The sequence below is a fragment of the Gorilla gorilla genome, chromosome X (assembly GCF_029281585.2).
Source record: "Gorilla gorilla gorilla isolate KB3781 chromosome X, NHGRI_mGorGor1-v2.1_pri, whole genome shotgun sequence".
NCBI classification, from domain to species: Eukaryota; Metazoa; Chordata; class Mammalia; order Primates; family Hominidae; genus Gorilla; species Gorilla gorilla.
Genome location: NC_073247.2, coordinates 47,631,178 through 47,870,247, shown reverse-complemented (window position 1 = coordinate 47,870,247; position 239,070 = coordinate 47,631,178). Strand labels below are relative to the sequence as shown.

General features: G+C 38.2%; 2 protein-coding genes and 2 pseudogenes across 4 annotated transcripts; all 4 read right to left on the bottom strand.

The window, feature by feature from the left end:
• Nucleotides 1–8,664: 8,664 nt before the first annotated feature.
• On the bottom strand, nucleotides 8,665–9,284 carry LOC101147973 (putative ferritin heavy polypeptide-like 19; annotated as a pseudogene).
• Nucleotides 9,285–21,284: 12,000 nt separating this feature from the next.
• On the bottom strand, nucleotides 21,285–22,016 carry LOC101147616 (putative ferritin heavy polypeptide-like 19). The gene is given in 1 exon segment (XM_063703050.1): nucleotides 21,285–22,016. A coding segment is annotated over 1 exon segment (729 nt). The 3' UTR covers nucleotides 21,285–21,287.
• Nucleotides 22,017–57,780: 35,764 nt separating this feature from the next.
• On the bottom strand, nucleotides 57,781–169,421 carry PRRG1 (proline rich and Gla domain 1). 3 transcript variants are annotated; one of them, XM_004063984.4, is made up of 4 exons: nucleotides 169,301–169,421; nucleotides 106,393–106,443; nucleotides 89,088–89,248; nucleotides 57,781–61,936 (listed from the first exon to the last, which is right to left on the bottom strand). In XM_004063984.4, the coding sequence occupies exons 2-4, from the start codon at nucleotides 106,400–106,402 to the stop codon at nucleotides 61,451–61,453; spliced, it is 657 nt and encodes a 218-aa protein (XP_004064032.1). In that variant the 5' UTR covers nucleotides 106,403–106,443; nucleotides 169,301–169,421; the 3' UTR covers nucleotides 57,781–61,450. The 3 variants fall into 3 exon arrangements, with proteins under 3 accessions (XP_004064032.1, XP_004064033.1, XP_055231526.1); XM_004063985.4 differs by having other exon boundaries at nucleotides 169,227–169,398; XM_055375551.2 differs by lacking the exon at nucleotides 169,301–169,421 and adding an exon at nucleotides 125,973–126,073.
• On the bottom strand, nucleotides 72,668–75,226 carry LOC134757933 (putative ferritin heavy polypeptide-like 19; annotated as a pseudogene).
• Nucleotides 169,422–239,070: the final 69,649 nt, after the last annotated feature.

Genomic DNA, 239,070 nt, shown 5'->3' with positions numbered 1-239,070 from the left:
TCTCTCCAGAAAACTTTTTTTGTTTATTGACCTAGTTCTTGCTAATCATCCCCTCATGCTGTACCCTCTTGGTCCTTACAGGCTCAGCATCAATTATTAATTAATTTGAAATTGATCGATGAGGTCCTCTGTAGATTATTCTAAGCTATGCCACAATTCTAGCTAGCTCAAGCTTCTTCAGCATAGAGACTATTTATATTACTTGTCAACATCCTAGCCCCCAACAATTGATAGCATAGTATTTTGTATACAGCAAATGTTCAGTAAATTATTTGACTGTCCAACATCCACCACACACAGACTTCTATAGATGAGGCAAAATGATAATCAAACTGGAATTATTTGTCAAATATGAAATAATTTTACATAATGTCTCTAGAGTGATAAGGAATGTAGGCTTCAAGAATGCTAAAGAAATGTATGAAATCCCTAGCCTTGGCCGTGCAGTGTTATTTTTGACATTGAAGTGGAAGAAATTACTAAGTCACAAATTTCAAAAGCGACCCCTTCCTGAGCAAGTAATAACAAAGCTAACAAAGAAAGAAAGAATATATGTGACTCATTTGGGAAATTAACCAGATTGCATGAACTTTATGTCTTGTAAAAAATCCTTCTGAGTAAAGACTAATTACTAAAAATGTATTTTTGTTCAGTTATCCACAATCTAGTTGGTGGATAAAATAGGTAGGCCAATAATAATATTCCAAGGAACATTTGGACATTGGAAAGAATAACCTTGCACTATAATAACTAGTTCCACTACCTCACTTCTACTCATTCTTTAATCCACTGTGATCTGACTTTTATTTTCAATTAAGTTCAACTTATTATTTTTAATTTCCTGTTTATATATATACTAGGGCTTAATGAGAGAAAAAATTCCTGCATTTCCTGCACTCCAGTGTTCTACAGCCTATTAAAAGATCCAGGCATATGAAGAAACAATTGCCATACAGAGTGGCAAGTGCCATTAACAAGAAATGTAGTATAAATGGAGGTAAGACAAAGGAGAAGGTGATCAACTCTGTTTGAGGGTGGGTCTTAGGTTGGGTTCCTTGGAAGCGGAGCTTGAGGCAGGGATTAATTAAAGGCATGCGCTCTGGAGGAAACACGTACTGCAAGATAGGGCAGGGGAAGGAGTCAAGCAAATAAGTGATCTTGGTCACTGTCTAACCTTGTCTTCACACAAGGCAGATCCTGGAGCATAAATCTCACAGCAGAGAGAAAGGGAAGGGTCCAGGCTTTTGCACCTCTGTGTCACAGAGCCATTGGCTGTCCCAGTTAGCCAAGGGTATTCCTTCTGAGAAGGTCACAGGCATAAGCCATCAGCTGAAGTGCTCACAAGCGGCTGAGCATTTGGGTATTCTGCTGGTCAAGTGGATCTGGGAAGAGCACCAATATCATCTATTAAGAGAGGGTTAGAAAAACTAGATTATGTGTTTAATACTTTGGGCAGCTCAACATCTGAACACCATTCCTGTTTGAGAAAATAGGACAAGACAGATGGCAGACAAGGCTCCATTTTGCATGATGCTTCCCATTTCTGAGACTGGTCCTACAGCCTTCCAAGTTTGTTATGGTATATCCTTCTTAAAAAATTCCTTTTCTGCTTTGACTAGCCAGGGTCAAATTTTGTGGTTAGGGAGCTTTGACCCGTACAGAGATTAGAAAAATTGTTAGGTCATAGATCATCATAGCCTGAAAAAGATAAGGCCCATACAGGGGGAGAAGAGCATATGGAGAGGAGAGATATTACATATATTCAGGCTGAGTAAGAACCATAAATCTAGGGTGACTATAAAATGTGTTACTTGTGAGTGTAGGGGAAGGTGTGGGAAATCTAGTGGGTATTTGAGAAAAAGACAATGAATTAATTGTGGGACTTGTTGAGTATGAGTGTTCTGGGTACACCCAGAGGGAGATGTTTCATAGGTGGCTGTTCAAGTGTCATGGTCAAGATAAGCCATCTGGAACACACACACACACACACACATACAGAGAGAGAGAGAGAGAGAGAAGCTGGCCACTGGGGGGTGGCTAGGCTCAGGGGGAAATGAACACAGAGCAAGAGTTGAAGAGGCCAAAAGCAGAATCCAAGAGGATTATTAAATCTGTGTAGTTCTCTATAGATAAATATTTGGCAAACCAAGAGAGGACAGGAAAACCAAGGAAAGAAGGACTAACCAACACAATTAAATGGCTCCAGAGTGATCAAGCAGGGCAAAGGCTGAAAAGAGACCGGTGTTGATGTTAACTAGTAAGTCAGTGATGACCTTTCAGAGGAGGGTTTTATGGAGTTCCTTAAAATACAAAACAATGTATCCTTCCTTCTGAGTCTAGTAAATACATCACCTCATCAACTAGATCCCCTTACAACCTTGTGTTTGTAACTGTTCCCTCTCTGTTGGCTCCTATGCAGCAAAGAAGCATAACTAAAGTACTCTCTTCTCTCTTCTCCAGCTGTGGAACTCCAATTCATCCTTCAAGAGTCAATGTCACCTCCACAGCAGGTGTTTCCTGACTCCTCAGGTGAGAATTAGATCCCGTTTCTCTCCTGGAGTTGCATAGCACTTTGTGTTTATTTCTTTTGTAGATCATACTGAAATATATTGGAGGCATCTATTTGTATGTCTGTCTGACTGTGACCAGAACCTGTGTCCTAGTCACCTTGTATTCCTAGTGTCAAGCATAACGTGTGGAACACATGACAGAACCTAATATAAATTGCGGAAAGAATGGCTATTTGGCTGAAAAGAAATAACTGCATGAATGCTCCCTTCCTAAAAATGTTTACCTTAAGTCAATTTCTTGATTTATAGTTCTGAATACATGTTTCAAATTGGAACTTCTGATTTTCAGTATACTTCATACAATAATTAAACATTTGGGAGGAAAACACTCATGCACAGAGAAGTATCCAAAGGGAAAAAAATAAATAAATATCCTTGGTGCATGTGGTACAGTTAATATATCATTACAACAGATTATAAACCAAAACCAACATTATAAAACATAAAATTTGAAATAGATATAAAATGGAAGAAGTCTATTTCTCCTCATATCAGGAAATAGCTTTGCATATTAATAAAATTTAAATGCCTCACAGACAGAAAAATGATGGGAATAGATTGTAATAACTTAAAAACGAGCACACTTTAAACAGCCTCTGTGATGAATATGTGATTATGAAGAATCCGTCAAAAAGGCTAGTCAGGCATTGTTCCACTCTGATGCTTCCAGAAGCAGGATGACTGATGGCCCTCAATTTAAAAAAGGCACAGCAAGAGACAAGCTAAACTGAAGACACAAAGGCAAGAGGTTGAATTGCTGAAATATACAAAGATGTTAGTCTGAAAGGTAACAATTGAAATTCTAGTAAGTGTGAGTGTTCCCTATGTGTCTAAAATATTACAAATATCCAAATCATTCTAGAATATTAATGGAGAGTGAGAAAAAATAAAAGGAAAAATATAAAGACACATAGATGCATAAAGAAAGGTGAAAAGTTTAGAATATTTGGTAGCTTTAGGTGAATTCAGGGTTGCAGCAAGTTACCATAAACATGGATTGGCAAAGACTTTCTATAAAGAATGAGATAGTAAATGTTTTAGGCTTTGCAGCTACTGCAAAAGACTTCTGTCTCAACTACAAACTCTCCTGCTGGAGTGAAAAAGTAGCCACAAACAGTAGGTAATTGAATGCGGTGGCTGTGTTCTAATAAAACTGTATTTACAAAAAAAGTGGGGGCCAGGTTAGGATTGCTGGCTGTAGTTTGCCAGCCCATGCTATACAACAAACCAGTTTGTGATAAACAACAAAATAGATAAAAGCTAGTGTGTGTGTGAGACAGAGATCAATTATTGTTGAGTCAATAATTGTTGATGTTACAGTAAGTTTTTATCGTATTTGGTCTAGTACTGACATGAGGGTATAGCTGAGCACATTGATTTAAACAGCCTCCGTGATGAATACGTGATTATGAAGAATCTGTCAAAAAGGCTAGTCAGGCATTGTTCAATGTTTTCGGCCCCAAACATCCTAGCCATCCCATTCAATTACCTACTGTTTGTCGTTACTTTTTCACTCTAGCAGGAGAGTTTGTAGTTGAGACAGAGGTCTTTTGCAGTAGCTGCAAAGCCTAAAACATTTACTATCTCATTCTTTATAGAAAGTCTTTGCCAATCCATGTTTATGGTAACTTGCCGCAACCCTGAATTCACCTAAAGCTACCAAATATTCTAAACTTTTCACCTTTCTTTAGCATCTATTTGTCTTTTTATTTTTCCTTTTATTTTTTCTCACTCTCCATAGCTGAGCACATTAAGTCCAGGCATTAGTATTATTTTCAGGTTATCTAGGTGATTTCAAGGTGCAGCCATATTTGGCAATCAGGGTGCTAAAGAGTGCTTCTCAAATTCCAGTGTGCAAATTGATCACCCAGAGTCTTGTTAAAATGTAGATGCTCATTCCGTAGCCCTGGGGTGTGGCTTGAAATTTTGCATTGCTAGCAAGTTCTCAGTTTAGATTGATGCTGCTGGTCCACAGACCATATTTTGAGCAGCCAGATGCTAGTGCTGGTTTTCAATGCCTGGCATGCCCAGGCCCTGCCCCAGAGGCTTATGTATTTGGTCTGGGATGCTGCCTGGACATTGAGATTTTCAAAAGCTCTGCAGGTGATTTGGATGTGCAGCAAAGCTTGAGAGCCTCTATGCCAAAGCTCATGATGATATGTGGATTTTACTTATGTTATCAGTGGCCCTAATGTGTTCCCTTTTTCTCATTCTCCCCCCAACGCCCACCTAGCCATTCCTCTCCTTTTCAGCTCCAAACATCCAGACGAAGGGGGGGATCAGGGTGAGCACTTCATCCTGTTGCTCTTGTCCATCTCTGAAGAGTGGGAGGAAGTTCAGGATGGAAACAGGAGACTCAGGCAACCTGGGTTTGGGAAGAACAAGAACAGTGTTCTAGGAGTGAATTCAAGGGAAAGCTGGTTGAGATAGAATGGGTGGGGGCGGGGAATAGCACGGAAAGTTGTCACAGGACAACCTTCCTCCTGTCTTGGGACTGAGATGTGGGGGGTAGGGAAAACAGCCATGTACCCTCCTGAGTCCTGGAGACACCTGACAACCAAACTATCTTCTACGGTTTTTTCCTTCTCAGTATGCAGGGCAACTTGGTTACTAGACATGCAAGAGAGACCCCCAGTGGCAACGTGTAGAAGTGAAGTATTTTCCCAAAGCATAAAAACCACTAAGAAACATAAGGGTAGAGGATGATGGCTTCCAGCCCATTGTCTTTATCAAACTAATGCAGGGACAGAAAATCAAATACCACATGTTCTCACTTATAAGTGGGAGCTAAATGATGAGAACACATGGACTCAAAGAAGGAAACAACAGACACTGGGGTCTACCTAAGTGTGAAGGGTGGGAAGAGGGAGAGGAACAAAAAAATAACTATTGGGTACACGGTTTAGTACCTGGGTGATGAAATAATCTATTCAACAACCCCCCATGACAGCAGTTTACCTATGTAAAAACCTGCACTTGTTCTCTTGAACCTAAATAAAAGTTAAAAGAGTAGAGGATGATAATGGTGACAAATCATGAGTACCACATTGTAAACATACACTGTGCCAGGCATTACTCTAAGTGATTTACATATATTAACTCATTTAATCTCAACAACCCAATGGGGTTAATGCTTTTATTATCCCTATATTACATATGGAGAAACTGAGGCACAGAAAAGTTGAACAAATTACTCAAGTTTACCCAAAATGAGTGGCTAAGATGGGATTTGAACCCAGGCAATCTGAGGTTAAGAAAACACTACACCAAATTTTCTCTCCAAAACAAAAAATTAAGAAGTCCCCTCAGTCAACTTAAAGTTTGAAACACTCAAAACTTAGTGCTTGCTCTGTTCTTTCTCATATCCACAGGAGAACGGTCAAGGGACATATATACTTCAATAGGTAATAGCTGAGACGAAGTCAGAGAATTCAGAAGTCCTTACAGTAGGCAGCGAAAGAGATGCAGTGAGAAGACCAAGTTTGACAAAGATGTATAAAAAGGCGAAAGCATTTTCTGTAAACTGAACTCAAAGTGCCAGAATCCTAATTTTTAAGAAAAGTGTTACAAGTGCACTCATACGGAAATGTGGAAGACAATTGTTGCACAGCGAAAATTGTTCGTATCTTAATAAATGCTTATATGGTTTGACTGTGTCCCCACCCAAATCTCATCTTGAATTGTACTCTCATAATTCCCATGTTTTGTGGGAGGGACCCATTGGGAGATAATTGAATCATGGGGGCAGTTTCTCCCATACTGTCCTACTGGTGGTGAGTGAGTCTCACAAGATCTGATAGTTTGATAAGGGGAAACCCCTTGGCTCTCCTTCTCTTCTCTTGTCTGCCGCCATGTGAGACATAACTTTCACCTTCCACGATGATTGTGAGGGTTCCCCAGCCATGTGAAACTGTAAGTTCAATAAAACTCTTGCTTTTATAAACTGTCCAATCTTTGGTATGTCTTTATCAGCAGCCTGAAAAACGGACTAATACAATGCTCAAAACAATTTGCTAGCTTTGAAATGATGCAAGCTACCAATGTGTCTTTGACTAAAGCATAGAGTCTGTAAATTTTTGACTTTTACCTTTGTAACCCACAGAAGAAAGAAGACTTTTTTGTTTCTTATTTCTTCGTAACTTTCTTTTGTGGCACAGAAGATAGATGTTTGAAGTATTTTTCCTCAGACATGGGCAACGTTAGAGTTTACATGGATGGAGATTTCCTTCGGTCAAATAGAGAGTGGACTGAGAGAGGAGAAGAGTTTTTAAAGGGGAACAAGAAAAAAGAAAACATAGAGAAACAAGTGTATCATTTCCATATGGAATATTCTTCATACTAGGAAATAATATCTTTCTATCCAGAGCCATGAAGAAAATGTAAAAGGTGAACTTTTCTCTATATCTTGAAAGGAGAATCCAGAGGCCACACTGAGCTTTTCAGGAACAGGATGATTTTGAGGTAAGCTTGGGGCAGACATTGGGAATAAGGTAATAAACTTGGGGCAGATAAAGGTCAAGGTGGGACCAGCAACTCTCTGGGTGTTCAAACACCTCAACCATCTTCTAAATGTTAGCTGCCCTGCACTTTGGACTAGATTTCTCATACTCTCCCTTATAGTCTCCTTCTGGTGAGCTCATCCAATCACATGACTTCAATACCATCTATAAAAAGTCCCCCATATGTCTACTTCCAAATGTGACATTTTTGCAGCTCCTTGATTCACATTTCCACTTGGATGTCTAATAAAAATCTGATTTTACATGGCATGCATTCCCCGCTCCTCCACCCCGGGGACACATGCAACCATCCCCAGGGGGATAATAACACCATCATCAATCCAGGTGTTCAGGTCCAAACTTCAGAACTTACATTGTATTCCCCCTTTCCCATTCCTCATCTCCTGTCCATGAGCAAAGTTTGTGTCTCCTTGTCAAAAACCCATATGGAACTGGTCGACCTCTCTTCATTTCCTCAGCCACCATCACAGCTGAAGCTGCACTAGTCTCCTAACTGGATCAGCTATACTGGCTCTACCTGGTCTGCACCTTCAACTCTCTGCCACCCCTCTACATTCTTCAAAGCAGTCACTGCCTTGACATTTTGGGGGCATTTATTCTACTTTATATTCAATATCACAAATTTGACCTTCAGTTTTGACCTTATGTTTTTCAGTCCTTTTGAGCTGTTTTTTTTTTTAAACCAGCTTTAATGGAAGAAATGGTACAATTGAAGGAAAAACCATGAATGGAGAATTCGTAAGGGTAATATACAGGAAATCACCCCCTATCTGTGGGGAAGGCAGCCTAAGGCTCAGTCCCATTATCCGTGTCACTCAGGGTGAGCTTGCCAAAGAGGTACTATGCGATACTGTCCACGAGAGTCCCCATCTTGAAACCCAGAAGCAAGAATCCTTAGCACTTGCATATTTTGTTTTTTGTTTGTTTGTTTGTTTGTTTTTTCAGATGGAGTTTTGCTCTTGTTGTCCAGGCTGGAGTGCAATGGCGGGATCTCCCCTCACCACAACCTCCGCGTCCCAGATTCACGCGATTTTCCTGCCTCAGCCTCCCGAGTAGCTGGGATTACAGGCATGCACCACCATGCCCGGCTAATTTTGTATTTTTAGTAGAGACGGAGTTTCTCCATGTTGGTCAGGCTGGACTCAAACTCCCGACCTCAGATGATCCACCCGCCTCAGCCTCCCAAGTGCTGGGATTACAGGCGTGAGCCACAGCACCCGGCAACCACTAGGATGAATTCCATACCATGCTTTACACCTTACCATGTTTACGCACCCACAGATACCATGGCCCAAGACTGCACACCCAACCCGACCTCACCCACCCCACACATCTCACCCCACCCTACCCCACCCCACCTCACCCCATCCCATCCCACATGCCCTCAAAGTTTATAAGGGGAAGACTAATGTGTTTTCCAGGGGCCCATAAAATACCTTTCCCCTCCACCCCCGCAGATCCTGAGCTGCATGCAGATGGGACAGGGCTGAATGGAAAGACTGCTGGATACCTACTTTAAACCTGCATGGGGATGTGCCCTGCTTCCTAAAAGGTGAGAGTGTTGCAGATACGCATCAGCTGGACACCTTTATTGCTTTGAGAACAGATAACTTTATTGCCAACAACGGTAAAACTGAGAGGAGAAAACTGAAGAGAATGTTCTGAAAGGACAACATGGACGCCCCACCTGGTGGCGCGAGCAGGGGAAGGCACCCCGTGGCTGTGGGGCCTGTCTGGGCTCAGGTGTGTTTCTGGCTGCGGCCCAGGGTGAGCTTGTTAAAGAGGTACTCTGCCAGGCCTGCTTCCGGGCCCCCATCTTGCGCAGGTTGCTCAGGTAGCCACCCAGCTCTTTGATGGTCTTGGCCTGCTGGTTCAGGAAGTGGTTCTCCAGGAAGTCGCAGAGCTGGGGGTCGTCGTTCTCCTTGGCCAGCTGGTGCAGCTCCAGGAGGCTCTGGATGACGTTCTTCTCCAGGTGGAAGGCGCACTCCATGGCCTTGAGCCCGCTCTCCCAGCCTTGGCACTCTGGCTTCCTGATGTCGCGAAGATAGATGCGGCCACCGCGCAGGTTCTGCAGCCTCATCAGCTCCTGGGCGTGCTCCGTCTTCTCGTGCCACTGGCGCAAGAACTAGCAGCTGAAGCTCTCCAGGGCCACGTCGTCCCGGTCGAAGTAGAAGGCCATGGACAGGTACACATAGGAGGTGTGGAGCTCCAGGGTGACGTTGATGTTGATGGCGACCTCGCAGCTGAGATGGTTGTTCTGGTGCACCTGCGACAGCGGGCCCAGGGCGGGCAGCGCGGGCGCGAGGAGCAGGCGGGGTAAAGCGGTGTGGTCGCTAGGGTCCCAAAGCGAGCGGTGGCATCAGCATCGGCAGTGGCGGCCGCGGCGGGTGCCTCTGAGCACAACCATGGTGGACGACGGAGGCGACCAGTGGAGGGCAGGGTCCTCAGGACCAGGCGGTGGTGGTTGCCGCAGGGTCTGAGAAGGGACCGGAAGTGGGCTGTGGGGACCCGTATGGGTGGAGGGGCGCGCCGTCGGGCGGATGGTGGTGGTGGCGAGGGGGAGCACGCTGAGTTCCGTGGGCAGCCTGGGGAACTAGGCACTGTCAGTCCACTGCGCGATGTCAATTCTGCAGTAACTTTTCTAGTGTCCAAGGACTTTTTCGTCTGTCCCCTGATTATTCCCCTCTATGACAGCTTGTTCTCATTTTATAAACCTCTTGTCTTTCTTAAACTCTGAGAGTATTTTCTGGTAACGTTTTCTTCTGTTTCCTGTATTATATCCTTTTTTTCCCTCCTCCAGAATTAGTTCTATTTGTGCATCTTCCTCACTTTCCTTAAATATCTAGAAAACGTTTGTCCATTCATGATTGGAATCAAGGACTGGGTTAGCCTCGGTGATGAGCATGGATCGAATGCACAGCTGTGAGTCTGGGTGACCAATAGGATTCTCCCATGAACAGGAGGGTGGAGTGTGTCAATTAGGGAGTGCTCATCTCCTTTGGAGATGAAAGTATAGAGCTCCCAGGCAGAGTAGGAACTATTCCAAATGCCCAAAGCATGGCATTTCTCTGGCATTGGAATATGTTAGTGGATCTGTCTTCTAGGTAGATGTCAGCTTCCCTTTAAATGCTCACCCATGTCTGCTGCACCCTGGAGCTTGATTCTGTCTGCAGGAGAGATGTCTCCACATGACAAGGAATGTGATTTCAGATATGTTTTCAGGATCAAAGCTTAAACACCAGAGTAAAGACTCTGTTTTTAAAATTTACCTGGAAAGGTCCTCTATGTTCACGGTTTTGGGGACTCAATAACTAATCCCCATGTCTTCCCTGCTGAATTTGAAACCAATTAGTAGACACAGGACTCAGCTCACTGAAGAGCAAGCTTAGGTCTGTAGCAAAATGAACTTGCTAGTACTTTTCAAATCTTCCAATTAGAGAAACTCACTGTGGCAGAGTGACTTCATCAAAGCTTATTTGTTTTCATCTTGGTCCACAAGTAACCATATTTTTTTAGCTACCCTTGTGATTTGATGGGGTCTTGTACTGATTTCTGGCTATTGGAATATGAAAATAACTGGTGTATGGCCAAATAAGGCCTAGTTTATAGGACACACCGTGTGCAATCCATGTCTCAAGAAGAGGAACAGACCCTACAATATGACATATCCACTTTGGAGAAGGAGCCTGGAACTTTGGATAACATATGGACAATGTCCCCTCAAAAAAAAAAAAACCACACAAGAAGAAGAGGAAAAGAAAGAAAGAGTGTCTGTATTTTATTCTGGGTAAATGGTTTTTGTTGAGAGAATGCTTTATGTCAACTAGCAGTTATGTGAGACACAGCTTTAAAGAGCAAAGCACTGCATTCAGCAGATCACAAGTTATGCTTTCTTCCATTTTGATTAGAAAAATAAAATGGCAGAGTTACACACAAGACAACATGGAACTACTAAAGTAATTTTTCAAGTTGCTTTTATGTTTGATTTGTTAAGGAAAAACAAAAAGAACTTGAAGATTCCCTTTGTAAATATGAAGAAGGTGACTTGCGAAACTAATCTAGCCATAAATTGATCCCAGGAATACTGGTTCTTCGGAGATTCCTATTGCTGTTCCAAGAGTACAAGTCCTGTATAAAGGAGTGCTTCCTAATGGTTATGGATTTGTGAAAAATGTACCATAAAAAGTTCAGCTCTTTATTTTTCATGAAATGGGTATCCTATGGCATACTTTCTAGAAATATCATGATTGGCAACACTATTTAGTCATTATACTTAAGTATTTGATACGTGTTTTTTCTACATGAAGTTTATGGATATATTAAGTTTGAACCCTATGAAATTCCTAATTTGTCAGTTTATTTTTTGGCAGTAAAGTCCCTTTAGCATTTCCTGCAGAGCAAGTGTACTAGTGAGGATCACTGTTGAAATTTGTTTATCTTGGGATGACTTATTTATTGATTTCTTTGAAGGATACATTGTGGAATGTAGAATTCTTCATCAGCAGTATTTTTCTTTCAGCACATTGAACATGTCATCTTCCTACCTCTAGGCCTCTGGTATAGTTTGAATATGTGTCCCTGCAAAATCTCACTAACCTGTGCCCCAGTAACCTGTGCAGCCTCAGGACACTGCTCCCTGCATCCAGGCTGCTCCAGCTCCAGCCTCAGCTCAGATGACCCCAGACACAGCCCCAGATGCTACTTCAGAGGGTGCAAGTCATAAGCCTTAGTGACTTCCACGTGGCATTAAGTATGCAGGTGTGCAGAGAGCAAGACTGAAGGACGCTTGGCAGCCTCCACTTAGATTTCGGAGGATGAATGGAAAAGCCTGACTGTCCAGGCAGAAGTCTGCTGCAGTGGCACGGCAGTGTGGAGGGGAGATGTGACATAGGAGCCCATGCACAGAGTACCCATTGGGGCACCACCTATTGGATCTATGGAAAGGGCACACCATCTTCCAGACCCCAGAATGGTAGAGCCACAGGCAGCTTGAACCTTGTGCCTGGAAAAGCCACAGGCACGTAACAAGCTGTGAAAGCAACCATGGGTCCTGAATCTTGCAAAGCCACAGGTGTGGGGCTGCCAAAGGCCATAGGAGCCCATCCCCTGCACCACTGTGCCCTGGATGCACAATATATAGTGTAAGGAGACTATTTTGAAGCTCTAAGATTTGATGAGTTCCCTGCTGGGTTTTGAACTTGCATGGGGCCTGTAGGCCCTTTCCTTTGGCCGATTTCTCCATTTTGGAATGGGAGTGCTTACACAATGCTTATACCATTATTATATCTTGGAAGTAAATAACTTGTTTTGATTTTGCAAGCTCATAGGAGGAAGGAGATGAGTCTCAAATAAGATTTTGGACTTTCATTTGGGACTTTTAATTGAGTTGATATCAGCTGGAAGGAGTTAAGACTTTGGGGTGCTGTTGGGAAGTTATGATTGTATTTTGCAATGTAAGAAGAAAATAAGATTTGAGGGGCCAGGGGCAGAATGATATAGCTTAAATATATGTCCCCACCAAATCTCATGTTGAATTATAATTCCCAGAGGTACATGTGGGACCTGGTGGGGGGTGTTTTGGTCATGGGGGTGGATCCCTCATGGCTTGCTGCTGTCCTTGCAATAGTGAGTGAGTTCTCATGAGATCTCATTGTTGTAAAGTGTGATGCCTCCCCCAACCCTCTCTTGCACCTTTTCTGACCATATGACCTGCCTACTTCTAGTTTGTCTTCTGCCATGAGCTAAAGGTCCCTGAGGCCTCTCTGGAAGCCAAACAGATGCCAGTACCATCCTTGTCCAGTCTGCAGAACCATCAGCCAATTAAACATCGTTTTAAATAAATTACCCAGCCGCTGATATCCCTTTATAGCAATGAAAACAGACTAATACAGCTTCCATACTTTCTGTTGAGAAATCAGCTGTTAATATTATTGATCATCCTGTGTATGTGAAGTGTAACTTCTATTTTGCCGCTTTCAGGATGTTTTCATTGTCTTGTCTTTTTTACCTCTTGTTTATAGTGTCTTGGTGGGGATATCTCTGATTTTTCCCTACATGGAATCTATTGGATGTGTAAATCAACATATTTCATCATATTTAATAAGATATTGAATGTTCTTTCCTCAAATATTCTTTATATCCCTTCATATTCCCCTTTTTATCTCTTTCCAGAACTCCCTTTATGTATGTTTTGGTACACTGGATGGTTTCCACAAGTACTCTGAGCTTCGTTAATTTTACTTCATTCTTTTTTTTCTTCCAGATTCTCAGACTAGATAATCTCAACTGACCTTTCTTGGAGATTGATGATTCTCTCTACTTCTTATTCAAATTTGCTATTGACTCCCTCTACTGAAATTTTCATTCCAATTGTTATCCTTTTCCATTCCAGAATTTCTATTTTGTTCCTTTTTTATCATTTCTATTTTCTTATTGGTATTATGTATTTGATGAGACATCATTCTCATGGTTTTCTTTTCTTCTTTCTAAATGATGTTCTTTAATATTTCAAAGAGTTGATTTAAAATATTTGCTTAGTAAATCCACTGACTGCATTTCCTCTGAGACAGTTTCTATTGATTTCTTCTTTCTCATGTATGGGCAATACTTTTTGTTTTCTGATATGATTTATATGCTTTTGTTGAAAACTGGACATGTTTAACATTATTAAGTGGCAATTCTAGAAATCATCTTTTCCCTCAGCCCATCTGCTATTATCTAAATGCCCTCCAAAATGTAGTGTTGAAACTTAATGGCCAATGTGGTAGTATTAAGAGATGAGGCCTTTAGGATGTTACTAAGTCGTGAGGGTAGATTCGTCATCACTGGTACTGGTGACCTTTAAAAAGCACTGGAGGGAACTAATCCTTTGACTCTTCCATCTTTCTGCTATGTGAAGACATAGAGTTCATCCCTTTTATCATTTTTTGCTCCTTCTGCCATGAGAGGACACAGCAAGAAGACCCTTACTAGATGCCTAATTCTGGAGTCTTGATCTTGGCCTTCCCAGCCTCTACAAATATAGGAAATACATTTCTGGTTTTCACAAATTATCTGCTCTGTGGAAGTTTGATATAGCAGCATGAACAGACTGAGACTCCAACGATTGTTTCTGTTATTTGTTCCAGTTGTTGTCCCAACACTTAAAGAAATTAATTACTCCTGGGAAGTCAACAAGAACAGGTAACCCTTTCTAGAATCCTGGCTATGAATTACAGCATGAGATAGCAGCCAGTTAGAGATGCAGACAAGGTTTATGGAATTGTGTGTTTAGTGAACATGGAGAGTGAAATTGATCATTAAGGGCTGGATGCAACAGAGAGAACACAGACTCTGGGTCTGAACACCTGGAAGGGTCATGTACACACACACACACACACACACACAAAACGCACAAACCTGCCATTTATTTATTAATAAGATACAAAGAGACCCATTACACAGGTCCGTTGCTTAAATAAAGTCTCCTATGGCATGTGGAACAAGGAATTGAGATGACAGCAGAACAGAAATGATGCAAAGACATTACCTCTTTCTGAAGCCAGGTGATTCTGACCTATCACCTACTAACTATAAGGTTTCAGATAGTGACACTACTCTGAAACCATTTTCTCGATGTAAAATAGGGGAGCTCCATGTCTCACAGGGTTGTTGTGAGAAGGACACAGGCAATGTCTGGAAAGCACCTGAAATGGTACCTAATGTAACATGCACTTGACAAATACTTGCTGTGTAAAAGCAGGGAGAAAGATGCATTTATTTTTTTCTTTTGTGAAACTTTATTGCAGTATACATGACAAAAATATATATGTATATATATTCAAGGTATATAATGTGATGTGTTGATATGTGTATACCTTGTAAATGATTACCAAAATCAACCCAATTAGCATATCCATTACCTCACATAGTTGCTTTTTAGTGGTGAGAACACTTAATATATACTCTCCTAACTTTCTAGGACAGCATACATTATTATTAACTATAGTCATCATGCTGTACATTGGTTCTTCAGAACTTTTTCAACTTACAACATGTGTGTACCCTTTGAGCAGAAAAATGCCTTCTCCTTACAGTCTTTTTATATCAGATGAATCATAACAAATAGAATATCTACAAAGTAGCTTAAGTAGCAAGGTTAACTGCTGTTATTTATCAGGAACCCTGGGGCATATTAAATGCCAGAGTTTATACTTCTGACTCAGTTATGACAGGGCTCTACACTGGGTTCTGCAACTCCCTTGGCCTTGTCCTCATGGATACCAAGTGGCTGTTTCTGCAAATAGATCACATCTCCATACCAGCATTCAATCAGCATGACAAGGATGAGGTGAAATTATTATTTTCACAAAGTGCTGTTATTTATCAGGCAAGTAAAATTTTATTAGAAATCCATGTTATTTCCATTTATGTATTTGGTGAGAACTCATTCATCTGGCAAACTCTAGCAGCAGGAAATACTAGGAAAACAAATATCTTGAAAGAGAAAAACAATTTTCACGATTCATTTTGACTAGTTTTTATTTATCCCAAGACACTGTCAACACCATGACTCTTAAAAATTCAATGTTCTCTTACTACGGAAGAAAGTATAGAATGGCTTTTGTATCAGTAATCGATAGTGTCTGTCATAATCTCTTTTCTGAGATAATTGATTAAATCATGAGCATATTAGATTAGATAATTCAGGCAATTCCTTTCTGCCAAAGAGTGGTGGTGGTAGAAAATGTATGAGAAAGCTACAATAAGCATTTTGGACAGCGAAAGACCGTTGAAATGTTAAAAATCTCCGGTGACTATTTTTAGGTAAATTTAGGGTCTGTTCCTACAGATACTAAATATTTTAGTCTTTGCATGTCATATAGTCTCTGTCTCATCTACTAACTCTGACTTTGCAGTTAATACCCAGCAATGGGCAATATATCAATAAATGGGCATGGCTTCATTTCAATAAAACTTTATTATAAAGACATGGTTGGCTGAATTTGGCTTATAGGCTATAGTTTAACAATCCATGGTATAAGACAGACCAGTTTGTGATAAAACAAAATGGACAAAATTGTGTCTGTGTGTGTGTGTGTGTCTGTATGCAAAATCAATGGAACTGAGAGGATTCCAATTCACTTTAAATATTTTCAAATACAATAATGTTGAAGTTACAATAAAGTTATGTTATGTTTGATCCAATACTTGCATGAGGGTATGACTTAGTGCGTTTAAACAGCAACATCAGTATTATTTTCCAGCTCCCCAAGTGTCGGCTCAGGCTGCCACAACAAAATACCATAGAGTGTATGGCTTAACAGAAACTTATTTCTCACAGCTCTGGAGGCTGGAAGTATGAGACCAGGGTAATCACATGGTTTCTGGTGACAGCTGTCTGATTTGCAGATGACCACCTTCTTACTGTGTGCTCAAATGGCATGGCAGAGAGGGAGGGAGAGAAAGAGCATGCTCTCTGGTGTCTTTTCTTGTAAGGACTATCAGACAAAGGCTCCTTCCTCATGACCTCACCTCATCTAAACCTAATTATATCTTAAAGGCACCCGTAGTGCGAAGGGTCCCAATCAGCTTACTAAAAGGTTTATTTCTGCTGCCCAAACCCTGAAGGCCAGGCCATGAGCCAAGGCCATGTTGCCCAGCCAGAGAGCAGGTGTCCCTGAGAACTCAAACATTCCAGACAGTATCTGAGAACCTACCAAGAAAAAGTCTCATCGCTTAAACACAGTAAGCAAGGAGCCAGAAAATTAGCTGAAAAGTACTTTAAAAATAATAAGCGGTGCAGATCTCTAAAGCTGTCCTGCTGTTGTCCCGGAGTGCCTCCTATGTGAATCCTAATAATCTCATCTACTCGCCAAGCTGGACTTCTTCAAGTCATTTCTTGATCTTGGCTCACTCCCAGTTTGGGAGAAGGTATTTCTATATGATTCCAGGATTTTCTCCTTACAGCCCCATCTTCAAATACTATCACCTTGGAAGATAGTGCTTCAACATATGATTTGGAGGGTACATGAACATTCAGTTGATAGCATTCTGCCCCTGGGGCCCCCAAACTCATGCCCTTCATGCATGCAAAATCCATGCTTTCCAAACTCCCAAAACAACCCTTATTTCTTTGAGGACTGAAGCTGCCTTTGTAGAACTTACAAATTAGCCACAAGATTAGAAATTATGGCTCAGGAGTCATGTAGTCAGAGGTCACAAGGCTCATAACCTCCCCAACTGCTTCTATAGAGAGCATCACTATTGTAAAACCTAAGATTGGTGTTCAAGACCCTTCATTCTGTCGGACCAGCTGGTTCCACCTGGACTGGTAAGCTGGCTCAACTGGTCTTGTGATCTGACCCAGGAACTGACTTAGCACAAGAGGACAGCCTCAACCCCCATGACTTAATCCTTGACCCAATTAATGAGGATGACCCCTTCGCTAGCCCCCACCCACCAAATTATCATTTAAAAACCCTAGTCTCTAAATTTGGATCACAAGCACAGTGTTCTAGGAGTAAATTCAAGGGAAAGCTGGTTGAGATAGAATAGGGGTGTGGGGGGTGCGGAGTATAGCACGGAAAGTTGTCACAGGACAACCTTCTTCCTGTCTTGGGACTGAGGTGTGGGGGGTAGGGAAAACAGTCATGTACCCTCCTGAGTCCTGGAGACACCTGACAACCAAACAGCTTCTAAGTGGTTTTCCTTCTCAGTATGAAGGGCAACTTGGTTACTAGACATGCAAGAGAGACCCCCAGTGGCAAAGTGTAGAAGTGAAGTATTTTCCCAAAGCATAAAGACCACAAAGAAACATAAGGGTAGAGAATGATGGCTTCCAGCCCATTGTCTTTATCAAACTAATGCAGGGACAGAAAATCAAATACCATATGTTCTCACTTATAATTGGGAGCTAAATGATGAGAACACGTGGACTCAAAGAAGAGAACAACAGACACTGGGGCTTACCTGAGTGTGGAGGGTGGGAAGAGGGAGAGGAACAAAAAAATAACTATTGGGTACACGGCTCAGTACCTGGATGATGAAATAATCTATTCAACAACCCCCCATGACAGCAGTTTACCTATGTAAAAACCTGCACTTGTTCTCTTGAACCTAAATAAAAGTTAAAAGAGTAGAGGATGATAATGGTGATAAATAATGAGTACCACATAGTGAACATACACTGTGCCAGGCATTGCTCTAAGTGATTTACATATATTAACTCATTTAATCTCAACAACCCAATGGGGTTAATGCTTTTATTATCCCTATATTACATATGGAGAAACTGAGGCACAGAAAAGTTAAACAACTTACCCAAGTTTACCTAAAATGAGTGGCCAAGATGGGATTTGAACCCAGGCAATCTGAGGTTAAGAAAACACTACACCAAATTTTCTCTCCAAAACAGAAAATTAAGAAGTCCCCTCAGTCAACTTAAAGTTTGAAACACTCAAAACTTAGTGCTTGCTCTCTTCTTTCTCATATCCACAGGAGAACAGTCAAGGGACATATATATTTCAATAGGTAATAGCTGAGACAAAGTCAGAGAATTCAGAAGTCCTTACAGCAGGCAGAGAAAGACCTAGAGCGAGAAGACCAAATTTGACTAAGATGAGTAAAGGGACAATGGCATTTTCTGTAAACTGAACTCAAAGTGCCAGAATCCTAATTTTTAAGAAAAGTGTTAAAGTGCACTCATATGGAAATGTGTAAGATAATTATTGCACCGCTAAACTTGTTCATATCTTAATAAATGCTTATATGGTTTGACTGTGTCCCCACCCAAATCTCCTCTTGAATTGTACTGTCATAATTCCCACGTTTTGTAGGAGGGACCCAGTGGGAGATAATTGAATCATTGGGGCGGTTTCCCCCATACTGTCCTACCAGTAGTGAGTAAGTTTCACAAGATCTGATAGTTTGATAAGGGGAAACCTGTTTTGCTTGGCTCTCATTCTCTTCTCTTGTCTGCCGCCATGTGAGACATAGTTTTCACCTTCCACCAGGATTGTGAGGCTTCCCCAGCCACGTGGAACTGTAAGTCCATTAAACCTCTTGCTTTTGTAAATTGCCCAGTCTTAGGTATGTCTTTATCAGCAGCATGAAAAACGGGCTAATACAATGCCCAAAACAATCCACTAGCTTTAAAATGATGCGAACTACCCAAGTGTCTCTGACTAAAGTATACATTCTGTAAATTTTTGACTTTTACCTTTGTAGCCCACAAAAGAAACAAGATTTTTTTTTCTTGTTTCTTTGTAACTTTCTTTTGTGGCACAGAAAATAGATGTTTTAAGTATTTTTCAACAGACATGGACAATGTTATGGTTTAGATGGATGGAGGTTTCCTTTGGTCAAATAGAGAGTGGACTGAGAGAGGAGAAGAGTTTTTAATGGGGAACAAGAAAAAAAATCTTAGAGAAACAGGTGTATCATTTCCATATGGAATCTTCTTCTGACTAGGAAATAATACCTTTCTATCCATAGCCATAAAGAAAAGGTAAAAGGCGAACTTTTCTCTATATCTTTAAAGGAGAAACCAGAGGCCACATTGAGCTTCACAGGAACAGGATGATTTTGAGATAAGCTTGGGGGCAGACATTGGGAATAAACTAATAAGCTTGGGGCAGATAAAGGTCAAGGTGGGACCAGCAACTCTATGGGTGTTCAAACACATCAACCATCCTCTAAATGTTAGCTGCCCTGCACTTTGGACTAGATTTCTCATACTCTCCCTTATAGTCTCTTTCTGGTGAGCTCATCCAATCACATGACTTCAATACCATCTATAAAATGTCCCCCATATGTCTACTTTGAAACGTGACATTTTTGCAGCTCCTTGATTCACATTTCCACTTGGATGTCTAATGAAAATCTGATTTTACATGGCATGCATTCCCCGCTCCTCCACCCTGGGGGACCCATGCAACCATCCCCACAGGAGATAATAACACCATCATCAACCCAGGTGCTCAGGTCCAAACTTCAGAACTTACATTATATTCCCCCTCTCCCATTCCTCACCTCCTGTCCATGAGTAAAGTTTGTCTCCCCTTGTCGAAAGTCCATATGGAACTGGTCGACCTCTCTTCATTTCCTCAGCCACCATCACAGCTCAAGCTGCACTAGTCTCCTACCTGGATCAGCTATACTGGCTCTACCTGGTCTGCACCTTCAACTCTCTGCCACCCCTCTACATTCTTCAGAGCAGACAGTCACTGCCTTGACATTTGGGGGCATTTATTCTACTTTATATTTATTCTACTTTATATTCAATATCACAAATTTGACCTTCAGCTTTGACCTTATGTTTTTCAGTCCTTCTTTTGAGCTGTTTTTTTAACCAGTTTAATGGAAGAAATGGTACAATTGAAGGGCAATATGCAGGAAGTCACCCCATATCTGTGGGGAAGGCAGCCTAAGGCTCAGTCCCATTATCCGTGTCACTCAGGGTGAGCTTGCCAAAGAGGTACTCTGCCATACTGTCCCCCAGAGCCCCCATCTTGCTGCCCAGAAGCAAGAATACTTAGCACTTGCATGTTTTAAAAAGATAACTTTTCATGTCAAGTTAAAGACTATTATTTTTATCCCTGCCCAATCTCATCCCCTTCCCTTCTTCTCCAGAGGCAACCGCTAGGATGAATTCCATACCATGTTTTATACCGTACCATGCATACACACCCACAGATACCATGGCCCAAGACAGCACACCCCACCTGAACCCACCCACCCCACACATCTCACCCCACCCTACCCCACCTTACCCCACCCCACCCCACCTCACCCTACCCTACCCCACCTCACCCCACCCCACCCCACCCCACCCCACCTCACCCCACCCCATCCCACATGCCCTCAGAGTTTATAAGGGGAAGACTAATGTATTTTCCAGGGGCCCATAAAATACCTTTCCCTTCCACCTCCGCAGATCCTGAGCTGCATGCAGATGGGGCAGAGCTGAATGGAAAGACTGCTGAATACCTACTTTAAACCTGCATGGGGATGTGCCCTGATTCCTAAAAGGTGAGAGTGCTGCAGACACACATCGGCTGGACACCTTTATTGCTTTGAGAACAGGTAACTTTATTGCTAACAATGGTCAAACTGAGAGGAGAAAAATGAAGAGAATGTTCTGAAAAGGCAACATGGATGCCCCGCCTGGTGGCGCGAGCAGGGGAAGGCACCCCGTGGCTGCGGGGCTTGTCTGGGCTCAGGTGTGTTTCTGGCTGCGGCCCAGGGTGAGCTTGTTAAAGAGGTACTCTGCCAGGCCTGCTTCCAGGGCCCCCATCTTGCGCAGGTTGCTCAGGTAGCCACCCAGCTCTTTGATGGTCTTGGCCTGCTGGTTCAGGAAGTGGTTCTCCAGGAAGTTGCAGAGCTGGGGGTCGCCATTCTCCTTGGCCTGCTGGTTCAGGAAGTGGTTCTCCAGGAAGTCGCAGAGCTGGGGGTCGCCATTCTCCTTGGCCCGCTGGTGCAGCTCCAGGAGGCTCTGGTTGATGTTCTTCTCCAGGTGGAAGGTGCACTCCATGGCCTTGAGCCCGCTCTCCCAGCCTTGGCCCTCTGGCTTCCTGATGTCATGAAGGCAGATGCGGCCACCGCGCAGGTTCTGCAGGCTCATCAGCTCCTGGCCATGCTCCCTTTTCTCCTGCGACTGGCACAGGAAGTAGCGGTCAAAGTGCTCCAGGGCCACGTCGTCCTGGTCGAAGTAGAAGGCCATGGACAGGTACACATAGGATGCGTGGAGCTCCAGGCTGATGTGGGTGTTGATGGCAGCCTCACAGCTGGGGTGGTGGTACTGTCGCACCTGCGACAGCGGGCCCAGGGCGGGCAGCGCGGGCGCTGGGAGGAGGGGAAAAGCGGTGGGTTTGCCAGGGACCCGGAGCGGGTAGTGGCATCAGCGGGGGCAGTGGCGGTGGCGGCGGGGTCCTTGGAGCACCACCATGGTGGACGACAGCGGTGGCTGGCGGAGGGCTGGGTCCTCCGGGCCAGGCGGTAGTGTGGTCACAGGCTCTGCGAAGGGACCGGAAGTGAGTGGTGGAGACCCTTATGCGGGGAGGAGCGCATAAGGTCGGGCGGGTGTGGGCTGGTGCGGAGCTGCGAGGGACTTCCGACAGGTGGGGGTGGGGGAGCACGCTGAGTTCCATGGGCAGCCCGAGAAACTGGGCACTATCAGACCTCTGTGCTACGTCAATTCTGCAGTAACTTTTCTAGTGTCCAAGGACTTTCGCCTGTCCCCTGATTGTTCCCCTCTATGACAGCTTGTTCTCACTTCATAAACCTCTTGTCTTTCTTAAACTCTGAGAGTATGTTCTGATAACGTTTTCTTCTGTTTCCTGTATTATATCCTTTTTTCCCTCCTCGAGAATTAGTTCTATTTGTGCATCTTCCTCACTTTCCTTAAATATCTGGAAAACGTTTGTCCATTCATGATTGGAATCAAGGACTGGGTTAGCCTCGGTGATGAGCATGGACCTAATGCACAGTTGTGAGTCTGGATGACCAGTAGGATTCTCCCATGAACAGGAGGGTGGAGTGTGTCAATTAGGGAGTGCTCATCTCCTTTGGAGATAAAGGTATAGAGCTCCTAGGCAGAGTAGGAACTATTCCAAATGCTGAAAGCATGGCATTTCTCTGGCACTGGAAAACTTTAGTGGATCTGTCTTCTAGGTAGATGTCAGCTTCCCTTTAAATGCTCATCCATGTCTGCTGCACCCTGAAGCTTAATTCTCTCTGCAGGAGAGATGATTCCACATGATAGGGAATGTGATTTCAGATATGTTTTCAGGATCAAAGCTTAAACACCAGAGTAAAGACTCCTTTTTTAAAATTTACTTCGAAAAGTCCTGTATGTTCACAGTTTTAGGTACTCAATAACTAATCCTCATGTCTTCCCTGCTGAATTTAAAACCAATTAGTAGACACAAGACTCAGCTCACTGAAGAACAAACTTAGGTCTGTAGCAAAATGAACTTGCTAGTACTTTTCAAATCTTCCAATTAGAGAAACTCACTGTGGCAGAATAACTTCACCAAAGCTTATTTGTTTTCATCTTGGTCCACAAGTAACCATATTTTTCAAGCTACTCTTGTGATTTGATGGGGGCATGTACTGATTTCTGGCTATTGGAATATGAAAATAACTGGTGTATGGCCAAATAAGGCCTAGTTTATAGGACACACCCTGTGCAATCCATGTCTCGAGTGAAGAAGAGGAACAGACCCTACAATATGACATATCCACTTTGGAGAAGGAGACTGGAACTTTGGAAAACTTATGGAGAATGTCCCCTCATCATTGTCACCACCAACTTACACTGGACCTTGATAAAAACAAAAAATAAAAATTTACTTTAAAAGCTAAAGAGATTAGGAACATTTGTTACAGGAGATAGCCTCTTCTAACTAATCAAATTAGCTAGTCAAAGAAGGTACTGGATAACCACAGGCTGTACCCACAGGGTCCTGTAGGCTTATGGCACTGGAGTGCATTCCAGAACACACCCTCTCAGTGGGAAGGCAGATGAGAAAAAGGAGAGGTTTAGATAGCTCTGGGTTATCACACTTTCTTCCTTTTGCTTACTGCACCAAATATATATACACATACATACACACACACACGCACACACACACAGACACACACACACATGTATCTCAATCCTTCTCCTTTTTTTCCTTCTGGAGAGTGAAATTTAAAATCCCTCATTGGCCAGGTATGGCAGCTTACCTCTGTAATCTCAGCACTTTGGGAGGCCAAGGCAGGCAGATTGCTGGAACCCAGGAGTTCAAGTCCAGCCTGGGCAACATGGTGAAACACACCTCTACAAAAAAATATTTAAAAAAAAAAAAGGCATGGTGGCACACACCTGTAGTCCCAGCTACTCAGGAAACTGAGGTGGGAGAATTGCCTAAACCCAGGAAGTCGAGGCTGCAGTGAGCCATGATCCCACCACTGCATTCCAGCCTGGGCGACAGGAGTGAGAGACTCGGTCTCCAAAAGGAAAAGAAAAAAGAAAAACCCCTCATGGACTCTTGAAGATCAAGGAAAGATGCTTTCCTTCTGCCCCAATGTCCTGGAATAAAATCAGGCTGGTCCTTGGGTACCTAACCTTAAGCCAGGAACACAAAGCACAGGGGCAGAGATCACGACTATCTGACCCCAGAGCCAGTCAGCTGTGGTGAGGAAGGTGGGACATGTAGCAACATAAAGCTCTCCTGGAATCACATACCTGGAATCTGTGTTTGTGTGGAGCAGTTCCCCAGAAAAGGGGAATGCTAGTTCCAGGACTGGTGGTGGGAGGCTAAGCAGGTGGTACCACAGATAGTACCATTCAGTTTTTGCTACTGAGCCATGAGGTCTGCAGAGTTAGGAGGTTCCCACGTCTGTCTTTGTTTCCCACACTACACCATGCTGGCACCTAGCACATTCTTCTCCTTTGGAAAGGAGTATAGTGAGGAAGAAGCAACAAAAGTGGGCTAGGAAAGCAAAGGAACAGATTCTTGGAAGTAACTGTGAGAATGGAAGTAGCGTCAACTCCCAACTACAAATGTGAAATGCCTTTGGGCAGCATGCTGCCTCAATGCTCTGTGTGAGGCCCTGGGTTAAGGAACATGGCCACAGTGAGCACTGGTTAATAAAGATGGCCAGGGGCTGGGCAGGTTGGCTCACACTGTAATCCCAGCACTTTGGGAGGCCGAGGTGGGTAGATCACCTGAGGTCAGGAGTTTGAAACCAGCCTGGCCAACATGGTGAAACTCCATCTCTACTAAAAACACAAAAAAGTAGCCGGGTATGGTGGCATGCACCTGTAATTCCAGCTACTCGGGAGGTTGAGGCAGGAGAATCGCTTGAACCTGGGAGGCGGGAGTTACAGTGAGCCGAGATTGGACCATTGCACTCCGGCCTGGGCAACAAGTCTCACAAAAAAAAAAAAAAAAGAAGGTGACCAGGAAGCCAGTCTCAGCTCTGTCACCAGAGAAGTAGATGATTTAATGAGTCCTTATCAGACTAGATGATTTTCAACATTCTTGGGAATCCTCACAATTTTGTGAGGTAGGAATGGTTATTGTACCCATGAGCAATCTGTGATCCTAAATATAAAGCCCTTGCCCAAGATGATACAGAAACAGAATTCAATGTCACGGCTGATGCTCAACTAGAACTGTGGGACCACAGTCAGGTTTTCAATGAAATGCAGTGTAATGAGGTCGCTGGGTCGTATAATATCTCATGGCCTCTCTCTGCTTTAGTGAGCACAAAGGTATGTAGAGAGAAGCAGAAAATAGCTGCTGTGATTCCGTAGCAGCACAAACCACCACCCTGTCTTGCCAAGTGTTCCTGGGACAGCCCTTTCCTCTGGCAAGGTCAAGTTTCTCCTATGCAACTGCACAGAACAAATACTCCTTGTTCAATTTCTACTGGGAAATGAGTTTAAGTAAATTGTTTTTAAAAATGTGAGGCTATAGTATGAGATAGAACAAAGCTTTTCCTCAGGAGGCTGCCAAGCCTCTCTTCGTGGATGGGATGAGGAGTTTAGGCTTTTTATCACTCCTCTGATGTGCTAACCCACACTTTAGGATTCTGCTTGATTTACATACTGCGTGTCTACATTTTAGGTAGCATTTCTTTATAAAATGTTGGTCCCCCATCCTTGTGCAATGGGGATAATCTGCATTGAACTATAAGAGTACAGCTGATGCTTGGATTGCCTTTCCTGGTAGGATTAAAATACATTTTATTTAGCACCCTACTCCTTCTCCAAAACTCTTGTTCCTTGGTCAATTTTCTGAATAACTGGTGCTATCTGTGTCTTATTATTTCTAACTTGACTGTAATTATGTGACTTTTCATGAAGATGGTCTTCCTTTCCTTCCTCTATCTCTTAACAGTTTGCTGCACAGAAATCCCAAATAATTGTTTGCTGGTGATAGACACCTCTTTGGTTTATGTAGACCAGCAATTCTCAAACGCAATCCATAAGTCTCCCCACTGAATTTTTGAGTCTGTTGGTGCAGGGTGGGGGTGATATGAAGGACAATTTTCAGGGTCCACATTCTTCATTTAATGTTCAACAAGAGAATCAGCTTCATTTCGTCCAGAAACTAGCACACAGAGCAATGGGAATCACCACTGATCCTAAATGCTCTCCTGATAGTTATTTTATTATTGACTCCGTGTGCTTCAAAGCTCAAATACCTCATTGCATGTTTTATTCTAGAAGGATTTCAAATGGATGACTCTGTCACTCATGGTAGGAGACAGTGACTCTTTCATGGAGAGTTCTAGTCTAGCAATGGCCGCAGTACCTCTTTACTGCTTGTCAAATCACCCATTTTATCCAATGAAGAGTGTGGAGAGGAGTGATATGGTTTGGTTCTGTGTCCCCACCGAAATCTAATCTCGAATGTAATCCCCGCCTGTTGAGGGAGGGACGACGTGGTGGGAGTGATTGGATCATGGGAGCGGTTTCCCCCATTTTGTTCTCCTGATAGTGAGGGAGTTCTCACAAGATCTGATGGTTTTAAAAGTGAAAGTTTCACTTGCACTTTCTCCCTTTCCTGCTGCATGTAAGACATGCCTTGCTTCCCCTTTGCCTTCCGCAATGATTGTAAGTTTCCTGAGGCTTCCCCAGCCATGTAGAACTGTGAGTCAATTAAACCTCTTTTGTTTATAAATTACTCATTCTCAGGTAGTATCTTTATAGCAGTGTAAGAATGGACTAATATAGATTACTGGTACTGTCAGAGTGGGGTACTGCTATAAAGATATCCTGAAAATATGGAAGCAACTTTGGAACTGGGTAACAGGTGGAGGTTGGAACCCTTTGGCAGGCTCCAAAGAAGACAAGAAGATGTCGGAAAGTTTGGAACCGCCTAGAGACTTGTTGAATGGCCTTGATCAAAATGCTGACAGTGATATGGATAATGAAGTCCAGGCTGAGATAGAATAGAAAAACCCATTTTCTGAGGAGAAATTCAAGCTGGCTGCAGAAATTTGCAAACATAGCAAGGAGCCACATGTTAATAGCCAAGACAATGGGGAAAATGTCTCCAGTGCATGTCAGACATCTTCACAACAGCCCCTCCCTTCACAGGCCCGGAGGCCTAAGAGAGAAAAATGGTTTCATGAGCTGGGCCTAGGGCCATGCTACTCTGTGGAGCCTCAGGGCATGGTGCCCCTCATTCCAGCTGATCCAGCTCCAGCTGCGGCTAAAAGGGGTCAAGGTACAGCTCAGGCAGTTGCTTCAGATGGTGCAAGCCCCAAGCCTTGGTGGCTTCCACATGGTGTTGGGCCTGCAGGAGCACAGAAGACAAGAGTTGAGCTTTGGGAGCCTCTGCCTAAACTTCCCAGGATATATGGAAATAACTGGATGTCCAGGCAGAAGTCTGCTGCAGGGGTGAATCCCTCATAAGGAACTCTACTGAGGCAATACAGAGGGGAAATGTGTGTTTGGAGCCTGTGCACAGAGTCCCCACTGGGGCACTGCCTAGTGGAGCTGTGAGAAGAGGGCCACCATTGTCCAGACCTCATAAGGGTAGATCCATCATCAGCTTGTACTGTGCACCTGGAAAAGCTGCAGGCACTCAACGCCAGCCTATGTAAACAGCTGCGGAGCTGTGACCTGCAGAGCCATAGTGGTGGAGCTGTCCAAGGCCGTGGAAGCCCACTCCTTGCATCAGCATGCTCTGGATGTGAGACATGGTGTCAAAGGAGAATTTGGAGCTTTAAGATTTATTGACTACCTGGGCAGGTTTTAGACTTGCATGGGGCGTCTGGCTTCTTTGTTTTGGCCAATTTTTTTTCCACTTGGATGGGAAAATTTACCCAATGCCTGTACCTCCATTGTATCTTGAAAGTAACTAGCTTCCTTTTGATTTTACAGGCTCATAGGTGAAAGGGACTTGCCTTGTCTCAGATGAGACTTCAGGCTTGGACTTTTGAATAAATGCTGGAACGAGTTAAGACTTTGGTGGACCGTTAGGAAGGCATAATTGGTTTTGGAATGTGAAAAGCACATGAGATTTGGAGGGGCCAGGGGCCCAGTGATATGGTTTGGCTCTGTGTCCCCACCCAAATTTCTCATCTCAAACTGTAATCCTCACATGCTGAGGGAGGGACCTGGTGGGAGTCATTGGCTCATGGGGGCAGTTTCTCCAGTGCTGTTCTCATGACCGTGAGGGAGTTCTTATGAGATCTTCATTGCCAAAAGCAGTGTTATGAATAAAGTTAACCTTGGAAATTAAATTTAAATCATTTTTGCATTGCCAGTTAACATTTCTAAGAATAGAATAACCAAGTTTTCTTCACATAAATCAAGTGTACACATTCTCCTAGATTTTCTTCAAATCTCTATGTTTGCCCTTTTTCTGTGCAATAAAATATTTATGTATTTTTGTATTTATGTATTGTCTCACCAAGAGTGATGAATATTTTCTTAAGCTTATGTCATCCAACAATGGTGTTATTTAAATACTGGAAAAAGTTACCAGGGAAGCTTCTGTAATCTACTTAAAATATAGTATAAGTGAGAGAAGCTCATTTTACTTTTTATTTTTAATTTTCATGGGTATATAGTAGGTGTATATGGGGTACATAGGATATTTTGGTACAGACATGCAATGCATAAAAACATCATGGAAAATTGGGTATCTATTTCCTCAAGCATTTATTATTTGTGTTAGAAACAATCCAATTATACTCTGTTATTTTTAAATGTACATTTAAATTATTATTGACTATAGTCACCCTGTTGTGCTATCAAATACTAGGCTTTAATCATTCTTTCTATTTTTATGTACTCATTAACCATTCCTACCTCCCACCCCTGGCCTCCACTACCATTTCCAGCCTATGGTAACCATCTTTCTATTCTCTATGTCCATGAGTTCAACTGTTTTGATTTCTAGATGCCACAAATAAATAAGAATATGCAAAGTTTGTCTTTATGTGCGCGACTTATTTTGCTTAACATAATGAGCTCCAGTTCCATCTATGTTGTTGCAAATGACAGAATCTTATTCTTTTTTTATGGCAGAATAGTACCACATTGTGTAAACGTACCACATTTTCTTTATTCATTTATCTGTTAATGGATATGTAGGTTGCTTCCAAATCTTAGCTATTGTGAACAATGCTGCAGCAAACATGGGAGTACAATATCTGTTCGACATACTTATTTCCTTTCTTTGGGTATATACCCAGCAATAGGATTGGGACTTGTGTCCCAAGCCCAATAACGCTGTGGTTTTTGTAGAGTAGTAGAGGTGCTGCCTTGGTGGTTTTGGATAAGATCCAGAAGAATTCTCTGGATTACCGACAGAGACACTTGGTCTTTTCCCTTACTTTCTCCTAAATATATGGAGTCTCCCTCTCTGTGCTGAGCCACCTTGAACTGGGGGTGTGGTGATGTAAGCACCCATGTAGCCACCACTACTGGCAGTGTGCCGGGTCAGACCTCAAGCCAGCACAGCACTGTGCCTTGCTCAAGGTCCTTCCCTTCAGGGTGGCAAAAAACTGACTTCTTATGTAAGCTATTAGTGTGAGGAAGAATAAACTAAAATTGATTCTCAATTTCTTTTGATTACTAGCACAAAAAAGATTTATTGAATTTAAAACTTCATACTAAATTCAACAATAAATGTAAAACAACTAAAGCTATGTTATTTTTTCAATACTTATGTGTTTAAACTATGTTTGTGTAAAATGATCTTCTGTATTCTACCTTGATTACATTTTGGGGGCATGAATTGTTTCTTAATTATGGAAAATTTCAAAACATAAATTCCCATGTTCTCATCTCACAGCTTTAGAAATTATTACCTCATGGCAAACTTTCTCACCTTCTACCTGATATACCATTTTGAAGAAAATCAAGGACATTGTATCATTTCATTCATAAATATTTCTTGATATATTTCTCCAAATGAGAACTCCTTTTTATATTAAAAATTACCACACTCCCATTAATTTTGTTTTCAAATTATGGATTTGTGATTATAAAGTCAAAACAATCACTTTCGAAGATGAAAATTTTGTTGTTAGAAAAAATGTGTGTATTTTATTCTGTGTGAGTGATTGTTGCTGAGATAATGTTTTATGTCAATTAGCAGTTATGTGAGACACTGCTCTAAAAAGCAAAGCACTGCAGTCAGCAAAGGATCAAGAATTATGTTTTCCCCTATTTTGATGGGAAAAATACAACTGCAGAGTTACATATAAGCCAACATAGAGCTACTAAATGTTATATATAAAGTTTTGGTGCCGCAAAAGAAATAGCACTCGAATATAACATTTTCTTTTAATTCTCAGCAAGGCAAGCTACTTCTATAGAAGGGTGCATGCTTACAGATGGAGCAATGGTGAGTGCACACTTGGACAAGGGAGGGGAAGGGGTTTCTATCCCTGATGCACACGGCCCCTGCTGCTGTGTCATTCCCCTATTGGCTAGGGTTAGACCGCACAGGCTAAACTAATTCTGATTGGCTAATTTAAAGACAGTGACAGGGTGAGTGGTTTGGCAGGAAAAATGGTTATGACAGAGCAGGTCATCGGAATGAGTCAGGGTGGAGTAGGTAATCAGAATGAGTCAGGGTGGAGCAGGTAATCAGAATGAGTCAGGGTGGAGCAGGTGATTGAAATGAATCAGGGTGGAGCAGGTAATTGAAAAAGGTTGCTTTATGAGGAAGTTAAGTTTAAAAGTAGAAGGTAAAGAATTGAACATACTGACATATTGATTCTTTGAAAATAAATTTAGAACTCATATCTAACAACCCCTCCCCTTGTATTTCCTTACAGCTTTCTTTTCAAACCTTTTTTTTAACATGTCTTGGCTTAGTTGTTTTGCTTGATTTTCCAAAAGAAGAAGCTTCTCTGGATAAGGTGGAGGATAGTTAAGGGAGGTTTTAGTGTGTGCCATTTTTATGAGCCTCTGCATCAACCTACGGATGCATGGTATGACACAGCACCTGACAAGAATAAGTACACCCATTACGGCTGCGAGGGAAGTAAGAATTGAGGCTATTATTCCTTTCCATTTACCGAACTACTTTTCTTGCCATCCTGTAAAGGGGTCATTTACCCCTGAGTTGTTGGCTAACTCACTGGACAGAGCAGTCAGACTTTGCAATGCCTTTGTTATACTTCCATCAGGGGTGGTGGTGTTTGGGATGAAGGTACAACATTGAGTTTTAATCATGACACAAACTCCTCCTCTTTCTGCTAATATCATGTCTAAGGCTATCCTATTTTCCCAAGCCATCTCGCTGGTAGCCCCTAATTGTTCAGCTATTCCTTTAACAGCATCTCTAATGTAGTTAATAAATCGCTGTTGGTTGTAGTAGATGTAGTTTATCCAATCTACATTTTTATTAATTGTCACCTACCAAAATATTGACTTAAATCCTGCAGCTATTTGATTTCGGGTTTTAAATTGATCTGGTATTCCCCATGGGACTCCAATTGTGTCTAAATAGACGTGAGAGTCTAAAGGCCCATAAGGGGCTTCTCTCACTTTACGATGTCTTATTTTTCCTTCCTCTGGTTGATGAAATGCCAGGGTGAAAGGGATAGCCAATTGGACTAAAGCACGCATGCCACTCCAGCTATTCAGCAGTGTCCAGTAAAAGTTCACCACAATACCACCACACATCCGCTCGGGGATGAACAAGGGCTGACTGATTGATAAGCTCTTGAAAACTCTTAAGCTCACTGCATCCCTTCAGGTCTACAAGGAATGCTAAGTTTCCTCCCTGTCGTGAGAGACACGAAGTGAACTTAGTGTTGGGAGACAGAGGCTGCATGGCCCTCGGGGGCTGACCCACAGGGTGCCAGACTTCGGGATATAGCAGAGAGAGAGCTTGGCATGACTTACTATTCCAGGCTGTAGAATCCTGGAAAAGAGCTACCATGCAGCCCATGCCTGGTCGACTGGAGGACCACCTTAGTGGAAAGGGGACAATCTGGGCCTCTGGCCTGCTGTGTGCACAAGCATAACAATTGCTTTTGTTTAACGTGTGGATGGAATATTTGATCCATTCCAACTGGTATCCTGTCTTAATTGCCAAAGTTTGTTTTAAGTCTTTAACTTTTACGATAGCTATCTTGGTCTTGTCGTTAGATGGAGGAGGAGCAATTATTCCGTTGTGAGAGGTTTTGGAAGAAGGCTTAGAGGAAGGTGCAGGCGTTGGGGAATCAAAGAAATGCATTTTAAAGAATCTAATAGGGTTTGTCCCTGAAACCTCAGCCCCTATACCATAAAAGCCAATTCCAGGCTTAAAGAAGGGAACTGGCTTAGAAAAGGGAGAGAACTTTGAGAGTTTGAGATAATAACCCGTACAGAATTACATTGGTTTAGCTGACAGGGGGAAGGGCCGTCCTTCTAGTAAAATGAATGTATGGTTTTAGGAAATTACAAAAACCATTTGGAGCAGTCCACTCTTGGTCTTTAGTGGTCCACAGAATGTTGGACTAACTACGGCATAAAAGCTCTACAACGGGGAGTAAGACTCCTGGTTGACACTGGGGTCTTTATCAAAATCTCCCCCGGATTAAATGGTGCCAATTCACTAATGCCCAGTCTGAGGAGAGTCAGGAGGGACAGAGGTACTTTTCTGAAGTAGAGAGCTTTGACTTGGCAAGTCCCCACAGGGTATAACAAGGCAAGCATTAAATGCAATAGTTTGAGGTGAAATTGACTTGGTTATGTTAATAACTAGATGGTCAGCAATAGAGCGAGGAAAGAAGAAAGAGTAATAGAATAGATGAAAGAGAGTTAAATTTTTCTTAGCTTTAGTTTGGTAGGGATTTTCCCTGGGACCATGGCCCACAACTCAGGAGGGGGCGGCACTTTGTTGACTCGGATGTGATGAGTCCATCCCCTTTCCACTGTACGAACAGCAGTCTCGGTAGTTAGCAGCACAAGGTAGGGTCCTTCCCAGGCTTGCTTGAGTTTTCCTTCTTTCCACCCTTTGATGAGAACGTGATCCTCAGGCTGGTGCTGGTTTACTGGAAATTCTAGGAGTGGTACCTGTGCTAAAAGACTTTTAGTTTTGAAGGAAAGGAAAGTGGAAGATAATCCAAGTATATAATTTCTAAGAAATTGATCTTTTAAATGTGGGGACATCAACAGTGGACTTTATAGTCCTTGGTGCCTTCTTACTGAGAAATTTCCTTTAGCACCAATTTTTATTAGTTTTTATACCAAAGAAAGCCAAACACCATTTTATATTTGGCAATGCTTCCTGTATGATCTTTATATCAGATAAGCTAAATTTCACCTTTATATTAGTGTGTTATTAATGTTAAACTCAATTTTAATAAAACCTTGTAGACATACTTATCCAATTTTAACATGTGACCATAAGGTAAGATTTTTATAGACTCTTTTCAACCTTTTATAATTTTTGTTAAAGAGCAGGTTAGTGCTTTAAGAAAAACCTGTTGTGCTTTTATTTTGATGTCCAGTTCACAGAAAAACTGGATGATACCTCTTTAACTTCAGCCAGTATGTTTACACACAGAATTTCCTTTACAATTAATGTTTCAAAACTTGCTTAAACCTTTAAAACTACATATATATTTAACCTTTTAATGTAGGTAAAAATCCACATTCTTATGCCTCCTTATAATCCTTTTACCAAAGGTATATTTTACTTTCCTTATACATCTTGCACATAAACTTTCTTCAATAGTTTTACATTCAGGAGGCCTAATTACTTTTAAATTATACAACATTTCTTGCATAAATTCCCTTTTATAACTTTTTTTTTCATGACTTTCACAGATAATTCTTTGACATGTCTCAACTTTCTCACTTGTTGCAAACATCTGTTTCTTTAAACAACCAGTAGATTTATTTTAGGACAAGAATTTACCATATAACACTCTTTTTACATAAATTCTCTTCCTTTTTTTTTTTCCAAAGATGATAACCATTCTTTTCCACAGCAAACTTCCTTCATGTCTGTGGACTAGACTGCCTAAGGCCACAAGATTAGAAGTTAGGATAATACATGTTACACTGTTAACTTTTAGCAAACTTTACTTTTTGTTGAAAACCTTATAAGTTTGGGATTTCAATTATCGTTTGCTATTAATAAGACCTTGTTTAGTCCAAATTAACTTACAATTGGTATAGATAGTTCCTTCCTGGTTCTATAAGTACTTTAAGGCTTGGCTGAGTGCAAACAGCTCCCATGTTTGAGCAGACCAATTATTAGGCAATTTTCCTAACTCTGCTTTTACAAGAGTTTCCCTATTAATTACTGAATACCTGTTGTGTCTTTTTCCCTCAATTACTCGGGAGGAACCATCTATCTCCTGTCCTGTAGGGAGTTCCTCATAGGTCTGGTCGGACCTTTGTATGGTAGTTAATTAAGATTTAGATCCCCTGTTAGGAAACCTGCTGAGTTAAGGGAATTATCAGTGGTTAATTTTAAATCATCTTTTTCTAACAGAATAGCCCCATACTTTAAGATTTTTGAGTTAGTAAGCTACCTTTTTGCTTTTTTTTTTTTTTTTTTTTTCCCTTAGGCTAGTTCTGAACTGGCGAGGTGTGCTCACAATGAGGTTTCTTCTAAAAGTTATTTTTCTACTTTCTTCTGCTACCAAAGCAGTTGCCGCTACAGATTGAATTCACTTGGGCCATCCGCGGGTTACTGGGTTAAGGATTTTTGATAGGAAGGCTACGGGTTGTCAGTGGCCTCAGTGCTTTCCGGCTATGCCCTTGTTTACACTGACAACAAGGTGGTATTGGAGTGTTAGAGTTTCACAGAGAAGACCTTCAATTATCAATTATAGGTTTTAAATTTACCCTGGCCTTTAAAGGAATATGGTACATTGTTTTCTCTTTACTACTTCTATCTCTCTCTTTCTCTCTCTCTCTCTAACTCCCTCTTTGTCTCTTCCTCTCTCTCTCTGTTTTTCCTCTCTCTCTCTCTTTTTCCTCTCTCTCTCTTTCCCTCCTCTGTCTCTCTCCTCTCTGCTGGTCTTTCCCTGCCTCTGCCAGCCACTTATGCTGCTGTTCTCCCCTCTCCTTCCCCTTTTACCCCGGAGACTAAAAGTTCCTCTGAGGAGGAGACAACATTAGAGGGGGGGGGGGAAACAAACAGAGGAGTGAGCAGCCTCCGAATCGACTAAAAAGGTGATAAGCTCATGTTTAGGTCCCACCTCCAAATTTATCAAGGGCTCCTGGTGGGACTCAAGATAAAAGAGACAGAGCCCCTGACCCCCCTATTCTTCCTCGAAAGTTATGGGTGGAAGGGCTTCTTTCTCCTTTCTTAGTTCAGGACATCCTCTCTTGAAGTGGCCTGTTCTTCCACATCTATAGCACCTATCTTGTCCTTCCTCCCTCTTAGTTCTGGGATTCTTTAACCCTGCTCCCCTATACTCTTTAGGGGGCCTGGTAGATGAGGACCTTGCTCTTCCAGATGGAGGCTGGGGTCCTTTAAAAGAGGGTTCAGACCCTTTACAGTTTCTGGCTCCCTGGAAACTGTCTAGAAGTACCTGGGTTTGGAGCCATCTGTTGAAAGGTGGAAAACATAAGTTTTGTCTTTTGTTTCTGTTTTTCTTCGTCCCTTTTCATGTATACTCACGTATACTTTCTGAGCTTCCCTGAGAAGCTCACTTAGGGGACGGTCTTCCCAATTGTCTATCTTTTGTAACTTTTTTGAAATATCTGGCCAACTTTTAGTGACAAGTTGGAGTTTCAACATTCCTTGCCCAAGGGGATCATCCAAATTGAGGCCTGCATATTGCCTCATTCGCTCCCTCAGTCTATCTTGATGGTTTTGGGGTAAGGTTCAAGGTTCAATTTCCCTTACTGATAATTTCTCACTTTTTGGGGTGAGGCTCATTTCCCCCACTGGAAATTTCTTGCCTTTTCTACTCCTGGAGGTTCGTGTGAGGTTCAATCCCCACCAGTGGGGATGTCTCGCCTCTTTTTTAAACTCTAAGCCACCCCAGCCAAGGAGTACTTCACCTCCTCCGCCCCCCCTCCCCCCACCACTTTCTTACCTTGGTCCCGACCACCAACGGAATACTTTACCCGCTCCCGTGGCTTCTCCTTCCTTGGTCTGTGCACAGAGTCATTGCCGCAGTATGTGAGGATCCTTTAAGCCAGGTTGCTGGCCAGTTTTTTTCCCCCCGCGTTGCTGAGAGCTTGGGTTATTCCTCGCACTGGGTGGGTCTTGATTTCTCACCCCTGAGGCCACCACAAGGGGGCAGGCCGCGCCTCCTCACGAGAGAGAACCAGAGACTGTCCCCGGAGGGGAATGTAATCACAGGGGAGCCCCCAAATTGTTATATATAAAGTTTGGTGCCACAAAAGAAATAGCACTCGAACATAAAATTTTAATTCTCAGCAAGGGAAGTTACTTCTATAGAAGGGTGCACCCTTACAGATGGAGCAATGGTGAGCACACACTTGGACAAAGGAGGGGAAGGGTTCTTATCCCTGACGCACGTGGCCCCTGCTGCTGTGTCATTCCCCTATTGGCTAGGATTAGACCGCACAGGCTAAACTAATTCCAATTGGCTAATTTAAAGAGAGTGACGGGTGAGTGGTTTGGGGGGAAAAATGGTTATGACAGAGCAGGAGTAGGAATCAGAATGAGTCAGGGTGGAACAGGTGATTGAGTCAGGGTGGAGCAGGTAATTGAAAAAGGTTGCTTTATAAGGAAGTTAAGTTAAAAGTAGAAGGTAAAGAATTGAACATACTGACATATTGATTCTTTGAAAAGAAATTTAGAACTCATACCTAACATAAAGTACTTTTTCAAGTTGCTTTTATGCTTGATGTGTTAAGGAAAGACAAAAAGAACTTGTAGCTTCCCTTTGTAAATATGAAGGTGTCTTGTGAAACTGATCCAGCCATAAATATATCCTAGGAATACTGATTCTTAAGAGTTTCATATTACTGACCAAAGAAAACAAATCCTATATAAAGGAGTGATTCTTTTTTTTTGAGACGGAGTCTCACTCTGTTGCCAGGCTGGAGTGCAGTGGCGCGATCTTGGCTCACTGCAACCTCCACCTCCTGGGCTCAAGCCCCTAGATTCTGATGAGTCATATTTGCCAGTGGAAGACATCTCCCCACACCCAGTGAAAGCAGTCTTCCCAACCTCAGCAGAAGTGGCATACCCACCCCCAGTGTCAATGACATCCTCACTGACAGTAGCATTAGCTTGTCCACCTTCAGTAGTATTGGACCTCCTATCTCAATCTGAGATTAACCCTGCATTGCCTGAGGAAACTATAATGGCCTCCCTCAAGGCAGTTGTCATGTAGACAATGCTGATTCACCTTAGGCTCCACCTTCATCGTTTATCTTTGCTTCTAGAACTATAACTAGATACACACCCCAAAGGTGAGTTACCCGTGAGGAGGTGTGATACAATTCAAATAACTACTTCCGTTTTCTAACTGATAGAGACAGAATCTGGGGAGCAGCTGTGGGAATAGATACTAAGGGTGTACGATAATAGTGGAAGGACCATAAAGTTTGATCAGGTTAAATTTATTGATATGGGCTCACAAAGCAGAGATTCTGCATTTAATGTTGCAGCTCATGGAATTAGAAAGGACTCTAATAGTTTGGCTAGTTGGTTAACTGAAATATGAATCAAAATATGGCCCAGAGCAAAGTTGAAATGCCTGTCTTGCCTTTGTTTAATGTAAAGGACCAGATTTAAAGTCTTAGGGAAACTGGAGTATTATAGTGGATTTGTCGTTCACCCACACTGGGAAGGTCCAGAAGACATACTTTTCACCTGTGGGGAAGAGTAAATTTTTCCCCTGTAGGTTTGACAAAAATGAGTCTATAAAACTAACTGATAATAGATTAACAACAGGTAAAAAGGGCATACAAGTTTATTCATATGCATATGGGCATGGGAGTCACATACAAAGTATGAAGCTCAAAACAGAGATCAGTTGGTTGAAGGTTTTATATTATCCTGAGGTTACAGAAAGAATAGGGACTTGGAACTTGGCAAGACAGGTTATGGAAGGGAGACAAAAAGAAGGGCAAGAGGTAAAGTCAGTTTTGTTATGCAAATGAATCCTCACAGGTAGCACCCCTCAGAAACAACAGATGGCAACCTGTGGTTGAATTAATCTTCCCTATCTATACAAGGGGAAGGGCCTCAGAGAAAGCCTGGCTGTTTATTTAATTAATGTAGATTTTTCTCTACAGATGCAAATCTCCTCCACAAAAGGCAGCTTTTCAGAAGTATTCCTGTCTGCAGGCCTTCTGAATAACCGTCTTCAAATAATATGTCACAGTATACTCTGGGGGTGAAATTTTTTTTTTGTTTCCAATTGTTATACCAATTCTGTGAAAAATTTTTATGAGGAGAACCCCAGCATACTTCAAGAGCTCCATGATTTCTCTTCTCTTTAGGCCATACATTACAGGGGGAACTGCAATCACTGAGTTGGAAACTTAAATGCAATAGGAATAATTAGATCACAGGGTGGCAGGGGCCAAGTGGCAGTACTCCATTACCAAAGGCAAGGTGCACATTGTTAACCATAATGGACAACAGAGTCAAAGCCACAATCACAATAGTCTGATTTGCACAGAACTGTAGTGTTGGCTAATTGATCATGGTGCTCCTTGAAGTGAAATAGGTAGGAAGCCTACTAAATTCTTATTTGATCTGTATAAATAGAAAAGTTCTAGCTTAAATGAACAAAAGCTTAACATGAATCATAAAAACAGAGACTCAGATTCCTCAATCAATTTCCAGACTGAAGCCAGTTTACAGACCCAGAATCCCTTGAACGAAGAGGTCAGGTTTCCTTGAGGAAGGACCCCAGTTCACTACCAAAAATTTACTTTTAGTTTTTCTCCCAGCCTTCCTCAAGTGAATCTATGACCTTTTACCAGGCTAACTGTGCACTGGGGAAAAGGAAATAATCAGATCTTTCAGGGACTACTATACACCGGCTCTGAACTGGCACTAGTTCCAGGAGACCCAAAACATCACTGTGGCTGACCAGTCAAAGTGGCGGCTTATGGAGCCCAGGTGATCAATGGAGTTTTAGCTCAGGTCCATCCCACAATGGGGCTAGTGGGTCTCCAAAACCATCCTGTGGTTGTTTTCCCATTTCCAGATGCATAATTGGAATTGACATACTTGGCAGTCTGCGTAATCCCAACATTGGCTCTCTGACCTGTGAAGTGAGAACTGTTAGGGTTGGAAAGGTCAGGTAGAAGCCCCTAGAAATCCTCTACCAAGGAAAATAGTAAATCCAAAGCAATACTGCATTCCTGAAGGGACTGCAGAGATTAGTGCCACCATCAAGGACTTGAAAGAGGCAAAGGTGGTGGTAATTCCCACCACATCCCCATTCAACTTTTCTATTTGACCTGTATAGAACACAGAGGAATCTTGGAGAATGACAAGATTATCAAAAGATTAAGCAGGTGATGGCTTTAAAATCCAATTGCAGCTGCTTTACCAGCTGTTGCTTCATTGCATCAGCAAATTAAAACATCATCTGGTCCCAGGTATGCATCTGGCCTGGTATGCATCTGGCAGATGTCTTTTATCTCCATCCTTGATGTTGACCTAAAATAAGAGGCTGAGGCACAATAAATAATTTAAAGCGTTCACTTGAGCCAAAATAAAGACAGCTGTGAGGAAGATTGAGACACAGGTACACTTGGATATGAGCTCTGTCTGGCCTTTGTTATAAGCAAATTTTTATTTATTTTTTTAATTTTTGTGAGTACATAGTATGTGTATATATTTGTGTAGTACATGAGATGTTTTGATGCATGCATGCAATGTGTAATAATCACATCATGGAGAATAGGGTATCCATCCTCTGAAGCATTTATCTTTTGAGTTACAAGCAATCCAATTATACTTTTAGTTATTTTATAATATACAATTATTATTGACTACAGTCGCATTGTTGTGAAATCAAATAGTGTCTTATTCATTCTTTCTAACTATTTTTGTACACATTAACCATCCCCACCTCCCCTCCAGACCCCAGTACCCTTCCCAGACTCTGGTAACCATCCTTTTCTACTCTCTACGTCCATGAATTCAATTGTTTTGATTTTTGGATCCCACAAATAAGTGAGAATATGCGATGTTTGTGCTTCTGTGCCTGGCTTATTTCACTTAACATAATGATCTTCATTGTCTAGGGTGACACCCAGAGTTCTTGATCTCACGGCCAAGGAAATCAAGGACGTGGACATACCAAATATGAGGTTTAGAGCAGAAATTTAATAGGAGAAAGAGAACAGTTGTTTGGTACAGAGAAGGGTCCCGGAAAAAGGGTTGCCGTCCCACAGTGAAATGCAGGGCTTTTTATAGATGAGGTAGTGGGGAGGCGGTATCTGATCTACATAGGGCATGAAAAACCGGTTAGGACCATGTGTGCCATCTGCATATGGTGGGAATCTCTGGCAGCCCTCACCCCAACCTTTTATTATGCAGGTGAGTCCTCAGCCTGAGCTACTCCATGTTGCTTGTTTCTTACTGTGCATGTGCTAAAAAAGGGGCAGTGAAACTCCCCCATGGTGAACATGCCTGGTCCCAGGTAGCCCCTTCTATCTGTGCAGCTGCTGGCATACCCCTCAGTGCAAGCTTCCAGCCTCCTTATCCTTGTTTGCAGCCCGATCTTCCAGGCTGCTCTTTGTTAGAAAAGAAGTGATTTCTTGGGCTGCTTTTTGTTAGAAGGGAAGTTCTGCTGAGGACTCTTTGCCCTCATTATCTGCCTAAATAGTTTCTTTTTCCCTCCTGTATCATATGGATCACATTTACTTTATCCATTCATCTGTTGATGGACACTTATGTTGCTTCCAAATCTTAGCTATTGTGAACAGTGCTGCAACAAACATGGGAGTGCAGATATCTCTTTGATATCCTGGTTTTTGTTTTTGTTTTTTTCCTTTTGAGTATATACCCAGCACTAGAATTGCTGGATTACATGGTAGCTCTATTTTTAGATTTTTGAGAAACTGCCAAACTGTTCTCCATAGTGGTTGTGATAATTTACATTCTCACCAACAGTGTAGGAGAGTTCCCTTTTCTCCACATCCTCACCAGCATTTGTTATTGCCTGTCTTTGGATATAAGCCATTTTAATTGGGGTGAGATGATATCTTGTTGTTTTGATATGCATTTCTCTGATGATCAGTGATGCTGAGCATTTTTTCATATCCCTGTTTGCCATTTGTATGTCTTCTTTTGAGAAAGGACTATTCAAATCATTTGCGATTTTTTGATTTATTAGATTTTTTTCCTATAATGTGGGTTGAGCTCCTTATATGTTCTGGTTATTAATCCCTTGTCAGATGGGTAGTTTGCAAATGTTTTCTCCCATTTTGTAGGTTGTCTTTTCACTTTGTTGATTGTTTCCTTTGCTGTGCAAAAGCTTTTTAACTTGATGTGATCCCATTTGTACATTTTTGCTTTGGTTGCCTGTGTACAAGCAGATTTTTAAAGGCAAAAAAGGGGGACAGAGAGTGGGCTGATACAAAGTTGTTTGTCAGGAATTCTCTTTGGTTTATAGAAATAATATTGGTTAGTGATTGGCTATATATTGTTAATCTATAAGGCTTGGGTTATCTTGTCTTGTGCAGTATTGTTAATTTATAGCTACTTGTGGCAATAGCAAGCAGTTTCTGTCATCAAATCCCAAAATTTTGGTTCATGTATTCAATGCACAGTAAGCCAAACCCTGACCCATCAGTGCTTAGGAGCAGAGGAAGGTTTATTCGATTTAGCCAAAGCAAGAGATCAGGACAGACAGTCTCTCAAATCTGATCTGCCTTTGAACATAATTGGAGGATTTTATGAATAAGGTAGGAATGCAGGAGGTGGGATCATCAAAGTTGTTTGTGCCCCTCGGACTCTAGATGTCATCAGTCCCGATCAAACTTTTGGATGCCATCAAGATCTGCATGACTTAAGGATCATTGTTCTTTGAAATAGAAACAGGTTCATCAATCTTGAGAGCAGGTCCAGGGTTCAGGATATGAAGTTAATCAATTACTAGTGATTACTCTCTACAGAAATGATTACGTACCAGCAAGCATGCACGGGATGAGGAAAAGGACAAAGACAAAGGAGACTAAGTAAAACAACCTGATACTTAAAATAAGGGCTCGGTTACAACATCCTCAATGTCATTGTTCCATTTCTCAATCTTGAGGAGTTGGTATGTTGATTCATTGTAACTATTTCCTGCTGGTAAGGGCCATTGCTAGGGGTCCAGGGAATGGCACTTATTTACCTGCAGGTGAAAACATTCATGTGTTCTGGGACTTACAGAAGCAATTCTTTGCAGTATCATTGAACAAGGTGTTAGGATCCTCTGAGAGAGGTGATTTTGAAATCTTATACATATAGTGCAGCAGCAATATAATCCACAACAAAGGAGTATGCCTATTCCTATAATCAAAGCTAGAATTATTAATTTTTTCCATCAAGAGAGTATAGAGTTGCACCAAGAAGATAACCATTGGTTTAGCAACATCATGGGGTCAGACATGGTATTAATTTGTGAATATCTTTAAAGTTTCCTGTATTGTCTGGGATGTATACAAGACATTTGTTTTTGATTATGGCATAGGTTCCCCTTTGTGTAGCTGTGAGGACATTGAGGGTCATGCAGTTCTGCAAGATTGCCTTTCTCATCATGGTCATTTCAGAGGTCACTAAAGAGATGCCTCTGAATGCATTCTTTAGCATATGCTGCATATAGTTTGAGAGGGTCCTGGTATGCCAGATAACATTTTCTAAACTAACTTAGGGAACAGAAATGGATAGGAGATGGTCATAACAGTGGAAACCAACCTGGTCCATTGGTACAACACATATTGGAAATCTGCAGGCTGTCCATCTGTATTTTCCAAATGAAACTGGACCCAGGGGAAACCCAGGGTGCACCATTCTATCCATTCAATAAGGTAGTCAGGGCCAAAGATCAGTGTCACATAGCCATTTAGTTCCATTTGGGGCTAGTCATCAAATTCCTAGCCTCTGTGTCCAATCAGTAGAAAACCAGTCAGTTTGTTGCAGCACTAGAGTATGTTGACATTGTTGTGGGGGCATCCAGCCCATATTATTAATATTTGGGCAATGATCATACGAGTTATTTTTTTTGTTCCTTAGGTGTCAATTTGATTTAACTAGCTGGTGGTGGGTGTCATCCAAAGGAAATCATCCCAAACTAAATAGAAACCTTCCTCAGTATAGTGACTGCTAATAGTCAAAACTTGGGGGGTTGCCAAGAACTCATTCAGGAGAGGAGCAGCATATTCAGAAGTTTGTTGAATAGTCTGATTCATAGTAAAAGGTTTTCTGTGACCTGGGTTTTGGAGGGTTACATTAATGACAGGCCATAACCTTTTATTTTCTTGTGTTAGAACACCAGGGACCTGATTTTCTTGTAAATTGTTTTTCATTAAGATTTGTAAATGTACTCAGTCATTTCCTTGTAGAGGTGAGACCCATCTGTATAATGCTGTGCCCATTGTAGGAAAAGATTGGTTTCAGGAGACACCATAAGCCCATATATTATTATGGGGATTAGCAAGAATATCATAATTAAATGATAGAAGGCCTTACTTATTTGCAAAGTTTTTCTTAAAGAGCAGCTTCAAGTTTTCAGTTGGTTCACAGGTCCATTTAGGTTGATTACCTCACACATCGAGCTGAGGAGGGGCAATCTTTACCTGTGGGTATAATGTACCCAAAGTTTAACCACAGCCAATTTGATAGATAAATGAGTGGTCAGGAGGACCTCATAGGGTCCTACCCATTGAGGGACCAGTTGATGATCCAGTCCAGTTTCCCTCCAGGTCTTGAGTAGGACTTGGTCTCTGGCCTGGAAAGAGTGAAGTGGCATGTCCATGGGGAAGGCCAACCTGTCAGAAGCAAACTCTTGAACAGAGGTTACTTTTTAATTTGGCAATTTAATTTCAAAAGCACTCAATTGGAGCCTACTTTAGGGAGCAACCTGAATTCTCAGCAGGGCAGAGGGCAGTACCTTGTCCCAAGTTAGACTGGTTTCTTGGCACATCTTAGCAATTGTTCTTTTTATAGTACGATTCATTTTTTTCAGTATTTCCTGTGGATTGTGGACACCATGCTGTGTAAAGTTTCTATTCAATGTCTAGGATCTGAGACATTTCCTGTACTACCTGAGAGACAAATGTTGTGTTGTTGTCACTCTGAATATCAAAGGGAGTCCATACCAGGGGATTATCTCTTTAAGTAAGCTGTGGGCCATTTCAGGTAGGGTACGCCTCCATCCATCCTGTAAATGTGTATACAAAAAAAAAAAAAAGATATCTATAGCCTTTGGGCACTCACAGCATTGTTGTGAAATCAACTTGCCAATCCTCATATGGAGAATCTCCTCAAGAGTCCCCTGAACAGGGGGTAGGGGTCCAGTTTTAGGATGGTTTTGAGCACAGAGAGTGCACTGATGGATCATATTTTGGATTACCCATTGCATATTGGGACTAATCAAGTACTAACGTAGCCATTAAAGGGTTGCATCTTTTCTGTAATGGGTGCTTTGATGAAACTTGCTCACTAATTTTTTTTTTTTTTTTTTTTTTTAGGCAGAGTCCTGTCCTGTCACCCAGGATGGAGTGCGGTGGCACAATCTCGGCTCACTGCAACCTCTGCCTTCCAGGTTCAAGTGATCCCATGCCTGGCTAGTGTTTTTGTATTTTTTGAAGAGACAGCGTTTCACCATGTTGGCCAGGCTGGTCTCGAACTCCTGGCCTTAAGTGATCCACCTGTGTCGGCCTCCCAAAGTGCTGGGATTACAGGCATGAGCCACTGCGCCAGCCAACTCACTGTATCTTTAAGGAGGGCTCCAGGTACCAATATAATGCCTCCCAAATTACATATCTAGCCTGGATGGCCTGGGGCTGGGGACGTAAATCCCCAATCCTTGGGCCACTTTAAATCTCCTTCAGTATAGCAAGGTTGAGACTTACTTAGTAAGATCAACCTGCGGTACAAACAGGGCTAAGAAGGCCTCAAAGTCCAATGTTTTTGCAGCCTGTTTCGCTGCCAGGTTGGCATGTTGATTTCCCCTTTTTGATGGCTAGGATAGTGGATGATAGCCACCACTCTGGGGGCATTTACAGATTCTTATAAGGCCAAAATATCAGAGACATATTTGATTTCCTTGTTATCACTAGTCAAAGGCCCTCTCTCATTCTAAATAGCCCCATGGGCATGTGCCACAGAGAAAGCATATTTAGAGTCTATATAAATATTCCCAATTTTGTTCTTATCCAATTGGATGACAAGAGTAAGGCAGTGAGCTCAGGCTGTTGAGCTGAGGTACTGAGGTGTCTGGCAATAAGGCTTTGGCTTTCACAGTGCCTTGTAAGGTACCGACCACACATACCCTGCATGATGACTTCCATGGTCCTTGAAGCTGCTTTCATCTGTGAACAGTTTCAGGTCAGGATGTGCCAAGGGCTAATACACCAGGTTTGGTCAGCTGGAAAAGATCTGCTGAATATTCTGAAGAAAATTAGGTGTAGCCCTGGCTCCGTTTCTGTAGGCTTTAAGGTAGTAGTGTTAAGAACTGAGACCGCCTTTATTTTTAACTCTGGTTTGTAAAGGAACATAGCCTGGATTTCCCTAACCTCTCTGGAGTCAGCTAATACCCCTCCTTTTTGCTGTAAGAGAGGGAGGATGTGATGCAGTGTGTGAATGGTGATGGCTGTCTGAGAGTTAACTTTTCAGCCTCCTAGAGGAGGTAACAAGTTGCAACTACTGCTTGGAGGCAGGGAAGCCAACCCTTCACCACCTGATCAAGCTATTTAGTGAAATAAACAATTGATCTCCAGTAAGGTCCCAAACTTTGAGTTAGAACTCCCAAGCTCATGCCTTGTTTTTCATGCACAAATACATCAACAAATTTTCTGACATTTGGAAGACCCAGTGCAGGAGCAGCCATTAACCTTTCTTTGGCTTTATTAAAAGAATGTTGGCATTCTGAGGTCCTGACCAAGGGTTCAGATTCCTTTCCCTTTAGGACCTCATAAAGAGGTTTTACTGTAAGTTCAAAATTTGGAATCCAAATTCAACAAAATCCTACTATACTTACAAACCCTCACAGTTGTTTGCAGGCCGTGGGGACGGCTGCCCAGGATATTGCCTCTCAGCAGTCTGGGAGAAGATTTCTTTGTCCCTTAGTTGGTTCAAACTCCAAGTATTTGGAGATCAGGGCTTGGGAGATTTGGGCTTTTTCTTTTGGAAATCTGATAGCCTCTTTCTGTTAGAAAACTCAGTATTTGGATGGTATTTTCAAGGGAATCTCTAAGAGTCTTACTAGAAACAAAGGTATCATCTTGTAAAAGCATTCTTCTTTCGGTCAGAAGTCCCTTAAGTCCCATGCCAAAATTCTCCCAAAGCTTGCGGGTAAATTTTAAAAATCCCTGAGATAACACACTCCAACAGTACTGCTAATTCACCTGCATTCCTGGTCTTGGCCATTCAAATGCAAAGACCTCTTGTGACTCCGTATCTGGCAGTATGCAAAAGAAGGCATCTTTCAGATCCAAAATTATAAACCATGTAATGATTTACCTTGTCTTATCTCCTGATAAGCTTGTCAGCAAGGTATAGGGATTAGGTACCATAGGGTATATGTCCTGGACTAGTTCATGAATAACCCTGAAGTCTTGCACAAGCCAGTAGTCAGCTGAACAGGGCTTGTGAACCAGCAAGACAGGAGTGTTGTAGGGGAAGTGACAGGGCTGAATTAGTCCTTGTCCCAAAAAGGCTTCCAAGAGCAGCTGAATGCCCTTTCATGCTGCCTCCTTTAATGGGTGTTGTTTTAGATTAGGTATTCTGTGTCCCTCATTTATTTTTTACAAGCTTGGCTGTGACCATTCTCCCCAGCTTCCCTGAAGCCCAAATATCTTCCCTTAGCCTCATGAGAATTTTCAGATTATGAGACTGACGCGCTGCACACTGCGCTAAGAGGGCCTCTAACCTCATGAGAATTTTCTCTGGAATGTCCTAAACTTCTGTATTTTCTGGCTGGAGTTGGAGCTTTTGAAACCTGCAAGCTTGTTCAGGAGGAACCCCTATGTCTAGGTGTCTGGAGGAAAAGACAAATTGAGCACACAATTTGGCAAGCAAATCCTGGCCCAGGAGGGGCACTGGGAATCCAGGCACATACAGGAAACTTTCAGGCTGGTCTCTCCTAAATGGCAATCTAAGGGTTGTAGAAAGGGGCAAATAATGGCATCTTCCAATATCCCCATAACAATCTTGGTTTCTCCCATAATTGGGAAGAGACAAATGTTAATTACTGATCATGTGGCAACTTATCATTTAAGAAATCAATCATTCTGTTCCCCAATATCAATTGTATCTTGGGTTCCTGTGGGGATACAGATACTGGTCATTCAAAGTCTCAGGGACACCTTGGGCTGTATCAACTTTCATCTCAGTCTTTTCCCCTTCCCATCATCTGATTCTGAGGAAGAGTTGGGCTTGACAGCCACTTTGGTCAGTTTGGGATGGCCCTTTTTCCGATTCCTTCTTCCTTACAATAAGTGGACTGGTTCTTCCCTAAGGTGGGGTGGATCCTCCTTTTGCTTTGATTTTTTTCATTTCTTTTAGGTTGAAAGTCAAGCACCATCACCAACATGGATACTTGTTGCTTTAATTTGTGCTTTTCCTGATCCTTAACCCAAGCATAGTACACCCTAAAAGCTAACTAGACTAAATGTGTTTGGCAACACAATGGCTTCATCTACCTTTGGCAATTTTCTTTGAATATCAGGGACACTCTGACAGATGAAGCCCATATTAACCATTCTCTGATTTTCCAGTTCCACCTGCGAACTTTTGATATGTCTGATAGTCTTTCCAAGAATTGTGAAGGCCTCATTTGGTTGCTGCTACACCTCCTGTACTTTACTAAGGCTCTTGGAGGGACCCCTTTCTTTAAACCTTCAAGGATACAATTTTAATAGTGCTCTAAGTGGGGAAGACCTCCATTATTTACATCCTAACTGGGTTCCGTGGTGCGGACTGACTGCATTGGCTCAGGGAGATTATTTCCATCCTCAAGATGGAGCCAGGTTGCTTCCTCTTTAGTTTTTTTCTATGACAATGTTCCTTTTATTTGCTGTGAGCAGTACATTTAACAAAGCCTGGATATCTGCCCATGTGGGATAATAGGTCAGAAGTATGGATGAGAATTGCTCAGCCATTTACTTGGGGTCATCTTGATTGGAGGGATTATTGCTTTTCCAATTGAACAGATCTGAAGTGGGAAAAGTGGAGTGCACCCACATCATATCAGCCAAATGCTCATTCACATTATCCTAACAGGGGATTAGCAGAGAGGAAACTGCCCTACCTAGGGGCCTGTGGCTCCCTGGCCAAATTTTGTTACCTGTCAGGTACAAGAAGAAGAATTCATAACCTATCCTGATTTTTCCCCCATGAGGGATTGGGGGTGTCCTCCTCCTGCTCCACATGTTCCATAAGGAGGGGGATGTGCTGGAGCCACAGGTGGCAGAGGAAGGGGCAGAGGACCAGGATGATTATTCGGGGGATTCAAGGTGCTGATCAGCACCTTGTCCTCTACATCTAATGGTGGAAAGTCTAAAACCTTAGGTTTGGGCTATTCTTCCTTTTGCGGCATCAAGTTATACTACACCTCTTTTGAGCAGGTTTATTCTGACACAAAAACATAAAAATCCAAACATATGGGATCTCATCCCATTTTCTCTCCCTCTTACAAAACAGTTCTAGTTGCATTATAGTAACATAATTTAAAGACCCATTCACAAGCCACTTTACCCCAGAATCTAAGGCATATTGAGACCAAGCAGTGTAATAATAATAATAATAATAATGAAAACATTTTCTTTTTCCTCATGGACTCCTAGCTGAAAGTGGCCCAATTCTGGAAAACACAGCCAAAAAAGGCCGCACTCTGAGATTGATCCTGAATTTCCCACATTCAATCCTTCCACACACACACAAAACCAAACTACTGCAGGTACACAAACAAGCAAATCAGTATAGGCTACCATTCTACTTACTCTCCCAAATGGGCTCTCTTCAAAATACAAATGGAGAGAATGAGAGATTTGGTTGTGCATGTGTAACAACTTGCCCTTCAAATCAAAACTGAAAATTGAGGAAGCAGTCCAAGATGTTTCTCTGCTCCAAGCTCCTAGGGTGCCAAGGGCAGCTGACACCTACTGAGAAGGGTGACCCCAGGGCTCACCCAAAGCAACACACCCAGGCAGCTGTGTGGATGCCCATTTGCCCAACCTGACTGGGACCTACTGGCCATGAGCACATGTGTCCTGCTGCAGTCATCAAAATCTGTTATCGATTCCTGAAATTTAGGCTCACGTGCCTGATGCACATGTTAAGCCAAACACAGACATATCAGTGCTTAGGAGCAGAGAAAGGTTTATTCAACTTGGCCAAAGTGAGAGGGCAGGTGAGACAGTCTCAAATCTGACCTGCCTTTGAAATAACTGGGGACTTTTATGAGTAAGGTAAGAATGTAGGAGGTGGGATCCCCCAATGATCAAATCTCTTTGCACTCCCTGGAATCTAGATCTCATCAGTTCCAATCAAACTTCTGGATGTCATCAAGGAGGTCTGCATGACCTATGGATCACTGTTCTTTAAAAGAAAAACAAGTTCATTGATTCTGAGGGTAGCTCCAGGGGTCAGGATTTGAAGTTTATCAATAACTAATGTCTACCCTCTATAGAAATGACTAGATACAAGCAAGCATGCATGGATGAGGAAGAGGACAAAGAAAAAAGACAATAAATAAAACAAACATCTTATGATCTTTATAATAAGGGCTTGGTTATATTTCAAGAGATGAATACATAGCTCAATGGGGGAAGGAGGATATGACTGCTGTCTCAATTTAATGCCTCTCTGGACCTGATAATTTAAAATGGCTCACATTCCTCAGATAAAATTGCTTTTCTTTCTTCACTGCCCATATGCCCACCAGAAGCAGTTTGCTTTCAGCTGGAAAGGCCAGCAATATACCTTCACTGTCCTAAATCAGAGGTATATCAACTCTCTAACCCTATGTTATAATTTCATTCTCAGGGCTCTTGGTTGCCTTTTCCTTCCACAAGATATCACACTTGTCCATTATATTGAGGACCTAGTGAGCACCAAGTAGCAACTACTCTAGGGTTATTGGTAAGAATTTCGCATGCCAGTGGATGGGAAATAAATCCAACTAAAATTCAGTGTCCTTTTACCTCAGTGAAATTTCTAGGGGTCCAGTGGTATGGGACATGAAGATATTCCTTCTAAGATAAGGGATAAGTTGTTGCATCTGGCCCCAACAACAACAACAAAAGAGGCAGAATGCCTTGTAGGCCTCTTTGGATTTGGAGGAATACCCAAATGATATTCCTCATTTGGGTGTGTTACTTCAACTCAAGTACTGAGTGACCTAAAAAGCTGCTAGTTTTGAGTGGGGCCCAGAAAAGGAGAAGGCTCTGCCATGGGTTCAGGCTGATCTGCAAACTACTCTGCTCTTGGGCCATATGATCCAGCAGATCCAATGGTGCTTGGTATCAGTGTCAGATAAAAATGCTGTTTGGATCCTTTGGCAGGCCTCTATGAGTGAAACACAGAGAAGACCCTTGGGATTTCGGAGCACACCCTGCCACCCTCTGCTCTTTTACCCACTATTTTAAAAGGAGAGTAGGTATCTACTCTCCTTTTGAAAAATAGCCCTTGGCCTGCTACTGGGCCTTATTGGAAACTGAATATTTGACTATGGGTCACCAAGTGACCATGCGACCTGAACTGCCTATCACAAACTGGGTGTTATCTGACCCGCCAAACCATAAAGTTGGGTGTGCACAGCAGGACTGCCTGCATCATCAGTTGGAAGTGGTATATATGTGATCGAGCTGAATGGACTCTGAAGGCATAAGTAAGTTACATGAAGAAGTGGACCAAATGCCCATGTTCCTCACTCCTGCTACACTGCCTTCTCACTCTCAGCCTGCACCCATGGCCTCATGGTGAATTCCTCACACTTAGCTGACAGAGGAAAAGAAGACTAGGCTAAGTTTATAGATGATTCTGCACAATATCCAGGCACCACCCCAAACTGAACAGCTACAGGACTATAGCCCTTTTCCGGGATATTCCTGAAAGACACTCATGAAAAGAAATCCTTAGTCTGCAGAACTCCAAGCAACAAACCTATTTGTTCACTTTGCTTAGAAAGAGAAATGTCCAGATGTGATTATATACTGATTTATTCCCTGTGGCCAATGGACTGGTTGAATGATCAGAGATTGAAAGGAACATGATTGGAAAATTAGTGACAAGAAAATTTGGAAAAGAGGTTATATGAATAAGCCTCTCTCAATGTGCAAGAAATGTGAAGATATTTGTGTCCCATGTGAATGTTCACCAAAGGGTGACCTCAGCAGAGTAGGACTCAAAATAATCAAGTGGATAGGATGACCTTTTCTATGGATACCACTCAGCCTCTTTCCCCAGCCGCCCCTGTCATTGCCCAGTGGGCTCATGAACAAAGTGGCCATAGTGGCAGAGATGCAGGTTATACATTGGCTCAGCAATGTAGAGTTCCACTCACCAAGGCTTACCTGGCTATAGCCATGACTGAGAGCCCAATCTCCCAGCAGCAAACACTGAGCCCCTGGTTTGAAGCCATTTCCCAAGGTGATCAGCCAGCTCCTTGGTGCCAGGTTGATTACATTGGACCACTTCTACCAAGGAAGGAACAGCCTTTTGTTCTTACTGGAATAGCACTTACATTAGACACAGATTTGCTTCCATCCATGGACTTACAGAATGCTTTACACACTGCCATGGTTTCCACATGGCATTGCTTCTGCTTTAGAACTTCACTTTGTAACAAAAGAAGTGTGGCAATGGGCCCGTGCTCATGAAATTCACTCAAGTTACCATGTTCTCTACCATCCTGAAACAGCTGATACAATGGTAGAATGGCCTTTTGAAGACTTCCTTACAGTGCCAGCTAGGTGGCAATACCTTGAAGAGCTGAGGATAGGTTTTCCAGAAGGCCTCTACTCAGCATCCAATATATGCTGCTGTTTCTCCCATAGCCAAGATTCATGTCTCCAAGAATCAAGTCAAGGAAATGGGAGTGGCACCACTCACTATCACCAACAGCAACCTGCTAGCAACATTTTTGTTTCCTGTTTCCACCACCTTAACCCCTGCTAGCCTAGAGGTCTTAGTTCCAGAGGGAGAAATGCTTCCATCTAGAGACACAACAATGATACCATTGAACTGGAAGTTAAGAGTGCCTCTTGGCCACTTTGTGCTCCTCATTTCTCTAATCTACAGGCAAAGAAGGGAGTTTCTGTGCTGGCTGAGGTGATTGATCCTGACTACCAAGGGCAAACTGGAGTACTACCCCACAATGGAAGTAAGGAAGAGTATGTCTGGAATGCAGGAGATGAAAAACTACAACAGCCCAATTCAAGCAGGACTCCTAATGGCCCAGACACTTCAGGAATGAAGATTTGGTTTACCTTATCAGGTAACGTATGGCAACCAGCAGAGGTGCTTGTTGAAGGCATAGGGAAAACAGAATGGGTAGTGGAAGAAGGTAGTTATAAATATCATGCGTAACCATGTGACCAGTTATAGGAATGAGGATTCCAATTGTCATGAGCATTTCCTCCTTAGTTTGTAACAAATACATTTGTGTGTGTGTGTGTTTGTGTTAAGCAAATACCTTTGTTTTCTTTCCTCATTTCCTTATCATGTAAGATGTATTAACTTTGTATCATAGCATTTAAGTATTGGTAATTTTATATCTTAGTATTTAAGTTATAGGATATCAGGGAGAAGAATAAACATCAATCAAGGACTTTGCCTCCTCTTTTGAGGAAGGGGTTAGTGTATTTTGGGTTGTACCAAGTATAGTTGGATGTTAGATGGAATTATGACCTTGTTATTGTCTTTATTTAGAGATTAAATATGGTTTAAGGAGATGTTTATGGGTGACAAGCTGACAAGGGGTAAACTCGGTGATGATAGAAATGATATAAACAAAGAATCAGAACCATTAACATTCATGGTTCTTTCTTATATTAACATAATTATTACAGTGTATGTTGGTAGCCAGTGTGCTATGTTTGTGAGTTAGGAACAACTGGATTAAAAAGAACGTTTTGAACCCCAAGCAGTATATTAGTGGAGGAGATTCTGAAGACTTTTTTGAAGTGTTAAGATGAGGAGCTATGAAATTGGATACCAATAGGAGATGTTATATTACAGTGGCTTTTCAATTATGTTCATCCAATTTTATGGTTTGGAGAGGTGACTTGGACTGACCTGAAATAAGCAGGGTTGATGAGAAAGGTCACAGATGGTGGGATTCAAGCTTCACACTTCTGTAGTCAACAACATTCCCATCTGTGTAATACATTAGAGTTCCATGAAAATTGTTTCAAAGTTAGGTCTCATTGCTAAAAACTTAAAAAAATCATAGCATAGACTAATAAAGATGTTAAGTACCATGGGACTTTAAGCAAGAAGAATCTCTGGGAGCTTAAGGTTAGACAACTAGTTAGAAGATTAGAAGGATACCATTTTCAGTCTGATTGAAAAATTCCCAGGGACAAAGGCTATAGACACTATTACTTTCTAATCTCAGTGTTTCACACAAAATAGGAATTTTATAAATATCTATCATCTGGACTGTAGAAAGAAATAAGGTTAGATAAACTCACGGGACCAGATTACAAAGGGTTTTGAAAGTTGCTGTCAGGCCTCTGAGCCCAAGCTAAGACAACATATCCCCTGTGACCTGCACGTATACATCCAGATGGCCTGAAGCAAGTGAAGAATCACAAAAGAAGTGAAAATGGCTGGTTCTTGCCTTAACTGAGCGATTAACCTTGTGAAATTCCTTCTCCTGGCTCAGAAGCTCCCCTACTGAGCACCTTGTGACCCACTCCCCTGCCCGCCAGAGAAAACCCCCCTTTGACTGTAATTTTCCACTACCCACCCAAATCCTATAAAACAGCCCCACCCCTATTTCCCTTTGCTGACTCTCTTTCAGACTCAGCCCGCCTGCACCCAGGTGATTAAAAAGCTTTATTGCTCACACAAAGCCTGTTTGGTGGTCTCTTCACACGGACACGTGTGACATTTGGTGCCCTGACTTGGATCGGGGGACCTCCCTTGGGAGATCAATCCTCTGTCCTCCTGCTCTTTGCTCTGTGAGAAACATCCACCTACAACCTCAGGTCCTCAGACCAACCAGCCCAAGGAACATCTCACCAATTTTAAATCGGGTAAGCGGCCTCTTTTTACTCTCTTCTCCAACCTCTCTCACTATCCCTCAACCTCTTTCTCCTTTCAATCTTGGCGCCACCCTTCAATCTCTCCCTTCTGTTAATTTCAATTCCTTTCCTTTTCTGGTAGAGACAGAAGAGACGCGTTTTATCTGTGAAACCAAAACTCCGGCACTGGTCATGGATTCAGGAAGACAGTCTTCCCTTGGTGTTTAACCACTGTGGGGATGCCTGCTTGATTATTCACCCATGATTCAGAGGTGCCTAATCACCACGGGCACACCTGCCTTGATCCTTCACCCTTAGTGGCAAGCAACACTTTCCTGGGGGGCAAGCACCCTCTACCCCTTCTCTGCGTGTCTCTACCCTCTCTTTTCTCTGGGCTTGCCTCCTTCACTATGGGCAACCTTCCACCCTCCATTCCTCCCTCTTCTCCCTTAGTCTGTGTTCTCAAAAACTTAAAACCTCTTCAACTCACACCTGACCTAAAACCTAAATGCCTTATTTTCTTCTGCAGCACCTCTTGGCCCCAATACAAACTTGATAATGACTCTAAATGGCCAGAAAACAGCACTTTCAATTTCTCCATCCTACAAGATCTAGATAATTCTTGTCATAAAATGGGCAAATGGTCTAAGGTGCTTGATATCCAGGCATTCTTTTACACATCGGCCCCTCCCTAGTCTCTGTTCCCAATGCAACTCATCCCAAATCTTCCTTCTTTCCCTCCCGCCTGTCCCCTAGGTCCCAACCCCAAGCATCACAAGTCTTTTCAATCTTCCTTTTCTACCGACCCATCTGACCTCTCCCCTCCTGAATCAGGCTCCAATTCTTCCTCAGCCTCTGCTCCCCCACCCTATAATCCTTCTATCACCTCCCCTCCTCACACCCAGTCCGGCTTACAGTTTCATTCTGCCACTAGCCCTCCCCAATCAGCCCAACAATTTCCTCTTAAAGAGGTGGCTGGAGCTAAAGGCATAGTCAAGGTTAATATTCCTTTTTCTTTATCCGACCTCTCCCAAATCAATGAGCATTTAGGCTCTTTTTCATCAAATATAAAAACCCAGCCCAGTTCATGGCTCATTTGGCAGCAACCCTAAGACGCTTTACAGCCCTAGACCCTGAAGGGTCAGAAGGCCGTGTCATTCTAAATATGCATTTTATCACCCAGTCAGCTCCTGACATTAGAAAAAAGCTTCAAAAATTAGAATCCAGCCCTCAAACCCCACAACAGGAATTAATCAACCTCACCTTCAAGGTGTACAATAATAGAGAGGAGACAGTCAGACAGCAACGCATTTCTGAGTTACAATTACTTGCCTCTGCTGTGAGACAAAACCCAGCCGCACCTCCAGCACACAAGAACTTCAAAATGCCTAAGCCTCACATGCCTAAGCCGCAGCGGTCAAGCATTCCTACAGGACCTCCTCCATCAGGATCTTGCTTCAAGTGCCAGAAATCTGGCCACTGGGCCAAGGAATGCCCGCAGCCCAGGAGTCCCCCTAAGCCATGTCCCATCTGTGCGGGACCCCACTGGAAATCAGACCATCCAACTTGCCCAGCAGCCACTCCCGGAGCCCCTGGAACTCTGGCCCAAGGCTGTCTGACTGACCCCTTTCCAGATCTCCTTGGCTTAGCAGCTGAATACTGACGCTGCCCGATTGCCTTGGAAGCCCCCTGGACCATCACGGACACCGTCGAGTAACTCTCACAGTGGAGGGTAAGTCCATCCCCTGTTTAATCAATACAGGGGCTACCCACTCCACATTACCTTCTTTTCAAGGGCCTGTTTCCCTTGCCCCCATAACTGTTGTGGGTATTGATGGCCAAGCTTCAAAACCCCTTAAAACTCCCCTACTCTGGTGCCAACTTGGACAACATTCTTTTATGCACTCTTTTTTAGTTATCCCCACCTGCCCAGTTCCCTTATTAGGCCGAGACATTTTAACCAAATTATCTGCTTCCCTGACTATTCCTGGACTACAGCCACATCTCATTGCCACCCTTCTTCTAAACCCAAAGCCTCCTTCACGTCTTCCTCTCGTATCCCCCCACCTTAACCCACAAGTATGGGATACCTCTACTCCCTCCCTGGCAACCGATCACACACCCATTACTCTCCCATTAAAACCTAATCACCCTTACCCCACTCAATGCCAGTATCCCATCCCACAACAGGCTTTAAGGGGATTAAAGCCTGTTATCACTCGCCTGCTACAGCATGGGCTTCTAAAACCTATAAACTTGGTCGGGCACAGTGGCTCACGCCTGTAATCCCAGCACTCTGGGAGGCTGAGGTGGGCAGATCACGAGGTCAGGAGATTGAGACCATTCTAGCTAACACGGTGAAACCCTGTCTCTACTAAAAATACAAAAAATTAGCCGGGCGTGGTGGCGGGCACCTGTAGTCCCAGCTACTTGGGAGGCTGAGGCAGGAGAATGGCATGAACCCGGGAGGCGGAGCTTGCAGTGAGCCAAGATCGTGCCACTGTACTCCAGCCTGGGTGACAGAGCAAGACTCCGTCTCATAAAAAAATAAATAAATAAATAAATAAATAAATAAAAGGCAAGTCTATATGGCCACAGCCAAATATGAACTTTTAAAAAGTGACCTATTATGACAGATGTTAGAATCATGGTATCTTTAAGGAAGGGGAATGAGGAAGCCTTCTGGAGTGCTAGAAATTTCTTGATCTAGGTTTTGGGTTTTATGATTGTAGTCATCAATGTGTAAGTTATATAACTTTTAGAAATTGCTATAGATTTTTAAAAGTACCTTTTAAAGACTACTTGGACAACTCTTTGAGGACTTTTGCTTATAAAATTAGACTTATAATTTATATTTAAAATTCATCCTTGAATATGGAGTAAATAATTTTAATTCTTGTTACCATATCAACTCATGTTCTTGGTTAGTGATGTGACAAACCAACTTTTAGTCTTTGAGGTAGCTCTACACATAGGAAGATGCCCTTTGGTCACAATGTTTTCATCTTGTGCTTTCTTTTCAAATGCAAGCTGTTCTGCTAAGCAGGAAACAACAGGCTCCTTGGCGTCTATAGACAACACTATTCCCAGGACTTGACAAACTACACTATGCAGGGAGCTCAGTCTATTCCTTTAGAGCAATTGTTTCCATTTTGTATCATGCCAAAGTCATTCAAAAGTAGTACAGAAAGTTCTTTCTTATGCTGAGAACACTCTGAGGTTTTGATCAGATGATTTCTGTTGTTTTTACTGACCTATATTCCCTAAATCCATAAGAAAAAAGAAACATAACCATTTTACCTTATTAAAAAGAACATAATTAATAAGAACATATGCAGCGTATTTACCACCTAACCATAATATGATTAACACATGGCAGAAAAAAAATCTCTTGGGTTTAAAAATAGCTTTATTTAGCATACCAAAAACACAGAAACATAAGAAAGACCCTACCTAGTATAAACATAAAAATAGTTAAATACCATAATTTAATGTAAACCAAGCATCTTAAAATGAGAAATATTATAATAAAATACATACTATTTACACAGAAGCAAGTTAAAGCTACCTCCACAGTTATTGGATCACATCATCAATCTTGAAGTCATCATTAAAAATGAAACAAACACAACATATCTATCTGTACTGGTCAATAGGAAAAGAAGAAATCATTATATTTACTTTAAGGAAGTATAATTTTTTGTGACATTTAGAGCAAGGAGGCAGAAAGTGCCAATTCTAGGATTCCAGACACAACTACTGCACATGCAGGAATGTAAACCATTCCACAGGAAGACCACTGAGCCTGTTCTTTTATTTAAATGCAAACTGGTTGATTCAATTCAGTTACTCCTTAAGAAAGGTACTAAATATATTCTGTAAAAATAAACTTTTAAAAAACAATCAAAGGTGAATGTAATATCAATCAGGTAAGAAAGACAAAAGCATAAAAAATATATATTATTCCAAACAAACCCCTTAATTTTAACGAATGCTAAGAAACTCAGTTTATAAAACCAGATGGGGTAGCAAAAGGGATTTTAAAAAACATAAAAGCCAAATCAAACTCAAACCAAACAAACAAACCTAAGATAATGTTTCTTGAAGACAGTGGTATTTTGTTTATCCTATCATTATCATGCAACAGCCACCATGAGATCTGTGGCTGATAGAGCTATTACTGTGAAGTAGTATGTTCTTTGACCAACAGTCTAAAAAGCTACAGTCATTGATCAGTTTAAGCATTTGGCTTTTTGGCTTCAAACATCAACATTCATTCTGATACTGCAATTTAGGTGTCTCTAAAAAGCAGCATTATATCCAATATCAGCAGTTTAAAATGTAAAATAAAGTTGCAAGAAATCACACTAACAGAATATCCTGCTCCTATGTCTAATCCTGTAGCTCTAAAACTTTTGGTCTCTGGACCCCCTTACACTCTTAACATTTATTGAGGATCTGGATGCCAAAGTACTTTTGTTCATGAGGTTTATATCTACCAATATTCACCATACTAAAAAAACCTGAAAATTTTTGAAGTATTAACTTATTTAAACATAGTAAACCCATTACATGCTAACACAAATAACATTTTATGAAAAATAGCCATATTTTCAAAAACAAAAAAAGAGATTTGTGAGAAGATGGCAATGTTTTACATTTGAAACACTTTTTTTGAGATAGAGTGAAAAGACAATGTCTTCACATTATAATAAAAATATTGTGATCTCATAGTCCCCCCTGAAAGGCTCTCAAGGAACCCAGGGGTCCATTGGCCATACTTTGAAAACTGCTGGTCTAATCTAAAGCCTGACATTAAAGACAAAAAAATGTCCACACAAAAGGTGTCTTAATTTTCATTTAAAAATAAACAAAAAAACCCCACATATACATACACAGTTCACTGGATCAAACACTTCTACCTTCAGCTTTAAATAGAAGCCAAAGATATCTGATGTGTACTCATGGCAAAACTAAAAATGTCATTTCTGAGACCAGGGTCAAGATATAATCAATCATTTTCAGTCCATAAAAGCTACTAAACCTATTAACTAGCACACACGTCTTACTTCCCTTTCCATCATTTGCTTAAACCTGTTTGTGTTGTGTGGGCTATCATCTTTCAGTTGGCACAGTTTCAGAACAGACCAGAGCATGGCAGGGGTTCTCTAACAGCCCACACACTCAGATTAGGAATATGTTACCCATTTATGGGGCAGCCTGCTCTATTTCTCACTGTGTGAAAGCTCTCATACAATTTAGGAAAACAGAGGGGAAAATTCTCCTTGAAGCACAATAATAATAACATTACGAACTTAGTGTAGATAGCTCTTCACAGTTTACAAATTTCTTACATACACACCATCTCATTTGATCCTTGTAAAGCCCTTAGAGAAGTGCAGGACAAATGATGTTATCCCCATTTTAGAGTTGAGGAGGTTGAGGGTCAGATATGATTCTTGCTCAAGGTACAGTGGTGGCAAGCATGTGATAGAGGGAGATCTGAGTTCAGGTCATCTGACTCCTACTTCAGGATTCCCCTCAGTGTTCCTCCTTCCTTTGGTTCCAGGGCAGGACTTGGGGAGGAGTCTGTAGGGATGGAGCTGGAAGCAGCAGGAAATGACACACCTGAAACCTACATTCCTTCTGCCTGCCTCATCAATCATTTTATCCAACGCTGAAAAGTTTGGAAGTGGTACAAATATTTCCCTTAACTGACCTAATGAATTTGCCATCAGTGCAAACAAAATGAAACTTTATGAACAACTGTCTTGTTTTCTTTTATTTCTCAGCCAGCTTATGTTGGCAACCCATTTACAGCCTGTTCTCTCTGCTCCAAGAAAAAAGTAAAAACCCTACAGTTAAAAAAATACCTGACGAAAATACAAAAGGAAGTAGCAACAATGATGAGATCTGTGTGGGGCTATTACTAGATTTATTGTGCACCTAGCATAACATGGACTTTGCAATCTTCTTCTACCACTTGGAGGGCAATATAAAAATCACAGTTGATAATTCAATGGAAAATTACCTCCTAACAATCTTGAGGCAAAGACATCAGCCTATATAAAAATATTAAGAAAATAATTTCAAAAATTTTATTTTAACTAAACTCTTAAGGGCTTGAAAATTCTGTGGGAGTAGGAGAGAGTGTAGAACGTACAGTAAAAGGCAATAAAACAGTGGGAATAATTTTACCAGCTATGAGTAAAGGAGTAATGGGTATTTACTGCCTGTCATTAATCCACACATATATCCATTTCAGAAATTATTTTGTTGCCTGGAAATCTGTCTCATCAAGATGTTAATATACATCGCAGGAGATATTCAAGATGCTAAGAAAACACTGTTTAATTTTGGAAGTGTGGGGGAGTGGTCAACCAAAAAAAAAAATCCCTATTACAAAACAAGCCGAATGCCACCAAATACCTTATTGCTATCTGCTGTAAGCAAGTTATCAGTAGCTTATGCATTATTGCTCACACACACTTTTTCTCTTTCTATTTATAACATCAAGAATGACTATGTGTAATTTTTTTCTTTTTAAGGTAGATGAAGAATTATCAAGTTAACAAAAGCCAGTCAGAATTAGAAAACATGCTAAGTACATCCAGTTTGCAAAAATCTACAGCATGTCACTGGCTATTACACAAATTCTTGATACTCTTGTTTTGCAATTTTGGTGAGTAATGCTCTCCTTCCAGGTGATTTAGGTAGAAGTTAATGGATTTTTAAGACAGTTTTACGTATATTGTGTTGATGCATACACATGTATATATGCCTATACACACATATATACACTTACATGTATGTCTCATCACATCACAGAAAGACCCCCATTAGTATGTTTTCCCTCTTCATATATTTCCCCTAGCAAAAAATGAGCATGGATAATGATTCTATAACAAGAAACAAAACTAAAGAAAATAAAACAAGTGTGAAGTGGTATGCTGTAAGAGTCCAATAAAATAAGTCAATGAACATTTATGTAGTGGTAAAGTGCTAGAAAGTTCTTTCATTAGTATTTTAAAAATGATTAGAGTAAAAAGAAGTTTGCAGCTTCATTTGATGGTGGTGACCACAGGCACCATAGGAATGGCACTGGCTGAGTTGGAGTTGACTATGTCCTCATACTCCGGGGGTGGGTCTAAATGAGGTTCTGTTTCACTCCTCTGCAGGTTCACTTGGCCAGTGGCTTCCTCATAGGTTGGTGGGGGATCACAATTGGACAGGCGAGTAGAGACGGAATCTGAGCGCCCAACTACGTATCCCAGAAAGCCTGGAGACAATCCACTGCTGTCAAACACTTCATCTGGTGGGGGGGGTGGGGTGATAATATTAAGGTGCTGAGGGAAAGGAATGTGGCCTTCAGTCACTGTCTGTCTACGAGTTTTGTTTCTTAGGAAGCATCTCCAGATTAGGAAAATGACAAGGAGGATAATGAAGAGGCCAAAGATTAACGGAAAGGTAAGGTAAAACTGAAACCAGTCACTTCCTCGGTTACTCTCCCCTTGTTGCGCTTTTGTGTAGGTGCTCCAAAACTCCTTCTGAAAATACAATACAAAATAAATAGAAAATCAGTACGAATAAAAGATGGAAAATACCAGATGAATAAATGTCTGGGTTCAATGAACATAATGAACAAAAACCCAAAACCAAATTTGCTGAATCAAAGGATCTACAAGTCTATATTTTCCATGTGACAAGAAATTACAAATACATAATTGTGCTCCTTCTGGATCCTCCCTAAAATGGTCAGTCAGAATCCAAGAGTGTTTTTAAAGACTTGGAGTTATTTATATTTTCAGCTATGATACTTTAGAGGGAAAAATAAGTAATGAGGGTTTTCCCCTTTACTAATTATACCAAATAATTTACTGTTAAAATATGTTAAATATCATCACTCTCCATATCCAACTACAAGATTCTCATCACATGATCCCTATCATCATTAATAGTATGTACAAGTTTAGGCGGTTGTAGTCTTTCAGTACTCAAACACTCCAGAAACACCTTGTTTTCTAATGGTTCTGTTTGGGGTTCCTTGCCACCAGACATTCCTCCTCAGCTCCCTCTCCAACCCCAAAGTTTAGTGCACAGATGTTGACTGAAGGTCAAAATTATATATTGTTCCTAGGAGAGACCTCAGGCTGGTGAAGAAGCTGCATTAGGTTACTTCTAAACCTGGACCTTAATCCCAAATGAAAAGTAGTCCAGTAGTTCAAGACTTTAACGCATGTAGGGGAAGTATTTAAAAGATAAAAAGGAAACTTGACCCAATTACTAGTTATGAAACCTGGTCAAGTTACTCCTTTAGGCCTCAGTTTCCTCACTTGTAAAATGGTATAATACAAACCTACCTTATAGGCTGCCTGTGCATTAAGTGAGATAACATTTATAACATGTCTAATTAAGTCCCTGGCATATAAATACTCAGTACATATTAGTGATTATAATTAATTTTATATATTATAATCAAATCTCTGCTTCAAAATGACTGATTACCTATCCCTTACTTTGATACAAAGATCACCCTCAATTGCAATGCTATTCACTGCATTTATCAAAGTGCTTTTCTTACAATCATGTTTATTTGCAGGTATTATGGGTCACTGATAAGATCTGAAATGTCTGCCATTTCATATTATTTAATTATCTGGCATCAAGGGAGGGAGCCCTTGGAATGCAAATTGGAAAAAGAAGAGCTGGGGAGAGGAGTTAGCTCACTAAACAAATGGACAAATAGAGGTAGTTGGATTACACCTGGAATTCTGAACTCAGATGTCCCATGAGGGCATGGAATTTAGATAAAACACCAAATTTGGTCCAAACTAATACTATGGGCACTAAAGCTGCTTGTTTTATAGTAATGTATTTTACTTCACTTAGTTATATAGCTTTTTAAAGAACCCTGTGGTCATAAAAATGACTCCTGAATGAGGTCTCTAAGGTACATTATTACTCCAACATTCTATAATTCTAAGAGGAACTGGACATGTTATAAGAAACATTGTATGATTTACTAAAGGCTGTACAGGTTCGCAATGAATTTCACCTAAAAATCCAGATGAAAATATGCAAGATTCGATATTAAAAAAAGCCCAAAGAAGAAAAAGTAGAGTCTAGATACAGCATTCATCTCAGGATAATATCTAAAAGCTGAAATTGTCAAAGTACTCATTTGCTTCACTAATATGGATATATATTCACAGGTAAAAACTATTAAATATAGATGTATGAAGACTTTTTACACAATAAATTTGCTCCTAAAATTGCACATCATTAATTTTTTATATAACTATCACTTTTAGGATTGAAAAAAGTGAATTATATAAAATTTCACTCCTGTAAAAACAGCAAAAATGGGGCTGGGTGTGGTGGCTCATGCCTGTAATCCCAGCACTTTGGGAGGCTGAGGCAGGCGATCACCTGAGGTGGAGAGTTCGAGACCAGCCTGACCAACATGGAGAAACCCTGTCTCTACTAAAAATACAAAATTAGCTGGGCGTGGTGGCGCATGCCTGTAGTCCCAGCTACTCGGGAGGCTGAGGCAGGAGAACTGCTTGAAACTGGGAGGCGGAGGTTGCGGGTGAGCCAAGATTGCGTCATTGCATTCCAGCCTGGGCAACAAGAGCGAAACTCTGTCTCAACAAAACAAAACAAAACAAAACAAAAACAGCAAAAATGAAAACGAATCACTTGTAGTTCCATCATAAAGATGTAAGCAGTACTAACATTTTGGTTTACATCATTTAAAAAATTTCTTTACATCTCTTTCTCCTGTACACTTGCCAATCACAGTTGCACTCCTAAAAAATAACAGACTCTTTTACAAATTTGGAATCAAACTGCACCAAGTAGAATAAAGTAAACTTATCAAGTATCTGATCTATAGTAAATTTTCCTTTATCTGCAGGTGAGACTTTAATCTCTCTCTTCCCAGTCTCTCAGGTCACCACTTCCTTTTACTCTATTTCAATTTATCCAAAAATACCAATAAATATATGTGATTTAAATAATTATATGATGCTAACCTTAGAAAAACACAATAAAATGTAGCTCTTTTATATTGTCCACATTACTTTGGAATACCCAAAGATTAATCTACATGAATGTTTTTTGCACGCTTGCTTGCATAATTCAATTTCTCTGTTTTTTGGCATTCTGGGAAATAAAAAATTTTTAGTCTAATTCTTTCCCCTTTGGAAAAAATTACAGAGAAATAATTGGGCATTTATTTTGAATGGATAAAAACAAAGCTTAGGCAAAAACTGAATTAGTAAACCAGATTTTAATTTTACAGGTAGTAACTTAATTAATCTTTAACACATAAAATACTGTAGGCTCTGTTATCATCCTCACTTTGCAGATGAGGAAAGGGAGGCTCAGAGAGGTTACATAATGATAAAGTCAAGGTCATTTAACATCTGAACATCGGAGCTGGGATTTCAACCCAAGACATCTGGCACCAGAGCAAACCAACAAGCAATCTGCCTTGATGTATAAGTAATTCGGAACCAGTTTGGCTACTTTCCTAAAATTCAATCTTCCATCATTTTCAATGTGTAGTCAAAAGCAAGCTGCCTCATTTTACAGATTAAATACTTTCAATTAGGGTAACAATGATCTGAATAAAAACACAATGACAGATTTATCTGGAAAAGAGACTGATATGTCCTTGAGGCCAGAGGGTCAGAAGAAAATTCATGTGAAATCAGCTCTAATAATTATCATTGAAACAAGTAATTTCAAATTGTTTCTGTAAGCTATTTATACAGTTCTTTTTCTTTTGAAATCAGCAAAAAGATACTTAGAATAAGCAAATGATTTCAAAACTTGGTAGAGCAGTGCTTTAGAAGGATTTAACATTAGTGGCTGGCAATAATGTGGCACAAATGTATGTGCCTAAACAAGAATTACTATCATAATTGAATCATACTTTTATAGCAATCTTAAGCATGATGTAAAAGAGTGAATGAAGAAAAGAGTCATTAAAGGAACTCTATAGTTTTAGCTCAAGATAAAATTAAAGAAGTGATAAACACAATCTGGAGCTGCCAGAGAGGTCCGACAACAATTTCAGAGGGAAGAGCCCCAAGAGGTAGACGTTTCATCCTGTGAGCTGAGTGCTAGAACAAAATGCAGTAGGTGCAAGATTCTTACAAAGAATATTTGTTTCCCTTTTATAAAATGTGTGCTTTTTCTGTTTTGAATGTTCTCACTGCCATTTACGAACAAAATTTGAGTGACTCAAGACCTGACCTCAAGGCTTTCATAATTGCAAAGACAGTAGAGTGGGGCATGTTTTGCAATCTGATCAATCAGCTCAGAACCTACATACAAAAGTTGGGAAGTGGATGATTTTCCCATTGAGTATGTATTGATGAGGAGGGCCTAGCAGCATTTATATACAGCTCTCCTACAGCTTCTCCCTATCCTTGAAAGAGAATGACATTAAAGGGGAGGAAGGACCTTAGGAGATGGGGGACTAAAAACCAATCCTAACTCCAAAAGCTGCCTTGTTGAGAGTAGAAGGCAGAAATACCCCCAAGCTGGAAAATCCAAGCAAGTGTAGTCCAACTTTTTAAGACTCCTTATCAAAAGTGATACTCTAGGGAAAATGGCTGGACTTACAAGTCACTTAACATCTTTGGGTCAATTTCTTTGTCTCTAAGGTAGTAACATGTATATCTAAGCTATGAAAAAGTAGAAACAGATCATTTTTAAACTGATACATAATGTGGAGGTGTGGTAGCACAAACCTGTACCCTCAGCTACTTCAGAGGCTGAGGTGTGAGGGTCCCTTGAGCCCAGGAGTTAGAGACAAACCTGGGAAACATAGGGAGACTCTAGCTCTTTAAAAAGTATCTTAAAAGATATGTTTTGTATTCTTTTGTCAAAAAGTAAGGTATTATCTTGAAAACTGTCAGTACAAGATGGACAAGTTACTGGGAAACAATATTATGCTGGGCATGATAAGCATCAATTCAATTTACTACCAGTTGAAGATGATATGGCTGGGGGATGAAGACCAAAGGTTGGTGGCATGCTGTTTCAATTAATTATGGGCACTATATTTTGTAAGGTGGCACACAGGTTACATAAAGGAAATTCTAGTAATTTAGATGGAATTATTTGCAAATGGTTATGGTTTGGATTCAGGACACTTGAATAGAACTGAAGCAGGAGAATAGGGTCTGGAGATAGGGAGCTTTCACTTCAGCCTGTGATTGGTCACAGGCCAAGTCTTCATTTGCATAGGGTGTAACTCCACTTCAGCCTTCAATTGGTTGCAGGACAAGTCTTCATTTGCATAGGCTATAACTTCACTTCAGCCTCTGACTGCTCACAGGTCAGGTGTTCATTTACACAGGGTGTAACCAATAGGAAACCTCTAAAGGGTACTTAAACCCCAGAAGATTTTGCAACCGGGGCTCTTTAGCCGCCTGTTTCTTCAGCTCCTGCTGTGTGGAGGGTACTTTTGCTTCAATAAATCTATGCTTTCGTTGCTTCGTTCTTTTGTTGCTTTGTTTGTGTGTTTTGTCCAATTCTTTGCTCAACACATCAAGAACCTGGATGACTTGTCAAGACCCTACACCGGTAACAGAACCAAAGAAGTGGGAGGATTGGTACCTGTCCTGATGCAATGAGCAAAAGGAGAAATCCCAAGTCCCAGAATGTCACTAGTGACCAGTATGTAAATTGACTGCTAAAACCTCATTCTTTTATATCATTAAGGAGAGAAACGTAAGCTGCAGGATACTGTGAATTATGTTACTATTTGGTATATATCAATGGCATGCATACTTCTCCATAAAACAAAAGTTTGTAAGTGCTATGGTATGGATGTGGTTTCTTCTTGCTAAAACTCATGTTGGTGTTGAATTTCGAAAGACATTATTGTTATGGCAAGCAAGATTTAAAAGTAATCATCCTAGCTACCACATATTTCCAAGATTTCTGCAACATATTGAAGAGAATATTAATGAAAACATTTTGAAAGAAATAAAATTAGAGATATTGTTGCATCTCACTTCTCTGTCTCAAACTTTTAACCATTTCTTTCCAGAAGAAAAATTTGAAACATTAAGGGAAAACAGTTGGGTAAAAGATCCATTTGCTTTTTGAAACTCTGAATCAATAATTGAGCTAAACTTGGTGCCTGAAGAAGAGAATGAATTATTGCAGCTTAGTTCTTCACATACATTGAAGAATGATTATGAGACCTTAAGTTTATCAGCATTTTGATTAAGGTAAAGGAAGACTTTCCATTGTTAAGTAGAAAGAGTGTCCTGCTATTACTACCATTCACATCTAGTTTGTGTGAACTAGGGTTTTCTATCTTAACCCTCTTAAAAACAAAGGAAAGAAACGGGCTGAATGGTGCACCAGCTATGCGGGTAGCATTATCTTCCTGTGTTCCAGACTGGAATGAATTTATGAACAAGGCAAGCACACCATTATTGTAAATAAAATCTTACCTAGTTTTTGTTTTTGTATTTCTTACTTTGTAGTATTTTTCTGTGTTATATTTAAATGGTACTATAACATTGTATGTGATACTTTTGTTATGTTTTGTTATATTTAATAAAATTATTTTATGTTCACTGAAAAAAAAATAAAACTCATGTTGGAAGTTAAATTACCAGCGTGGCAGTGTTGGGAGATGGGCTGTAGTGGGAGGTGTTTGAGTCTGGGGTGGCACATGAATGTCTTGGTGTCCTTCTCGCTGTAGTCAGTGAATTCTTGCTTTGGAGAGACTGGATTAGTTCTCACAGGTATGGATTAGTTTCCGAGAGAGTGGATTGTTATAAAGGGAGGTTCCTCCTCAGGTTTGGTCCCTCTTCACATGTGCCTGCTTCCGCTTTGACCTTCTCTGCTACGTCACGACAGAGCACAAAAGCCCCCACCAGAATCTGAGCAGATACTAGCCCCATGCCCCTTGAACTTCCCAGCCTGCAGAACTGTCAGCTAAATAAATCTCCTCTCTATAAATTAGTCTCAGGGATTCTGTTATAGTAACACACAAAACGGGAAGACAGAAAGGATCTATGGAAAACTCCTAAGGAAGGTAATCTTTCGGTGGGGCTGGTTTGAAAGACACTTGAGAGCCTGCAGTCAGGGACATGAGGAAGTTCATCACATATCATTATATATATTTTACTTCTGAACATTATGGATGTATTACTTCTTCTAACACTTAAAGAAATGCATTATTTCTGGGAAGTCAACAGGTACAGGTAACCCATTCTAGAATCCTGGCTATGAATTACAGGTTGAGATAGCAGCCAGTTAAAGATGCAGACAAAGTTTAGGAACCTGTGTAGACTAATTTCAATTTATTACTAGGAATAGGACACATTGTTACTCACCAACCCCCCAAAAAATTCAGTATTGCCTTAATAAGGATGAAGGAGTAAAATGGCTGTTGGCTAAGTAACCAAAAGTATCTTCTATACTCCTCTTACATGGAGGTGCTATATTAAATCATTATCATCTTAGGTTAAATTAATACAGTATATTGCTTTCATTTCTGCTACACATTGTGTTTGATAGGGAAATTACGCACCAAACTGCAATGACCATATTGGAGGTACAAAGACAATTGCACATTTAAAAATATTTGGTGGCTTTAGGTAAATTCAGGGCCTGTGATAAGTTACTATACAATGGGATTGGTAAACATTTTTTTGTTAAGAACTAGATAGTAAATATTTTAGACTTTGTAGGACATACAGTCTTAGTCTTACATACTAACTCTACCTTTGCAGCATGAACCCAGCAACAGGCAATACGTAAATCAATGGCCATGCATCTGTTCTAATTAAACTTTATTTACAAGAACAGATGGTGGGCTATATTTGGCTTCTAGGCCATATGCTTTTAAGCCATATTGTTTCCAACCCATGCTTGTGAAAAAACAGTTTGCCAAATGATTTATAAAACAATGATTAAAAGTGTGCACATGTTATATATGTGTGGAACATAAACAGAAATGAGAAAAAGTTTCCAAGTCTTTCTGGATATTTGTCGATTCAATAATCGTTGTTGAAGTTACAGTAAGTTTTTGGTGTTTGGTGCAGTATGTGCATGGGGGCATGATTGAGTAAGTTGTTTAAGTTCAAGCATCAGTATTATTTTTCAGTATCCCAGGTTATCCCAAGGTACAGCTAGGTAGAGAACCAGGATGCTAAAGCAGTGCTTCACAAACTTCAGTGTGCACACTCATCACCTGGGAGCCTGTTAAAATGCAGATTCTAATACTGTAGCTCTGGGGTGGAGCTTGAGATTTTGCATTGCTAATGAGCTCTCAGTTTAGACTGATACTTTGGTCCAGACCAACTTTGAGCAGCAAGATGCTAACACTGGTTTTTAATGTCTGGGATGCCTAGGTCCTGCCTCAGAAGCTTATGTATTTGATCTAGGCATTGAAATTTTTTAAAACCTCTGCAGGTGATTTGAATGTGCAGCAAAGCTTGAGAGCCTCTTTGCCAAAGCTCATGATGATGTATCGATTTTAGTTATGTTATCAGTGGCTCTAATGTGTTCCCTTTTTCTCATTCTCCTGTCAAGCGCCGTCTAGCCATTCCTCTCCTTTTCAGCTCCAAACATCCAGATGAAGGTGGGGATCTGGGTTAGGATTTCATCCTGTTGCTCTTGTCCATCTCTGAGGAGTGGGAGGAAGTTAAGGGTGGAAATAGGAGGCTCAGGCAACCTGGGTTTGGGAAGAACAAGCACAGTGTTCTAGGGGTGAATTCAAGGGAAAGCTGGTTGAGATAGAATTGGGGGGGATTACACAGAAAGCTATCACAACAAAACCTGTCTCTAGTCTTGAGCCTGTGTGTGGGACAGCAAAAACAGCCATGTACCCTCCTGAGTTCTGGGGGCACCTGACAACCAAACCAGCTTCTAAGGGTTTTCCCATCTCTGTATGCAGGGTGACATGATGGGTAGAAATACAGTGCTAATGTATACAAGTGAAGTCTTTCCCCCAAAGCGTAAATAATACAAAGGATCTTAGAATTGAGTGGAGGGTGATGAGGGTGATTATGGTGATAACTCATAGCTACCACATAATGTACTTACACCATGCCAGGCACTGCTGTAAGTGATTTACATATATTAACTTATTTAATCTCAGCAACCCAATGAGGTTGATGCTTTTGTGATCTCTATTTTATATATGAAGAAACTGAGGCACAAAAAAATTTAATGACTTGTGCAAGTCAACACGAATGGCTAAGCTGGGATTTGAACCCAGGCAATCTGAAGTTAAGAAACCACTGTAGCAAACTGTCTCTCCAAAGTATGAAAGTAAGAAGAATCCGCAGTGACCTGATGGTTTTAAAAATGTAAACACTCACAAAGAGATGCTCGCTTTGTTCTTCCTTACAGCTAGGAGAGAAAAAATATATATGATCTGAGACAAAGTCGGAGAGGGGAGAGATCCTCAAATCAGGCAGATAAAGAAATAGTGAGAGGACCAAGTTAGACTTAGAAGAGTAAAGGGGCAAGAATACCTTCTGGAAACTTATATGACCATAATCCTCATTTTTAAGAAAGTGTTACAGTTATGAAATAAGGTAATGATTGCATAGCTAAACTTGTTCATATTTTACTACTGTTCAAACCAGTTAGCTTTAAAAAGACTCGAGCTACACATGTAACTTTGAATACTGTATAAAAAACCTGTAATTTTTATCTTTTATATAATAATCTACATGTAGCACTGAAGGAACAAAATGTTTTGAGTAGTTTTTCAGAAACATGCATAATCTAAGGTTTACATACTAATTTCATCTGTTTAGGTAGAGAATAGGCCAAAAGATATGGCAAAGTTGTGAAAGGAGAGAGGAGAAAAACGTAGGCTTACATCACTACCATTTCTCTAAGGAATCTTTTTCTTACTAGGAAATAATTTCATTCTATCCATAGCCATAAGACAAGATAAAAGAACTCTTCTCCACATCTAGAAAGGAGAAACCAGAGGTCACACTGACATCAGGACAAGCTGATTTGAAACTACACTAGGAGTGGACACTGGGGGCCATCGTCTGGAATAAGGTAATGGTCAGGTGGGAACAGAAACTCTCTGGGTGTTCAAACATCTCAACTATACCCTAAATGTTGGCTGCCCTGAGCTTGGGGATAGATTTGTCACACTCTCTCTTACACTTTTTCTGGTGAGCTCATCCAATCACATGACTTCAATACCATCTATAATGTCTCCCTTACGTATATTTCCAAAGCTGACATTCATTTTTCCATCTACTTGATTCACGTTTCCATTTGGATACCTAATAAGGATCTAAGATTTCACATGACATGTATTCCCCAGCCCTCTACCCTAGGTGTCCCCACTGCAAATGTCCTGAGGTTAATAATAGCACCATCAACCCAGGTGCTCAAGATCAAACACCAGAACTTATTGTCCCCATCTCCCAGTCCTCACCTTCTGTCCATGAGCAAAACTTGTCACCTTGTCCAAAATCCATCTGGAACTAGTGAATCTATCTTCATTTCCTCAGCCACTATCACAGTTCAAGCCACACTAGGCTCTCATCTGGATCAGCTACAATGGCTCTACCTGTTCTGCACCTTCAACTCTCCCCAACCCCTCTACATTCTTCAAAGCAGCCAGTCACTGGCTTAACAGTTGGGGGTATTTAATCTACTTTCTATTCATATCACAAATTTGACCTCCAACTTTGACCTTATATTTTTCAGTCCTTCTACTGAGGTATATTTTTTCCATATTAGTTTATTGGAAGAAATGGCACAGTTGAAAGAATAAAAACAGGAGTAGAGGATTTGTAAGGGCAATATGCAGGAAATCACCCCCATATTTGTGGGGAAGCCAACCTAAGGCTCAGTCCCATTATCGCTGTCACTCTGGGTGAGCTTGCCAAAGAGGTACTCTGCCTTGCTGTCATCCAGAGCCCCCATCTTGCTGTCTAGAAACAAGAAAAGTTATCATTTGCTTATTTTAAAAAAAAGTGTTCATGAAAAGTTGAAGACCCCCTTTATTTTAATCCCTGCCCAATCCCACTCCCTTCACTTCTTCCCCAGAGGCAGCCACTAGGATGAATTCCATACCATTGTTTTACACTGTACCATGCACATGCACCCACATATACCAGGGCCCAAGACTGCACACCCCACCTGACGCCATCCACCCCACCCATCTCACCCCACCCTACCCCACCTCACCCCACCCTATCCCACATGCCCTCAGAGTTTATAAGGGGAAGACTAATGTGTTTTCCAGGTGCCCTTAGAATACCTTTCCCCTCCACCCCCACAGATCCTGAGCTGCATGCAGATGGGACAGGACTGGGTGGAGAGACTGCTGGATACCTACTTTAAGCCTGCATGGGGATGTGCCCTGATTCCTAAAAGGTGAGAGTGTTGTAGGCACGCATCAACTGGACACCTTTATTGCTTTGAGAACAGATAACTTTATTGCCAATAATGGTAACACTGAAAGGAAAAAAACTGAAGAGAACGTTCTGAAAGGGCAACATGCACGCCCCTGCCTGGTGGCCTGACCCAGGGAAGGCACACCGTGGCTGTGCGGCCCATCTTGGCTCAGGTGTCTTCCTCGCTGCCACCCAGGGTGAGCTTGTCAAACAGGTACTCTGCCAGGCCTGCTTCTGGGGCTCACGTCTTGCACGGGTTGCTCAGGTAGTCACCCAGCTCTTTGATGGCCTTGACCTGCTGGTTCAGGAAGTGGCTCTCCAGGAAGTCGCATAGCTGGGGGTCACCTTTCTCCATGGCCAGCTGGTGCAGCTCCAGGAGGCTCTGGCTGACACTCTTCTCCAGGTGGAAGGCGCACTCCATGGCCTCGAGCCTGCTCTCCCAGTCTTGACGCTCTGGCTTCCTGATGTCGTGAAAGCAGATGCAGCCACTGTGCTGGTTCTGCAGCCTAATCAGCTCCTGGACGTGCTCCCTCTTCTTGTGCAACTGGCGCAGGAAGTAGCGGCTAAAGTGCTCCAGGGCCGCATTGTCCCGGTCGAAGTAGAAGGCCATGGACAGGTACACGTAGGAAGCATGCAACTCCAGGTTGACGTGGTTGTTGACAGCGGCCTCGCAGTTGGGGTGGTAGTTCTGACGCACCTGCAACACTGGGGTGGTGGCCATGGCAGGCACCTTGGGGTGTGGTGAGCAGGCAGGCGGGAGCTGTGGTAGTAGTGGCTGGCTGAAGGCGGATGGCTAATGGCGGAAAGGGCCGGAAGTGGGTATTTGGGTCCATTATCTGGGGAGGGATGCATTCCTTTTCAGTGGAAGTGGGCAGGGAGGAGAATGAGTACTATGTTCCATGTGCAACCCAGTGAACTCTGCACTGTCTGACCTGTGTCCAGTTTTTAGTTTTGCAGTAACATTTCTAATGTCCAAGGACTTTCTCTTATCCCCTAATTGGTCCCCTCTGTAATAGCTTCTTCTCATTTTACAAACCTATTGTTTTCTTAAATTCTGAGAATATCAATTTGATATTTTTGGTAACATTCTCTTCTGTTTCTGGTATAATAGCTCCTTCCAGATTTAGTTCTGTTTTGTCTAGAGTTTGCCTTGAGTTTAAATATTTTAAAATAGATGGCCGGGCATGGTGTCTCACACCTATAAATCCCAGCACTTTGGGAGGCCAAGGTAGGAGGATCACTTGAGTCCAGGAGTTTGAGACCAGGCTAGGCAACATGGTGGGACCTTGTCTGCACACAATTTTTTTTTTTTAATTAGCCAGGCATGGTGGCATGCACCTGTGGTTCCCACCTACTTGGGAGGCTGAGATGGGAGGATCACTTGGGCACAGGAAGTTGAGGCTGCAATGAGCCATGTTCACAGCTGCACTCCAGCCTTGGCAACAGAACAAGACCCTGTCTCAATTTTAAAACAATAATAAAATAAAATAGAAAACAGCAAAGTGGAATGCAACAGTTTTAACGAAAAACTAATATAAAAGCTAGGTTAATAGGGAATTATAATTTTTATTAATTTATCCCATTTTACTTAATACCCTCCTGGATCTTTATAATCTGTCTTTCAAAGTAATAAAAATGAATCTCTGTAGCATTGAAAATTTTCAATAACTTTAGATAGAACTACTTCTTTATCATCTCTTCTACCCTTTCAAACATTACTCTAGACTTATAATGAAACCTCATCAGTTTCTTTTAACGAAAAGGTAGCTGCCTTGAACTTGATCTCCGCCTCAAACCAAAAAAGTTCAAAATTGTCTGTTTAAAAGTTCAGATTGCCACTTCCCAGATAACAGGAAATCAGCCTCCTCCTATACTCCTCCCAAATCGGCCTAATTATATTGTAGGTTCTGTTAGGTTTTCTTCTCTTCAAGACATTCTGTCTTAGGCTGCAAGTGTGTTAGCTACATGGTATGATGCTGATGAAAACTGGCTTAAGAATCAAAAGCCCCAAGTTCCAATTCCATTCAGAAATTGGAAGTATCACTGGTCTTTTGGACACTTAAAATACTGGTCTAAAGATGGAAAGAATATCACCTGCTTTGTCTATCCGAAAGGACATTGTTCTAAAGAATTTTTAATTAGTAGAGGTCAGGCACGGTGGCTCCTGCCTGTAACCCGAGCACTTTGGGAGGTGAAGGCAGGCGGATCACTTGAGGTCAGGAGTTCAAGACCAGCCTGGCCAACATGGTGAAACCCCGACTCTACCAAGAATACAAAAATTAGCCGGGCATGGTGGCAGGCACATGTAGTCCCAGCTACTCAGGAGGCTGAGGCAGAAGAATCACTTAAATCCAGGAGGCGAAGGCTGCAGTGAGCCGACATTGCGCCATTGCACTCCAGCCTGGGCAACAGAGTGAGTGAGACTCCCTCTCAAAAAAAAAAAAAAAAAAAAAAAGAATTTTAAAGCAGTAGAAATTAAAACAAAGGCTAAGACTAAGAATAGGTACCAGCCACCACTTTTTCTGTTTCTATCATATCTGAGCTTGAATAAGTACCATGTCATGTGTCTTTACTACTGGCCCAATAAGGACTGGCATAAGAAGCCTGAAGGTAAATTGTTTCATTGTAAAGCCCCTGGCATCACTATCACTAATTAAACTAGGAGGGCACTGTGTTCAATGAGGAGGAGGGGAGGAAGGGAATGAGGAAGATGGAAATAGAAGACCTGGGACCTGGCTCCTATTTTGGGCTTCATCAGTATGCTGTAATGAGAAAATGGGCAAATCAACAGTTCTGGGGCTATTTCCTCATTTGTGAAATGAAGAGTTTGACCTATTTGGTTTTTGTGGACTCCATGAAAAGATGATTAGAACCAATTCCATAAGTCATTCTTCAACAATGGGATGGAATGAAAAGGCAGCCTTTAGCCTATTCATGATGAGCAGTGATTGGTATCAAATATTAGCTTTTGGAATTGGATACTATCTTAATATTTAAATAATAATGCCATTTTAAGTTATAGCATTAGTGTGACCCTCTAAAATATACAGTTCAAGGAAAACCAGAGCCTTCTTTGGATCTACTGGTTGTTGTAGTTCACTAGGAGACAGATTTCCTGTTTCAGCTTGACAGTACCCAAGACTTGGGCTAACAACATAGGGCTATGGCAAAGTTACAAATTCTTTTGCAATTCCTTTTATTGTACTTTGGAAATGGCTAAACTGAATCTTATTTCTATAGTTACTGATATACCAACCATGAGAGTCATGATCAAATGTCCTGCCCTGGGGGGACTGTACCCTAACATTGGAAGAAGGAACTAGTGAAACCCTGTTATTAAGGAAATCAGCAGATACCCACTATAACAATAATTGAATTACAGTAGTCACCCCATCCAGATCAGAACCTCTGAGAAGTGAGTAGCAGTGGTGGTTGGTTGCTGTACTTTATCAAATATAACATAGCACGAATTGAAGAGTACACCATTGTTATGTATTAAAAAAGAGAAAAGGGCTGGGCGTGGTGGCTCGCGCCTGTAATCCCAGCACTTTGGGAGGCCGCGGTGGGTGGGTCACCTGAGGTCAGGAGTTCAAGACCAGCTTGGCCAACATTGTGAAACCTCGTCTCTACTAAAAATACAAAAATTAGCTGGTCGTAGTGGTGGGCACTTTCAATCCCAGCTACTCGGGAGGCTGAGGCAGGAGAATTACTTGAACCTGGGAGGCAGAGGTTGCAGTGAGCTGAGATCATGGCATTGCACTCCAGCCTGGGCAATAAGAGCGAAACCGTGTCTCAAAAAAAAAAAAAAAAGGAAAAAATTCTGCTTTCAACGAATCCATGCCATGTCATAGTATGTAAACTGCACCTCAATTTCAGAGAAGTTAAAATGTGAATAAATGATTAGAGAATCAATGAAATATGATGTTTAATTGGTTTGGTCATCTACTTGCCTGGATACATTTATCAAAGTAGCTATACTTTTTCACTACCCATAATTATTTATACTTTTTAGTAATTTATTTATTTTTTTGAGATGGAGTCTTGCTCTGTCACCCAGGCTGAGTGCAGTGGTGCGATCTCGGCTCACTGCAGCCTCCGCTTCCTGGGTTCAAGTGATTCTCCTGCTTCCCCCTCTCGAGTAGCTGGGACTACAGGCACATGCCACCATACCTGGCTAATTTGTTTTTGTATTTTTAGTAGAGATGGGGTTTTACCATGTTGGCTAGGCTGGTCTCGAACTCCTGACCTCACGTGATCTGCCCACCTCGGCCTCCCACAGAAACCAATGAAAAAGAAAAAAAAAATGGTATTTTCTGCTGGCTATCATATCATTTCACAACACCTCTCTCTAATCACTGGTTGAGTGGTTTTTGCTGCTTCTTGTCCTTTTTTAGAGGGAGAGGTTTACTGTATTAGGCTAAAGAATATAATTCCTTAGGTAACAGCTAGCCCCTTATTCTCTGAATTCATAGCTAACTTCTTCCCAGCATGCTATGGGAGACATGTTGACATCATCTTTCAGATGGAAAAATAGATGCCTTAGACATTTACCAAGCAAAATTGCTGCCCTAGGGTTCTACTCAAATCCCAATTTGAATGTCAGTGTTTTATTGTCATCAATTCCATTGACTGGTTGCAGCTCTGTAATGGATACATGAGCCATTTCCTAACCATGACAGTACTGCTTATTAAGCAGTGAAGGATCCCAAAGCAGCAGCATGATAGGTGACAGGGCCACAAGTTAAATTAAATCCATGTTGCAAATGATTCTACAAGTGACAACAAATAGATCTGTCAGCCTCACTGGTACCCAGTCTCTGAGGATAGTTCTGAAAAAGGTTGGCACTGGTACTGGGAGAGGAAACTTGCTGAGGTAACTTTATAGGTCAAGGTTAACATACTGCTGGCATGGGCAGGAGAGCACCCCCCCGCCCTGACTGAAGAAGTCTACTACTTCATTAATATCATACAGGCTGAAACTCTCCTAATTCAGTTACTACCATAACCTGACATGAATAATTGACACTACAAATAATTTATAATCTACAAATGGGCCCAACTGCCAGAGACTAAAGTTCACCACTAACTTAAAAACAATATCAATGATATAATCAATAAAAACGTACTTTAAATGAATCATATAAGGAACAACATGTTATTGACCTGCAACAGTCAGACCTTCCTCATCTTTACAGAAGGTAGCTCAGAATACCAGTTGCACAAAATGACATATTTTGGCCCTATTTAACTTATTTTCAAGAGGTTCCAAAAGAAGTAGCGAGGAAGCCTTTGGGAGTTCCAGGAAACCACCCATGTGCCTAAAGGGAAACTTCATATTTGGTTCCCCAAGGAGGGTCTGGGATGCGTCTAGGGAAGGCAGGAGAAGGTCTCAATGGAAATGAATAAGGTATGGCTAGAAGAAGCCCACAGCAATGCCCCATGTTTGCCTCCTATATTTCTTGCCCAGACTGGACTTCCACCTCCCTTCTTTCCTGAATTCTCTCATCCCTAACAACTCTTTAGTCACTAGGGGTGGGGAAAATATTCTGAATCTGGCTCTAGTGCCATCAGCAGATCATGAGAGGCTAAGTGAAATAAGAGTTTCCCTAACAGTGCCAAAGAATCGGACTTTCTGCCTGCAAATGCCATGAGTAATCTCCAGGACCTAGTGATCAATTTTTAGATACCTCAGACACAGTATTTCTTGTAATCACTAATCCCAACTCACAAGTGTCTACATGCCACCTCCTGCCATGGGCTCTGAATTCCACAATCTCCAAATGTAGTTTTTGTAACATATCCTAGTGTGAAGGGGGACTGCATATCTCTTTCTTCCCCAATAATTTCTACATAAACAAATTTAAATGGTGACACTTTGGAATGAGAGATATTATCTAAAAAGGGATTGCTGAACTCAGATCTCAGATCCTTGGATATCAATAACTCAGTTTCTAAAATATAGCAGCAACTTGGCGGCAGAATGGCACATGGAGTACACAAGAATGGGATAAAGACTTGGGATGATGCACCCAGACAAAAGAGTCATCCATATCCCTAGAAATACCACCCACTGCAGAGCTCTGAGTATTCTAAGTGGTTTTAGCTAAACTGCTTTCTTTAGAATCTAATAAAGTGTTACCAAATAAGGCAAGTTCCCTGGTCCCAAGGAGACCTGTGACCCCTGGACTGTGCATTTTAAAAATGAACTTTCTTATTTTGAAATAATTTTAAATTTACAGAAAAATTGCAAAGATAATACATAACATTCTCCTGTACTCCTCGCCCAGTTTCCCTTAATGTGAGCTTCTTACATTAGGATGGTAAATTTGTTATAATTAATGAATCAATCCTAGTCCATTACTATTAACTAAATATAACACTTTTTTTAGATTATATTAGTTTTCCCATTAAAGTCCTTTTTTTCCAGAATCTAATTGACATTTCATCTAATCATGTCTCTTTAGTTTCCTCTGGTCTGTGACAGTTTCCTAGTCTTTTCTAATTTTTTTTTCATGACCTTGACTGTTTTGATAGTAGTCAGACATTTTGGAGAATGTCTTTTGGTTTTTGGATTTCTCTGTAAGTTTCTCATGGTTAGACTGGGGTTATGAGTTTGCGGTGATGGAAATAAATGATGTCTCTTCTCAGTATATCATATGTGTGACTTAGTAACTTTGATTACCAGGTCAAAGTAGTTTGAGAGGTTTCTACATTGTAAAGTTACCCCACCTCCCCCCACCCGCTGATCCTTCCCATACTCTGTTCTTTGAAAGCTAGTCTTTAAGTTCAAGCCACACTCAAGGGAAGAAGAAAATTAAGCTCCACCATCTGGGGTGAAGTATTTACATACATAATTTGGAATTCTACAGTGTGGATTTTTCTCTTTTCACCTTTTCATTCATTCATGCATTTATATCATTATATAATCATGTGCATTTATTTTGTGTTTTGGGCTATAATCCAATACTACATCATTTATTTTGTGGCTAAAATTGTTCAGCTTTGGCCACTGAGAGCTTCTTTAGGTTACCTCCTGTGTCCCTTTAACATGCTCCCATTCTTTGGATTATCGCACTTCCTTACTTTCTGGTACCACAGTGTTCTCCAGCTCATCTTGTATTCTCCACACTCCAGCCCAATAATGAGCCATGTCCCCAGAAAGTCCTGTTTTATTTCACTATAGAATGGAATTAGAAACCCAGATCTGGGCACTAGGTGGGACTATGCAGGTTTGCTAAGCACCCAGACTGTTCCTATGCATGCTTAACTTTGAAGACAACCACTGTGGAAAGTCAAGCAAAATAAACTAGAAATTATATACGATTAAAAGTTCTATAATCATTGTTTTAAAGAATTACTACTATTTTCTCAATGTCAGTGCAAGATTAACAGCTCCAAAATGTAGAGAACCCTCATAGTCTCATAGAGAGAAGAGAGAAAAAGTGATAGTGGTGAAATAATGATTCCTAAATAAAGTGGCAAGAATTCAGCACCTAAAAACTAGAATAAATTATATTTATTGAAAGTTTTCTCTGTTCCAAAAACTATGCTAAGTGCACAGCCTCAAACCTCATACTGTAGGTATAATATCCTCCTTTTAAAAGATACAAAAATTGAGGCCTAAAAGATGAAATGTTTGCGCAAAGCAATACAGTCAGTAGATGGCAGAGCTCAGACACCAGATCAAGGTCCATCTGATTCTCAAAGCAGAGGATTTTGGCATGACAACTCAGCTTTATTGAGGTATAACTGACAAATAAAAATTGTGTATATTTAAGGTTTACAGCATGCTCATATAAGCCTTTGTGCATATGTCTGCTGTTTCTATCAGAACTCAAATGCCATGAGGGAGGAGCAGCCTATTCATTGTTGTATATACTGTGTCTGTTACATAGTAGGCATTCAGCAGATAATGTCTGAATAAATCTGACCCATTTTCTACATGATAAAAATGAGGACCGTGAAGTACAATATGTTTTCTCCCATTGTATAATTAGACTTGTGTTTCAAATTAGGTAAATAATTCCAACAATAAATATTCTACTGAAAGCAGACTTCTAAATTCACATACTTCATGTTTGGAAATGATGAAAACACGTATGAGTAAAAGTATTCTGAGCGATAAATTTTAGTAAACAAAAAGATAGTAAAGATAGTCTAAAAGTAGAAAGCAAATCTCAAATCCAATCATTTTCTTCACTGCCAAGATTAAGATGAAACTTTGCTGGCAATGCTAGATCCTGATTAACAGATAACAAACATTATTCTGAAATAGTTGTTCTGAAACAGATAAAAAATGAGAATGCCACTTCACTTACATTTGCTAGATCAAAGGCTGGCACACCTTATCCTAAATGGGATTGTTTTAATGGCATGAACAAACTCAGATGACAAACTTTAAAGCACAAAGAAGGAAATATAACAACAACATAATAAAAACCATTTTAAAGTCTATTATCTATCAGCCAACTTGGGTTTAAATCGGTTCCTCCCATAAACTAAATTTACTTTGTGATTTGCCAATCCATTCCTTCATTCATCCATCAAATACTTATTTGGCTTCTATTATGTGCCAGCACTGCTTTATATGCTAGGGACCATAGCTATGAACAAAACAGATGAGAAATGTTGCTCTCATGGAGCTAACGGTCCTGATGGGGTGGGAGAGGTAACAATTAAAAAAAAAACAAATAGATGTCAAATGATGTCAGTGCTTGAAAAAAAAAAAAGTCACAGAAGGGACAAGCGGTTGCAATTTAAGGTAGAGTGCTTTCTCACTGAGAAAATGAACTTGAGTGAAGACTTGAGAGTGGTGAAGGAACTCAGACATATCCATCTAGAAAAGGAGAGAGCAAGTGCCAAAGTCATGAGGCAGGTCACGTGCTGTCTGTGTATGTGAGGAGGCACAAGAAAGCCACAGCAAAGTGAATAAGGGGTGGGGTGTCATAGGAGATGTGGTAAAGAAATAACTATATATGGAGTGAAGCTGTGGGGTGGAGATAGATGAGGACTGATTGTGTAGTACCTGGTGGGTGATTCTGAGCACTTTGGCCTTTACTGAGGGAGATGGGAAGCCCTTGCAAGTAAGAGACTTTAAAGGATCACTCTAACCTGCTGTTTTGAGAATCAACTATGGGGCAGGGGCCAAAAAATCATACAGATGAGAGGGTTGTGGTGGCTTGGATGTAAAGTGATAACAAGTAGAAAGGTGGCTAGATTCCGAGTATATTTTCATATTAGAACCAACTATTGCAGATGGGGTGTAGGATATGAAAAAGAGAGGAGTCAGAGATGGCAAAAAGCCTGGAGATCAGCAAACATGATGGATGGAGTTACTACTTATTGAGATCAGAGAGGATGTAGTAAGTGTAGATATTTGGGGGAAGGGGTGCAAATTTGTTTACTTTGAGAACCATATTTGATTCTAAGATAACATGTTGAGTAGGCAGTTAGCCATACAAGTCTGTAGTTCAGTTTAGCCCTCCAGGAACTACAAATATAAATTTGGAAGTTATTAGCATTAGAAGTATGAGAAGAGGAAAGCTCACCAGGGGAGCAAGTGTAGGCAGAGCAGAGTTTCAAGAAATGAAGTGGTTGTTGGACGGGGATGTGTTAAGAGAGTTTTCTTTTTTCTCTTTCTTTCTGGAGGCATGTAGGCTAATAAGATGAGAATGATTCTATAGGAAGGAAAAGGTGATGCCGGAAGTACAGAAAATTTCTCGAGCAATTCTCTCACAGTTGAAGGAATTTCTTCTACTTGCTTCAAAGATTGCTGACATGCAGCATCCTGTCTCTGTGGGTGGGAAATGATATATAGAAGCACTGAGAATGGATAAAAGGCCAGAAATGTAGGCATTAAAAACATTGTTCACGGTGCGGGTGCAGTGGCTCACGCCTGTAATCTCAGCACTTTGGGAGGCCGAGGCGGGCGGATCACAAGGTCAGATCGAGACCATCCTGGCTAACAGGGTGAAAGCCCGTCTCTACTAAAAATACAAAAAATTAGCCGGGGGTGGTGGCGGGCGTCTGTAGTCCCAGCTACTCGGGAGGCTGAGGCAGGAGAATGGCGTGAACCCGGGAGGCGGAGCTTGCAGTGAGCTGAGATTGCGCCACTGCACTCCAGCCTGGGCGACAGAGCGAGACTCCATCTCAAAAAAAAAAAAACATTGTTCACCATGATGGCCAGGTGTGGTGGCTCATGCCTATAATCCTAGCACTTTGGGAGGCTGAGGTGGGTGGATTGCCTGAGCTCAGGATTTTGAGACCAACCTGGGCAACATGGTGAGATCCCATCTCTACTAAATATATATATATATATATATATATATATATATGTATGTATATAAAGCCGGACATGGTGGCATGCACCTGTAGTCCCAGCTACTTAGGAGGCTGAGGCACAAGAATCGCTTGAACCCGGGAGGCAAAGGTTGCCATGAGCCAAGATTGCACCACTTCACTCCAGCCTGGGCAACAGAGCGAGAATCTGTCTCCAAAAACAAACAACAACAACAAAAAAACATTGTTCACCCTGAGAATCAATGATAAAACTTAATCAATACGAGAGTAGTAGAATATACAATTAATACATAAAATTCAAATAGCCTAGAAACCATATATCTGAAAACAGATCCAAACCTATGATAATAAAGAACTCTCAAAGCTCAATAGTAAAATAAAATAAAACATCCCATCAGAAAGTAAGCTAATGACATGAAGAGAGATTTCACCAAAGAAGATACATAAATAGAAAATAGGCACATAAAAAGATGTTCAATATCATGAGCCATTAAGGAAGTGCAAATTAAAATCACAAGAAGTTATCACTACACACCTAGCAGAATGGCTAAAATAAAACAGTAACAATACCAAGTGCTCATGAGTATGTAAAGAAACTGGATCTCTCAAACACTGTTGGTGAGACTGTAAGATGGTAATTTATACAATGACAAATTAGTTTGTCAGTGTCTTAAAAAACTACACATATACCATGCAACCCAAGAATTGTACTCCCAGTGACTTATCCTACAGAAATGAAAATTTATGTCAATACAAAAACCTATGCAATGTTCATAACAGCTTTATTTGTAAAAGCCATGAACTAGAAACAACACACGTCTCTCAATAAGCAAATGGTTCAACAAACCATGGTGTATCAATACCATGGAATATTACTCATAAACAAAAATGAATGAACTATTGATATATGTAACTTGGATTAATCTCAAGAGCATTATGCTGACTCTAAAAAGCCAATATCAAAAGGTTCCACATTATATTATTCCATTTATATAACATTCTTGCAATGGCAGAATTATAGAGATGGAAACAGATTAGTGATTGCTAAGGGTTAGGGATGGTTGTGGAAGATAGTAGGTGTGACTATTAAAGGGTAGTATGAGGGAAAACTTTGTGGTAATGGAATATATCTGCTACTTGATTGCAGTGATGGTTACACAAATCTATACAAGTGATAAAATGACACAGAACTATACATACAGATTGTACCAATGTCAGTTTCCTAGTTTTGATCTTACAGTTATGTAAGATGTAACCATTGGGGGAAACTGAGTAAAGGCTGCATGGGACCTCACTGTATTATCTTTGCAATTTTTTGTGAATCTATAATTATTTCCAAATAAGATGTTAAAAAAATGCATGCATGCATGCATGCATGAATGAATATAAGTTTTCCCTCTCCACATTACAGTATAGATATTACAATTCCGAAACCACTGTGTATTATACAACTAAGCAAATGAGTTATTAATATATTGATGTTTTTGGGTGCTGGAATTCTCATTGTGGAAGAACATCTATAAGGAATTTTTACATCTCTACAAAAGTAGAATGGCTGGAAGAGCCCTGAGGGATTGGATTGGAATTGGAGATCAGCATAATGAATTAGTTATTTCACATATATGTCTACATGTATACATGTCTATATGTTTATATGTTTACATTTCTACATATAGACATACATAGAATTTGTATGCATGTATACATATGTGTGATTTTTTTTTCCTAGCTCTATTGCTGAAAGATCCAGAAGTAACAACATTCTGGTAGCAATGAGCATATTCTAGTTCCCAGATCTCAGTTTCTAAATATTACTCCTAACTAAAAGTAACCAAATGTCCACTGACAGATCACTGTATAAAGAAAATGTGGTATATACACATGATATAGTTCGGCTGTTTCCCCACCCAAATCTTGAATTGTATCTCCCAGAATTCCCACGTGCTGTGGGAGGGGCCTGGGGGAGGTAATTCAATCATGGGGGCCAGTCTTTCCTGTGCTATTCTTATGATAGTGAATAAATCTCATGAAATCTGATGGGTTTATCAGGGGTTTCCACTTTTGTTTCTTCCTCATTTTGTCTTGCTGCCACCATGTAAGAAGTGCCTTTTGCCTCCTGCCTGATTCTAAGGCCTTGCCAGCCATGTGGAACTGTAAGTCCAATTAAACCTCTTTTTCTTCCCAGTCTCAGGTATGTCAGCAGTGTAAAAACGACTAATACAATAAATTGGTACCAGGAGAGTGGGGCACTGCTGAAAAGATACCTGAAAATGTGGAAATGACTTTGGAACTGGGTAACAGGCAGAGGTTGGGACAGTTTGGAGGGCTCAGAAGAAGACAGAAAAATGTGGGAAAGTTTGGAACTTCCTGGAGACTTGCTGAATGGCTTTGACAAAAATGCTCATAGTGATATGAACAATAAGGTCCAGGCTGAGGTGGTCTCAGATGGAGAGGAGGAACTTGTTGGGAACTGGAGCAAACGTGACTCTTGCTATGTTTTAGCAAAGAGACTGGTGGCATTTTGCCCCTGCCCTAGACATTTGTGTAACTTTGAACTTGAGAAAGATGATTTAGGCTATCTGGTGGGAGAAATTTCTAGGCAGCAAAGCATCCAAGAGGTGACTTGGGTTCTGTTAAAAGTATTCCATTTTAAAAGGAAAACAGAGCATAAAAGTTTGGAAAATTTGCAGCCTAATGATGTAGTAAAAAAGAAAAACCCATTTTCTGAGGAAAAAACTCAAGCTGGCTTCAGAAATTTGCATAACAAGGAGCCGAATGTTAATCCCCAAGACAATGAGGAAAATGTCTCCAGGGCACGTCGTGGGTTTTCAAGGCAGCCCCTACCCACCCCTATCACAGATTTGGAAGTCCAGAAGGAAAAAATGGCTTCCTGGGCCAGGCCCAGGGTCCCCATGCTGTGTGCAGCCTAGGGACTTGGTGCCCTGCATCCAAGCCACTCCAGCCATTGCTAAAAGGGGCTAAGGTACAGCTTGGCCCATGGTTTCAGAGGGTGCCAGCCCCAAACTTTGGCAGCTCCATGTGGTGTTGAGCCTGCAGGTGCACAGAAGTCAAGAACTGAGGTTTGGGAATCCCTGCCTAGATTTCAGAGGATGTGTGGAAACACCTAGATGTCCAGGAAGAAGTCTGCTGCAGGGACAGGGCTCTCATGGAGAACCTCTGCTATCGCAGTGCAGAAGAGAAATGTGGGGTCAGAGCCCCCACACAGAGTCCCTACTGGGGTACTATATAGTGGAGCTGTGAGAAGAGGGCCACCATCCTCCAGATCCCAGAATGGTAGATCCACTGAAAGCTTGCACCGTGTGCCTAGAGAAGCCATAGGCACTCAATGCCAGCCTGTGAAAGCAACCAGGAGCGAGGCTGCACCCTGCAAAGCCACAGGGGCAGAGTTGCTCAAGACCATGGGAACCCACCTCTTGCATCAGTGTGACCTGGACATGAGGCATGGAGTCAAAGGACATAATTTTGGAGTTTTAAGATTTGACTGCCCTGATGGATTTTGGATTTGCAAAGGGCCTGTATACCCTTTGTTTTGGCCAATTTCTCCCATTTGGAAGGTCTGTATTAACCCAACACCTGTACCCCCATTGTATCTAGGAAATAACTATCTTGCTTTTGATTTTATACACTCATAGGCGGAAGGGACATGCCTTGTCTCAGATTAGACTTTGGACTGTGGACTTTTGGGTTAATGCCAAAATGAGTTAAGACTCTGGGGGACTGTTGGGAAGGCATGATTCATTTTGAAATATGAGGACATGAGATTTGGAGGGGCCGGGGCAGAATGATATGGTTTGGCTGTGTCCCCACCCAAATCTCAACTTGAATTGTATCTCCCAGAATTCCCACATGTTGTGGGAGAGACCCAGGGGGAGGTAATTGAATCATGGGGGCCAGTCTTTCCCGTGCTGTTCTCATGATAGTGAATAAGTATCATGAGATGTGATGGGTTTATCGAGGGTTTCCGCTTTTGCTTCTTCCTCATTTTCTCTTGCCACCACCATGTAAGAAGTGCCTTTCACCTCCTGCCATGATTCTGAGGCCTCCCCAGCCATGCGGAACTGTAAGTCCAATTAATCCTTTTTTTCCAGTCTTGGGTATGTCTTTATCAGCAGCATGAAAACAGACTAATACAACACACAATGAAATATTATTCAGCCTTATAAAAGAAGGAAATCCTGTAATTTGTGACAACATTAATAGACCTGGAGGACATTATATTAAGTGAAATAAGCCAGGCATAGAAAGACAAATACCACAGGATCTCACTTATATATGGAATCTAAAAAAGGTGAACTAATAGAAGCAAAGAGGAGAATGGTGGTTGCCAGGGGCTTGGGGAGAAAGAAATGAGAAGTAGCAAACAGTATAAACTTTCAGTTATGCAAGATAAATGAATTCTGGAGATCTGCTATACAGCATGGTACCTACAGCTAACAATGTTGTATTATATACTTAAATTTTGCTAAGAAGGTAGATCATATGTTAAGTCCTCTTACCACACTCACAGAACACAACTACAACAATAATAAACGGGTGAGAGGAAACTTTGGGAGGTGATGGATATGTTTGTGGCCTTGATGGTGATGGTTGTTTCATAGGTGTATACCTATCCCCAAACTCATAGAAACGTATACATTAAATAAGTACAGCTTTTTATATGTCAAACATAACTCAATAAATTTTTTTTATAAAAGAATATTATTCACTTGTATAAAGTACTTTTAGAACAATAAATCCCAAACAAGTTCTTACGATTTCTTTAAAGGAGAATGACAAAGTAGGGTAAAAAGCCATTAGCCTTGTGAAAACCATAGTAGAATATCTAAAATTTCTATTATTTGATAAAGCACAATATCAAAAAGCAAGTTTTGTTTATGGTTTATAGTAACTTCAGCCAGTTTTTATTAAAAACTTTATGGTGCAAAACACTATTTCTACTACAATCCTATTTTTCTTATTTATGAAGTATCTATGTAGTAAAAATAGGCCAGAATGAGATATACCAAAATTATAAAACTGGTGGTGCTAAAAACTCAAGTGATTTTATGTTACTACATTTTTAAATTTCTCTACAATGAACATATACTATTTTTAAAAAGTAAAATGAATAAAATAAAATAAAACCAACAATGACTAAGCGGATGCAAAGGGAAAAAGCCAGAAAGAAAATAAAAGGTCAACCGTGCTTTGTGATTGCATGATGGTATTATGGATGATATATTCTTTTCCCTATTTCTAACCCTGTGATTTGACTAAGATGTGGCTTCTTCCTCTTACCCCTTTCTTTAAAACTTTTGCATCTGCTGCTTTTAAGGTATATTTAGTATCTTTTTAGCATAAGTGACACCACTTGTTTAGCATCTAGGGTTATTTTCCTGCTGCCCAGGACTGAATCTTTATACAATGGCTATCTCTGGTAACAATTTCCAGCTGTGGAGCAGTTCTATAGACTTTTCACCCCTGCCTTGTGCTGTCCCATTCCTGCTCTCCTTGAATAGCATGTAGTCTAGAGTAAAGAGAAGTAAAGAGGAGTATTCTCGCGGAGTGGGAAGGTATGTCTGGATGTCTTTTCTTTTGTACGAGAAGTAAAACCTTTTAAAACACTATCACCATCCATTAGCTTCCTCCACACTTTCTCTGTAATTAGGCAAAGTGATATTATCTATAACCTTCCAGAACAAAGCTCTGTGCAAATCAAATCCTTCCTACTCGCCAAGATGATAAATCCTCGCTCAGCAGAGTCCTATAGGAACGGGGCTCTCAAAGACAGTCCAGCACAAAGGGAAGTGAACCTAGCTCTCCAACCCACAGAATATTACTAGTTAGATGCCATTTTCCGAGTTCCTAACAAAGGAATTTTTAATTGCTAGCAATGTACATAATTCAGGGATGCAGATTTCAAATATACATCAAAAAGGCAGGCAAATCTGTGCAACTTTTTAATTGCCAACATACTTACAGTTTTTTCATTATTTTCAAAAGCTTCTCTTGCTTCTTCAAATGTACAGAATTCTTCTTTGCACTCACGCTCAATGTTGCCCTGTCTTATTTCTTCAAAAAACCCATTAGCTCTTGGGTAGCGTTTTAATACGGAATTGGCTTTTTCTCCCGTGAGGAAAACTAAAAAGAAATATAAGTATTAAAAATATAATAAAAAACCTATGTGGCAAGTTGATATACCAGATGAAAACTGCTAGATGCTCTTTAGAAAACAGCCAAATCCTAAACCTCTTTCCGTGAGTCAGCAATGAAGTAACACTTAGCTCCAAACCACTGTATCTGCTATCTTCCTCATGATGTATGTCCTTTCAATAGCAGTTGCCCTGGGCAGGGACAGTGACATAATTAACTATGTTATATTCAGACTTCAGCACATTCCTGCAAACCATGGGTGTTTAAATATACTAATAATGATAGCACTACTTATACTCATCACTGTAAGTAGATACCCCAAGGCATTCTGCTGACAGACAGCAGCAGCCAAATCAAATCCAGTCTCTAGATTATCAGTCTTTGTCCCTCTACCTAAAAATAAATAACACTTCAGTTGACCTAGTAATATAAACCCAGAGAGCTCTAACTTGTATGAAAAGAATAGGTAAAAAAAAAATTGTGAGAAGTTAAATTTGGCCATGATTCATTCTATGGAAATCCTAATAATAATTTTGTTCTAAATGTACTTGAGTTAAATATAGTGTGATGCTTTAACACATTCAACCTCATTTCACTGTCCTTTAGAAAAAGAAAATTCTTCTGCATGATTTACAGAGGCATTTCATATAAACATTCAAAATACATTTATGAAACCATGTAAAAAAGATGCTTTTATTTTAATAATAATAAAATATAAAAAATAAAAAATAAGATGTTTCATTTTTAAATACAAATACATTTTAAGTTCAATTTCAATTACATTTTTCTAAAAGAATGTTGCCTGTTTGGAGAGACAAATATAATGCCACCAGAATTTCATCTCTGTTAATGCAAGAGATTAGAACATTTCCTAATTTATAGAATTCTGACATAAGAAAAGGCACATTACAGATCTTTCAAGATGCTAAAAAAGTCTACATTTTCTGAAAAACATTTTGAAGGAAATGAGAAACTTTTTATGTGCTCTTTTAAAAATGACAGTGACAGCCAGCAATGGATTAAAGTTTTGCTTTGTTATAGAAATGAGTATTTTACTTTATAGAATATATGGACTCATTATTTAGGATTCTTTAAAGTATCCAAATTGATACCAGCTAGATGACACTTACACCAGGGTGAAAACCATGATAGGCCTTCAATGAGTATTTCCTTCTGTACCTCATAAAGGGTTTCCTTTATGACCCTTTATGAGGTACAGAAGGAAGGAAATTCAGAGAATAGATTATGATTATGGAATATGAATTCACAGATTCATAGAATATCATTAGAACAAACTTTAAAAAATACAAATTGTGGTTAAGTGTAATGAAGGAAAGCGAAAGGTTACTGTTAAGTTGGAGAATAACAGTAAAATTTTCTAACACTTCTTGCCTTTTAGCCGCATCAGAATCCCTGAAGGACTGATTATCACACAGACTGCTGGGCCCCACCCCAGAGTTTCTGATGCCATAGATCTGAGGTAGGGCTATAAAATTACATTTCTAACCAGTTTCCAGGAAATGCTGCTGGCTGCTGCTCCCATTACCACAGTTTGAGAATCACTACCCTAATGAGAGTTCCTTGGAAACATTCTGAGTGAAGTATTTATGGAATACTAGGGTTAACAAATTTAAAGAGATCTTTCACTGAATGACTTTTTAGGGCCCTTAATATATATTTAGTATAAACAGTCATGCATCACTTAACAATGTGGATCCATTCTGAGAAATACGTTGTTAGGCTATTTCATCATTGTGCAAACAGGATGGAGTGTATTTTCACAAACCTAGATGGCATAGCCTACTAGTCACCTAGGCTATATGATATAGCCTATTGGTCCTAGGCTATAAATCTGTTCAGTTTGTTACTATACTGAATACTATAGGCAATTATAACAATGGTAAGTATTTGTATATCTAAACATTGAAAATGTACAGGAATAATATGATATAAAAGATAAAAAATGGTACTGTATAGGGCACCTACCATAAAAGGAGTTTGCAGGGCACTTATCATAAATGGAGCTTACAGGATTGAAAGTTGGCCTGAGTGAGTGGTGAGTGAATGTGAAGGCCTAGGACATTACCGTAGACTACTGTAGACTTTATCAACACTGTCGACTTAGGCTACATTAAATGTATAAAAATATATTTCTTAAAAAAAATATTTTGGCTGCGAGCAGTAACTCATGCCTATAATCCCAGCACTTTGGGAGGCTGAGGTGGGAGGATTGCTTGAGCCCAGGAGTTCGAGACCAGCCTGGGCAACACAGTGAGACCTCATCTCAAAAAAATTAAAATTAAATTAAATTAAAAAATAAAAAATAAGAAGGAAAATGTTTCTCCTTCTTCAGTAATAAATTAACCTTAGCTTACTATAATGTTTTTACTTCATACTTTTTAATTTTTTAACTTTTTGACTCTTTAGTAATAACACAGCTTAAAATACAAACACATTGTACAGCTGTACAAAAATATTTTCTTTATATATATCCTTATTCTATAAGCCTTTTTCCTATCTAAAAATTTTATTGTATTTTTTACTTTTGAAACTTTTTTGTTAAAAATTAAGATACAAGCACACACATTAGCCTAGGCCTCCACAGGGTCAGGATCATCAATATCACTGTCTTCCACATCCACATCTTATCCCACTTGAAGGTCTTCAGGGACAATAACATGCATGGAGCTGCCATCTGCTATTATAACAATGCTTTCTTCTGTATTACCTCCAGAAGAACTCGCTTGAGGCTATTTTATAGTTAATTTTTTTCATAAGTAGAAGGAGTTTACTCCAGAATGACAATAAATAGTATAGTAAATACATTGTTAGCCAGCATCATAGTCATTTGTTATCATTTTCAAGTATTATGTACAATATATAATTGTATGTACTATACTGTTATATGACTAGCAGTGCAGTAGGTTTGTTTACTCCAGTATTGCCACAAACATGTGAGTAATGTGTTAACACTGTGATGCTATGATGTCACTAGGCAATAGAAACTTTTCAGCTCCTAATCTTATGGGACCATCATTGTATATGCAGTCTGTTGTTGACTGAAACATCATTATGCATGCATGTATTTGTAAATCTGAAAAGGAACATGATACATGCATTTGTGATATTTGACTACAGTACCCTTTTTCAAGAGATATTTTACTGATTTAACAACTTCCTAGCCATTAGTCTTATTTATACCCTCTGAATTAACGCATAAGTCTCCTCCATATAACAGGCCAACTAATACATGAAGAAAGACAGTAAATGGTTTCCCGTGGGACTTCTCTTTTCCAGAATAAACATGTCTTGCTTCTTCATCTGTTTGCCATAGAAAATGGATTTGAGTCTGCATCATCTTCCTCTCAAAATACAGTGACCTATGCTGAGTGCAATACTTTGTGTTTGGTCTGACAAGTGCAAGGAATGCAAGTTAAGGCATTCCTTAACTTCAGGAATGCCTGGGAGTTTGGTCTCGTTGGTCAAGTCTGGGATGAAATGTAGGAGCTTTATGAAGTGCTATTTAATGTCTCAAATTCGCTTGGAGGCACACTGTAGTAGCTTGTCCTGAACTGTTTTTGGAAAACATATAGGCTGATTGCACCTGACTAATTGATTACATAGTCTAGTTTCAGCTACATGACCAGTGTGATATCAAAGATCTTCTGTAAACATGAGCCTTAGCTCCCGATACCAAGGTTATCTTGCACATATCTTGGTGGTTCACAATTAGAAGACAAATGTGTCCTGTGCAACTAAAAATGGCCTTGTGAGTGATCTCTCTCCTGCTGTACCATACCTTGAGCCATTATTAAAGTCTTATGAGAATATACCCCGTAGAATCTTATAAGTCCTTTCAATTAACCAATGCTGTATAGTTGCTACAATATACTTTTATGATTCATAAATATTTTGGTGATATCATGAGATTTTAAAATTTCAGAACTTCTTCTCAAGAAATGGTCCAGAAATGGTCCTTATTATAAGGACCTGATACTTATAACAAACTTGTGAGGAAATACCCTTTGCCATAACATATATGCTTGCTTTTATTAACTTCAACTTTGGTCAAATATATGTTGATAGCTTATCATCACTGGAATTTTAACAACAGACCACAAAGAAGCTCTTAGAAAGGATAGATTATGAAAGAAAAGTTACATACACGACAGATATGTATGTTTAGATAATCACAAGTAACTATAACAAAATATACTTTATTGAATTTTAGGTTGATAGTTTGGGTGGCTATTCAATGTTTTACATAATCACTACAGATATGAATGACAGTAATACCTCGTTTATGCAGAAATGCAAAAGTTGCTCAAATAAACCCATTCTCATGAACTTAGACACAAGAGATGACCAAGGTCATACATTACAACTCACTTGATGCTTTATCTACAGGGGAACCTCAACTTCTTACACTAACCAAAGGTCAGTTTCCTCTATCCATGTGCAGGAGCCTGGCTCCTGAGACTTCAAAGCCTCATTGCACATGAAAACTAGAAAGCAAAAGGGGCAGGGTGGGCTGAACTAGATCAACATACTGAAAGCCAACAGAAGTGAAAGCTAATTAATCTGAAGGCAAGGGAAAAGAGAGTCAGAAGGCTCTTTGGGGGTTATTTAGAGTAGGATCTAAACTCCATCACACTGACAGCTCTCAAGGCTATAGACATCAATGATTATGTTTACAATGGTGAATGTGAGTTACCAATAAAGGGCCATATGATGTTCAGGATGATGTTCAAGAAGGCAGTAAATTACATAATCTAATTTAGAGCTATTTCTATAAAAATATGGTTTTTAAAAATCTTTTAAATCATGTTTAAAAAGGTAAGCATCCTCAATCCGCAAAATATATTTGCTCAAATTGAAAATTTGTTCCCAGTGTTGTATAAATGTTGGTGTACCACAGACTGAATCTACAGAGTCCACAAATTAACAAGGAAGCCGATTTCTTTTCTGAATAAATCTCTAGTAATCCAGCTTAATTGTAAATTTCTCATACAAGACTGTAGAACATGCAAAGCTCTCTGCTTATTCGAGCCTTCTGTTTGTCACATGAAAGCTGCCTTTTGAGATATGTTGTTGAAGTCTAAGAGAGCCAATATCTATTAACCATTTTCACCAACCCTGCATTGAGACAAGTGAAACTATAGGATAAGGAAAAAGTGTGGTATGGTAAAAAGGCCCTGAATTTGTAGTTGGGATATATGGATTCCTGTTGCAGCTCTGGCAGTAAACTGGCTACCTGATCCTACATTTGTTGGTTAATTTATCTGAACGTGTTTCCTAATTGATGAAGCAAAGGTGTTGGATATGATTTCTTAAGTACTTTCAGTTGTAACCATAAAGAGTTCTATAATTGGAAAGAATTTCAGAAAGTGGGAGTAGTGTATTGGATCCAAATCCTTTTGGAATATTAATACACAATTTTCCAGCCAAGCAATCACCATACCCCAAACCAATAATAAACAAACAAACAGAGAAAATCAAAAAAGCACCCATTCCACCCAATCCTGTGCTTAGCTTTATTTTTTAAACATCTTATGAAGTGTCAAACTCATAATTCTTTGTTTTCTCGCTTGTAAGTCATTTTGATACTATTATTCAGTTGTGTCTGCATATAATGCCTTCAAACTTTTTTTTTCTGCTGAAATAGGTGTTAAATAGGTACTTCTTATCACAGACTGATGGAAACAACTTTTCCTAGGAAATCAAAGTCTCATACTCTGAAGTGACATTTCACTTACTAAAAAACAAAATTAAGCAAACTAAAAATACACTATTTAAATCATCCTCCTATTTTTACTTAGGAAGGTAGAAATATGTACAATGTCCCAATTTATTTCACCATTGTTAAACTATTTCTGAAAATTAAAAGTTAACTTTTCATAGCTGATATGTTTATAATAATTCAGAATTTATTGTATGGTGGTACTCATGTGCCCAACCAGTTTTTGCAAACTTAGAGTTTAGTATAGCATATAGTATATGTTTACACAGGAATGAGGGAACTGAAACCCATTAAAAAGCTCATATATTTAAAAAATAATTGGAAGTTGCAGGATTGAGCTAGTGGGAGTGGGAAGTCTAAGAGACTGAGAGAAAAAATAATGATTATTAATATATTTAATACCTAAAATCTGCCCCCTAAGGACCATACAGTAGTTATGATCATTACCTAAAACTTAAACAAATCTGTAGTACCAGAGGCATACAATGAAATACCAGATAACAGGTAGGTTTCCTGGAAAAAGTGTGGATAATATGCCAGAAATGGATTTCTATGAGAGATGACAAAAGAGGTAAAGTGTGTCTATAAAGTCAGTATTCTTTAAAAATAAAACAAACATGGTTCCCACCAGAGTGACACTAACTATCTCAATATGGTATTCTTAAAAGCCAAATTTCAGAGCATACATTCAGATGTCTCTCATCTAATGATTTTATGCTTTGTAAGGAAAAAGGACATAGAGAGAAATGGCGCAATATATTCTCCCACAGAGGAAGGCAAAAGGCAAAGTTTTCTTTAAAGGGGTTTTAAACTTTATAACTACTTCTTATCAAAAAGAATTCTTCATGAAATGGCAGATTACACGAATCAAATTAATAGCAATTATGCAAACTGATTTAAAGGTATGGTATTCTAATACATATTTCTGAACCAAGAGCAATGCCTTGCTCCCAAGAAACAAACAAATATGGAATTATTAGTGTAATTTGGCATGACTAAGCACACAATCAGATGGAATCACCAAAACAGGAGAACTCCAAAGATAGCTAGTTCTACTCTTACTGGTGCCTCAATTGTACCAGCAGCAATATCAGTAGTCTTGATGTTTGCGGTTGTTACAACCATATGATTTCCTTTCTAGTTTATGGACCCTATCTATACTGATTACATTCTATCTCATATAGAAGACTATGGTAATAGCTGTGACTAATAATCACCATTTAATAGAAAATAAAGACAGGTAGATAAAACTCACAAGATGAAATATAGCTTATAATGCATAATTTTATATTGCAATGATTGCTTTACAACTCATCAGCATAGACTGTAGGATAGGTATTCTATGTGATAGTTGTAATCTAGACTCTAGGAGTGGATAACTGTCCTAGTAGGACACATGTTACATTTAACGAAACAGCCACATTTCTAAGGTAGCTACTACAAAAGCATTTGGCTATCTTTCTCTCCAGCCCACAATAGAGCATAATGGATTTAAGAAATGGAGTTTCATTGATGAGTTTTGTGCTATTGTTAGTAAGCACTAACATGAATTTCACAAATGACTTTTCACTGGTGAAAGAAATGTTTTTATGTGAATTTGCTCCAGAAATGACAGCAGCAGTCAAGGGTGTGCCTGAACACAGTATAAAAATCTAAAGCCTCTGCAGTTTGCACCCTTAGGAATGGTGGCCAAGACTTGATTCCTGAAAGGCCTCATGTTTACCTGCTGATATGAAGGATTCTTGATTGCTTTAATCTAACTAGATGGGTTAGCTGAATACCATTGCTAGAATGCTGTCACATATGCCTTAGATGAACTTTTTATCTAAGATATTGTGGGAGATCCTAAATAAGGAAAGAAATAGGATTTCATAGAGTTTATATAATAAGTTATATGGCAGAACTGTGCCATCTTGTTGATAAATGTCCGTGTATAGCAAAATTCGGCCTAAGACTTAGTTGTAACCCGGTAGTCAAATTGTGGGGAGCCTAGACCTCACATGCCTTTAACTATTGGCAGCTACTGACATTTGCCAAAAAGAATGTAGCAATTGTAAAAGCCAAATTGATTTTGATTATATTCAATAAACTCTTGCTATTGATTCTACATGTACATCAATCCCAAAGGAGATGGTGGGCTGATGTGTAGAATTCTGGAATCTCATTTGTTTCCAAAGTGGACTGTTAACCACCCATGAAATCAGCACATTTTTATTTATTTTATTTTTTCGAGACAGAGTCTCACTCCATCACCTAGGCTGGAGTGCAGGGGTATGATCTCGGCTCACTGCAACCTCTGCCTCCCAGGTTCAAGCCATTCTCCTGCTTAAGCCTCCTGAGCAGCTGGTACTACAGGGTGCACCACCGTGCGCTGGTAATTTTTGTATTTTTAGTAGAGACGGGGCTTCGCCATGTTGGCCAGGCTGGTCTCGAACTCCTGGCCTCAAGTGATCCACTTGCCTCAGCCTGCCAAAGTGCTGGGATTACAGGCGTGAGCCACCGCGTCTGGCTGTGACACATTTTTAATTAATTCAGTTATACATATACGATCTAGATGCTTTAAGAAGCCTCTGAACTCAAGGGTTCCCTATGCATACTGCATTTATATTGGTTGAAGTACATGAAATTACAGTTTTTGAAGGCCATTTCATATGGTTCAACGTAATATGTTAAGTGTAGGTTCCTATGGTTCAACCTAATACATAGGCCACACTGGAACAAGAATTATATACTTCAAATCCATGAAATAGAGAGTGAATGATTTGTCACCATCAGAGAAGCACATAATATTAGCTATTCCACTAGTTCCTCTATCACTTTCTTTCCTATCTGTTCACACATTAATACAGCCTCAAAAGGTGGATGGTAATTAATGTTCATGAGTCGCAGATTTTCAGAACTGAAAGAGATCTTTGAGAGTCATTGAATCTGGTAGCTTTCTAAATTTTATTAGTCATAGGATACTCTGCAAATCAACCTATCATGAAATAAAAACAGATAAAATACAATGTAGTACAGTTGTTCTGTCTGAAGGAGAGGTGCTATGTACCAGAGGCACTTCCTTTTCCTCCCTCCCTCATGGTGGCCCCTCAGGGGCCCCTTTAGAAGATGGCTTCACCGAACACATTGAAAACCACTGATCCATCTTAACCCCTTCATTTTGCTGACCAGAACACTACACTGAAATCTATAGGTTAAGTGACTTACCCAAAGCCACAGCTACTTGATGATAGGACTAGGACTGTACCTTGGTCTCTAGAATCATACTGTGCTCTCCTTTAGACTCAACTTACTTCTATAAAAAAACACCATTATATCGAGAGAATGAAAAGACAAACCACCGAGTGGGAGAAAACATTTGAAAAAGGTACATCTGGTAAAAGATTGCTATCCAAAATGTATAAAGAACTCTTAAAACAGTAACAAAACAAGCATATAAAAATGGGCCAAAGATCTTAACAAACACCTCACCAAAAAAGATACATGGATGGCAAATAAACATATGAAAATATGCTCCACAGCATTTGGTCATGTTTCGCTTAACGGCAGGATGCATCATGAGAAATGCATTGTTAGGTGATTTTGTTGTTGCGCAAACATCATGGAGTATACTTACACAAGCCTAGATGGCATAACCTACTATACACCTAGGCTATATGGTATAGTCTCATTGCTCCTAGGCTACAAAACTGTATGGCATGTGACTGTACTGAATACTATAAGCAACTTACTGAATACAGTGAATACTGTAAGTAACATAATGTAAGTATTTGTGTATCTAAACATATCTAAACATAGGAAAGTTACCGTAAAAATACGGTATATAATCTTATGGGACCACTTTCATATATGTGGTCTGTCATTGAAGAAAACATCATTATGCAGCTCATGGCTATATGTCATCAGGGAATTGCAAGTTAAAACAAGAAGATACCATTACACGCCTATTTAACTGGCCAAAATCTAGAACACTGACAACATCAAATGCTGACAAGGACATGGAGCAATAGGAACTCTCTTTCATTGCTGGTGGGAATGTAAAATAGTACAGCCACTTAGAAGACGGTTTCATGGTTTCTTACAAAACTAAACATACTCTTACCATATGATACAGCAATGGTACTCCTTGATATTTACCCCCAAACAGTTGAGAATTTACAAGCATCAAATCATGGAAAGACATGAAAGAATCCTAAATGCATAATACTAAGTGAAAGAAGCCAATCTGAGAAGGCTTCTTTCTCTTCAATCTGAGAAGGCAAAATCACAGAGATAATAAAAAGATCAGTGATTGCCAGGGGAGGAGAGGGAGTGGGCAGGAGGCATGAATAGGTGGCACACAGAGGATTTTTTTTTAGGGCAATGAAACTACTCTGTATAATACTATAATGGTGGGTACATGTCATTCTTTATGCATTTACCCAAACTCATAGAATATACAACAACAAGAGTGAACCCTAATGTAAATTATGGACTTTGGGTGATAATGACATGTCAATGTAGTTTCATTGATTGTAACAAATGTACCTCTCTGGTAAGGGATGTTGATAATGGGAAGGGATTAAGTGACTGCTTAATGGGAATAGGATCTCCTTTGGAAGTGATGAAAATGTTTTATAACTGGAAGGTTGCACAGCAACCTTTAGTACATTTTGTAACTATTTTCCTTACAGCACAGCAACCTTCTGGTTACAAAATGTACTAAATGCCACTGAATTATACACTTTAAAATAGTCAAGTCTATGTTATATAAATTTTGCCTCCATTAAAAAAATCAATAGTGCTAAAGTTGAGAAACCTTTCTAAAATTATGTGCCAAAGGTTATTTTCTTCTTTAATAAGTAAATGGCAGAGAGGATTGCATCAAAGACAAAAAGCATCAAGCACTATAATGAGTTTTTTAAAAGTAACCTCTCCGTTAGTTCTTTTTTTTTTCTGGTGAGAAAAACTTGCCAAGAAAAAATTATGGCAGTTGTCAGCCACAAGCAAATTCGTATTACTGTTATAAAATTCTGAAGATAAGAATTTATAATAAATTATTGACATCATCTAAACTAAAGAGGCCTGAATATGTCACAATAAAGAGACTCTCAAATCTAATATAGGCCAGAAAAATGGAATAATTAATTGACTTTAAATGGACAACTTCACTTGAACCATAAAGCCAAATAAAATTAGGCACTTCATTATAAGACAGTTACTTTACAGGGCTTGTCAGTTTGAAGGTTCATTCCCTATTTGACAATATAGAGCTGTACACTCAGTTAAAGTTTAGAATTGGCTTCAACTTAACAATAGTTCAGCAGTGAATTAAAGAACTTATGTATTTACTGTGGTGGCTGTAAACCATGTTGCCTTCCACTAAGTCTTGACAACTAGGGTGATATGTTTGAGTTCCTTGGGATAAAGGAGCCCAGCACATGCAAGGACCCAGAGGAATTATGCTGCTATGTTTTAATAAGAAACAAAGACTAACTGGCAACACTACCACTGTTTTGCTACAGCACGACCATAAAAATTCATTTATGCTAAGACATTAAGGTCATGTTACTATTAAGTACAGAAAATGAAAATGGAAACTGACTTTTCATATTAAGATTTTATAGACCTAAGATTTTCTTCTAAGCTAGGTAGGTAAGACCTATTTCCAAAGACTAAATACTGGAAGAGGAGAAACAGAAAAAAAAAATCCTAAGTTATCTTCATATTTTAATTCAGATTATCCTCCACAAAGAAGACCTGCCTGATTGCAATCATTAAGCTATTCCAGATATTGCTTTGTATACAACAAAGCAAAATTAATCCTTTTGAAAATTCATGGCTAAGTATTATTCCTATTTTGTGGAAGATGTGTACAAGCAGCTAGCTCATGATTTGCTATTATCAAGACAACATGATGAACTTCTCCCAGAAGCTCTGCTTTTAAGGTAGACAGTGAAAATAGCCATTAATAACTTCATATGAGGCTAGCAGATACCACAAACTACAGCACTTAGAAGATTCAGTAATAGAAATGTGTTCTGAGATAGAAAAAAATTCAGATGGAAAGTAGCTATATTTTTAAAAATCAAATTCTACAGAAACACTGTAATAAAAACAATAATCACAAAATTTTTAAAGCAAGAAAACTGAAAAATATTCATTGTAGGTAAAGATAATACTTACTGGGAGTACTGGGCCTTTTACCATTTTATCATGAATATGCCAGTTGGTCAGATGAGAAATGAAAAGGTAAAATATAGTTTTAATTACCATTTGAAGATGATTAAAGATAAATACCCTAGAACAGTCATCTGGTATCCACTGGGGATTGGTTCCAGGACTTCCACAGATACCAAAATGCTCAAGTCCCTTATATAAAATGGCATAGTAGTTGCATATAACCTATGCATATCCTTCTATATACTGTAAATCATCTCTAGATTACTTATAAAACCTAATACAATGTAAATGCTATGAAAATAGTTGTTATACTGTATTTCTATTTGCACTTTATTGTTGTATTCTTATTTTTTTGTTTTTTTCTCAAATAACTTCAATCCATGGTTGGTTGAATCTACAGATGTGGAACCTACAGATATGGAAGGCTGATTATATTATAATATTTTGTGAGCCTATATATACACATTTGTAAAATCCTCACATTCTCTTTGTAAAAATGTTATCTACTAGAATTTTACATATAATTTTATTTATACCTGCTGTTCATTTTTGAACCAGTATCTCATCTTGTCATCTCATGCTATTCTGGTGTTCCATGATGCATTATATTCCTTGTGTCAACAAAAGCAACAAAGATAAAAACTCATCAGTCAAACGGGTGAGTTTCACATAGGCCAGGTAAGTGGCATCAGGCCCTTTACTTTAGGCACCTTCCCTTGTGGACTGTGTAGCACAAGCTTCTGAACTGAGTTGTTTTGTTATCTACTATGGTCACTGCCAATCAGTGTAGTTGCCTTTTGAATTACCACAGACATAGACCACTGCTGCTCAGAGGATTTTAATATTTGAGGCACTCCACCATCTGATACACATGTATTTTAGCTGTTACCCTAAAGGTTGATGAACAATGAGCCATTTCCCTTCGCCTATCTGTCCAGTCCCTCATGATAATACGAACATTGCAGATATTAAAAAATAATTTCTTCTATACCTCTCACAGCAACAGAGAGCTCCTAAGTTTTTAATTGACTTACACACTACTGATGATTAACATATTCAGAACATGGTTTATTGGAAGAAAAAAACTGGATGTAACATAAGAAGACCTAGATTTGCATTTTGGCTCTCCATTAGTAGTCTGTGGATTACAGATAAGACTTTTTCTTATGAGCCTCAGTTTTATAATACATAAAATGAGGATAATAATCCCTATTTACATCATAGGGTTGTCTTACAACTCAAGATAATGTAGAGGGAATAGCTATGAGTTATAAAGTGCTCTACAGAAATGTGTTAATATCAGAATAATTATAGATTCTTAAGAGTCCTAAATACTAAGCCCTGTTTAAGAATTCATACATAGTGAATGGGATTTCAGTGCCACACACAATGGACACTGGTAGTAGTAGACTAATAAAAAATTAAATATACAAGGCTGTTCTCATCTTCCGCACTTTAAGATTTAAATTTTGTTTATAATCCTTCATGTCACATAAACGAATGATTCTTCTAACACATATGTACAAATAACTTCTTCATCTAATATCAAAGAATGCTAAAAGAAATTCACCTCAGTTTTAATTTCTCACCTAAACTGTACAGTTATCCAACTGTTTTTTGTTTTCATGCATCCTTAATTTATGTAATGAGGCTAGTGTCATATCTTTGCAATATTTTTCCTCTGTGTCCCTCTGTATGATACACTGGGCTACGTTTGTGAGAATCTTTGCCAAGTGCAGGAAAAATTTCATTGTACAGTGCCAGAAAACAGAAAAATGAGCATACAGTAGCATCTTTTTCTCCCCAATAACAGTGTCAGCAATTAACAAATGTAATCAGGCAAACTAAGCAAAGCTTAGAGAGTAAAGGATAGAGTCTCTTTGAGATTCAGGATATTACAAATACTTTCAAAGTGGTCAACACAGTGAAAATGCTATCACAAGCTTCTGTATTTGTAAAAGCAGCATTCTTTGAAGCACTTCCCTTATCTCATCACCAGCCTGGAAACATGCCTATCTTTGCAGATTACATTACTATGCCCTGTTCTTTAGCAAAAACTACAGTTGACTCTTGAACAACACATATTTGAACTGCACGGGTTAATTTCTATGCAAATTTTCTGCAGTCTCTGCCACTCCTAAGACAGCAAGACCAATTCCTCTTCTTCCTCCACTGATTCAACGTGAAGATGACAAAAATTAAGACCTTTATGATGATCTACTTCCACTTAATAGTAAATACATTTTCTTTTTCTTATGATTTTCTTAATATTTTCTATTCTCTAGTGTATTTTATTATAAGAATACTGTATGTAATACACATAGCATATAAAGTATGTGTTAATCAATTGTTTATATTATTGGTAAGGCTTTCAGTCAACAGTAGGCTATTAGTAGTTAAGTTTTGGGGGCATCAAAAATTATACATGGATTTTTGATTAAGCAACAGAGTCATCCCTAGCCCCCACATTGTTCAAAGGTCAACTACTAATTGCCTGACCATTTGAACAAAAAGTTGCTGAGACATCTTCTAAACTAAGCACCTAACAGTCCCTTTGCTAGTGACCTGATGAGCAGTCTAAAAATGAATAGAGGAAATGAGAAAGAATGGGTTTCCTTGTCTCAGTGCAGCTCTCTCCTCTATATGGCTATAGCAGTATCCAACAACCAGAACATTCTCCAAATCCACTTGAAGCTTTTGGGATTGGGTGAGGACCAAACATGATGTGCTAATGTTATAGGAGTTACTAAGAAATTATTTTAGGCAATAGATAGGAAAGAGGGTCCTTGGGAAGTTTTTGTTTCTTTTAAAGCTGCTCCAGAAATGTTTCTTGTCTAGCAGGAAAGCCCAGGCTCTTAAAGTTGGGCCGGCAAGCTTTGATATGCAAACACCTGCCACTGGAAACTGGGTCCGCACAAACATGGCGATTCCCGCCATCTTCTTCCCCTTGCCCCAACATGTTCCTGGCAACATGGCCACCCCCACATATCCCCCACATGTGTAGAACATCATGGGGATACATTTGCACATTAAAACGCTAGGGTGGGAAGGCCAGTTTTCTCGCAGGCTATGTCAATGACATACCTGGTCAAACCAATCCCCTGAGCCCTATGCAAATCAGACACTGCCTCCTCCAGCCTCCTCATATAACTGGCTGTTTTCCACCACATTCGAGGTTTCCTCTCTCAGCTGTAGGAGGGAGCTTCTTCCTTCTTTCTAGTCTATTAAACTCTCCACTACTTAAAACCACTCCACGTGTATCTGTGTCGTTTTATCTAACTCGACATGAGACTAAGGACCCTGGAGTTCCCCCAGTCATTGGAGCCGTATCACTACTCTAGAAGCTTCCATTGACAGCTGATTTGCGGGCAGGACGTGGCACAGATTAGTCCCAGAATTCCGAATAGTTTTTAAAAAGTTCATTTAGTTTTAAAATTTCTAAACCATCAGAGATTGCCATCTTTTGTGAAGATCTGGAAAGAATCAGAATAGCTAGGCCTAATCAATTTCCAAGGGAAGCTCTGGAGAAAACAGGAACAAAAGCTGATTCAGCAAGATTCAAGAAGATATTTTCCATGATTGATCCATAATCCTTAGGGCTTCCTACCAGGGCCCACACAAGGGTGGGGCAAGCAAAGTGCAACAAAAGGAAGAACTCTCAGTTGCTTGCATGACCCAAGTCCCAGTCATGCTGCCTACAGAAGCATCTGGTCAAATAACTTCATTTTTACCCATTAAAAAAACAATGAAGATATAGTTAGTCAGTAAGGACAGTAATGGGCAGATACCACTGCTGTATTCCATTACACTTTAGAACTCTCAAAACACTTTTACATGTATTATCACATTATGCCAATGACAACTTTCTGAGGCTAGAAGTGCAGAATGTATTAATCCCACCTCAGGGATGAACAAACAAGTTTAGGGAGGTTCTAGGATTTGATCAAGGTAGTAGAGATAGAACTTGAATTCAGGCCTTCTGTATCCAGTATTCTTCTCACTGTACTATACCACACCACACACCAAATCTTCCTCTGAGATCCTTCAAGGCATTCTAATTTTATAATTGTGAAAATTAATAAAATGTAAAAGCTGTTGGGACCCCCCAAAACACTTTAAGCCTTGGGAGAGATGTGACTGTGGTTTCAGTCACATAACATATTTTGCAATTCTGTTTCTTAGGTTATAGTTTAACACTCTTCCTCATTGCTATTGTTTTGTAAATGAATAGCAAAGACCAGAGGCCAGAGCTCCCCCTTTCAGTCACTGATCTTTGCTACTCTATTATCCTGTACCTAACTCAGACCAGATGGTGCCCCAAACAGAGACCCCATGACAATCACATCTTCAGTGTGGAATGTTAAATATGCCTTTCCTGAAAGAAAAGGACCACCCGGATCAATCAGGTCATTGTAACTATGCAGTAAGCCTTACATAGAAAGATGTTAAAATTCTGTTAAAATATCCTAAACTTTGTCTATTCGAGTGATCCCCAAACTTCTACAACTGGAAACAGTGATTTCCATTCTTTAGAGTCCGTCCTCAACCTCTGCACTCAAATAAACTCTTTAAACTAGATTCTGACCCTTTTGATTATTTTAGGTTGACATGATATACATTAATTAGAATTATTTATGAAGTCCCTGTGGTGGCTGCTTAATATTAACAATGAAATGAACTTAAATTTATCTGTTGTCCACTGCCCATAAACAGCCTTATGAGAAGGCAAAAATAAACAAAAGGAATTCATCTAATGGTTCTTAATGCCGGGCTTTAAAATTTAAAAAAAAGTTACAAATCAACCTCACAGATGATTTTTTTTTACTACTGTTATTGGCTGCATAGTAGACTCTCTTTATTTTATGTTACTAGCAAGAAAACCGAAAACAGAAAAAAGACTTATAAAGAAGCTGGGTTTGGGGAAGGTGTATATATATAGTATCTGTGAGTTATATATATAAAATAGTATATACTATATATATAGTATCAAGATTGATCCATCTCTCCCTATACTGGGAGGTCTCTACAAAAGAAGAAAATCAAAGATCCAGTGAATAAATGTGGTTGATGGTCTTTCTCTGAAAAGCCCTGCTTCAGACAAAAACTTTCTAACACTAACAAGAAATACAATTTAGGTGTCCACAAATATACTATGAGTTAGAAATTTAATTTCCTGACTATAATAGCTATGGAGACAGTCTGAATTACTTAAAAAGGAAGAGAAACTTACCCCTCCCCATGTTTTCCTGTGGTTTCTGGCACGTCCCTGGATGATGATTCCCTGTACAAAACAGAGCACATACACACAGTCAGATTGATAGAGGCTGAGTGGCTACATCAGATAAGCTCCAGTACAGCTGATGTGGTCAATGTGAGCATTTCATTTCAGTACATTCCAATCTTTCTCCCTTACATAAATGTTTTCTCCCTCACAAACAGAAAATCTAACCTCAGAGGACAGAAGCACAATATTCTGGAAGCAGGGGCTCTATATCAACTTACTATGACCTTCTTTATCTGGTACTAGTTTCTGCCTGTGCCAAATAACAATCCTCAAATTGGTCACACACTTATCTCTTCAGAAAACAGCAGTATCAACAAAAATGGCAGACAAAAATCCCAAAAGGTCCAATGCTAATAACCAGGCCAGCAAGTTACTAGCTTTCCTGTCTCCAGCTTCCCTTCAATATCATTCTGTGACAAATCCAATACCCTTTATAGTGTAACATTTTCCCAAATGGTGTAAAACAACAGCATCCCTAATCAAATTAGCCCTGAGGCAAAGCAGCCCACAGAGTTATTTCCAATAAACAGTATGAACCAATGACCATAAACTACTGACAACAGAAACTTTGGAGAAACAAAAAACATACACTGCAATTACAGAGAAAGGGTGTACACAGGGGAGCAGAAATTCTGTTTCCAAAAGATGAAAAAAAAAACACTCATACATATACAGAAACCAATTCATATCATAATGCTTCATTTTCTCACAGGGTTCAATCATAGAGCTATCATGTATTTATTATTCACTTGTCATGTTCCTAATATGAAACTAAGCGCCTGAAAGGTAAAGCTATAAGACATAAACTATCAGTCCATTAAGGAATCTATAACCTACTTGAAGTTAAGCAGAGACCAATGAGGAATAAATATTAGACTGAGACCTGATAATCAGCTGTGTGACACTTGATCAATCATTTCCTATCGTAAATTCTTTGCAAAAGGAGGAGGCTCAACAATATGAGTTTTCCCAAATTATCCTCCACAGCATGTTAAAAAGTGTGTTATTCAAAAACAGAGCTCTTTGATCTGGTAATAGGGCAGAAACTAGTACCAGATAAAGAAGGTCATAGTAAGTTGATACAGTGCCCATGCTTCCCATGTAGGAAATACCAACTTAATTTAATCAGGTTTCTTTATTATAAGACTTTTCAGAGCCTTTAAAATGCTAATGAGCAATGGGACAAAAGTACAGTCTCAAAGTATTTAGCTATACAGTCCTTTCTGTAAGCGATGGGCATTTCTCAGGAGTCTTGTTCTTTGGAGCTCATTTTGGAAAACTGGACAAATAACTGCTAAAGTTTCTTGCAGCTCTGAAATTCTATTATTTTCTAACAACACATTAATCATATGGAACAAAATTAGCATAAAGTGAATCAAGAAAGAAGTCAAGGGGGCTGGATTCTCAGATAATTTTGGAGTCGAAAGGAACTTTAGAAATCATCTAATGACTTCTCATCAACACATCTTTTTTGAAAGCAGCAGACAGCCCTCAAAAAATTTTATGCGGACCACCAATATATAAAAAATGGGTAAGGGTGGAACTCTTCAGGCAGAATTGGGGTGGAGGGTTGTAGTCTCATCCATTGAGATTTTTTCTGGAGGTGGCCTGGACATACCTCATCAGAAACCTAGCACTATAGGAAGCACAATTTGAAATCCAGTGATTCCTGACCCTTCAGATAAAGCTATTCTGGGAAACCTTTGGGGAAGTGTTAGAACTCATACCTTTTTACAGGAAGGTGCTCACCCTTCCCAAGTGTCATCTCAATTTTAACTGTAACCCATTCAAATCAGATAAATGAAATAATCATTATGTCAACATAACTATAAAACCATCCTTACTCCAGGAAATACCAAAAGAAAGTTAATATACTAAAATATAATCCATGTACAAATGAGAAGCCATGAAAGAGTTAAACAGGGTAGTGATATAGCTAAATTCGGATTTTAAGAAGACACCTCTGGCAGCAGTAGGGAAAGGAGATTTGAGGTGTGAGAGTGGCTTGACCAGGGACAGTGATATTAGAGATGCTAGGTAAATCTGGCAGGACTTCTCATATTTTATTTTTTGTTTATTCTTTAATATTTAATAAAGTCTTTTAGAAAAGAATCAAACCTATTTCAGTTGTGTTAGGAGAAACCACAAAGGAATGAGCTGTCAGGCATGGGCCAGGATTTTCAAAGAGGAATTGCTGCTCCAGAGGTCAGCATGGTGGAGACAACAAGCATCACTGGAGGCAGCCATCTTCCAGGGGAAGATAAAACCAAGGAGGCAAAAATCAATACTACATGTCAGCCACCTCACCTAGCGTTTCAGTAATAAACCTCCAAAGATCAGCATCTCATTTTAAATAAGACAATTTTCTTAGAGAGATAAAAGGCTCAAGGCCTACTACCCATATCACCTCAAACCCCAAACTCCCTCAGGCCCAGGTTACCTCCTTGCTTCTTCTGATGGAATGATCTTTCCATTCTGATCCTCTGCTGTTCTAGTCTCTGGTCCCTTATTTTTTGTGTGTGTGTGTGTGTGTTCAGATTCATTTTATTTTATTTTATTTTATTTTTTTATTTTATTATTATACTTTAAATTTTAGGGTACATGTGCACAATGTGCAGGTTAGTCACATATGTATACATGTGCCATGCTGGTGTGCTGTACCCATTAACTCGTCATTTAGCATTAGGTATATCTCCTAAAGCTATCCCTCCCCCCTTCCCCCACCCCACAACAGTCTCCAGAGTGTGATGTTCCCCTTCCTGTGCCCATGTGTTCTCACTGTTCAGTTCCCACCTATGAGTGAGAATATGCGGTGTTTGGTTTTCTGTCCTTGCGATAGTTTACTGAAAATGATGATTTCCAATTTCATCCATGTCCCTACAAAGGACATGAACTCATCATTTTTTATGGCTGCATAGTATTCCATGGTGTATATGTGCCACATTTTCTTAATCCAGTCTATCATTGTTGGACATTTGGGTTGGTTCCAAGTCTTTGCTATTGTGAATAGTGCCGCAATAAACATACATGTGCATGTGTCTTTATAGCAGCATGATTTATAGTCCTTTGGGTATATACCCAGTAATGGGATGGCTGGGTCAAATGGTATTTCTAGTTCTAGATCCCTGAGGAATCACCACACCGATTTCCACAATGGTTGAACTAGTTTACAGTCCCACCAACAGTGTAAAAGTGTTCCTATTTCTCCACATCCTCTCCAGCACCTGTTGTTTCCTGACTTTTTAATGATTGCCATTCTAAGTGGTGTGAGATGGTATCTCATTATGGTTTTGATTTGCATTTCTCTGATGGCCAGTGATGGTGAGCATTTTTTCATGTGTTTTTTGGCTGCATAAATGTCTTCTTTTGAGAAGTGTCTGTTCATGTCCTTTGCCCACTTGTTGATGGGGTTGTTTTTTTCTTGTAAATTTGTTTGAGTTCATTGTAGATTCTGGATATTAGCCCTTTGTCAGATGAGTAGGTTGCGAAAATTTTCTCCAATTTTGTGGGTTGCCTGTTCACTCTGATGGTAGTTTCTTTTGCTGTGCAGAAGCTCTTTAGTTTAATTAGATCCCATTTTTCAATTTTGGCTTTGGTTGCCATTGCTTTTGGTGTTTTAGACATGAAGTCCTTGCCCATGCCTATGTCCTGAATGGTAATGCCTAGGTTTTCTTCTAGGGTTTTTATGGTTTTAGGTCTAACGTTTAAGTCTTTAATCCATCTTGAATTAATTTTTGTATAAGGTGTAAGGAAGGGATCCAGTTTCAGCTTTCTACATATCGCTAGCCAGTTTTCCCAGCACCATTTATTAAATAGGGAATCATTTCCCCATTTCTTGTTTTTCTCAGGTTTGTCAAAGATCAGATGGTTGTAGATATGCAGTATTATTTCTGAGGGCTCTGTTCTGTGTCATTGGTCTATATCTCCGTTTTGGTACCAGTACCATGCTGTTTTGGTTACTGTAGCCTTGTAGTACAGTTTGAAGTCAGGTAGCATGATGCCTCCAGCTTTGTTCTTTTGGCTTAGGATTGACTTGGCGATGCGGGCTCTTTTTTGATTCCATATGAACTTTAAAGTAGTTTTTTCCAACTCTGTGAAGAAAGTCATTGGTAGCTTGATGGGGATGGCATTGAATCTATAAATTACCTTGGGCAGTATGGCCATTTTCACGATATTGATTCTTCCTACCCATGAGCGTGGAATGTTCTTCCATTTGTTTGTATCCTCTTTTATTTCATTGAGCAGTGGTTTGTAGTTCTCCTTGAAGAGGTCCTTCACATCCCTTGTAAGTTGGATTCCTAGGTATTTTATTCTCTTTGAAGCAATTGTGAATGGGAGTTCACTCATGATTTGGCTCTCTGTTTGTCTGTTATTGGTGTATAAGAATGCTTGTCATTTTTGTACATTGATTTTGTATCCTGAGACTTTGCTGAAGTTGCTTATCAGCTGAAGGAGATTTTGGGCTGAGACAATGGGGTTTTCTAGATATACAATCATGTCATCTGCAAACAGGGACAATTTGACTTCCTCTTTTCCTAATTGAATACCCTTTATTTCTTTCCCCCGCCTAATTGCCCTGGCCAGAACTTCCAACACTATGTTGAATAGGAGTGGTGAGAGAGGGCATCCCTGTCTTGTGCCAGTTTTCAATGGGAATGCTTCCAGTTTTTGCCCATTCAGTATGATATTGGCTGTGGGTTTGTCATAGATAGCTCTTATTATTTTGAGATACGTCCCATCAATACCTAACTTATTGAGAGTTTTTAGCATGAAGGGTTGTTGAATTTTGTCAAAGGCCTTTTCTGCATCTATTGAGATAATCATGTGGTTTTTGTCTTTGGTTCTGTTTATATGCTGGATTACATTTATTGATTTGCATATATTGAACCAGCCTTGCATCCCAGGGATGAAGCCCACTTGATCATGATGGAAAAGCTTTTTGATGTGCTGCTGGATTCGGTTTGCCAGTATTTTATTGAGGATTTTTGCATCAATGTTCATCAAGGATATTGGTCTAAAATTCTCTTTTTTGGTTGTGTCTCTGCCCAGCTTTGGTATCAGGATGATGCTGGCCTCATAAAATGAGTTAGGGAGGATTCCCTCTTTTTCTATTGATTGGAATAGTTTCAGAAAGAATGGTACCAGTTTCCTCCTTGTACCTCTGGTAGAATTCGGCTGTGAATCCATCTGGTCCTGGACTCTTTTTGGTTGGTAAGCTATTGATTATTGCCACAATTTCAGAGCCTGTTATTGGTCTATTCAGAGATTCAACTTCTTCCTGGTTTAGTCTTGGGAGGGTGTATGTGTCGAGGAATTTGTCCATTTCTTCTAGATTTTCTAGTTTATTTGCGTAGAGGTGTTTGTAGTATTCTCTGATGGTAGTTTGTACTTCTGTGGGATTGGTGGTGATATCCCCTTTATCATTTTTTATTGTGTCTATTTGATTCTTCTCTCTTTTCTTCTTTATTACTCTTGCTAGCGGTCTATCAATTTTATTGATCCTTTCAAAAAACCAGCTCCTGGATTCATTAATTTTTTGAAGGGTTTTTTTGTGTCTCTCTTTCCTTCAGTTCTGCTCTGATTTTAGTTATTTTTTGCCTTCTGCTAGCTTTTGAATATGTGTGCTCTTGCTTTTCTAGTTCTTTTAATTGTGATGTTAGTGTGTCAATTTTGGATCTTTCCTGCTTTCTCTTGTGGGCATTTAGTGCTATAAATTTCCCTCTACACACTGCTTTGAATGCGTCCCAGAGATTCTGGTGTGTTGTGTCTTTGTTCTCTTTGGTTTCAAAGAACATCTTTATTTCTGCCTTCATTTCGTTATGTACCCAGTAGTCATTCAGGAGCAGGTTGCTCAGTTTCCATGTAGTTGAGCGGTTTTGAGTGTGTTTCTTAATCCTGAGTTCTAGTTTGATTGCACTGTGGTCTGAGAGACAGTTTGTTATAATTTCTGTTCTTTTACATTTGCTGAGGAGTGCTTTACTTCCAACTATGTGGTCAATTTTGGAATAGGTGTGGTGTGGTGCTGAAAAAAATGTATATTCTGTTGATTTGGGGTGGAGAGTTCTGTAGATGTCTATTAGGCCCGCTTGGTGCAGAGCTGAGTTCAATTCCTGGGTATCCTTGTTGACTTTCTGTCTCGTTGATCTGTCTAATGTTGATAGTGGGGTGTTAAAGTCTCCCATTATTATTGTGTGGGAGTGTAAGTCTCTTTGTAGGTCACTCAGGACTTGCTTTATGAATCTGGGTGCTCCTGTATTGGGTGCATATATATTTAGGATAGTTAGCTCTTCTTGTTGAATTGATCCTTTTACCATTATGTAATGGCCTTGTCTCTTTTGATCTTTGTTGGTTTAAAGTCTGTTTTATCAGAGACTAGGATTGCAACCCCTGCCTTTTTTTGTTTTCCATTTGCTTGGTAGATCTTCCTCCATCCTTTTATTTTGAGCCTATGTGTGTCTCTGCACGTGAGATGGGTTTCCTGAATACAGCACACTGATGGGTCTTGACTCTTTATCCAATTTGCCAGTCTGTGTCTTTTAATTGGAGCATTTAGTCCATTTACATTTAAAGTTAATATTGTTATGTGTGAATTTGATCCTGTCATTATGATGTTAGCTGGTTATTTTGCTCGTTAGTTGATGCAGTTTCTTCCTAGTCTCCATGGTCTTTACAATTTGGCATGATTTTGCAGTGGCTGGTACTGGTTGTTCCTTTCCATGTTTAGTGCTTCCTTCAGGAGCTCTTTCAGGGCAGGCCTGGTGGTGACAAAATCTCTCAGCATTTGCTTGTCTGTAAAGTATTTTATTTCTCCTTCACTTATGAAGCTTAGTTTGGCTGGATATGAAATTCTGGGTTGAAAATTCTTTTCTTTAAGAATGTTGAATATTGGCCCCCACTCTCTTCTGGCTTGTAGAGTCTCTGCCGAGAGATCCGCTGTTAATCTGATGGGCTTCCCTTTGTGGGTAACCCGACCTTTCTCTCTGGCTGCCCTTAACATTTTTTCCTTCATTTCAACTGTGAAGAATCTGACAATTATGTGTCTTGGAGTTGCTCTTCTCGAGGAGTATCTTTGTGGCGTTCTCTGTATTTCCTGAATTTGAATGTTGGCCTGCCTTGCTAGATTGGGGAAGTTCTCCTGGATAATATCCTGCAGAGTGTTTTCCAACTTGGTTCCATTCTCCCTGTCACTTTCAGGTACACCAATCAGATGTAGATTTGGTCTTTTCACATAGTCCCATATTTCTTGGAGGCTTTGTTCGTTTCGTTTTATTCTTTTTTCTCTAAACTTCCCTTCTCACTTCATTTCATTCATTTCATCTTCCATCACTGATACCCTTTCTTCCAGTTGATCGCATCGGCTCCTGAGGCTTCTGCATTTTTCACGTAGTTCTCGAGCCTTGGCTTTCAGCTCCATCAGCTCCTTTAAGCACTTCTCTGTATTGGTTATTCTAGTTATACATTCGTCTAAATTTTTTTCAAAGTTTTTAACTTCTTTGTCTTTGGTTTGAATTTCCTTCTGTAGCTCGGAGTAGTTTGATCGTCTGAAGCCTTCTTCTCTCAACTCATCAAAGTCATTCTCTGTCCAGCTTTGTGCCATTGCTGGTGAGGAACTGCATTCCTTTGGAGGAGGAGAGGCGCTCTGCTTTTTAGAGTTTCCAGTTTTTCTGCTCTGTTTTTTCCCCATCTTTGTGGCTTTATCTACTTTTGGTCTTTGATGATGGTGATGTACAGATGGGGTTTTGGTGTGGATGTCCTTTCTGTTTGTTAGTTTTCCTTCTAACAGACAGGACCCTCAGCTGCAGGTCTGTTGGAGTTTGCTACAGGTCCACTCCAGACCCTGTTTGCCTGGGTATCAGCAGCGGTGGCTGCAGAACAGCAGATTTTCGTGAAACCGCGAATGCTGCTGTCTGAGCGTTCCTCTGGAAGTTTTGTCTCAGAGGAGTACCCGGCCGTGTGAGGCGTCAGTCCGCCCCTACTAGGGGGTGCCTCCCAGTTAGGCTGCTTGGGGGTCGCGGGTCAGGGACCCACTTGAGGAGGCAGTCTGCCCGTTCACAGATCTCCAGCTGCGTGCTGGGAGAACCACTGCTCTCTTCAAAGCTGTCAGACAGGGACATTTAAGTCTGCAGAGGTTACTGCTATCTTTTTGTTTGTCTGTGCCCTGCCCCCATCTGATCCCTTCTTTCAGCGTGCGTGTGTGTGTGTGTGTGTGTGTGTGTGTTTATGTGTTAGTTTTTATACTTCTGTAAGCAGCAGTATTTATTTATCTTGATTCTCAGTCAGGTCCCCATCCCAAACTAAACATTACTTCTAAAATAATGACAATACACTTAAAAACAACAATAACAACAAAGCAGCTTTTAGCCAGACATTAGAAAATCAAATAATCTTTGTTCTATGGATAACCCACCCTGGCATTACATACCCTCTACAAGCAGGTTCCACCTTCCTTAATAGTTATACTACACTCCAGCCAAACCAGCCTCTACTCATCCCTTAAATATGTTTTGAACTGGTCCAACTCTTTGCCTCTGCTCTTTTCCTCTGTATTATCTACTACAAAAATTCCATTCATCCTTCAATATCAATAGTGATATTTTCCCTCATTACCTGAGTAGAAAGTAATTTCTTTTTCCTTTGAACTCTCATAATGCTACCTCATCCTGATGTTCATATCTGATAATGTCTATCAGACTAATTCTCAAAGGGTAAGCAATTTGTTTTCAACACCTGTATCTAGCCTGTGCAAGGCACTAGATCATTCCCAAAGAGGATTCTAGTGGCCCACACAAACCAGACTTAGGGGAAGCTCATTTGTGCTCAAGTTTCCCTTAGTATAAATGAGTGCTTCAAACTCCAGTAATTCCCATACCACCTTAATCAATTTGATGAGTTGTGTTTAATGTATCTGTTGTGTACAGTTAATGTTTCTTTCAATTAAGTTACTTTTTAACTTCAGTATCCACTTTAGCACTGTCCTATAAAATAGTATGCAAAAACATGGGTTTGTCATGTTATATATTTTCTAATGTATATAAAATACATAACTATTAAAGTTATAGAAATTTTTCCAGGTCATACCTAGATATTCAAAGCATATCACAAGTGGTACATTTTGTGGGAGACTGTTCTTTCCTGTCTTCAGTCAATCCAAAAATATTTGGTGAGTGTCTTTTATTTGCCATACGCTATTTTATTCTTCAGAGTAGTGGTTCTCAACTGGAGGCAATTTTCCCCCGAGGGGGCATTTGGCAATGTCTAGAGATATTTTTGTTTGTCACAACTGGAGAGGGGTGCTGCTGACATCTAGTGGGTTGGGGCCAGGTACTGCTAAACATCCTACAATGCATGGAACAGCCCCCTACAAGAAAGAATTAACCAGTCCAAAATGTCAATAGTGTCAAAGTTAAAAAACCCTGCCTTAGAGAAAAAAATTGGCAAACGAGAGAGAAATTATCTACTTTTTTTTTTTTTGAGTTTACAGTTCAGTAACAATGTTATACATGATACTCTCTTTCAGTATTGTATTAGTCTCTTCTCACATTGCTGATAAAGACATACCTGAGACTGGGAAATTTACAAAAGAGGTTTAATGGACTTATGGTTGCATGTGGCTGGGGAAGCCTCACAATCATGGCAGAAGGCCAGGAGGAGCAAGTCACATCTTACATGATTGGCAGCAGGCAAAAAAAGAAAGCTTGTGCAGGGAAACTCCCCCTTACAGAACCATCAGATCTCATGAGACTTATTCACTATCACAAGAACAGCACGAGAAAGACCTGCCCCCCATGATTCAATTACCTCCCACTGGGTCCCTCCCATAACACGTGGGAATTCAAGATGAGATTTGGGTGGAGACACAGCCAAACCATATCAAGTATATTCAAGTAAGAGTCAACAATCTACAGTTTTCAGGATTTCTTCTCTGTGTGCATTTCTTGTATATGGAAGTCATATTGGCACTGAACAGATGTCCAGTACCACAGCTTTTAAAATTGTAAGTTAAGACTTTATTGATCTTTATATTGTTCATACAGTTTAGAAATGACAACTTAACAATGCAGAAATACAGTGTTCAGTACAGTACTTAGGTAGAGCAAACTAATATCCACATTATTAGGAGCCCAGCATCACTAAAACTGTCAACAACTATATACAGAAGTATGCATCCCCAAATACAGGCTGAAGGTTGCAAAGTGGACACTATGTTTTAGATGGAGATCCAGACTGACTTTATATCAATTTCCTGGGGGCTGCTATCATTTCAGTTCAGAAAATACCAAACAAAATACCACTGTATAATATACAGTTGTTTGAATGTTGATTGAATAATTACTATGTTATAATATACTAGGGAAAATGTTAGGCTCTTTTATATATTACTTATCTTATTAGATGCACTAAAATTTCCTTAATTTGGGACAATAATAGAACCTGTATCATATTTTATCTACCTTTTGGAAAGTATATCTTTTCTGAGAACCATATCAGGTTTGTTTCCTGTTGATTTTTCAGTCTGAATTTTTTTACTATAGTCTTTCTTAACTGTATATATTTAAGGTGTATAACTTGATGTTTTGATATCCTTATCTTTTTTTTTTTTTTTGAGATGGAGTCTCACTTTGTGGCCTGGGCTGGAGTGCAGTAGTGCAATCTCAGCTCACTGCAACCTCCGCCTCCCGGGTTCAAGCGATTCTCCTGCCTCAGCCTCCCGAGTAGCTGGGATTATGTGCACCCATCTCTATGCCCAGCTATTTTTTTTGCATTTTTAGTAGAGACAGGGGTTTCACCATGTTGGCCACACTGGTCTCGACCTCCTGACCTCGTGATTCGCCTGCCTTGGCCGCCCAAAGTGCTGGGATTACAGGAGTGAACCACTGTGCCCAGCCTTGATATACTTATCTTAATAGACACATACAAGCATGACCTTTTAAATGATGACACGTTATACACATTCCAACAAAGAGTTCCAACAACAGGTAAGAGCATGGACTTTGCTATCATACATATGTGGGCTTGAGGCCTTGTCTGCCAATTACCATCTATCTGATCTTGGGAAAGTAATTTAGCCTCTTTAAGACTTAGTTTCTTCAATCATAATGGGGTTATTAATAGTAGCTCTAATTTCACAGGCTTTGAGGGAGGATTAAATAACAGTTTTAATAGTTCTTAATAACAGTAAGCAGGACCTATGAGGATACTAACAAAGATTTGGTATTTTTCCCCTCAAAATGTTTTGGTACAATCTGGTTCTTGAGGTTTATTTTCTAGTTGGTCAATATGGTTCAATACATTAAGTGTAACTATTACTACTTCAGACAGAGAGTGATATAAGGTATATTTTGTGAGCTGAATGTTTTAAGTTAAATATGATTTGGCTTCAGCTGCTTTGATGTTTTAAATTTGGAATGATTTAAATTTGGAACTCTTAGAGAACTGGAGGTTCTCTAAGAGTTCCTTTGCCATTTTTGATGTTCCTTAAATGCACTTGCCCCTCTTTCCCAGGCTTCCTGTGACAATAGACTGGAAACTCCTATTCTTGGTAGTTATTCTTCTTCCAGGAATCCTCTGTGATTCAATTATATCTAGCTCTTTATTAGTTTTGAAACACTGCAGGCTACATTTTAATTTGTAGAGGACTTCTATGTTGACTTTACTTTTTAGCCACATGGCTCTCTCATGGTTAATTAGGCAGGTCAATCACTTCACTGTCCACCACGGTGCTTGGACACAACATGACTATAATATCTGGTTACTCTCCTTAAGGCTTTGCCAATCCCAGCCTCTTGCTCTTCCCCAGACCCCAAGGCCCTTCTAATTTTTAAGGGTAAAAGGATCTAAGGGCCCTGTGGCATACTCTAGAGATCAGGTGCTCCCTGGAGTTCATTCCCTCCTCGTGGTGTCTCTTAAAGTCACAACTCTCTTTGGCTATCTAAGAGCTCTTCTGTAAGTGAAAGTTTCATCCTATTTGGCCTCTGGGAGTTTCACCTCTGCATCTTTCTGCTTCTACATCCTTCAAAGAATAGAAATTCAACTGGTATTTGTTGTATATCTATTATGATAAGGCAATTTCACTTATGTCATCAGTGCTTGCAACAACTCTATGAGATAGGTACAAAAAGACTTCTTGATAAAGGATAAAACTAAATTTCAGAGAAATGCACTTACTCATGTTCGCATAGTAAACAGGAGGATCTTCGGACTGGGTTTTTTAAAACTTATCAACACATTTACATAAAAAATGCCAACATTAAAACTCGATGACTTTTCACAAACACAGTTGTGTAATTGGCACCTAGATCAAGATTCAGAATGCATTCCCAAGATTTTAACCTAGGGTTTCTGACATCAACTCCAGTGTTCGTTTAATCACATATGTAGTCGTTCAAAAAATATTTACTTACTGCTTATTACATTTCAGTCATTTTGCTAAACATTGGGTTGTTAATGGTGAATAAGGCATCTGTGATCCCTGCCCTAATAGAGCTTAGAGTCTATGGGGGAGTCATAATATTTTGTTTAACTATAAATAAAGGACCTTAAGGTAATAGAGTAACTTAAAGAAGTTCAGTTTGATTTCAGCATAACAAGCAAGGGAGAAGGTGGGAGACAAAGACAAATAGTCAAATCATACAAGGCTTTACTGGCTGGAAAACCATTTAGATTTCCTTGTAAATGAAGTGGGAAACCACTAAGCAATACCTCTGTCTTCATAAAATAACCTATTACCTAAGAGCTTGCTTAATTCTTCAATTATTTTAACCTTTAGGTATTTACTATGTGCCATTCACTTCACAAAGCCTGCTGTTTCAAATGTATAAAAACAATAATTGATATAAAAGCTTGAGGTATAGATATATGTAAATTTATATTAATATTATGTGTAATATTAAATATTAATATAAAATTAATATATGATACATTAACATAATTATATAAAATACATTATAAAAGTATATTATTAAATACTTTAAAAAATGAATGTGTCTGATATGTATATTTATACATGCTGCTCTTCGGTGCTATATACACTAGGGAAGAGCATCAAAATGCTGTTAGATATTGCTGAAATTCAGAGATACCTCCTACAATCTCTAGAGCAAAGCTAGGCAAGCTATGCAAATGAACAAAGGATACTTTGTTTCTGTTGTCCAGTCATCCTCAGAGTTGGATACAGTAATATGTAGCAAATTCAGTGGTTGGTTTCTCAATTCAACAGATATGTAAATACTCAAAATATACATTGTGTGTCTACTACATGCCTACGTGCTAGAGAATCCAACAGTAAGCAATACAGACACAAACCCCTGCCCTCACTAAAGGTACAATCTAGAGGGAAGAAATAGTTAACCTGTGTCTGTTTATTTAAACAAGCAAAAGTATAGTGTGTAAAACAGTGATAAATAGTGGTACCTATCAAGGAGAAAAATAAGGCAGGAAAAGATGTTATTTAAATAACTATTGCCTGTGTAAGAGAAGTACTTCTGTGGGTTTATTTATTTTGGGAGGATACTTGTCTTTACTAGTTTTCTTTCTGCTTTTTGTTTTTGTTTTTGTTTTTGTTTTTTGAGACAGAGTCTTGCTCTGTCACCCTGGCTGGGGTGCAGTGGCGTGATCATGGCTCACTGCAGCCTCTGCCTCCCAGGCTCAAGTGATCCTCCCACCTAAGCCTCCTGGTAATTTTTGTATTTTTTTTTGTATAGACAGGGTTTTACCATGTTGCCCAGGCTGGTCTCAAACTCCTGGGCTCAAGTGATCCACCCGCCTGAGCAAAGCTAGGCAAGCTTGAGCCTCCCAAAGTGCTGAGATTACAGGTGTAAGCCACCACACCTGGCACTAGTTTTCTAATGATACACCAGTTGGTGTATATCAGGGGTCAGTTGGCTTTTTCAGTAAAAAGCTAGAGAATAAATATTTTAGGCTGTGAGGGTCATATGGTCTCTGTTGCAACTACCCAACTCTACTATTATAGCATGAAAGCAGCCACAGAAACAAATTTGTGTGTGGCTATATTTTAATAAAAACTTTATTTATGGCCACTGAAATGTGAATTTTATATAGTTTTCATGTATCATAAAATACTCTTCTTTAATTTTTTTAAAGCATTTAAAAATGTAAAACCATTCTCAGTTCATGGACACAAAAAACTGGCAGCCAGCCACTATTTGACAATCCCTGGTGTATACAATGAAATGGCTTACTGAATTTTCACACATCAACAAGTCAAAAAAAAACAAGGAAGCCCAGTGTAAGTATCATTGAAACAGAGATCCAGCACCGTCAATAACAACAGTAAGAGAATTCTCTAACTTTCAAGTGAGAGATACTAATTTTATATGACAGTGGGACTTATATTTCTAGTGCACAATAAAATATTAAAGATAATGGTACAACCATCTAAATAAATTATGCTAACTATAAAAAACACCTCAGTGAATAAAAAAGTCATTGCATACCACATCAAACAATCTAGATGCCCTATAAATCACTTCATAAAGTCAATTGTATTCTCTAACAGAAATAGTTTATTTCATCCACAATGATGTTTGAATTTTCCCTTCCATCCCAATAAATCTATACATTCAGCCTTGACCCACCCCTTCAGTTCTACAATTCTAAATGCCTCAGAGAAATCTACACCTGGATATCTTGCCACCACCTGTAATACTATGAATCTAAAAACAAATATTTTCTCCACCACACATATAAACTCGTTTCTCCTCGAAATTCCATAATATTAATAATACTTTTATTACCTAATTCAACCCAAGTTTTATGGAATGACATTTTAAGATGTTAACTAAAGTTGTTTCTCCCAATAGTAGATTTTTTTTTTTGCTTCTTTCTTTACTGTGTATTTACCATCTGCCCTGCAAGTAGCTAAGCCATTTTGTGTTTATTGCTTCAAATGAAAGACAAGTATGGGTCAGAAAAAGAGAAAAAATAAGTTTTTCTGTCTTTTAAGGTACTCGGGAAAAGCAAGAAGTCTTCTAGCAGATGAAATGATTAAATAAAATAATGACAGCAAAGTTCCTCCTCCAATCCTACCCATCCAAACCCACCTCCCAGGCTAGAAAGTCTCCTCTGGATTGAAGGAAAGAGAGAAATCAGTGGGGCCTAGGTTGGAAGAGTCAGATCTGAAAGGAATCAAACAGATTAAAAATGAAGGAGCATTTTTAGTAACGACCATTTCTTGAATGCTCAGGAGGCCCTTGGGGGTGGGTTCAGCATCTACAGACCATAAGAGCAAGCACATGGTCAGAATCATTCCTGGGGCTATGTGCTGAGGGCTTCCCTTGGGCAGTAGCCACTCCCTTGCTGATGACCTCCCTACCTTAAGGATGCCTATCCATGCCTGAGGCTTTAGCCAGTTGCCATCCAATTTTTATCCATGCCTGAAGCTTTAGCCAGTTCCCATCCAATTTTTATCCATGCCTGAGGCTTTAGCCAGTTGCCATTCAATGTTTCCTTGTAGATAGCCATCCTTGTAACTTCCCTGGAACTTATAAGCCCTGAAGAAGACGATCCTGGACACTCTGTGACAGTAAGAGTAGTGGTGGTGTTTACAGTGATGAGGACAAGCTCTGTATTTGGAATTAGCAGAGTGAGGAAAGGAGTGGCAAGCACTAGGAATCACTAGCCTGATTTCTTATACCATAAATGAGTTTTATGTTTTTGATCTTCATATAAATGAAATCATTAGTGTATGCTTTTAGATCTTTTTGGCTTCTGCTTAGTATCTTGTTTGTGAGATTCATCCATACTGTTGCATGTAATTGTAGTAGATTCATTCTTACCACTGGCTCTGTATATTATACGCACACACACAGGCACGTACATACACACACACCCCTGTTCATTTTTTCATTCTACCAGTGATAGACATTTGGATTGTGCTATGGTCTGAATGTTGGTGTCCCTCCAAAATTCATATGTTGGAAATTAATACCTAATATGACAGTGTTAAGGAGTGGAGCCTTTGGGAAGGGATTAAGTCATGAGGCTCCATTCTCATGAATGGGATTACTATCCTTATAAAAGAGGCTTGAGGGAGCTTCCCATCTCCTTTTGCCATGTGAGGACACAGCAATAAGGTACCATCTTTGAAGCAGAGAGTAAGCTCTCACCAGACACTAAATCTGCCGTCATCTTGATTTTTGACTTCCAGCTTCCAGAACTGTGAGCAATAAATTTTTGTTTTTCAAAAATTACCTAAAGTATTTTGTTATAGCAGCCTGAATCAACTAAGACAGGTTGTTTTCAGTTTAGGGAAAGTAGTAAAACAAACTCCCATTACACAGGTTTAAAACAGTGGCAATATCCATGGCTCAATCTAACATTACCAATCAGTAAGACCTACTCACTTCCTTTGCTCTAACAGCAGATCCTAGTCTATTCTCACCCCTACAAATCCTAGCCACATCTCTTTAAATTGATAATATGTGATATGGTTTGGATCTCTGTCCCTACCCAAATCTCATATTCAACTGTAATTCCCAATGTAGAAGGTGAGGTCTGGTGGGAGGTGACTGGATCATGGGAGCAGTTTCTCATGAATGGTTTAGCACTATCCCCTTAGTACTGTTCTTGTGAGAATGAGTGAGTGAGTTATTGCAAGATCTGGTTGTTTAAAAGTGTGTAGCACCTCTCCCCTCTACCTATTCCTCCTGTTCCAGCCATGTGAAGTGCTGGCTGCCCTTCACCTTCCACCATGATTGTAAGTTTCCTGAGGCTTTCCCGGAAGCCAAGCAGATGCCAGCATTATGCTTCCTATACAGCCTGTGGAACCATGACCCAATTAAACCTTGTTTCTTTATAAATTACCCAGTCTCATGTATTTCTTTATAGCACTGCAAGAATGAATTAATAAAGAAAATTGGTACCAAGGAGTGCAGCACTGCTATAAAGATACCTAAAAATGTGGAAGCGACTTTGGAACTAGGTAACAGGCAGAGGTGGAAGAGTGTGGAGGGATCAGAAGGAGATAGGAAAATGCAGGAAAGTTTGGAACTTCCTAGAGACTGGTTGAATGGTTATAGTGATATGGACAGTGAAGGCCAGGCCGCAGAGGTCTCAGATGGACATGAGGAACTAACTGGAAAATGGAGCAAAGGCCACTATTGTTATGCCCTTGCAAATAATTTGACTGAATTGTACCCCCACCCTAGGGATCTGTGGAACTTTGAACTTGACAATGATGATTTAGGATATCTGGCAGAAGAAATGTCTCAGCAGCAAAGCATTCAAGATGTGGCCTGGCTGCTTTTAACCACCTATTCTAATATGTGTAGGCAAAGAAATAACATAAAACTGGAACATATTTAAAAGGGAAGCAGAGCATAAAAGCTTGGAAAATTTGCAGCCTGGCCATGTGGTAGGAAAGAAAAGTCAATTTTCAGGAGAAGAATTCAAGAAGGCTGCAGAAATTTGCAGAAGTGGAAAGAAACCAAATGCTATTAGCCAAGATGATGGGGAAAAACTCCTCAAAGGCATTTCAGAGATCTTCATGGCAGCCCCTCCTATCACAGGCCTGGAGGTCTAGGAGGGAAGACTTGTTTCATGGGCCAGGCCCAGGGCCCTGCTGCCCTGTGCAGCCTGGGGACACTGCTCCCGACATCGCAGTTGCTCCAGCTTCAGTCGTGGCCCAAAGGGCCCAGGTTCAGTTCAGGCCACTGCTTCAGAAGATGTAAGCCATAAGCCTTGGCAGCTTCCACATGGTGTTACGCCTGTGAGTGCACAGAGAGCAAGAGTTGAGGCTTGAGAGCCTCTGCCTAGATTTCAGAGGATGTATGGAAAAGCTTGGATGTCCAGACAGAAGCCTGCTCCAGTGGCAGAGCCCACATGGGGAACCTCTACTAGGGCAGTAAGGAGGAGAAATTTGGGGTTGGAGCCCCCACACACGTCACCACTGGGGAATTGTCTAGTAGACCTGTGAGAAGAGGGTCACCATCTTCCAGACCCCAGAATGGTAGATCCACTGGCAGCTTGTACCCTCAGCCTGGAAAAGCAGAAGGTGCTCAACATCAGCCCTTGAAAGCAGCCATGGGTGCTGAACCCTGCAAAGCCAGAGGGGTGGAGCTGCCCAAGGCCTTGGGAACCCATGCCTTGTATCACTGGGCCATGGATTTAGGCCATGGAGCCAAAGGAGATTATTTTGGAGGTTGGAGGTTTAAGACTTAATGACTACCTTCCTGGATTTCAGACTTGCATGGAGCCTATAGCCCCTTTCTTTTGACTGATTTCTCCCTTTTGGAAGGGGATTTATTACCCAATGCCTATACCCCCATTGTATTTTGGAAATAAGTTGTTTTTTATTTTACAGGCTCATTGGTGGGAGGGGCTGGCCTTGTTTCAGATAAGACTTTGAACTTTGGACTTTTGAGTTAATGCTGAAATGACTTAAGATTTTGGGGGAGTATTGGGAAGGCATGATTGTATTTTGCAATGTGAGAGGGACATGTGATTTGTGGGGGGCTAGTGCCAGAATGATATGGTTTGGATCTGTGTCCCCACCCAAATCTCACAATCAAGGAGGTGGGTCCTGGTGGGAGGTGATTGGATCATGGGGTCAGTTTCTCATGAACTGTTTAGCACCATCCCTTGGTGCTTTTCTTGTGATAGTGAGTTCTCCCGAGATCTGATTGTTTAAAACTGTGTAGCACCTCCCCTCTCTCTCTCTTCCTCCTGTTCCAGCCATGTGAAGTGCTGGCTCTTCACCTTCTGCCATGATTGTAAGTTCCCTGAGGCCTTCCCAGAAGCTAAGGAGATGTCAGTATCATGCTTCCTGTACAGCCTGTAGAAACGTGAGCCAATTAAACCTCTTTTGTTTATAAATTACCCAGTCTTGGGTATTTCTTTATAGCAATGTGAGAACAGACTAATATAGTATGCTTCATAAAGACAATAAATACCTTAATTCTTAGGATCTTTCCTAGAATATACACTTAGTATGTGCTCAAGGAAAGGTTATTATACATGTGTAATCATTACCATCAAAGTGATCAATAACAGTTTTTAATGTAGAAATGTAATTCATATTTTGACATCTTGGTTGATAAGGTCTTGGAATTGTTTTAAGTGTTCTATTTTGGGTATCTCTCACCTTATGAAATGTCCCTAAAGCCAAACTCTCCAATACTTAAACAGCCTATGATTAGCTACATACTTCTCCTCACCTTTATCAAGATGCTCAGAGGGAGGTGACAGAGAAGTAGGAATTAAAAAGAGGAGATAAGTTCTGGTAGGCTATTTGAATACAAGGTCCTAGCAACTGTATCTTTAATATCATCAGGAGAAACTGAAAAGAGGCTTTTAGCATAACAAACCATGGGAATAATAACAGCAGCAGATAATAACATAGTGCTTTGTTATCAGATCATTGTGTTAATTCCTTTAATCTTTGCAATTTTATGAGTTAAATATAAAACTGTTATTATCCCCACTTTACAGGTAAGGAATTTGATACAGAGTGGTTAAACAATTTGCCCAGGATCATAATGTCTGCAAAGTGGCAAGGCTAAGATTCTTACCTAGGTAATCTGGCTCTATGATGATATACAATAGCAGGTTCTTGATTGGGGTTGGGGGAGTGGATTTCTTTCTCTAAATGGGGTGAGCATCCTACAATTTAAACAAAACATTAGGTTGAGCTATGTGTGAGCAAATGTAAGTATGGATTTTAAAGATACTTCATATATGCAAATAAAGCTTTTCAGCCATTAAAAAGTATAAGAAGAGGATTACAAAGGGACAGGAGGAAACTTTTGCAGGTGACTGCTTGCCCATTATCTAGATTGTGATGATAAATTCATGAGTGTACACATACATAAAAAAATCTCCAGTTGTACACTTCAAATATGTGTATGTATGCCAATTATATGACAATTATACCTCAACAGAGCTCTGTGAAAAAGGATAAAATAGATCTATAGATAAGCCAATCAAAAAATAAAAAGGATGTCCACAATGTATTGAGTAGAGAAAAAATTATAAAACAGTATTCATGATATCATTTGTTAGATATGTATAAACACATATGTAAGAGCATATTATACATATATAAAATGTTATCTGTGAGGTTATTTTGTAGCCTCTGGCAATACAAAGAGCTTTCACTGAGGCATCCCTCAACAGGTACATGAAGAAGCCATCTTGGGCTGGGCACCAGTAGCTCACGCCTGTAATCCCAGCACTTTGGGGAGGCCAAGGCCGGTGGATCACCTGAGGTCAGGAGTTTAAGATAAGCTTGGCGAACATAGCAAAACCCCATCTCTACTAAAAATACAAAAATTAGCCAGGCATGGTGGCAGGCATCTGTAATCCCAGCTTCTCGGGAGGCTGAAGCAGGAGTATCGCTTGAGCCTGGTAGGCAGAGGTTGCAGTGAGCCTAGATCACGCCACTGCACTCCAGCCTGGACGACAGAGTGAGACTCCGTCTCAAAAAAAAAAAAAAAAAAAAAAAAAAGAAGCCATCTTGGAAGCAGATGCTTCAGGCCAAGTCAAGCCTTTGGATGACTGCAGCCCCAGCCTACATCTTGATAGCAATCTCATGAGAGACCCTATGCCAAAACCACCCAGCTGAGTTGCTCCTAGATTGCTCTTAGAAACTGTGTGAGATAACAAATGTTTATTACATGAAGCTGCTAAGTTTTGGGGTAATTTGTTATGCAGTGGTAGATAAATAATACAGCATATAGTATTGCTCTTTTGTAAAATTACATTATATATATATATACACACATATATATATATCTCATACATACAGAAAAGTATATGAATCATTAGTATACACCTTGTTGAATTTTCACAAAGTGAGCCCACCCATGTAACCAGCACCCAAATCAAGACACTTAGCAGAATAGTACTAGCACCCCAGAAACCCTCCTTCTGCTTCCTGTCCAGTTACTACTTCCTAATAAGGGTAACGACCACCCTGACTTATTACACATTTTGTGTGTTTTTGAATTTCATATAAATGGAATCATAGTATGTACTCATTTGGATCAAGCTTCTTTTGCTCAACATCATGTTCGTAAGATTCATCCATATTGTTGCATATAGTTGTAGCTCATTCATTCTCACTACTGATTCCATGTTAGGTATATATCCCCATTTATTTATTCATTCTATTGACAGAAATTTAAGTTATTTCAAGTTTAGGTTTATTACAAGTAGTGCTGTAAACATTCTTGTGCATGTCTTTTGATGAAACTATGTATCTGTTTCTGTTGGGTGTATGCCTATATTTCTATTTCTGTTGGGTGTATGCCTATATTTCTATTTCTGTTGGGTGTAGAATTACTGGGTCACATGCTGCCTATATTCAGCTCTACTCATTACTGCTAAACAGTTTTCCAATGTGGTTGTACCAATTTACACTCCCAGCAGAGTTTCAATTATTCTATATCTCTATATTCTTACAAACTCTTGGTATTGTCTTTTTCATCTTTGTTACTCTTGAGGGGGTAATGGTATCACATTGTGCATTTTCCTGATGAGTGATGAAAATGAATACCTTTTTGCACATTGGCCCTTTGAATATCTTTTGTGAAGTGCCTGTTTCAAGTCTTTTGTCCATTTAAACATACATCAATTTTTGGATCAGCTAAAGGCCATAATTTCCTAAACTTATGAGTTCTGTATGATATTGTGAAAATAAGAGTCTTGGAGCAACAGAACAGTCATCAAAATAAAAGAAAGATAGAACTAATAGTAGGAATATAGTTAGGTGCCTCTTCTAGAAATATAAGAGAAATAAGAACAGCAGTAAGGCAGAAGGAATCCTTAAGGTAGAAATGAGACAAAAAAGAGAGAAGCCATTATGAAGACAATGCATCTGGACAGGATTTGCTTCATTTTGGTGGGTGGGAAGTAAGCCACACATAGGAGATAGCTCAAGAATCTTATGTTAGCCTTAGCCACTGTCCAGAAAGTCTTTTCCTTCGAAATGAAGGGACACGGATGAGTTTTAACCCTATTATATAGTGGTATATAACTCAGGGCAGTTCAGTGATAGTAGGCAAAACAGTAAATATTCTGCAAATGGGAAAGTATATCACTTGTAAGTGTGGTTGCATTATATCACACTTCTCAAAAGAGGAAAAATGGTCATTTATATATACCCTTGAATGGCCAATAAGTATATACTAACCTTCCTTTAACCTCACAAGCCTACATTAGGCTTTACTTTCTTTTTTTTTTCTTTTATGAGTTACCAGAATGCACTATGGCATTAGGTGCTTATTTTTAGTTTACCGATTAAATTTTAGTAAGATTCTTCAGATAGCAGAACAATCAGTTAAAAAAGTTAATTTTGCTGGACAAGATCAATGCATAATGGACACTATGTATAAGTGAAAAAGTAGAAGAATAAACGATGTGGCTTTGGTTGTATCATCTTAGGCATACCACAGCACAGAATTTTAGCTCCAAATGTAACAATCTGGTGTTTTAAAAGTGATCATATAAGAAGTTCAGGTATTTTAATTTTAAAATAAATAAGGTCAGATACACTAAATTACTTCAAGAGGTCAATATAGACAATTCAACCAGAGAGAAATAGGTTCTCACATTTTTAACTCTCACATTGTCATACTGTATAAGCATGTCACAAAAAAATGACATTGAGAAATCATTGCAAATAGCATATGGGACAAATGTGATATGCCTCTGAGGCCTTAGAAGGACACAGTTATTTCTGTGACATGTAATACTGTTGCATCACTGGATACTAAATCATGTCACTGTAGTGAATGTTTAAGAATATCACATTAAAACTACCAGGAGAACCAAAATGCAATGACTTGACAGAGATAATAAAACATTAGCCTCAATTCTCAAGAATATATATTTTGCAGGATGAATTCTTAAATAAGATTTACATGTTCAATAAAGACTTTCTAAGTAAAGATCCATGTTCTATAAATATAATTAAAAATTATTCAAAGGAAATTTGTCTCAACAAAAAAATTGTTAAAGCTACATAACAATAAGAATTACATCTCATAAAAGCATGAGTGTGGGTTTGTTTATAAGATAAAATTAAAAGGCACGTGCAGAAGCACTTTTTCCCTTTGCAAACTAGTATCTTTTCCTGAAGAAGTAGCCCAGACAAAATTACAAGGATGGATTCCTGGGAGAAGGTGATGTTCTTGGGTTACACTAACTACATAGGTAAAGAAAATCTAAAAATAATGTGGAATTCTAGGCTTGAATTATCGATTTCTTTTGCTTTTAAACTCTTCAACTCAATCTAATTGAACTGGAGTGCTATGAATTCTCGGAGAGAAAGCAGAAGAGAAATGAAACAAGGGTCCTGGAAAGTCCACAAACTAGAAAATGAACTTAATCACATTTGATTAAAAATGACCAATCCTCAAAGGGAGATTTGATTTTGTAATGATGTCCTATTTTAGTTAGTGCTTTCAGAAATCATGTGTATCTTATTTGATGCTATTTCCTCATATGCATCACTAAACTTGACACATACTAGACATGCAAAATCTATTGAATTAAAAAGATATTTTAAAGAGTTGAGCTCATATGTTATTCCAGTTTGTATTCTATGTTTTTATTCATACATTATAAGAATCTTCCTATAAACATGATTCTTAATAGTTGCATTATATTCATGTACCATAATTTAACCATTCCTAAATGTTTTACCATTTGGAAATAAACTTTGTTATATCCATACAATGGAAAATTATGCAGCCTTTAAGATTTGATTATATTTTTGTAGCTGCAAATAACATAGCTGTGTATATCTTAGTACACTGCTACATTATTTCCTTGGGGAAGAAGAGTGTGAAAACCTAGATCAAGACATCTGGAGACAGAGCTATCTTATTCTTTGGGGCGAGCACGCGCATACTACCGGTAAAATTAAACAGGGGGGTTATCAGCTCTTCACATGTGTCAATTAATTTAACTAGCTTGCCTCTTAATACTTAACTGAAATAAACTACAAAAATTGAAGCTTTCCTATAGTGAAGTGGAGATGGTATGGCAGTGAAAGAGTTAGATCACAAAGGGTGAGTGTGGAATAATTGATTCCGACCAGGCAATACACAACAGACAAGTCCATTCTGTTCCTTCACCAACTGTGAGATATTTTTAGGAGTATGTTTCCTCTCCTATAAAAGGCTTCCACGTGAAATGTATGAAGACTCAGGGAAGCTTGAGAAGAAAGGGCCAAGATATAATCTGTGCACACTTTGTTTGTTCATTGCAGGGGTTATTATATGCATATGATCAATTGTTGCTTTACCTCACAAATTATCTTATATAAAATTTCAGTTGTTATATATTTCTGGATATCACTTAATTGGTGTCCTAGATTATCACCAAATCATGATAAAAAAGGAAATATGTACACCAATTCAACAAATTAAACTTAATATTTCTGTATCAAATTCACTTTATTTATTCACACTAGGTAGACCTGTTCTGGAAAGAATTAAACATGATTTACACAAAATCATGTAATAAAAGAAGATAAAATAAAAGTTTAAAAATAAGCATTTGAGAAAAACATGACAAAGGGAAAGATCAATAATAAGAGAGATAAGACAGAGACAGGATTCAGGTCTGTATACAAAAAAAAAAAAAACAGTTATAGAAGGTTCGACAAAGTAAGGGGTAAACCTCCTAGTAGCCAATGCCAAAAAAATAATTTGTTACATGAGCTATGGTATCCTAAGATAAAAATAAACCAGTTGCCCAGAAACTTTATTACTTATGATTTTGAGATTAGACAGAAAAATTATCCAGTGTCCTCAAAAGAAGAAATGTAATGAATGATGTCTTCAACATCCTTATAGTATATACAATAACACATTTAATGTCATAATTTCTTATAACTTCTTTCTTATAAGTCGGCCAAGGGCAAGATAGCATAGAAGCAATGTACTCTATATTTGTATAACATATTTAGAAACTGGCCCACTCAAATGGCTTCTTAAAACAACTTAGACACAATCGAAAGCATACCTAGTGGAATGATCATGCCAAAGGAAACTCATTGCACCTGGGTGGTTCAGACCAATGTCAGATGGTCACTCTATAAACAAAACATAAAAGATCTGACTCACTCTACTGGCCCTTCTCCAAAAAGAACAGCAGTCCTGAGAGAACTGCTGATAAGCAACTCCATGGGCCAAGATAATTCTGATTATTGTTCCATTCTAAAGAATTAAGGGCAAAGTATTATAGTTCATTTGGGGGTAGCCTTGGTTCCCTAAGAATTACTACTCCCCAGAAGCAGTTTGTGGAAATCCTGCCAAGTTGGTTTACAGAATCAGTGCAGCCCTGGGATCAATCAGCCAAAAGAAAATAGGATGTTTGTTATTATATGGTTATAGCTAAAAAGTATCCCCAAAACCTTATACTGGAGTTTAACTGTCTGGGAACAATGTACTAAAGGATCTGGTACTGGGTGGAGGGAACATTTTCTGGACTATTACCACTTTAGTACTCCATTTTCAAGTGGATTCAAATCTATCTGTAAATCCCTTCTTTCCCCTAGTTACATATCTTTTCATCAGAGTTGAGGTACAGGAACAGAGGTATGGAGGGAGTTCTGTCTGAAGATTTTTTTCTTGCTCCCCCAGCTCTACATCAAGCACATTCATACCATTTTACTTGATCTGCTCATTAAAAACCCAATGAGTCCAGAGAGGTGAATAATCACACCTGTTTTATAGATGAGGAAACCAAGGCTTAGTTTGGTTACAGAGCTACTACTTATTATAACCTGTAGTACCACATTCCAGGTCTGATTCTTAATCTAATGTTGTCCTCACTAAAGTATTGAACCAAGAATGGAAAATTATCAGCTCTCAGCTTACTGTCCTACAGTAGATTTTCTAATATTAAAATGCCCATTTTTGCAACTTGCAAATTAAAAGCAACAAATATAAAGGCATGCAAATATGAATCAGAGGTTCTAAGACAGGCTCTCGGAGTTCTGGCCCTTTTTATTTGCTTTTCTACTACAAGAAGAATCTTAAAATTTGAATCAAGCTAGTTCTCTGCAAATGCTGTCTACTTTCCCATTGCCATGCCTTTGTTCACACCATTCTCCTTCATTTAAATATGATATTCCTTCCATTTTTATTTAAATCCTAAAGCCACTGTTAATGACAGTATAATTCTTCTCCTCCTTAGAAATGTATCTTCATCAGCCCAGGAGGATGTAATCACTCTGTCCTCTGAATATCTATGGCACTCAAATCTGTAGTACTCATTTTTGTTTGCTCCCCCATTTTCTGTGTGTATATTATTCTCCCCAGATTGCAAGTTCTTTGAGGGAGGAGGCCATGACTTGGCCTATCTGCATTTGTCATAGCATCCAACACTTAGTTAGCACAGAGAATACACTCAATAACTGATGAATAAGATACCAAATCCCCTGGACTGTCTAAACAAATCAGTTGCCTACTTCACCACCTTTATTTCACTGTAGATTTGAACAATATTTTAATTTCCCATTTTCCTCTTTACTGCTCCTTTTCTACTTTATCTATAACACAAAACCAATATTGGGTTGACTACAGATTATTGTATGATATGGGTCAGGAATATTTTCTGTTCACCAAACTGATATATACTTAAGGCAGGCAATTTGGAAAATGCGTAAATTTTAATTGTGACTTCATAGTTCCTTATATAAATATTTATCATTTATTTAATCAGTCCTCTATTGGTTTTAGTCTAGGATGGTTCTATTTCTTCATTATAAATAGCACTAAACATATATCTACCTATATTTTATACACATTTCTTACTATTTTCTGAGATTAACTTCCTTGGCCGATAATTATTGCTAACTGTTACTTGCAGTGGAACATTTTTCTACTAATATATATACCAGGAATAGACAGATGAATAATAATTGCACTTTCTACTATGGTACAAAGAAGCAAATAAAAATGCAATAAACCCATCACAGACACTATAAAAGCAGTAAGTAAAGGACACATTATAGGAAGACTAGTCAGGTCAATTGCACCTAGAAAAGATAAGAAGTCTTCACAAACATGGTGACACTTGAGAGTCTTAAAAAATGAAGACTTGCCTGCCAGGAGCAGAAGGCCAAAAGACTTGCCCCCTGTCCAAAACTGCTGCCTCTAATCCCATGCTAAAAAAAAAAAAAAAAAAAAAAAAAAAAGCAAAAAGACATTGCAATTCAATATACTTCCCATTCTTCCAACAAAAATTAATAAGGACTTACCACAGTCAACTATTGTGCTAGGACTCAGTGATTACCAAAATGACATAAAACCTGCCCTCATGCTGCTGACAGTCTAATGATTTTCAAGGATACCTTAATGAACCAAGCAATTACAACTCAATGGCTGTATAATTCTCTCTCAGATATACCACTGTATCTGGCCTAAAAGAAGTCTGATTCTCCAAGCCTTTCAAACTAAAACCTAATTTTGTTTCTTATGTACAAATTACCTCACTCCCAGAATAAAGAGAAGGACATCATGTTGTCATTTGTTATCATTAAAAATCTCAGTGCAATTATGAACCTGGCAAAGATCCTAGGAGATCAAATCCGTCTATTGTATAACTAACAGCTTCAAAACCTCTGGAGACAATCAGAATCCAAGTACTTAAGAAAATTACCTCACTATCCATTCACTTCCTTGGAAACTGCTTCTGAAATGTCTTGCTGCAGTTTTAACTATCAAGGAAAGTCACTCAGGAAAGGCTGCTCCTACATATCAATTTAGTTACTAGTTTGAGGAGAAAATTCTCTTTGGCTAACCATTTCACCAAACTTCATATAAGCATTATAGGATTCTAATATCTCATGCTGCTAATTTTAAAACAGACTTTCTCCCTGTCCTTCTGATCACACAGATACAACGAAACATAGAAAAGTCCTTTGAAAATATAACACCTTACCTCTGAAGCATTCATCTACCTCAGAGATAAAAGAGTAAGACAAAGGATAGTAATGTAGTCTGCTACAGAATCAACAGGATTTCAACTGGGTCCTCAGAAGAATAAAACAAACATCCATTAAATTATAATCTTTCAGAATCGTCTGGAAAAAATATTGAATTCTGTGGGTGACATTCATGAATATCCATAAAATACATTCTTTGGCCTTACTCACCTTGCTATTCCGGTCTAAAATTGTTTTTCACATTTTCAGTGCTCACTCATGCAATTAAAGCCTCAGAGCAGCTTGGAGCACTGGATTTCAACCCAACTTACCTGAAGGAGAAAAAGACTGCATACAGCTTGGTCTGTAGTTACAGGTCACTAGAGTCAACAACAGCAAGATGGATACCCACAGCTCTGTAATGAACCCAGAAGTCTCAACCCTTCTTAAGGTTTCCCAGTCTGCGTACATTACTGAGTAAATGGAGACGTAGGGCAGATAACTGAAGGGAGTTTCTAAATTATGATACTGAATACTTGGATTAATCTCAGGAAACAGTTCCACACTACATCTCTTTTACAATAATCACACTGATAAGTCAATGCCAAATCCCTAGTTTTAGTGAAAGATCAACAAAGCTACTTGGAACTCATTCATATCCAATACTGAATAGCACCTATAGTACAGCCTATAATTTGCCATAATGACATAAAAACCCCACATAATCTCTTACATGTGCATTAACAAGAGGATAATGGGCCAAAAGTCAAAAGTCTTTCAAGTTGTATTTTAAGGATTTTATAATTCATACTCTGCTGAACATCTTAACCCCAATATTAGAGAAAGTCATTATTTGCTATGCTACACACTTAATTACTTGAGACTCTCTATAAGCCTCCTAATTTTAATACACATCTTTAAAGTGTTCATGTTAATAATCTCATTTACTTTGGCTATCATATGAGGCAGAAACTACAACATGAACTTTATTTAATTACCTGGTCCACTATTCCCCACCGTCTTTCCACAAATGAGTTAAAAAGAAGAAGTAGAAAACACCATTACAGGATTTATCCAAAAACAATTCATTTAAATAGCTTTATCTAACAAAGTATATCATGGACAGATTAATCTGTCATTTAAAATGACTTGAAATATATTGGCTGTGTATCAACATGAATGCAAGATGAAAAATATGCAAATATTTTTATTTAATCATCTTATTTCTGAGATAAACAAAACGTTCACACTTAGGTAATTTATTAGTGGTGAGAAATTTATGGTGAATACCTAATTAATAGATTCAACTAGTATTTACTGAATACCTAACTTTGTGACAGGCATTGTATTAAGAACAGTAGAAATGAGCATTTGGCTCAAAAAAGTCCTAACTAGGTTAATAAAAAATTTCCAGATTCTGTGAAAAGCTACTCAAATTTCAGTATAACTGAGGGAGGTGGGATTATATAGGTTGCTCATAGCCTCCAAAGGTTTCTGATTATCTCTACAATGTCTCCCTCCCCTACTCCCTGTTATATGGAAATCAAGAGGCTGGGACATCACAAGATTCTACCTTACCAAAAGTTACCGAAGGAACACATGGTCCTGGTTGCTAAGAGATTATTCAGTAAAGCAGAGATTTTTTGCCCTCAAGGAAATATTCCTGAAAACTTTCCATTTCTGGGTATGATGAGCTCAGAACCTATAGGATCCTCTCCCTCCTCAGCATATATGTATATATACTCACATTTCTGACTAAACACTGAACCATGCTTATACAGTCCAGACTTTCAGCAGCCTATCCAAAAACAAAGATCTGAATGAAGATAAGAGCTGCTGCAAAAGAAATAGAGTTAGCTGTTCAAGCCCAGTCAACAAAACTAGATACTAAAACAAAGGAACCAATACTTTTTGGGTGAAAATAACATAATCCAGAATTTCCTCAATTTAGCATTCATAATATCTAAGATATAACTCAAAAGAACCCAGCATACAAAGAATCAAGAAAATAGAACACATTATAAACAGGAAAAAAAAAATCGATGGAGTCCAACTCCATGATGAACCAGATGTTGGAAGTAACATGAAGATTTTAAACTGGTTATCATCAATGAAATGCAAATAGACATGTTTCTAATTCATGAAAACCTGACTTTCATTTTCTGGTTCAGAATGTAAGGAGCTTGAAAGTTATCACTCTTATCCTCACAAGAAAAATGCTAAACAAAGTGAAAATCAACAACTCTTCCTAGATCCATTACAGGTTGCAATTACAGGGCAAACCACTGCCCCCAAACTATAGAGACAGACAGGCAGATACAGAAAATCCAACTTTCTGAAGCAGAAGCCCAGGAGAAAACTCCAGAACCAGTATCAGGCTAAGAAAACATAAACTGTAGTTTGAGAGTTAGAAACTCCAGGGAGGCCCAATCTTAGACCCATACCCAGTTCTGTGAGTTTTAGCTCCAGGAACCCTATCAGGTTCTTACAGTAAAGATAAAAGAAAAATTATTTTGGGCTTCAGGCAGGGAGAGTTTTAAAAAAAGCCATTTTATGAAGCACTCAAGAACATTCTCTTTCTTACCAAGGCCTGCCCTCAGGTGAAACTACAGTGGTTCCTGAGTATCCACGGATACCTAAATCCAGAGATACTCAACTCCCTTATATACAATGGTGTCATATTTGCACATAACCTATGCACATCCTCCCATATACTTTAAATCATCTCTATATTGCTTATAATACCTCATACAATATAAACGCTAGGTAAATAGTTGCTATACTGCAATTTTTATTTGTGTTATTTTGTATTATTGTATTGTTATGCTTTATTGCTTTTTTTCCCAAACATTTTCCATCCATGGTTGGTTGAATCCATACATGTTAAACTCATGGATACAGAGGACCAACTGTATTACTAGAACATAACCAACTGGGGATTTAGCAGACCTTAACTGACCTGGAAGAAGGAAATGCCCAATTCCCGTCCCCATTTAGCCTTCCTATTTCACCTAAGGTGGGAAAAACAAAGCAAAACTGAGAAGCACTTGCGAAGGTCACAGTCTAGGGCACAGGCTCACTAAAAGACTGAGACCCAATCATAGGACCATAGAACACTTCTCTCCCTACACCTTACTACATCAATAGGGATCCTGTATAATAACAGGGGGATACAACAGAAAGAATCACATATCTCAGATCTTAAGAAAAAGTTGCTAGAGGAACTCAAATATAACAGGGAAGTAAAAAACAAAGACAGCAGAGGATATTTTATTTCCTGACACTTACAGCTAAAGAAAATACTAAACACAGCCTAATCCCTAACCGAATAAACATAAAACCTTACACTAAAGGTCTATTCAGCTCAGTTCCTTTTACCCAATACATCATTTCCAGCTTTTGACAAAAAAATCACAAAGCATACTAAAAGGTAAAAAGGCACAGTTTGATAAGGCAGAACATCAGAACCAACCTCAATTATGACAGAGACCTTGGATTTATCAATTCATGAAAACCTCAGTAGAGAAATAGGAAGCCTCAGCAGAGAAATAAAGGTAATAAAAAAGGAAATTTTAAAATATAAAATATAATTTATGAAAAAAATCACTAGATGGATTTAACAGCAAAATGGACATAACAGGAATAAGTGAACTCGAAGATAGATCAATAGAAATTACACAAGTTGAAGAACAGAGAAAAAAATGCAACAAATTGAACAGAAGCTCAAAAACTTAATAGATGATATTGAACAGTCATACATAAGCGAATTTAGTATACCAGTAGAAGAGGAGATAGAATGGGACATAAAATATATTTGAAGTAATAATAAATGAAAATTTCCCAAACTTGATGAATGATAGCAATGAATATATACAAGATACGAAATGATTTCAAAGCAGAATAAATACAGAGAAGTCCATTCTGAGGTAAATAATAAACCACTGTAAGTCAAAGAGAAAGAGCCTTGAAAGCAGCAAGAGAAAAATGACATATCACAGTCAAAACAACAATTCAGTTAATGTTTAACTTCTCATCAGAAACTATGGATCATGGACACTAAAGAAAATAAAATTACAGACAAATATCCCTGATGAACACAAATGCAAAAATACTCAACAAAATACTAGCAAACTGAATTCAATAGCATATTTAAAAGATCATTCACCAGATCAAATGGAATATATTCCTGGAACACAAGGATAATTCAACATATAGAAAGCTATAAATATGACACACTACATTAACAGAATGATAGACAAAAACTATATGATCATCTCAATATATACAGAAAAGCATTTGATAAAATTCAACATTGTTTCCTGATAAACTCTCAACAAATTAGGTAGAGAAGAATATATCTTAACACAATAAAGGCCATATATGACAAGCCCACAGCTAATAGCATACTCAGTGATGAAAAGTTGAAAGCTTTTCCTCTAAGATCAGGAACAAAGATGCCCATTCTCAAAACTTCTATTCAAAATAGAACTGGAAGTCCTAGCAAGAGCAATTAGGCAAGAGAAAAAAAAAATTAAAGGAATGAAAATCAGAAAATAAAAAGTTAAACTATTGGTCTTATATAGAGAAAACCTGAAGGACTCAACCAAAAAACTGTTAGAAGTAATAAACAAATTTGGTTAAAACAGGTACAGGATACAAAATCAGCATTAAAAAGTTAGTAGTGTTGCTATACACTAATAATGAACTACCTACAAAATAAATCAGGAAAACAATCTCATTTATAGTTGCTACCAAAAAAGAAACCCCACTTAGGAATAAATGTAACAAAGAATGTAAAAGTTGTGTACACTGAAAACTATAAAACATTGAAAAAATTTGGAAAAGTCATGAATAAATGGAAAGACACACTATTTTCATGGAATGGAAGAATTAATATTGTTAAAATGTCCTTGCCACCCAAAGCAATCTATAGATTCAATGGAATCCCTATCAAAATTTCAATGACATTTTTCACAGAAATAGAGAAAATGATCCTAAAATTCATGTTGAACTACAAAAGACCCCCAATAGCCAAAGCAGCCTTGAGGGGGAAAAAAGCTTGACACATTAGAGTACTTGACTTCAAAATATCCTACAAAGCTAAAGTAATCAAAACTCCATTGTGCTGGCATAAAAACAGACACATAGACAAATACAACAGGATAGAGAGCCTAGACACAGACCCATACATTTAATGGTCAATTGATTTTTCAAAAAGGGGCCAAGAACACATAATGGGAAAAGGAGAGTCTCTTCAATAAATAGTGATAGGAAAACTGGATATCCACATGCAAAAGAGTGAAACTGGACCATTATCTCACACTATATACAATAATCAACTCAAAATGGATTAAAGACCTAAAGGTAAGACCTGAAACTATAAACCTACTAAAACCATAATGGAAAAGGTCCACGACATTGGTCTGGGCAATAGTTTTTTGAATATGATACCAAAAGAACACGCAACAAAAGCACAAAAATAGACAAATTAGATTTCATCAAACTAAAAAGTTTCTGGACAGCCAAGGGAACAATAAACAGAATGAAGAGATAACCCATGGGATGGGAGAAAATATTTGCAAACTATACATCTGATAAGGAGTTAATAGCCAGAATATATAAGGAACTCAAAGAACTCAATAGCAAGAAAACAAATAGTCCAATTTAAAAATGGGCGAAGTTAGCCCAGCACAGTGGCTCATGCCTGTAATCCCAGCACTTTGGGAGGCCAAGGCAGGTGGATCACTTGACGTCAAGAGGTCAAGAGTTCAAGACCAGCCTGGTCAACATGGTGAAACCCTGTCTCTACTGAAAATACAAAAAAATTAGCTGGGCATGGTGGTGGGCACCTGTAATCCCAACTACTTGGGAGGCTGAAGTAGGAGAATCACTTGAACCTGGGAGGTGAAGGTTGCAGTGAGCTGAGATTGTGCCACCGCACTCCAGCCTGGGCAACAGAACACGACTCCATCTCAAAAATAAATAACTTAAATTTAAAATGGGCAAAGTACCTGACAGACATTTCTCAAACACATACAAACAGTCTACAAGTATATAAAAAAATGCTCAGCATCACTAAGGGAAATGCAAGTTGAAACCACAACTAGACATACCCCACACTTATTAGAACAGCACTTATCAAAACGGTAAAAGACAACAAGTGTTGATAAAGATATGAAGAAAAGGGAAATCTTCAGCACTACTGGTGGAAATGTAAATTAGTATAGCCATTTTGGAAAACAGAATGGAGGTTCCTCAAAAAATTTAAAAAGTACTACCATATGATCCAGCAGTTCTGTCACAGGATTCTTGTGGTGTTGCTTCACCAGCCAGAAACCTCTGTGGCCAGTGGCGTCTTTGCCTGAGTTTTACCTGGGCCTGCTGAGCTCATTCCACCCACTCAGCCTGGCAGGCTACACTCGGCTCACGCTACCAGCCTGGCTCCCATGCCTGCCAAGGGCAAGCCAGGCGTAGAGCGGTGAGGAGCGTTGTGAGCAAGTATAGGGTCCAGCCTCTGTGCATAGCCAGGCATGCTGGCTGAAGTGGGGCAGGAAACTCCAGATGCTGGCATGGGCGCTGGCTCCCTGCAAGGCTGTGGCTGGGCCAGGTGTACTGCAAGCAGCTTCCACGGCTGGCACCAGGGAACACAGTAGCACCCAGAAGCTTGGAAATGCCAGGAACTGCAACGCCTCAAACAGGGTGTCACAGCCCTGGCTCAGGGAACTCCTAGGTCTGGGCTCCCAGAAGGGAAGCAGCTCTTCTCTCCTCTCTTCTCTCCTTCTTGTTGCCTACAACGTAATGAGCAAGGAGTGTGTTTCAGCCCTGTTTGTGTTACAGCTCTTTTTGCCCTGCCATTGGTGGGTTCCAAGTTCTTGTCCTTTATCCAGGAAGAATGAGGTACATGGACAAATGGAGGGCGAGCAAGGCAAAAAGGAGCTTTACTGAGCGACAGAACAGCTCAGAGGAGACCCACATTGGGTAGCTCCTCTCCACAGGCAGGGTGTCTTGATGAGTGTTCAGCTCTCAGCAGAGAGGACACCCTGGAGTGGGTAGCTACTCTCCACAGCTGGACATCTCATCCTTTCCTTGAGTCTGGTTGAATCTGGGATTTTTATGTGCTTCAGAGGGGAGGAAGTGCATGCTGACTAACTAGTCCATGAGTGGCTATGGGTGGGATGGGAAAAGCACCATAAGTTCCCACTCCAGTCTGTGTGACTGGCAGCCTGGCTCCCAAGCTTCAGGCCTTCCCTGACTTGAAGGTGGGGCTTCACTGGTGACCTATCCCTTTCTACTCAGGAGCCTGTCTGCCTCCTGCCGTTGTTCATGGCATCTAGGCTGTTTGTGCTGAAGGGTGCCTGCACGCCAGCACAAAACTGCCCTCAGCTCCCCCTTGACCTCCCTCCCATGCTCGTTGGCACCCACCTGGCCAGTTGCAACAGTGCCTGGGCTCAGCCTCAACTTTGCTCTGAGATCAGAGTGGGCACCAGGAGTGGGGAAAGGCCAGGCAGCAGGAGCAGGTACTTCTGAGCTGGCAGGCGCATGGGGGGCCTTCCCAGACCACTGAGAGTACAGAGATTCCTGGGTCCACAGCCATGGCTGGGCAGCTACAGCTGTGCCTGGGAGGATGGGGCTCCTGTCTGCTCCTGGCCCCAAGGAGCACAGGGAGGCCTGGGTCTGCAGCCACAACTTGGGCAGTTGCAGCTGCACCCAGGAGGGTAGGGCTCCAGCCTGCTCCCAGCCCCCAAGGGCACAGGAAGGCCTGGGTCCACAGCCATGACTTGGGTGGCTACAGCTGTGCCCGGGAGGGCACAGCTCCTGCCTAGTCCCAGCCCCTGCTGGCTCCATGGAGTGAGCAGCCTTGGCCGTACCTCCCCCACTGCAGCCAGTGTCATGGCAGCGACTGCTCTAGGTGGGCCACTGCGCCATCAATTCCACTATGGGGTATATATCCAAAAAAAGATAAATCAGTATGTCAAAGAGATATCTTAACTCACATGTTCATTGCAGCAGTGTTCACAATAGCCAAGATACGGAATCAACCTAAGTATCCTTCAACAGATACATGGATAAAGAAAATGTGGTATATACTCACAATGGAATACTATTTCAGCCTTTAAAATGAAAGGATTTCCTGTCATTTGCAGCAACATGGATAAACCTGAAGGGCATTAAGTGAAATAAGCCAAGCACAGAAAGTTAAATATCATATAATCTCATTTATATGAAACCTAAAAAAGTTGAACTAATAGAAGCAGAGAGTAAGTGGTGGTGTATTAGTTTGTTCTTATGCTGCTAATAAAAACATACCTGAGACTGGGTAATTTATTAAAAAAAAAAAAAAAAGAGGTTTAATGGACTCACAGTTCCACATGGTTGGGAGGCCTCACAATCATGGCAGAAAGCAAAGGAGGAGTAAAGGGATGTCTTACATGATGGCAGGCAAGAGAGCGTGTGCAGGGAAACTGCCCTTCATGAAACCATCAGATCTCTTGAGACTTATTCACTATCAGGAGAACAGCATGGGAAAGACCCACCCTCATGATTCAATTGCCTCCCACCAGGTCCCTCCTATGACACGTGGGGATTATGGGAGCTACAATTCAAGATGAGATTTAGGTGGGGACACAGCCAAACCATATCAGGCGGTTATCATGAACTGGGTGGGGGAAGATCAAAGAGATGTTGGTCACATGATACAAAATTTCAGCTAGACAGGAGGAATAAATTCAAGAGATCTGCTGTACAACATGGTGACTGTAGTTAATAACAATGTATTGTATACTTGAAAATTGCTGAGAAAGTAGATTTGAAGTGATGTTACCACAAAAATGACATGTAAGGTAATGCATATATGTTAACAAGCTCAATTTTAAAACATCGTCTTACACAAATCTATGTAACTTTCATCAATTAAATTTTTTAATTAAAAAAAATGGAGGACTGAAAAACTGTTAAAACATCGTTAAAGCATGAAAAAATGAAATGTTAACCCCGAATTTTATATTCAGCAAAAATATCACTGAAGTGTGAAAGTGAAATAAAGATATTTTCACATAAAACTAAAAGCATTTGTCATCAGCCAACCTGCACTATAAGAAATGCTAGAAGTTATTTACATAGAAGAGAAATGATACCAGACGCAATTGGGATACTCAAAAATGAATGAAGAGAATCAGAAAGGGTAAATGGTGGAGAAAATGCAAAATACTATTTTATCCTTTTTTTCCTCTATATAAACCAAATAACTGTTTAAAAGTAAAATGATAATAGTGCCTTGTGGGCTGTGTGAGTAGAGGGGAGTTTGTTTTACATGTAATAACTACAATCAAAAGAATAGGGGTGTGGGCCTGGAAATTTGTAAGATTTCCATATTTTACTTGAAGTAGCACATTATTAACTAAGTAAGTGGATTATGAAAGCTATGGCTGTATCTTATAATCCCTAGGGCAGCCACTATCAAAAAAAGTACAAAAAAAAGAATAGCTAGAGTATCAATAGGAAAAATAAAATAGAATTCTGAAAACATTTTCGGATTTAAAACAAGCTGGAAAAGAGGAAGAAAAAACAGAAGAGGCATGTAGAAAATAAAAAAAAACAGATCTTAGGTCTAAACCTAACTATATTGGCAGTTATATTAAAAATTACTGAACTAGATTTCAATTAAAAAGGCAGAGATTATCAGAAGGTAAAAATTTAAAAATCCAAGCAACTATATACTGTTTATAAGACATTCATTCTAAATATAAATATGCAGATGTGTCAACAGTACACAGATGGAAAAGATACACCTTGCAAAGAGTTAAGCAAAAAGCTAGAATGGCCATCAGAAGACAAATATAAAAAACAAATGTATTATAAGAGATAAAGAGGAACAATTCATAATGATAAAAGGGTCAATTCAATAGAAAAGATCATACCAAATGCATATGGATCCCATAACAGCATTTTAAAATACATGAAACAAGAACTGTCAGAATTGAATGCAGAAATCCATAATTCCACAATCATAACTAGAGATTTTAACAATCTTGTCTCAGCAATTAACTGAACTAGAAAAACAAAATCAGCAAAACACAGAAGATCTGAACTCTATTAGCTACTTTTATATAACTGGTATTCACAGAACAATACATCCAGTAATGCCAAAATACACATTCTTTTCAGGGCATGTGATGTACTTACCAGGAAAGATCATATTCTAGGCCATGAAACAAGTCTCAACATTAAAAAAAAGGAATCATATGGAGTGTATTCTCTGACCACAATAGAATTAAATTAGAATACAGTTTTGGGGAACCCAGGACCACCCTCAAGATCGAGGTTCATCAGAATGACTCAATATTAGGTTATAATCAAGGCTAAAATGTATTACAGCAAAAGGAGCAGAGTAAAAGCAGCAGGAAAAAGATATGCATTGGGTAGAACCCAGAGAGGTCAGACATAGGCTTTCTATATGTGCTTTCTCTCTAGTAGCGCAATATAGGAACATATACAGAATATCTCTATTTGAAGAAGAGCACAAGAGCATTTAAGTCTCAGCATTCATAGCTTTTATAGAGGGCTGGCCGTATAGGCATATCCATCTATAGGACCAGCCACAATAACCAAGACTTAGAAACCAGGTATAGCTTATCAATCTTGATGTTTGTACAAAGCAATTTTGACAAGCAGGTACCTACATAGTCCATTGCTCCAGGTGTACAAAAAAAAAAAATCCACCATTTATGTAAAAGACATCCAAAGGGTCACATTCCCAGTGGCTGGTCAAGAGTCAATCATGATTCCAAGTTCCCTTGGAGATATGAAGGAGATCTGCTGAATGTTAACACAGATCTGCTATGTTAACATTTTCCTCTCAAATTTACCTACATGAAAACCAGGAAAACCCTACATATTTGGACAGTAAAAACACAATTGTAAATTAATCATTGAATTAAAGAATAAATTACAAGAGAAAGTAGACAAAATTTTGAACTAAATATAATAAAAATACATATCAAAATCTACACAGTTAAAATAGTGCTTAGAAGGCAAAAATGCCTTAAATGCCTATATTAGAAAAGAATATAATGCAAAATCAAGTATTGCATATTTTTTTACAAAAATGTACACTTTAGAGATTATTCTCCATGTTGCCTTCTATTTTTTCCAGATATTATGCCAAACTAGAAATGTTTTACAGATGCTTATATGGTCAAACATTTGGTTTCTTTGAAACACAAAACACCATAGACTGAGGAGACCACAGGATTGACGAGCAGGAGGCAACCACATATTCAAAGTGCACCATTCTGAGTAGGCCCAAACACTGTTATTGTGCTTCCTTTCTTACCACACTCAGGTAGATGTGTGTGTGAGGGCAGCTTCAGAATTGGTATGGCCCTTCTAGTTGTGTAAATAAGACTTTCCAATGAGCGGGTCTTGGTATCTTCCTTGGGCTGACGATGTGAGAAAAGCAATTCAGAGTAATTCTGATATACAGCTCTGGCCTCTGTCCACCTGCCAAACTGGTGGCTCCATTATGCCCAGAGACAAGTAGAAGGCTCAAGGAATATCCCATAGTACATATACTAGCTGGGTGTTTGGTCAGTAAGAGTCCCACTTTGTTACACAGTTAAACATTACCAAAGCAGCAATGTGATGGCTAACAGGGCCACAAGTATTACTGATACAGCTGTTAGGTTGGCTTGCCACACTTCCATTGATTTGGCTGGTAAAGGAGATTTGGCCCAGATGAATTCAGACAACTGATTACTTACACAGACATCGAAAGCTAAATCAGCATGGTATCAGTTCCTCAAGTCCCTAGTCTCACATCATGACACCAAACTAGAAGATACAGATAACAAATGGTCCAAGCAATGGATCATGGTGCCGTTGAAGAGCCATCTCTAAACTAAACCCAAGAAAACTCATAGGCTTATCCCACACAGGGTATAAGGTGAAAAGTTCTGCATTCAACTGAAACTAGAAAATGGGTGAGAAATCGTATTATGGCAGTTTCCTACATGACAGGGATGAGAAACTGTCTCACAGCAGCTCACCAGGCTTCTTATCTTCCTTGCTCTAGCCAGAATTGCAGGGCATTTCACCAAGAATTGGGTCAGACTACAGTCAAGTATTGCCCCCATATCCTATATTAAGTTGTGCAAAGTTGTCAGAGTGCTGCACAGCAAGGCTGTTCTGTAATATGCTGAACTTACCTGATTTTTGGTGAACCAGAAGTACTAGAATAACATTTAATTTCAAAATTTTTGAAGTCTCGGCTGAGACTTGAATTAGTTAAAAGAAAGTGGTAGTGGAGTAGGGTAAGCATAAAGTTTTGAACAGAATATCCTGTCACCTACCATAAAGGCTAATGCAATTAATCACTCAAAATACAGGCACCCCTGAAGCAGGGGACCTATTTGTGGGAGGATATTGCTATGCACAGTGAAGGAAGCACTTGTACTACCTCACCACACACTCTTGGTCCCACAGAAGGATACCCTTAAGGTCTGGTAATACTCCCTGAAAATAATGCTGTTGCTTCTGGTCAAATCAAAGGCAATGGTTCTAAAACAACAGAGGCACTACAATGAGAAATATCTACCCAAGAAAGTGCTAGAACATAAGCTATAAAATAAGATCAAGTCAGTGCTCTCTGAGATACTCTGCTTTAACCCTGGCTAGCTGGAGAACCTCCAACAAAATGAGTTTTAATCACATTTCTTTAAATGCAGATACGGACAGACAGATAACAGATTATTATATAGCAACTAAGATTTACCTATACCAAAAAGGAGGCTAGAAGTTTGTTGGGAGCTGAAAGCCTGAGGGTCGTGACCAACTCAGCATTCCACTGGAGGCTATATGATCAAACAGCAAACTGTTTATCATGAATGCAGGATGTGGGCAAACTCACATCTGCACCTGCCACCAGAAGGTATGCTGAGGGCAGTCACTTCCTGGTGCCATGCTCCTTGAGGTTATCTACTGGAACATCTGGGGAAAGCAGTCATGCAGGCCTGCACTAAATCAAGCAGCTGACTGACAACCACCCCTTCTCCCTATTTCTTTTACCCAATAAATACGAAGGGCTCTAGAAGCTCAGGGCCCTTGTTCACCAGAAGCAAGGAGCTCCCGACCCCTTCTTCCAAACATACTCTTTTGTCTTTGTCTTTATTCCCGCATTTGTCCTCCTTTGTTCAGTCCACCAGGGTCCGTGGCAGAAGTTCATTAACTTTTGGCCATCTTAATAGAATTCATAGTTTCCGTCAATACTACATATGGAGCTATATTAAACATTTTTGGAATAAAAAGAATGCAATGCCTCACAAAGTTCTATTTAATATGACTATATGTAGGAAGGGAATACTTAAGATTTCTTTGCCAACGTTTTACAGAGACAACATCTGACTTAAATAAGGCTGTTTGGAGACAATTCATATACGGTTTTAGACAAATTGGTCCTGCCAAGTGTGTGATGATGGAAAAAAAGAGAAGCAAAACCACATGCCATTGTAGCAATGTAACATGAAAAAACATTAATACCATCAGTTGAAGTCCAGTAACTACAGCACAAGAAGGATTAAACCGTGGATAGGCCCAGGGAGGGAGGTGAGAGTTAACTCTACCTTTGTGAAGATGGGAAATAACAGGAAAAGGAATCCATAAAACAATTTGCGGCCTATTATCCAGCTAAGAAAGAAATGGAGAATGGGGAAAAAATCCACACAAGCCTTGAGAGTGTTCTGTGGACATGAAACCACAATAAAAATTCAAGAGAATATTATTGTCTTCACTAATTATGGGCTACAGATAGACACTGGGATATCTAAACCTACAGTGCAGTATAAACTCTCAAAGTAATCTATGAAATCACATGATTATTGCAGTCAATCCAATGTTAGATAAAAGATAAAATGGTTTTAATCTCAAGATTTGCATTTAAAATAAGTTTGGGATGAGAGCCTATAAATGATAATCAGATTGCATTCTCTCACATATGCTTGAGAAAAGGAGGTAATGAGAAAGAGGGCTCACTTTCTTATCATCCCTGCTTGTATCAGCAAGCAGGAATAGATGGTTAACAGAAAAGCAAAAAAAAGCAGAAACTTTTTTGGAGGGGGTGATATAGACTACCATTAGCTCCTTAATATAGGGGTCCTAACTCTAGCACCAGGACTGTGATTTCTCCAAAGGAGTGGCAAAGGGAACCCCATGTGGTCACATTCCTGTTTATACCCAGGATCCAGAAGTCTTTATCCCGAATACAGGGCCTCCTTCACTATTTAACAAAATGAGAAAAAAAAAGGAGAAAAGGCAGACATATAGGTGGGGTGTTAGGCAGGGGGAGAAGTTCTGTTTTAGACAGTTTACTTTAAGGTAGGCAGTCATGTATATGCCTCTGGATCTTCAGGGAAAAATTTTGACTGGGTACAGATGTGAGAATTTTCAGTGTGAAGAATGAGGTGGAAGTTGTGGGAATTAATGGCATTATCCAGGGAAGAGGCAAAAGTCAAGGAAGAAGTTTTGGGGGGTGAATGAGTGAAAGGTCAAGTAAGATGAAACAAGTAAGTGACAGCCTTCTTTTGGAAGCAGAATTCATTATATGATACCAAGTACACTTTCAGGCATCCAAAGGAAAAAACATCCATTTAAACTGATCTTTTCCTTTACTAGACAACTGGATCAATGGCTCAGCTACTTAAATTCATAGTCATCTCTTTTAATGGAAAGATACAGTGGATAATATCATTAATTCAACAATACTTGAGTAGGTGATCTCATCAATTCAACAAATATTTTTTAGCACCAACCATATGCCTGCCACTGTGTTAAGCACAGGGAGATTACCCTTTCTAACAAATTTAGAGTCTCCTCTCATTCCTTTAGTTAATATTCATTAAGCACTAATCCATGTTAGATCACAATGCTAGATGCATGAAATGCATGCATAGTAAATCCTCAATATATATTTTATCTTCGTAAACACAAAGTCTTACTGTGTGAAACTGAGAATGAGAAGAGACAGTCCAAAACTATGCTTCATGCAACAGGTCTCCTAAAAAAAAAGCTCCATGCTGTAATGTCAGAGAAACCTGATTTGATATTTCAGTTCTACTGTATACCTCCAAAGTGAGCTTGGGCACTTAAACTCTTTGAACTGCAATGTACTTACAGAAAATGGAGATAAAAGCCATGTATCTTACAGGGTAATAAAAATGATAAAAATAAAATATCTGGTGCAACATAGAATGGTTATTATTATTGTTGTCATTCGTATTACTAAGGAAGATAATCCATATGGCCAGGAATTGCTCAACAGATGAGAGGAAAAAATAATTTGGGCAATCTTCTGAATAATGAACAATCACTATACTCTCATGTGAAGAACAGAACTGTCAAGAGTGGGTTTGGGTCCCAGAGGAAAAAACAAAATCCCATTTTAACACAGGATTTGCTCCAGGCCCCCTCCCAGTCTGCTGAGGACTCTGACACCTTTTTCCTCTTGACAGCCCCAGTTGAAGTAGACTAGAGTCCACCCACTCCAACGGTAAGGATTCTAGGGATATTCAGCATCCTGATTCCTGGTAGTGGGAACCAACAAGAAACCAAGTAGACAAAGACAGTATGATGGTCTGACCCCTGGTTAAATGGGGCTGAGATTCTGGCAGAAAACTAGCCTCAGTTAAAAGGTGAAGAACTAAAATGCAAATGAGGAATGCAAACAGAAAAAATAGAAGAAAGGTTAGGCACAAACAACCTTTGAAAGTGAACAGTTTGATCTGTAGGGCTAGATGTGGCTTTCTAGGAGTAATGTGAAGGGTAGTTCCTGAAGGTTGGAAGCTTTCAATATCTGTGGATGGGCAGACTTGGGTTAAGGACAGGCCAGAAATGACTGGGGAGAAAAGTTAAAAAAAAAATGACTACCATATTAGGAAGGAAATAATGCTAGAACAACAGCAGTAGGAGTGGACTGTTCAAAACTTTGCAAAGGTCAAGTATATAAACCGTGTTAACATTCATAGTTTAGAGAATGAAATATATAAAAAAGTACATATTAATATCTACTATTTGCATAAGTTAAAGGAAGTTTAAAATTCAAAGAGCACATGTATTTATTTTATACTATAGTTCATATTTAATGCAACAAAAATATTTGTATTTTTAGACTGTTTATAAACCTAAATAACTAAATTTCTTTTTTTACTTCTATAATTTTTTTGAGAAATCAAAGGAAAAATGACTAAGATACTGAAGCAGGATAAAATTACATAGGAAATTAAATATATCCTTGCCAAAATAATTATTCTTGTCCCATAGGTAATACTAATACAGAAAAAGAAACTTGGAATATATTCTATTCACTTTTTTGCAGCGACAGCAAATTTTAAACCTAGGCTTACGTTTCTGACTTTTCCTGCTTTTTCCCTGAAGCAAACATGTCAGAGAGGATTACTGTGGGAAGTTACTCATATAGATTTTTTTACAAAATTGGAATGCATAATATTAGAAACCAAACCACAAAGAACAAGCACACTGGAGACAGATTGGAGGAGATTCACAGAACATAAAGTGCTTTCAGTAACAAGGCTTTGTCACTGAAAAAGGAGGTGTTTGGTTAACTAGGACTCCAGAAAACAACACACATCTCAGACACAGTTTTGAAAGAAGGGAAGAAATAGACCACAGACAACTTACTCCAACTCAAAGATTAAAATATAACACGTTCTCCCAAAGAAATAATAGGTTACGAATTCTGAGGCACTGAAAAAATGTACCTAAAAGTTCAAATTGTGAAACTGTTATTTTAATTCTAGTGCATTTAATTTTCAAGCCTTTCAAGAAGATAACAAGTGCTATCAAAAACTCATCATCGGTATTTGAATGAGGTTGAAAATAACTATACCAATTATTACCACACAATAATGGAGAAAGAATAGCAATTATTCAGCTTTTTTTTTTTTTTTGACTGAGTCTCGCTCTGTCGCCCAGGCTGGAGTGCAGTGGCACCATCTCGGCTCACTGCAAGCTCTGCCTCCCGGGTTCACGTCATTCTCCTGCCTCAGCCTCCTGAGTAGCTGGGACTACAGGCTACCACCACCATGCCCGGCTAATTTTCTGCATTTTTAGTAGAGACGCAGTTTCACCATGTTAGCCAGGATGGTCTTGATCTCCTGACCTCGTGATCTGCCGGCCTTGGCCTCCCAAAGTGCTGGGATTACAGGCGTGAGCCACCGCACCCGGCCTTGAGCATTTTTAAGAGCTGTGATTACCCCAGCCCTGTGGCACTTTGATTCTCATTTCATTATGCCCAATGACATCTTGAGAAGTAATTATGTCACTAATTTACAAAAGGTAAAGCTAGCACACACACCCCTTACATATCAAAGGTGTTCAGTAAATGCTGAACTAAGGTTTGACATATAGTTATTTCCTTAGGAGATTCAAAAAGCAACTTGCAATGGCAACATTATTTCTATGGTCCCTCAGGTTTTCAGGATAACCAAATCACTTTGCCATTGTAGGAAAGGTGTTGCAATACAAAGAGGTTGTACCCATGAAGGGGTATAGTGTTATTTGAAGACAATCAGTAAGGAAATGGCTGAACTCAACAGCTTTGATAGTACCATCAATTAACTGGGTATTACTGACATATATAAACTACTTCATCCAACAACAGAAAATTACACATTTTTCTCAAGCTCACGTGGAATATTCACCAAGACAGATCACATTCTGGGACATAAAACATATCTTAACAAATGTAAAAGAATAGAAATTATGCAATGTCAGCTCTCAGACTACAGTGGAATTAAACTAGAAAACAATTACAGAAGGATAGCTGGAATTCCCTCATATATGTAGAGATTAAACTACATGAGAGAGGAGGAGCCAAGATGGCCGAATAGGAACAGCTCCGGTCTACAGCTCCCAGCGTGAGCGACGCAGAAGACAGGTGATTTCTGCATTTCCATCTGAGGTACCGGGTTCATCTCACTAGGGAGTGTCAGACAGTGGGCGCAGGCCAGTGGGTGCGCGCACCGTGCGCGAGGCGAAGCAGGGCGAGGCATTGCCTCACCTGGGAAGCGCAAGGGGTCAGGGAGTTCCCTTTCCGAGTCAAAGAAAGGGGTGACGGACGCACCTGGAAAATCGGGTCACTCCCACCCGAATATTGCGCTTTTCAGACCGGCTTAAAAAAACGGCGCACCACGAGACTATATCCCACACCTGGCTCGGAGGGTCCTACGCCCACGGAATCTCGCTGATTGCTAGCGCGGCAGTCTGAGATCAAACTGCAAGGCGGCAGCGAGGCTGGGGGAGGGGCGCCCGCCATTGCCCAGGCTTGCTTAGGTAAACAAAGCAGCCGGGAAGCTCCAACTGGGTGGAGCCCACCACAGCTCAAGGAGGCTTGCCTGCCTCTGTAGGCTCCACCTCTGGGGGCAGGGCACAGACAAACAAAAAGACAGCAGTAACCACTGCAGACTTAAATGTCCCTGTCTGACAGCTTTGAAGAGAGCAGTGGTTCTCCCAGCACGCAGCTGGAGATCTGAGAACGGGCAGACTGCCTCCTCGAGTGGGTCCCTGACCCCTGACCCCCGAGCAGCCTAACTGGGAGGCACCCCCCAGCAGGGGCACACTGACACCTCACACGGCAGGGTATTCCAACAGACCTGCAGCTGAGGGTCCTGTCTGTTAGAAGGAAAACTAACAAACAGAAAGGACATCCACACCGAAAACCCATCTGTACATCACCATCATCAAAGACCAAAAGTAGATAAAACCACAAAGATGGGGAAAAAACAGAAAAGAAAAACTGGAAACTCTAAAACGCAGAGCACCTCTCCTCCTCCAAAGGACCGCAGTTCCTCACCAGCAACGGAACAAAGCTGGATGGAGAATGATTTTGACGAGCTGAGAGAAGGCTTCAGACGATCAAATTACTCTGAGCTACGGGAGGACATTCAAACCAAAGGCAAAGAAGTTGAAAACTTTGAAAAAAATTTAGAAGAATGTATAACTGGAATAACCAATACAGAGAAGTGCTTAAAGGAGCTGATGGAGCTGAAAACCAAGGCTCGAGAACTACGTGAAGAATGCAGAAGCCTCAGGAGCCGATTAGATCAACTGGAAGAAAGGGTATCAGCAATGGAAGATGAAATGAATGAAATGAAGCGAGAAGGGAAGTCTAGAGAAAAAAGAATAAAAAGAAATGAGCAAAGCCTCCAAGAAATATGGGACTATGTGAAAAGACCAAATCTACGTCTGATTGGTGTACCTGAAAGTGATGCGGAGAATGGAACCAAGTTGGAAAACACTCTGCAGGATATTGTCCAGGAGAACTTCCCCAATCTAGCAAGGCAGGCCAACATTCAGATTCAGGAAATACAGAGAACGCCACAAAGATACTCCTCGAGAAGAGCAACTCCAAGACACATAATTGTCAGATTCACCAAAGTTGAAATGAAGGAAAAAATGTTAAGGGCAGCCAGAGAGAAAGGTCGGGTTACCCTCAAAGGGAAGCCCATCAGACTAACAGCGGATTTCTCGGCAGAAACCCTACAAGCCAGAAGAGAGTGGGGGCCAATATTCAACATTCTTAAAGAAAAGAATTTTCAACCCAGAATTTCATATCCAGCCAAACTAAGCTTCATAAGTGAAGGAGGAATAAAATACTTTACAGACAAGCAAATGCTGAGAGATTTTGTCACCACCAGGCCTGCCTTACAAGAACTCCTGAAGGAAGCGCTAAACATGGAAAGGAACAACCGGTACCAGCCGCTGCAAAATCATGCCAAAATGTAAAGACCATCGAGACTAGGAAGAAACTGCATCAACTAATGAGCAAAATCACCAGCTAACATCATAATGACAGGATCAAATTCACACATAACAATATTAACTTTAAATGTAAATGGACTAAATTCTCCAATTAAAAGACACAGACTGGCAAGTTGGATAAAGAGTCAAGACCCATCAGTGTGCTGTATTCAGGAAACCCATCTCACGTGCAGAGACACACATAGGCTCAAAATAAAAGGATGGAGGAAGATCTACCAAGCAAATGGAAAACAAAAAAAGGCAGGGGTTGCAATCCTAGTCTCTGATAAAACAGACTTTAAACCAACAAAGATCAAAAGAGACAAAGAAGGCCATTACATAATGGTAAAGGGATCAATTCAACAAGAGGAGCTAACTATCCTAAATATATATGCACCCAATACAGGAGCACCAAGATTCATAAAGCAAGTCCTGAGTGACCTACAAAGAGACTTAGACTCCCACACATTAATAATGGGAGACTTTAACACCCCACTGTCAACATTAGACAGATCAACGAGACAGAAAGTCAACAAGGATACCCAGGAATTGAACTCAGCTCTGCACCAAGCGGACCTAATAGACATCTACAGAACTCTCCACCCCAAATCAACAGAATATACATTTTTTTCAGCACCACACCACACCTATTCCAAAATTGACCACATAGTTGGAAGTAAAGCTCTCCTCAGCAAATGTAAAAGAACAGATATTATAACAAACTATCTCTCAGACCACAGTGCAATCAAACTAGAACTCAGGATTAAAAATCTCACTCAAAACCGCTCAACTACATGGAAACTGAACAACCTGCTCCTGAATGACTACTGGGTACATAACGAAATGAAGGCAGAAATAAAGATGTTCTTTGAAACCAACGAGAACAAAGACACAACATACCAGAATCTCTGGGATGCATTCAAAGCAGTGTGTAGAGGGAAATTTATAGCACTAAATGCCCACAAGAGAAAGCAGGAAAGATCCAAAATTGACACCCTAACATCACAATTAAAAGAACTAGAAAAGCAAGAGCAAACACATTCAAAAGCTAGCAGAAGGCAAGAAATAACTAAAATCAGAGCAGAACTGAAGGAAATAGAGACACAAAAAACCCTTCAAAAAATCAATGAATCCAGGAGCTGGTTTTTTGAAAGGATCAACAAAATTGATAGACCGCTAGCAAGACTAATAAAGAAAAAAAGAGAGAAGAATCAAATAGACACAATAAAAAATGATAAAGGGGATATCACCACCGATCCCACAGAAATACAAACTACCATCAGAGAATACTACAAACACCTCTACGCAAATAAACTAGAAAATCTAGAAGAAATGGATACATTCCTCGACACATACACTCTCCCAAGACTAAACCAGGAAGAAGTTGAATCTCTGAATAGACCAATAACAGGAGCTGAAATTGTGGCAATAATCAATAGTTTACCAACCAAAAAGAGTCCAGGACCAGATGGATTCACAGCCGAATTCTACCAGAGGTACAAGGAGGAACTGGTACCATTCCTTCTGAAACTATTCCAATCAATAGAAAAAGAGGGAATCCTCCCTAACTCATTTTATGAGGCCAGCATCATTCTGATACCAAAGCCAGGCAGAGACACAACCAAAAAAGAGAATTTTAGACCAATATCCTTGATGAACATTGATGCAAAAATCCTCAATAAAATACTGGCAAACCGAATCCAGCAGCACATCAAAAAGCTTATCCACCATGATCAAGTGGGTTTCATCCCTGGGATGCAAGGCTGGTTCAATATACGCAAATCAATAAATGTAATCCAGCATATAAACAGAGCCAAAGACAAAAACCACATGATTATCTCAATAGATGCAGAAAAAGCCTTTGACAAAATTCAACAACCCTTCATGCTAAAAACTCTCAATAAATTAGGTATTGATGGGACGTATTTCAAAATAATAAGAGCTATCTATGACAAACCCACAGCCAATATCATACTGAATGGGCAAAAACTGGAAGCATTCCCTTTGAAAACTGGCACAAGACAGGGATGCCCTCTCTCACCGCTCCTATTCAACATAGTGTTGGAAGTTCTGGCCAGGGCAATCAGGCAGGAGAAGGAAATAAAGGGTATTCAATTAGGAAAAGAGGAAGTCAAATTGTCCCTGTTTGCAGACGACATGATTGTATATCTAGAAAACCCCATTGTCTCAGCCCAAAATCTCCTTAAGCTGATAAGCAACTTCAGCAAAGTCTCAGGATACAAAATCAATGTACAGAAATCACAAGCATTCTTATACACCAACAACAGACAAACAGAGAGCCAAATCATGAGCGAACTCCCATTCACAATTGCTTCAAAGAGAATAAAATACCTAGGAATCCAACTTACAAGGGATGTGAAGGACCTCTTCAAGGAGAACTACAAACCACTGCTCAAGGAAATAAAAGAGGATACAAACAAATGGAAGAACATTCCATGCTCATGGGTAGGAAGAATCAATATCGTGAAAATGGCCATACTGCCCAAGGTCATTTACAGATTCAATGCCATCCCCATCAAGCTACCAATGACTTTCTTCACAGAATTGGAAAAAACTACTTTAAAGTTCATATGGAACCAAAAAAGAGCCCGCATCGCCAAGTCAATCCTAAGCCAAAAGAACAAAGCTGGAGGCATCACACTACCTGACTTCAAACTATACTACAAGGCTACAGTAACCAAAACAGCATGGTACTGGTACCAAAACAGAGATATAGATCAATGGAACAGAACAGAGCCCTCAGAAATAACGCCGCATACCTACAACTATCTGATCTTTGACAAACCTGAGAAAAACAAGCAATGGGGAAAGGATTCCCTATTTAATAAATGGTGCTGGGAAAACTGGCTAGTCATATGTAGAAAGCTGAAACTGGATCCCTTCCTTACACCTTATACAAAAATCAATTCAAGATGGATTAAAGATTTAAACGTTAGACCTAAAACCATAAAAACCCTAGAAGAAAACCTAGGCATTACCATTCAGGACATAGGCATGGGCAAGGACTTCATGTCCAAAACACCAAAAGCAATGGCAACAAAAGACAAAATTGACAAATGGGATCTAATTAAACTAAAGAGCTTCTGCACAGCAAAAGAAACTACCATCAGAGTGAACAGGCAACCTACAACATGGGAGAAAATTTTCGCAACCTACTCATCTGACAAAGGGCTAATATCCAGAATCTACAATGAACTCAAACAAATTTACAAGAAAAAAACAAACAACCCCATCAAAAAGTGGGCGAAGGACATGAACAGACACTTCTCAAAAGAAGACATTTATGCAGCCAAAAAACACATGAAAAAATGCTCATCATCACTGGCCATCAGAGAAATGCAAATCAAAACCACTATGAGATATCATCTCACACCAGTTAGAATGGCAATCATTAAAAAGTCAGGAAACAACAGGTGCTGGAGAGGATGTGGAGAAATAGGAACACTTTTACACTGTTGGTGGGACTGTAAACTAGTTCAACCATTGTGGAAGTCAGTGTGGCGATTCCTCAGGGATCTAGAACTAGAAATACCATTTGACCCAGCCATCCCATTACTGGGTATATACCCAAAGGACTATAAATCATGCTGCTATAAAGACACATGCACACGTATGTTTATTGCGGCATTATTCACAATAGCAAAGACTTGGAACCAACCCAAATGTCCAACAATAATAGACTGGATTAAGAAAATGTGGCACATATACACCATGGAATACTATGCAGCCATAAAAAATGATGAGTTCATGTCCTTTGTAGGGACATGGATGAAATTGGAAACCATCATTCTCAGTAAACTATCGCAAGAACAAAAAACCAAACACTGCATATTCTCACTCATAGGTGGGAATTGAACAATGAGATCACATGGACACAGGAAGGGGAATATCACACTCTGGGGAATGTTGTGGGGTTGGGGGAGGGGGGAGGGATAGCATTGGGAGATATACCTAATGCTAGATGACGAGTTAGTGGGTGCAGTGCACCAGAATGGCACATGTATACATATGTAACTAACCTGCACAATGTGCACATGTACCCTAAAACTTAAAGTATAATAAAAAAAAAAAAATGTAAAAAAAAAAAAAACTGCAGAAAGATAAAAAAAAAAAAAAAAAAAAACTACATACCTTTAAATAACACATGGATTATTGAAGAAAAAATCCCAAGAGAAATTAAAAACATATTTTGAACTAAGTGAAAATTAAAATACAACTTGTCACAATTTGTGGGATGCAGCAAAAGTAGTGCTTAGAGGGAAATTTATAGCTTGAATGCATACATTAGAAAAAAAGAAAGATCTGAAATCAATCATCTAAGTTTCCATCCTAGGAAATTAGAAAAAGAAGAGCAAATTAAACCTGAAGTAAATAGGAGAAAAGAAATAATACAATTGAAGCAGAAATCAGTGAAACTGAAAACAGAAAATCAACAGGGAAAAATAAATGAAACCAAAGGCTGGTTTTTTGAAAAGATCAATGAATTCAATAAACTTCTTGCCAGGGTAATTAAGAAGAGAGGGGACACAAATTATTACCAGAAATGAAAGAAAGGACATCACTACAGATCCCATGGACATTAAAAGGATAATAAAGGAATATTATGAACAATTTTATCCCCACAAATTTGATAAGCTAGATGAAATGGACCAATTCCTTGAAATGGACCAATTCCTTGAAAGATACAATCTGCCAAAACTCACACAAGAAATAGACAATGTGAATAGGACTATACTAAAGAAATTGAAACAATAATAACCTGCAAAACAGAAAGCACCACACCCAGATGGGTTTACCGCTGAATTCTACCAAACACTTAAGGAATAAACTATACCAGTTCTCTACAATCTCTCCTGAAGTCAGAAGCCAAGGCAATACTATGAGGTCAGAATTACCCTAAAACCAAAACCAGACAAAGACATTACTAGAAAAGAAAACTACAGACCAATATCTACCATAAACACAGATTGAAAAATCCTCAACAAAATATTATCAATTGTATCCACCAACCATATATAAAAAAATTATATGCTATGATCAAGTGAGATGTATGACAAGTATGCAAGGCTGGTTCAATATTTGAAAACCAATTAATGTACTCCAGAACATCAACAGGCCAAAAGGGAAAATTTACACAATGATATCCATATATTCAGAAAAAGCACTTAACAAAATCCAACACTGATTCATGATTTAAAAAAAAAAAACTCTCAGCAAACTAGGAATAGATGGGAACTCACTCAAATGGAAAAAGGCATCTATAAAAACACTACAGTTGACATCATACTTAATGGTGCAAGACTTGAAGCACTCCCTCTAAGCTCAGAAAAAAGGCAAGGAAGTCCCCTCTCACCACTCCTTTTCAAAATCATACTGGAAATCCCATCTAATGTGATAAGACAAGGAAAGGAAACAAAACGTATACCGATTGGGAAGGAAGAAATAAAACTGTTTTTGTTCACACATGACATGATTGTCTACGTAGAAAAATTCCAAAGAATTGATTGTTTTAAATAAAATCTCCTGGAACTAATAAGTGATAATAGTAAGGTTACAGGATACAAGGTTAATAAATAAAAGTCAATTCTTTTCCTATATATCAGCGATGAGCAAGATCTCCATTGGGAAAACCACAAAACTCTGGTGAAAAAAATCAAGACTAAATAAATGGAAAGATATCCCATGTTCACGAATAGGAAGACTCAATAGTCTCAAGATATCAGTTCTTTCCAACTTGATCTACGAATTCAGTGCAACCCCAATCAAAATCCCAGCAAGTGATTTTGTGAATTTAAAAAAAAAAAATGGTTCTAAAGTTTATATGGAGAGGCAGCAGATACAGAACAGCCAAGACAATATTGTAGAACACCAAAGTTGGTGGACTGACACTACCTAATTTCAAGAATTAGTAATAAAGACAGTAATAAAGACAGTGGCAAAAGAATGGACAAACAGGTAAATGTAACAGAATAGAGAGATATATCCATATCGTCAACTGATCTTTGACAAAGGAGCAAAGGCAAAACAATGAAGATAGACTTTTCAACAAATGATGCTGGAACAACTGGACATCCACATGAAAAAAAATGAATCTAGATATGGCCTTACATCCTTCATAAAAATCTCAAAATGGATCATATACCTAAATGTAAAATACAAAACTATAAAACTCCTAGAACATAGGAAAAAATCTACATGACCTCTAATATGGTAATGAGTTTTTAGTTATAACACCAAAGGTATGATTCATGAAAGGATTGATAAGCTGGATTTAATATTATAAACTCCTACTCAGCAAAATACACTGTCAAGAATACGAGAAGTCAAGCCACAGACTGTGAGAAAATATTTGCAGAAGACATAACATATAAAGTACTATTATCCAAAATATACAAACAACTCTTAAAACTCAGCAATGAGAAAAAAAAAAAAACCTGATTTGAAAATGGACTAAAAATGTGGACACCTCACCAAAGAAGATATACAGATGGATACAGATGACAAACATATGGAAAGCCCAACATCATATGTCATTAGGGAATTGCAAGTTAAAACAACAGTGAGCTGGCACTACACATCTATTAAAATGGCCAGAATACAGAACACTGACAACACCAAATGCTGACAAGGATGTGGAGCAACAGAAACTCATCCACTGCTGATGGGAATAAAAGTGGTAAGTTACTTTGGAAGACACTTTGTCAATTTCTTGCAAAACTAAACATAAAGTAGTCCTCCTTGATCCATGGAGAATACATTCCAAGACCCCAAAGGGTGCCTGAAATCTTGGATAGTACCAACTCCTATACATGCTATGTTTTTTTGATCTGACAACCTAAATGGCTACTAAGTGACTAATGGGCGAAAGGCATATACAGCATGGATACTCTGGACAAAGGGATGATTCATGTCTTGGGCAGAATGTGGTAGGATGGTGCGAGATTTCATCATGTCAAAATGGCACAAAATTTAAAACTTATGACATTTATTTCTGGAATTTTCCATTTAATATTTTCAGACCATAGTTGACCTTGGGTAACTGGAAATGTGGAAAGTGAAACCATGGATGGGGAGGGGGACTACTATATTCTCATCCAGCAATTGAGCTCCTTTGTATTCAAATGAATTGAAAATCTATGTCCACATAAAATACTGCACACAGATATTTATAATAGCTTTATTTATAATTACTACAACTTGGAAGCAACCAAGATATTTTTTAGTAGGTGAATGAATAAACTGTGGTATATCCAATGGAGTATTAAGCACTAAAAAGAAATAAGCTATTAAACCATGAAAAAACATGGAGGAAGCTTACATGAACGTTACTAGGTGAAAGAAACCAATATGAAAAAGCTACATACTTCATAATTCCAACTATATGACATTTTGAAAAAGGAAAAACTATGGAGACAGTAGAAGGATCAGTGGCTTCCAGGGGCTGGAAGGAAGGGCAGTTGAAAAGGCAGAACACAGAGAATTTTTGGGGTAGTGAAACTATATCATATCATAATATTAATACAATAGTGGATATGTTATTATACATTCATCCAAATCCATAAGATGTACAATACCAAGAGTGAGCCCTAATATAAACAATTAGCTTTAGGTGATAATGATATGTCAATGGAGGTTCATGAACTGCAACAAATGTACCACTGTGGTACAGGATGTCCTGATAGTGCAGGAGGTTGTGTATGTGAAGAGGGGGTATATGAGAACTCTCTGTACTTTCCTTGTAATTTTTCCATGAACCTAACACTGCTCTAAAAAACTAAAGTTTTTAAATTTAAAAACAAAGCAAAACAATGACCCCTTCTCTGCCCTTATAATGTCGTGATCCATTCCTAGAGTTTCCTGTTTACCCATACCTATCCCATGAATTCTACCTGGAGTATCAAATAATCATCTCAAACTCAACATGGCCAGTATGTAGTTCTTGATCTTCCCACTCAGAAATTCCTCCTCTTGCAATCTTCCCACCACTCCCACAATCCTTCTTGCTTATCTGACTCTATGCCTTATTATTCACCACTTCTCATTCATGCTACTCCAGCCGCAAAAACCATTTTGCTATTTTTAGCTAAAAGGTCTCAAAAAGAACCCACCTCAAGACTTTTACAATTGCTGTTCCCTGTGCTTAGGAAGCTCTTCCTCCAAATAAATGGTTTTCTTATCTTCTACAAGTCTTTGCTGACAGTGAAGTCTTCCCTGATTACCTCCCTCCAACATGCTCTATTCACCTATAGATGAATACCTATAGGTTCCCCCATTCACCTTCCCTGCTTTGTATTTCTCCAAAGAATGCAGCACCATGTCACTTAACATATATGTATATTTATGTGTATATGTATAGAAAATTATATATATATATTTCTTATATTTTACTCATTTACTTTATTATCTGCCTCCCTCAAATACGATGCAAGCGCCTCAAAGGCGGAAATTTCTAATAAAATATAACTGTTTTATATACTGTTGTATCCTCAGTGTTTAGAAGGATGCCTGGCCATTGACAGTCATACAAACATTTGTTGAATAACTGAGTGAAAATCATATGAAACTTATGATATAGCAGTCTTACGGCAAGGGCTAGGGCAATAACATTACAACACAGCATGTCTAGACTTAATTTCAAAAAATAATTATTCGAACTAAGTTGAAGAAAAATACACTTGTAGCCATTAGTGGTAGCTGGAATCGCTGAAATTATTGATTTATTTGCTAGCATTATTAAACTTGAAAAAATCCATTCCACTTAAGAGTTCAAGACTACTTAAGTTCCACTGAAGAACAGTAGTGTGCAAACAAACCTCCCTTAAAGAGAGTTCTTTCAGCTTCTCCCACTTCCATCTTTAAACTTACTTTTTTCACTCTTTTCTCCTCTCTTTTTATGGTACCTACTAATTCCATTCTCTCCCGCTCTCCTGCTCCAGTACTGTATTCCACCAATTATATGTTCATAACATTACACATTCAATCGCTCCTTGACTCCAGCAGGCTTTTCACCTTTACATATTCCCATTTTCTTGAACTCCAAAAATCTTCAAACTCCAGTCTTTTTCTTCTATTCTCCTTTCACCAGCAATTTACCAATAAAACTATTTTCAGTTCTTCCATATTCTGCCCAACATTGCTGAAGAGATGGCTCTTAACCAGGGAATTTTTTCATGCCTAGATCCCACACCCTGAAATCCAGATTTTATGAGTCAATATTGTGGGAAGGGGCACTAAACTTAAGTGTATTGTTTGAAACAGCTCCCTATGACAGTCTGATGCACACACCAGATTAAGAACCATTACCTCTATGTCTGAGCATGGTGGCTCACGTCTGTAATCTCACCACTTTGGGAGGCTGAGGTGGTAGGATCACTTCAGCCCAGGAGTTTCAGACCAGCCTGGGCAATATAGTGAGACCTCATCTCAAAAAAAATTTTTTAATTTAAAAATTAGCTGGGCATAGTGGCACATACTTGTGGTCCCAGCTACTCAGGAAGCTGAGGTGGGAGGATTGCTTGAGCCCAGGAGGTTGAGGCTTCAGTGAGCCGTGTTTGCGCCACTACACTCTAGTCTGGGCATCAGAAAGGCCCTGTCTCAAAAAACAAACAAACAAACAAACAAACAAAAAAGCCATTACCTCAAATACCTGTGATATGTTCTCCTGGTCATAATAATGATAATATAATACCAACTGAGAAGTATAATTAAACCAACAATCTGCACCTAAACACACCAAAAATAAACAAAAGAAAACCTTGTGGTCATCAAATCCAAGCATCTTCTGTCAGTCCTATCCTCTCTACATTTTAGAGGACACTCTAACCAGTCTTAAAAGCACTACCGGCAGGACGTGGTGGCTCACACCTGTAATCCCAGCACTTTGGGAGGCCGAGGCAGGCGGATCACGAGGTCAGGAGATCGAGACCATCCTGGCTAACACGGTGAAAACCCGTCTCTACTAAAAATACAAAAAAATTAGCCGGGCGTGGTGGTGGTCGCCTGTAGTCCCAGCTACTTGGGAGGCTGAGGCAGGAGAATGGCATGAACCCGGGAGGCAGAGCTTGCAGTGAGCCGAGATCATGCCACTGCACTCCAGCCTGGGCGACAGAGCAAGACTCTGTCTCAATAAAAAAAAAAATAAAAAAATAAAAATAAAAATAAAAAAAGCACTACCAGCTTAAAGTGCACTCTGTTCTTAATTTTTATAAATTTTTGGTCTTTTGTTCTCCTCTCCCTTCCTCTCCACCAACCTGTCTGAATGCCATACAGATAAATGCCACTCAATGTTTTCCCAGGGACAGCAGAATCACCATCATTTATGAACTTATTAGAAATGGAAATTCTTAGACTCTATCCTAGACATCACAAACTTTGGGTATGGGGTCCAGAAATCTATGCATCTTGTGATTATTGTACATGCTGAAGTTAGAGAACCACTGTGCTAAGCAACCTGTTGGAAATACATGGGAGTTATCTACAAATACAGAACTGGAGCTCAAACAGGGTGGGAAATATCAATACATCCACATTCTGAAGTTAATTGCTACTGAAATAATGGGAGCTCACAAGAAACAGCAGACATAAATAACAACGGCTAACATTTTAAAAGCACTACTATGTGCTAGACATTATAAGCTGTTAACAGTCATGCATCACTTAACAACTGGGATATGGTCTGAAAAATGCCTTTAGGCGATTTCGTTGTTGTGTCAACATCATAGAATGTACTTACACATACCTGGATGGTATAGCTTACTACACACCTAAGCAATATGGCATACCCTATTATTCCTAGGCTACAATCCTGTACAGCATGTTACTGTACTGAATAGGCAATTGTAATACAATGATGTCTGTGTATCTAAACACAGAAAATGTACAGTAAAAATAGGTATAAAAGGTAAAAAACGGTACATCTGTATAGGGCACTTACCATGAATAGAGCCTGCAGGACTGAAAGCTGCTCTGGGTAAGTCAGTGAGTGAGTGGTAAGTGGATATGAAGGCCTAGGACATTTACTGTACACTACTGTAGTCTTTATAAACACTCTCCACTTAGGCTACACCAAATATATAAAAAATGTAATTCTTTCTTCAATAATAAATTAACCTTAGCTTACTATAACTTCTTTACTACATAAACTTTTTAATATTTTCAACTTTTTGACTCTTTTGTAATAATACTGAGCTTAAAACATACACTGGACAGTTGTACAAAAACATTTTCTTTCTTTATATCCTTATTCCATAAGTTTTTATCTATTTAATTTGTTTAACTTTTTAAATATTTTTATTAAAAACTAAGACACAAACATACACAGTAGCCTAGACCTACACAGGGTCAGGATCATCAATATCACTCTTCCACTTTCACATCTTGTTCCACTGGAAGGTTTTCAGGGGCAATAACATGGGTGGAGATATCATTCCCTATGATAACAATGCCTTCTTCTTGCCTTCCTGAAGGACCTGTCTGAGGCTGTTTTACAGTTAATTTTAAAAAATATATAAGTAGAAGTATACTCTAAAATAATAATTAAAAAGTATAGTATAGTAAATAAACCATTAGCATAGTTATTTATTATCAAGTGTTATATACTGTGATGCATTGCACTGTGACATTACAAAGGCTACAAAGTCACCAGGTTTTTCAGCTCCATTATAATCTTATGGCAACCACCATCACGCATGTTGTCCATAGTTGACCAAAATGTCATTATGCATCACATCACTATATACCTGATCTTAATTATCAGGTAAGTATTATAATTATCATTTTTACAAGTGAGGAAACTAATGCTCAGAAAGAAAAGTTTAACTTCTTGTCTTGCCTCCAATTTTCGATTTCTCCAGTTTCCATGCCCTTGACTCTTGTGCATACAGTGAGAAAAAGAGTTTTGAACAGAACCCTGAGAAGACTGTGGAGGTGACTGAGGTTAACTGGTCAAAGAATTAGAGAAAAAAAATCAGAAATACGAGAAGGAAGTCTAAGAGGAAAGTTTTAAGAAGGAAGGTATAATCACAATGGTTGGTTTGGAGTATTTTTTCAGTCAGTAGGTCCACAGATGATGTAGAACTTTAAAAAAGTTTTATGGATGCTACTACTCTTCCTCCCTGAGTTTTGAGTTTTAGTCAAAAAAACAGAGACTAACTTGAAGTGTTTTGGGAACAATGACTAATGCTATTTTTAAAAGTGAAATAAAAAAAAGTGCTTTTGCATTTAGATGAATAAGGGAGAAATGAAGAAAAATAAGGGTTACTAATGCTCATAGTTCTCTGTCTCCTTTGCAGGCACAGAAGGCTAGACTAAGCAGGTAGCCAATCCTGACTTATTTTTAAACTAAAGAACCAATTCCATTCTTTTATAAAGTAAGTGATCATTTGTTCATGGTATTTTCTCAAATACATAAATCCATTCAGGAGAAGAAGGCTGGAGGTGAGGAACAGGGGGAAGATAATTCCTGTTAGGAGCCAGAGGTAACTGGAAGGCCAGTGATCCTGGTGGAGTTAAGAGAGATGTCAAAGACAGTTTGGCAGAAATGGTTAGACCAAGCCTATCAGGGAACTGTAACATGAAGAGACCCATTAGCCAAAGGCTGAACATACTTTAAGATGTAAAAGAAGTATAATACAACTGGTGAGATTACAGCTTTCTTTAGTTACATCACCCTTCAGAGAATACCATCTGGCAAGCTGATTCATTTGTAGTACTTCCTAAATTCCAGCAGCAACCTATTTGTGTCTTTCTACAAATAGTTAATTTCACTAGTTTCAGTATCAGAAACTGGCCTTTTTAAAAACTTCACCTTTTCCTGATCCCTATTTTCCCTTTATCTGTAGAGTTTTTGCACCTCTTTTTAGAAGGATAAACTATGACTAATACATGAGAACATATTTCCACACAGTACTTATCCATATTCCAAATAATGCTGCTCAAATATTAAATACAATTTCAGAATTCTGAATTTCTTGTATTATCCCATGAACTTTATGCAATATGAATTACTATCTTTTTTTTCTTTTTTTTTTTTTTTGAGACGGAGTCTCGCTCTGTAGCCCAGGCTGGAGTGCAGTGGCGCGATCTCAGCTCACGGCAAGCTCCGCCTCCCGGGTTCACACCATTCTCCTGCCTCCGTCTCCCGAGTAGCTGGGACTACAGGCACCCACCACCACGCCCCGCTAATTTTTTGTATTTTTAGTAGAGACGGGGTTTCACCATGTTAGCCAGGATGGTCTGGATCTCCTGGCCTTGTGATCCACCTGCCTCAGCCTCCCAAAGTGCTGGGATTACAGGAGTAAGCCACTGCACCCGGCCTATGAATTACCATCTTTCTAACAGCATTTATTAATATATATCTGTAAGTTAGTTTATTAGGTGCTTATCACATGCCAGGCAGCTCTAGGTACAAGGGTAACACAAAAGACTGAGGTTCTAGTAGTAATGGAGAAATAAGGCAAGTGATATAAATTTAACAGAAAAGGGTGTGATTAATTCACTCTGGAGGAGATGGCAAAATTTTTCAAGAAGTGAATCAGGCTAAGTCTAGAAAGATGAATAGGAATTCATCAGGCACTAGAAAAGAGAAAAGGGATCCCTAACACTCCCCGCCCTCCACCTGCCCCAAATTTGGGAAAATAGAAAAAGAAAGAATAACATAACAATAAAACCAGAAGAAATCCTGTTCACCTCATGCCTGAGGTTGGTGCAGGGGTGGGGGTTGGGCGGGGTAATTGTGTTTTTAAGTATACTTCAGATCAGAAAGTAAACGTTTATAAAACGGGATTTACAATCGAGGGAAAGGGGTGGAGGAGGAAGAAGTTCAGTTTATTTTGTTGTATTAACTTAAAACAAATGAGTAAAAATATCAACATCTATGCTTGGGAACACATATACTATCTTTAATAAAAGTCCCTAAGTTTGAAAATGAAAGCATATGGAGCTTTATCAATTATTACAATATTTGCCCTAATGTTTTGTATCCTTAATATTATTTTCAAAGGTTCTAAAGTGAGTCGGCCCAAGATCTTGACAGCACATCCACACACATGCCCAATAATCCACTCTTGATTGAAACAATCAACAGTAGCCTAACCAACTTTTCACTTACTCTGGCTTGAACACCTTCGCATCCTTCAAAGTCTGGCTTTATAGTATGACCATCAACAGACAAATAATTAAGCTCTAAGTTTTGTCACTCAACCTCTTCATCCTTTCATTCAATTATTTCCTTTCAAATCCCATTAGTTTCGCTTTTCTCCTAAAGGGACTCGTAGAAAATACTTGCACAGCACAATCACAAAAACCAGTGGCTGGAGCCAGAGTCCAAACGCGCACACACTACTTTCCAGTCATATCCCTCTTGGGGCTGTTCCTACCAGTGATCAAATTCAGCGGACCAGGAAGAAGGAAAAACCTGAAGCAGGAAGACTGTTTCTCTTCCTTCCACTTCCCCCCACGCCGCCTCCCCCTCCCCCCGCTCTCCCATCCCCCAGGGCCGCACCGCGACCGACCTCGCACGCACCCCCTCCCACTGTCACCCGCCACTGCCTACAAAACAGTCATAGCCTTTGTTAAAATGTCCACGGGCACAATGGATCAGAAGACGGACACATTCCCGGGGGTGGGTAAAGGAAAGTCACACGAACGCCACGCCCTCCTTGGGACTAGCCCGGGCCGACAGCCCACCGCCTCCAAATCCTTTCCCCTCCGACGGGGAATGTTTCTAGCAACTCTGCACTTCTCTAAGCAGCGCTGGAGGAAGGGATGAGCTTGGGACGTCCCTCATGGGCACCAAGCAGGGGACTGAACTTGAAGCTGGGACACCCTCCAGCACCGTTGGCAAGCCTCGCGGTCCTGCCCAGTCTGTGTGCGGACTTCCAGCCTGTGAACCCCATTCCTTCAATTTTTTTTCTCGTCATACCCACCCTCACCCACTCCCGCTACCACGCACTCCGCTCCCCACGCGGCCCTGGCCGGACACCCACAGGCTGCGTCGCTACCAAAGCTACCGCATATCTGACGGGTTTTTCCTCGCAGAACCGAAGTCACCCCCACACACCCCAATCCTTCCTGGGGCGCTTCGTCCGGATCACGTTTCCCCAGCTAGGAACCCAGCGCGGCCGCCACACTCACAGCGGGTCCCGCTCCGCTACTCGGCGTTCTGCGAGCCGCACGTCGCGCCTGCGCGCTCCTATTTCTGCCGAGCCTAGCTGGAGCCAGGAACCGGGAGCGGACTGGAAGGGAGGTGGAAAGAGGCGGGGGCTGGGCTGGGGCGGGGTTAGGAGAGAAGGGGCGGGAACAGGGTGGGGCGCGGGGGTGGGAAACGAGGGGCGGATCCTCCACCGCTTCTGCTGGGAAGACCCAGCGCTCAGGGCATCCTGCTGGAGCTTTCCATTCTTGGGGTTTATTTATAACACATACAGAAAAGCCGTCGAGGCCCCTCTGTGCACTCCCACACGCACCGTGGAGAAAGCCTGGCTCGGCGCGGGCCCAAGTAGTCAGCCGTTGGGCCGCCACGTCTCTCCTTCTAGCCACCGCGGGTCCCCGCCAGCCTTTTTCTCTGTCGCATACGTACCTCACCACACATTATTCCTTTTCCTAGTCATTTCTCCTCATCGCGTACTCTTCAGCCCTGGTGAAGTGAGGGGCATAGGGATTTCTCATCCACAGACCGCCTGTGTAGGGCATCCTAGTTAATATACCTCTTTGCTATGTGTGAGCCCAGATCGTGGTTGGTGACTATTCGACCATTGTCCACTGTTACAGCTCAGAGAATTGCCCTTTCCTTGAGGAATAATTCCCTTGCCACTGTTTCCGGACAACTCTTGGTGACAACTATCTGCTTTTTCTAAAAAAAAAAAGAAACCGCCTTGTACAAACTTACCCAAATATCTTGAGAAGAAAACCCATCTTTGACCTCGCTTTTTAGGTAGAGCTATCTTAGAACTTGAACCTTAAACTTCTACAAGCCCCTCTAAGAAACAGAATAAAAGTCTTTTGCTATTGTGTAAACTTTGACCTAATGCTTGGAGGTTTTCTGGCATTTTGCATCATAAGGAGCCTAGCTTGATTATTATTCCATGCTGCATGCGTGCTTGGTTTTAACTTGTATGCTTTTCTGTTTACAGTCTGGTCAGCTGTGGCATCTCACATGCCTTCAGATCAGCTATTAAAATAAACACACGCCTGAGTGAATCCAAAGTGAATTGGGCTGTGGACCTGAAGTGATTTATTCCAAACTAACTTCCCCTTCTTTTTACTTTAATTGTGATGGAATTAAGAAACATTTGGCTTATTAAGAATAAAAGAATTGCCACAGGACCACACCAATAGTCTTTCCTAGCAAGCATTTTAACTGTGATGGGAGCATTTTATGGGAGAGTTTGGTGATTACCCTTAAAGATCTGAATATCCCGAAATTCTTCCATTTAACCTTTCTTGTCTTCCATTCATATATTTTACAAATCAGATTTTCTAGAACTCATTTCTATCTTGCACTTGTCAAATAAGCCTAGGGAGGATGTAGAGAGATATATTGCCAAAAGGTATATTGGTAATGTAGACACAAATTTTGCAGGATTAGTAAGTCTGTAAGTGCCTGGAAGCAGGACTTTGTCCTATTCATTTCACTAGTAAAATATTTCACATACAGGTTCTTAAAAAAAATGCTAGGCTAATAAAAGTAAGATTTGCATCCTTAATAAATGTGCATATGTGTTTTTTTAAAACTTTTCACTTGATTATTATTTTTTCTTTTTTGTCTAAATTTTTCAGGATATTTTGGTTGAAATGACAAAAACTAGATTGAAGTAGATCAGGCAAAAACAGGAAGTTATTGTGTAACCCAAGTTGTGAAAGGGTAGGTCTATGATTGGCCATAGGATTAAATGGAACCAGCAACAGGAATGCTTCGAATTCCAGCTCAGGCTCTCAATCCAGACAGGGTCATTCTAACAGAACATCTCAAAGTCATGTTCTGCTGGTTTGGCACCGTAGCCTGTTACAAGTTGCTCACACCTACCAAGTTCCTACCAGAGAGAAAGTATCTCTCTTCTCTCACTTCCAGTTTTTAAAGCAACAGTTAAAACATCTGATTGGGTAGAATGAGTACCGTAACCACTCCTGAAGAGAAAATGCATATGTGACATAAGAATGGGACCCACTTACAACCACATGGTTAAAGAAAAAAAAAATAAAGAGAAAAATTTCTAAATGAAAACAAACAGTAAGGGGGAGATGCCGTTTTCAGAAGAGACAGGCGTTGGACAGACAAAAAAAAAGATGTCCACCATCGAAACTGTATTTAGGGAATACAGCCTTGGAATTACCTTTGACCCCTCTTTCTCTCCCTCTCCCTGCCTCCCCAAATATTCAAGTATTAACAAAGCTGGTTAACAGTGTCTATGTATTAGTTTTCTGTGGCTGCTGTACAAAAATTACCACAAACTTCATGGTTTAAAACAACACAAATTTATCTTATGGTCCTGGAGGAAGTCTGACAAGAGTCACACTGGACTAAAATCAAGGTGTCAGCAGAGTTGAGTTCCTTTATGGAAACTTTTTGGGAGAATCTTTTTTCTTGCCTTTTCCACATTCTAGAGACCTCCCACATTCCTTCATTCATGGCTGTATTCCATTTTCAAAGCCAACAATAATATTACTCTGACACACTGACACTTCTGCCTACCTCTTCCACATGTAAGGACCTTTCTGATTATATTGGGCACATTAAGATAATCCAAAACAGTCTCCCTATCTGAAGGTCAAATGATTAGCAGCCTTAATTATATCTGTAACTTTAATTCCCTTTTGCCATGTAACATATTTTCACAGGTTTTGTGTACTGGCACGTGGATATCTTTTGGGGGGCATTAATATCCCTACTACAGTCTTTCTTTACATAAAAGTAACAAAGCCTAAGCCACTGCTTTTCAAACTGAAACACTTGTAAAAAAAAAATACTGATATCTGGATCCCATCCCCAGATATTATTATTTAATTGACCTGGAGTCCCTTGGCCCCTCTAAACACACACAGAATTAACTGGATCAGGATGGAGCATCTCACCCATGCTGGGCCACAGAACTTCCCTGGGGATTTAGAATAGTAGCAGGGAATTGGTAACACTGGGTGTCTGAAGCTATAATGTGTCAATTTAGGAACTATAACATAAGGAGAATCTTAGGAAAACAAATCTGGAGTGGATGGAAGAGGGGAGAAACAGAAAGAGGTAGACACAGTGCAGCTGAGCCTGGATCCTCAATGGTTGTCTGCCTCATAGTTACAATGGCATTCTTATCATTGGCTTCTATGAGGAACCACTGAATCCTCATAAGAAGGTATCTCATTTTGCTGAAGCTAGCTCAAGTTAATTTCTCTTGCATAAACCATAAAATATTCTAATTAATATAGGATCAGAGCTTAACTTTCCTCCAATTACTTTTTTTCTGATATGTTTTTTGTTAAATAAATAAGGCAGGCTTAAGAACCAGACTTTTAGAATTGGTATTCCAGATCTTCTGTCTACTTCACCAGCATCCATCTCCCAGTTACCCCATATTATTCCACTCCTCCTTTCACTTTATAGTTACTCAAAGGCCCAGAAAAGGCCTCATAAATTATCTCAGCCTAATCTTCATTCAATAGTCCAAGTCTCCCTTAGACATACCAGTTAGGTAGAAATCCAGTTCTCTTCTTGACTGATGTCAAGTCAATATTAATGACTTGCAAATCAAATCTCTCACACTAATCCCTCTCCTGATTTTCAGATCTCTAGTTACCTGGCTAATGGATTATTCCTCCTCAAGGTATAAGAAATGAAACTCAATTTCTCTTCCAAAATCTGCCTTCCTTCTTGCATTTGATTTTCTTCATAATGAAAATACTATGCACCCCATCAAACACATTAAAAGTGGTAAATCACTCATGACCACTTTTTCTCTGTCCTCAGTTTTCTATTCATTCTACCTCTTACATGTTTCACATATTAATTCATCTTTCCTGCCTCACTTCAGATGTATCACCAATCACCTGAGCTACCACATGGTCTCCCAGCTGGTTTCCCTGTCTTTAGTTTCTCCCGAATCCAATCCACCCTTCCCAGTTCTGCCAGATAGCTTTATAAACACAAATGTGATCAAGCCACTGTACTACTTAAAGACATTTCATGACTCCTGTCCACTTCACCATAAAATACAAACTTTTTCAGCGCAATCAAATCTTGTTATCTGGCTGCTTTGCACCTTTGCAAACTCATTCCCCTACCTATCATATGCACCTTAAGCTGCTAGCTGTATTTACCTTATACTTCCGTGCTGTTAGGACTTTCCCGTTCTCTCTCTCTAGCAGACACGTTCTTACAGATCCAGCTCAAAGACAGCCACTGTGTAAATTCTTCCTGGTGCCATTTAAGGCAAAGTAAATCAGCTATTGATACTCTGCTTGCTATCTCTGTACTGGCATCCCCCTTCCTAAGGCTTATGTTTTAATATATTTATGCCTACATCTTCCTCTTCACTGAGAGATCTCTGAGTGGAGAGACAGACTGTAGCTCTAGCATTAATCACAAAGCATAACATATACTGGGCTGGAAAAAAATCTTGTGAAAAAAAGAACAAAAGGAAGGAGGAAGAAGAGTCTGTGCTGTCTTCTGCTCATGAATTGCCAATGCTTTTTAAAATCCCTTGTGTTACTAATCATTTCACCAACTTCCAATTCAATAGTTTATGCCAAACACCTATTTCAAGACTCATGTCTAAAAATATTGGAGGGGTGCATACCCTGAATAATCCCCTACTTTGATAAATCTTTTCTTTTCAGACTTTTAATCACTTATGTATTCAATTCATACTAATGATGTAATTTTAGCCCTTCCTGAATGTCATATTGTTCGGCACTTTTACATTTTTAACTCCCATGTGGTTGGTTAACTGCAGGAAAGCAGGGTTTAATTTTTGTATTTCTTTTGTATCTTCTCAAAAATTCTTAGTAAACATTCATGTAGTAAGACAGATTATATGATAAAACCAGGGTAATAAATTTAAAAGGATTTAAATAAAAAGCATGTGCTCTAACTACAATTAAATTAAATTAGAAATGTATAGCAGTGTCATATCTAGAAAAATTTCCTATATTTGGAAATTAAATAACGTAAAAAAACACGTTTTATATACTAGCACAGAATTAGAAAATAATTTCAGAACAATGTAAGAAAAATTTGATTTATAATAACATCAGAAACTATAATATGGCTAGAAGTAAATTTAACAAAACTATGCAAGACTTCTTTATTATAAACTACAAAACACTGCTGAGAGAAATTTATCAAGACCTAACTAAATGAAAAAACATATCATGTTCATGGATGAAAAGCTTCAATATTATTAATATATCATTTATCCCAACATTAGTTTTAGTGTCAACATCACTCTGGGGACTGTTGTGGGGTGGGGGGAGGGGGGAGGGATAGCATTGGGAGATATACCTAATGCTAGATGACGAGTTAGTGGGTGCAGCGCACCAGCATGGCACATGTATACATATGTAACTATCCTGCACAATGTGCACATGTACCCTAAAACTTAAAGTATAATTAAAAAAAAAAAAAAAAGAACTTGTGAACACAAGGAAGGAAACAACAGACACTGGGGTCTACTTGAGGGGGGAGGGTGGGAGGAGGGAGAGGAGCAGAAAAGACAACTATTGGATACTGGGCTTAATACCTGGATGATGAAATAACATGTACAACAGACTCCTGTGACACGTGTTTACCTATATAACAAACCCTCCCATGTACCCCCAAACCTAAAATAAAAGTTAAAAAAAAAAAAACATTCCCAATTATAATCCAAGCAGACTTTTAAGGAAGTAGACCAACGATATAAGGCATATAGGAAAATAAAGGCATATAGACATACAAAGGAAGAACCTAGATTATGCAAAGTAATTTTGAAAAAGAACAAACTTAAAGGATTTATAATAATTGCTTTTTAAGATCTACTATAATATAATGGCAATCAAGACAGTGTAGCATAAAAACGAACAAATGTGTCAATAGAGTTGAATAGAGAGACTAGAAATGTCTCTCCACTTATATGTTCATTTGATTTTTTGACAAAATAGCCAAAGCAATCCATTGGGGACAGAAAAGGCTTTTCCATGAATAGTGCTGGAACAACTGGGTATCCATATGCAAGGAAATGAAACTCAATTCCTGCCTCATGCAATAAACAAAAAGTAATTTGAGATAGAACAATAGACCTAAATGTAAAAAGTAAAACTATAAATATTTTGTATGAAAACATAGACTATCTTTGTGATTTGGAGATAGACAAAGGTCTCTTAGAACAAAGAAAGCAATAATTGTAAATGAAAAATAATGAAAAATTAAACTTCATAAAAATTTAATACATTTACTCATCAAAAAACACCATTACGAAAATTAATAAACAAGCCTCAGTGTGGGAGAAAAATTTGCAAAACATATATCAGATAAAATACTGGTATCAAAATATGCAGAAAATCTTTGCAACTCAACCATAAATAAATTAAAAATTAACAAAAACATTGATAGAAAATTCAAAAGGGAAAAGATACAGCCAATGAATACATGAAAATGTGTCCAACATCATCAGTCATAAGGGAAATCCAAAATAAAACCACAATTAGCTAACATAGCACACTCACCAGTTTGGCTAAACTTGAAAAGACTAACACCAGCAAATATTGGGGAAGATATGGAGTCATTGGAACATTTATATGTTGTTGGTGGCAGTGAAACATCATACAATTACTTTGAAGAAAGATCTGAATTTTTTTCTAAAGCAACACATATACTTACTTTATAATCCATCAATTCCCCTTATCAGTATTTACTCAAGAAAAATACATACAAAAAATTACTAGTACAAGAAGGTTCATAGCAGCTTTATTTATATTAGGCCATAATCTAGAGAACAATGGATTAAAAAAACAGATATCTTTACACAAAGGGACACTACTCAGAAATAAAAAGGAATGAACTGCTGAAGTAAGTAATAATGTGGATGAATCTGAAAATAAAAGGTTGAGTGAATAAAGCCTTACATGAAAGAATATGTGTTGTTCTATTAATAGGAATTTCTAGAGCAAGCAAAAATCATCTATAGGGGGAAAAAAAGAGGAGTATTTTCCTGTGGAGTGTTGGGAGATTGGCTGGGAAGTAGTACAAAGGCTTGAGATAACTTCCTGGGGTATTATCAATATTCTACATTTTGGTTATACAGATTTGTTCATTTGTAGAAATTCCTTGAATGGTACACTCAAGGCATTATGCATTATTTTGTGTGAAAATTTTATCTCAAATGAAACACACACACACACACACACACACAAAAATACAAGGTGGGTGGATCGCTTGAGGCCAGGAGTTTGAGACCAGCGTGGGCAGCATGGTGAAACCCTGTCTCTACAAACAATACAAAAATTAGCCAGGCATGGTGGTGTGCACCTGTAGTCCCAGCTACTCAGGAAGCCTAGGTGGGAGGATCACTTGACCCTGGCGGGGGCAGAAGTTACAGTGAGCCAGATAGCACCACTGCACTCCAGCCTGGGTGACACATTGGGACCTTGGGAAAAAAAAAAAAAAAACCACCACCACACCACCAAACACACACAAATAAATATAGTTGTTCCTTTGTCTCTCAGTATCAGCAAAGATTGTCTCCAGGACCCCTGCAGATATCGAAATCTGCCCATATGGTCTTCTGTTGACCCTGTGGAGCCTGCAGATACGAAAAGGTCGGCCTTTCCATGCCTGGTAATTACTGAATTTTTGATCCATGGTTGGTTGAATTCATAGATGTAGAACCCATGGATACACAGGGCAGATTGTATTAAACTGTAGTTAATTCTTAGGTATTTTAAGAGAAATGTACTGATTTATCAACCTACTTTCAGATGCACTAAAAATAAGTTGAACTGATGTAAAGACAGATAAATGAATATATGGATGGAAAAAATGTGATAAAACAAGTGAAGTTAAATGCTATTTGTAGAATATAGGTGGTGAGTGTTCACTATACAATTCTTCCCACTTTTCTATATGTTTGAAAAATTTTATAGTAAAATGTTGGAAAAATACTGAGCAAAATGTGGTTGGTGTACTTAGGAAATGTTAAATAAATGAACTGTTTTTGCTATCCATATTTACTAAGTCTCATCAGAATACAGGGAACTTCTTTTGGCTACAGAATACAGAAGTTAGTTACATAATAACGATGATCATCATTTAAGTAGTGATTAAATTTCTTAAATCTTTAGATTATCCAGGGAACCAATATTCACATATCTTAAAATATTTTAAAGTGAATTTGAAATTCCAGTATATATCTGTATAATCAATCTATCAGTGCACATGTCTCTGTAAAAATATTTGTGAGAGAATATATCTGGTTTGCTGTTACAATGAATAATCAGAGTATGGCTTTTCATTTCTAATGTCCATGGCACATTTTGATTACAGCATTCATTATATCATACAGTAATATAAAGCCATAGCCTATCATCCTGAATTTGGTAAAATGCGAAGCCAGGTATGAAACATATTTTCAATGAATGATTTATATGACTCACAGATGTGAAGGGTATATTTTAAATACTTTTTTATCACATTCCAAAAATGTGCAGTGATTCTTTGTTCATTACAATTGCAGTATAGAACTTCTTAGAATACACTTGGAATATACAGATATAGCTTCTCTTCTCAAACAACTGGAAAACTAATAGAGCATGTTGGTTTTGCCTCTAAAATGTGCTTGCAATAACAAAAATATTATTTCAAAATTATGAATTTTAATTTAATGAAAAATATGGATGAAATGTTATGGTTAGGTATCTCAGCATTTTAAATGCCAACTTTATTGTTATATTTGAGAATACAGGAAAGAATATTTTACTTAGTTGCCTTAAAAATAAAGTAAATCAATTTTAAATATATATTTTAAAATCCTCTACTATAATTTGTAATTTGTTATTTAAAATTAGCAACTCAAGAATTTGGTAAAGTATATACAAGAAAATATATAAATGCTTTAAATTATACAATTTAAAATTATGTCAGGTATGAAAAACAGAAAAAACTCTTATTCTAATAAAATATATTGAAGGTATATATATTATGGGAAACTCTCTTTGGCACTCATTCTGGTACACCAGTCAGATCTTCCGTCAAGAAAGAAAACTGCTGTTTAGTTACAAGGAGTAGAATTAGCTGGCAGCCTCCAGTGATACCATCTTCAAAGTATGCATTGAAAGCCAATGCATACTTTTTGGGCAATTTCCACCAACTGACTGAGCACCATGGGGTACTGATGCCTGGCCATTTCTACCTAGTGCAGCACTTCTCTAACACCAGTCTTTGCTCCCGAGCTCTCTCTTGGGTTGGCTGAGACTTTATCAAATTTGCACCTTTGTCTGAGGTTTTCATTGACTTGCTTCCTCCCCACTTGCCTTTCAAAGGTATCAAATCAACATCTCAGGCTTAAGCCTTTCTCTGCCCAATCCTGCTTCTTCCCCCATTTACCTTTCACAGAAGTTATTTCTCTAGCATTCCCCCAAACCTCTTCTAATCCTCATTGAATTTGGATCATCTTCTTGGTGGCTAAAGAGTTCTGAATTGTTGTGGGATAGTAACGAGTATTAATACAGTATAGTTAATATTGGAATGAAAGCTAAAATAATAATCACACATATAAATTGTGTTTCTGCACATTCTTGTATTCCCAAGGTTAATTGTTTAATTTAAAATTAGACAGAATGGGTACTATGAAAAAGTTGTTCACAGACTCTGGATCTTCAGATAGAAAAGTTAAGATTTGTGATCAGAAATTTGATTGATTGACTAGGGTGTGGTCACTTGAGGACTTGCTCTGGAGTACCAACATTTCTTCAGAGGCTGAAAAAATTATAAATAATGACTTAACAATTGCTCTCCTTTAATCACCTAATGCCATCAATTCTGACATGTGTTCCTTTTTTGCCAGTCTCTCTGACCTCATCTTTAACAAATGGATAGATAAATTACAGCTAATATATTTTTTTAGCTGCCAGACACAGTGCTATGCTCTTTACATACATTATTCCTTCTAATCATCACTTCTACCTATAATAGTTTGGTTCTATTATTATCCCCAGCTTTCAAATAATGAATCCAAAACTAGGAAAGGATAAACACTGCGTCTAAGGTTCTAGATTAAAGCCCAATAAATGTTTGGTCCCAGTGAACTCATCTCTGAGAGAGTAAGAGATTTCATAAATTTCACCTTGATACATGGTAGAGCTGGAGCTAGAATCCAAATCTTCTGACATCTCACTTTGTGCTATTACCTCTGAACCATGATTTTCACTTTTAATGCTAAAAGCTGTGATTCTTAATCTAAGACACTTGAATCCTGAATTCCTTTAGTCAAACAAACATCCAGCTTTCAGAACAGAAACATAAAATTGGCAATATTTAGTAATTTTCTCTTTTCTTTCTACTTAGTCTGAATGTTTGTTGGCCATTCTCTCTTCAGCTCTAATGTATCTTAAGTTTCATCACAATCTGAATTGATTTTCCTTAATCTATTAGTGCTGGGAGAAGGAGCCAAGTCTCCTATAATCCTTGGGAAGAAGCCCAACAAAGCCTGACCTTAATACATATTTTTGGATGATACTTTCTTCCTTCCCTTTTGATAATCAGCTGTAGGCTTTGGGGTATTTTGCCCTAATCCAATCCAAAAAGTAGGGAACCGTTTGTCCCCAAATAATTACAAACTTCCAGTATAAAACATTTGAGTAAAGCCCAATTCTTAATTACTGAAACATTGAGATGATTTTACCAGAAGCAACCTGGGATCCCGCTACTCTTTTCACTTCAGTCCTTTATTGTCTAACCATAAGTAGTTATTATTATCCCAAAGAAGAAAAAAGAAATTGTTTATTTTGTAGCTTTCCTGTTTTCTGTTTCTGTTCAATAGGCCTCTCTGGGTGATCCTGGGCAATACAGCAAGCTAGGTCTCAGGATAGCTCTAAAACCGTCTATTTCAGCGTGGTTCTGTAAGGTAAGATAATAACAGAGATTCAACAACATTGAAATGTTTGAAAGCAGATACAAAGGGAATCCTTTTGGGCCAGCAGAAGACAATTTCAGCTTGAAAGGGCTTTGACCCTTGTATAAGATGAGTGGTACATTGAGACTGAAGAGAAGAATCTGCGTGGGATGGGGTGTTATGGGCTGCAGGCATATTGTTTCATTGTTTTAGACTATTAATCTTAAAAAACAAGGATGAGAAGAAAAGATTGGGTGGAGTGATGCTTATATGTCACAGGAGCTTTGAATTTTCATAAAATTTGTGTCTTATATATGTGTTTTAAGCTAATAATTTATAGAAATTTAAATCAATCTATAAGAAAACCCTTCATCAGAAGTGATTAGGATTGGAACTGGTTTGTTAATTGGCAAAGTTGGCCAAAGAAGAGGATTGAAAAATGTATTTTAAAGTAAAGATAACATGTGAATTTATTTATCAGGTTTTTTTTTTTTTGACATAAAGCCCAAGCCTCTTCTTTGAGTATGGCTCCACCAATAAATGTTCCAGGTAGTCATTCTTGAATTAACCACATAAATGGTAGCAGTAATAATATTAATATTAATAATTGAGCACTTACTATGCACTAGCTATTATTAATCCTCCCAGTATCTCTTGGAGGTAGCAACTATTATTATCCTCATTTTACATACGAGGGTAAGAAACTTGCCTGAAATTTATGATTAGTAAATGGTAGAGATAAAATTAAAGCACAGGATGTCTGGCTCTTAAGTTGTACTCTTAATCAAGATAACATCATCTCTGATTTCCATTTTTGGATGTCTTTAGAGGAGGAACTTTAAGAAACTAAAGACATTTGGGAAGCAATCTAAGTATGGAACCCTTCCAGATTTTTTATGATTGCTTTAAAAACTTTTAAGTTGTCTCCCCCATACATACTTCAGCAACAATTTTTAGTAGCTATTCATTAGCATTAAATCTTTCCAAAACATTTTAAGGAAACAAGAAATTTCTTTTTAATTTATATTTATCATTTTAGTCAAATTATGTAATTAAAACTGTGTATAAAGGATCACAATATTTATGATCAAATTATAGATATACAATTAAAGTAAATAGTTTGGGGATAAAATACAACTCTTTTTAGAACACAGCACTTAAGTGGAGGGATCAGAAGTAAGCAGGAGTATTATTGTCCAAGAATATTCGAGGTGCTGTGAACATAAGTTTCTATGTGTTACAGTTGAAACGGAGATCATCAGTTAATCTACAACTACTTTAAGAGAAGATCAGTTAAGAGAGTTTCTGCCGCATTTGTATTTCATCTGCATTTTACCACTATCACAAGTGGTATAACAATATTGCATATTATAACAGTACCTTCACATGATTCCAGGAGAATGTGCTACAGCACTGTAATTATTTTCCATTTTCCATTAAAAATCCAACATATCAGATGTCAGGTTTAAAGATAGATAGATAGATAGATAGATAGTTAATGATATGCCTCCATCTGTCTATCTATCCATCTATATCTCCATATATATATATAGCCTTATATTATATGTATGTAATAGCCTTTTCTAAAGCTTTCAGATCTATTCAAACTGACTTGCTATTTCCTACTGTTGCTGTAACAAATAACTACAAACTTAGAGACTTAAAACAACATATATTTAATATCTCACAGTTCTGGAGCTCAGAACTGTCTAAAGTCCAAAAAAGTCTAAAATTAAGATGTTGGCAGAGTGTGTTTCTTCTAGAGGCTTCATCAGGTGATTTGCTTCTATGCCTTTTGCAACTTCTGGAAGTTGCCAGTATTTCTTGCCTAATGGTTCCCTTCATCCTCTTCCTCACATCACTCCAACTTCTTGCTTCCATTGTCACATTTCCTCTTCTGTCACCAAATCTCTTCTTTTTCCTTGTTGTAAGACCCTTTGTGATTATGTTTAAGGCCCATTTGAAGAATCCAGTATAATCTTACCATCTCAAAATCCATAAGTTAATCACATTTATGAAGTCCCTTTTTCCATGTTAGATAATATATTTGCAAGTTCCAAAGACTAGGACATGTATACCTTTAGTGACCATTATTTGGTCTGCTACACTTGGCTTAATTAGAGACAAATTTCCAAAAGTAAACTAAAAAGTTAATCACACTGATATTTTAAGCAGGTATTATACCTAGAATGCCTAAACTATGAGAAAATAAGCAGTTATCTCTTTTGAAAGCAATTTAAGAACTTTGGTAATGGAGATTTTCAGATTGAATTTGTGAACTTGTAGCATACATGGCCCATTTCCTTTAAAAACAACATCTATTTGAATTGTAAAGAAAAATCCTCCCTACTTCTCACATGCCTTCCCTCTTTCCCTCCTTTGTTTTCATCTTCTTTCCTATCTTCTTCCTTGCCTTCTCTCAGTTATGCTCCCCTGCATATTATTTAATGACTCTATGTAAGTTCTTGAGCTTTTACAGCCATTTCTTATTCAATTTTGAATTCAATAATAAGTAAAATCTAGCCTGAGTGTGCATTTTTCTCTGTTATCAATCCCAAATGGAAGTACTTGTATGAAAAAAAGATGCTAGACATACATATAAAATATATAACCAAGATAAAAATAAACAGAAAAACTTATTTTTCTTGCATCCAGTGAGGAAATTGCCAGATTGCTCTTTCCCCAACTTGGACCATAAAATTAGATTAATTAGTTTTACCTCATGCTCTTCATTTCAGTTGGGAAGAAAACTCTGACTCACTTTGGCTACGCTGAAGTCCCAGTGGGCTCTTAGGGGTAATGTTACTTGGTTTAGGGGTGACATTATTTTTTTTTTCTATATTGAAAGCTAATAAGCTATCTCTAACCTTTTCCATCAAGGAACTAGCAAGAGGGATTCTTCTTGATTTAGGGAATTTTGCTTGTGGCTTACCACTTCCTTTACTTTTCCTTTTAAATATTTTAAACCCATATCTTTATAACATTTTCACTCTGTTTCAATCATTTGATTGCTTTATGCTCTTCTAATGTCAGTGTCTCAAATCTCCCACTCTATTTCTATGAACCACCTACTCAGCTAACCAGCTGTTCTTGATTTTATACTGAATTTGCTCTCTATCCATTTATAAACATCATTAAATTCTCAGTGCAAAGTTTTCTAAATATTAAATAGTGATTGAATGATGGGATTATGAGTTATGTTTGTTTATCTTTTGACTATTGGGGATTATTTTTCATATACTTTATATTACATAAATTCTATAGTAGAAAATGCTATAGACTAAAAATAATGTAATTTTTTTGCTAAAATTATCTATTGTAGAAGAGATGTTGGCTTTTTTGGAAAAATCGTTTTTGATACTTTCTCTACAAAAATACCATATTATATATATCTTTTACTTTCTCTCTCTACTTCTCTCCCTGTCTTTATGTGTGTATGAAAGGAGTTTTAAAAATAAAACTAAATATGTTAAGTACTAACTAAATAAAATTGAAAAAAGAGTTTAGACAGTTAAAACAAAGAAACCAACCAGATAAACCTCTATGGAAGTTAGCTAAGATCTTCTAAATAAAATAATAATAATAATAAAGTCAACTGTAACAGTAAAACAATAGATGCATAATAAATCCAAAATCTAATGCAGGGAATGCTTTTAAGGAGAGATCCAGTAATCTAATCAATGGAGGACCTTGCAGGCTTTGAGGTTTCTGAATGGATTACATGTAGGTCTCTCTTACATGCCAAGACAGAGAGACACAAGAAAGATCAAAGCAGGCCGCCAGCCTCCTTGGGGATAAAGGCCAATCAGTATGAATATAGCCCCAGCTGCACCAGCTCTCAGTGACAGGTCTCCAGTGCTCCTAACCTCCATGTAGGCTATAGATTACCTTTGTAAAAACGCAGAAATCGCAAACCCTTTATCTCTTATACAACAACCACACATTCTATATTGCTGTTGTAACATAGAGCAGGTTGCTAAGAAGACTGCTACTAAGAGGGAGCAGCAATGACATTTAAAATGCCAGAAACTCCCAAAATATTATTCTGTCTATAAATAAAGATATTACTCTTTATTCCTTTGCTCCCTTTAAATAAACTCTATAAATACTTTTTTCTGAGGTAATCTTGTTTCTCTCAATGTTCTTGGTAATATTGCACAAAAAGTAGCAAGTTTCTTTCTGTGGAAAGAAAGTACTATCTCTACCCTTATTGAGAAGAGAAATTTGGAGTAAAAATCATGTCTTTTTCCTTCTGCTGCTAGACTTGATTAAAAGGAGAATGTGGCATAGACATGCTATTTGTTCACCAAACTACCTTCTTTTCCTAGACACACAAAAGAACATCATTTTCAGCCTCTTTTGCAGATGCAGTTGCATTACGGCCATTTCACTGAGTTTTAACCAATGAGAGGTAGGCAGAAGTGGCATGACATTTCCAGGTCTAGCTGTAAAATGGCTGTGTACAACTCTCTGGCACTCTTTTCCCCTGTAGCAAAGGTTATGGAGGTAGCATGTCTACATGGCACCATCACAAGATGGTGGGAAGCTGGATTCCTGAGTCACCAAATGTAGGAAAGCCCCTGCCAACCCACATCAGACTTTGAGGGAGAAAATGTACACTGAGTTACAATGTCTTTATCTCCAGTGACTTAGAATCAAGGTCACAGTCTTTTCATTTACTTCTCACCTTATGGCTTCTGTAATGCCACTTATTTGTCTCTCAGATATCCTTAATTTATAATGTGAATTACCAAGGAATTATTTTTCCATTTACTTCCTATTTTTGTTTTATGGTCTTCTGAAAAATTCTATTTTAAAATTTTAAATAGCTTATAGAAAGGCTGTATTTGGTAGGCTCACCTTTATTAGCTGTATTAATGATTTAAATTATTTTATTATAACATCTGACTAGCAACTAGCAAAAACAGCACAGAAACTTTTACAGTCACAAAGTTTATTTTACAGTTGTAATATTTGAAATCACATAGAGCTGTAGAGTTTGGCTATTATTAATAGTATAGCTGAGTAGCTCTACCAGATCCAACCCTGCCACGGAAAACAAAACAAAACAAAATTTTGGAAGAAAATATCCAAAAGGAGACTCGAAACTTGAATGAAAGAACAGGGCATAGGGTTAGTTTTTTACCATTTAGCGTTAGGACAAAACAAAGGTGGCTCTACACGGAGTGGTTGAAACTCCGATAGAAAACTTGTAGTATTCCTGGCCTGAAGATTCAGAGGACAGAGTTCCGGGAAACCACAGGAAAGGGAAAGTGAGGGAGTGACACGGAAAAGGAGACAGAGGGGGAGCGTGCCAAGTTCTCTCTATAAACTTTCTTCATTTCTGTGGCTGAACCACAAATGTGCCAGGTAGGCTCAAGTTAACACAGCTAAATCTAAATAAACTGAAATTTGAACTGTTGCTGCTTCAGAAAATGGACCACGCACTTTGAGACCAACCAAATGTTGTGCCTGATTAAAAAAACAAGCCTACAAAACTACATCGAAATCAACTCTTCAGGAGGGTATAACAGAATCTAGAGTCTCCACAACATAACATTCACAATATCCTGGGTAAAACACAAAATTACTCAATAAAACAAAAAAAGTGGCCCATTTTATTTTTAGTAGAAAAGGCAATCAACTGAGATAAACCCTAACATGACGCAATTGTCTAAACTGTTAGGCAAGGATATTAAAGGAACTATTTTAACTATGCCCAGGAAAGTAAATAAAAATACTCTCACAATGAATATAAGGACAGGGAATCTCAGCAGAGAAATCAAACTATAAAAAAGAACTCAATGGAAATTCTAGAATTGAAATCATTACAGTTGTAGTTCTCCTGTCAATTATGAATTAAAAAGGAAAAACAATTTTTATAACATAGCACCAAAAGGAGTAGAGTATTCCTATAACCCCCTACATTTTCCCCTTTCAAATTCCTATTATGGAGTAAGCACTGGGAAGAGTCGGGGAATGTGCAGATAAAAGTACAAGCAAAGAGTGATGAATTCATTTCCCTTTCTTAAAAGAATTTAAAGTCAAAATTTTGTGAAGCCAAATCCATACAACTTTATTAAGAAGAGTGTAACAGAAACAGAAATGTCATTGTTATAAATGATTTATATATTCTAACTGGACTGAGAGCATTGAAACAGTATCATTTTAGGACAATATTAAAATTATTTGATAGACAAAATTACTTGCCACAACACTGCAATTTTAATGACAGATCATTTTAATAGGCTTGCCATTACAATTAGAGTAATTTTATGATAATGATAAAAATCTACAGTCCTCAAACTGTTTATCATTCTCATTACCTTTCTTTGAATTCTATCCTCTTGCATTTCCCCTTAAGGCCAGTGTGTTAACTTCTTCTCCATTAAGAAGCCATTAATTAATAGGAAAAAAATAAGGTGACATAATGTAGTAAGTGGATGGAGATGGGAAAAATAAAGGGGGTAGATGCCAAGGATACATAAATGTCACAGGAATCTTAAAGAATAGGAAAATAATTTGGAGACATACTCTCAATAGATTAAATCTCTGTCTTAAATTGCTACTCATTTTCTGGAAATGCTCTGTGAAACTACATGAAATGTGTTCAACACTGTCATAATACTACATTTTACTCACTCTAAATCACATTGGTTTAAAGGATGAGAAAAGAATTACAGTGGTGCTTAAAAGATGTACATGGAGTTATTGTCTCCAACGTGTTATATTGTGTTACAGTAGCTCTTTGTGACATATTTATTATGGAATCAGCATTTTAATTTAATCTGATAGCAGGAATATTTTCTTTTGATGTGATGATCTGTTTGAACACCCTGCTTTCTTCTTTTCTGTTTTCAATTCAATTTCAAAACATAGAGTAGGAATATTTTTGCTTCCTTTGTTCACAAATATTCAACAGCTCTCCTGCATCTGAAAAAAAGAGCAGACAGAACACACCAACAATGTAGCAAACGTGGTTTCTGTAATTTTGAAAGATAGCATTAATTAATAACATGATTCCTTCCTATCTCTGCCTACTTTCTCCCTCAGCTGATATTTTTGGAAGTCCACAACAGATCTTTACATGGCTTCTTAGATTTTTTTTTCTCACATTTCTCAGAACAAAGAATAATTGTGCCCTAAGGATAAAAGAACAATGACACTTGTGCTTATTTTTCTTTAAAAGTCCACTATTGTTTCTGCTGTGTACATCCACTGCCTTTCTGATTTCCTTCCGTTTCACTGTGCAAAATGCCCATTGCAAAGTGATGTATTGAAATCACATATTGAGAATATATTTGGAGTTTATTTATATTATCAGCACAGTCGCCAAATGCCAAGTCTCTCCACAAATTTCTGATGGAACATATTAACCCTGTACTGCTTTTTAAAGTCTGTGGAAGTAAGATGCCTATGGAAAGTGGCTGCGTCAAAGGTCTCTGAGACCACCCCCACGTTTGGAAATTCATTAGAAAAACTCATGGGACTCAGCAAATAATCATACATATGTGGAAGATTTACTAGAGAAATAGTATAATTATACAGCCTGATCATAAAGGGAAAAGATTCAGGCAGAATGTGGACAAATCTATGTGCTAGCCTCTTCATGTTCTCTTCCTCTCATGAGGGGTTACTCAGAGCAAACTCTTCCCCCAGAAAAAAAAATGCAGCAACATGTGTGTGATGTTTCTGCACAGGGAAGTTCACTAGAGACTCAGCACCCAGGATTTTGACTGGAGGCTGGTCATGTAGGTATCATGTACCAAATTTCCAGACAAGAAGGAAAGCAGGGGTTCAGCGTAAACCACATTGGTTGTACACCCAGTTTTGGCACAACGAGCCACTTTTATCAGTTCTGGGAATGTTAGGAACTCTCTTGAAATCCAAGTTGTCAGATGCCAGCCAAGGCCCAAAGTTACAAGCAGACGTTTCTTAGGACAGAATGCTAAGGCATGGTATCTCAACTCTTTTCTGCACAGTGGCTAACCAAGATAGACTTTGCCAATAGGAAATTCTTGAACACCTACAGTTTGCCTAAAAATAAATGCCCTTTATACTGCAGGCTACCTGCCTCAGCAAAGTTACTGGCTTAGCAGTTTGTTTTCTAGTTACAAATGTAGATTTTTCCCATATAATGTATCAGCTTATTTTTATGAAGGGAATAGAATTGGAAAAGCTTCAATAAAAACAATTGATCTTACATTCTGTCAATGGTCTCATGCACTAGATTGTCAAAGTATGCAATTAACAAGATGTTGGAATTAATCAGAGTTAAAATGTAGTTTCTCTCTGATCCTACGAAAACTGAAATCTGATTATGACACTCTGGCTACTGTAAGTTTTATGGCATAGTAAAGTTCACTTTTTGATAGGTAAGTTGAAGCTACTACATATTCTTTGCTGCTCATCTCAATTTTAGTAAACAAGCTTTTAGTATACATACCAGTTTAACTTAATTATTTTTATTGTTATTTCTCCTTTAACATTAAGAATTCACCTAATTATAATTAACCACAATTGTTTGTTTTTCTTTTAACTTGTGAAAGCCTTCTACTTACTACTTAAATACTTTAAATGCAGATCTTTATATCAGGCTCAGTCGTACCTACTCTTACTTCTTGGATGTACTTTGGCCCTAAGTAACTCCTTTTAAATTTTTATTTATTCAAGAATCCCAGGTGAGTAAGTTCAACCGGATAATCAAAATTGTCCTATTTCTTTTTGTGAGGCTTGGTGCACACAAAGGAAACTTGGTCCTGAGAATAGGGTGGGATTTATGAATACCAATTCTGATGCCAGGGAGATGGGAATTTAAGTGCTTTCTATGCCACTTTCTAACTGTGTGACCCTGGGTAAATCCTTTAACCTATCCCCAATCTTCAAATGTGTAAAATGGGGAGAAAAATAACAGCTCCTCCTTCTGAGCATTGAAAGGATTAAATTTTAAAAATATATAAAGCACATAGTATAGTCTCTGCTTAGTACCTTTTAGAAATTATTGTAATGACTATTATTTTTCATGACCATGGATGAGTCAGAGTTGGCTTTAAATACAAACATTGCATTGTATAGCTGGTACTATCCATATTAATTAAAATAAAATCTATAATCCATGCTTGCAACCTAGTAAACTTTATAGACTTTCTCAAAAACATACTCGCTAGTCAAAGTACATTTTTGAGGGGTTACTTTGAATTAAAGCAATACAAATATATGTACACACACATTGAATACCTGGAACAAAATGCATTACAGAAAAATGTACATTAGGAATTATATATTTATGAATTTCAGATGATACAAACAACTCAGGAAAAAAATTCTACTTATCGATTTTCCTGAAGTGGGAATGAAGCTGGCCTTTTTGTGCAGTTCTCTCTTAGACGACAGAAATATCTGAAAATTAGGTCATTCTGCTTATGATAATGGTTTTGGAAAACTGTACTAGTTGTGTAAATATTAAAGACTAAAAAAATAAAATTTATATCATTTGCAGTCAGGGTTGAAATGATTCATTTCAGGTTTATTCCTGCTTTTTATACTGCTAACTATCAAATTCATATATATATAAATATATATTAGGTATGTATATTTTTAGGGTTCATGTGATATTTGGATACCTGTACGCAACAGGTAATAATCAAATCATGGTAATTGGGATAACCATTATACCTCAAACATTTATCTTTTCTTTGTGTTGGGAATATTACAAATCTTCTAGCTATTTTGAAATATATAATAAATTATTATAAACTATGATTTCCCTACTATAATATCAAATACTAGAACTTATTCCTTCTAACTATATTTTTGTATCCCTTCATTAACTTCTTTTCATCCTTCCCCCTTCCTCCTTCTTTTCCTAGCTTCTGGTAACCAATGTTCTACCCTCTACTTGGATAAGATCCACTTTTTTAGTTTTCACAAAGTAGGAGAGAACATGCAATATTTTTCTTTCTGTGCCTGGCTTATTTCACTTAACATAATGACTTCCAGTTCAATCCATGTTGCTGCAAATGACAGGATTTCATTCTTTAATTTTATGGCTGAATAATATTCCATTGTGTATATATCAAATACTTTTAATTATTTCTTTTGATACAACAGTTTATAAATGTTTACGATTTTTTGAGTATGGCTTCAAAGATTTAATGTACCCATTAAAGTGTCTATGAGAGGACTTTTATTCGGTATTTGAAACTACATTTATTAATGTCAAGTCAAATTAAAGTCAAAACAAAAAAAGAAAAAAATAAAAGAATTTTTCAAATATTCATTTTAGTAACTGGAGTTAAGACTGGATCCAAATATTATTACTGACCATTACAGACTGTGTTAGAATAAGTACACTGCAGTTTAACTATGTCTTATATATAAACTTGGTTTTATCCAAAATATAAATTAGGTAGACTATGTATTGCAGTAGTAAAATATTTTTATTGGATTTTTTTAAAACGCAAATGTAGTAAATGAAAACACAATTTCATTTACAAAAAAAATGGTTTATAAAGTAAATGGTGAGATTAGTCTAGTACATACTGCCATAACAATCTTGAAATCTCAGCGGTGTACAAGAAAGGTATTATACTGTTTGTGTTTAAACATGATCCTTTCGAGAAGATTGTGTTTTACTCCCTTTTGTCTATACAGTAGGACCCAAGCTGCAGATGCAGCCTATACCTGGTATAATGCAGGCAAAAGAGAATACCACAGAACCAAGATCTTAACTTTCATAATGAATCTTCTCTATCATAGAAACACATATAAAATCGAGTTAGACAAATAATGAAAATGGCATTGATATACTTTATTTACCCTGATTATTTCAACATGTAACAGTTTAATGGCATGAAACAAAGTTCACTATAACTAAATCAATATGTAAGCAAACATTATGGGATGTTTATACATAGAAAAAAGGCCACTGAAAAAATTTGATGAAATATCATCCTTCTGAATTTAAGGTGTATAAATATCCTATAAAAGGTTCAGAATGTACTCCTCATCTCCTTGTCTTCTTTTCCCCCCTCTCCACTTCAATGTAAAACAATCTAGCAGGACCAGTAGCAACTTTACAACAATACAACCATGTGCATAGCACCACTCGAAATGAAATGATGAATTTGTGATGTGGCATTTATCAGAAAAAGAAGAGAAGATAACTATATAAGCCTTCAAGCAAATAACAATTATGCTTCCCCTGTGCTACCTTTCACTTCCTCACCTCCAAACCTACAAGTAGTTAGATAGCTGGGTAAGGGGAGATAAGTACCTGAGAGAATTATTTTAGATAAATGTTATTTCAAATAAATATTAAATTTGTGGCATCTTCTCCTATCTATTCCAGGAATGTAGACAGGGAAATGATCTGATCTATCCTTAGACCCAGAGTCAGTGAAAGGACTTGTGTTCACATGAAAACAAACTCTGATCAGAATACTATAATTACATAGAAAACAGGCACTATCTGTATATGGATACCTGTATCTATATATTTATAGATATAAATAAAATTATTTTGTCTGCAATTTATACTTTATAAATGACAGTTTTATGTTGTGTTATACCAGTGACTGACTTTGATTAAAAATGAGATTAGAGACATGTGCTGTTGAGCATAATTCTAGATTTCTGAAGAGAATGCTAGAGAGTTTTGTTCCCAAAATAGCAATTTCTAAAGTAATCCATTTTGAGTGTATGGGTCACTGTTATTCAAGTAAATACTGCCATGGTTTCTCATAAAATTACCATGAGTAAAGGTTGGATAACAAAAATCAAGCAGGCCATTAAAAAGGTTCATTCTAAAAAAAAAAGTGGATCTAAATTATTGAGTCTTTTTAAATTTTAATTTTTGTGAGTACATAGAGGGTATATATACTTATGAGGTACATGAGATGTTTTGATACAGGCATGCAATGTGTAATAATCATGTAATGCAAAATGGGGTATCCAACCCCTCAAGCATTTATTCTTTGTGTTAAAAACAATCCAATTATACTCTTTTAGTCATTTTAAATGTACAATTAAATTATTATTGACTATAGTCACCCTGTTATACTATCAAACGATAGGTCTTATTCATTCTTCTATTTCTTTGCACTGAATAACCATCCCCATCTCATCCTCACCCCCTCACTACCCTTCCCAACGTGATAAACATCCTTCTATTGTCTGTCTCCGTGAGTTCAATTGTTTTGATTTTTAGGTGACACAAATAAGTGAGAACATGCAAAGTTCGCCTTTCTGTGCCTGGCTTTTTTCACTTAGCATAATGACCTCCAGGTCCATCTATGTTGTTGCAAATGACAGGCTCTTGTTATTTTTTATGGCTAAATATTACTCTATTGTGTATAAGTACCACATTTTCTTTATCCATTCAACTGTTGAAAGACACTTAGGTTGCTTCGAAATTTTGGCTATTGTAAATAGTGCTGCAACAAACATGAATGTGCAGATGTCTCCTCAACATACTGTTTTCCTTTCTTCTGGGTACATACCCAGCAGTGGGATTGTTGTATCAAATGGCAGCTCTACTTTTAGCTTTTGGAGGAAGTTCTAAAGTGTTCTCCATAGTGGTTGTACTAATTTACATTCCCACCAGCAGTGTACGAGGGTTCCCTTTTCTCCACATTCTTCCCAGCATTTGCTATTGTCTGTCTTTTGGATATAAGCCATTTTAACGGGGGTGAGATGATATCTTATTGTAGTTTTGATTTGCATTTCTCTGATGATCAATAATGTTGAACACCTTTTCGTATGCCTGTTTGCCATTTGTATGCCTTCTTTTGAGAAATGTCTATTCAAAACTTTTGCCTATTAAAAAAAATCAGATTATTAGCTTTTTTTTCCTACAGAGTTGTTTGAGCTCCTTATATATTCTGGTTATTAATCCCTTGTCAGATGGGTAGTTGGAAATGTATTATCTCATTCAGTTGGTTGTCTCTTTACTTTGTTGATGGTTTCCTTTAGTGTGTAGAAGTTTTTAAATTCGATGCGATCCCGTTTGTCCAGTTTTGCATTGGTTGCCTGTGCTCGTGGGGTATTACTCAAGAAGTTTTTGTCCAGACCAGTGTCCTGGAGAGTTTCCCCAATGTTTTATTGAAGTAGGTTCATGGTTTGGGTCTTAGAATTAAGTTTTTAATCCATTTTGATTTGATTTTAGTGTACGGTGAGAGATAGGAATCTATTTTCATTCTTCTATATATGGATATATCCAGTTGTGCCTGCACCATTTATTGAAGAGACTAACTTTTCCCCAATACATGTTCTTGGCATCCTTGTCTAAAATGAGTTTATTTTAGGTGTGTGAATTTGTTTTTGTATTCTCTATTGTGTTCAATTGGTCTATGTATCTGTTTTTATGCCGGCACCATGCTGTGTTGTTTACTATAGCTCTGTAGAATAATTTGACATCAGGTAATATGATTCCTCCAGTTTTGTTCTTTTTGCTTGGATAACTTTGGCTATTCTGGGCCTTTTGTGGCTTTATATAAATTTTAGGATTGCTTTTACTATTTCTGTGAAGAATGCCATTGGTATTTTGTTAAGGATTGCATTAAAGTTGTAGGTTGCTTTGGGTAGTATAGACATTTTAACAATATTGATTCTTCCAATCTGTGAACATGGGGTATCTTTTCATTTTTTGTACATCCTCTTCAATGTCTTTAATCAGTGTTTTATAATTTTCATTATAGAGATATTTCACTTCTTTGGTTAATTCCTAGGTACTTAATTTTATTTGTGGTTGTTGTAAATGGGATTACATTTTTTATTTCTTTTTCAGATTGTTCACTGTTGGCATATACAAATGCTATTGATTTTTGTATGTTGATTTTGTATCCTGCAACTTTACTGAATTGATTTATCAGTTCTAGCAGTTTTTTGGTGGAGTTGCTAGGTTTTTTCAAATATAAGATCATATCATCTGCAAACAAGGATAATTTAATTGCTTCTTTTCCAATTTGGGTGCCCTTTGTTTCTTTCTCTTCTCTGATTGTTCTAGAGCAATCTGGTAGATTGAATCTCATGGGACTTCCAGTATTACGTTGAATAACAATGGTGAAAGTTGGCATTCTTGTCATATACCAGAACATAAAGGAAAAGCTTTCAGTATTTCCCCATTCAGTATGATACTAGCTGTGGGTCTGTTGTATATGGCTTTCATTATGTGGAGGTATGTTCCTTCCATACCCAATTTTTTTTAGGGTTTTTATTGTGAAGGAATGTTGAATCTTATCCCATGCTTTTCCACATTCATTGAAACAAACATATGGATTTGTCCTTTATTCTGTTGATATGATTCATTCGTGTAGGCTGAACCATCCTTGTATCCCAGGGATAAATCCCACTTGGTCATGATGAATGATCTTTTTAATGTATCATTGAAATTGGATTGCTAGTATTTTGTTGCAGATTTTTGCATCAATATTCATCAGATATACTGGCCTGTAGTTTTTGTTTTTTGTTGTGTCTTTGTCTGGTTTTGGTATCACGGTTATATTGGCCTAATAGAATGAGTTTGGAAGTATTCCCTCCTCCTCTATTTTTTGGAATAGTTTGAGTAGCATTGGTATTAATTCTTCTTTAAATGTTTGATAGAATTCCGCAATGAAGCATTTGAGCCCAGGCTTTTCTTTACTAAACAACTTTTTATTATGGCTTCAACCTTGTTAATTGTTATTGGTGTGTACATTTTTAAAAAATTTCTCCATAGTTTAATCTTGGTAGGTTGTATCTGTCTAGGAATTTGTCCATTTCTTCTAGATATGCCAATTTATTGGCATATAGTTGCTCATAGTAGCCACTAATGATACTTTGAATTTCTGTGGTATCAGTTGTAATGTCTCCTTTTTCATATCTGATGTTAATTATTTGGATCTTCTCTCTGTTTTTCTTAGTTTGTTTGGTTAACAGTTTGTCAATTTTATTTAGTTTTTTTAAAAAACCGATTTTTTGTTTACTTGATCTTTTGTATTGTTTTCATTTCAAGTTCATTTATTTCTGCTCCTTTTTTCTTATTTCTTTTCTTCTACTAATTTTGGGTTTGGTTTGCTCTTGCTTTTATCATTCTTTAAGATGCATCACCCAGTTTTTTCTTTGAAATTTTTCTTCTTTTTTGAAGTAGGCACTTTTAGCTATAAAATTCCTTCTTAGTACTGCTTTTGCTATATTCCATAAGTTTTGTTATATTGTATTTCCATTATGATGTGTTTCAGAAAATTTTTCAATTTCCTTCTTAGTTTCTTCATTGACCCACTCGTCTTTCAAAAGCATATTGTTTACTTTCCATGTATGTGTATAGTGTCCAAAATTCCTCTTGTTATTGATTTCTAGTTTTTTTCCATTGTGATCAGAGATGCTTAGTATTATTTCGATTTCTTGAATGTTTTAAGACTTGTTTTGTGACCTAACATATGGTCTATCCTTGCGAATGATTCATGTGCTGAGAAGAATGTGTACTTTGCAGCTCTTGGATGAAATGTTCTATAAATATGTATTAGGTCTATTTGATCTATAGTGCAGATTAAGTCTGATGTTTCTTTGTTGATTTTATTCTGGCTGGGATATCTCTCCAAAGTGGAAAGTTGGGTGTTGAAATCTCCAGACATTATGGTATTACAGTCTATCTGTCTCTTTAGCACTAATAGTATTTGCTTTATATATATGGGAGCTCCAGTGTTAGGTGTATATATATTTAAAATTGTTATATCCTCTTGCTGAGTTGACCCATTTATCACTATATAGTGGCCTTCTTTGTCTCTTTCTATTGTTTTTGTCTTAAAATTTATTTTGCCTGATATAAGTATAGCTACTCCTTCTCTTTTTTTGGTTTCTTTTGCCATAGTATAACTTTTTCCAACCCTTTATTTTTAGTCTATGTGTGTCTTTATAGGTGAGGTGTACTTCTTGTAGGCAACCAATCAATGGGCCTTTTTTATCCATTCAGCCACTCTATGTCTTTCTATTGGGGAGTTTAGTCCATTGACATGGAGTGTTATCTTCTGCTTGTTTTGTGATTTTCTCTTCCTCCTTTTTTTCCTCCCTGTATTCCTTTTAGTGAAGGTGATTTGCTTTGGTGATGTGACTTACTTTCTTGCTTTTTATTTTGTGTGTATTTGTTTCGTGTTATTTGCGTTGAGATTGCCATGGGGCTTCCAAATACTATCTTATAACTCATTACTTTAAGCTAATAACAACACAGTCTGCATAAACAAACAAGCAAAAGAGAATTAATAAAGACTCTATCCCTTAACTTTGCCCCTCCACTTTTTAACTTTTTGTTGTTTCTATTTATATCTTATTGTACTGTCTATGTCTTGAAAAGTTTTGTAGTTACTATTTTTGATTGGTTCTTTATTTAGAATTTCTACTTAAGATAAGAGTAGTTTATACACCAAAGTTGCAGTGTTATATTAATTTGTGTTTTTCTGTGTGCTTACTATTACCAGTGAGTTTTGTACCTTCAGAGGATTTCTTATTGCTCATTAACATCCTTTTGTTTTTGACTGGAGTACTCACTTTAGCATTTCTTGTAGGACAGGTCTGGTGTTGATGAAATCCCTCAGCTTTTGTTTGTCTGGGAAAGTCTTTATTTCTCCTTCATGTTTGAAGGATATTTTCAGCAGATATACTATTTTAGGGTAAAAGTTTTTTTTGTTTTCCTTCAGTACTTTAAATATGTTATGCTACCCTCTCCTGGCCTGTAAGATGTCCACTGAAAAGCCTGCTGCCACATGTACTGGAGCGCCATTGTATCTTATTTGTTTCTTTTCTCTTGCTGCTTTTAGGACTCTTTCTTTATTTTTGACATTTGGGAGCTTGATTGTTAAATGCATTGAGGTAGTCTTTTTATTGAGGTAAATCTGCTTGGTGTTCTATTGTCTTCTTATTCTTGGATACTGATATCTTTCTCTAGGTTTGGGAAGTTCTCTATTATCCCTTTGAATGAACTTTCTACCCCTGTCTTTTTCTCTGTCTCCTCTTTATGGCCAATAAATGTTAAGTTTGCTCAGTTATTTATTAGATGTTGTAGACATGCTTCGTTGTTTTTTATTCTTTTTTTCTTTTGTCTCCTCTGACTGTATTTTCAAATAGCTTATCTTCAAGCTCACTAATTATTTCTTTGGTTTAATCAATTCATCTTTTAAAAGGCTCAGATTCTTCAGTATGCCAATTGCATTTTTCAGCTCCAGAATTTCTGCTTGATTCTTTTTATTTCGACCTTTTTGTTAAATTTGTCTGTCAGCATTCTGAATTTCTTCTCTGTGTTATCTTGAATTTGTTTGAGTTTCCTGAAAATGGCTATTTTTAATTCTCTGTCTGAAAGGTCATATATCTCTGTTTTTTGAGGATTGGTCCCTGGTGCCTTATTTAGATCATTTGATGAGAATATGTTTTTCTGCATGATTCTGATACTTGTAGATGTTCTTCAGCGTCTGGGCATTGAAGAGTTAGGTATTTATTGTAGACTTTCTAGTCTCGACTTGTTTGTACCTTTCCCTCTTGGGAAGGCTTTCTAGATATTCAGAAGGGCTTAGGTGTTGTGATCTAAGCTGTATCTTCTTTAGGGGGCACTCCAAGTCCTGTAATGCTGTGTTTCTTGCAGACTCATCGAGGTACTGCCTTGATGATTTCAGACAAGATCTTGACAAATTCCTGGATGACCTGGAAAAGACTTTTGTTCTTTTCCCTTGCTTTCTTTCAAACAAATGGCATCTCTCTCTCTCTCTGTTCTGAACCACCTGGAGCTGTGAGTGGAGTGACACAAGAACCCCTGTAGCCACCACCACGCAGACTGCACTGGGTCAGACAGCACAGTACTGGGTCTTGCCCAAGGCCTTGTATAACCACTGCCTGGCTACTTCCTATGTTTGCTCAAGGCCCTGGGGCTCTACGATCAGCAGATGTCACAGCCAGATAGGCCTGTGTCCTTCCTTTCAGGGTGGCTAGCTCCCTCAGGCCCCAGGCAGGTCCAGAGGTGATGTCTTACAGCCAGGGACTAGAGTCAAAACCTTAGATATTTACCTGGTGATCTATTGTGCTACAGCTGAGATGGCACTCTAACCACAAGATGCAGTCCTTGCCACTCTTCCTTCCCCTTTCCAAAGGCAGTGAAGCCTCATCCTGAGACCACCAAAACCACAGGCCCACAGGAAGTACTGCCAGACTACTGCCAATGTTTTTTCCTTTAGGGCACAAGAGCTCTTCAGTCAGGTTGTGGTGAATGCTGCCTGGCCTAGGACTCACCCTTCAGGAAAGTGGGCTCCTATCTGGGCCAGGGCAGGTGCAGAAATGCCATCCAAGAGCCAAATCCTGGAATTGGTGCCCCCAAAGCCTGTTTAGTACTCTACCTCCCTTGTGGCTGATACCTAAGATGCAAGACAAAGTCCAATTTACTTTTCCATCCATTTTTCTCAGGCAGAAGTAGTCTCATCACATAGCCACCATAGCTGGGAATGTGCTGAGTCTCACCTGAAGCCAGCAGGTCTCAAAGTCTCACCCAAGGCCCTCAAAGTAGTATCTGGGTATTGCTGCTGGTTATTCAGGGTCCAAGGGCTCTTCAGTTAACATGATGAATCCTGCCAGGACTGGGTCTTTTCCTTCAAGACATTTCTAGACACACCTGGGCCAGAAGGGGTGTCCTGGAGCTAGGAACTAGAACAGGGACCTCACGACTCTGCTCAGTGCCTTATCTTTCTGTGGTTGGGCTGGTATTCAAGATGCAAGACAAGGTCCTTCCCCCTCTTCCTTCTCTTCTCCTCAAACACAAGGAAAAGGTCTCTTTTGGAGCCATGAGCTGTGAAGCCTGGAGTTAGGGGAGGGGTGATGCCAACAGTCTCTTAGCCACCCTGGCTGGTGTCTCAGTAGGTTGTGTGCCCCCCACCAATCCACTGGCTCTGGGCCCAGTTCAGTACTAGGACTCACATAGGAGTTGTAGTCCTTGTGGCCTAGAGTGCCTTCGGGTTTATTTAGGGACCCAGGGCACTTTAGCCTGTGGTCAGGAGGCTTGCAGGAACTCATGTTTGAACCACTAGGATCAGTGATTCCCTTCTAGCTAAGTCTGGTTTAAATGGTCCTTTAAATGCCAGGCATTAGCTGAGTTTGGTGTAGTTTTGTTTTCTGCTATAACAGGGCATCACTGAGTTCAATGCCTCACAATTGCTAAGCTCTCTCTCTCCCTAGCACACAGAAATGCTTTCTGTACCATGCTGTCAATGCTAGGGGATGGGGGAAGGGTGGCATAGGCAGTTTAAGACAGGTTTTCCTACCTCTTCAGTACCTCTTTCAATGATGTGAAGATAAAACCAGGTACTGTGAGTGCTCACCAGATTTTTGGTTCTTATGAAGGTGTCTTTTCTTGTGTAGTAGTTGTTAAATTGGTGTTCTTGCAGGGGGGATGATTGGTGGAAACTTCTATTCTACCATCTTGCTCCACCCAAGTCTCCAAGCCCTTTATTTAATCAAACTTATTCCTACTGAAGGAAACAGAATATAGTAACAACAAGATGCTCATCTAGGGATGTTTAATACAATATTTTTCAATCTAATCACATGTTCATGAATAATCACCCTGTCACAGTGAATGCAACCTTAGTATTTAAGGATGAGGTCTCAGCATATGTCAATTTTTTATAGCACAATTTACAGGAAGAGCAGAGATAGTATGGCTCTAATGGAGTTCATTCTTTTTAGAGGCCAGGCACATGTATGAGTTCAACCATGTCCTTGACCCCTTTCTTTCCCTATGCCTGCCACATTCACTCACAATAAATTTATTCACTCTCTGATTGGTTGGACAGATTGCCAGCCTCACATCCAAATTCAGCCAGAGGAGAAGCTCACTGTGTAGAGAGGGCTCACGGTTGCTGTTTAGCCTCTTAATTTTGTTCTGCACTTGCCGTTTCATGTCAAATCAGTAATAGCACCTTCCACATCCTGGGCCATGAAGGAAACATTGACAGATCTCCCAGAGCCTCCAGAGAAGTGTCCAAGCTGGCCATGATCTTGATTTCAGCCTTCTGGGACCAAGAGCATAGAAACCTGCTGATCCAACCCATACTTTTGACCTACGTGACTGTGAAATAGCAAATTTGTATATTGTAAAGCTGATAAATTTGTGGGAATTTGTTAGGTCAGTCATAGAAAACTAATACAGAGAATAACAGAAATTAAAGTGAAATATACATTTTAAAAGATATTTAAAATCATGTTTTGGAAAAAAGGGTAACTAGGTAAACTGAAGAGGAGTACAGGGGGAAAAATATTTCTTTCCTTACCCATTACAAGGTTCATAGCTCAGATTAACAAAACAAAAGCATACACACTTATTTAATATAAGTTTTATGTAACATGGGAGGCTTCAGAAATGAAGACTCAAAGACCCAGAGAAAACTGTATATTTTATGCTAAGTCTAATGAAGAAGTGGGTAGATGTAGAGAAACATGATTGGACAAAATGAGGGTATGGGGCCAGGCGAGGTGTCTCACGCCTGTAATCCCAGCACTTTGGGAGGCCGGGGTGGGCGGATCACTTGAGGTCAGGAGTTTGAGACCAGCCTGGCTAACATGGTGAAACCCCATCTCTATTAAACATAAAAAAATTAGCCAAGGGTGGTGGCGGGTGCCTGTAATCCCAGCTACTTGGGAGGCTGAGGCAGGAGAATTGCTTGAACCTGGGGGGACGGAGGTTGCAGTGAGCCAAGATCGCGCCACTGCACTCCAGCCTGCATGACAGAGCAAGACTCTGCCTAAAAAAAAAAAAAAAAAAAAAGGGTATGACCTAATGGTAATAAACTTTGGAGTTAGGGGGTGGAAATTTAGCAAGGCTTGTTTGTTCAGATTCTTCTTGGCATCCTTGGGTGACATTCCTTTCCTCCGGCATAGGGCAGGACGCCTCTGGAATGAGTCTTATGACCTATTTTCAAGGAAAACTCAGCTAGGTTTTATGGCTTGATTTAGGGGAAAAGGAACAAAGGGGAATTCTTTCTAGCTTTTATTGCTTGCTTCTGCTATTTTCTCAAATGCCTGGGTGCCATATTTTGGAGTAGTATGTCCTAAACCCTATCAGGAGCCACGGGATTCATTAAGAAAAGAATGATTCGAATATATGTAATGGGTTCAAAGTGTTTATTCAAGAGAGTAAAGTCTTATGAATCCTGGGATTCTTAACAATTAGCTGGGCAATTAGCTGGGATTTTAACTGAATTTGTGATTATCTGGCTGTTGCCCTCTTTAGCCCCAGCTTAAAAAGTTGTATTTCTGCATTGGATGCTATTCTATATTTCTGCTCCAGTCAACCTTCTAGTCCCTAAGTCTTTTTGCAAGAGCAGCAACTCCACTGTACTCTTTCTTGAGGATTGGAACTCTGCTCCTGAATGTCAGAGACTGATGGACTACAGTCCAAAGACACCTTTTAGATGCCAACTGCTCTTCTCTACTACCATTTCTGAGTCTTGGCTCCTTCATAGCAGCAGGAATTTTGCTTCTTTCCTAGTACTGACTCTTTGCCTGACCCAAACTAGGCAAAGTTCTACCCCTGAGGGAGCAGTCTTTCAATTGAAAAATATTTACCGAGCATTTCTTCTGTGTAGGGTGACCATAAATTAAGCAAAAACACTTGGGACAGTGAAGAGACTGTCATTAATAATCCTGCCAGAACAATAGGCATAATTGGAACTGTCCTGGCAAATCTGCATGAATGCTCACCTTGGCTATATTCCAACTGATAGTCCAGGTGCCTGGATTAGAGTAGTGAAAAGCACACACCAGGCAAAAATTAGTGCTGTCTTGGAGTTTACATTTTACTAGGGAAGACAAACAATAAACAAAATAAAGAAAAAAGTACTATAAAATGTTAGTAATAAAGGACTATCAGACAAATAAGATATAGAAGGAAGAATTGAACTGGGTATATAACTGTGTGGGGGTGCAAAATAAAAAGTGCTGGTCAGGGTAAGCCTCAGTGAGAAGCTGACTTCTGAGCAGAGACCTGTAGAGGATGAGGGAAAGCACCATAAAGAAATCTGTGGGAAGAGAGTTCCAGGCAGTGAGGACAGCAAATGCAAACACCTGAGGAAGAAGTGTGCCTGGTGGGTTCTAGGTAAGAGCAGGTAATGGGTCAGATCAAGGAGGGCTTTGCAGGCTATTGTGAATAATTTTCCTTTACTTTGAGTGAAATGAGGACCCAAGTGAGGGTGTGAATCAGTGGAGTGATTATGATCCAATTCCAGTTTCAACAGGATTTCTTTGGCTGCTGTGCTGAGAGTAGACTGTGAGAGCTAGGGGTAGAAGGAGCGAGACACATGTCTTATTCACTTGAATGAACAGAAGAACAAACCTAATAGGACCAGCCTCACAAGCCCCGACACATGTGGTCCCTCCCCTTGCCCCACAAGCCATCAGGCGGGCCTGTGCCCATCAGAGTCCCTCCTTGCCAGTCCACTAAGCTGTGACTAGACAGCTATAGCTCACTGACAATTGCCATAGGTCAGAATGAGACATGAATCAAAGCTACAAATATATGTTTGTATTATAAATGTATTACCATGCTGACACCCACATTTTATTTTTCAGCTGATCTTTACAGGAGATTGTGGTATTGTGATATAATAAGAAATATATATTTCGTCTGTGTCCCCAGTTCCTGGAATAGAGCTCCAAAACCCCTGTAATTTCCTGACTAATAGGAGTGCTAGGTACATCTTTTGTTCTGATACTTGGTCTTTGACCTTGGTTCCTGACACAGAGTTCCTAGTCGCTTGGAACTTCCAGGGTGATAGGAGTATCTTTTGTTCTAATAAGGTGAGTCATGGTTGACACCTGGATAGGAACTGGTCACCAGAAAAACCAAGCTGTGATTAGAGGGCTAGTCCAGCTTCATCCCCCATCTCCCAGGAAGGAGAGAGGGGCTAGGGACTGACTTAATAATTGATCATGTATATGTGATAAAGCTTCTGTAAAAATCCCTAAACTATGGGGTTTGGAGAGCTTCTGGGTTTCTGAACACATGGAAGTGCTGAGAGGGTGACATGGTGAAGAGGGCATAGAAGCTTTGCACCCCATTGCACATACCTTACCTATATATCACTTTATCTAGCTGTTCATCTGTATCCTTTATAATGAATCAGTAAACGTAAGTAAAGTGTTTCTCTGAGTTCTGTGAGCCACTCTAGCAAATGATTGAACCTAAGAAGGGGGTTGTGGAAATCTCTAATTTGTATCCAGGCTGGCCAGAAATTGTGGGTAACCTGAGAATTCACTACTTGCAATTGGCGCATGAAGTGGGGAGCAAAATTGTGGGACAGAGCCTTTAACCTGTGGGATCTGAACACTGTCTCTAGGTAGATAGTGTCAGAATAGAGTCAAACTTTAGGAGCACCCAGCTGGTATTGAAGAATTGCTTAGTATGAGAAAAAACTCATGCATTTGGTTAACAGAAATGTTCTTTGTTGAGTGTGGTGTCAGAACTGAAGTGTGCTGAAAGTATTGCGTGTTGAGAGTGTAGTAGGAGAAAAGTTAATTGGTTTTTTTCCTATTACACAGAGATGCTTGCTCTTGAAAAGAAAGTTTCCACAGAATATCTATGTGAAATATGTAGGTGCACTCGGTCTACATGCTAAGCCAAGGTGAAAGCATTGTGCCTGAATCTTTCTTTTATTTCAACAAAAAAAGAAACATGGCCTCTCATCCAGCCTTTCACACAGTGGCAGAGTTGCCTGAAGCAGCAGGCAGCCAAGCCAACAAAAGAGACATAGACATTAACTGTAACTTTGCTGAAGACAAGGAGGAAGGCTTTTCCTGAAGTGTGAACATCTGAGACTTAAGCCAAATGAACATCTGTGAGGGTCCTGTTGCCATCTCCTCCCACACTGAGGTGGAAAGGTAGCCCTTGATGCAACTGTGCCATGAAGATGTAGAAAAGTGATCCCACTTCTCAGTCAGGAAAAATAAAACCCCTAAAAATCCAGAACAGAGAGAAGTTAATTAACAATCATTTCAAATGCCTGGCTTAATGCCCATAGCATTCCACATTTTCTGCTGTACTCATTTTCCTCATTGTTGTAGATAAGGACCAAGATAGTATGGATACTGTGGTTTCCTGAAGTCAGAGCTATGCTTCTGAGAAGCTCCCTGTGAAAAGCAGCTTGTGCTTATTTTCATGCAGTCATTCAACTGTAAAAATCCTGCTGCCATTTTCTGGCAGTAGGAATCTGCAACCACTGACTACAACTGAATACTGCAATATTTCCCTGGGGGCTTTTCAATTGAAGATTCACATTTTCTTCACACTTGAATATTCCTGGGCTCAGACTATCATGTTGACCTTAAATTTCTTCAAAGCATAGTGAAGGGTTCCCTTTAGGGCCAAGAAGAAATTGTTTTCACTCTTGTTTAGAAGAGTAAATATCTCTATGTTACATAAGTGGCTAATTTACAGATTTTGATATGAAGAGAGTTTCATTCACTTAATAAGTATTTATTGTATACCTTCTAGTGGAGAGACAGGCAATAAACTAAGCGCAATAGCATGGTTATATATTGATAGTATCTATCAATCAGTTTACCTACCTACCTATCTACCTTACGATGTAAAAAATGCTATAGTAAAGAGAAAATTAAAACAAAGTAAATTCTGGGAAAAGTCTTTCCAAAGGGGAGGAGAGGAAGCAAGCAATGTAGATGTCTGGATGATGAGGGCTCCAGACAAATGCAATCACCAGTGCAGAGGCCAGCGTATGTTAAAATTTCACTCCCTGGATTAAAACCTTTCAACACCTTCTCCCAAATTACAGAATAAAGGGTCAGCTTCTCCCTCTGCTGCACAAGCAAGACCTTCATCATAGGCTCACAACCACATAGAGATAGCTCTCCAGCTCCCATCTCTACCAACCTGTTTATACATCTCAAGCTCCAGTGAAAACTGGCTGGGGAACAGCAGGGAGGCCATGTGGCTGGAGCTAAGGGCATGTGTGTCCGGGGACGAGGTGGAGTCGGAGGAGATAGGGCTGTGGTACAAATATCAGAGCAGAGCTTATTCAAGTTTTGGAGGGCCTGAGGCTTGCACAATTTCAGGCTTCTCTTTAAGAGAAAGAATTAAAATGTACAAATACAAAATTAGGTGCATATTTAAGTAGAATACAAAAGAAATGGCGACAAATTACACACTTTACAAAGCTGAAAAAAATAGAAAACCTCAAAAGTCCTGAAGTATGGTGCAGTGTTTAACTGGATGTGCTGCCTTTCCTGTGTGTTTCTTATAGGACAGAACTTCTGTTTAGGCAAGCGTTGATGTGGATCAACCACTCTGTTCATGATTTTATATGTCCAGTGATTAGAAGATATTCCCAGAGTCTGGCTCCTGGCCCTATACACTTCAATGATTGCCTCCCTCCCTCTAGCTATCTACATACTTCCAGGTGCAAGAGCCATAGCACATGTTCTTTTCATCAAACACTGTAGGCCTTGCATTCTCACATCAGCACAGTGGGCAAGAAAATTCCTGGAAACTATCCCTTACACTGGGAAAGCTGGAACTAGCTTGACTCTGTGTAGAGTGGTGAGGCACATGAATACATCACAGAAATCCAAACAAGGTGTATGCTCTTGACTAGTTTTAAAATACTCCCTGGCGATTCAAATGACAAAACTCCTCTGTGACGAAGGCATAGTTGCTGCAGGTGGGGACAGGGAGTGAATATGGCACTTTGTAGGACATGAAAAGGACTCTGGCAAGTTCAATAGGGAGCCCTGGAGGGTGTGACATGACCTGACTTATCGACTTTTACCTCTTACAAGACACAATTTTTCTGAATTTTGCACATCTTAGATTGAGGTTGCTGGGATTATCTTCCTAGAAACTGTCTTAAAATAGTTGTTTGTCATGTATTAGTTTAGACATAGCTGTCATTGCCTGGGCACAGAGGAACTTGTTCAGGGAGGTTCTTATTTCTTCCCTTCAGTCAAATTCTGTGCATAATCAGTACTACACCTGTTGATTTTATTTGCTTTATGAAATGTCATCCAAAAGATTATACAACTATTTGATATTAAAATGAAAGTTAAGGTGAAACAGAAAGGCAGTGAAACAGAGCAGTAGGGTATAAATCTGATACTAGTGAAGGGAATGTTCCTCATTGGAGGTATGATTAAAAACCCATAATTTCGTGGAAAGCAACAAGCAACTAAGTGCTTTAAAAGTCTAAAAAAATAGATCCACAAGTAAATGGACTTGTGTTTTCTTTTGTTCCTGATATATGTGTGCTAAGATTGCCTATCAATGAATCAAACAATGCATCTAGACACAGTTAAAAAATATCCTGGTATTGATGAAAGCATTTTCAAAGCAGACAGAATCTGGTGGGATTAAATGATGCTTTGCACAAGACTATGATTAAGGCACAATGTCATAGTTTATTTCATGAAAATGTCACTTACGCATACAATAAGTCTGCATCATACAAATAAAGGCATCTTAGACTCAATAGCATATGGTACAACAACCAATATTGCTCTCATGCTGGTGGACAATAGACCCTAAGAGGGCAAGGATAGGAGCAGGGAGGCTATTTAGCAGGTGATTTTGGTGATCCAGGCAACTTGGAGTAGGTGGTAACAGTGGAGTTGGTGAGAAGTGGTCAGATTGTGGATCTATGTTGAAGGTAAAGGTAAGAGGTTGAATATAGGGCATGAAGAAAGAAACATGAAGAAGATTTTCTCAAGGCTTCTTACTTGAGTGACTGGAAGAGCGACAGTGCCATCCACTGAAATGGGTGCACGGGACATGGAAGAGATTTTAGTGACAGCATCAGAAGTTTACTTTTAGGCAAGTTCTGTTTGAATGTTTATTAACAGGTGGAAGGGCAGAGTATACGAGTCCAAAAACTGGCAGGTGTGTAGATAACATGGAGACTGTGAAGTCCTCTTCTGATTGCTTAGGCTTTCTCAATGCCGTAGGAATCAGGACAGTAGCTGAGAATAGCGATGAGGGAGGAGGTGTTAAATGTTTGAACAGAGATGCCAAGGTATAAAACAGTCATCCAGGAACTTGTTACTCAGGGGCCAGCAGTGTCAGCATCACCTGGAAGCTTGTTAGAAATGCAGGTTCTCAGGGTCCACAGCAGCATCAGAAATTGTATTTACTAACATCCCCAAGTGGTTTATAGCACACTAAAGTATGAAATACACTTAGGGGAGCATGAATAGATCAGAGAAGAACAGTCTGATAGACCAGCTACATGAAGAGCCCATTTGAGGTTTGCAGCATGAATTTAAAGAGAGACCTATCTATATGGTTATGGATTTTTCTCCAGTCAAATGCAGTAGCAGGGCACAGCTGCAGAGTAGGCAGAGAGCTAGAGTGATTAGAGTTGTAATTGTTTTAAGGAAGTACATTTTAATAAGAGGGAGTCAAGAGAGTTGTGAATATATGTAAATAAATGCGTAGATACATATTGGGGTTACATACTCAAATACATATGTGTGTGTATGTATGTGTGTGTGTGTATATATGTGTGTGTATATATATATATATACACACATATATCTGCTGATAATATATGTGATACAAAAAGTTTAGAAACACCTGGTTTACATCATATTCTCTGAAGCATTACCTCCCCTAGAGGACACTTTTTTTCAATAGGGACTTCTGAAAGTCAACTTATTTTCAATTTGCACAAGAAAATGTTTTGATGGTTTTATCCAAGGAGTTCTGGTCAATTGGGACTAAGGAACTTGCTGATGTCCCCTGAAATCACACCTAAATTTAACAGTGTCCTTCCTTGAGGTACTATTTTGATATTTGCCACATAATCCTTTAAGATTTTTTTTGAATGTGCAAATTCCAAGCACGAGTATCACCAATGTGAAAGGTTTTGTCTCCAAATTTAGGGGCCATCTGTATAAGGAAATGTTACAAAATGAGCCCATAGTGCTTGTGAGCGTTTTGATTGTTTCTGCTGTAACACTCAGAATAAAAATCAAAGACTCTGGACAAAGATTACTCTTGTTGGACTTTGACTATTCATTGAACAGTGTTTAAGCCATAGGCACAACAGAAAATGTCTAAATTACCTTAACCATAGAGTCAAGGATTCTAGAGTATAGAAAGAATCTTCAGGTCTTCAGGTTCAATGTCTCATCCAGTCTACAGATAAATGTTCATCCAGCAGCACGAATACTTCCAGTACTGGAGAACGCCTTCCTGCCAAAGTCAGCTAATTCAATTGCTTTTTATATTGACTCTGTATCTGTCTCCCCAAAGCTGCTACCATTGGCCCCAGATCTGCTCAAATAGAGCAAAAGAGAATAGCTATGACTCATTTATAAAGTTTTCAAAACCTCAAAAAATAGGCAGAAAGAATAAATAAGACCGAGTATTTGATAGCACGATGGGGTGACTATACTCAATAATAATTTAATTGTACATTTACAAATAACTAAAAGGGTATAATTGGATTGTTTCTAACAGAAAAGTTAAATGCTTGAGGAGATGGATACCCGATTTTACATGATGTGATTATTACCCATTGCATGCCTGTATCAAAACATCTCATGTGGCTCATACATATATACACCTACTATGTAGGTGTATATTAAAATAAAATTAAAATTAAAAATTAAAAAAAGAAAATTCTAAGACTGCTCCTCTTTCAGTGTCAGCCTTGAAACTCACACTGCCCACTGCACGTTTCTTATTTATTCATATCTCTATTAGGATAAGGACCTTAGAAACACATACATCTGTCCAAATGATGTTTGACCATTTCAGAATACCATGGGAGTTCTACCTCCATTGATCTGGGCATGACATTCCCACTAATTTAGAATAAGATTCCATTAGTTTTCCAATGACTCAGTTAAGATTGTTAATTCATAATAAGGAACAAACCCACCTGGGTGTTTTCCACATTAGTTACTGTCAAGCTGTGTCTCCTCCATCCAGTACTAGTAATCAATCTTTCAGACTTTAATGCAAGGCTCTTGTTTTCCCTTAATAGGCTTCACCTTGTCGGTTTCACCTCATCATTCTAACCTATCAGGTTCCGTAGTAATTCTGTTTCCATTTTCTGAGGTCTAAGCCAACTCTCCTACGCAGAAAAGAGTGAACATGGCAAACCTTAGAAAGGCCTGCTTGTAGGGACATGGATGAAGCTGGAAAGCATCATTCTCAGCAAACTAACACAGGAACAGAAAACCAAACACCGCATGTTCTTAGTCATAAGTGGGAGTTGAACAATGAGAACACATGAACACAGGGAGGGGAACATCACACACTGGGGCCTGTGGAGGGGTTGGGGGTGGGGGGAGGGATAGCATTAGGAGAAATACCTAGTGTAGATGACGGGTTGATGGGTGCAGCAAACCACCATGGAACGTGTATACCTATGTAACAAACCTGCACGTTCTGCACATGTATCCCAGGACTTAAAGTATAATTTAAAAAAAAAAAAAAAAAAAAAACGCCTGCTTGTAAGCTTGGCCCATGACTGCTGTCTGAGAGCTTAGATCTGGGAGGGGGCTGTGGCAGGGGGGAGGTGGGTTCTTAACATTCCCCAATTGACAAGGGTGTTTACTGTCCCTGAACTGTTTGTGCAAACAATATGGTTTATTCTGAGCACCTGCTGTCCTTCTGGGCCTCTGAATTTCTGGTACACGATAGTCAGAAGGTGCTCATGCTGCCAACTCCAGTAGAAACCCTAAACTGAGTCAGAAAGTGATTCCCTCAGGCAGAAACATCACACACATTGCTGCATTTTTGTTGCTGGAAGAAGAGGATGTTCTACGTGACCGCTCACAGGAGGTATGAACATAAGGAGGCCTGTACAGGAGGTATGAGCATAAGGAGGCCTGCACAAGACTCCACCTATGTCTTTTCCCATTATGACCTGACAAATTCCCTACCATTTGCAAAATCAACTGATATAAAGCCAAACATATTAGTCAGTAATGGCCCTGGTGCATAGGAAGGCGTGGACAGGCCGGGCACTTTGGCTCACACCTGTAATCCCAGCACTTTGGGAGGCCGAGGCAGGCGGATCACGAGGTCAGGAGATCGAGACCATCCTGGCTAACACGGTGAAACCCCGTCTCTACTAAAAAACATACCAAAAAAAATTAGCCGGGCGTGGTGGCGGGCGCCTGTAGTCCCAGCTACTCAGGAGGCTGAGGCAGGAGAATGGCGTGAACCCGGGAGGCGGAGCTTACAGTGAGCCGAGATTGTGCCACTGCACTCCAGCCCGGGCGACAGAGCGACACTCCATCTCAAAAAAAAAAAAAAAAAAAAGGGAAGGCGTGGACATTCACAGAAAGAGCATGAGAAACAGCAAGAAGAAAGTACTCTGCCTGGGTCTCTAAGAGAATATTTGTTAGTCCTGGAATGTCAAAAATGGAGACAAAATGCAAAGAAACTAAAACATCCCTATTCAAACTCCTCTTGAAGATTCTAAGCAAGTGCTGGTCACATTGTTTTTCAAAATTTACAAATAACTAAGAAGTCAGGGAAAAGAAGGGAATGGACACATCACTAGAATTCAGGATTAAATCTGACTACTCAACTATCATTTATTAAGCTTTGACTGAATACGTGTATCACTGTAATAAATGTTGAAGAGCTCCCCCTCACCAATAAAACATACCTCTCAGAAGCTTTATGGACTAACTTAATTAAATGGTAGAAGAGAGGAAATAAAAATACTAGAAATCTATTCTATAAACTACCAAAATTAATCACAATCCTTTCTGACAAGCTTATAGTCATAAAGTTATTTATCTGGCAAGTCCCAACCACAGAACTAAGAGCAGCGTTTAAAAGAGAGTGAAGACAAAACTGCTCAATGACATGGAAACTGAACAACCTGGTCCTGAATGACTACTGGGTACATAACAAAATGAAGGCAGAAATAAAGATGTTCTTTGAAACCAATGAGAACAAAGACACAACATACCAGAATCTCTGGGACACATTTAAAGCAGTGTGTAGAGGGAAATTTATAGCACTAAATGCCCACAAGAGAAAGCAGGAAAGATCTAAAATTGATACCCTAACATCACAATTAAAAGAACTAGAGAAGCAAGAGCAAACACATTCAAAAGCTAGCAGAAGACAAGAAATAACTAAGATCAGAGCAGAACTGAAGGAGATCGAGACACAAAAAACCCTTCAAAAAATAAATGAATCCAGGAGCTGGTTTTTTGAAAAGATCGACAAAATTGATAGACCAGTAGCAAGACTAATAAAGAAGAAAAGAGAGAAGAATCAAGTAGATGCAATAAAAAATGATAAAGGGGATATCACCACTCATCCCACAGAAATACAAACTACCATCAGAGAATACTATAAACACCTCTACGCAAATAAACTAGAAAATCTAGAAGAAATGGATAAATTCCTCGACATATACACCCTCCCAAGACTAAACCAGGAAGAAGTTGAATCCCTGAATAGACCAATAACAGGCTCTGAAATTGAGGCAATAATTAATAGCCTACCAACCAAAAAAAGTCCAGGACCAGAGGGATTTACAGCCAAATTCTACCAGAAGTACAAGGGGGAGCTGGTACCATTCCTTCTGTAACTATTCCAATGAATAGAAAAAGAGGGAATCCTCCCTAACTCATTTTATGAGGCCAGCATCATCCTGATACCAAAGCCTGGCAGAGACACAACAAAAAAAGAGAATCTTAGACCAATATCCCTGATGAACATCGATGCAAAAATCTTCAATAAAATACTGGCAAACCGAATCCAGCAGCACATCAAAACGCTTATCCACCATGATCAAGTGGGCTTCATCCCTGGGATGCAAGGCTGGTTCAACATATGCAAATCAATAAATGTAATCCATCATATAAACAGAACCAAAGATAAAACCACATGATTATCTCAATAGATGCAGAAAAGGCCTTCAACAAAATTCAACAACCCTTCATGCTAAAAACTCTTAATAAACTAGGTATTGATGGGATGTATCTCAAAATCATAAGAGCTATTTATGACAAACCCACAGCCAATATCATACTGAATGGGCAAAATCTGGAAGCATTCCCTTTGAAAACCGGCACAAGACAGGGATGCCCTCTCTCACCACTCCTATTCAACATAGTGTTGGAAGTTCTGACCAGGGCAATCAGGCAGGAGAAAGAAATAAAGGGTATTCAATTAGGAAAAGAGGAAGTCAAATTGTCCCTGTTTGCAGATGACATGATTGTATATTTAGACAACCCCATTGTCTCAGCTCAAAATCTCCTTAAGCTGATAAGCAACTTCAGCAAAATCTCAGGATACAAAATCAATGTGCAAAAATCACAAGCATTCTTATACACAAATAACAGACAAACAGAGAGCCAAATCATGAGTGAACTCCCATTCACAATTGCTTCAAAGAGAATAAAATACCTAGGAATCCAACTTACAAGGGATGTGAAGGACCTCTTCAAGGAGAACTACAAACCACTGATCAATGAAATAAAAGAAGACACAAACAAATGGAAGAACAGTCCATGCTCATGGATAGGAAGAATCAATATCGTGAAAATGGCCATACTGCCCAAGGTAATTTATAGATTCAATGCCATCCCCATCAAGCTACCAATGACTTTCTTCACAGAATTGGAAAAAACTACTTTAAAGTTCATATGGAACCAAAAAAAGAGCCTGCATTGCCAAGACAATCCTAAGCCAAAAGAACAAAGCTGGAGGCATCACGCTACCTGACTTCAAACTATACTACAAGGCTACAGTAACCAAAACAGCATGGTACTGGTACCAAAGCAGAGATATAGACCAATGGAACAGAACAGAGCCCTCAGAAATAATACCAGACATCTACAACCATCTGATCTTTGACAAACCTGACAAAAACAAGAAATGGGGAAAGGATTCCCTATTTAACAAATGGTGCTGGGAAAACGGGTTAGCCATATGTAGAAAGCTGAAACTGGATCCCTTCCTTACACCTGATACAAAAATTAATTCAAGATGGATCAAAGACTTAAATGTTAGACCTAAAAAAATAAAAACCCTAGAAGAAAACCTAGGCAATACCATTCAGGACATAGGCATGGGCAAGGACTTCATGACTAAAACGCCAAAAGCAATGGCAACAAAAGCCAGAATTGACAAATGGGATCCAGTTAAACTAAAGAGCTTCTGCACAGCAAAAGAAACTACCATCAGAGTGAACAGGCAACCTACAGAATGGGAGAAAATTTTTATAATCTACCCATCTGACAAAGGGCTAATATCCAGAATCTGCAAAGAACTTAAACAAATTTACAAGAAAAAAAAACCATCAACAAGTGGGTGAAGGATATGAACAGACACTTCTCAAAAGAAGACATTTATGCAGCCAACAGACACATGACAAAATGCTCATCATCACTGGCCATCAGAGAAATGCAAATCAAAACCACAATGAGATACCATCTCACACCAGTTAGAATGGCAATCATTAAAAAGTCAGGAAACAACAGGTGCTGGAGAGGATGTGGAGAAATAGGAACACTTTTACAGTGCTGGTGAGACTGTAAATTAGTTCAACCATTGTGGAAGACAGTGTGGCGATTCCTCAAGGATCTAGAACTAGAAATACCATTTGACCCAGTCATCCCATTACTGGGTATATACCCAGAGGATTATAAATCATGCTTCTATAAAGACACATGCACACGTATGTTTATTGTGGCACTATTCACAATAGCAAAGACTTGGAACCAACTCAAATGTCCATCAATGATAGACTGGATTAAGAAAATGTGGCATATATACACCATGGAATACTATGCAGCCATAAAAAAGGATGAGTTCATGTCCTTTGTAGGGACATGGATGAAGCTGGAAACCATTATTCTGAGCAAACTATTGCAAGGACAGAAAACCAAACACCGCATGTTCTCACTCATACGTGGGGATTGAACAATGAGAACACTTGGACACAGGATGGGGAACACCAGGGCCTGTCATGAGGTGGGGGCAGGGGGAAGGGATAGCATTAGGAGATATACCTAATGTAAATGACGAGTTAATGGGTGCAGCACACCAACATGGCACATGTATACATATGTAACAAACCTGCACATTGTGCACATGTACCCTAGAACTTAAAGTATAATAAAAAAAATACATAAATAAAATGGAGTGAAGAAAAGAAATCAGAGATGACTCAAACAAATAGAAAAATATTTCATGCTCATGGATAGGAAGAATAAATGTCATTGAAATGGCCTTACTGCCCAAAACAATTTATAGATTCAATGCCATTCCTATTAGACTACCAATGACATTCTTCACAACACTGGAAAAAAAACTATTTTAAAATTCATATAGAACCAAATGAGCCAAGGCAATCCTAAGCAAAAAGAACAAAGCTGGAGGCATCATGCTATCCGACTTCAAACTAGACTACAGGGCTAGAGTCACCAAAACTGCATAGTAGTGGTACCAAAACAGACACATAGACCAATGGAACAGAATAGAGAGCCCAGAAATAAGGCTGTACACATACAACTATCTGATCTTCAACAAAGCTGACAAAAACAAGCAATGGAGAAAGGGCTGCCTATTCAATAAATCGTGTTGGGATAACTGGCTAGCCATATGCACAAGATTGAAGCCCCGTCCTTACACCATATACAAAAATTAACTCGAGATGGATTAAGGATTTACATGTAAAATGCAAAATTATAAAAATCATGGAAGAAAACCTAGGCAATACCATCCTGGACAGGGTAACAGGCAAAGATTTCATGATGAAGACACAAAACACAATTGCAAGAAAAGCAAAAATTGACAAATGGGATCTAATTAAACTAAAGAGCTTCTGCACAGCAAAAGAAACCATCAACAGAGTAAACAGACAACCTATAGAATGAGATAAAATTTTTGCAAATCATGTATCTGACAAAGGACTAATATCCAGCATCTATAAGGAACTTAAACAAATTTACAAGAAAAAAGAAACCTCCCCATTAAAAAGAGGGCAAAGGACATGAACAGTGTGAATTAGTTCAACCATTGTGGAAAGCAGTATGGCAATTCCCCAAAGAGGTAAAAGCAGAACTACCATTAGACCAGCAATCCCATACTGGTTATATACCCAGAGGAATATAAATTATGCAATTGGCAGCAGGTGAAATTACATGGCTTTCCAAATGACTGCATTGCCAACCCATCTTCTCCCAGCTAAATGACTGATTTCTATCACTGCTGCCTCCCAAGGGGGTCTCTTGCAAGGACGTGGGTGTTGATGATCCTAAAATGGCACTTAAAACTTCTGACAACCATCGGTTGGTGCAACCATATAAGCGGCCTTTTAGAAAACACTAAATAGGGATCCCTTCCTGTCTGGAGACGCGGAATGGGACACAGGCTTGGCATTGTAGAAAAGCAAATTATTGGTTCTCACTAAGTTAGCGTCATAACAATTTTGGGCCTCCATTTATTCATCTGGAAAACAGGAGACTGCCTGTTTAAGGTCTTCTCTCAACCTGTGGTTCTCTGAACCCATGTGAGCTCTCTCTGTGTGACATATTCAGCATTCTATTAACCACAGAAATAGAGGAGGGAGCCCTGAACACCCCCAATCCTCTTTAAAACAGGAGGCAGAAGCAGTCGCAACTAATATCTAGTAACATATTCAGCACTCTGCAGACATAAACTCAATGTTCAAGAGATACAAGTGTAAGATCAGGATAGGAATCCACAATTTCAGGTACACCAAAAAGCTACAACCGTCTGTGGCTGGGATTTGTTCCATAAATGAGCCTTAATAGTTTTCTCAAATGTTTTTAATGTCTGTGCAGCCTAAACTTAGGGCTGAAATGACTGCTCACCTGCTTTCCAAAGTCCCTCAGGTTTACCAGATCATAAGAGGGTCTCCACCGTTTTTGGAAGGTGCCAGACCCCTTTGAGAATCTGTAACAGTTCCAGGGGCAGTCAGTCCTTAAGGTACTTTGCACATGCACATAGACATATCTCACACATGCAATTGACTTAGAAGGTTTTATGGGTCTTGGGTGCCATGGGAAACCTTCTTGTTCTGCCCAACGGCTCCCCTCCATGGCTGACCTGCATCATGACATGGTTCCTCATGGCTTCAACCCCAGTTGGCACCCGCACCCATCCAGCCACTCAACTTGAAAGTGAATTCCTCATTTTCAGGTAAATTTTGCATCTTCTTATGTTTACCTCCCTCAGATCTCTTTTTCTCCATACTCCTCCGGGCTTCTCTCTTAGGTAAATGCTTTGTAAATCCAGGGTCACATTGAAAGACTTTAGAATAGATTGGGGATATCTAAGTCTCACAGTCTTTAGAGCTGAGTCCTAAACTTTGCTCTAAAATATCCCTGTCCCTTCCTTCCTTCCTCCTTGCCTCCCAATCTTAGAAGCACATACAGCAAAGAACCCTCTATATCCCTAATTGTCATGTGGAACAGATTTTTTTCCTGACTACACAGGACTTCTAGTGCATGGCTATTCTAAACCAGTGTTCCAGACTCCCGTCCACACGAGGAGCAGCAAAACAAGGGCTGTGGCTCTCATGAGCAACAGAGAATCTATCAGATACTTTAAGCTGCAATAACATAAAACCTGTCTTATAACAGCTTAAACAAAGATGGGATATATCTTTCTTTTATAACAGAAATTCCGAATATATATGGCTGCTGTCCTTAATCCAGAAACTTGATGATTTTCAAGCCAGCATCATGTACTCATTTGACTTTTTTCTCTTGTTTGACTCCTTGTTATTGTAAGATGGCTCCACCAGCCCCATAATTTTAGCAGACCTAAGATAGTATAAACAGTAAATTCAAAAGTAGGGTTTCCCAAAGCTGAGTGACCATGGAAAAGTTACTTAATTATCTGGCCCTCATTCCTTAATTCAACAAATATTAAATGTGATATGCTGAGCACATAGATTAGCAAAAACAGTGATAGTTGGTGTTCTCAAGAAAGATACATTGCAAATTTTTTTATTTCAATGTATTTTATTTTGATGAATTACAAAGGTAGATAAAAAATACTTTTTATAAAGTACAGTTAACTGACTTAGGAAAAGAGACAAAGCTTCTACAATTTTAAAAATAAAATAAAGTTTGGCTTCCGTCCCAAGATGGTTGAATAGGAACAGCTCCAGTCTGCAGCTCCCAGCGTGATCAACAGAGAAGACGGGTGATTTCTGCATTTCCAACTGAGGTACCTGGTTCAAGTCATTGGGACTGGTTGGACAGTGGGTGCAGCCCATGGGAGGGTGAGCCAAAGCAGGGTGGGGCGTTGCCTCACCCGGGAAGCACAAGGGGTCAGGGAATTTCCCTTTCCTAGTCAAGGGAAGCCATGACAGACTGTACCTGGAAAAATGGGACACTCCTGCCCAAATACTGCACTTTTCCCAAGGTCTTAGCAACTGGCAAACAAGGAGATTCTCTCCCGTGCCTGGCTCAGTGGGTCCCATGCCCATGGAGCCTTGTTCACTACTAGCTCAGCAGTCTGACATTGAACTGCAAGGTGGCAGCCTGGCTGGGGGAGGGGTGTCTGCCATTGATATGGCTTAAGTAGGTAAACAAAGTGGCCAGGAAGCTCAAACTGGCAGAGCCCACCACTGCTCAGCAAGGCCTACTGCCTCTATAGACTCCACCTCTGTGGGCAGGGCACAGCTGAACAAGAGGCAGCAGACAACTTCTGCAGACTTAAACATCCCTGTCTGACAGCCCTGAAGAGGGCAGTCGTTCTCTCAGCATGGCGTTTGAGCTCTGAGAATGTACAGACTGCCTCCTCAAGTGGGTCCCTGACCCCCATGTAGCCTAACTGGGAGACACCTCCCAGTAGGGTCCGACAGACACCTCATATAGGCAGGTGCCCCTCTGGGACAAAGCTTCCAGAGGAAGGATCAGGCAGCAATATTTGCCATTCTGCAATATTTGCTGTTCTGCAGCCTCTGCTGGTTATACCCAGGCAAACAAGGTCTAGAGAGGACCTCTAGCAAACTCCAGCAGACCTGCAGAAAAGGGGCCTGAGTGTTAGAAGGAAAACTAACAAACAGAAAGGAATAGCATCAACATAAACAAAAAGGACATCTACACCAAAGCCCCAGCTGTAGGTCACCAACATTAAAGACCAAAGGTAGATAAAACCACAAAGACAGGGAGAAACAAGGTCAGAAAAGCCAGACATTCTAAAAACCAGAGCGCCTCTTCTCCTCGAAAGGATTGCAGCTCCTTGCCAGCAATGGAACAAAGCTGGAAGGAGGATGACTTTGATGAGTTGACAGAAGTAGGCTTCAGAAGGTCTTTAATAACAAACTTCTCCAAGCTAAAGGAGCATGTTCAAACTCATCACAAGGAAGCTAAAAACCTTGAAAAAAGGTTAGACAAATGGCTAACTAGAATAAACAGTGTAGAGAAGACCTTAAATGACCTGATGGAGCTGAAAGCTATGCACAAGAACTTTGTGATGAATGCACAAGCTTCAATAGCTGAATAATCAATGTAGAGAAGAACATATATGATCTGATGGAGCTGAAAAACATAGCACCAGAACTTCATGAAGAATACACAAGTATCAATAGCCAAATCGATCAAACAGAAGAAAGGATATCAGGGATTGAAGATCAAATTAATGAAATAAAGCGAGAAGACAAGGTTAGAGAAAAAAGAATAAAAAGAAATGAACAAAGCCTCCAAGAAATATGGGACTGTGTGAAAAGACCAAATCTACGTTGGATTGGTGTACCCGAAAGTGATAGGGAGAATGGAACCAAGTTGGAAAACACTCTTCAGAGTATTATCCAGCAGAACTTCCCCAACCTAGCAAGGCAGGCCAACATTCAAATTCAGGAAATACAGAGAACACCACAAAGATACTCCTCGAGAAGAGCAACCCCAAGACACATAATTGTCAGATTCACCAAGGTTGAAATGAAGGAAAAAATGCTAAGGGCAGCCAGAGAGAAAGGTCGGATTACCCACAAAGGGAAGCCCATCAGACTAACAGCAGATCTCTCAGCAGAAATCCTATAAGCCAGAAGAGAGTGGCAGCCAATATTCAACATTCTTAAAGAAAATAATTTTCAAACCAGAATTTCATATCCAGCCAAACTAAGCTTCATAAGTGAAAGAGAAATAAAATCATTTACAGACAAGCAAATGCTGAGAGATTTTGTCACCACCAGGCCTGCCTTACAAGAGCTCCTGAAGGAAGCACTACACATGGAAAAAAACAACCGGTACCAGCCACTGCAAAAACATGCCAAATTGTACAGACCATCGATGCTATGAAGAAACTGCATCAATTAATGGGCAAAATAACCAACTAACATCATAATGACAGGATCAAATTCACAAATAACAATATTAGCCTTAAATGTAAATGGGCTAAGTGCCCCAATTAAAAAAGACACAGACTGGCAAATTAGATAAAGAGTCAAGACTCATCAGTGTGCTGTATTCAGGTGACCCATCCCATGTGCAGAGACACACATAGGCTCAAAATAAAGGGATGGAGGAAGATCTACCAAGCAAATGGAAAACAAAACAAAACAAAAAAAGCAGGGGTTGCAATCATAGTCTCTGATAAAACAGACTTTAAACCAACAAAGATCAAAGGAGACAAAGAAGGCCATTACATAATGGTAAAGGGATCAATTCAGCAAGAAGAGCTAACTATCCTAAATATATATGCACCTAATACAGGAGCACCCAGATTCATACAGCAAGTCCTTAGAGACCTACAAAGAGACTTAGACTCCCACACAATAATAATGGGAAACTTTAACACCCCACTGTCAATATTAGACAGATCAATGGGACAGAAGGTTAACAAGGATATCCAGGACTTGAACTCAGCTCTGCACCAAGCAGACCTAATAGACATCTACAGAACTCTCCACCCTCAAATCAACAGAATACACATTAGTTGGTTGTGGAGGTGCATGCCTGTAGTCACAGCTACTCAGGAGGCTAAGGTGGCAGGATTGCTTGAGCCAGGAATTGGAGGCCACAGTAAGTTTTGATCATGTCATGGCATTCCAGCCTGGACACCAGAGTGAGATGCCTCTAAAAAAATAAAAATAAAATTGAAGGACATTAACATTCCAGACAGCATCTAGAAACCAATTTTCTTGTTTATAAGAGATCAGCATAACCCTACAGAATGGCTAAGAGGCAGCTTTGGAAGAGCTTAAACATTAATTGTGAAATGTTTTACATAAGGCTTTTCTTTTTCTTTCATAAGTCATTATCCCACTCTGTATCTTCAGAAATAATGAAGTATGTTTTCAGCCTAAATTAGATGAAATGTTTTATTAATATTTCCTTAATAATCCTGTATGTATTTATGAATTTATTAAAATTGTGTTATTGAAAAGCATTTCTAAACAGTCTAGTGAGATAAAAATAAATAACAAAATATTATCAAACATAACCTTTATCAAAGACAGTAAGGAAGTTAGTAAGTAACTGTAAAAATCATAGCTATAAAATACAGAATGCAGGTGAATTTAAAGCTTTTTTTTGGTCTGACAAATCTTCCTGTATAATTTCTTTGTCTTAATACATTCTAAACAGCCAGCTGGAGTTGACTAAGTCAGGTGCAAATGAAAAAATAGGTGTTTTCTTATTAAAGGGGATAATCCTTTCCATCCCAATAGAAAAAAATATATTTGGGTTTGATACAAAAACAATTAAAACCAAAGAAAGCCCCTGAGGGCTTAATCCATTCTTTTATTAGCAGAATGACAGAAGATGTAGGGAGACCCCCTGAAACTATTGCTATGGAATAAAAGATGAAATGCTCCTGATTATTGTACATACAAAGTTGCATGCAGGATTGTGTAAAGACAATGCCAGGTTGGACTGCCAGAATGAGCCAACAGCACGTGATGTGCTTCCCCTTGCAGAGAGCCTATGAATGGACGTGCAGTCAGGGAGGTTTCACATCACCAAGATTCCTATCCCAGAAAAGCAGATGTTCATAGCTCTGGGAATGGAACGTGACCCTTGTGGAGAGCCTATAAACGGAAGTATGGGCTGGGGGGCGCCTGTCTGTATGGATAAGATAGGGCTATAAACGCCCTCATCTTGCCATGGCTCTTCTAGGCCTCTTTAGGGTTAAGGCATACTCCCTTCTGAGAATTTCTGGTCTAACTGGTTGTCTAGCTTCACATCCTGTTTCTATGGATTGTTTGTAACCAGCTTTTGCTGCAACTGTTACTGCTGATTAATATCTTGCTAATTATAGGTTATGGAAAGACTGTTTCTGTTTTAAGGCTCTGTTAGAAATTACTGATGCGTGCACTATATTGTAAATTCTTATCCCTGTATACTGTACTTCTGCATACAGATGTTATGTTAAAGAATTACTTCATCCCCATGTGACCATCTCACCTCATAATCAAATGACCCTAAATCCCTCACTAACCTACCCCCGCCCTCACTAAACTTAATAATAAACGCTAGTATATCCAGTGCATTGTTGGCACCACAGGACCAGAAGGCGGTGACCCCCCTTGACCCAGATTTCACTATCTTGTGTTTGTCTATTATTTCTCGACCTGCCAATCCACCTGGGAACAAAGAGAGAGCCCCATTGCACTGCAGGCTGCTGGCCAGATCCCGCAATAAAGAAGACATTTAACTTATTCCTCTTTTATTAAAAAACACATTAAAGAATGTGTATCACTCTATACCTTTGCTGTGTTATACATTGAATATAGTAAATTATTACCATGGTTTTTCTTAAATTATCTGATATGGTTTGGATCTGTGGTCTCTGCCCAAATCTCATGTTGAACTGTAACCCCCAATGTTGGAGGTGGGGCCTGGTGGAAGGTGATTAGATCATGGAGGTGGTTTCTCATTAATGGTTTAAAACCATCCCACATGGTACTGTCCTTGTGATAGAGAGTGAGTTCTCATGAGATCCGGTTGTTTAACAGTGCATAGCACCTCCACCCTCTCACTCTTGCTGCTCCTGCCATGTGAGATGCCTTGCTCCCTCTTTGCCTTCTGCCATGATTGAAAATGTCCTGAGGCCTCCTCAGAAGCTGAGCAGGAGCCGCTATGTTTCCTGTATAGCCTGCAGAACTGTGAGCCAATTAAATGTCTTTTCCTTATGAATTACCCAGTCTCAGATATTTCTTTATAGCAATGCGAGAACAAACTAATACAGAAAATTGATACCATGGAGTGTGGCATTGATACAAGGATACCCAAAAATGTGGAAGCAGCTTCGGAACTGGGTAATGAGCAGACGTTGGAAGGATTTGGAGGCATCAGAAGAAGACAGGAATATGAGGGGAAAATTTGGAACTTAACTAGAGACTCATTGAATGGTTGTGACCCAAATGCTGATAGTGATAAGGACAAAGATGGCCATGCTGATCAGGTCTCAGATGGAGATGAGAAACTTATTAGGAACTGGAGCAAAGGTCATTTTTTTGTGCCTTAGCAAAAAACCTGGCTGCATTTTGCTGTTGCCCTAGGGATCTGTGAAAGTTTGAACTTGGGAGTGATGATTTAGGGTCTTTGGCAGAAGAAATTACTAAGCAGCAAAGCACTCAAGAAGTGCCCTGGCTGCTTCTAACAGTCTAAACTCATATGTATTAGCAAAGAAATGATGGAAACTTGGAATTTATATTTAAAAGGGAAGCAGAATGTAAAAGTTTGGAAAATTTGCAGTCTGGCCATGTGGTAGAAAAGAAAAGCCTACTTTCAGGGGAGGAATTCAAGCAGGCTGCAGAAATTTGCACAACTGAAAAGGAGCCAAGTGCTAATAGCCAAGACAATGGGGAAAAGGCCTCAAAAGCATTTCAGAGACCTTCACAGCAGCTCCTCCTATCACAGGCCTGGAGGCCTGGGAGGGAAGAATGGTTTCATGGGCCAGGCCAAGGGATTCACTGCCTTGTGCAGCCTCAGGACACTACTCCTGGCATCCTGGTCACTCCAACTCCAGCCATGGCTCAAAGGGGCCAAAGTACAGCTCAATATGCTGCTTCAAAGGGTGCAAGGTATATGCCTTGGTGGGTTCCATGTAGTGTTAAGCCTATGAAGGCATAGACTATAAGAGTTCAGGCTTTGGAGCCTCCCTGTAGATTTCAGAGGATGTGTGAAAAAGCCTGGATCTCCATGCTTCATGGAGAACCTCTACTAGGGCAATGCAGAGGAGAAATGTGGAGTTGGAGCCCCCACACAGGATTCCCACTTGGGCACTTCCTAGTGGAGCTGTGAGTAGAGGGCCACTGTCCTTCAGACCCCAGAATGGTAGATCCACCAGCAGCTTGCACCTTCACCCTGGAAAAGCAGCAGGTGTTAAATGTCAGATCTTGAAAGCAGCCACAGGTGCTGAACCCTGTAAAGCCACAGGGGTGGAGCTGCTCAAGGCCTTGAGAGTCCACCTCTTGTATCAGTGGGCCATGGATGTGGGACATTGAGCCAAAGGAGATTATTATATTTTGGAATTTTAAAATTTAATAACTTCCCTGCTGGGTTTCAACTTGCCTGGGGCCTTTAGTCCTTTTCTTTTGGCCAATTTGTCCCTTTTGGAATGGGGTTATTTACCTAATGTCCATACCTCCATTGTATCTTGGAAGTAACTAAGTTGTTTTTGATTTTACAGACTCATAGGTGGAAGGACTAGCCTTGCCTCAGATGAGACTTTGGACTTTGGAATTTTGAGTTAATGCTGGAATGAGCTAAGACTTTTGGGGACCAGCCGGGCTTGGTGGCTAATGCCTGTAATCCCAGCACATTGGAAGGCCAAGGCAGATGGGTTGCTTTGAGCTCACAAGCTTGAGTCCAGCCTGGGTAACATGGCAAAACACTGTTTCTATAAAGAATACAAAAATTAGCCAGGTGCGGCAGCTCACGCCTGTAGTCCCAGCTACTAAGGAGGCTGAGGCTAGAGAATTGCTTGAGCCTGGGAAGCAGAGGTTGCAGTGAGCCAAGATGGCATCACTGCACTCCAGACTGAATGACAGAGTGAGAACCTGTCTCAAAAACAAAAGAAAAAAAGACATTGAGGGACTACTGGGAAGGCATAGTTGTATTTGGCAATGTGAGGACATGAAATATAGGAGGAGCCAGGGTGGAAAGATATGGTTTGGTTCTGTGTCCCCACCCAAATATCATGTCAAAGTGTAATCCCCAGTTTTGGAGGTAGGGCCTGGTGGGAGGTGAACAGATCGTGGCAGCAGTTTCTCATGAATGGTTTAGCACCACCCCTCTTGGCACTGTTCTCCTGACAGTAAGTGAGTTCTCATGAGATCTGGTTGTTTAAAAGTGTGCAGCACCTCCCCCTCTCTCTCTTCTTCCTCTCTCACCATGTGAGACACCTTGCCGCCCCTTCACCTTCCACCATGATTTTAAGTTTCCTGAGGCCTCCCTAGAAGCCAAACAGAAGCTGTTATGCTTCCTTACAGCCTGCAGAACCATGAGCCAATTAAACATCTTTTCTTTATAAACTACCCAGTCTCAGGTATTTCTTTATAGCAATGAATGCAAGAATGAAATAATACATTATCCTTATTGGGATAAAGTTTGTGCATCCCCATACCATAACATGAATAAAGATAGTGGCTTTGAGACCCATGTTTGGGATATAGTTTGGATATTTATCCCCATTCAAATATTATGTTGAAGTATAATCCCTAATGTTGGAATTGGGGCCTGGCTAGAGGTGTTTGGATCATGAGGGCAAATCTCTTATGAATGGCTTGGGCCATCCCCTTGGTGATAAAGTGAGCTCTCACTATGAGTTCACGTGAGATCTGGTTGTTTACAAGTGTGTGGTACCTCCCCTACCCAACTCTCTCTTGCTCCTGTTTTCACCATGTGAAGAGCCTGCTCCTGTTTCACCTTCCATCATGAGTAAAAGCTCCCTGAGGCCTCTCTAGAAGCTAAGCAGATGCTGATGTTATGCTCCCTATGCAGCCTGAAGAACGGTAAGCCAATTAAACCACTTTCCTTGATAAATTACCCGATCTCAGGTATTTATTTATAGCAATGCAACAATGACCTAATACAGTTTGCGATTACTTTTGGAAGATCTTTTTTTTCTTAACCAAAATCTTCACGTGTTAAAATTAATTTGAATAAAGCATTGTAAAATAAAAATCTATAAGATAATCCTTAGAATACTTAAAAAGAAATAATTTCTAATATGTACACGTATAACCTTCTAACAACCTTTGTGTGTTGATAAAATTCCAAATAAAGACTAAAACATAAAAGGGAATTTTAGAAAAAAAAACTTTGATTGTTCCCATATCATGTCTTATGATGATTAAAATAACAATCATGGATTTTGTCAAATCCAAACAAAACAAAAACGATCTATCCATCCATCTTATCCATAAAATCGCTGGCATACAAACTTGAAAATAAAATATGAAATGATGCAAATATTCTTAATATTAAGGAAATCTAAAAATGCCTTTTTTATTTGTAAAATTGAAGTAGAATAAAACCTATCTGACTTTGGGAGGCTGAGGCGGGTGGATCACGAGGTCAGGAGATCAAGACCATCCTAGCTAACATGGTGAAACCCCGTCTCTACTAAAAATAGAAAAAAAATTATCCGGGCATGGTGGTGGGCGCCTGTAGTCCCAGCAACTCAGGAGGCTGAGGCAGGGGAATGGTGTGAACCCAGGAGGCGGAGCGTGCAGTGAGCAGAGCTTGCGCCACTGCACTCCAGCCTGGGCAACAGAGCGAGACTCCGTCTCAAAAAAAAAAAAAAAAAAAAAAGAATAAAACCTATCTGATTATGTGATCGTGTTGTCAGAAAGTTTGATTTGGAAACCTTCTAATCATTTGGTGGAAATTCTCATTATCCATTATGCTGTCACCTGAAACAGATGCAATCAATTTATTCAGCAAAGGAACAATATCTAAACTAATAAACTACATGTAGTCATCATATAGTACAACCAAGTATAACTTCATGACAATAACAGGTCATAGAGTATGTCAAAATTAGTTACGTTTTTAAATTCTTGCTCCGAAGCCAAACTACCAATGGAAACATTTTTATCAGCAGGCACAGACAATGGGTTTCTTTGTATACTGTTTTCTCTGACTTTGTATCATTAATTGTATTTGTTTACTAAGGGTTACTACAACAAAGTAACACAATCTGGGTGGTTTAGAACAACATAAATTTATTATCTCACAGTTTTAGAGGCTAGAAGTCCAAAATCAAAGTTTTGCTAGGTTTGGTTCCTTTAGAGTGCTATGAGGGAAGGATCTGTTTTAGGCTTCTCCCTTTGACTTGAAGATGCATCACCTCAATCTCTGCCTTCATGTTTAACGTGGACTTCTCCCCAGGTGTATGTCTTTATGTCCAAATGTCTCCTTTTTGTAAGGATACCAGGCTGAATTAGGGTCTACCCTAGTGACCTCATCTTAACTTGATTACATCTGCAATGACCCTATTTCCAAATAAGACCACATTCTGAGGTTCTGGGGATATAGGAGTTCAGTATACAAATTCCAGGGAGACACAACTCAACTGACAGCACTAGTTGATAACAGATTAGCATTGAGATAACTCTAGCTGTAGATGAAGCAAGAGAGTAACTGTTGCAGAAGAAACATTTATCTGTCTTTCAATTAAAGTTTCTCAATGAATTCTTGAAGTGGTGCCAATTCTTGCCTATCAGTCAAATTGAACTCTTGAACAAATAAAATAAGGTACTTACCATGAAGCAGATTCACTGTGCACTGGTTACCAACTTGTCTGAGTTCAGTGAAACTGAATGTCCATGGACACAATGAGTTACAGAAGAGGGTTTATTCCTTACAGATAGGCAGCAAGGGACCACAAAAGCCTAGGATTCACTGTAAGCCAGCCCCCTAAGGCTCAGGAATGCTGCCTGTGGTAGATGGAGTTTTGTCTGCATGTACTCCACTTTCACCACAGCGGAGGGACCCCAGAAAGTTGCCCTGGGTTTTATACCCCAGAGATAGAATAATCACTGGGCTGAAGTATTGAAGGACATCCTGTTTCTAGGGCCACTGGAACAGAGCGCTATCTGAAGGTGTTGCATTCTTGGCACTGTCTACAGTTATTTTTCAGAACTACAAACGAGAAAGGAGAAAGAACTCGACTGGTCCAAAGCCACCCTGAGAACTGTCCTTCACTTGAAGAAGGTGTTGCCATGGGAGTTTTCTTGTGGTTGCACCACAGACCCAAAGTGCTAGTAAGAAATATGGGCGTAAAATTTGAACAGACACTTAATGGTCTTGGCCACAGACATAAAATTTTTGGAAAATGGGACACCAATATTAGAAGAAAAAAAGTTTCATGATCAATATAATCCTAAAGCTAGGCCATCAAATAGTCAATGTATTTTGGAACAAAAACTTTGACTGGATTATTAATATTAGTACCACCTGCTCCATAATATTCAGATATTAGACCTGAAGACATGACTGAACAGCTTGCTTCAGTGTAGAGTTCTGATCTGCATGAAGAAATCCAAAGTATTAACTGTCATCCATTGATCGAGGACTTCTTCTAGCAACATAGCAGCACCTTTCACGTTCCCACTTCCAACAATATTTCTGCATGTTTTAAGTGTTCATACTGATGAAACCTTTTAGGGATATTCTTTTTCGACTTCAGTGGGGGAAAGACCATCTATGGGTGGGTGTGAGGCTGCTAGCCAGGTGAGGTGCAGTGGTTCTGTCCCCTGGTCTTGGTGCAGCAGCATAAACCCTAGGAAGGTCCATCAGCTGAGGACATCAGTGAAGAGTACAGGAATCTTTGGTGGCCAAGGCTGTATGTGTCTGCAGTAGCAGTGAAGGCTTCTGGTGTCTTATTTTCCACCATAGGGGGAGTCACCACTGAGGGTGTCCATCTTAGAGCTGGGGTCCAGGGTGTGAGTGTACACAGTGGTAATGCTGGTGTCTGGGAAGTAGGCAGATAAAGAGTGGCTGTGGCAGTGGGGCCCAAGGTATGGGCATACATAGAACAGTGGTGGTGCCAAGGTCTGGGATGCAGGCACAACTGTGGCAGCAAGTGGTGCTAGTTTCTGGGGCACAGGCCTCAGTGGAACATTGGTGATGCTGGAGTCTGGGGCATGGGCATGCGAGGAGCAGAGGCGAAAGTACCTGGGGATGTATGTTGAATGCTAGTTCAGAGTTGATAGGCAAAAATGGGTCCTTCTCTGAGCAGTATGAACTCTGTGCAGCTCCATCAGCTGGAGTCGGTATTGGTGATGACTGAAAGGGTCCTCAGTAGCGAGAGATCCTCTCCTTTTCTCCCATGGGGAAAAGTCATGGCCAATGGAATCCTTCTTGGCATCAACCTGTGCCAGACTGGCGGAGGTGGTGATATCGGAACATGCTTCCGATACATTTTTATGCTGTCATCTTAAGATTTTGTGCTCCAATTTGGTTGCTGCAGCTTTTTCATTGTATTCTGGAACTCTCCCAGAGCTGTTTTTGTCAGTAAGTAGTTGTTTAATCATTATTTTTCTGGGGAGGTCAACATTCGGACCTCCTAGTATACCATGTTGCTGACATCAACTCCTCAATGTTGGCCCATTTAATAAGGAAATTGTTATTTCCCCTTTTAGGTTTGCATCAGGTTCTAAAACCACACTGAGGCTGGGCACAGTGGCTCATGCCTGTAATCCCAGCACTTTGGGAGGCCGAGGTGGGTGGATCACTTGAGGTCAGGAGTTTGAGACCAGCCTGGCCAACATGGTGAAACCTCATCTCTACTAAAAATACAAAAAAAACTAGTCAGGTGTGGTGGCTTGTGCCTATAATTCCAGCTACTCAGGAGGCTGAGGCATGAGAATTGCTTGAACCCAGGAAGCGGAGGTTGCAGTGAGCCAAGATAGAGCCACTACACTCCAGCCTGGGTGACAGAACAAGACTCTGTCTCAAAAATAAAGCAAAATAATAATAATAAATAAAAATAAAAATAAAAACAGACTGAAAACTACTTAACAAAATTATAGGTTAAACTTTGGTTTTGCAGTTTTATACTTCCAGATTGAGTCTATATAAAGATTTTTACCATATTCATAAAAATTTACCACAAATGACTGTTTTCATATCATATAACACAGATACAGAATAGCAGGGAACTTCAAGTCCTTGACAAGCCTAGTGTGCAAAATAGGCCTGTATGAGCAAAGCTACACAGCAACCTCAATATCTTCATATATCTATTCAAGTGCAGTTAATCTTTGCATTTCATGAGTAGAAATGTAAAATTCACTCATAAATTGAAGATATCAAGCAATTTCCTTATATTTTCAAAATAACGGGTAAAACTGTCTGAGGAAAATAAATTGTTTGCTTGAGAAGTTTGTAACACAGATTTGAAGTGTATTTCTGTTTCCAATAATGAAGGAATCCATCTGTAAATGGAAGTATATTTATATATTTCATCCTAGCAAGAGGGAATGTGTATCTGTTTATGTGAAAATATTTTGTTTGTAGTGCAGCTTGCCTGTAAGCATCATATGCCTGAAGAACTAGGTCTTTTCTATGTAATTTTGTAATCCAAGTCCCAGAATTTCCCTCAAAACCCACCACCATAACTTGAAGTTCGTGTCACCACTATATCTTATTGTATTTCTGCAATGGTTTCCAAAATAGCCTTCTCCTTGAGCATATTTTTGTAACATGAAGATCTGGTGAAATTCACACTCCTGTTAATCTTCCAGGCTCATCTAAACTTACCAAACTTACCTACACACACACACACACACACACACACACACACACACACACACAAGCATACACACACACACCGCCACACAGCCACACATACATGCTCCTGCATTCCAGACTCTATTCAATATGTCTTTTCTTACCTCTATGATCTTCCCTATTGTTAGGACTTCACTCTGGCCATGTGATCCTGTTTCATTTCTCTCCCCACCAAGGCCAATTTTATGATTAGTTTTAGTAAGATCTTGTATTTTCAGACAAGGAAACTTCTTTTTTTCAGTTGCTTTCTATGGAAAAATTTAATCTAATATTCTAGATAAGTGATTTGATGTTTTCAAAATCTACGAAATTCCGTTACTTGTTTATACCTCAGAGTGGTCAATATTATACTTTCTGGATCAGTGTTAACTGGTTTCTGTGGTTTTTCATCAAACTCTTGTGTTTCATACAGCAGTGTTCACCCTTATACATTCAATGTTTGGTTTCTTTGAACAGGAGACATATCTGACAAAAGTCAGCCTCAGCATGGCTATCTCTGTATTTCATAGTCCATTTGTCACTTCTAAATTATTTTATATGAGGCAGACATTACTTGTGTTTTAAGTAACACTCAACATGTTTTTCTTCCTCATCCCATTCACTCTGTTTAATCTCACACCTACGTCTCTTAAACTGACAACTTCCTTTAAAACTCCTTTGTGTAATTTGCTTCTACTCATACTTTAGATTTTATATCCTTTAATAAGCAGTCAACAAGATTCAAAATTGGGTTTGGTGCCTTTTATATATGTTACTATAAGCTATTTTGTATTTACTACATGCAGCACCCACCAGAGAAACTCCATAGGCTCAAATAGTCAATTTGTCTTGCAGAAAGCAATTGACCAAACTTGGCTGTAGATCCACCTAGAAGGATATAGGGTACGAAACACAATATGCCAGAAGGGCTGTGTTAGGTGTGTCTTTTATATGAGAGTGTTTGTAGTAGCATAGGGTTAGCTAGTTTTCTTTGTCCTCAAAGTACAAATTCAACTAGGAAGCAGTAGGATCACGTAGGAGAACATGGAGGTAATCCTGTCTTAGAAGTCCAATGCTCCATAGGGTTCAATATCTCTTGTACCAATACTTGAGAGCAGCACTCCAGGATCCTGGAAATGGACATAGGCAGTTACAAAATTCACCACACTCAAGTGTCATATTACAATCCTCCTGGTCCAGATGCAGTTTGCCATTAAGGAGTGATGTTCAACAATATAAAGTTGTCTAGTAACAATGCTGGTATTCCACTTTTTCAGGCTTCGTGGGACACAGAACTGGAAAGTTAACCAAAGGTAGGTTTTCATGAAGATGAAAGGGAGAAACAGGCTTTGTTTAACTTTTATCAACTATACATATATATATAAACATTTGGATACATATAAATTTAAAACAATATTTAAATATTTATATATAAAAATATATATAAAAATATATACATTTATATATACAAATATATGAATATATACATTTATATATTTGTATACATAAATGTATATATTTATATATACAAATACATAAACATATATACAAATACAAAAATCTATATCTTTCTATGTACAAATATATAAACACATATCATTACATATACAAATATATAAATACATATATTTATATATACAAATATATAAATACATATATTTATATATACAAATATATAAATATATATCTTTATATATACAAATATATAAATATATATCTTTAAATATACAAATATATAAATATATATCTTTATATATACAAATATATAAATATATATCTTTATATATAGAAATATATAAATATATATCTTTATATATAGAAATATATAAATATATATCTTTATATATACAAATATATAAATATATATCTTTATATATACAAATATATAAAGATATATCTTTATATATACAAATATATAAATATATCTTTATATATACAAATATATAAATATATTTTTACGTATACAAATATATAAATATGTATCTTTATATATACAAATATATAAATAAGTATCTTTATATATACAAATATATAAATATGTATCTTTATATATACAAATATATAAATATATATCTATATATATACAAATATATAAATATATCTTTCTATACACAAATATATAAATATATATCTTTCTATATACAAATATATAAAAGTATATCTTTCTATATACAAATATATAAATATATATCTTTCTATATACAAATATATAAATATATATGTACACATACAAATATATAAATATATAAGTTTATATATACAAATATATAAATATATATGTTTATATATACAAATATATAAATATATATGTTTATATATACAAATATATAAATATACATACAAATATGTAAATATATATATACAAAAATATGAATATACATTTATATATACAAATATATCAATATATATTTATACATAAAACACATAAATAAATATACAAACATATAAATATATAAGGAAATATATAAATATTTATTTATACATACAAATATATAAATATATAAATATATATTTTTATATACAAATATATACATTTATATATACAAATATGTAAATATATATATTTACATATTTGTATATATAAAGATATATATTTATATACACAAATAAATATATATATTTATATCTACAAATATGTAAATATATAAATATATGTATTTATATCCACAAATATATAAATATATATTTATATCTACAAATATATAAATAAATATTTTTATATCAACAAATATATAAATATATATTTTTATATCAACAAATATATAAATATATATATTTATATATACAAATATATAAATATATATATTTACATCTACAAATATATAAATATATATTTATATCTACAAATATATAAATATATATACTTATATCTACAAATATATAAACATATACATCAACAAATATATAAATATATATTTATATCTACAAATATATAAATGTATATATTTACATCTACAAATATATAAATATATACATTTACATCTACAAATATATAAATATATGAATTTATATCTACAAATATATAAATATATATTTAAATCTACAAATATATAAATATATATTTAAATCTACAAATATATAAATATATATTTATATCTACAAATATATAAATATATATTTATATCTACAAATATATAAATATATATTTATATCTACAAATATATAAATATATATTTATATCTACAAATATATAAATATATATTTATATATACAAATATATAAATATATATATTTACATATTTGTAGATATAAATCTATATATTTATCTACACAAATAAATAAATATATATATTTATAAACACAAATCTATATATACATTTATATATACAAATATAAAAATATATATATATAAAAATATATAAATATATATTTACAAATTTGTAAATATATATATTTATATGAAAATATATAAATATATATACAAATATATAAATATATATATTTATATACACAAATATATAAATATATATCTTTATATATGCAAATATATATATATTTATGCAGACAAATATATAAATATATATTTATATATACAAATAGAAAAATATATATATTTGTATATACAAATATAAAAATATATATATTTCTATAGAGAAATATATAAATATGTATACTCATGTAGACTAATACATAAATATATATTTATATAGAAAAATATGTAAAAATATGTATTTATATACAAATATATAAATATATAATTATAAATCTGTATATAAATATATAAATAAATATATTAATATATAATAAATAAAAATATATATATTAATATATAATATATATAAATATATATTAATGTATAATATATATAAATATATAAATGTATAATAAATATAAATATATATTAATGTATAATAAATATAAATATATATAAAGTATATATTCATATATGATAAATATTATATATGAATATATATTTATATATAATGTATACATACATACAAGTAAATATATATTTATATATAATATAATATATAAATATATATATCTATATGTAATATAATATGTAAATATATAAAAATATATATATTTATCTACAATATATATAAATATATATATGGATATGTTACATATAAATATTTGTTATATATTATATGTAATGTATATATTATATGATATATGACAATAAGTATAAATTATACATAATATATTAACATATATATATTTATATATAATATAATGTATCAATATATAAAAATATATATATTTCTATAATATATATAAATATATATATTTATATATTATGTATAAATATATATGTTATATATTATATGTAATGTATGTATTATATCATATATGTAAATATGTAAGAATTATACATAATATATTAATATATAAATATATATTTATATATGTAATATAAATATGTATAAAATATACATAATGTATGAATATACATAAATATATATTGTAGGTAATATATAAATATATATAAATTATATACAATATGTATTATATATATCAATATATCTTATAAATAATATATAAGTATATCTTATGTATAATGTATAAATATGTATTATATATAATGTATAAATATATATTATATATAACGTATAAATGTATATAATCTATAATATATAAATATATTATATATAAGATATATCTATTATATTTAATATATAAATGTATAATATATAATATATAAATATATCTTATATATAATATATAAATATATATTATAAAATATACATAAATATATACTATATATAATATATAAATATAACTTATATATAATATATACATATATATTATAAAATATACATAAATATATACTATATGATATATAAATATATCTACTTACATATGAATATATATATTTGCATATAAATATATATTCATATATAAATATACAAATATATATAAATATATCAATATATAAATATATACGAATATACATATTTCTAAGTAAATATATTTATATATTATATAGAAATATATATACATGTATATACATATAAATATAAATATATAATATATATGAATATATATTATATAATATATAATATATATGAATGTATATTTATATAATATATAATACATATGAATATATATTTGCATAATCTATAAATATGTATTTACATAATGTATATAAATATATAAATGTATATTTATATATACTTATATATAGATATATAAATATATATAAAGAAATATAAATATTTATAAATGTATATAAATATATATACATAAATATATGTAAAGATAATATATATTTATATTAATATAAAAATATACATTTATATTAGTGTAAATATGTATTTATATATGAATATAAATCTATATTTGTATCAATATATAAATATATACTTATATTTATATATATTTCCATTAATATATTTATGTATTGATAGAAATAAATACGTATATTAATATAAATATCTATTTACATATTAATATATATTAATATTAATATAAATATATATTTATATTAACATACAAACATATATTTAAATTAATATATAAATATATTTGTGTTAATATAAATATATATTAAAATAGATATATATTTACATTAATTCACAAATATATATTTATATTAATACACAAATATATATTAATATTAATATACAAATTTTATTTATATCAATATACAAATACATATTTATATTAATATATAAGTATGTATATACTAAATATATGTATTCAAATATAAATATAAACATATATTTATATTATATATTTAAATTTATATATATATTTATACGTATAAATTTATATATATTTATACATATAAATTTATATATATATTTATACATATAAATTTATATATATTTATACATATAAATTTATATATATATTTATACATATAAATTTTTATATTTATACATATAAATTTTTATATTTATACATATAAATTTTTATATTTATAAACATATATATATTTACATTTATATATCATATATTTATATTAATATATACACATATATTTATATTAATATATAAATATATATTTATGTTAATATATACATATATGTTTATATTAATATATAAATGACTATTTATATTAAAATATAAATACATATTTATATAAATATATACATATTATTTATATTTATGTATATATTTATATTAATATATGAATATATATAAAATATATATAAAAATATATATTTGTATATAAACATATATAAAATATATATGAATGTACATAAATATATACAGATTTATATATAGTATATTTTTCCATATATTTATATATAAATATGTTTTTTTATATATAAACATATTTTTATATGTAGATATATATTTATATATAATATACATAAAAATATAATTAATATTAAATATAGAAAAATCTATATATAAATATGTAGAAATGTATATAAAATCTATTTATCCATAAATATATCTAAAATTTATATAAATATATATAAATGTGAATACATATAAATGTATATAAAAATACATAAATATACACCTATATATACATAAACAAATATTAAAAAGTTCTATAAATATATGAATATATATTAAAAATATATATACATATATACATTAAAAATATATATATGAAAATATATACATGAAAATATATATATGAAAATATATATATGAAAATATATATATGAAAATATATATCTGAAAATATATATATAAAAATATATATCTGAAAATATATATATTAAAAATATATATCTGAAAATATATATATTAAAAATATATATCTGAAAATAAATATACATTAAAAATATATATATGAAAATATATATATAAAATATTTATATGAAAAAATATGTATATTAAAAAGAGATATATGATAATATACATATATTAAAAGTATATATAGGGATATAGATAAATATGGATTGAAAATATATCAATATATATCCTTATATAAAAAATATATTTATATAAATATATATAAATATATAAATACATATATTTATATAATTATATATAAATTTATACATTTATATAAAAATATATACATATATACATTTGTTTAAAAATATATAAATATGTACACTTGTATAAAACTATATAAATGTATACATTTATGTAAAAATATATAAATATATATTTATATACATGTATATAAATATATATTTATATAAAAATATATAAATATATATTTATATAAATGTATATGAATATATATTTATATAAAAATATATGAATATATATTTATATAAATGCATATAAATATATATTTATTTAAAAATATATAAATATATATTTATATAAATGTAGATTTATATTAAAGTATATAAATACACATTTATATAAAATTATATAAATATATTTTTATATAAAAATATATAAACATGTATAAACATAAAATGTGTATATTTATATAAATATATATTCATGTATAAATAGATATTTTATCAATATATGTATTCACATATAAATATATATATTTATATCTATATATAAATATGTATATTCATATATAAAAATATGTATTTATATAAAGAGATAAATACATACGTTCATATATAAAATATACATATTTATATAAATATTTATTCATAAATGAATATATTTTTATAAAAATATATACATATAAAAATATATATTCAGATAAAAATAGATATTTACAAAAAAATATATATTTATATAAATATATATGCAGATATAAATATATATTTATATAAAAATAGATATATTTACATAAATATATATTCATATATAAATCTATATTAATACATAAAAACTTATGTTCATATATAAAAATGTATGTATTGTTATATAAAAATACACATAAACTGTTATATTAAAATATATATACTCATATATAAATGTATATGTTTATATATAAAAATATATATACTGATATATAAATATATACGTTTCTATATAAAAATATATGTATTCATATATAGAAATATATGTATTTATACCTAAAAATGTATATATTCATATATAAAAATATATGTATTCATATACAAAAACGTACATATAGAAATATATATTTTATATAAATACATATTTATATAAAATATATGAAAATATATATAGTTTTCTATAAATATATATATATTTATATATCTTTTTAGATAAAATATATATTTATATATCTTTATATACAAAATATATATTTATATATCTTCATATATAAAAATATATATTTATATATAATGCTTATATTAATATATACTTTATATAAATATATTTATGTATTATATATATTATATATCATATATTTTTATTCAAATATATGTTATATATTATATATATTTATATATTTTTATATAAATACATATTTATATATTGTATATATTTCTATATATATTTTTATAAATTTTTATATACATATATTTATATATTAGATATATTTTTATATATATTTTTACATAAACATATATATTGAATATACTATATATAATGTATATTTTCATGTAAAGATATCTTTATATATTGCATACACATATTTATATAGATAATATACATTAATATATATAATATATATAAAATATATATGAAATATATTATAAAAAATATAAATATATATTGGCATTTAAAAATATATATTTATATACATATAATACATAAATATATATATATTTATATACATATAATACATAAATATATATATTTATATACAAAAAATATATATATAAATATATATTTATATACAAAAAATATATATAAATATATATTTATATACAAAAAATATGTATTTATATATAAATATATATTTATATACAAAAAATATGTATTTATATATAAATACATATTTTTATATACAAAAATGTATATTTTTATACAAAAATACATATTTACATATTTTTATTTAAATATATATAATATTTTAATATTTTATATGTTTTAATATATAAAATTAATATGTATTATATATTATACAATAATATTAATTTATTTTATTATGTATAATATATATAATGTTTTATATAAGTAGTATAAATAAATATATATTATATATATTTATATATTTATATAAACTTAGGTAGTTTTTATATATATTTGTATATAAAAACATGTATTCAAATATAAAAATACATAATTATGTATAGAAAAATGTATATATCTCTACATATAAAAATATGTATATTTATATATTGAAATATATATCTATATAGAAAAACTTATTTATATGAAAATATATATTTATATACAAATATATATTTATATGAAAATATATATTTATATACAAATATATATTTGTATGAAAAT

Excerpts from the sequence above, each read along its gene's own strand:
- PRRG1 (XM_004063984.4), bottom strand. Across the intron at positions 61,937-89,087 it reads TTGAAAATAATGAAAAAACT|AAGGAGTTTTGGAGCACCTA; the intron begins GTAAGTATGTTG and ends TTGTATTTTCAG.